The following is a 272,305-nucleotide window of genomic DNA, read 5'->3' as shown; positions in this document are numbered from 1 at the left end:
GTGTCATATTATGTAGCGGAGCTGTGTGTGTGTGTCCTGTTATGTAGCGGAGCTGTGTGTGTCCTGTTATGTAGCGGAGCTGTGTGTGTCCTGTTATGTAGCGGAGCTGTGTGTGTCCTGTTATGTAGCGGAGCTGTGTGTGTCCTGTTATGTAGCGGAGCTGTGTGTGTGTCCTGTTATGTAGCGGAGCTGTGTGTGTGTGTCCTGTTATGTAGCGGAGCTGTGTGTGTGTCCTGTTATGTAGCGGAGCTGTGTGTGTCCTGTTATGTAGCGGAGCTGTGTGTGTCCTGTTATGTAGCGGAGCTGTGTGTGTGTGTCCTGTTATGTAGCAGAGCTGTGTGTGTGTCCTGTTATGTAGCGGAGCTGTGTGTGTCCTGTTATGTAGCGGAGCTGTGTGTGTGTCCTGTTATGTAGCGGAGCTGTGTGTGTGTCCTGTTATGTAGCGGAGCTGTGTGTGTGTGTGTCCTGTTATGTAGCGGAGCTGTGTGTGTCCTGTTATGTAGCGGAGCTGTGTGTGTGTCCTGTTATGTAGCGGAGCTGTGTGTGTGTCCTGTTATGTAGCGGAGCTGTGTGTGTGTCCTGTTATGTAGCGGAGCTGTGTGTGTGTCCTGTTATGTAGCGGAGCTGTGTGTGTGTCCTGTTATGTAGCGGAGCTGTGTGTGTGTCCTGTTATGTAGCGGAGCTGTGTGTGTGTCCTGTTATGTAGCGGAGCTGTGTGTGTGTGTCCTGTTATGTAGCGGAGCTGTGTGTGTGTCCTGTTATGTAGCGGAGCTGTGTGTGTCCTGTTATGTAGCGGAGCTGTGTGTGTGTGTCCTGTTATGTAGCGGAGCTGTGTGTGTGTCCTGTTATGTAGCGGAGCTGTGTGTGTGTCCTGTTATGTAGCGGAGCTGTGTGTGTGTGTCCTGTTATGTAGCGGAGCTGTGTGTGTGTCCTGTTATGTAGCGGAGCTGTGTGTGTCCTGTTATGTAGCGGAGCTGTGTGTGTGTGTCCTGTTATGTAGCGGAGCTGTGTGTGTGTCCTGTTATGTAGCAGAGCTGTGTGTGTGTCCTGTTATGTAGCGGAGCTGTGTGTGTGTGTCCTGTTATGTAGCGGAGCTGTGTGTGTGTCCTGTTATGTAGCGGAGCTGTGTGTGTCCTGTTATGTAGCAGAGCTGTGTGTGTCCTGTTATGTAGCGGAGCTGTGTGTGTCCTGTTATGTAGCGGAGCTGTGTGTGTGTGTCCTGTTATGTAGCGGAGCTGTGTGTGTGTCCTGTTATGTAGCGGAGCTGTGTGTGTCCTGTTATGTAGCGGAGCTGTGTGTGTGTCCTGTTATGTAGCGGAGCTGTGTGTGTCCTGTTATGTAGCGGAGCTGTGTGTGTCCTGTTATGTAGCGGAGCTGTGTGTGTGTGTCCTGTTATGTAGCGGAGCTGTGTGTGTGTCCTGTTATGTAGCAGAGCTGTGTGTGTCCTGTTATGTAGCAGAGCTGTGTGTGTCCTGTTATGTAGCGGAGCTGTGTGTGTCCTGTTATGTAGCGGAGCTGTGTGTGTGTGTCCTGTTATGTAGCGGAGCTGTGTGTGTGTCCTGTTATGTAGCGGAGCTGTGTGTGTCCTGTTATGTAGCGGAGCTGTGTGTGTGTCCTGTTATGTAGCGGAGCTGTGTGTGTCCTGTTATGTAGCGGAGCTGTGTGTGTCCTGTTATGTAGCGGAGCTGTGTGTGTGTGTCCTGTTATGTAGCGGAGCTGTGTGTGTGTGTCCTGTTATGTAGCGGAGCTGTGTGTGTGTCCTGTTATGTAGCGGAGCTGTGTGTGTCCTGTTATGTAGCGGAGCTGTGTGTGTGTCCTGTTATGTAGCGGAGCTGTGTGTGTCCTGTTATGTAGCGGAGCTGTGTGTGTCCTGTTATGTAGCGGAGCTGTGTGTGTCCTGTTATGTAGCGGAGCTGTGTGTGTCCTGTTATGTAGCGGAGCTGTGTGTGTGTGTCCTGTTATGTAGCGGAGCTGTGTGTGTGTGTCCTGTTATGTAGCGGAGCTGTGTGTGTGTGTCCTGTTATGTAGCGGAGCTGTGTGTGTGTGTCCTGTTATGTAGCGGAGCTGTGTGTGTGTCCTGTTATGTAGCGGAGCTGTGTGTGTCCTGTTATGTAGCGGAGCTGTGTGTGTCCTGTTATGTAGCGGAGCTGTGTGTGTCCTGTTATGTAGCGGAGCTGTGTGTGTGTGTCCTGTTATGTAGCGGAGCTGTGCGTGTGTCCTGTTATGTAGCGGAGCTGTGTGTGTCCTGTTATGTAGCGGAGCTGTGTGTGTCCTGTTATGTAGCGGAGCTGTGTGTGTCCTGTTATGTAGCGGAGCTGTGTGTGTCCTGTTATGTAGCAGAGCTGTGTGTGTGTCCTGTTATGTAGCGGAGCTGTGCGTGTCCTGTTATGTAGCGGAGCTGTGTGTGTGTCCTGTTATGTAGCGGAGCTGTGTGTGTGTCCTGTTATATAGCGGAGCTGTGTGTGTGTCCTGTTATGTAGCGGAGCTGTGTGTGTGTCCTGTTATGTAGCGGAGCTGTGTGTGTCCTGTTATGTAGCGGAGCTGTGTGTGTCCTGTTATGTAGCGGAGCTGTGTGTGTCCTGTTATGTAGCGGAGCTGTGTGTGTGTGTGTCCTGTTATGTAGCGGAGCTGTGTGTGTCCTGTTATGTAGCGGAGCTGTGTGTGTCCTGTTATGTAGCAGAGCTGTGTGTGTGTGTCCTGTTATGTAGCGGAGCTGTGTGTGTGTCCTGTTATGTAGCGGAGCTGTGTGTGTGTGTGTCCTGTTATGTAGCGGAGCTGTGTGTGTGTCCTGTTATGTAGCGGAGCTGTGTGTGTCCTGTTATGTAGCGGAGCTGTGTGTGTCCTGTTATGTAGCGGAGCTGTGTGTGTGTGTCCTGTTATGTAGCGGAGCTGTGTGTGTGTGTCCTGTTATGTAGCGGAGCTGTGTGTGTGTGTCCTGTTATGTAGCGGAGCTGTGTGTGTGTCCTGTTATGTAGCGGAGCTGTGTGTGTGTGTGTCCTGTTATGTAGCGGAGCTGTGTGTGTGTCCTGTTATGTAGCGGAGCTGTGTGTGTCCTGTTATGTAGCGGAGCTGTGTGTGTCCTGTTATGTAGCGGAGCTGTGTGTGTGTGTCCTGTTATGTAGCGGAGCTGTGTGTGTGTGTCCTGTTATGTAGCGGAGCTGTGTGTGTGTGTCCTGTTATGTAGCGGAGCTGTGTGTGTGTGTCCTGTTATGTAGCGGAGCTGTGTGTGTGTGTCCTGTTATGTAGCGGAGCTGTGTGTGTGTGTCCTGTTATGTAGCGGAGCTGTGTGTGTGTCCTGTTATGTAGCGGAGCTGTGTGTGTGTGTCCTGTTATGTAGCGGAGCTGTGTGTGTGTCATATTATGTAGCGGAGCTGTGTGTGTCCTGTTATGTAGCGGAGCTGTGTGTGTCCTGTTATGTAGCGGAGCTGTGTGTGTCATATTATGTAGCGGAGCTGTGTGTGTCCTGTTATGTAGCAGAGCTGTGTGTGTCCTGTTATGTAGCGGAGCTGTGTGTGTCCTGTTATGTAGCAGAGCTGTGTGTGTCCTGTTATGTAGCGGAGCTGTGTGTGTCCTGTTATGTAGCGGAGCTGTGTGTGTCCTGTTATGTAGCGGAGCTGTGTGTGTGTGTGTCCTGTTATGTAGCGGAGCTGTGTGTGTCCTGTTATGTAGCAGAGCTGTGTGTGTCCTGTTATGTAGCGGAGCTGTGTGTGTCCTGTTATGTAGCGGAGCTGTGTGTGTGTGTCCTGTTATGTAGCGGAGCTGTGTGTGTGTGTCCTGTTATGTAGCGGAGCTGTGTGTGTGTCCTGTTATGTAGCGGAGCTGTGTGTGTGTCCTGTTATGTAGCGGAGCTGTGTGTGTCCTGTTATGTAGCGGAGCTGTGTGTGTCCTGTTATGTAGCAGAGCTGTGTGTGTCCTGTTATGTAGCGGAGCTGTGTGTGTCCTGTTATGTAGCGGAGCTGTGTGTGTGTGTCCTGTTATGTAGCGGAGCTGTGTGTGTCCTGTTATGTAGCAGAGCTGTGTGTGTGTGTGTCCTGTTATGTAGCGGAGCTGTGTGTGTGTCCTGTTATGTAGCGGAGCTGTGTGTGTGTCCTGTTATGTAGCAGAGCTGTGTGTGTCCTGTTATGTAGCAGAGCTGTGTGTGTCCTGTTATGTAGCGGAGCTGTGTGTGTCCTGTTATGTAGCGGAGCTGTGTGTGTGTGTCCTGTTATGTAGCGGAGCTGTGTGTGTCCTGTTATGTAGCGGAGCTGTGTGTGTCCTGTTATGTAGCGGAGCTGTGTATGTGTGTGTCCTGTTATGTAGCGGAGCTGTGTGTGTCCTGTTATGTAGCGGAGCTGTGTGTGTCCTGTTATGTAGCGGAGCTGTGTGTGTCCTGTTATGTAGCGGAGCTGTGTGTGTCCTGTTATGTAGCGGAGCTGTGTGTGTCCTGTTATGTAGCGGAGCTGTGTGTGTGTGTCCTGTTATGTAGCGGAGCTGTGTGTGTGTCCTGTTATGTAGCGGAGCTGTGTGTGTGTGTCCTGTTATGTAGCGGAGCTGTGTGTGTCCTGTTATGTAGCAGAGCTGTGTGTGTCCTGTTATGTAGCGGAGCTGTGTGTGTGTCCTGTTATGTAGCAGAGCTGTGTGTGTCCTGTTATGTAGCGGAGCTGTGTGTGTGTCCTGTTATGTAGCAGAGCTGTGTGTGTGTGTCCTGTTATGTAGCGGAGCTGTGTGTGTGTCCTGTTATGTAGCAGAGCTGTGTGTGTCCTGTTATGTAGCGGAGCTGTGTGTGTCCTGTTATGTAGCGGAGCTGTGTGTGTGTGTCCTGTTATGTAGCGGAGCTGTGTGTGTGTGTCCTGTTATGTAGCGGAGCTGTGTGTGTGTCCTGTTATGTAGCGGAGCTGTGTGTGTGTCCTGTTATGTAGCGGAGCTGTGTGTGTGTCCTGTTATGTAGCGGAGCTGTGTGTGTCCTGTTATGTAGCGGAGCTGTGTGTGTCATATTATGTAGCGGAGCTGTGTGTGTCCTGTTATGTAGCGGAGCTGTGTGTGTGTCCTGTTATGTAGCGGAGCTGTGTGTGTCCTGTTATGTAGCGGAGCTGTGTGTGTCCTGTTATGTAGCGGAGCTGTGTGTGTCCTGTTATGTAGCGGAGCTGTGTGTGTCCTGTTATGTAGCGGAGCTGTGTGTGTCCTGTTATGTAGCGGAGCTGTGTGTGTGTCCTGTTATGTAGCGGAGCTGTGTGTGTGTCCTGTTATGTAGCGGAGCTGTGTGTGTCCTGTTATGTAGCGGAGCTGTGTGTGTCCTGTTATGTAGCGGAGCTGTGTGTGTGTCCTGTTATGTAGCGGAGCTGTGTGTGTGTCCTGTTATGTAGCGGAGCTATGTGTGTGTGTGTGTGTGTCCTGTTATGTAGCAGAGCTGTGTGTGTGTCCTGTTATGTAGCAGAGCTGTGTGTGTCCTGTTATGTAGCGGAGCTGTGTGTGTGTGTCCTGTTATGTAGCGGAGCTGTGTGTGTGTCCTGTTATGTAGCGGAGCTGTGTGTGTCCTGTTATGTAGCGGAGCTGTGTGTGTCCTGTTATGTAGCGGAGCTGTGTGTGTCCTGTTATGTAGCGGAGCTGTGTGTGTCCTGTTATGTAGCGGAGCTGTGTGTGTCCTGTTATGTAGCGGAGCTGTGTGTGTCCTGTTATGTAGCGGAGCTGTGTGTGTGTCCTGTTATGTAGCGGAGCTGTGTGTGTGTGTCCTGTTATGTAGCGGAGCTGTGTGTGTGTGTCCTGTTATGTAGCGGAGCTGTGTGTGTGTGTCCTGTTATGTAGCGGAGCTGTGTGTGTGTGTCCTGTTATGTAGCGGAGCTGTGTGTGTCCTGTTATGTAGCGGAGCTGTGTGTGTCCTGTTATGTAGCGGAGCTGTGTGTGTCCTGTTATGTAGCGGAGCTGTGTGTGTGTCCTGTTATGTAGCGGAGCTGTGTGTGTGTGTCCTGTTATGTAGCGGAGCTGTGTGTGTGTCCTGTTATGTAGCAGAGCTGTGTGTGTGTCCTGTTATGTAGCGGAGCTGTGTGTGTGTGTCCTGTTATGTAGCGGAGCTGTGTGTGTGTCCTGTTATGTAGCAGAGCTGTGTGTGTCCTGTTATGTAGCAGAGCTGTGTGTGTCCTGTTATGTAGCGGAGCTGTGTGTGTCCTGTTATGTAGCGGAGCTGTGTGTGTGTGTCCTGTTATGTAGCGGAGCTGTGTGTGTGTCCTGTTATGTAGCGGAGCTGTGTGTGTCCTGTTATGTAGCGGAGCTGTGTGTGTGTCCTGTTATGTAGCGGAGCTGTGTGTGTCCTGTTATGTAGCGGAGCTGTGTGTGTCCTGTTATGTAGCGGAGCTGTGTGTGTGTGTCCTGTTATGTAGCGGAGCTGTGTGTGTGTCCTGTTATGTAGCGGAGCTGTGTGTGTCCTGTTATGTAGCGGAGCTGTGTGTGTGTCCTGTTATGTAGCGGAGCTGTGTGTGTGTCCTGTTATGTAGCGGAGCTGTGTGTGTCCTGTTATGTAGCGGAGCTGTGTGTGTCCTGTTATGTAGCGGAGCTGTGTGTGTCCTGTTATGTAGCGGAGCTGTGTGTGTCCTGTTATGTAGCGGAGCTGTGTATGTGTGTGTCCTGTTATGTAGCGGAGCTGTGTATGTGTGTGTCCTGTTATGTAGCGGAGCTGTGTGTGTGTCCTGTTATGTAACGGAGCTGTGTGTGTGTCCTGTTATGTAGCGGAGCTGTGTGTGTGTGTCCTGTTATGTAGCAGAGCTGTGTGTGTGTCCTGTTATGTAGCGGAGCTGTGTGTGTCCTGTTATGTAGCGGAGCTGTGTGTGTCCTGTTATGTAGCGGAGCTGTGTGTGTCCTGTTATGTAGCGGAGCTGTGTGTGTCCTGTTATGTAGCGGAGCTGTGTGTGTCCTGTTATGTAGCGGAGCTGTGTGTGTCCTGTTATGTAGCGGAGCTGTGTGTGTGTGTGTCCTGTTATGTAGCGGAGCTGTGTGTGTGTCCTGTTATGTAGCGGAGCTGTGTGTGTGTCCTGTTATGTAGCAGAGCTGTGTGTGTCCTGTTATGTAGCAGAGCTGTGTGTGTCCTGTTATGTAGCGGAGCTGTGTGTGTCCTGTTATGTAGCGGAGCTGTGTGTGTGTGTCCTGTTATGTAGCGGAGCTGTGTGTGTCCTGTTATGTAGCGGAGCTGTGTGTGTCCTGTTATGTAGCGGAGCTGTGTATGTGTGTGTCCTGTTATGTAGCGGAGCTGTGTGTGTCCTGTTATGTAGCGGAGCTGTGTGTGTCCTGTTATGTAGCGGAGCTGTGTGTGTCCTGTTATGTAGCGGAGCTGTGTGTGTGTGTCCTGTTATGTAGCGGAGCTGTGTGTGTGTGTCCTGTTATGTAGCGGAGCTGTGTGTGTGTGTCCTGTTATGTAGCGGAGCTGTGTGTGTCCTGTTATGTAGCGGAGCTGTGTGTGTGTGTCCTGTTATGTAGCGGAGCTGTGTGTGTCCTGTTATGTAGCGGAGCTGTGTGTGTGTGTCCTGTTATGTAGCGGAGCTGTGTGTGTCCTGTTATGTAGCGGAGCTGTGTGTGTGTGTCCTGTTATGTAGCGGAGCTGTGTGTGTGTCCTGTTATGTAGCGGAGCTGTGTGTGTGTGTCCTGTTATGTAGCGGAGCTGTGTGTGTCCTGTTATGTAGCAGAGCTGTGTGTGTCCTGTTATGTAGCGGAGCTGTGTGTGTGTCCTGTTATGTAGCAGAGCTGTGTGTGTCCTGTTATGTAGCGGAGCTGTGTGTGTGTCCTGTTATGTAGCGGAGCTGTGTGTGTGTGTCCTGTTATGTAGCGGAGCTGTGTGTGTGTCCTGTTATGTAGCAGAGCTGTGTGTGTCCTGTTATGTAGCGGAGCTGTGTGTGTCCTGTTATGTAGCGGAGCTGTGTGTGTGTGTCCTGTTATGTAGCGGAGCTGTGTGTGTGTGTCCTGTTATGTAGCGGAGCTGTGTGTGTGTCCTGTTATGTAGCGGAGCTGTGTGTGTGTCCTGTTATGTAGCGGAGCTGTGTGTGTGTCCTGTTATGTAGCGGAGCTGTGTGTGTCCTGTTATGTAGCGGAGCTGTGTGTGTCATATTATGTAGCGGAGCTGTGTGTGTCCTGTTATGTAGCGGAGCTGTGTGTGTGTCCTGTTATGTAGCGGAGCTGTGTGTGTCCTGTTATGTAGCGGAGCTGTGTGTGTCCTGTTATGTAGCGGAGCTGTGTGTGTCCTGTTATGTAGCGGAGCTGTGTGTGTCCTGTTATGTAGCGGAGCTGTGTGTGTCCTGTTATGTAGCGGAGCTGTGTGTGTCCTGTTATGTAGCGGAGCTGTGTGTGTGTCCTGTTATGTAGCGGAGCTGTGTGTGTGTCCTGTTATGTAGCGGAGCTGTGTGTGTGTCCTGTTATGTAGCGGAGCTGTGTGTGTGTGTCCTGTTATGTAGCGGAGCTGTGTGTGTCCTGTTATGTAGCGGAGCTGTGTGTGTGTGTCCTGTTATGTAGCGGAGCTGTGTGTGTCCTGTTATGTAGCGGAGCTGTGTGTGTCCTGTTATGTAGCGGAGCTGTGTGTGTGTCCTGTTATGTAGCGGAGCTGTGTGTGTCCTGTTATGTAGCGGAGCTGTGTGTGTGTCCTGTTATGTAGCGGAGCTGTGTGTGTGTCCTGTTATGTAGCGGAGCTATGTGTGTGTGTGTGTGTGTCCTGTTATGTAGCAGAGCTGTGTGTGTGTCCTGTTATGTAGCAGAGCTGTGTGTGTCCTGTTATGTAGCGGAGCTGTGTGTGTGTGTCCTGTTATGTAGCGGAGCTGTGTGTGTGTCCTGTTATGTAGCGGAGCTGTGTGTGTCCTGTTATGTAGCGGAGCTGTGTGTGTCCTGTTATGTAGCGGAGCTGTGTGTGTCCTGTTATGTAGCGGAGCTGTGTGTGTCCTGTTATGTAGCGGAGCTGTGTGTGTCCTGTTATGTAGCGGAGCTGTGTGTGTCCTGTTATGTAGCGGAGCTGTGTGTGTGTCCTGTTATGTAGCGGAGCTGTGTGTGTGTGTCCTGTTATGTAGCGGAGCTGTGTGTGTGTGTCCTGTTATGTAGCGGAGCTGTGTGTGTGTGTCCTGTTATGTAGCGGAGCTGTGTGTGTGTGTCCTGTTATGTAGCGGAGCTGTGTGTGTGTGTCCTGTTATGTAGCGGAGCTGTGTGTGTGTGTGTCCTGTTATGTAGCGGAGCTGTGTGTGTGTGTCCTGTTATGTAGCGGAGCTGTGTGTGTGTGTCCTGTTATGTAGCGGAGCTGTGTGTGTCCTGTTATGTAGCGGAGCTGTGTGTGTCCTGTTATGTAGCGGAGCTGTGTGTGTCCTGTTATGTAGCGGAGCTGTGTGTGTCCTGTTATGTAGCGGAGCTGTGTGTGTCCTGTTATGTAGCGGAGCTGTGTGTGTCCTGTGCTTCCCCTATACAGCAGAGTTGTGTGTGTGTGTAAGGCTTTGTTCACACTAACTTCTATCAGTATGTGTAAGCCAGGAGCATAAGACACAGAGAAGGTTATGACGGCTCCCAGCAGAAAGAACTCTACTAATAATATTATTTTAATTATAGTCATATTAATGATATTATCTGTGTCCATAAAACAAATCTGTGTGAGAAGATGTAGGAGGGGGATTCCCAATTCAAGAGGAGGTGCAGCGTCATCATGAAATAAGAGCGCACTCCACTGGACACATCTCCTCACTGTCTAGCCAAGATTTATCTGTCTACTATAAAGTCCAATAAGACTCCATACACACAGCTGTACATGTGCCGGCTCTGTGGCCGGACGTCTCATGACATCATTGTCCCGCCTGACCCTCCACAGACTCAGTCACATCATCTAGTGAGTCCTTGCCGAAAAACAGATATAAGACCTGTCCTGAGTTATATCCCAGACCCCTAATAATACATAGATGTGTGTATGTGGACATAGAGATGAATGGGTTAATGTGTTAAATATTAAGTAGAGGACGTCCCCTTGTCACTGTCACTGGTCTAGGTGTAGAGGACGTCTCCTTGTCACTGGTCTAGGTGTAGAGGACGTCTCCTTGTCACTGGTCTAGGTGTAGAGGTCGTTCCCTTGTCATCGGTCTAGGTGTAAAGGACGTCTCCTTGTCACTGGTCTAGGTGTAAAGGACGGCCCCTTGTCACTGGCCTAGGTGTAGAGGACGTCCCCTTGTCACTGGTCTAGGTGTAGAGGATGTCCCCTTGTCACTGGCCTAGGTGTAGAGGACGTCCCCTTGTCACTGGTCTAGGCGTAGAGGACGCCCCCTTGTCACTGGTCTAGGTGTAAAGGACGTCCCCTTGTCACTGGTCTAGGTGTAAAGGACGTCCCCTTGTCACTGGTCTAGGTGTAGAGGACGCCCCCTTGTCACTGGTCTAGGTGTAGAGGACGTCTCCTTGTCACTGGCCTAGGTGTAGAGGACGCCCCCTTGTTACTGGTCTAGGTGTAGAGGACGCCCCCTTGTCACTGGTCTAGGTGTAGAGGTCGTTCCCTTGTCACCGGTCTAGGTGTAGAGGACGTCTCCTTGTCACTGGTCTAGGTGTAGAGGACGTCCCCTTGTCCCTGTCACTGGTCTAGGTGTAGAGGACGTCTCCTTGTCACTGGTCTAGGTGTAGAGGACGTCCCCTTGTCACTGGTCTAGGTGTAGAGGACGTCTCCTTGTCACTGGTCTAGGTGTAGAGGACGTCCCCTTGTCACTGGTCTAGGTGTAGAGGACGCCCCCTTGTCACTGGTCTAGGTGTAGAGGACGTCTCCTTGTCACTGGCCTAGGTGTAGAGGATGTCCCCTTGTCACTGGCCTAGGTGTAGAGGATGTCCCCTTGTCACTGGTCTAGGTGTAGAGGACGTCTCCTTGTCACTGGTCTAGGTGTAGAGGACGTCCCCTTGTCACTGGTCTAGGTGTAGAGGACGTCCCCTTGTCACTGGTCTAGGTGTAGAGGACGTCCCCTTGTCACTGGTCTAGGTGTAGAGGACGCCCCCTTGTCACTGGCCTAGGTGTAGAGGACGCCCCCTTGTCACTGGTCTAGGTGTAGAGGACGTCTCCTTGTCACTGGTCTAGGTGTAGAGGATGTCCCCTTGTCACTGGCCTAGGTGTAGAGGTCGTTCCCTTGTCACCGTTCTAGGTGTAAAGGACGGCCCCTTGTCACTGGCCTAGGTGTAGAGGACGTCCCCTTGTCACTGGTCTAGGTGTAGAGGACGCCCCCTTGTCACTGGTCTAGGTGTAGAGGACGTCCCCTTGTCACTGGTCTAGGTGTAGAGGACGTCTCCTTGTCACTGGTCTAGGTGTAGAGGATGTCCCCTTGTCACTGGTCTAGGTGTAGAGGACGTCTCCTTGTCACTGGCCTAGGTGTAGAGGACGCCCCCTTGTCACTGGCCTAGATGTAGAGGATGTCCCCTTGTCACTGGTCTAGGTGTAGAGGATGTCCCCTTGTCACTGGTCTAGGTGTAGAGGACGTCTCCTTGTCACTGGTCTAGGTGTAGAGGACGCCCCCTTGTCACTGGTCTAGGTGTAGAGGACGTCTCCTTGTCACTGGCCTAGGTGTAGAGGACGCCCCCTTGTCACTGTCACTGGTCTAGGTGTAGAGGACGTCCCCTTGTCACTGTCACTGGTCTAGGTGTAGAGGACGTCCCCTTGTCACTGGCCTAGGTGTAGAGGACGTCTCCTTGTCACTGGTCTAGGTGTAGAGGACGTCCCCTTGTCACTGGTCTAGGTGTAGAGGACGTCCCCTTGTCACTGGTCTAGGTGTAGAGGACGTCCCCTTGTCACTGGCCTAGGTGTAGAGGACGCCCCCTTGTCACTGGCCTAGGTGTAGAGGACGCCCCCTTGTCACTGGTCTAGGTGTAGAGGACGTCTCCTTGTCACTGGTCTAGGTGTAGAGGACGTCCCCTTGTCACTGGTCTAGGTGTAGAGGACGTCCCCTTGTCACTGGTCTAGGTGTAGAGGACGTCTCCTTGTCACTGGTCTAGGTGTAGAGGACGCCCCCTTGTCACTGGTCTAGGTGTAGAGGACGTCTCCTTGTCACTGGCCTAGGTGTAGAGGACGTCCCCTTGTCACTGGTCTAGGTGTAGAGGACGTCTCCTTGTCACTGGTCTAGGTGTAGAGGATGTCCCCTTGTCACTGGTCTAGGTGTAGAGGACGTCTCCTTGTCACTGGTCTAGGTGTAGAGGATGTCCCCTTGTCACTGGTCTAGGTGTAGAGGACGTCTCCTTGTCACTGGTCTAGGTGTAGAGGATGTCCCCTTGTCACTGGTCTAGGTGTAGAGGACGTCTCCTTGTCACTGGCCTAGGTGTAGAGGATGTCCCCTTGTCACTGGTCTAGGTGTAGAGGATGTCCCCTTGTCACTGGTCTAGGTGTAGAGGACGTCCCCTTGTCACTGGTCTAGGTGTAGAGGATGTCCCCTTGTCACTGGCCTAGGTGTAGAGGACGTCCCCTTGTCACTGGTCTAGGTGTAGAGGACGTCCCCTTGTCACTGGTCTAGGCGTAGAGGACGCCCCCTTGTCACTGGCCTAGGTGTAGAGGACCTCCCCTTGTCACTGGTCTAGGTGTAGAGGACGTCCCCTTGTCACTGGTCTAGGTGTAGAGGATGTCCCCTTGTCACTGGTCTAGGTGTAGAGGACGTCCCCTTGTCACTGGTCTAGGTGTAGAGGACGTCCCCTTGTCACTGGTCTAGGTGTAGAGGACGTCCCCTTGTCACTGGTCTAGGTGTAGAGGATGTCCCCTTGTCACTGGTCTAGGTGTAGAGGATGTCCCCTTGTCACTGGTCTAGGTGTAGAGGACGTCCTCTTGTCACTGTCACCGGTCTAGGTGTAGAGGACGTCTCCTTGTCACTGGTCTAGGTGTAGAGGACGTCCCCTTGTCACTGGTCTAGGTGTAGAGGACGTCCCCTTGTCACTGGTCTAGGTGTAGAGGACGTCCCCTTGTCACTGGTTTAGGTGTAGAGGACGTCTCCTTGTCACTGGTCTAGGTGTAGAGGACGTCTCCTTGTCACTGGTCTAGGTGTAGAGGATGTCCCCTTGTCACTGGTCTAGGTGTAGAGGATGTCCCCTTGTCACTGGTCTAGGTGTAGAGGACGTCCTCTTGTCACTGTCACCGGTCTAGGTGTAGAGGACGTCTCCTTGTCACTGGTCTAGGTGTAGAGGACGTCCCCTTGTCACTGGTTTAGGTGTAGAGGACGTCTCCTTGTCACTGGTCTAGGTGTAGAGGACGTCCCCTTGTCACTGGTTTAGGTGTAGAGGACGTCTCCTTGTCACTGGTCTAGGTGTAGAGGACGTCCCCTTGTCACTGGTTTAGGTGTAGAGGACGTCTCCTTGTCACTGGTCTAGGTGTAGAGGACTTCTCCTTGTCACTGGCCTAGGTGTAGAGGACGTCTCCTTGTCACTGGTCTAGGTGTAGAGGTCGTTCCCTTGTCACCGGTCTAGGTGTAGAGGACGTCCCCTTGTCACTGGTCTAGGTGTAGAGGACGTCCTCTTGTCACTGTCACCGGTCTAGGTGTAGAGGACGTCTCCTTGTCACTGGCCTAGGTGTAGAGGACGTCCCCTTGTCACTGGTCTAGGTGTAGAGGACGTCCCCTTGTCACTGGACTAGGTGTAGAGGACGCCCCCTTGTCACTGGTCTAGGTGTAGAGGACGCCCCCTTGTCACTGGTCTAGGTGTAGAGGACGTCTCCTTGTCACTGGCCTAGGTGTAGAGGATGTCCCCTTGTCACTGGCCTAGGTGTAGAGGACGCCCCCTTGTCACTGGCCTAGGTGTAGAGGACGCCCCCTTGTCACTGGTCTAGGTGTAGAGGATGTCCCCTTGTCACTGGCCTAGGTGTAGAGGACGTCCCCTTGTCACTGGTCTAGGCGTAGAGGACGCCCCCTTGTCACTGGCCTAGGTGTAGAGGACCTCCCCTTGTCACTGGTCTAGGTGTAGAGGATGTCCTCTTGTCACTGGTCTAGGTGTAGAGAACGTCCTCTTGTCACTGTCACCGGTCTAGGTGTAGAGGACGTCCCCTTGTCACTGGCCTAGGTGTAGAGGATGTCCCCTTGTCACTGGTCTAGGTGTAGAGGACGTCCTCTTGTCACTGTCACCGGTCTAGGTGTAGAGGACGTCCCCTTGTCACTGGCCTAGGTGTAGAGGATGTCCCCTTGTCACTGGTCTAGGTGTAGAGGACGTCCCCTTGTCACTGGTCTAGGTGTAGAGGACGTCCCCTTGTTACTGGTCTAGGTGTAGAGGACGTCCCCTTGTCACCGGTCTAGGTGTAGAGGACGTCTCCTTGTCACTGGTCTAGGTGTAGAGGATGTCCCCTTGTCACTGGTCTAGGTGTAGAGGACGTCCCCTTGTCACTGGTCTAGGTGTAGAGGACGTCTCCTTGTCACTGGCCTAGGTGTAGAGGACGTCCCCTTGTCACTGGTCTAGGTGTAGAGGACGTCCTCTTGTCACTGTCACCGGTCTAGGTGTAGAGGACGTCCCCTTGTCACTGGCCTAGGTGTAGAGGACGTCCCCTTGTCACTGGTCTAGGTGTAGAGGACGTCCCCTTGTCACTGGCCTAGGTGTAGAGGACGTCTCCTTGTCACTGGTCTAGGTGTAGAGGATGTCCCCTTGTCACTGGTCTAGGTGTAGAGGATGTCCCCTTGTCACTGGTCTAGGTGTAGAGGACGTCCCCTTGTCACTGGCCTAGGTGTAGAGGTCGTTCCCTTGTCACCGGTCTAGGTGTAGAGGATGTCCCCTTGTCACTGGTCTAGGTGTAGAGGACGTCCCCTTGTCACTGGTCTAGGTGTAGAGGACGCCCCCTTGTCACTGGTCTAGGTGTAGAGGACGTCTCCTTGTCACTGGTCTAGGTGTAGAGGACGTCCCCTTGTCACTGGTCTAGGTGTAGAGGACGCCCCCTTGTCACTGGTCTAGGTGTAGAGGACGTCCCCTTGTCACTGGTCTAGGTGTAGAGGACGTCTCCTTGTCACTGGTCTAGGTGTAGAGGATGTCCCCTTGTCACTGGTCTAGGTGTAGAGGATGTCCCCTTGTCACTGGTCTAGGTGTAGAGGACGTCCCCTTGTCACTGGCCTAGGTGTAGAGGTCGTTCCCTTGTCACCGGTCTAGGTGTAGAGGATGTCCCCTTGTCACTGGTCTAGGTGTAGAGGACGTCCCCTTGTCACTGGTCTAGGTGTAGAGGACGCCCCCTTGTTACTGGTCTAGGTGTAGAGGACGTCTCCTTGTCACTGGCCTAGGTGTAGAGGACGTCCCTTTGTCACTGGCCTAGGTGTAGAGGACGTCCCCTTGTCACTGGTCTAGGCGTAGAGGACGCCCCCTTGTCACTGGTCTAGGTGTAGAGGACGCCCCCTTGTCACTGGTCTAGGTGTAGAGGACGTCCCCTTGTCACTGGTCTAGGTGTAGAGGACGTCCCTTTGTCACTGGCCTAGGTGTAGAGGACGTCCCCTTGTCACTGTCACTGGTCTAGGTGTAGAGGACGTCCCCTTGTCACTGGTCTAGGTGTAGAGGATGCCCCCTTGTCACTGGCCTAGGTGTAGAGGACGTCCCCTTGTCACTGGTCTAGGTGTAGAGGACGTCTCCTTGTCACTGGTCTGGGTGTAGAGGACGTCCCCTTGTCACTGGTCTAGGTGTAGAGGACGTCTCCTTGTCACTGGCCTAGGTGTAGAGGACGTCCCTTTGTCACTGGTCTAGGTGTAGAGGACGTCCCCTTGTCACCGGTCTAGGTGTAGAGGACGTCCCCTTGTCACTGGTCTAGGTGTAGAGGATGTCTCCTTGTCACTGTCACAGGTGTAGAGGACGTCTCCTTGTCACTGGCCTAGGTGTAGAGGACGTCTCTTTGTCACTGGCCTAGGTGTAGAGGACGTTCTCTTGTTACTGGTCTAGGTGTAGAGGACGTCTCCATGTCACTGGCCTAGGTGTAGAGGACGTTCCCTTGTCACTGGCCTAGGTGTAGAGGACGTCTCCTTGTCACTGGTCTAGGTGTAGAGGACGTCTCCTTGTCACTGGTCTAGGTGTAGAGGACGTCTCCTTGTCACTGGCCTAGGTGTAGAGGACGTTCTCTTGTTACTGGTCTAGGTGTAGAGGACGTCTCCTTGTCACTGGCCTAGGTGTAGAGGACGTCCCCTTGTCACCGGTCTAGGTGTAGAGGACGTTCTCTTGTTACTGGTCTAGGTGTAGAGGACGTCTCCTTGTCACTGGCCTAGGTGTAGAGGACGTTCTCTTGTTACTGGTCTAGGTGTAGAGCACGTCTCCTTGTCACTGGCCTAGGTGTAGAGGACGTCCCCTTGTCACTGGTCTAGGTGTAGAGGACGCCCCCTTGTCACTGGTCTAGGTGTAGAGGACGTCTCCTTGTCACTGGTCTAGGTGTAGAGGACGTCCCCTTGTCACTGGTCTAGGTGTAGAGGACGCCCCCTTGTCACTGGTCTAGGTGTAGAGGACGTCCCCTTGTCACTGGTCTAGGTGTAGAGGACGTCTCCTTCTCACTGGTCTAGGTGTAGAGGATGTCCCCTTGTCACTGGTCTAGGTGTAGAGGATGTCCCCTTGTCACTGGTCTAGGTGTAGAGGACGTCCCCTTGTCACTGGCCTAGGTGTAGAGGTCGTTCCCTTGTCACCGGTCTAGGTGTAGAGGATGTCCCCTTGTCACTGGTCTAGGTGTAGAGGACGTCCCCTTGTCACTGGTCTAGGTGTAGAGGACGCCCCCTTTTTACTGGTCTAGGTGTAGAGGACGTCTCCTTGTCACTGGCCTAGGTGTAGAGGACGTCCCTTTGTCACTGGCCTAGGTGTAGAGGACGTCCCCTTGTCACTGGTCTAGGCGTAGAGGACGCCCCCTTGTCACTGGTCTAGGTGTAGAGGACGCCCCCTTGTCACTGGTCTAGGTGTAGAGGACGTCCCCTTGTCACTGGTCTAGGTGTAGAGGACGTCCCTTTGTCACTGGCCTAGGTGTAGAGGACGTCCCCTTGTCACTGTCACTGGTCTAGGTGTAGAGGACGTCCCCTTGTCACTGGTCTAGGTGTAGAGGATGCCCCCTTGTCACTGGCCTAGGTGTAGAGGACGTCCCCTTGTCACTGGTCTAGGTGTAGAGGACGTCTCCTTGTCACTGGTCTGGGTGTAGAGGACGTCCCCTTGTCACTGGTCTAGGTGTAGAGGACGTCTCCTTGTCACTGGCCTAGGTGTAGAGGACGTCCCTTTGTCACTGGTCTAGGTGTAGAGGACGTCCCCTTGTCACCGGTCTAGGTGTAGAGGACGTCCCCTTGTCACTGGTCTAGGTGTAGAGGATGTCTCCTTGTCACTGTCACAGGTGTAGAGGACGTCTCCTTGTCACTGGCCTAGGTGTAGAGGACGTCTCTTTGTCACTGGCCTAGGTGTAGAGGACGTTCTCTTGTTACTGGTCTAGGTGTAGAGGACGTCTCCTTGTCACTGGCCTAGGTGTAGAGGACGTTCCCTTGTCACTGGCCTAGGTGTAGAGGACGTCTCCTTGTCACTGGTCTAGGTGTAGAGGACGTCTCCTTGTCACTGGTCTAGGTGTAGAGGACGTCTCCTTGTCACTGGCCTAGGTGTAGAGGACGTTCTCTTGTTACTGGTCTAGGTGTAGAGGACGTCTCCTTGTCACTGGCCTAGGTGTAGAGGACGTCCCCTTGTCACCGGTCTAGGTGTAGAGGACGTTCTCTTGTTACTGGTCTAGGTGTAGAGGACGTCTCCTTGTCACTGGCCTAGGTGTAGAGGACGTTCTCTTGTTACTGGTCTAGGTGTAGAGCACGTCTCCTTGTCACTGGCCTAGGTGTAGAGGACGTCCCCTTGTCACTGGTCTAGGTGTAGAGGACGTCCCCTTTTCACTGGTCTAGGTGTAGAGGATGTCCCTTGTCACTGGTCTAGGTGTAGAGGACGTTCCCTTGTCACTGGCCTAGGTGTAGAGGACGTCCCCTTGTCACTGGCCTAGGTGTAGAGGACGTCCCCTTGTTACTGGTCTAGGTGTAGAGGACGTCCCCTTGTCACTGGTCTAGGTGTAGAGGACGTCTCCTTGTCACTGGTCTAGGTGTAGAGGACGTCTCCTTGTCACTGGTCTAGGTGTAGAGGACGTCTCCTTGTCACTGGCCTAGGTGTAGAGGACGTTCTCTTGTTACTGGTCTAGGTGTAGAGGACGTCTCCTTGTCACTGGTCTAGGTGTAGAGGACGTCTCCTTGTCACTGGCCTAGGTGTAGAGGACGTTCTCTTGTTACTGGTCTAGGTGTAGAGGACGTCTCCTTGTCACTGGTCTAGGTGTAGAGGACGTCCCCTTGTCACTGGTCTAGGTGTAGAGGACGTCCCCTTGTCACTGGTCTAGGTGTAGAGGACGTCCCCTTGTCACTGGTCTAGGTGTAGAGGATGTCCCTTGTCACTGGTCTAGGTGTAGAGGACGTTCCCTTGTCACTGGCCTAGGTGTAGAGGACGTCTCCTTGTCACTGGCCTAGGTGTAGAGGACGTCCCCTTGTCACTGGTCTAGGTGTAGAGGACGTCTCCTTGTCACTGGCCTAGGTGTAGAGGACGTTCTCTTGTTACTGGTCTAGGTGTAGAGGACGTCTCCTTGTCACTGGCCTAGGTGTAGAGGACGTTCTCTTGTCACTGGTCTAGGTGTAGAGGACGTCTCCTTGTCACTGGCCTAGGTGTAGAGGACGTCCCCTTGTCACTGGTCTAGGTGTAGAGGACGTCCCCTTGTCACTGGTCTAGGTGTAGAGGACGTCTCCTTGTCACTGGTCTAGGTGTAGAGGACGTCCCCTTGTCACCGGTCTAGGTGTAGAGGACGTCCCCTTGTCACTGGTCTAGGTGTAGAGGATGTCTCCTTGTCACTGTCACAGGTGTAGAGGACGTCTCCTTGTCACTGGCCTAGGTGTAGAGGACGTCTCTTTGTCACTGGCCTAGGTGTAGAGGACGTTCTCTTGTTACTGGTCTAGGTGTAGAGGACGTCTCCTTGTCACTGGCCTAGGTGTAGAGGACGTTCCCTTGTCACTGGCCTAGGTGTAGAGGACGTCTCCTTGTCACTGGCCTAGGTGTAGAGGACGTCTCCTTGTCACTGGTCTAGGTGTAGAGGACGTCTCCTTGTCACTGGTCTAGGTGTAGAGGACGTCTCCTTGTCACTGGCCTAGGTGTAGAGGACGTTCTCTTGTTACTGGTCTAGGTGTAGAGGACGTCTCCTTGTCACTGGCCTAGGTGTAGAGGACGTCCCCTTGTCACCGGTCTAGGTGTAGAGGACGTTCTCTTGTTACTGGTCTAGGTGTAGAGGAAGTCTCCTTGTCACTGGCCTAGGTGTAGAGGACGTTCTCTTGTTACTGGTCTAGGTGTAGAGCACGTCTCCTTGTCACTGGCCTAGGTGTAGAGGACGTCCCCTTGTCACTGGTCTAGGTGTAGAGGACGTCCCCTTGTCACTGGTCTAGGTGTAGAGGATGTCCCTTGTCACTGGTCTAGGTGTAGAGGACGTTCCCTTGTCACTGGCCTAGGTGTAGAGGACGTCCCCTTGTCACTGGCCTAGGTGTAGAGGACGTCCCCTTGTTACTGGTCTAGGTGTAGAGGACGTCCCCTTGTCACTGGTCTAGGTGTAGAGGACGTCTCCTTGTCACTGGTCTAGGTGTAGAGGACGTCTCCTTGTCACTGGTCTAGGTGTAGAGGACGTCTCCTTGTCACTGGCCTAGGTGTAGAGGACGTTCTCTTGTTACTGGTCTAGGTGTAGAGGACGTCTCCTTGTCACTGGTCTAGGTGTAGAGGACGTCTCCTTGTCACTGGCCTAGGTGTAGAGGACGTCCCCTTGTCACTGGTCTAGGTGTAGAGGACGTCCCCTTGTCACTGGTCTAGGTGTAGAGGATGTCCCTTGTCACTGGTCTAGGTGTAGAGGACGTCCCCTTGTCACTGGTCCAGGTGTAGAGGACGTCTCCTTGTCACTGGCCTAGGTGTAGAGGACGTTCTCTTGTTACTGGTCTAGGTGTAGAGGACGTCTCCTTGTCACTGGCCTAGGTGTAGAGGACGTCTCCTTGTCACTGGCCTAGGTGTAGAGGACGTTCTCTTGTTACTGGTCTAGGTGTAGAGGACGTCTCCTTGTCACTGGTCTAGGTGTAGAGGACGTCCCCTTGTCACTGGTCTAGGTGTAGAGGACGTCCCCTTGTCACTGGTCTAGGTGTAGAGGACGTCCCCTTGTCACTGGTCTAGGTGTAGAGGATGTCCCTTGTCACTGGTCTAGGTGTAGAGGACGTTCCCTTGTCACTGGCCTAGGTGTAGAGGACGTCCCCTTGTCACTGGTCTAGGTGTAGAGGACGTCTCCTTGTCACTGGTCTAGGTGTAGAGGACGTCTCCTTGTCACTGGCCTAGGTGTAGAGGACGTTCTCTTGTCACTGGCCTAGGTGTAGAGGACGTTCTCTTGTTACTGGTCTAGGTGTAGAGGACGTCTCCTTGTCACTGGCCTAGGTGTAGAGGACGTCTCCTTGTCACTGGCCTAGGTGTAGAGGACGCTCTCTTGTCACTGTCACTGGTCTAGGTGTAGAGGACGTCCCCTTGTCACTGGTCTAGGTGTAGAGGACGTCTCCTTGTCACTGGTCTAGGTGTAGAGGACGTCCCCTTGTCACTGTCACTGGTCTAGGTGTAGAGGACGTCCCCTTGTCACTGTCACTGGTCTAGGTGTAGAGGACGCCCCCTTGTCACTGGTCTAGGTGTAGAGGACGTCCCCTTGTCACTGGTCTAGGTGTAGAGGACGTCTCCTTGTCACTGGTCTAGGTGTAGAGGACGTCCCCTTGTCACTGGTCTAGGTGTAGAGGACGTCTCCTTGTCACTGGTCTAGGTGTAGAGGACGTCTCCTTGTCACTGGTCTAGGTGTAGAGGACGTCCCCTTGTCACTGGTCTAGGTGTAGAGGATGTCTCCTTGTCACTGGCCTAGGTGTAGAGGACGTCCCCTTGTCACTGGTCTAGGTGTAGAGGACGTCCCCTTGTCACTGGTCTAGGTGTAGAGGACGTCCCCTTGTCACTGGTCTAGGTGTAGAGGACGTCCCCTTGTCACTGGCCTAGGTGTAGAGGACGCCCCCTTGTCACTGGTCTAGGTGTAGAGGACGTCCCCTTGTCACTGGTCTAGGTGTAGAGGACGCCCCCTTGTCACTGGTCTAGGTGTAGAGGACGTCTCCTTGTCACTGGTCTAGGTGTAGAGGACGTCCCCTTGTCACTGGTCTAGGTGTAGAGGACGTCTCCTTGTCACTGGTCTAGGTGTAGAGGACGTCCCCTTGTCACTGGTCTAGGTGTAGAGGACGCCCCCTTGTCACTGGTCTAGGTGTAGAGGACGTCCCCTTGTCACTGGTCTAGGTGTAGAGGACGTCCTCTTGTCACTGTCACTGGTGTAGAGGACGTCCCCTTGTCACTGTCACTGGTCTAGGTGTAGAGGACGTCTCCTTGTCACTGGCCTAGGTGTAGAGGACGTCCCCTTGTCACTGGTCTAGGTGTAGAGGACGTTCCCTTGTCACTGGTCTAGGTGTAGAAGACGTCCCCTTGTCACTGGTCTAGGTGTAGAGGACGTCCCATTGTCACTGGCCTAGGTGTAGAGGACGTCCCCTTGTCACTGTCACTGGTGTAGGTGTAGAGGACGTCCCCTTGTCACTGTCACTGGTCTAGGTGTAGAGGATGTCCCCTTGTCACTGGTCTAGGCGTAGAGGATGTTCCCTTGTCACTGGTCTAGGTGTAGAGGACGTGTCCTTGTCACTGGTCTAGGTGTAGAGGACGTCCCCTTGTCACTGGTCTAGAGGACGTCCCCTTGTCACTGGTCTAGGTGTAGAGGACGCCCCCTTGTCACTGGTCTAGGTGTAGAGGACGTCCCCTTGTCACTGGTCTAGGTGTAGAGGACGCCCCCTTGTCACTGGTCTAGGTGTAGAGGACGTCTCCTTGTCACTGGTCTAGGTGTAGAGGACGTCCCCTTGTCACTGGTCTAGGTGTAGAGGACGTCTCCTTGTCACTGGTCTAGGTGTAGAGGACGTCCCCTTGTCACTGGTCTAGGTGTAGAGGACGCCCCCTTGTCACTGGTCTAGGTGTAGAGGACGTCCCCTTGTCACTGGTCTAGGTGTAGAGGACGTCCCCTTGTCACTGGTCTAGGTGTAGAGGACGTCCTCTTGTCACTGTCACTGGTGTAGAGGACGTCCCCTTGTCACTGTCACTGGTCTAGGTGTAGAGGACGTCTCCTTGTCACTGGCCTAGGTGTAGAGGACGTCCCCTTGTCACTGGTCTAGGTGTAGAGGACGTTCCCTTGTCACTGGTCTAGGTGTAGAGGACGTCCCCTTGTCACTGGTCTAGGTGTAGAGGACGTCCCCTTGTCACTGGTCTAGGTGTAGAGGACGTCCCCTTGTCACTGGTCTAGGTGTAGAGGACGTCCCCTTGTCACTGGTCTAGGTGTAGAGGACGTCCTCTTGTCACTGTCACTGGTCTAGGTGTAGAGGACGTCTCCTTGTCACTGGCCTAGGTGTAGAGGACGTCCCCTTGTCACTGGTCTAGGTGTAGAGGACGTTCCCTTGTCACTGGTCTAGGTGTAGAGGACGTCCCCTTGTCACTGGTCTAGGTGTAGAGGACGTCCCATTGTCACTGGCCTAGGTGTAGAGGACGTCCCCTTGTCACTGTCACTGGTGTAGGTGTAGAGGACGTCCCCTTGTCACTGTCACTGGTCTAGGTGTAGAGGACGTCCCCTTGTCACTGTCACTGACCTAGGTGTAGAGGACGTCTCCTTGTCACTGGTCTAGGTGTAGAGGACGTCTCCTTGTCACTGGTCTAGGTGTAGAGGACGCCCCCTTGTCACTGGTCTAGGTGTAGAGGACGTCTCCTTGTCACTGGTCTAGGTGTAGAGGACGTCTCCTTGTCACTGGTCTAGGTGTAGAGGACGTCCCCTTGTCACTGGTCTAGGTGTAGAGGACGTCCCCTTGTCACTGGTCTAGGTGTAGAGGACGTCTCCTTGTCACTGGTCTAGGTGTAGAGGACGCCCCCTTGTCACTGGTCTAGGTGTAGAGGACGTCCCCTTGTCACTGGTCTAGGTGTAGAGGACGCCCCCTTGTCACTGGTCTAGGTGTAGAGGACGTCTCCTTGTCACTGGTCTAGGTGTAGAGGACGTCCCCTTGTCACTGGTCTAGGTGTAGAGGACGTCTCCTTGTCACTGGTCTAGGTGTAGAGGACGTCCCCTTGTCACTGGTCTAGGTGTAGAGGACGCCCCCTTGTCACTGGTCTAGGTGTAGAGGACGTCCCCTTGTCACTGGTCTAGGTGTAGAGGACGTCCCCTTGTCACTGGTCTAGGTGTAGAGGACGTCCTCTTGTCACTGTCACTGGTGTAGAGGACGTCCCCTTGTCACTGTCACTGGTCTAGGTGTAGAGGACGTCTCCTTGTCACTGGCCTAGGTGTAGAGGACGTCCCCTTGTCACTGGTCTAGGTGTAGAGGACGTTCCCTTGTCACTGGTCTAAGTGTAGAGGACGTCCCCTTGTCACTGGTCTAGGTGTAGAGGACGTCCCCTTGTCACTGGTCTAGGTGTAGAGGACGTCCCCTTGTCACTGGTCTAGGTGTAGAGGACGTCCCCTTGTCACTGGTCTAGGTGTAGAGGACGTCCTCTTGTCACTGTCACTGGTCTAGGTGTAGAGGACGTCTCCTTGTCACTGGCCTAGGTGTAGAGGACGTCCCCTTGTCACTGGTCTAGGTGTAGAGGACGTTCCCTTGTCACTGGTCTAGGTGTAGAGGACGTCCCCTTGTCACTGGTCTAGGTGTAGAGGACGTCCCATTGTCACTGGCCTAGGTGTAGAGGACGTCCCCTTGTCACTGTCACTGGTGTAGGTGTAGAGGACGTCCCCTTGTCACTGTCACTGGTCTAGGTGTAGAGGACGTCCCCTTGTCACTGTCACTGACCTAGGTGTAGAGGACGTCTCCTTGTCACTGGTCTAGGTGTAGAGGACGTCTCCTTGTCACTGGTCTAGGTGTAGAGGACGCCCCCTTGTCACTGGTCTAGGTGTAGAGGACGTCTCCTTGTCACTGGTCTAGGTGTAGAGGACGTCTCCTTGTCACTGGTCTAGGTGTAGAGGACGTCCCCTTGTCACTGGTCTAGGTGTAGAGGACGTCCCCTTGTCACTGGTCTAGGTGTAGAGGACGTCTCCTTGTCACTGGTCTAGGTGTAGAGGACGTCCCCTTGTCACTGGTCTAGGTGTAGAGGATGTGTCCTTGTCACTGGTCTAGGTGTAGAGGACGTCCCCTTGTCACTGGCCTAGGTGTAGAGGACGTCCCCTTGTCACTGGTCTAGGTGTAGAGGACGCCCCCTTGTCACCGGTCTAGGTGTAGAGGACGCCCCCTTGTCACCGGCCTAGGTGTAGAGGACGTCCCCTTGTCACTGGTCTAGGTGTAGAGGACGTCCCCTTGTCACTGGTCTAGGTGTAGAGGACGTCCCCTTGTCACTGGTCTAGGTGTAGAGGACGTCCCCTTGTCACTGGTCTAGGTGTAGAGGACGTCCCCTTGTCACTGGTCTAGGTGTAGAGGACGTCTCCTTTTCACTGGTTTAGGTGTAGAGGACGCCCCCTTGTCACTGGTCTAGGTGTAGAGGACGTCCCCTTGTCACTGGCCTAGGTGTAGAGGACGTCCCCTTGTCACTGGTCTAGGTGTAGAGGACGTCCCATTGTCACTGGCCTAGGTGTAGAGGACGCCCCCTTGTCACTGGCCTAGGTGTAGAGGACGTCCCCTTGTCACTGGTCTAGGTGTAGAGGACGTCCCCTTGTCACTGGTCTAGGTGTAGAGGACGTCCCCTTGTCACTGGTCTAGGTGTAGAGGACGTCCCCTTGTCACTGGTCTAGGTGTAGAGGACGTCTCCTTTTTACTGGTTTAGGTGTAGAGGACGCCCCCTTGTCACTGGCCTAGATGTAGAGGACGCCCCCTTGTCACTGGCCTAGGTGTAGAGGACGTCTCCTTGTCACTGGCCTAGGTGTAGAGGACGTCCCCTTGTCACTGGTCTAGGTGTAGAGGACGTCCCCTTGTCACTGGCCTAGGTGTAGAGGACGTCCCCTTGTCACTGGTCTAGGTGTAGAGGACGTCCCCTTGTCACTGGTCTAGGTGTAGAGGACGTCTCCTTGTCACTGGTCTAGGTGTAGAGGACGTCTCCTTGTCACTGGTCTAGGTGTAGAGGACGTTCCCTTGTCACTGGTCTAGGTGTAGAGGACGTGTCCTTGTCACTGGTCTAGGTGTAGAGGATGTCCCCTTGTCACTGGTCTAGGTGTAGAGGACGTCCCCTTGTCACTGGTCTAGGTGTAGAGGACGTCCCCTGACACATGGACACACTGACTGTGCTGGGTTCCTGCAGCTTAAGTCACATTCACTTGGGTAGGAACTGATCTGCAGTAACTCAGCACGGCCACTACATAGAGAAGAGCGCTATCTGCCTGACCAGCAGGGGTCTTAGGTGTGGGATCCCCACTTATCTGATACTGGTGGTCTGTCCTAAGGATAGGTCATCAGTAATGTATAATATTATCAGATGATTGTCAGCTCTTGTTCTGCATCGGCCGGCGACCTAAAGACACCACCAAACCCCTGATACAGAAAAAAGAGAATTGCCACTTTGGAAATCCAACAGCCTGATCCTTCCCTTCCCCAATAACTGCTATGGGGGCAAAACTGAGACCTCCCAAAGCCTTCTTTAATCCCTGCGAAACCCACTAGGATCAGCCGACCCCAATGAAATTAGCAGGTTTGGCAGAGATTAAAGGGATTTTCTTGGCAGACTATTCTAATCGAGTTAGAGATTTCCCAAAAGCATAACCCAATCCTAGCATAATAGTATACTGACGTCTATAGGGTTAATCTATGGCCACGTCCAAATAATGAGGCTAAACAGGAATTGTTCCTCAAAAGTTGTTTTACTTAGGCCCCGTGTCCTGTAACACTGGGAGGCGTGCCAATACTGAATGGGGGAGGGGAGGTGCTGAATTGAAGTTTACCTATAAGAAATGTCAGGGTGATATAAATAACAATGTAAAAAAATAATATATATAGAAAAATATACATTATACAGACGCAAGGGCTGCTTGGCTACAGGTCAAAGTAATATGGAGAGTCTCTATGACTTTGTGGTGAAGGGTTTATCGAGGAGGAGGATGAAGACGGAGAAGAATATGGCTGAGGACCTCGAGTGAACTCGTGTTCTTGCGAGTTATGGAGAGTCTTGGAGACTGCGGGTTTGCGTGAGGGTTTCGGAGACTTTGAGTGCTGGTGTCTCTGGGATGGTTTCCATGTGGATTGTGGTGGGATCTGAGTGGAGTTCTTACTACGGCCATGTGGAATGGGGGGCAGTGGTCCCATGAACCGTTTCACCACGTGCATCATGCTCAGCTGCATATCGATTTTCCTTTCATCGGGAACTTTTTTGACGAAAGGCAGTAGACTCCTCAGAAAAATCTCGTCTGAGTCGTTTTTCTCCTCGGTTTTCTTTTTGAGGGTGTTCATGACGTTTAGCAGATGTGTTTCCCACTCGCTCTCTGACGTGGTCACAGCTTTTTTCCTGTGTCTTTTTGGTGCTGGTGAGGCTGGTACAGGGGCCGGTGCTGCTGGCGGCAGCGGCGGCGCGGGGCTGGCTGATCGTTCTATGTCGATGGGCTGCAGAATTTCTACAGCTTCCCTGTTATTGCAGGAGGACGTGGTGGTTGCGCTGTCTCCGAAGGAGCTAAATGAAGATTAAAACAAAGAGATCTGTAAATGAGGTGGAAATAAAAGGAGTTGTAATAGAGCGAACCTCTCCTAATGTTATTGTGATCTGTGGGAGTGATGACGATATTACAGCCAATGGAGAAGGTTATTGGGGAAAATACAACTAAGATAAGATAAGATAATCCTTTACTAAGCAGAGGCTCTAGGACCCTCTCGGACATGGCGGTATACAGACTCTGTATAGTATCCTGGGGCACATTTGCCCACAAATGCTGGGCCTGTAGTTCCTCACAGGTTGGTGAAGCGACGCCCCAAAGGGTCCTAGAAATGCTAGAGTGCTCGTGGGGACCTTATTGGGAAAGCAGTGTGTGTGTGAGGGTGAGCATTATCCTGCTGGTGCCAGTGGTGAGCCCTACTATGGTAGATGTCCTGTACATATCACTGAGCTGTTAGTGTCCTCGTATCACTACTAGGGGGGACTGATAACTCCCCACATCATCACTCCAGCAGGGGGCAGTATGAAGCGCTCACCACAAGGCCTCCATATTTGCACTTGTTGCTAAAGACAATCCAGTCCAAAGCAGTTCAGGTTTCTCATTTATGACATCGCTGTAAACAAAGGTGACGGTAGCTGGCTGTCAATGGCAGGACATGTAACGGACTCCATGACACCAAATCTCCCTCTGTCAAGCACCGAGACCTGGTCTAGGCTGACACAGGGGTGTAATGAAGGCGATACCTGTGTCTGGATGGTGGACAAGGAAACTATGGGAGCTGCTTCTGCTTGTTGGTCGATCACATTATTCTCCCTAGCGGTGGTCTGTCTGGAGCGTCTGCCACCTGTAGCCATGTATACGTGCCCTCATGTAAGAACTAGATGGCGAACAATTTGTCATAACGACCATCCTGCTTCTCTGTGTCCAATGCCCCCTCCCAAGTCTGATCTCTCACCAAGAGCTAGTTCATCAGGCTCTCCAGTAATCGTGTGTTCCTTCTAAATCTTTGGTTTTCCAGTGTGGGGTGTCCTATCAGGAGAATGTTATTGGTGTCTGGGCCGCCATATGGAGCTTAGTTGGTGTCACTTACTCTCGTAGCTTCATGGTGGGCTCTAAGAACAGCAGCCCTTCATAGTGAACGTATTTCCTCCTCCGATTTGTCGGAATACCGCTCCTCTCCAGCTTCTTCTGCAGGGTCAGTTCCCTCCTGAAACAATCTTTCAGAGATCTCCACCGCGTCTGGATTTCTTTGGCTATGGACGGGATAAGGATATGGCAGAAGAGCAGATAGTTACAGAGGGCCGGTCCACTCTCCTGACATGGCGGCTATAATAGAAGCTTCCTCATCAACTAACAATGCTGCAGAATCTTCTCATAGGACTCTCTCCTGGGCCGCTCCTCTACTAGAAATGTATGAATAGATTGACAACTGGGTGTTACCATTCCCCTTGTCAAAGAGGGTTTGTCCTGACACAGTGTGGATGTGCTAGCAATGATCAGACCGTGTAGGGACATGACAACTGATAACAGTCACTTGTCCAATTATTCCTATACAGGAGGAGTAAACGGAGCACAGAACAATGCAGAGATCAAAGTACAGAAGACTTATGGAATAAGGAATAGAACCGCAGATTATTATACAGACAGCCTGACTTTACTAAGAACTAACTGCCTACAGGGAGTCTGTCACCAGAACCAGCATATCACCCCAGCCCTGCAGATAGATAGGTTACTGTCACCAGACCCAGCATATCACCCCAGCCCTGCAGATAGATAGGTTACTGTCACCAGAACCAGTATATCACCCCAGCCCTGCAGATAGATAGGTTACTGTCACCAGTACCAGCATATCACCCCAGCCCTGCAGATAGATAGGTTACTGTCACCAGAACCAGTATATCACCCCAGCCCTGCAGATAGATAGGTTACTGTCACCAGAACCAGCATATCACCCCAGCCCTGCAGATAGATAGGTTACTGTCACCAGACCCAGCATATCACCCCAGCCCTGCAGATAGATAGGTTACTGTCACCAGACCCAGCATATCACCCCAGCCCTGCAGATAGATAGGTTACTGTCACCAGACCCAGCATATCACCCCAGCCCTGCAGATAGATAGGTTACTGTCACCAGACCCAGCATATCACCCCAGCCCTGCAGATAGATAGGTTACTGTCACCAGAACCAGCATATCACCCCAGCCCTGCAGATAGATAGGTTACTGTCACCAGAACCAGAATATCACCCCAGCCCTGCAGATAGATAGGTTACTGTCACCAGAACCAGCATATCACCCCAGTCCTGCAGATAGATAGGTTACTGTCACCAGAACCAGCATATCACCCCAGCCCTGCAGATAGATGGGTTAGTGTCACCAGAACCAGCATATCACCCCAGCCCTGCAGATTGATAGGTTACTGTCACCAGACCCAGCATATCACCCCAGTCCTGCAGATAGATAGGTTACTGTCACCAGAACCAGCATATCACCCCAGCCCTGCAGATAGATAGGTTACTGTCACCAGAACCAGCATATCACCCCAGCCCTGCAGATAGATAGGTTACTGTCACCAGACCCAGCATATCACCCCAGCCCTGCAGATAGATAGGTTACTGTCACCAGACCCAGCATATCACCCCAGCCCTGCAGATAGATAGGTTACTGTCACCAGTACCCAGAGTATCTATTTACAAGGCTGGAGTGATATGCTGGTGCTGGTGACAGTAACCTATCTATCTGCAGGGCTGGGGTGAAATGCTGGTTCTGGTGACAGTAACCTATCTATCTGCGGGGCTGGGGTGATATGCTGGTTCTGGTGACAGTAACCTATCTATCTGCAGGGCTGGGGTGATATACTGGTTCTGGTGACACTAACCTATCTATCTGCAGGGCTGGGGTGATATGCTGGGTCTGGTGACAGTAACCTATCTATCTGCAGGGCTGGGGTGATATGCTGGGTCTGGTGACAGTAACCTATCTATTTGCAGGACTGGGGGGATATGTAGATTCTGGTGACAGTAACCTATCTATCTGCAGGGCTGGGGTGATATGCTGGTGCTGGTGACAGTAACCTATCTATCTGCGGGGCTGGGGTGATATACTGGGTCTGGTGACAGTAACCTATCTATCTGCGGGGCTGGGGTGATATGCTGGGTCTGGTGACAGTAACCTATCTATCTGCGGGGCTGGGGTGATATGCTGGTTCTGGTGACACTAACCTATCTATCTGCAGGACTGGGGTGATATACTGGGTCTGGTGACAGTAACCTATCTATCTGCAGGGCTGGGGTCATATACTAAGTTCTGGTGACCCTTCTGGTGCCAGGTTGGGCACTATGCAACATTCCATTCATTTCAATAGTTGAAACACAGTCACCCTAATTTATATGGTCGCTGGCCATCCCACCAGTCGGACCCTTACCGATCAGTTAGCTATCCCTTATTCTTAGCGTTGGACCCAGGGTGCGATAGTCTGCAGAGGTCAAAACAACTATTAGAAAAAGATCACCTTTGAGATTTTTCTCTTTTTCACTACATAGATTCCAGTCTGGAACGACAACAGTGCAGATCTCATCCCAGGCTTTCTTCTTCTTGTAGCGGTCAGCATAGGAAGGCACTTTGGGGTCATACAGCTCAGGACGATCGTGCACCATCTGAATCAGCTGATCAATGTCGATGGCCATTTTGGAAGACATCCTGTGGACCTTCATCTCTTTCTCTCTTCCTGACTCGTCATGTGTAACGAAAGGAAAAACGTTGTTACGTAACTGTCACCAAATCACATTTCCTCTAGGATGATCATTCCTAAGAGGGTTCATCTCTATAACATATGTGTAAGACTGGTAGGCACCAATTGCATAATTCAATCACTTCTGAGGAGCCATTCACATGGCGAAAAGTCAAGAGGAATTGGAGGCAGTCTTCCACCGCAGATTCCTCTCCACTTTCCAGCCGTGTGTTCCTCAGCAGAACGCCAAAAAGTCCACAGCAAAATCAAGCAGGGGTCTTCTTTTTTCATCATAAAAGGGGGCTCTGCTTCCATATTCACCTATCACTCAGGGGAAGGGGGTTGCTCGATATTATTTATATCTATATATTTTGGGAATATTCCTTAGGTTCAGGTGGCTACCATGTGTAGGTATGATATGTCCAGCAAGTGATGCCCAATGTTCTTAAAGTCCAGGCATACCAAAGATTATATAACACAACCTTCCACCGATGCATCATTTGGGGTACTTTGGGAGTGGCATGGACGATGTTGTAGACATGTTTGTTTCCCCCTCCATACTCTTGTATGTGGATGGTTATGAAACATGAATTATGACATACATGTCTTTGATGTCAAGCTGAGAGCAGCAGCCGGCCTGACTGATAGGGAAGTCACAAACATAATGATATGTAAATTAGATGGCTGTCTGCACTAAATTAACATCCTGCTTAACTTTTAACCTGTATCCTGGATTGTGAATTGAGCGGCACTCAAACTCAAACTCATAACTAAACTCATCACAGTGACTATTATCAAAGTTCTGAACATGTATTGGGTAGGGAAACATTTTCCAGTTGTTGCACCTACCTGCACTAGTCTGTGGGCGGCTTCCTATAACTATAGGCGGCTGGTAATCCATCCCATAAGGCTGATCCTCTTCTTCCTCCTCTTTAATCTTCACTACAATATAATCTGTCAAAAACAGGGACAAGGTGATTACTGGGGACACATGAAGCATAACGTGGCAGGTATACAGATCACATGACCATGATTTTGACCACGCTTCCCAGCAGACACGTCATGAGGAAAGGTCTTAGTGTAAAAATGGACACCGCTTACGATGTGACAACAGTCTGGTGCAAAAATCCGGGGACAAAGGCAATAAAGAAGAATAAAGTCAGACAAAAACACCTGCAAAATTGGCAGTATTACATGAGTCACTGTGATTTCTCAATTCTGTAATAAACTTTCTAAATTAGCCCAATATTCCAATCCAATGATCCATTCATAGTCAGCAGTATAGCACATGGCAATGTTATGCATGTTACATGTCTAAATATATGTATACTGTGGTATATATGGGGGCAGGGGATTTATTCATAGTGATATATATGGGGCAGGGGATTTATTCATAGTGATATATATGGGGCAGGGGATTTATTCATAGTGATATATATGGGGCAGGGGATTTATTCGTAGTGAAATATATGGGGCAGGGGATTTATTAGTAGTGATATATATGGGGCAGGGCATTTATTAATAGTGATATATATGGGGGCAGGGGATTTATTCATAGTGATATATATGGGGCAGGGGATTTATTCATAGTGATATATATGGGGTCAGCGGATTTATTAGTAGTGATATATATGGGGGCAGGGGATTTATTCATAGTGATATATATGGGGCAGGGGATTTATTCATAGTGATATATATGGGGGCAGGGGATTTATTCATAGTGATATATATGGGGGCAGGGGATTTATTCATAGTGATATATATGGGGCAGGGGATTTATTAGTAGTGATATATATGGGGGCAGGGGATTTATTCATAGTGATATATATGGGGCAGGGGATTTATTAGTAGTGATATATATGGGGGCAGGGGATTTATTCGTAGTGATATATATGGGGCAGGGGATTTATTAGTAGTGATATATATGGGGCAGGGCATTTATTAATAGTGATATATATGGGGGCAGGGGATTTATTCATAGTGATATATATGGGGCAGGGGATTTATTCATAGTGATATATATGGGGTCAGCGGATTTATTAGTAGTGATATATATGGGGGCAGGGGATTTATTCATAGTGATATATATGGGGCAGGGGATTTATTCATAGTGATATATATGGGGGCAGGGGATTTATTCATAGTGATATATATGGGGCAGGGGATTTATTAGTAGTGATATATATGGGGCAGGGCATTTATTAATAGTGATATATATGGGGGCAGGGGATTTATTAGTAGTGATATATATGGGGGCAGGGCATTTATTAATAGTGATATATATGGGGCAGGGGATTTATTAGTAGTGATATATATGGGGGCAGGGGATTTATTAGTAGTGATATATATGGGGCAGGGGATTTATTAATAGTGATATATATGGGGGCAGGGGATTTATTCATAGTGATATATATGGGGCAGGGGATTTATTAGTAGTGATATATATGGGGGCAGGGGATTTATTAGTAGTGATATATATGGGGCAGGGGATTTATTAATAGTGATATATATGGGGCAGGGGATTTATTCGTAGTGATATATATGGGGCAGGGGATTTATTAATAGTGATATATATGGGGGCAGGGGATTTATTAATAGTGATATATATGGGGGCAGGGGATTTATTAATAGTGATATATATGGGGCAGGGGATTTATTCATAGTGATATATATGGGGGCAGGGGATTTATTAGTAGTGATATATATGGGGGCAGGGGATTTATTAGTAGTGATATATATGGGGCAGGGGATTTATTAGTAGTGATATATATGGGGCAGGGGATTTATTCGTAGTGATATATATGGGGCAGGGGATTTATTAATAGTGATATATATGGGGGCAGGGGATTTATTAATAGTGATATATATGGGGGCAGGGGATTTATTAATAGTGATATATATGGGGCAGGGGATTTATTCATAGTGATATATATGGGGGCAGGGGATTTATTAGTAGTGATATATATGGGGGCAGGGGATTTATTAGTAGTGATATATATGGGGGCAGGGGATTTATTAGTAGTGATATATATGGGGCAGGGGATTTATTCATAGTGATATATATGGGGGCAGGGGATTTATTAGTAGTGATATATATGGGGGCAGGGGATTTATTAATAGTGATATATATGGGGGCAGGGGATTTATTAGTAGTGATATATATGGGGGCAGGGGATTTATTAGTAGTGATATATATGGGGCAGGGGATTTATTCATAGTGATATATATGGGGGCAGGGGATTTATTAGTAGTGATATATATGGGGGCAGGGGATTTATTAATAGTGATATATATGAGGCAGGAGATTTATTAGTAGTGATATATATGGGGGCAGGGGATTTATTAATAGTGATATATATGGGGGCAGGGGATTTATTCATAGTGATATATATGGGGGCAGGGGATTTATTAGTAGTGATATATATGGGGGCAGGGGATTTATTAATAGTGATATATATGGGGCAGGGGATTTATTAATAGTGATATATATGGGGCAGGGGATTTATTCATAGTGATATATATGGGGGCAGGGGATTTATTTATAGTGATATATATGGGGGCAGGGGATTTATTCATAGTGATATATATGGGGGCAGGGGATTTATTCATAGTGATATATATGGGGCAGGGGATTTATTAGTAGTGATATATATGGGGCAGGGGATTTATTCATAGTGATATATATGGGGGCAGGGGATTTATTCATAGTGATATATATGGGGGCAGGGGATTTATTAATAGTGATATATATGGGGGCAGGGGATTTATTAGTAGTGATATATATGGGGGCAGGGGATTTATTAGTAGTGATATATATGGGGCAGGGGATTTATTCATAGTGATATATATGGGGGCAGGGGATTTATTAGTAGTGATATATATGGGGGCAGGGGATTTATTAGTAGTGATATATATGGGGCAGGGGATTTATTAGTAGTGATATATATGGGGGCAGGGGATTTATTCATAGTGATATATATGGGGCAGGGGATTTATTCATAGTGATATATATGGGGTCAGGGGATTTATTCATAGTGATATATATGGGGGCAGGGGATTTATTAATAGTGATATATATGGGGCAGGGGATTTATTAATAGTGATATATATGGGGGCAGGGGATTTATTAATAGTGATATATATGGGGCAGGGGATTTATTAGTAGTGATATATATGGGGCAGGGGATTTATTAATAGTGATATATATGGGGCAGGGGATTTATTAATAGTGATATATATGGGGCAGGGGATTTATTCATAGTGATATATATGGGGGCAGGGGATTTATTAATAGTGATATATATGGGGCAGGGGATTTATTCATAGTGATATATATGGGGCAGGGGATTTATTCGTAGTGATATATATGGGGGCAGGGGATTTATTAATAGTGATATATATGGGGCAGGGGATTTATTAATAGTGATATATATGGGGGCAGGGGATTTATTCATAGTGATATATATGGGGCAGGGGATTTATTAGTAGTGATATATATGGGGCAGGGGATTTATTCATAGTGATATATATGGGGGCAGGGGATTTATTCATAGTGATATATATGGGGCAGGGGATTTATTAGTAGTGATATATATGGGGGCAGGGGATTTATTAATAGTGATATATATGGGGCAGGGGATTTATTAGTAGTGATATATATGGGGCAGGGGATTTATTCATAGTGATATATATGGGGGCAGGGGATTTATTCATAGTGATATATATGGGGGCAGGGGATTTATTAATAGTGATATATATGGGGCAGGGGATTTATTAATAGTGATATATATGGGGCAGGGGATTTATTAGTAGTGATATATATGGGGCAGGGGATTTATTCATAGTGATATATATGGGGCAGGGGATTTATTAGTAGTGATATATATGGGGCAGGGGATTTATTCATAGTGATATATATGGGGCAGGGGATTTATTCATAGTGATATATATGGGGCAGGGGATTTATTCATAGTGATATATATGGGGGCAGGGCATTTGTTCATAGTGATATATATGGGGGCAGGGCATTTATTAATAGTGATATATATGGGGGCAGGGCATTTATTAGTAGTGATATATATGGGGGCAGGGGATTTATTAATAGTGATATATATGGGGGCAGGAGATTTATTCATAGTGATATATATGGGGGCAGGGGATTTATTAATAGTGATATATATGGGGGCAGGGCATTTATTAATAGTGATATATATGGGGCAGGGGATTTATTCATAGTGATATATATAGGGGCAGGGCATTTATTAATAGTGATATATATGGGGGCAGGGCATTTATTAGTAGTGATATATATGGGGCAGGGGATTTATTAGTAGTGATATATATGGGGCAGGGGATTTATTAGTAGTGATATATATGGGGGCAGGGGATTTATTCATAGTGATATATATGGGGGCAGGGGATTTATTAATAGTCATATATATGGGGGCAGGGGATTTATTAATAGTGATATATATGGGGGCAGGGCATTTATTAGTAGTGATATATATGGGGGCAGGGCATTTATTAGTAGTGATATATATGGGGCAGGGGATTTATTAGTAGTGATATATATGGGGGCAGAAGATTTATTCATAGTGATATATATGGGGGCAGGGGATTTATTCATAGTGATATATATGGGGGCAGGGGATTTATTCATAGTGATATATATGGGGGCAGGGGATTTATTCATAGTGATATATATGGGGCAGGGGATTTATTCATAGTGATACAGTCCTATGAAAAAGTTTGGGCACCCCTATTAATCTTAATCATTTTTAGTTCTAAATATTTTGGTATTTGCAGCAGCCATTTCAGTTTGATATATCTAATAACTGATGGACACAGTAATATTTCAGGATTGAAATGAGGTTTATTGTACTAACAGAAAATGTGCAATATGCATTAAACCAAAATTTGACCGGTGCAAAAGTATGGGCACCTCAACAGAAAAGTGACATTAATATTTAGTAGATCCTCCTTTTGCAAAGATAACAGCCTCTAGTCGCTTCCTGTAGCTTTTAATCAGTTCCTGGATCCTGGATAAAGGTATTTTGGACAAACAATTCAAGTTCAGTTAAGTTAGATGGTCGCCGAGCATGGACAGCCCGCTTCCAATCATCCCACAGATGTTCAATGATATTCAGGTCTGGGGACTGGGATGGCCATTCCAGAACATTGTAATTGTTCCTCTGCATGAATGCCTGAGGATTTGGAGCGGTGTTTTGGATCATTGTCTTGCTGAAATATCCATCCCCGGCGTAACTTCAACTTCGTCACTGATTCTTGAACATTATTCTCAAGAATCTGCTGATACTGAGTGGAATCCATGCGACCCTCAACTATAACAAGATTCCCGATGCCGGCATTGGCCACACAGCCCCAAAGCATGATGGATCCTCCACCAAATTTTACAGTGGGTAGCATGTGTTTTTCTTGGAATGCGGTTTCTTTTTGGACGCCATGCATAACGCCTTTTTTTATAACCAAACAACTCAATTTTTGTTTCCAAAATGAAGCTGGCTTCTCCAAATGTGCTTTTGCATACCTCAGGCAACTCTATTTGTGGCGTACGTGCAGAAACGGCTTCTTTCTCATCACTCTCCCATACAGCTTCTCCTTGTGCAAAGTGCGCTGTATAGTTGACCGATGCACAGTGACACCATCTGCAGCAAGATGATGCTGCAGCTCTTTGGAGGTGTCTGTGGATTGTCCTTGACTCTTCTCACCATTCTTCTTCTCTGCCTTTCTGATATTTTTCTTGGCCTGCCACTTCTGGGCTTAACAAGAACTGTCCCTGTGGTCTTCCATTTCCTTACTATGTTCCTCACAGTGGAAACTGACAGGTTAAATCTCTGAGACAACGTTTTGTATCCTTCCCCTGAACAACTATGTTGAACAATCTTTGTTTTCAGATCATTTGAGAGCGGGCTGTCCATGCTCGGTGACCATCAAACTTAACTGAACTTGAATTGTTTTGTAGAAAGAAATGGTCCAAAATCCCTTCATCCAGGATCCAGGAACTGATTAAAAGCTACAGGAAGCGACTAGAGGCTGTTATCTCTGCAAAAGGAGGATCTACTAAATATTAATGTCACTTTTCTGTGGAGGTGCCCATACTTTTGCACCGGTCAAATTTTGGTTTAATGCATATTGCACATTTTCTGTTAGTACAATAAACCTCATTTCAATCCTGAAATATTACTGTGTCCATCAGTTATTAGATATATCAAACTGAAATGGCTGCTGCAAACACCAAAATATTTAGAACTAAAAATGATTAAGATTAATAGGGGTGCCCAAACTTTTTCATAGGACTGTATATATGGGGGCAGGGCATTTATTAATAGTGATATATATGGGGGCAGGGGATTTATTCATAGTGATATATATGGGGCAGGGGATTTATTAGTAGTGATATATATGGGGCAGGGGATTTATTAATAGTGATATATATGGGGCAGGGGATTTATTCATAGTGATATATATGGGGGCAGGGGATTTATTAATAGTGATATATATGGGGCAGGGGATTTATTAGTAGTGATATATATGGGGGCAGGGGATTTATTAGTAGTGATATATATGGGGCAGGGGATTTATTAGTAGTGATATATATGGGGCAGGGGATTTATTCATAGTGATATATATGGGGCAGGGGATTTATTCATAGTGATATATATGGGGGCAGGGGATTTATTCATAGTGATATATATGGGGGCAGGGGATTTATTAGTAGTGATATATATGGGGGCAGGGGATTTATTAATAGTGATATATATGGGGCAGGGGATTTATTAATAGTGATATATATGGGGCAGGGGATTTATTAATAGTGATATATATGGGGCAGGGGATTTATTAATAGTGATATATATGGGGCAGGGGATTTATTAATAGTGATATATATGGGGCAGGGGATTTATTAATAGTGATATATATGGGGCAGGGGATTTATTAATAGTGATATATATGGGGCAGGGGATTTATTCATAGTGATATATATGGGGGCAGGGGATTTATTAATAGTGATATATATGGGGGCAGGGGATTTATTAGTAGTGATATATATGGGGGCAGGGGATTTATTCATAGTGATATATATGGGGGCAGGGGATTTATTCATAGTGATATATATGGGGGCAGGGGATTTATTCATAGTGATATATATGGGGGCAGGGGATTTATTAATAGTGATATATATGGGGCAGGGGATTTATTAGTAGTGATATATATGGGGCAGGGGATTTATTCATAGTGATATATATGGGGCAGGGGATTTATTAATAGTGATATATATGGGGCAGGGGATTTATTCATAGTGATATATATGGGGCAGGGGATTTATTAGTAGTGATATATATGGGGCAGGGGATTTATTCATAGTGATATATATGGGGGCAGGGGATTTATTCATAGTGATATATATGGGGGCAGGGGATTTATTAGTAGTGATATATATGGGGCAGGGGATTTATTAGTAGTGATATATATGGGGCAGGGGATTTATTCATAGTGATATATATGGGGCAGGGGATTTATTCATAGTGATATATATGGGGGCAGGGGATTTATTAATAGTGATATATATGGGGCAGGGGATTTATTAATAGTGATATATATGGGGCAGGGGATTTATTAATAGTGATATATATGGGGCAGGGGATTTATTCATAGTGATATATATGGGGGCAGGGGATTTATTAATAGTGATATATATGGGGGCAGGGGATTTATTAGTAGTGATATATATGGGGGCAGGGGATTTATTCATAGTGATATATATGGGGGCAGGGGATTTATTAATAGTGATATATATGGGGGCAGGGGATTTATTAGAAGTGATATATATGGGGGAAGGGGATTTATTAATAGTGATATATATGGGGGCAGGGGATTTATTAGTAGTGATATATATGGGGCAGGGGATTTATTCATAGTGATATATATGGGGCAGGGGATTTATTAATAGTGATATATATGGGGCAGGGGATTTATTAGTAGTGATATATATGGGGGCAGGGGATTTATTAATAGTGATATATATGGGGGCAGGGGATTTATTAATAGTGATATATATGGGGGCAGGGGATTTATTAGTAGTGATATATATGGGGGCAGGGGATTTATTAGTAGTGATATATATGGGGGCAGGGGATTTATTCATAGTGATATATATGGGGCAGGGGATTTATTAATAGTGATATATATGGGGCAGGGGATTTATTAGTAGTGATATATATGGGGCAGGGGATTTATTAGTAGTGATATATATGGGGGCAGGGGATTTATTCATAGTGATATATATGGGGCAGGGGATTTATTAATAGTGATATATATGGGGCAGGGGATTTATTAGTAGTGATATATATGGGGGCAGGGGATTTATTAATAGTGATATATATGGGGGCAGGGGATTTATTAGTAGTGATATATATGGGGCAGGGGATTTATTCATAGTGATATATATGGGGCAGGGGATTTATTCATAGTGATATATATGGGGGCAGGGGATTTATTAATAGTGATATATATGGGGGCAGGGGATTTATTAGTAGTGATATATATGGGGCAGGGGATTTATTCATAGTGATATATATGGGGGCAGGGGATTTATTAGTAGTGATATATATGGGGGCAGGGGATTTATTAATAGTGATATATATGGGGCAGGGGATTTATTCATAGTGATATATATGGGGCAGGGGATTTATTAGTAGTGATATATATGGGGCAGGGGATTTATTCATAGTGATATATATGGGGGCAGGGGATTTATTAGTAGTGATATATATGGGGCAGGGGATTTATTAATAGTGATATATATGGGGCAGGGGATTTATTAATAGTGATATATATGGGGGCAGGGGATTTATTAATAGTGATATATATGGGGGCAGGGGATTTATTAGTAGTGATATATATGGGGCAGGGGATTTATTAGTAGTGATATATATGGGGCAGGGGATTTATTCATAGTGATATATATGGGGCAGGGGATTTATTCATAGTGATATATATGGGGGCAGGGGATTTATTAATAGTGATATATATGGGGCAGGGGATTTATTAGTAGTGATATATATGGGGCAGGGGATTTATTCATAGTGATATATATGGGGGCAGGGGATTTATTAGTAGTGATATATATGGGGGCAGGGGATTTATTCATAGTGATATATATGGGGGCAGGGGATTTATTAGTAGTGATATATATGGGGGCAGGGGATTTATTAGTAGTGATATATATGGGGGCAGGGGATTTATTCATAGTGATATATATGGGGCAGGGGATTTATTAGTAGTGATATATATGGGGCAGGGGATTTATTCATAGTGATATATATGGGGCAGGGGATTTATTCATAGTGATATATATGGGGCAGGGGATTTATTCATAGTGATATATATGGGGGCAGGGGATTTATTAATAGTGATATATATGGGGCAGGGGATTTATTAGTAGTGATATATATGGGGCAGGGGATTTATTCATAGTGATATATATGGGGGCAGGGGATTTATTAGTAGTGATATATATGGGGCAGGGGATTTATTAGTAGTGATATATATGGGGGCAGGGGATTTATTCATAGTGATATATATGGGGGCAGGGGATTTATTAGTAGTGATATATATGGGGGCAGGGGATTTATTCATAGTGATATATATGGGGCAGGGGATTTATTAGTAGTGATATATATGGGGCAGGGGATTTATTCATAGTGATATATATGGGGCAGGGGATTTATTCATAGTGATATATATGGGGCAGGGGATTTATTAATAGTGATATATATGGGGGCAGGGGATTTATTCATAGTGATATATATGGGGCAGGGGATTTATTCATAGTGATATATATGGGGCAGGGGATTTATTCATAGTGATATATATGGGGCAGGGGATTTATTCATAGTGATATATATGGGGCAGGGGATTTATTAGTAGTGATATATATGGGGCAGGGGATTTATTAGTAGTGATATATATGGGGGCAGGGGATTTATTAGTAGTGATATATATGGGGCAGGGGATTTATTAATAGTGATATATATGGGGGCAGGGGATTTATTAGTAGTGATATATATGGGGCAGGGGATTTATTCATAGTGATATATATGGGGCAGGGGATTTATTAATAGTGATATACATGGGGGCAGGGGATTTATTAATAGTGATATATATGGGGGCAGGGGATTTATTCATAGTGATATATATGGGGCAGGGGATTTATTTATAGTGATATATATGGGGGCAGGGGATTTATTAATAGTGATATATATGGGGGCAGGGGATTTATTAATAGTGATATATATGGGGGCAGGGGATTTATTCGTAGTGATATATATGGGGGCAGGGGATTTATTCATAGTGATATATATGGGGCAGGGGATTTATTCATAGTGATATATATGGGGGCAGGGGATTTATTAATAGTGATATATATGGGGCAGGGGATTTATTCATAGTGATATATATGGGGCAGGGGATTTATTCATAGTGATATATATGGGGGCAGGGGATTTATTAGTAGTGATATATATGGGGCAGGGGATTTATTAGTAGTGATATATATGGGGCAGGGGATTTATTAGTAGTGATATATATGGGGCAGGGGATTTATTAATAGTGATATATATGGGGCAGGGGATTTATTCATAGTGATATATATGGGGCAGGGGATTTATTCATAGTGATATATATGGGGGCAGGGGATTTATTAATAGTGATATATATGGGGCAGGGGATTTATTAGTAGTGATATATATGGGGCAGGGGATTTATTCATAGTGATATATATGGGGGCAGGGGATTTATTAGTAGTGATATATATGGGGCAGGGGATTTATTAGTAGTGATATATATGGGGGCAGGGGATTTATTCATAGTGATATATATGGGGGCAGGGGATTTATTAGTAGTGATATATATGGGGGCAGGGGATTTATTCATAGTGATATATATGGGGCAGGGGATTTATTAGTAGTGATATATATGGGGCAGGGGATTTATTCATAGTGATATATATGGGGCAGGGGATTTATTCATAGTGATATATATGGGGCAGGGGATTTATTCATAGTGATATATATGGGGCAGGGGATTTATTAGTAGTGATATATATGGGGCAGGGGATTTATTAGTAGTGATATATATGGGGCAGGGGATTTATTAATAGTGATATATATGGGGCAGGGGATTTATTAATAGTGATATACATGGGGGCAGGGGATTTATTAATAGTCACGTTTCCTACACCAGTCTTAGTTTCCCCGCTTATATGAGGGGACCCCAATTTACAAAGAGGCTCGGGCCTCTCAATAGTCCGGACTCACCCTTGGAGGTCCTGGGCACCTACAAGGGGCTGCTGGAGATTTCACCTAGAACTTTTGATAGTTTTAGTGTTGTGTGTTATAATGAATCTAATTGGTCAAAATATCCCCACCCCCAACCTGCCCAAAAAGTGGGGAGCGAGGCAGAAAAGGGAAAGTATCAGATCTTTGTCACAAATGAAGACCATGTGCCAAGGAAGCACCACTGTCTTGGTGTATGCACTTTAGGACATTCCCCCTTGCTCTGTAATGTCCTATCTAAGGGCACTTTCTAGCAGTATTATGCCGCTATATGGCAGCAGCAGTGTGCAGTTATACACCACAATTTGCCTCCATATTCGGCTGCTTTCATTATTGAATGCTGACATCCGTGTCCTCAGCTTTTACAGCTGGTTGCCTAGGTTAGAGACCTGTTCTCAGGTTGGGATGATGACTCAGTCCCGGCTAGTTTCTCTTTAATCCCTCTGTCTGCAGTGTAACCTATAGCAGGGGCCGCTAATGCAGTGAGTGTGCCGAGTGATATTTGTAGGGGTGCTGACCCCTACAGGAGAGTTCTAGAATGCACAACGTAACTGTAGCCAACTGCTCGATTAAACTCTCATTTCAATGTGATCCTTTTCTGTCTCTTTTGTGCAGACGTCTCTTCTCTGGTGGATTTGACTTTTGGCTGAACACAAGGCAGAGGGAGATCTGCAGCACCGCCACATCCTCAGTATTCATACACAGCAGCCAGAATTCTAGAGTGCCTTCTAGAGTCTAGAGCAGGGGTAGGGAACCTTCGGCTCTCCAGCTGCTGTGAAACTACAACTCCCAGCATGCTCCATTCACTTCCATGGGAGTTCCCAGAACAGCAAAGCAAGTTGCATGCTGGGAGTTGTAGTTTTGCAGCCGCTGGAGAGCCAAGGTTCCCTACCCCTGGTCTAGAGGAATAAAAACTGCTGTTGGTTGATTCTCTCACGCGACAGAATTGTGCAGGACATAGATAGAGAAGTACTGACATGTACTGATGTGAATAAAGAGCTTTGGTTGTGTTACAAAGCTTATTCTGTAACTTTCTTTACTGTCTGCACTTTATGCTCACTCCCCCTCCCCTCTCCATAGACTTCTATAAAGGTGTAATCGGAGTCATGTGACCTGCAGTCTGTCTGGAGACCGCGATTTTCACAGTGAAAGGCAGTTTAGCAGGGGGAGAGGGACCTGATAAGAGCACAAACAGGGATTTCTGATGAGATCTATTACAAGTATCTTATCATCTGAACTGTTCATTTATGCAGTTTGTTCAAATGTCTGCACTTACAATCCAGGTATCTTTGTATCCCAGCCGTACACTCCTAGATCTCAGTATATAGACATTGCCATCCCCTACACCACAGCGAACACAAAGCACTTCATAGATCGAGTGCTTTTCACTTGTTTCTTAACAGATCACAGACACGGGTCTTAGTACTGCAATACTTGTTTTACTGAATAAAATGCATACAAAGAGTATTAAAGAATATAAAACAGGTTAGTGACATAAAACAACAGAATATAAACTAACCCACCCTCTTTTTTTTTTGCTCCCCAAAAAAAAAAAAAAAAAAAAAAAAAAAGGGTTTTGTTTAATTCAATGCGAACTCCGGGGGAAATTTATCAAACGTCGCGCAAGGAAACTTCCAACAAGATCTCTAAGAACTATAAGATGGATTCTGCCTGGTTCATCTATGGACTCGATTTGATAAATTCCCCCTTTTGGGAAGGGTTGTATGAAATTGAAAAAAAAAAAAAAAATTGTACTTTGCTTCAGGTCAGATAATGGAGCGTAAAAGCCGCCAGACACGTTACAGCAAAATCTGGCAAATCCAATGATTTCATGTGGGCCAGCCGACCATCTTATCTGTATGCGACTGTCTCAATTTTTCATCGTTCATGGGGAAGAGACGGATTGGCATGTTCAATTTCACACCTCACCATTGTGTTCTTGGGGTAGACAAGCCGCCAGGTGTCTGCCAGTCTTAGGGGCCATTCACATGGCGAAGAGGAATTGAGGATCACTGCTTCTCCATTTTCCGGCTCCCCGACGCAGTTCAGACAAGGGTCGATAGTTGATCAGAAGAATTTTTTCAGCATCCTGCTTTGATTTACGTCACATGTTGAATAGAATAAGAAACAGGTTCAGGGTGAAATTTAGTGCCAATTCTGAGATACGATCAGTCTTAAAATCAGCATCAGATCTCTCTGTGTGAACATACCCTTACCCTATTTTCTGGAGGAATCGGGACAAATAAGGTGTATGGCACCACAAGTCTGTCGTTGCACATCTGTGCTCCACTATCGGGAACGGAGTCTATTGTGCCTTAATCCACCCCCATTCTTGGAGTCAGGCACACGACCATTGGAAATGGGACAATTTCCACAGAACACAGCAAGGAAGGTGAGGGAGCCATTTCTGTTAACCCTTATTGGTGCAGCACATGCAATGTTAATAGCTACTTTATTAGTACTAACCATTCTTTATCTCCTATGCAAAGTCAACTATAAATATCCATAAAAATATAAAATGTACCCCAATGTAACAAAGGGTTAATTTAAATCTAAAAACCTGGGAGGGGAGGATGGGGAGGAGGAAACGTTCATGGGGGAGGACTGATGGGACTCAGGAGAGCAGGAGTCAGTATAGGGAGGATGAGTGCGGGTCGGAGGCCCATAAATAGGCAGATGGTGGGAATGACTGGGGGAAAGGGTTGTGGGTTGAATATGGGAGGGGGAGGACACAGAATTATAGGAGGGAGCAGAGTTATGGGTGGTATGACCTGACGGATGATGTGACTGGAAGGGATAGCTCGATTTATGGCCATAGCCTGAAGACTGTCTGGACTGAGGAAGGTGCTGACGGTGAGAGGAATTAGAAGAGGATGGTGGATAAGAAGCATAGGCGGAGGCCGTCGTCTTGGAAGTAGCGGGGCCATAGCTAGGCTGACTTGTTAACTGGTAAGCAGACACAGGCACGGAGGACTCAACACGCTTTGGTTGAGCCGTACAGGTAGGCCGCGCCAGCTTAACCTGACCCAGTAAGCCAAGGAGCTGTTCTGGATTGTTGGGTGGAGTGAAGCCCTCTATGAGGGTCTGGATTGCAGTGCGCAGCCGCAATCTCCATCCCTGAGGGACTTGTCTTATGTAATGTCCAAGGCTGCGGCAGAACGCATCTTCCGGATCTTCCTCAAGATTTTTCTGAACTAACTCTAGCACTTGGCTATCAAAGCTTTCTGCAGTACTCAAGCTAGGAAGAGTTTTTTTGTTCTTCCTCCCTAGAAGCCGAGGCGGTGGCGTTTGCTGCAAGGTAGAAGTGGTGTTGGCGGGCGGTTCTATGCGGGTGTCAGGTGCGGCCACGGCTGGCCTTGCCGAGGTCACTTCAGGCTCCAATTCTACAGTATGGGGTTCCCGGGATGGTTTGACGTCTGTCTCTCCTCCAGCTTTGGTAACTGCACTAGAGTAACAAATAAAAAAAAAAAATTCTTCAATAAAAAAAAAAATGACAAAAAGGGACAAAGAAAACAAGTGACAAAAACAAGACTTACGGCCGTAGATCCAAGACCGGCTTCAGGAACATTAGCTGCTGAAAGTACATGTATGGCTTCTTGTTCAGTGGACCCGTCCCACTCAGGCCTTCAAAGTGGATCATTTCCCTTCGAAACTGATCACGAGCGCTCCTCCACCGTTTCTGGACAAGATTTTCTAGAAATACAAGATTATCAAATCAATTAAATCTAAATTCCTCCAGAAAACTGAAACACACAGCAGCCCTGACGCCATCCTGTACTACTAAATATAACGGGGACGTATACACGGGGATGTACACCTAATGTGTCTCACGTCACAAACATACAAGTATATAGTAGTAGTACAATAGACAATAAATGACCATTTCCAGTGAATTTTCCAGGACTTGCAGATTGCTTAGGGTTGGTCATCAATGTGTTAGTTGTGGGTTTCCATAGGAGTCCATAATTCTGTGGCACTATTCTGTCTGTGATTATTGAAGGATCCTGTAACTAACAGACACAGATATTGACATTCACTAAAGTTTGAGATCCAAGCCATCCCTGTCGGTGATGTGGAAGTCCGGGCTCTGGGGTGGGCCAATGGTCTTCGATAACCAGCAGGTTTTAGAGGGGTTTTCTGGTATTTATTAACCAATGACCTATCCCAACACTCGGGGCCAGCGGTATAAAGCAGTCACAGATTTACATGAGTGCTGCCACCGCTCTGCAGGCCATGTGATGTCACGAGCATCGGTCACATGACCTGATCGCAGCTCAGGACCAGTCAAGTGAGTGGGTTGAGGTTACACAAGACAGGGTGCTTACTGCCAGACAAATGAAAGGCACGGCTAGCACATTGGGGTCATTGGCTGTGCGTCCGTGGCCCCATTTAATGAATAGGAGCCACAGAAGTACGGCTGCAAAATTGGACAGGAATAGGACCGGTTCCATATTTTGTGTCTCGTATATGGGACTGTATAATTCACCGTCATGTGCACAGGCCCATAGAAATGAATGGGTCAGTGTGGGAAAAACCCAGACAGCCCACTGCCCTAACACATGGTCATCTGCAGGGGGCGTTACACTGCACTCTGGTGACACAGCTGACTATTAAGGGTCTTGGGCATCAGACAGGTCATCAGGAAATTTCCAGAAATCTACTATAACATAAAAGTGGTGGAGCCGAAGGCTTTATTCCCTCCTACAATATCTGCAATGTAGGAGAGGACACTCGCTGGAATCAAGACAATATGGCTGGATGTGATAGGTGTGCGCTTGTTGTGTTTTTAACAACCCATTAGTTTCTATGGCCCCATAGGGAGACATGAGCTTGGGACAACACTCAGGACAGGTTGTATTCCTGATAATTTTGTGGACTATAAAAGATGAATAGATCCACAGAGGAATGGATGGCACATGCAAGTCACCCATGCCGTTCTCCCATGGACGTGTTAATTGCACAGGTTCATGGCAATATGCTTAGATTAGGTTATCAATATCTGAATGGGGGGAGCACCGACACCCAGGACCCCTACTACTCCGCTGGCTGAAGAGACCACAGTTATCACATAGGGGTACAGCTTCTTTATCGAATACAAAGGAGCTGTAGTTGGGATGGTAGCTCAGTCCTATTCACTAAAATGGGACTGGGCTGCAAACTGGTCATGTGATAATTGAACAAAACCTCAACGGCCAAATGTTCCTTACACTTCAAGCAACTGATCTGTGAGAGTCCTGGGTGTCAGACCCCGCTGATAAGACATAGACGGCCTATGCTAAGCACAGGTCATCTACATGTAACTCACTGATAGATCTGAGAGGATATTCCATAATGGCAATATAATGTACGTAATACTTATAAAATAAAACATCCGGCACTACATCACTAGACAGAATGACTGCGATGTGGATAGGCCTGAGTCTATGGTATCTAATATGACATACACAGACAGATACTTTACTACACTGCCTACCAATAAGTATTTGGACACCCATGTGAATGCAGACCTCTGCGGTCGTGATGTACGTCCCGCCTTGCGCTGTTATATAGGAAAGAACATTGGCATTAGTCGCCTGCAAGATGCCATGAAGGGCAGAGTTGTACGATTTCGAGATAGGGGTAATGGTGGGGTACCAAAGAAATGGTCGATCCTTAAGGACACAGCAAGAGAACTGAATTACCAAATATCGATATTGGCCTATGTGATTACAAAGTGGAAGGTGAACGGTGATTGTGGGAATGTGCCTCGAGTCAGCAGACCCCCGAAACTGGGAGATCGAGACCGACGAGTGCTGGCCAGAGAAACCGCACCCAACCAATGGCTGACATACACCAGGAGTGTCAGCGGGCATCCGGGAGTAGTGTGTCCATCAGTAAGGAGCATCTGCTGGGGTCTACCAACCATTCAATAGGAAGAAATGTTGTTCTTCTATTCTACCCCAGGTGTCCATATCCTTATTGGTAGACGGTGTAGAATATATACATTATATATACACATGGTACATTGTAATTTCACACATTGGGCTTACCTAGGATGCCTTTGTCCCCTTCATCCAGCTCATCCCATTCGGGGTACAAGCTCTGGCACACTGCGAGCCATGCAGAGGCTTTCCTATAGCGGTCGCTGTACCCAGGGTCTGAAGGCCTCCAAAGCGCAGGATGCTGCTGGACGTGGCGGATCAGCTCCTCAACCTTTATTGCCATCCTCCTGTGGCGAACCTTGTAGGCCGTCTGGCTCTCTACAGAAAAAGCAGGCCGGCCACGGGACATTTCCTGTTCCTCTGGGGCCGCCCAGCCGGAAATTTGGCGTTAAAGATGGATCAAATTCGGACGTAAATACAGATAACAATAAGAGGTGGCTTCTAGGAGTAGGGCTAGCGCTGGCCCAATGGTGCCAAAAACTGTACAAGCTGCATGTTTAAAACATGGGGCGGCGAGTGTTGCTGCATTGCGTCATATAAGCGCCGTATTCCAGACTTTGTAAATACAGAATAACTACGCACCGCGAATACGGAGGAGGACTGGTGTTCCTTCTACACACAGCAGTCACTTTCCCGCAGGGCGACAGACACACTGAATGAACTAAACACTCTAGGGGGAGAGTTACTAATACTAAATCAGTTTTGTGGCACATTTTTTGGCACACGACTGTTTGTGCCAAAAAAAATTCTGCTTTGTTCATTTTCTGCCGTTCTTTAGAGAGTGGTGTGAAAGTGATGGAGATGAAGGAGAGCAGAGGCAGGGACACCACGGCCTGACATTTACTGTAACTCACTGGTTCTTAACCAGTCTCATCTGCACATTCACCAAACCCTTCTTTAGTGATAAATCAAATAGGATTTTTTTTTCCAAATTCAAGACATAGGTATAAGTTTTTTTACTGGTACACAAAATGAACCGTGCATAGGGCCTAGGGTTCGACTGAACCCTGCTTAAGAACCACTGCTATAACTTATGGCAGAATACTGGAGTGTCCCCGTTTGGCGTAGATATCGGTTCTAGCACATGAGACCTCCCATGGTGCAGCAGATCCTCTTAATTCTGGACCATCTGTTTTCAGATTATTACTACAGGTCTTAATAGAATAAACCCCCCATTTACTTGAAGGGGTTTTCTGGACTCAAATTGTCATACTGATGACCTATGCACAGGACCAAGACACTCCGACCCCACACAGATCACCTATCCAAGTAGAATACAGCGCCGGAGGCTAGGACAGATTATCGGTGCGGGGTCAGGGTGTCGCACACAGACAGGTCATATAGCGTGGATGATCTATGTGGTGGAACTTGGGGCTGGAAAACCCCTTATGTAATAAAGTAAAGAAAATTCAAATAAACCATCCTGCTGCTTTGTTTATACAGCTCAAATGCGGATCTATGAGTCTCCAGGGCCGCGACACAAACCCAATGTCCGATCTACTGTCCATAGGTTAGTAAGGAGAAGGAGCAGAGGGAGTAACACAAGACAACAGAATAAAGGCACTTTCACACAAGCATTTTTTTTTGTCGTTTTTAGAAATTAAAACCACAATGGGTAAATATGAAACATCCTTTTTTTTGTTTTTTTTCACACTTCAGCACACTCTGGGTCACGCTTTGTAGAGAAAAATTGAAGGAAAAAAATAAAAGTCAAAGTAGCCATAGAATAAACACAGGATTTGTTCAGTGATTGTAACCATGGAGACACATGGGCCTGCAGATGTGCTGTATACACTAAACGAGAAGAGACGGCGCCGTGCAGAATATTTTTCCCTTGATCCCAAATGACCAATAAAAGCAAAAGCCAATCCCATCTGCAAACACTCAGTGATTATGTTATATGTGCCCCCCCCCCCCCACCAGGAGGATTAATGCAAAATATCTATAAGAACTCGTCACTAGTTACACTCCTGGCCTGTAATGAAGCGTTACCTGGACTCTGCTCGGGAGAGCTGATCCTCTCTTCAAACGGCTGATCAGCTATTCCATACGCAGCGTCATCTGTCTCCAGTTTCACCACCACGTTTTTTCCATAATGACCTGGGCGGGGGCGGGTAAATGATTTGCATTAGCGGCCAGATGTTACTTTGCAAAACTGAGCACAAAAATGAAGACAAAAAAGAAAAAAAAATACAAAGCAAATACAAAGGAAGTCTGCAGGTGATGGAGAAAGGGCTGCAGGAGACACCTGATGTTATTCCTTATGAAGGGGTCATCAATATGCGATCGGACACCCAAAGATCAGCTGGTGGGTAGTGCCGCAGCCTTGGCACAGAATACCCGACACAGCATGGCACATTTATATAGCGGCTGTGCTTGGATTTGTAGTTCAGCCCATTCTCTTGAATGGGACAGAGCTGCTCCCGTACTCCAACGTCATTGGCACAGGGAAAAGCCGCAGAACCCATGAGCAGTCGTCACCTACAAACAAGTGATCCACGGAGGTCCTGGGTGTCAGACCCCCACTGATTACATATTGATGACCGATCCTAGGAATATGCCGTCAATATGGAAGTCCCAGAAAACTTGTGTAAAAGGGTCCAAATAAAATACTGCACTTACCTGAAAAATTCTCAGTCTCACAGACACTCTTTGTCACATTGCCCATATACACGTTGGATAGGTCATCAACTGAAGATCAGCAAAGGTCTGACATCGGACCGTTCAGCAGAGTTAGCAGCCCTTCCTTCTGGTTCATGTCAAACCATGTGATGTCACGTTTATCATGGATCAGTCTCAGTTAAATAAGACCTTTCCTGTCCTCCTGCACATGCGGGTTTATATACCGGCTTTCCCATTATGTGCCCCAGGCTGGAGATATTAGTGCCGTTCGTTTCAGCACCGATCTTTGCCCACTATCAGAAGGGAGTTCCTGACAGTCTAGCTGGGCTCTGAGGAACGACCCTCCTGACAGTACTCGTCCATAATCCTGTACTGTCAGAGGTTCCTTACCGCCCAGGGATAACACTGAACTGTGAGGATCACCAGCTAGACTGTCAGGACTACCGTTCTAACAGTGGGCAGAGATCTCCAGCCTGGGGGCACAGAACAGGAAAACCAACAGTGTGCCGAATTCAGCAGTATATAAAACTGTATGTACAGGAGAAGATGGGAGGTCCTCTTTAAGTGAAAGGGATGAGCTGCAATACCAAGCACTGCCACTGCTCAGCCAAACATGGCAGTCTCGTCAACCAGCTGATCTGTGCGGCTCCTGGGTATTGGAGCCTTGTCAATCTTCAATTGATAAGCCCAGAAAATGGCTTCCTGTATTACCAGCAGTAACAAGGCCAGAACATATTTGCAGTGATATCTGGCTGAGCTATTCACCTGCGCTGCCCTCACGACTTTCTTCCTCCTCGTACATTTCTTCATTCCTAGTATAAGAATCTCCTTCATTTCTTTCTTCCTTTATCACAATTTCCGGATTCATCATGGGATACCCTAAGAAAAACATGAAGGGAATTTCAGAAAGAATTGTGATTTTAGCTTTATGGGAATCTTTTGCATAGAAAGGGCGGCAATGCAAAAACTGCAGGAAAAAAAGATGCAATTTTTGCACTAAGAATTGTCCCCTTACTCCATTTCTGCTTCTCATGCTATGTTCTATATAAGTGGGTGCACTCAAGGGGGGGGGGTGGCGTCGTGTTCACAGTCAGACAATTTACATTGGTCAAAAACGGAGCAATTGAGCAGTCCGCTCTTCCTCCAGACCGCAATTGATCTCACCTGTCCATCCCCCTCTGTCTAAAGACGATGAGTGACTGATTTTTATTGTATTTCTTTAAGTTCTGGGTCAATAGGGGTCCTTTATAAAGTAACACACAATGCGCTATGTCCTCCCTCAGATGGATATACGATAAGTCTTTCTGATATATGGAAACAGCACAGCCAGAGCAGAGATTACAGAGCGGTCGGCTTCCCGTACACCGCACTTTAATCAGTTCATCAGTGACGGCCCCGGGTGTCAGGATCTCATCAACCTCCAAATAGTGACCTTTATAAGGGGTTGTCAAGACCCAATCTGACTTATCATACTGATGATCTACCCACAGATCGGCCTCTAGGTGCTGGAAACTGCTAATGGACAGGTGGTCCTATTAAAGTAGTAGTGGCGCCCCCTGTCTACTGTATAGCAGTGGTTTCCTATCACTGAATCCTATGGATAGGTCACCAGTATGAACAATCTATTTGGGTACTGACATCCTCTTTAATTGTCAGTTTTGGAGAATCCCTTTAATAGTAATACTCATCTAGAAGTCATGAAGGGTCACCTGTACTGGTCTCTGAGCGCTCGTCACTCTGGGGGTCGTACACATCTTCCTCTTCGATCTTCACCAAGACCCCCGGCTTTACCATACTACATTCTACATAGAAAAACAAAAAACAGGCTCAAACAAACAGTTTCCAGGACACCTATACTCCATTTTACAACAAAACCCCCAATATTTTTATATTTTTTTTCCATAAAAGTGTATAGAGGCGTCTGTGACATCACTCGGCCTTCCTATGACAAGGCTGACAAGTCTTCATCACTACGTCCCCCCCTAGACACAGCCTTGGGTACCTACCGAGGGACTTGAATGTATGACAATGCTCCATCATCACTTTCCAGGAACGGCGACTTCTTTTCTTAAACCAGAACGTTTTTCAGGTGGGCGGAAGAAAAAAAAAAGCTCTGATCTGTCATCAACGTCAAGCGGATCCTGAAAGAAGAAAAGACAGGGACTTACAAAGAAATAAAAGGCCGCGAAAGAGTCCTAGAATAATAATCCGGAATAACGGCTGCGTGTTTGGTATCAGATAGGAACGCTGGTTGTACTGGGGTACTCGTCTATGGAACAGTGCACGGCCACCCCCTCCGGCTCCTGGACTCGGAGCACCACTGGTTTAACCCTTTCTGCACAGTCTGCTTTAGCAGGCCTCAGCACTTTAAAGAATCCTTTTATAAGTCTACAATGTAGATGTGAGCTCCGGCGTATTGTGATTCAGAGCTGAACTCTCTCAGCATTCCCTGCTTGTCCACCATCTGTAGAGCTTTCGGATCTGTAAGTATTATATCCATATTGAGCACTGCACAGTGACAATGAATTGTGATGACAAGCAGAAGAGTGAGCGCAGCTCTGGAGCAAAACTCCTGCAAGTCAGGATCAGTATAAAAGAAGTCATATACTGCAAATAGGAATCTGCTTGGCTTTTCATGGAGAGTATATCTACATACAAGCTGGAACATGGAAGTTTTTTTTAATCACTGGGGTCTGGGTGCGGAGACCCTCTCTGAATCCTGGGATGTCGGTCATAAGCCCCCTTTGGCCAGTCTGTGAGAATAGTGAACAGACTCTGAAAAGTCTAGGACCCCTAAACCGCAGGACATTGGGGCAGACTCGTTTCTGTATGTCAGGGGTCTGCTGTATACAGGTTTGTGACCCCTGTCTTAGTGGGGTCTCTGCACCTCTTCCCCCACCGATGCTGGTCCTTACATTGAGTGTCCAGTAGAAGGATCCTCTTTATTACAGAGGTAAACAAGCTATACGGCCATTTTGCCTCTTAAACAGAATGACATGAGATCTGGATCTAGCTGCGGAGAAACCTCCCAGAGCGCTGCCTGATCCTCGCTCCGCCGGTCGCCATCATCACGTCACGCTGTGAACGCCACATCTATTTTCCACTCTCATTCACAGGATTTTTCTCTCTCAATAAGCAGACGGTGCGGACAGTAAAAAGCCTGCAGGGGATTTATAGCATAGAAGACACAGGAAAACCAGACTGGCCGGGGTGGCTACAGAATATCTATCAATTTTATAACCAAATCCCCCCACCCACAGGATATGTCAGATCACGAGGATGAGGGTCCCGTGGAGAGCGGTCACGCTGGATTCAGTTCTATAGAGATAGCATTGTACTGTCCCATAAAGACTAATGGAGCAGCAATGTGTTGGGGGATGGGGGCCATCACTCCACTTACACAGACCCCTATGTTTAAGATCTGAGGGGGGCCTACTGATCAGATGCTGATCCCCTGCCCTGCGGATACATTGTGTCTATGGGATTTCTCTTTGACCCTCATCTATTAAGGCAGATCCAATGTGGAATCCATGACATAAATGTGCGCCCGAGCCTTGCTTTACTGACAGCGTTACATGTCATGTCACTTACACGTTCACACCTGTAAAGCAGGGGGCGCTGCAGAGAACCCAAACACTTGCTACTGGGTTCCCCCACAGATTACACTTTGGACAGGCTGCCAGCAGCTTAATGTTAGGTGATCCCTGCAGGGAGAGTCCAATGTCTTGGTCCATATGGCCCTCATGTTAATAATAAATGTTATTTCTATAGCGCCAACATATTCCGCAGCGCTGTACAATTTGTAGAGTTCAAATACAGACAGAAAGAGACATTACAGAGAAAGTCATTTCACACAATGGGACTGAGGGCCCTGCTCACAAGAGCTTACAGTCTATGAGGTAGAGGGGGTGACACAGGAGCTTACAATCTATGAGGTAGAGGGGGGGACACAAGAGCTTACACTCTATGAGGTAGAGGGGGGGACACAGGAGCTTACAATCTATGAGGTAGAGGGGGTGACACAAGAGCTTACAATCTATGAGGTAGAGGGGGTGACACAGGAGCTTACAATCTATGAGGTAGAGGGGGTGACACAAGAGCTTACAATCTATGAGGTAGAGGGGGTGACACAGGAGCTTACAGTCTATGAGGTAGAGGGGGGACACAAGAGCTTACAATCTATGAGGTAGAGGGGGGGACACAAGAGCTTACACTCTATGAGGTAGAGGGGGGACACAAGAGCTTACAGTCTATGAGGTAGAGGGGGTGACACAAGAGCTTACAATCTATGAGGTAGAGGGGGTGACACAGGAGCTTACAATCTATGAGGTAGAGGGGGGACACAAGAGCTTACACTCTATGAGGTAGAAGGGGTGACACAGGAGCTTACAGTCTATGAGGTAGAGGGGGTGACACAAGAGCTTACAATCTATGAGGTAGAGGGGGTGACACAAGAGCTTACAATCTATGAGGTAGAGGGGGTGACACAAGAGCTTACAGTCTATGAGGTAGAAGGGGTGACACAGGAGCTTACAATCTATGAGGTAGAGGGGGTGACACAAGAGCTTACACTCTATGAGGTAGAGGGGGGACACAAGAGCTTACAATCTATGAGGTAGAGGGGGGGACACAAGAGCTTACAGTCTATGAGGTAGAGGGGGGGACACAAGAGCTTACAATCTATGAGGTAGAGGGGGTGACACAAGAGCTTACAATCTATGAGGTAGAGGGGGGACACAAGAGCTTACAATCTATGAGGTAGAGGGGGTGACACAAGAGCTTACAGTCTATGAGGTAGAGGGGGGACACAAGAGCTTACAATCTATGAGGTAGAGGGGGGGACACAAGAGCTTACACTCTATGAGGTAGAGGGGGGACACAAGAGCTTACAGTCTATGAGGTAGAGGGGGTGACACAAGAGCTTACAATCTATGAGGTAGAGGGGGTGACACAGGAGCTTACAATCTATGAGGTAGAGGGGGGACACAAGAGCTTACACTCTATGAGGTAGAAGGGGTGACACAGGAGCTTACAGTCTATGAGGTAGAGGGGGTGACACAAGAGCTTACAATCTATGAGGTAGAGGGGGTGACACAAGAGCTTACAATCTATGAGGTAGAGGGGGTGACACAAGAGCTTACAGTCTATGAGGTAGAGGGGGTGACACAAGAGCTTACAATCTATGAGGTAGAGGGGGTGACACAAGAGCTTACAGTCTATGAGGTAGAGGGGGGGACACAAGAGCTTACAATCTATGAGGTAGAGGGGGTGACACAAGAGCTTACAATCTATGAGGTAGAGGGGGGACACAAGAGCTTACAATCTATGAGGTAGAGGGGGTGACACAAGAGCTTACAATCTATGAGGTAGAGGGGGTGACACAAGAGCTTACAGTCTATGAGGTAGAGGGGGTGACACAAGAGCTTACAATCTATGAGGTAGAGGGGGTGACACAAGAGCTTACAATCTATGAGGTAGAGGGGGTGACACAAGAGCTTACAATCTATGAGGTAGAGGGGGTGACACAAGAGCTTACAATCTATGAGGTAGAGGGGGTGACACAAGAGCTTACAGTCTATGAGGTAGAGGGGGGGACACAAGAGCTTACAATCTATGAGGTAGAGGGGGTGACACAAGAGCTTACAATCTATGAGGTAGAGGGGGGACACAAGAGCTTACAATCTATGAGGTAGAGGGGGTGACACAAGAGCTTACAATCTATGAGGTAGAGGGGGTGACACAAGAGCTTACAGTCTATGAGGTAGAAGGGGTGACACAGGAGCTTACAATCTATGAGGTAGAGGGGGTGACACAAGAGCTTACACTCTATGAGGTAGAGGGGGGACACGAGCTTACAATCTATGAGGTAGAGGGGGTGACACAAGAGCTTACAATCTATGAGGTAGAGGGGGGGACACAAGAGCTTACACTATGAGGTAGAGGGGGTGACACAGGAGCTTACAGTCTATGAGGTAGAGGGGGGGACACAAGAGCTTACAATCTATGAGGTAGAGGAGGGGACACAAGAGCTTACAATCTATGAGGTAGAGGGGGTGACACAAGAGCTTACAGTCTATGAGGTAGAGGGGGGGACACAAGAGCTTACAATCTATGAGGTAGAGGGGGCGACACAAGAGCTTACAATCTATGAGGTAGAGGGGGTGACACAAGAGCTTACAGTCTATGAGGTAGAGGGGGTGACACAGGAGCTTACAGTCTATGAGGTAGAGGGGGGGACACAAGAGCTTACAATCTATGAGGTAGAGGGGGGGACACAAGAGCTTACAATCTATGAGGTAGAGGGGGGGACACAAGAGCTTACACTATGAGGTAGAGGGGGGGGACACAAGAGCTTACACTATGAGGTAGAGGGGGGGACACAAGAGCTTACACTATGAGGTAGAGGGGGGGACACAAGAGCTTACACTATGAGGTAGAGGGGTGACACAAGAGCTTACAATCTATGAGGTAGAGGGGGGGACACAAGAGCTTACAATCTATGAGGTAGAGGGGGTGACACAAGAGCTTACAGTCTATGAGGTAGAGGGGTGACACAAGAGCTTACACTCTATGAGGTAGAGGGGGTGACACAAGAGCTTACACTCTATGAGGTAGAGGGGGGACACAAGAGCTTACAATCTATGAGGTAGAGGGGGTGACACAAGAGCTTACACTCTATGAGGTAGAGGGGGGGACACAAGAGCTTACAATCTATGAGGTAGAGGGGGTGACACAAGAGCTTACAGTCTATGAGGTAGAGGGGTGACACAAGAGCTTACAGTCTATGAGGTAGAGGGGTGACACAAGAGCTTACACTCTATGAGGTAGAGGGGGGGACACAAGAGCTTACAGTCTATGAGGTAGAGGGGGGACACAAGAGCTTACAGTCTATGAGGTAGAGGGGGTGACACAGGAGCTTACAATCTATGAGGTAGAGGGGGTGACACAAGAGCTTACACTCTATGAGGTAGAGGGGGTGACACAAGAGCTTACAGTCTATGAGGTAGAGGGGGTGACACAAGAGCTTACACTCTATGAGGTAGAGGGGGTGACACAAGAGCTTACAATCTATGAGGTAGAGGGGGGACACAAGAGCTTACAATCTATGAGGTAGAGGAGGTGACACAGGAGCTTACAGTCTATGAGGTAGAGGGGGGGACACAAGAGCTTACAATCTATGAGGTAGAGGGGGGGACACAAGAGCTTACAATCTATGAGGTAGAGGGGGGGACACAAGAGCTTACAATCTATGAGGTAGAGGGGGGACACAAGAGCTTACAATCTATGAGGTAGAGGGGGGGACACAAGAGCTTACACTCTATGAGGTAGAGGGGGTGACACAAGAGCTTACAGTCTATGAAGTAGAGGAGGTGACACAAGAGCTTACAATCTATGAGGTAGAGGGGGGGACACAGGAGCTTACAGTCTATGAGGTAGAGGAGGTGACACAGGAGCTTACAGTCTATGAGGTAGAGGGGGGGACACAAGAGCTTACAGTCTATGAGGTAGAGGGGGGGACACAAGAGCTTACAATCTATGAGGTAGAGGGGGGACACAAGAGCTTACAATCTATGAGGTAGAGGGGGTGACACAAGAGCTTACAATCTATGAGGTAGAGGGGGGACACAAGAGCTTACAGTCTATGAGGTAGAGGGGGGGACACAAGAGCTTACAGTCTATGAGGTAGAGGGGGGGACACAAGAGCTTACAGTCTATGAGGTAGAGGGGGTGACACAAGAGCTTACAATCTATGAGGTAGAGGGGGGACACAAGAGCTTACAATCTATGAGGTAGAGGGGGTGACACAAGAGCTTACAATCTATGAGGTAGAGGGGGGACACAAGAGCTTACAGTCTATGAGGTAGAGGGGGTGACACAAGAGCTTACAATCTATGAGGTAGAGGGGGGACACAAGAGCTTACAATCTATGAGGTAGAGGGGGTGACACAAGAGCTTACAATCTATGAGGTAGAGGGGGTGACACAGGAGCTTACAGTCTATGTGGTAGAGGGGGTGACACAAGAGCTTACAATCTATGTGGTAGAGGGGGTGACACAAGAGCTTACAGTCTATGAGGTAGAGGAGGGGACACAAGAGCTTACAATCTATGAGGTAGAGGGGGGGACACAAGAGCTTACAATCTATGAGGTAGAGGGGGTGACACAAGAGCTTACAGTCTATGTGGTAGAGGGGGTGACACAAGAGCTTACAATCTATGAGGTAGAGGGGGGACACAAGAGCTTACAATCTATGAGGTAGAGGGGGTGACACAAGAGCTTACAATCTATGAGGTAGAGGGGGGGGACACAAGAGCTTACAATCTATGAGGTAGAGGGGGTGACACAAGAGCTTACAATCTATGAGGTAGAGGGGGTGACACAAGAGCTTACAGTCTATGTGGTAGAGGGGGTGACACAAGAGCTTACAGTCTATGTGGTAGAGGGGGTGACACAAGAGCTTACAATCTATGTGGTAGAGGGGGTGACACAAGAGCTTACACTCTATGAGGTAGAGGGGGTGACACAAGAGCTTACAGTCTATGAGGTAGAGGGGGTGACACAAGAGCTTACAGTCTATGAGGTAGAGGGGGTGACACAAGAGCTTACAATCTATGAGGTAGAGGGGGGACACAAGAGCTTACAATCTATGAGGTAGAGGAGGTGACACAGGAGCTTACAATCTATGAGGTAGAGGGGGTGACACAGGAGCTTACAGTCTATGAGGTAGAGGGGGTGACACAAGAGCTTACAATCTATGAGGTAGAGAGGGTGACACGAGCTTACACTCTATGAGGTAGAGGGGGTGACACAAGAGCTTACAATCTATGAGGTAGAGGGGGTGACACAAGAGCTTACAGTCTATGAGGTAGAGGGGGTGACACAAGAGCTTACAATCTATGAGGTAGAGGGGGGACACAAGAGCTTACAGTCTATGAGGTAGAGGGGGTGACACAAGAGCTTACAATCTATGAGGTAGAGAGGGTGACACGAGCTTACACTCTATGAGGTAGAGGGGGTGACACAAGAGCTTACAATCTATGAGGTAGAGGGGGTGACACAAGAGCTTACACTCTATGAGGTAGAGGGGGTGACACAAGAGCTTACAGTCTATGAGGTAGAGGGGGTGACACAAGAGCTTACAATCTATGAGGTAGAGGGGGGACACAAGAGCTTACAGTCTATGAGGTAGAGGGGGTGACACAAGAGCTTACAATCTATGAGGTAGAGGAGGGGACACAAGAGCTTACAATCTATGAGGTAGAGGGGGGGACACAAGAGCTTACATTCTATGAGGTAGAGGGGGTGACACAAGAGCTTACAGTCTATGAGGTAGAGGGGGTGACACAAGAGCTTACAATCTATGAGGTAGAGGAGGGGACACAAGAGCTTACAATCTATGAGGTAGAGGGGGGGACACAAGAGCTTACAATCTATGAGGTAGAGGAGGGGACACAAGAGCTTACAGTCTATGAGGTAGAGGGGGGGACACAGGAGCTTACAATCTATGAGGTAGAGGGGGGGACACAAGAGCTTACAATCTATGTGGTAGAGGGGGTGACACAAGAGCTTACAGTCTATGTGGTAGAGGGGGTGACACAAGAGCTTACAATCTATGAGGTAGAGGGGGTGACACAAGAGCTTACACTCTATGAGGTAGAGGGGGTGACACAAGAGCTTACAATCTATGAGGTAGAGGGGGTGACACGAGCTTACAATCTATGAGGTAGAGGGGGGGACACAAGAGCTTACAGTCTATGAGGTAGAGGGGGTGACACAAGAGCTTACAATCTATGAGGTAGAGGGGGTGACACAGGAGCTTACAATCTATGAGGTAGAGGGGGGGACACAAGAGCTTACAGTCTATGAGGTAGAGGGGGGTGACACAAGAGCTTACAATCTATGAGGTAGAGGGGGGGACACAAGAGCTTACAGTCTATGAGGTAGAGGGGGTGACACAGGAGCTTACAGTCTATGAGGTAGAGGGGGGGACACAAGAGCTTACAATCTATGAGGTAGAGGGGGTGACACGAGCTTACACTCTATGAGGTAGAGGGGGTGACACAAGAGCTTACAATCTATGAGGTAGAGGGGGTGACACAAGAGCTTACAGTCTATGAGGTAGAGGGGGTGACACAGGAGCTTACAATCTATGAGGTAGAGGGGGTGACACAAGAGCTTACAATCTATGAGGTAGAGGGGGTGACACAAGAGCTTACAATCTATGAGGTAGAGGGGGTGACACAAGAGCTTACAATCTATGAGGTAGAGGGGGTGACACAAGAGCTTACAATCTATGAGGTAGAGGGGGGACACAAGAGCTTACAATCTATGAGGTAGAGGGGGGGACACAAGAGCTTACAGTCTATGAGGTAGAGGGGGTGACACAGGAGCTTACAATCTATGAGGTAGAGGGGGTGACACAGGAGGTAGCAGGGGCGGCATTACTTATACAGGGGTCAGACACTTCTGTAATAGAGGTGACTGTCATTACACAGACATAAGACTTTATGAGCCGTCACCAGTCGTGTCCTGTAACATGTGGATGGAGCTTGGACTTATAAAGTTATCCTGAGATGACATCATATCATGTGGGGGCGGGGACAGAGGAGGGTTACATTTTAGGGATTCTACTGACGGTACAAGGTTTACATTAGGACATGTGATCGCCGGTCTGATAAGATGCGTCTTTAGTTTGTGTTTGAAACTGTAGAAATTGGGAGTTCCTCTGATTGTCGGGGGTAGAGCATTCCAGAGAAGTGGTGCAGCTCGGGAGAAGTCTTGTATACGAGCGGGGGAGGTTCTGATAATAGAGGATGGAAGTGTTAGGTCATTGAGTGAACGGAGAACACGGGTTGGGCGGTAGACAGAGATGAGGGAGGAAATGTAGGGAGGTGCGGCATTATGGAGAGCCTTGTGGGGGAGGGGAGAACTTTATATTTTATTCTATAATGAATAGGCAGCCAGTGTAGCGACCGGCACAGACCGGAGGCCTCGCTGTAGCGACCGGCACAGGCCGGAGGCCTCGCTGTAGTGACCGGCACAGACCGGAGGCCTCGCTGTAGTGACCGGCACAGACCGGAGGCCTCGCTGTAGTGAACGGCACAGACCGGAGGCCTCGCTGTAGCGGCCGGCACAGACCGGAGGCCTCTCTGTAGTTACCGGCACAGACCGGAGGCCTCGCTGTAGTGACCGGCACAGACCGGAGGCCTCGCTGTAGCGGCCGGCACAGACCGGAGGCCTCGCTGTAGTGACTGGCACAGACCGGAGGCCTCGCTGTAGCGTCTAGCCTGATAGATGAGCCGCTGCATTCAGAATAGATTGTAGAGGGGAGAGTTTAGTGAGGGGAAGACGGATTAGTAAGGAGTTACAGTAGTCAATAAGTGTCTTTAGTGTATCTCTGGTAAGGAAAGGGTGTATTCTGGAGATGTTTTTGAGGTGGAGGTGACATGAACATGCGAGTGATTCAACATGAGGGGTGAAGGAAAGGTCTGCGTCACACATGACCCCGAGGCAGCAGGCCTACTGCCTAGGAATTATAGTAAGGCCTGAGACTGCAATGGATATATCAGGGACAGATCTATTAGATGGTGGAAACAGCAGTAGTTCAGTCTTAGAGAGATTTAGTGTCAGATAGAGCGAGGACATGATATTAGAGACAGCAGAGAGACAGTCACTGGTGTTCTGTATGAGTGCAGGGGTGATGTCACGGGAAGATGTGTATAATTGGGCGTCATCAGCATAGAGATGGGACCTGAAGCCAAATCTGGCGATGGTTTGTCCAATGGGGGCTGTGTAGAGAGAAAATAGCAGGGGGCCGAGGACTGAGCCCTGAGGAACCCCAACAGCAAGGGAAAGAGGGGAAGAAACAGAGCCCGCAAATGATAGACTGAAAGTGCGGTCTGAGAGATAAGAGGAGAACCAGGAGAGCGCAGTGTCCATGAGGCCGACTGAGCGGAGCAGAGTGAGGAGGAGATGATGGTCAACAGTGTCAAAAGCTGCAGAGATGTCCAGAAGAATAAGAAGAGAGAAGTCACCATTGGATTTAGCCATTAGGAGATCATTGGAGACTTTTGTGAGAGCCGTTTCAGTAGAGTGCAGAGCGCGGAAACCAGATTGTAAGGGGTCAAGCAGAGAGTTAGCAGAGAGATAGCGGATTGTTCTATATACAGGGCTTGTGCTCCCTCCTGTCCTTCCTTATACCCAGAAGGCAATTTATTACAGACATGTTGCGGTATTATAACCTACAGCCATATGTCGCCCATAAGGAAACCTCAGTCCACGCACAACAGATACTAAAAACACAGTCACCTTTAATGCTGCCAAACAGACCAAGTTACACGGCTGGCTGCCATCCGGGTCACGTCTCCCCCTCCCCCATAGCCACAGGCGCACACGCTGGGCAGTCTGACTCTTGTTTCATCCAGATCATTACCCTCTAACACTCCGGTAACATTTGTGCGGTGACTTCTGCTTATATCGGAAGCCATGATGATCGGCCAAGGGTGGCAGCCCAACCTCAGTCACTTACAATGAGATTCTACTGTGCCGTATACTCTGAGGGTAACAATAGCGGAGAACGCTCTTATCATATCTGACTGAACTGGCAACTGATGCTTTAGGCCATGTTCACACTGCAGAACTTGGACAGGCTTTTGAAGTCAACTTAAAGGGATTCTACCATTAAAATCTAATTTTTTTCTCACTAACACATAGTAATAGCCTTAAAGAGGACCTTTCATGGTCCGGGGCACAGGCGCTTCTATATACTGCTGGAAAGCTTTCGGCTTTCCCGATCTGTGCCCCGGGTGAAGAGGTAGCAGTCCCGGTACCATAGCTCTTTACAGTCAGAAGGGCGTTCCTGACAGCCAGTAACGTCCTTCTCCACAGCAGCGCCTATAGTGCTGTATAGTGTGAGCGGGGAGGAACGCCCCCTCCCATCCTGATAATACTCGTCTATAGAGGAGCACTGTGAGCAGAGGGGGGTGGCGTTCCTCCCCGCTCACACTGTACACCGCTATAGGCACTGCTGTGGAGAAGGACGTTACTAACAGACTGTCAGGAACGCCCTTCTGATGATGAAGAGCTACGGTACCTGGACTGAAAGAGATCGGGAAAGCCAACAGTACAGTGAATTCAGCAGTATATAGATGGAAAAAGGCGACAGCCATTTCGCGCAGAGCAGCGCTTTTTCAAGCCATATAGATTGAACATCTATATGGCTTGAAAAAGCGCTGCTCTGCGCGAAACGGCTGTCGCCTTTTTCCATCTGTGCCTTGATGTATGATCGATCTCTCCCAAGATGTTTTTATGAAAACGAATAAAGAAATGTTTTTTTTAAGAAAAGGTGCCTAGGTGAGTGCCCCCATTTTTTCTCCTTTCTATGTAATTGAATATCTTTACTTTGGGTGTGAGCACCTCCTACAAAAAGGCACGAACAAAGGATACAAACTTCCTCTTCAATGTTTAAAAAGATATCAGTGATGCTGGTATGAAAATTTGAGGGTTATATGCAGTGCCACCTTTTTTCTTTTCTTTTTGTCTATCAGCAGTATATAGAACTGCCTGTGGCCCAAACCATGAAAGGTCCTCTTTAAGAAAGCCTCTTCTTCTCCTACCTTTAGATGTCTTCTCCGCGCCACCGTTCGGTAGAAATCCAGGTTTTCGTCTGAATGCAAATGAGTTCTCTCGCAGCACTGGGGGCGGCCCTCAGTCCTGAAACAGCACTGGGGGGGCATCCCCAATGCTGCAAGAGAACTCTCCAGCGCCACCTCCATCTTCTTCACGCATCTTCTTCCAGTGCTGCGTTCAATCCTTCTAGGCCTCGGGCAGAGCCAACTGCGCATGCCCACCGACCACAAGAAAATGGCCGCTTACTTACTGTGTAAGCGGCCATTTTTCTTGTGGCCGCGGGTATGCGCAGTTGGCTCTGTCTGAGGCCTACAAGTTTTGACCGCTAAAAGATGTGTGAAGAGCCCGTTCCTGAATAAGATGGAGGCGGCGCTGGAGAGTTCTCTCAGCATTGGGGATGCCCCCAGTGCTACGAGAGAATCATTTGCATACCGGCAAAAACCGGAACTTATACCAAACGGCGGCGCAGAGAAGACATCTAAAGGTAGGAAAAGAAGAGGCTTTCTTAAGGCAATTCCTATGTGTTAGTGAGAAAAAAAAAGATTTTAATGGTAGAATCCCTTTAAATCCAAGTACACACAATATATCTATACAAGAAGAATGGGAATGAGGGGGGGGGGCACATATAAAACATGGCGGCCACTTGCATAGAATACAAGCAGAGTCCACCAGTGGTCTGTATATATCTGCCTGCGCACAGACTGGGCGTCTATAGATACAGCGGTCCGGTGACAGATCATGTGACCTCCTCAGCTCCCGTCACAAGCGAGAGACACGTAACCTCTATGGCCCCGGGGGTCTCCCCTCTTTCCACTTCGAGGCCGCTCTCACACTTACGTATTTCAGTCAGGAATTTGCATCAGTGTTTGGAAGTCAAAGCCAGCAGCGGACCCAAAGCACGACCGACACGAAAAGCTTTCAGTTATTTTTCTGTGCCTGGTTTTAGTTTACAAATGCAAAATACCAGCAACACCCCCCCTCCCCCACAGAGATATCACATAAGTCATAGCATAGTGGGCATACTATAGGAATGGCCTGAGTTATGGGGCCCCACACCCACTATCTATACAGCACAGCCCACTCTTTCCATAACTCCCAGCCTGGTGGATGGAGTACCCCTTTAAGCTGCCCCATATATGTGCATGCTCGGTCAAATCCAGATGTTCGGCTGATATTATATTGATATAAACTGTGCACCCCCTAATAGAAGGGAGGCCGTGAGCAGGATGATGATGATTTTTTTTTTTTTTTTTTTTTTTTTTAAGGTCTCCGTCTGTGCCAAATCAAAAACACCAAGTGCACGAAAAAAGTGTGGGTGCCACACTAAAAAAAAACGTGCCCAGGATGCTTGCCAAAAAACGCACCCTTCCCCTAAAGGGGAGAGAGGTTCCTGACTCAAACTCTTCCCCACAAGGACCAAAAGGTGACCGAGTGGGGTCGAGTATCCGAAAGGGCCATCTGCCCTTGATGATGATGATGATGATGGTGGAGGGTGTAACAACAACACTGGACATCAGTAATTATCACTACAACTACACCTAATATATGGGTATGGGGACACTCGTCCACATTAGGGAGAGCGTGTGCCTACATAGGCAGTACAGAGACTTACAAGTCATTCCTGCTCCGCTAGGGATTATGGGTAAAAAATATGCAAATCTATTCTCCTGGATGGAATTAGGAGAGCAGAGTGCACTCTGTACACCACCCTATAGAGGGCAGCATCCTTAACATCATGAACGACTCAGTTATAAAGGCTTTTAATCATAATGTGGATTTAATTGCCAAATCAGTATTTCTGTCCCAAAAGGAACAGATTCCCAGCTATGGACAGCGCTGTTTCGGCCTATTGGGCCATCCTCAGCATAGCGTAGGGATACTGATTTAGCAGAGTGAGAGACTATAAACCAGGGTATGGGGACACTCGTCCACATTAGGGATAAGGATGGCCCAATAGGCCGAAACAGCGCTGTCCATAGCTGGGAATCTGTTCCTTTTGGGACAGAAATACTGATCTGGCAATTAAATCCAGATTATGATTAAAAGCCTTTATAACTGAGTCGTTCATGATGTTAAGGATGCTGCCCTCTATAGGGTGGTGTACAGAGTGCACTCTGCTCTCCTAATTTCATCCAGGAGAATAGATTTGCATATTTTTTACCCATACACCTAATATAGTAATACTACACTGGATATATCACACTATAATACCACAGCACAGTACTAGACTATACCAGTGCACTGCTCTACACTGGGCAAACTGCGCTGAATAACATAGGAGAACCTTCAGCACTCAGCTGTTGTGGAACTACAACTCCCAGCATGCACACGTACTCTGCTGTTTTTGGAACCTGCATAGTAATGAATGAAGTTGTAGTTTCACAGTAGCTAAAGTACTGAAGGTTCCCTACTCCTGCACTGCACCACACTGGATACACTGCAATACGCTACACTGAGTATACTACACTGGATATAATACAATATACATACTACTCTGGATACACTACAGTTATCTATACCACTGCACTACTACTCTCTATAACTGACATAGCACACACTGCACTCCTCTGCATTGGGAATATTGTTCACACTCTTTTGCACTGCACTGGGCACACTGCATTCCTCTGCGTTGAGAATACTGGTCACACTGCACTCCTCTGATCACACTCCTCTGCATTAGGCATACTGGTCACACTGCACTCCTCTGATCACACTCCTCTGGTCACACTGCACTCCTCTGATCACACTGCACTCCTCTGCATTAGGCATACTGGTCGCACTCCTCTGGTCACACTGCACTCCTCTGGTCACACTGCACTCCTCTGGTCACACTGCACTCCTCTGGTCACACTGCACTCCTCTGGTCACACTGCACTCCTCTGCATTAGGCATACTGGTCACACTCCTCTGGTCACACTGCACTCCTCTGGTCACACTGCACTCCTCTGCATTAGGCATACTGGTCACACTGCACTGGTCACACTGCACTCCTCTGGTCACACTGCACTCCTCTGATCACACTCCTCTGGTCACACTGCACTCCTCTGCATTAGGCATACTGGTCACACTGCACTCCTCTGGTCACACTGCACTCCTCTGGTCACACTGCACTCCTCTGATCACACTGCACTCCTCTGGTCACACTGCACTGGTCACACTGCACTCCTCTGGTCACACTGCACTCCTCTGCATTAGGCATACTGGTCACACTGCACTCCTCTGGTCACACTGCACTCCTCTGGTCACACTGCACTCCTCTGATCACACTGCACTCCTCTGATCACACTGCACTGGTCACACTGCACTCCTCTGGTCACACTGCACTGGTCACAATGCACTCCTCTGGTCACACTGCACTCCTCTGGTCACACTGCACTCCTCTGGTCACACTGCACTCCTCTGGTCACACTCCTCTGGTCACACTGCACTCCTCTGCATTAGGCATACTGGTCACACTGCACTCCTCTGGTCACACTGCACTCCTCTGGTCACACTGCACTCCTCTGGTCACACTGCACTCCTCTGCATTAGGCATACTGGTCACACTGCACTCCTCTGATCACACTGCACTCCTCTGGTCACACTGCACTGGTCACACTGCACTCCTCTGGTCACACTGCACTCCTCTGCATTAGGCATACTGGTCACACTGCACTCCTCTGGTCACACTGCACTCCTCTGGTCACACTGCACTCCTCTGATCACACTCCTCTGGTCACACTGCACTCCTCTGGTCACACTGCACTCCTCTGGTCACACTGCACTCCTCTGATCACACTCCTCTGGTCACACTGCACTCCTCTGCATTAGGCATACTGGTCACACTGCACTCCTCTGGTCACACTGCACTCCTCTGGTCACACTGCACTCCTCTGGTCACACTCCATTTCCCTGCGCTGCATCCTCCTCAGCCATGGCGGTCAGCTCCAGTCCGCAGGCCGGTGGTCACAGCAGGAGGTGGGAGTGGCCGCCGCTCCAGATCACACAGCTGTTTTGCTGGCTGCAGTGCTGTACGCCCCGGGCCGCTCTGTACAGTCACACAGCGGGTCACTCCAGTGTACCGGGTCACCACTAGCACCCACATAGAGCTATGTCTACCTGTGACCCGGCAGTGCAGCCTCCCCACACCCGCCGCACAAGTGACGGATATCGCCTCACCTGCGCACGTCCAGGGTCACACCCGCCCGCCTTATCCGGGCTGCGGAGCCAGAGCCTCAGGTAAGAGCCACAGCGCGGGACAGCCGGTAGTCACCCGAGGCAGCCATTCTAGTCAGCGTAACCTAGGGGGCGTGGTAAACACAGCTGGGCGCTGATTGGCTGCACCAGTGACATCGTGACCAAGAGGATTATGGGAACAGGAGTCTTTATTTACTGCATCTAATGGAGCATCTTCCATCGTGTCACTACATTACCCAGTGCGCAGCGTGACAAGGTCAGGTGATGTCAGGCAGCCAATCAGAAAGCCAGAAGGGTCATTTCTCTTAGCGGTGCTGAGAACAGTGGAGAAGTCTTGTAGAGAACTGTGAGGAGGTGAGGGGATGAGTGTGAGGAGGTGAGGGGATGAGTGTGAGGAGGTGAGTGTGAGGAGGTGAGGTGATGAGTGTGAGGAGGTGAGGGGATGAGTGTGAGGAGGTGAGGGGATGAGTGTGAGGAGGTGAGGGGATGAGTGTGAGGAGGTGATGAGTGTGAGGAGGTGAGGGGATGAGTGTGAGGAGGTGAGGGGATGAGTGTGAGGAGGTGAGGGGATGAGTGTGAGGAGGTGATGAGTGTGAGGAGGTGAGGAGAGTGTAAGGAGGTGATGAGTGTATGGAGGTGAGGGGATGAGTGTGAGGAGGTGAGGGGATGAGTGTGAGGAGGTGAGGGGATGAGTGTGAGGAGGTGATGAGTGTGAGGAGGTGAGGGGATGAGTGTATGGAGGTGAGGGGATGAGTGTATGGAGGTGAGGGGATGAGTGTGAGGAGGTGAGGGGATGAGTGTGAGGAGGTGAGGGGATGAGTGTGAGGAGGTGAGGGGATGAGTGTATGGAGGTGAGGGGATGAGTGTGAGGAGGTGAGGGGATGAGTGTGAGGAGGTGAGGGGATGAGTGTGAGGAGGTGAGGGGATGAGTGTGAGGAGGTGAGGGGATGAGTGTGAGGGGATGAGTGTGAGGAGGTGAGGTGATGAGTGTGAGGAGGTGAGGGGATGAGTGTGAGGAGGTGAGGTGATGAGTGTGAGGAGGTGAAGAGTGTGAGGAGGTGAGGAGAGTGTAAGGAGGTGAGGAGAGTGTAAGGAGGTGAGGAGATGAGTGTGAGGAGGTGAGGGGATAAGTGTGAGGAGGTGAAGAGTGTGAGGGGATGAGTGTGAGGAGGTGAGGGGATGAGTGTGAGGAGGTGAAGAGTGTAAGGAGGTGAGGAGAGTAAGGAGGTGAGGAGATGAGTGTGAGGAGGTGAAGAGTGTGAGGAGGTGAGTGTGAGGAGGTGAAGAGTGTGAGGAGGTGAAGAGTGTGAGAAGGTGAGTGTGAGGGGATGAGTGTGAGGAGGTGAGTGTGAGGAGGTGAGTGTGAGGAGGTGAGGGGATGAGTGTGAGGAGGTGAGTGTGAGGAGGTGAGTGTAAGGAGGTGAGGAGATGAGTGTGAGGAGATGAGGAGAGTGTAAGGAGGTGAGGGGATGAGTGTGAGGAGGTGAAGAGTGTGAGGAGAGTGTAAGGAGGTGAGGGGATGAGTGTGAGGAGGTGAAGAGTGTGAGGAGGTGAAGAGTGTGAGGAGAGTGTAAGGAGGTGAGGGGATGAGTGTGAGGAGATGAGGAGAGTGTATGGAGGTGAGGAGATGAGTGTGAAGACGTGAAGAGTGTGAGGAGAGTGTAAGGAGGTGAGGGGATGAGTGTGAGGAGATGAGGAGAGTGTATGGAGGTGAGGAGATGAGTGTGAAGAGTGTGAGGAGAGTGTAAGGAGGTGAGGGGATGAGTGTGAGGAGATGAGGAGAGTGTAAGGAGGTGAGGGGATGAGTGTGAGGAGGTGAAGAGTGTGAGGGGATGAGTGTGAGGAGGTGAAGAGTGTGAGGAGGTGAAGAGTGTGAGGAGAGTGTAAGGAGGTGAGGGGATGAGTGTGAGGAGATGAGGAGAGTGTATGGAGGTGAGGAGATGAGTGTGAAGACGTGAAGAGTGTGAGGAGAGTGTAAGGAGGTGAGGGGATGAGTGTGAGGAGGTGAAGAGTGTGAGGGGATGAGTGTGAGGAGATGAGGAGAGTGTATGGAGGTGAGGGGAGTATAAGGAGGTGAGGAGATGAGTGTGAGGGGAGCAGGGCCGCCATCAGGAATTTTGGGGCCCCTTACAGCCTAAGTGTCTGCCCCCCCCCCCCCCCCCCCGCCATTTTAAAACGACCATATTTTGCATCACACCAATTCTGTATTACATTTCCCTTTATTTAGCAGCATTACAAGGCTTAATCAGATTCTATTTGCAGGTACAATCTGCTCCGTGTGACCGCGCCTATAGAGAGCCAACACCATCTATAAGAGCCTCCTAATAAATCCTCAGGGCTTATTCACATTGCGTTTTTGGCCTCCCTTGCAGGGATACGTTGGTAACCAGTCAGAATCAGCTGTCAACTTATCCCTGCACAAAGAACTGGCCATTAAAAAAAAGGGGGGCCTGCAGTTCTCCGTGCAGGGATAAGTGGGGAGCTGATTGTGACTGGTTACCAACGTATTCCGGCAAGGGAGGCCAAAAACGCAATGTGAATACTCCTTTAAAGTGAAAGTCCCACCCCCAAAGAGGCTGCTATGCTAGTAACATAGCGGCCTACATCATTATTATTCTCCAGCTAAAAACTTATATATTATATATTATTGCCCCAGTTCCCTCTCCGCAGTGCCGCGCACACAATGTCCCAACAATCCCCCCCCCCCCCCGTCCACCCTCTAACATCTTTCCATTGCCCCCTGTACCCATACCTCCCAACTTTTGAAGAACCAAAAGAGGGATAAAATGTGCGGCGCGGGAAATTTAGCCCCACGCACTGTTATGTTGACTCCGCCCACTCATTAATTTTTCATGTGCCCGCACACTGTATAATCCTCCTACAGTCACCCGTAAATTATATGTCCCCCCTCCGTCTCTCCCCCAGCTTCATATACACCCTTCATCTGCCCCCAGATTCATGTCCCTCCATCTCTGCCCCCAGATTCATGTCCCCCATCTCTGCCCCCAGATTCATGTCCCCTCCATCTCTGCCCCCAGATCCATGTCCCCTCCATTTCTGCCCACAGATTCATGTCCCCACATCTCTGCCCCCAGATCCATGTCCCCTCCATCTCTGCCCCCAGATCCATGTCCCCTCCATTTCTGCCCACAGATTCATGTCCCCTCCATTTCTGCCCACAGATTCATGTCCCCACATCTCTGCCCCCAGATTCATGTCCCCTCCATCTCTGCCCCCAGATTCATGTCCCCTCCATCTCTGCCCCCAGATTCATGTCCCCTCCATCTCTGCCCCCAGATTCATGTCCCCACTCCATCTCTGCCCCCAGATTCATGTCCCTCCATCTCTGCCCCCAGATTCATGTCCCTCCATCTCTGCCCCCAGATTCATGTCCCTCCATCTCTGCCCCCAGATTCATGTCTCCACATTTCTGCCCCCAGATTCATGTCCCCTCCATCTCTGCCCCCAGATTCATGTCCCCTCCATCTCTGCCCTCAGATTCATGTCCCCTCCATCTCTGCCCTCAGATTCATGTCCCTCCATCTCTGCCCCCAGTGTCATGCCGTCCTCTCCTTCATCTGCCCCCAGTTTCACGTTCCACATAATCCACATTACACTTACCTTTTCCTTGTTCCCCCGCTGTTCTCTGTGCGCCTCTCTCTCTTACTGGCGCACAGTTGTAGACGCGATGTGACGTCATCACATCGCGTCTACACTGCCGGGTAGCCGGCGGCAGCGGCGAAGTGAGGAGCTGACACAGTCCATGGGGTCTCATCTTCCTCTTCGTTGGTGGCTGCTATATGGGGGGGGGTTGGAGGTGGGGTGGGGCGGGGCGGTTGGTTTGGGGTATAACAGTCCGTGGAGTCTCGTGTTCCTCTTCGTTGGTGACCGCTATATGGGGGGGTGGGGTGGGGTGGGTGTATTGGGATAAATATAACAGTCCGTGGAGTCTCATCTTCCTCTTGTTTGGTGACAGCTGGACACGTATTGGGCAGCGATCTCCACGGTGGCCTCTTCTTCTCCCAGTAGGATGTAGAGTTTCCTCTTCTCGTCTGCAGATATGAAGTCTGGGGTGTGGGCAGAGAGTCTTTGGTAGTAGACGGCCCTCACAGCTGAGTATTTGGTGCAGTGTAGCAGGAAGTGGGTGTCGTCTTCTAGGGCCCCCTGGTCACAGTGCTGGCACAGTCTCTTCTCCCGTGGCTTGTACGTCTGCCTGTATCGCCCCGCCTCTATCTCTAGGTTGTGGGCGCTCAGTCTGTACCGGCTCAGGGTCTGTCTGTGCTTGGGGTGGCGTATTCTCTCCAGGTAGGTGGCCATGGTGTAGTCCCTTTGTAGGGATTGGTACACGGTGAGTTTCTTGGAGTTATTTATTTCGTTTCTCCATTCTTCAATGTACCGCTCTCTGTTTGCCTCTGTGGTCGCCTTTATTTCGGCCTTGGTTATCGTCTGTTGGTGTTTTTGGTTTGGTGGTTGGCTGTTTGGTTGTTGAATGTCTGGTTTGCTCAGGTGGCTTAGCCATGCTTGGTGGTGGTAGGAGTCGGACTTGCTCACCTGGATGTGTGCCTGGAAAGCTAGCGCCCTCTTCTGTATGGTGAGCCATAGGGGGAGTCTGCCTAGCTCTGCCCTGCAGGCTATGTTGGTGGTGTTGCGATGGACATGGAGCAGGTATTTGCAGAACTCCAGGTGGAAGTTCTCTGTTGGGCTGGAATCCCACTTTGACTGGTCTGGGTAGGTGGCTGGGCCCCAAACCTCACTGCCATAGAGAAGGATCGGGGAGATGACTGCGTCAAATATCTTCAGCCAGACCCTCACCGGTGGTTTGAGGTGGTACAGTTGTCTTCTGATGGCGTAGAAGGTTCTGCAGGCTTTTGCTTTCAGGGTTTCTATTGCAGCTTTGAAGCTTCCTGATTGGCTGAGCTCCAGCCCCAGGTAGGTGTAGCTGTTGGTTTTCTCCAGTGTGGAGCCGTTCAGTGTGAATTGTGGGGTGGTGGAGGCTTTGTTTTGGCCCTTCTTCTGAAATACCATGATTTTGGTCTTCTTCTGGTTGATGGGTAGGGCCCATGTGGTGCTGAATTTTTCCAGCACGGACAGGCTTTCTTGGAGATCTTTCTCGGTGGGGGCCAGGAGTAGGAGGTCATCGTAGGAGTATAAGGAGGTGAGGAGATGAGAGTGTAAGGAGGTGAGGAGAGTATAAGGAGGTGAGGGGATGAGTGTGAGGAGATGAGGAGAGTGTAAGGAGGTGAGAGTATAAGGAGGTGAGGGGATGAGTGTGAGGAGAGTGTAAGGAGGTGAGGAGAGTATAAGGAGGTGAGGGGATGAGTGTGAGGAGATGAGGAGAGTGTAAGGAGGTGAGAGTATAAGGAGGTGAGGGGATGAGTGTGAGGAGAGTGTAAGGAGGTTAGGAGACGAGTGTGAGGGGAATGTGAGGAGATGAGTGTGAGGAGACGAGCGTGAGGGGAGTATAAGGAGGTGAGGGGATGAGTGTGAGGGGAATGTGAAGGGATGAGTGTGAGGGGAATGTGAGGGGATGAGTGTGAGACGAGTGTGTGGGGATGAGTGTGGGAAGAGTGTAAGGAGGTGAGGGGAGTGTGAAGAGATGAGTGTGAGGGGTGAGGAGAGTAAGAGGTGAGGAGATGAGTGTAAGGAGGTGAGTGTGAGAAGAGTGTAAGGAGGTGAGGAGACGAGTGTGAGGGGAATGTGAGGAGATGAGTGTAAGGAGGTGAGGGGAATGTGAGGGGATGAGTGTGAGACGAGTGTGTGGGGATGAGTGTGAGAAGAGTGTAAGGAGGTGAGGGGAGTGTGAGGAGATGAGGGGATGAGTGTGAGGAGGTGAGGAGAGCGTAAGGAGGTGAGGGGATGAGTGTGTGGAGGTGAGGGGATGAGTGTGAGGAGATGAGTGTGAGAAGAGTGTAAGGAGGTGAGGGGATGAGTGTGAGGAGGTGAGGAGAGTGTAAGGAGGTGAGGGGATGAGTGTGAGGAGGTGAGGAGATGAGTGTGACGAGAGTATAAGGAGGTCAGGGGATGAGTGTGAGGACATGAGGAGAGTGTAAGGAGGTGAGGGGATGAGTGTGAGGAGGTGAGGGGATGAGTGTGAGGAGATGAGTGTGAGGAGAGTATAAGGAGGTGAGGGGATGAGTGTGAGGAGATGAGTGTGAGGAGAGTATAAGGAGGTGAGGGGATAAGTGAAATAAATAAAAGTTCTAAATCACCTCCTGTCCCTAGAATATATATATAAAAGTAGAAAATCATATATCATAAACCACCGGGTTTTTTTTCAATACAAGGTGATCTAAGCAATAGATAGTCCCCAAAATGGTATAACTAAAAAGTACTTCTGGCCCCGCAAAAAAACCCACTCTATGCGTCCCCGTACAGCTGCAGGGTCACCTGTCAATGTGGCCTTGCAGCTGTTGCAAAACTACAACTCCCATATATTAAATATTTTACCATTTTTTGCTTCCAAATTTTTTTTCCCTATTTTCCTCCTCTAAAACCTAGGTGCGTCTTATAGTCCGAAAAATACTGTATGTATATATATATATATATATATATATATATATATATATATATATAGAGATCACAATGTACATTATTTTTCCCTATCAGTATGTCTTTGTAGAATGGGAGGAAATCCACGCAAACACAGGGAGAACATACAAATTCCTTGCAGATGTTGATGCTAACCACTGAGCCACCGTGTTGCCTCGGGTGACTAAATTTTTGTCTGGTGAGTTTACCGTTACCATTATGGGATTATGTGTTTTATCATCTGAGTATCATCCTATATCTGTTGATGAGTTCCTATTTCATGGCATCCTTGTTACCTGCTAGTGTGATAAGGGCTTCATATTTCTTGTTTATTCACCTATATATTTGTTGCATAATTCACCATACTGTGAGTGCCAGGAGACACTGCCAGTATTCAGGAAATGGGATTACTATAGGTGAAGTCCAATTCTGCCATCCATATTGTTTCCACACTGCTTAGAAAAAGAAAAAAAACAAAACTTTTTAAATAATATAAAAAAAATATATATATAAAAATTCAAATCATTCCCCTTTCCCTAGATCCGACTAATATTATAAGTGTGAAAGTTTGTGTGTTTGGATGTTTGTTCCTCAATCACGCTAAAACGCCTGGACGGATTTGCGTGCAATTTTCCACAAACATAGTTTTCCCTTAGGATTGAGTCACAGGCTACTTTTGGTGCCACTAAACAACATGGCTTCCTAGCAGGAGACTCACAAAAGCAGGACTCCTAGCCCCAGCTATAGACTCACACACACTGCCTGGCATTTCCTGCCTCAACCTGCCTGCACACTCCTTACTGTCACCTCAGGAGTCGCCCTCACTCTACTCACTCACATTTACATATAGCTTTCCACTATATAACACATCACATTGTCTGTATTACTACATACACAATATAACACATCACATTGTCTGTATTACTACATACACAATACAACACATCACATTGTCTGTATTACTACATACACAATATAACACATCACATTGTCTGACACAATACAACACATCACATTGTCTGACACAATACAACACATCACATTGTCTGACACAATACAACACATCACATTGTCTGACACAATACAACACATCACATTGTCTGACACAATACAACACATCACATTGTCTGACACAATACAACACATCACATTGTCTGACACAACACATCACATTGTCTGTATCACGACATACACAATACAACACATCTCATTGTCCGTATCACGACATACACAATATAACACATCACATTGTCTGTATCACGACATACACAATACAACACATCACATTGTCTGTATCACGACATACACAATACAACACATCTCATTGTCTGTATCACGACATACACAATACAACACATCACATTGTCTGTATCACGACATACACAATACAACACATCACATTGTCTGTATCACAACATACACAATACAACACATCTCATTGTCTGTATCACGACATACACAATACAACACATCTCATTGTCTGTATCACAACATACACAATACAACACATCACATTGTCTATATCACGACATACACAATATAACACATCACATCACATTTGCTAGCCCACCAAACTTTTTAAAGCACTTTTACAGTTTCACACGTCTGTGTCCGCCCAATTCTCAAATCACCGCAGACGAAGTTGCGGGTAAAAGCTATCTCAAATAAAGATAAATATACAAAAATAAAAACAAATTATGCATAACCACGTCTGAAAAAACCCGGTCTACAAACATATAAAAATATTTTTTCTATACAACAAATGCTGCAGTGAGAGAAAAAAATCAAGTAGACTAAATCACTATTTTTATTTTACATTGCGCCACCCATAAAATATTAAATAATAAGCAATTAAAGTGACAAAAATTCTCCAAAATGGTATAAATAATAAGTACATCTGGCCTACAAAAATAGATGCCTTATCCATCCTCATACACGGAAATATAAAAAAGTTACGGATGTTGGAATATGGCAACCACAATTTTTTTTTTAATCAAAGTTTTCGATTTTTTTAAGGGGTTAAAATGTAAAAAATGCTATACACATTTGGTATCCCCGGAATTGTACCAAACCATAGAATACAGATGACGTCATTTTGGCTTAGTGAATGCAATAAAAAACACTTTTCCACCAATTCCACCCCATTCTGATTTTTTTCCAAGCTTCCCAGTACATTACATGGAATATTACATTGTACCAGTACAAAGGGCAATTTGTCCCTTTCTGTAAATGGAAAAATAAAAAACGTTATGAGTCTTAGAAGGCAAGGAGTCAAAAAATGCCTGCACCAGGATACTGCTACACTTCAACTGTTTGCAAGCTAAAAGCAAAAAAGATCTGCAAAAAATGAACCCGAGAATTTATATAAAATTACACTATGTAACAAATGTTTATTTTTGTTTTGTCTTTGTTTTAATAATGTTATTTTCTGATTATTTAGATCTGAAAAGAATATTAAATGCTAATTTGAACTCAAAAACTTTGCTTTGGTACCAAGACATCGATATTTTAAAATCATATATTTTAATTAACAAGTAGAGATGAGCGAACACTGTTCGGAACAGCCATTCCGAACAGCACGCTCCCATAGAAATGAATGGATGTAGCCGGCATGCGGGGGGGGTTAAGCGACCGGCCGCTGGCAAAGTGTATGTGCCAGCTGCTTCCATTCATTTCTATGGGAGCGTGCTGTTCAGAACGTCTGATCCGAACAGTGTTTGCTCATCTCTATTAACAAGACTATCATATGTCTTGATGTTGGTGAAATATTCTAGACTGTTCTGAAAACTTCTAATGTTTACATCATTCTAGCCATGTCTAGACGTCGGTAGAATATTCTAGACATCTGCCTGCTTACTATATAAGCACGTCTGCTGTACTTAATGTAATTGCAGTCATAGTAGATAGATATAGTGTGAAAGCGAGTGCTGCAACTGAATAGGACTGAGACATACAGTGTGTATTTAGATGCAGAGATGGCACCAAGAGGCTGTAAGCATTCTGCTGATTTGTTTTGCTACATGTGGTGAATTCATCAAGACACGAGCCAAGAAATATTCAATGAGAAAGTCAGTCAGGATGTGTGAAGCCTATAAGGTATACTACGGAGTACAGGTTGGGGACCAGGACAAACCCTGGGCACCTCACTACAGTTGTGAAAACTGCAAAAGAAAACTTGAGGGATGGTTCTGAGGGGTTCTGAAGAGCCATGAAGTTTGATATTCCAAGAATTTGGCTAGAGCCTACCGACCACTCAACTAACTGCTACTTTTGCACGGTCGATCCTTCCAAACGTTGAAGTGACAAGAATACTCCTCCCGTGGTGTATCTTGATATCCCATCATCAATTGCTCAAGTACCACACTGCACTGAGCTCCCCATAACTGCACCTCCTGAAAGATATCAGCCATCATCAGAAGACAGTGGCAGAAGATTGTGCTCAAGTACCACAAAATGGGCTGCAGGATGTCTCTTAAATTTCATATTCTTGATGCCCACCTCAGCAAGTTTTTTTTATTTAGATTGTGAGCCCCATATAGGGATATATATAGGGATCACAATGTGCTTTTTTTTTTCTCCTATCCGTATGTCTTTGCAGAATGGGAGGAAATCCACGCAAACACAGGGAGAACATACAAACTCCTTGCAGATGTTGTTCCTGGCGGGATTGGTACCCAGGACTCCAGTGCTGCAAGGTTGCAGTGCTAACCACTGAGCCACCGTGTTCAAGTTTAAGGAGAATATGGGGGCATTCTCTGAGGAGCATGGAGAACGCTTTCATCAAGATATACTGGATTTTGAACACTGCTACCAAGGCCAGTATAACGAAAACATGATGGGAGATTACATTTGGGGACTTGTTCGAGAAAGTGACTTACAGTATAATCGTAAATCTAGAAAGCAAACACACTTTTAAGTTTAATATCTCGACTCTTACGGTTCTGTATAATGACATTATTTTTCTATGACATTATGTTATTGTATATGAAGCTAGACGGCTGAATATAGTCGTTATTTTTACTAATATCAGACATTTATTGTTTTCGATGCCCTGGTCATTAAAACAAAGTTGATTAATAATAATTAGTATTTTCTGTAATGCCAACCTATGCAGTGTTAGGAAATAATATTTGATGAACAAGGACAAAAACTGTTACATAGTGAATTATTTGTTTCAAGAACATGTAGAAAATTCTGGTTCATCTTGCATCAATGGATGAAGGTCAGCGCACAAAGATGTAGCTTGGACAAGACAGAGATTTATGTCTTCATAGAAGTAGAAGAACATAAAAAAAAAAAAAAAATCAAAGTATGGAGGTAGACATGTGTAAGCAGGACTCCCAAGACATCATGGATGACATGACATGCCTTTATAGAGTGGTCCAAACATTTCCCAAGAAATTGTCCCCAAATTGGGCTGAACCAAAGTGAATGCAGACTCTGAAGCTTGTCATACCGTGTCAGTATAAATGTTTGAGAAGCTGCCTGTTATCACCTATCATAACAGACACTAACTGGTGTTAATAAGAGATGAGCGAGTACTATTCAAAACAGCTGTTTCGAATATCACGCACCCATAGGAATGAATGGAAGCGGCTGGCATGCAGACTTTGCTGGCGGCCGGCCGCTTAACCCCCTGTGTGCCGGCTGCATCCATTTATTCCTATGGGTGCGTGCTATTCAAAACGGGAGTTTCGAATAGTACTCGCTCATCTCTAATGTTAATGTGTCTGTTTCTTTACCGGATCCATTTAACCCTTTCACTGCCAAGGGTCTCTGAAAATTTTGCACCACTGGCTGCCAGAGCAATTTTCAGTTTTGAGATGGACAAATCAAACCCAAATTGCAACATTAAAAAATCATCTAACCCCCCATACCTATATATTTTCTTAAAGTAGACACCTGCAGCATTGTCAGAATGGCACTTAGTACTGTATATGAACAGGCACCTTCATGCAATTTAGTTTTTAAAAGTGGAAACCAAACAATAAATTACACAATGCACAAAACCTCCTAAAAACAAAAGTTGAACATGTGCAGAGTTTATACTTATCACTAAGACCTACACCCGCATGCACGTGTCTTCAGAAAATCACCAGAACTGGAAGGAACAAAAATCTTCTTTGAAGCTGGAAATGTTAAAAAGTATCATCCTCTAGATTGTAGGGATTACACACCGCGAAAAGCAAGTGAACCCCTAAACCCTATATATTTTTTGAAAGTAGACAACCTGAAGATTACATATGTCTCAATGGGTCATCAATAGCCACATCCACCTTCATGCAAAATCTTGTAACAGATAGCAACAGACCCTAGTGACAGTCACCTGTGGCAGTGTGAACAACCCCTTACATTCCTACCTTGGGGATGCAGCAGTGTCATCTAAGTTTCATCTGAGTGCCTTTCGTCCACCTCTGATTTCAGTGGGGTTTCTACTCCATTTTGTCCTGTTGTTCCAGAAATGGAAAGGACATGCTTTGTATTCTTTTTTTTTAAATTGGTTATTTAATGGGTTTTATCAATAAAGAGGAACAATAAGACTGATAATCCTATATCGATCCACAAATCACACAAATATAACAACAGTGAAATATAGAAATAAAACAATATTAAGCAATAAAGTCGGAAGAAAATGATCCACACACAAAAAAAAAACCACTAACAGGGAGGGACAAGATGAGACAAGAGGGCAAGAACGACAAGGAAAAACCACCAAGGTAGGGGAGGATCCAGAAAGTAGGATATCACAAAGACTGAGTGGTCCAAAATGTGTCCCACAGGTTCTAAATAGCATGAAACTTCTCCTCATTGTTAAGCACAGCTGTCAGAAACTCCACTGACTGCGCGTTCCTGATCTGTAGAGTACAACTCTTCGAGCACAGGGGAGGCCAGTTGGCGCCAGTGCTTGGCAATCAAGCACCTAGCAGAGATGAAAAGAAGTAAAAAGAGGTGTAGGGCATGTTTGCGCAGTTTGATGGGGGGAGATGAAGGAGATAGGACCTAGGAGACAAGGGGAAACTAACCCCCATCACCTGTTCCAAGAGATCAAAAACCTAGCACCAGTAAGGCTGGAGGGAAGGATAGGACCAAAAAAGATGGAAGATATGTGCAGGGAAGGCACAACAACACCAGCAGCAATCTGACACAGATCTATCAAAGGACTGGAGAAGAGCTGGCGTATGGTACCAATGCATCAGCATCTTAAAGGGGTATTCCCACCTCACATACTCATCAGTCTTTACTGCTGTAAAATCTTCCTGGTTTCTTGCATCATTTGGTGGGCGGGGTTTCACATGCAACCAGCCATTTAGCTCTGCCCCCAAATTTGCGTGTAGCTCCGCCCACCCATATTGGACTATGAAGTACAGGCAGCAGCAACTCCATTCTGTGTTACATACAGAGACTGCCTGTCTCTGCCATAATGAACACAATTGTATTAGCTAGCCTGATAACTGGGAGAACAGAAGAAATGCAAGCAGCTCCTCTCCTCTATCTGAGAGCAGGACCTAGGTCACGTGGTGTAGACACAGGAATAGCTAGAAACACAGGCTTGCTCCCCTGCACTTAGCCCCTCCTCCCTTCCCCCTGAGAGAAGGCAGATACATCACTTGACTTTTGAGCCAGTCAGGGCTGTGGCCACAAAGAATTGAATAAAGTAAGATAGTGGACACACAAAGCAGTTTTGCTGAAGCAGTGTATTTAGGAAAAGTCTTACATCCACATTAACAAGCAGTATAGATAGGAGCCTTGTGATGGGACAACCCCTTTAAAAAAAATTCTCCTTGTGGACAACACAACTCGAAGTCTTAGACGCCCTATTCCAAATAAGGGACCAGTCAGAATTCGAGATATCCTGCCCCACGTAGGTCTCCTATGAGGACATATAAGGATGCTTAGGTAAAATATTGGGAGTACGGTCCTATAGGAAGCGATAGATATCAGAGACCAGTCCCTATGTCCCAGTACCAGCCTTACAGAGCCTCTCAAACAGCGTGGAGTTAGGTGCAACTGACCCCCGAAAAACAAAGGAAGCAAGATGGGAAATCTGGATGCACGTGAACTTACTGGACCCGGGGAGGCCAAACCTGGACCGGAGCTCTGCAAACGGCAAAAGAGTCAAAGTCTGATAGTCAATAATATTGGCCAGCTGAAAGAGGCCCACCTTCAGCCACGGGCCCAGTGAGTCCAGGCGGGAAATTAGGGTGCAAAAGAAAGGCGGTCATGGAAGAGTGGGAGGAGAAATGCTTCATATTCTATAGAACAGAACATTGGAACCCCCTTGGGCTGTACACTCAGTTGTGTACACAGAGTCTTAGTCTACTTTACTGCGCCATGTTCTGGGGGATCATATATAAAGGCTAGCTTCACAGCGCTGAGATTCACCCATAAACCTCAGACCGTGTGTTTGCTGGTTTACCGGCCTGACCTTTATGAGGGAGCGAGACGCCTAGCAGTATAGTTATCTATGATATTAGGAGTCCCTCTCCCTGTATACTGTCCTGTAGTGATTATAGTACTGAATACAGTGTGGGACAATACGATTTACCGGGAGGCAGGGACTCCTGATATCATAGATAACTATACTACTAGGAGTCCTGCTCCCAGCATGAAGGTGAAGCTGATAAATCTGACCAACACACGGCCCCAGCTTCACAAGTGAAACGCGGTCATGTAAATCCGGCCTAATATGTCTACAAATTTTAAAAAGTTTAAAATAATTTTTCCTTTTAACTAGCCTGATCAGTAAATGTTATCAGGAGCGGATACAGGTTAATTCAGTATTATTATTATTTTTATAGTAATCCATGTAATTGCTGACGGCTCTCCTGAGTGTTCAGATATTCTCTGAAGACGTTTCATACTAATAATTAGTCTGCAGCAATAAACAGAGACATAGACGTATGAGGAGAGTCTTGGATGTTTCCTCGCACGGCTTTGCATTGTCTTTGTAGTACTTTATTTTATTCACCTTTACAATATGACTAAAGCAAAAAATTGTATTTAAGAAAATGTATTGATTTTCATGTAAGCTGTATTGTTTGCATGATATAGCACAATATATTTCCTGATATACATAATTCTGGGGAATGCAGATATTTGCACAGGTAAGAATACAGTTAGAGGGGCAACTATTCCAAAAAGTAAAATCTTGGTATGTCCCTCTTTACAAATATTACATGCAGTGCAGGCAAAAATTGTACCCAGCCGCGTTACTGGGCATTTTTCCATCTCTTTCCCTTATGAATTTTTCCATTCCTGCGTAATAGACAAGTTGTTCCCTGCAGGTGCATAGTTATAAGGGAAGCAGAGGTAATGCTTGGGCTGCGTTCACTCTGCCAGTCTCCTTTCTGATATCATACAGCCTCGAGATACCCATAGAGAAACAAAAACAACAACTCTACCCCTCCTCTTTTTGTATTTGCAGTAAAACCCCATAGACACAACCGATATTACTGCTGTGTACAAGTTCTGAGTTGTGTAATATGTCAATGATTTTATTCTATGGTGTCTTGTTTTTTTGTTTTTTTTTTTGACATTATTCAGTTTGGGGGAAATTAAAGGCAAAGTCAACGCGTTCAAGTCTTTGTCATATTCCTCACACTAATCCTGAGCACTTTTTGCTGTAGGGTACATCATCCTGCTCAGTGAGGACTTTTCCATTCGTGAGTACCATTGCCATGAATGGGTGTACTTAGTAGGCAATTTTGTTTAAGAAGGTGGTACAATGTTAAGGTAATTTCCGCATAAATGTTAGGTCCATAGGTGTCCTAGCCAAACATTTGAAGGGCATCACGTTGTTTCCCCAGTTTTCCTTCTTTCCATAATACATCCTGATCTCCTTCCCAGGTAAGTAACACACAAGTACCCAGCCAGCCACGTGATGTGAAAGAAAAGGTGATTAATCTGACCAGACCTACTGCACCCACACTTCTGATGTTCATGTGCTAATATTAGAGACTTTTGGTGGTAGTCAGTGATGCATTGTGTGTTCTAACACCTTGTGAGACAGTGAAGGGTGTGGTCTGGGAAGGCAGCTAAAGGGTGTTTGGTAAAGACCCACACCAGGGAGATCAGCTGACTAATTAAGGCCTGATATTAGGTTGTGTGTAGTACTAGGAGCTGTGGCACCACACTGACAGAGCTGACCTGTCCAAACAGAACCTACAAACCAGGTACTGTGCCACCTGCTGTTGTTACCAGAGCAAGAGTCTGGCAGCCAGGCTCCTGTATAGTCAGGGAGCAGTTTCTTATATTTTGTTAGTTCTCAGCCGGGAAGGCTTTTGTTTTGTTTGTTTGTGCCTTTGCAAAGGCAATTTATGCACCTCAAGTGAAATAAACGCTGAACTTGAGTGTAACCCAGTGTCTGTGTCCCTTTTTCTTGCACTGCTACCGAACATCTACCTGAGTGATTCCCTACGCACCTATAATGGAGACATTAGGAACAGCGCTTCAGTAATCCATGCAGTTGCCATTCCAGTCTGTGAATGGTATGTAGAACATACTCGTACCTTCAGTCTTGACCTTTTCTGTCCCTTGGTTGAACTTGATGCCCTTTTCAACTGTATTTTGTAACCATATATAGAAGAAGACGACAGCACTCCATATATTGTTTAAAATATAAGGTGTTTTATTCCACAAAGTATGTGATCCTTCTATCATAGGTTTAAATAGGTGATAATCATCATTTTCACATGTAGGTTAAAATACTGAAACAGAGGAAAATGTGTAGGAGGCTTAAAACAGGGTAAAGGAATAGCCAAACTCTGCTAGAAAGGAGAGACTGTGGAAGACAGTTTCATGTCACAAGTCATACCAAATGGCAAGACTGGGCAAAGCAACAAGACATAAGCTATACTGCAAGTGGTTTGGCTATAAGAGAAGTCTGTTTATTTGCTAAAGAGCTATAGATTGGTAGATGGTACAGTGTCTGCAGGGACCAGTGAAGATATGGAGCATGGTGGAAATTCCTTGCAACTTTGGGGCTGCATTTCAGCAAATAAAGTTTGGGATTTGGTCAAGATTAATAGTGTCCTCCTCAATGCTGAGAAATACAGGCAGATACTTGTTCATCATGTAATACCATCAGGGAAGTATCTGATTGACTCCAAATGTATTCTTTAGCAGGACAAAAACCCCAAACCTACAGACAATGTAACTGAGAGCATAAAGAAGAACAAGGAGTCCTGGAAGTGATGATATGGCCAACTACAGCGTCCTAATCTCAACATCATCCAGTCTGTCGGGGATGACATTTAGAGATTGGAGAGAAGGATTGGAGTTCACCTACATGCACAAAAGCCTGAACCAATTGCTTCTCCAACAGTGACTTTCTGTTACTCCAATGGCGTCTTACATTGTTCTTAGGAATTGATCTATCCCCAGTAACACAAGTAAATGTCAGCTGCAAAGAAATGGAGCAAGTAAATGAGACCACCATCAACTATTTTATTATTAAAGGGATTACAGATGTTCCACAGTTACAAGTTCTCATTTTCTTCCTGGTTCTTCTCATTTATCTTCTCACTCTGACCGGTAACATCATAATATTTCTTCTAATTTGCCTGGATCATCAACTTCACCATCCCATGTATTTCTTCCTGGGTAACTTGTCCATTCTCGACATCTCTTGTTCCACAATTACGTTGCATAAAATTCTTACCATGTTTGCTACAGGGAATAACATCATTTCTTTCCCTGTCTGTATGACACAGTTATATTTCTTTTCTAGTTTCACATCTATTGAGCTATTGCTATTGACAGCTATGAGCTATGATCGATATGTGGCCATATGTAGCCCGTTATATTACGTGAGGGTCATGAACCCTCAGGCCTGTGTCTTGTTGGCTTTGTTGTGCTGGGTGGTTGGGTTTATTGAACTTATACCGTATATGGTTCTTCTGCTCAGGATATCTTGCTATAGATCCAACATAATCAACCACTTCTTCTGTGATATGATGCCGATTATCAAGTTGTCTTGCAGTGACACCTCGGCCCTGGAGCTCTTGATCTTCACTGAGGGTGTTTTCCTTCTGAGTGTCACACCATTCCTTCTCACCCTCATCTCCTATATCTTCATTATCCTATCCATCATGAGAATACGTTCCAGCTCAGGAAGAAAGAAAACTTTCTACACCTGTTCCTCACACCTTACAGTGGTGGTTCTACTGTATGGGACACTTTTCTGCCAGTATCTAAGACCAACAACAATGGACACATTAGACTCCAATAAAATATTCTCACTTTTTAATACAGCTGCCGTCCCTGTCCTCAATCCCATTATCTACAGTCTAAAAAATAAAACTGTGATGTCTGCTCTAAAACAAAGGACGGTATTACATTTTTAGATTCCCAAAGGACAAGCAAAAATCCAATTTTGAGAATGAATCTGTGCAGGGAACTAGAGCCAGTCCTATTCACATGAATAGGGCATGCTGTTGATTGCTGTTGGTGGCAGTGCAGCGTTGTGCAGAAGATGGTGTCATGCTCAACCATAAAAAGCATACAATTTTCGTGACTAAGTGTACACCCACTAATTGTACAAAACATAAGATGGATCTGGCTCAGAAACAGTGGTTTGATGCACAAAATGCCACATAGATCAGTCACTTAGTCTCGTCCTTGCATGGTACTTACTAAAGGGGTTTTCCCATCTCAGTGTTTCAGCAGTTTGCCTGTTGTCTCTTCTTCTCACTTCCTGTATTTCTCCCCTCTTGCTGAACAGGACACTATGAAGTATCACAATACTTATACAGATCAGATGCAGATGCTTGTAGAGAATGGACTCAGTGTTATCTGTGTGTTACTTAGAGAGATAACAGAATCAGCTTTATCAGCAAACTGCAATTAGCTGAACTGATTGTCCTGACGGCAATACTGTGCCGGCATACTGATGGGGTATGAGGAAGTGAGCGGGCTGCACCCTAATATTATTTGTGACAGTGGCTGCAGGCCATTTGATATATAAACACAGGCCACAATTGGCCCAAGGGCCACACTTTGAATATGCTTGACCAAATGAAGGACTGGTGAGAAGAAGCCACTTCTAGTGCACTGGTTTGTATTCATCTGCACAATAGCAGGATTCACTCTATGTGACCAATGGGCTCCCCAATAATAAGTTGATCACTGTGTATTTCCCTGCCGAAATACCAAACAGTCAGATTACGCTGGAAGCAAGTGTACAACTCTCATACAACACTTCCACATGAGAGTCAGGGGTCTTCAGGTAGAGGGTCTCTTACATAGATGAGGGATGCAAATGCAGGATTCACTTGTTTCCCCACTTCAGTTATTCCCTGATCACTGCTATGCAAACGGGATATAAAACCAGACATGACCTTCACCAGGTAATATAATATGCACTAGACTGTCCATCAAAACTTTCCATTTATCCAGCAAGTAAAATGAATAGAAACCATCAAGACAGATGTGAAGGCGACAACAAAGCTGCAACTAATAACATCTGCTTTAATAAAAAAAAAAAAAAAGAAGGGTTAATCAAAATCATAATATTTGTCTTTTCTTCAGTATTTAAAGGATCCTATCATTAAAAAGCAATTTTTTTCTCCCTAACACGTAGGAATAGCCTTAAGAAAGCCTCTTCTTCTCCTACCTTTAGATGTCTTCTCCGCACCACCATTCAGTAGAAATCCCGGTTTTCTTATGTAAGCAAATGAGTTCTCTCGCAGCACTGGGGGAGGTCCTCAGCGCTCAAACAGCACTGGGGGTGTCCCCAATGCTGCGAGAGAATTCTCCAGCAATGCCTCCATCTTTGCCTGGAACATCCTCTCCCTGTGTCTTCTTCTTGTGCTGGCTTCAAACTTCTAAGCATGTGCAGTCGGCTCTGCTGTGAGGCCTCGGGCAGAGCCGACTGCACATGCCCGACTGCACATTTTCTTGTGGCCACTTACACCAGCTTACTGTGCAAGTGGGCCATAGGAAAATTGCTGCGGGCATGCACAGTCGGCTCTGCCCAAGGCCTCACAGCAGAGCCGACTGCACATGCTTAGAAGTTTGAAGCCAGCACCAGAAGAAAACACAGGGAGAGGCTGTTCCAGGCGAAGATGGAGGCGGCGCTGGAGAATTCTCTCGCAGCATTAGGGACACCCCCAGTGCTGTTTGAGTGCTGAGGACCGCCCCCAGTGCTGCGAGAGAACTCATTTTCTTACAGAAGAAAACCGGGATTTATGCCAAATGGCAGCGCAGAGAAGACATCTAAAGGTAGGAGAAGAAGAGGCTTTCTTAAGGCTATTCCTAAGTGTTAGGGAGAAAAAATATATTTTTAATGATTGAATCCCTTTAACCCTTTATATCCACAGCCAGTGTCGGCCTTTACTGCCACCCACCCCCGCCTCTGTCTCTACCAAACTTGCACAATAAATACACTTTGTTGAAAAAAATCTTTTTTAAACTTTTTTATTTCTCCAGGGTACATGTTCTTTTTTCTTGATGAGCTGCAGTTTTTAATGGAGCCATTGAGGGTAAATACTGTATATGGGATCATTTTTATTCAAACTATGGTAATCCTGGGATTGTTTTCTCATGGTCTTCCCTGTGTGGGGGAAATGACATGTTCATTTTTTTCTGCGAGTCTATATTATTACTGTGATACAAAATTGATATCATTGTTTTAATGTTTTACCTTTTTTTTATAGCAAAAAAAACTTTTTATAAATTTTTATTCCACATATTACATTTTTATTTTCTCTTGAATGAGGGCTTGTTTTTTGTGCATCAAGTAGTAGTTTTTAGTGGTAACGTAGTAATATAATGGTAACATAATGTTTTTATTCAGTTTTTTGAAAGCCAGGGTAAGTGAAAACAGTAACTTTAAAAATTTCATAGCAATCACCATGTGGGATAAATAACACCTGACGTTTTACAGTCAGGGCAAAGTGGATCTCCCAAATTGTTGTAATTTTGGAAATCTATAATGTTATTGAAACAGAAAGTCCACAGAGGAAACCTCTGCAAACTCTCTGGTTACAGTGCTGCGGGAAGAACCGCAATGTGTTAGGTTAAGGCCCCACGTGGTGTCACGTAGCCAAAAAGCGCTTCCAGGTTACCTTACCACTAGTAGACTTTATATGTTCCACTACAATACTTGTGTAATGCTGACAGGTATTCAGGCCTCTTGTCCTTCCATGATCACAATGACTCACATGTACAGCAGTTTGCAGTAAAAGGCTTTCTGGTGATCGCAGTCACGTATGTCAAATGTTGGCAGTGTACTAACCTCATTTAGGCCTCATTCACATTTGCATGCAAAAAAAAATGACATGTAGCAGACTTTTTAAAAATGTATCACATGTCCATTTTGTGAACAATGGGAGTAAATGAGTACATACACATAATCTTATTTTTGGCCAAGGTCCCGCGTGCTTAACCCTTAAGTACTATCATGGTGTCTATCCTAATGATATGAGTATGATAGTGGTGTATGAGAGACACCATGATAGGACTTAAAGGGATCCTATCATTAAAATGCATTTTTTTTTCTCCCTAAGATATAGCAATAGCCTTAAGAAAGCCTCTTCTTCTCCTGCCTTTAGATGTCTTCTCCACGCCACCGTTCAGTATATAAACCGATTTTCATCAGTATGCAAATGAGTTCTCTCGCAGCAATGAGAGCGTCCCCAATGCTGCATGAGAAATCTCCAGCGCCGCCTCTATCTTAGCCTGGAACGGATTCTCTCTGTGTCTTCTTCTGGCGTTAACTTCAAACTTCTAGGCATGCGCAGTTGTCTCTGCTGTCGGGGCTTGGGCAGAGCCGACGCTGCATGCCCATACCCCAGCTTACTGTGTAAGCAGCCACAAGAAAATTGCCGCGGGCATGTGCAGTTGGCTCGGCCCGAGACCCGACGGCAGAGCCCAGAGCTGACTGCACATGCCTAGAAGTTTGACGCCAGTGCCGGAAGAAGACGCTGAGACAGGCGTTCCAGACGAAGATAGAGGCGTCTCTGGAGATTTCTCTCGCAGCATTGGGGATGCCTCCAGTGCTGTGAGAGAACTCATTTACATACAGAAAAAAATAGTGATTTCTACCGAACGGCGGCGCAGAGAAGACATCTAAAGGTAGGAGAAGCAGAGGCTTTCTTAAGGCCATTCCTATGTGTTAGTCAGAAAAAATTGCTTTTTAATGGTTGATTTTTTTGCAGCATTTTTCATTCCCTTTTTGCTGTGTTTTTCTCTGCAATTCTTCTTCCCTTATAAAATCTACATTTCAGCAGCTAAAATTGACATGTTGCATTTTTCAATAACGCATGCAGCTTTTCCGTAACATTTTTTTTTACTGCAATGTGTAGGTGAGATTATCCAAAACTTTTTCTATAGAAGGCAGAAAAACTGCATCCATTTTTAGCCTGTCCAATACAAGTCTATGGGTCTGTTTTTCGACTAATGTGTCTTTTATCACTAATCACCAGGGGCGTAACTACCGTGGTAGCAGCAGTAGCAGCTGCCACAGGGCCCGGGCCATTAGGGGGCCCGGTGACAGCCGCTACCGCTGCGGTTTTTTTCAATAGGCAGTTACGGGCCCTATTCACTTGCCGATCCTGGCTGGGCCGGGATCGGCAAGTGACACCGCGGGCCCCACAGAGGCTATCATTATACTCGGGGGTCTTTGCAGACCGGGAGAGGTAATAAACATAAAAAACTGTTACCTCTCCGCGATCCTGCCAGGCCTCCGTCCTACTGCTGTCTGACGTCTCTGACGTCACATGAACCCGGCATGCTTCCCGGGTCATGTGACGTCCGACGTCATTAACGAAGGACGCGAGAGGAGGACAGTACAGCACAGGAGCCGGGGAACAGGTAAGAAGCAACAGTGTTTTTTTTTTTTTAATGTTTTTATTCCCGATTTAGTCTCCGATTATTATACTCTGGGGTCTGAAAAAACCCCAGAGTATAATAATTGTTTATGGGTGTCCACAGAGGGACACTATTGGGGTTAACACTGTGTGTGCAGGGGACACTATAGGGGATAACAATGTGTGTGCAGGGGACACTATAGGGGTTAACACTGTGTGTGCAGGGGACACTATAGGGGTTAACACTGTGTGTGCAGGGGACACTATTGGGGTTAATACTGTGTGTGCAGGGGACACTATAGGGGTTAACACTGTGTGTGCAGGGGATACTATTGGGGTTAATACTGTGTGCAGGGGCAAGTAAGTAAGGGACATAATAGAGTGCGGAGGAGGGGGTCAGTCGAGGTCTTCGGCGTCAGTTGGGATGGGGGGGGGGGGCCCCATGTCAAAAGTTTGCCACGGGGCCCCACCATTCCTAGTTACGCCACTGCTAATCACTAATCATCACTAATCACTAATCCTTCCTAAATGTGAAAGTTTGGATGTTTGTTCCTCAATCACACCTAAACGACAGCACAGATTTGCATGAAATTTCACACACACCTAGCATGGCACCCAGAATACAATTCCCGTACAGCACCGGGCATCCTGACTGCAAGCCACAACATCGTGTTCGGTGTAGGCTGAAGGACCCGAGATAACTGTGGGCGGAGCTATAGATGAAGAAGCCGGCTGATGAGCAAAGTGAAGAATATGGCGTCTCCTCGGCAGCCCGCAAACATGCAGACTTGCTTTTTGGGCTCCGCCGCGTGCAGCGGGTGAACCGTTCCGGTGAGTATGTCAGAGGGAGGGGAATCTGGGGCACAGATCGGCAACCTGCGTGTCACGCTCTCAGCTGCGACGGGTGGTTTACGCCACGGTCCATAGGCTCATTCAGTGCTATAGCCGAGCAGCACAGCATGCCCAGCCTAGGCATATATGTGCACGGGGGAGCCAGCGGCATGGGGTGCAAGGGGGGGAGTGTTGGGGTTGGAGCGGGGGGGGGGACGCAGGAGGAGGGGGGGAGAAAGGCCATGGACGCGGAGGGTGGAAGGGGGAATGGGCGAAGGGGGAATAGGTGAAGGGGGGCGAAAGGGCCAGGGGTGCAGGCGGTCCTGAGGTAAACAGTAGGTAGGGGGCCACGGGGAAAGCGGAGGGAAGGGGGGACAGGGGGATGGCGCGGGGGAGCACGCCGCCAAGCATGCACAACACCAATTGCCTAACTATCCGCGGCTCAGTGCCAAAACTGACCCGCAGACGAAGTCGCAGGCAGATGCTAGTGTTAAAGATAAATGAGAGGTTTGGGTTAAGACAAAATCAAATTAGGTCCAAACTGATGGAAAACTGATGTTAAAAGCTCAATTTTTTTCAACTGACGTGCATGAGGCCTTCGTGTGCAGGGAAATTGAAGTTTTTTTTCTGCTTTGGGTTGTTGCAGATGTTTTGATACCAGTGTGCCAATCCCAAATACAGCCCTTGCCATTCTATTGCTACATTGTTCACATTTTGTCATTTATGCCGTGTTCAAGAACACATTTCTAATCTTATGTAAGGAATATTTCCACGCCAACCTGACATCTTGATTTTTAAAGCTGTAGATAAGAGGATTGAGAATAGGTGTGACCACAATATACAAAAGTGACAACAGTTTATCGGAGTGCAGAGACACCATAGAAGAAGGTTTGGTGTACAAACCAAAAATTGTTAGGTATAGGACGACCACCACAGTAAGATGAGAGGAACAAGTATAGAAAGCTTTTAGTTTTCCAGTGTTGGACTGAATCTTTAGAATAGTTTTAATAATGAAAATATAAGACGTAAGAGTCAAGAAGAAAGGAATGATTCCCACAAAGATGGATTCAATGAGGATAACGCTTTTCAGTACATTACTATCGTCACAGAAGAGCTTCATGAGAGCCAAGAGATCACAAAGGAAGTGATTGATGTCACTCGACTTGAAACAGAAGTTTCTAGACACGATATAAGTTTGAGGAATCGCCTCAATGAAACTCAGAGTCCAGCAAATTCCGGCCAACAAGGCGCAGACCCTTTTGCTCATCATTACAGGATAGTGTAATGGGTTACATATTGCAACGTAACGGTCGTGGCTCATAGCCGTCAAAATCAAAAACTCATTGCAGACACCGGAGATGTAGAAGTACATTTGTGTCATACAGTCATTATAAGAGATGGTGGTCACGCCAGAAGTAAATATTGCCAATATCTTATGGAGGGTGACAGTGGTATATAAGATGTCTAAGCAGGATAGATTGAGTAAGAAGAAGTACATGGGGTTGTGGAGTCTGTAGTCCAGGACGATCAGTAAAGAAATGGTGGAGTTTTCAGCAAGGACTGCAATGTACATTAACAGAATCATCAAGAAGATTGGAAGCTGAAGGTTGTCCCAGTCTGAGAAACCTTTGATGGTGAAGGAAGTGACTGGAGTGAAGTTTCCCGCACTCATGACTTCCCTGGATAATAGAGGGAAGGAAGAGCTTTATTGTCCACATAATATTACATTTTATTTCTAGAGCGCCAACATATTCTGCAGCGGGTTCAAGTACAGACAAAAAGATACATTACAGCGACATAGTCACTTCACACAATGGGACTGAGGGCCCTGCTCACAAGAGCTTACAATCTACAGTCCTATGAAAAAGTTTGGGCACCCCTATTAATCTTAATCATTTTTAGTTCTAAATATTTTGGTGTTTGCAGCAGCCATTTCAGTTTGATATATCTAATAACTGATGGACACAGTAATATTTCAGGATTGAAATGAGGTTTATTGTACTAACAGAAAATGTGCAATATGCATTAAACCAAAATTTGACCGGTGCAAAAGTATGGGCACCTCAACAGAAAAGTGACATTAATATTTAGTAGATCCTCCTTTTGCAAAGATAACAGCCTCTAGTCGCTTCATGTAGCTTTTAATCAGTTCCTGGATCCTGGATGAAGGGATTTTGGACCATTCCTCTTTACAAAACAATTCAAGTTCAGTTAAGTTTGATGGTCGCCGAGCATGGACAGCCCGCTTCAAATCATCCCACAGATGTTCAATGATATTCAGGTCTGGGGACTGGGATGGCCATTCCAGAACATTGTCATTGTTCCTCTGCATGAATGCCTGAGGATTTGGAGCGGTGTTTTGGATCATTGTCTTGCTGAAATATCCATCCCCGGCGTAACTTCAACTTCGTCACTGATTCTTGAACATTATTCTCAAGAATCTGCTGATACTGAGTGGAATCCATGCGACCCTCAACTTTACCAAGATTCCCGATGCCGGCATTGGCCACACAGCCCCAAAGCATGATGGAACCTCCACCAAATTTTACAGTGGGTAGCAAGTGTTTTTCTTGGAATGCTGTTTTTTTCAGTCCACAGGACCTTCTTCCAAAATGAAGCTGGCTTGTCCAAATGTGCTTTTGCATACCTCAGGTGACTCTGTTTGTGGCGTGCTTGCAGAAACGGCTTCTTTCTCATCACTCTCCCATACAGCTTCTCCTTGTGTAAAGTGCGCTGTATAGTTGACCGATGCACAGTGACACCATCTGCAGCAAGATGATGCTGCAGCTCTTTGGAGGTGTCTGTGGATTGTCCTTGACTCTTCTCACCATTCTTCTTCTCTGCCTTTCTGATATTTTTCTTGGCCTGCCACTTCTGGGCTTAACAAGAACTGTCCCTGTGCTCTTCCATTTCCTTACTATGTTCCTCACAGTGGAAACTGACAGGTTAAATCTCTGAGACAACGTTTTGTATCCTTCCCCTGAACAACTATGTTGAACAATCTTTGTTTTCAGATCATTTGAGAGCGGGCTGTCCATACTCGGCCACCATCAAACTTAACGGAACTTGAATTGTTTTGTAAAGAGGAATGGTCCAAAATACCTTCATCCAGGATCCAGGAACTGATTAAAAGCTACAGGAAGCGACTAGAGGCTGTTATCTCTGCAAAAGGAGGATCTACTAAATATTAATGTCACTTTTCTGTTGAGGTGCCCATACTTTTGCACCGGTCAAATTTTGGTTTAATGCATATTGCGCATTTTCTGTTAGTACAATAAACCTCATTTCAATCCTGAAATATTACTGTGTCCATCAGTTATTAGATATATCAAACTGAAATGGCTGTTGCAAACACCAAAATATTTAGAACTAAAAATGATTAAGATTAATAGGGGTGCCCAAACTTTTTCATAGGACTGTATGAGGTAGAGGGGGTGACACAGGAGGTAGCAGGGGCGGTATTGCTTATACAGAGGTCAGACAATGTTGTAATAGAGGTGACTGTCATTGCACAAACATAAAGCTGTAGGAGACATCACCAGTCGTGTCCTGTAACATGTGGATGGTGCCTGGTCCTATAGAGTTACCCTGAAACGGCCTCATATCATGTGGGGTAATGTGGGAGCGGGAACAGAGGAGGGTTTGTTTTAGGGATTCTAATTACAGTACAGAAGGGTTTACGTTAGAAATTGTGATCGGTCGGTCTGATAAGATGCGTCTTTAGGTTGCGTTTGAAACTGTAGAAATTGGGAGTTACTCTGATTGTCCGGGGTAGAACATTCCAGAGAAGTGGTGCAGCTCGGGAGAAGTCTTGTATACGAGCGGGGGAGGTTCTGATAATAAAGGATGGAAGTGTTAGGTCATTGAGTGAACGGAGAACACGGGTTGTGTGATAGAGATGAGGGAGATAATCTATGGAGGTGCAGCATTATGGAGAGCCTTGTGGGGGAGAACTTTATATTTTATTCTATAATGAATAGGCAGCCAATGTAACGACTGGCACAGACCGGAGGCCTCGCTGTAGTGATCGGCACAGACCGGAGGCCTCGCTGTAGTGATCGGCACAGACCGGAGGCCTCGCTGTAGTGACCGGCACAGACCCGAGGCCTCGCTGTAGTGACCGGCACAGACCCGAGGCCTCGCTGTAGTGACCGGCACAGACCGGAGGCCTCGCTGTAGTGACCGGCGCAGACCGGAGGCCTCGCTGTAGTGACCGGCACAGACCGGAGGCCTCGCTGTAGTGACCGGCACAGACCGGAGGCCTCGCTGTAGTGACCGGCACAGACTGGAGGCCTAGCTGTAGTGACCGGCACAGACCGGAGGCCTCGTTGTAGTGATCGGCACAGATCGGAGGCCTCGTTGTAGTGACCGGCACAGACCGGAGGCCTCGCTGTAGTGACCGGCACAGACCGGAGGCCTCGCTGTAGTGACCGGCACAGACCCGAGGCCTCGCTGTAGTGACCGGCACAGACCCGAGGCCTCGCTGTAGTGATCGGCACAGACCGGAGGCCTCGCTGTAGTGACCGGCACAGACCCAAGGCCTCGCTGCAGTGACCGGCACAGACCCGAGGCCTCGCTGTAGTGACCGGCACAGACCGGAGGCCTCGCTGTAGTGACCGGCGCAGACCGGAGGCCTCGCTGTAGTGACCGGCGCAGACCGGAGGCCTCGCTGTAGTGACTGGCACAGACCGGAGGCCTCGCTGTAGTGACCGGCACAGACTGGAGGCCTAGCTGTAGTGACCGGCACAGACCGGAGGCCTCGTTGTAGTGATCGGCACAGATCGGAGGCCTCGTTGTAGTGACCGGCACAGACCGGAGGCCTCGCTGTAGCGTCTAGCCTGATAGATGAGCCGCTGCATTCAGAATAGATTGTAGAGGGGAGAGTTTAGTGAGGGGAAGACGGATTAGTAAGGAGTTACAGTAGTCAAGGCGAGAATGAATCAGAGAGACAATAAGTGTCTTTAGTGTATCTCTGGTAAGGAAAGGGTGTATTCTGGAGATGTTTTTGAGGTGGAGGTGACATGAGCATGCGAGTGATTCAATATGAGGTGTGAAGGAACAGTCTGAGTCAAACACAACCCTGAGGCAGCGGGCCTGCTACCTAGGAGTTATAGTAAGGCCTGAGACTGCAATGGATATATCAGGGACAGATCTGTTAGATGGTGGAAACAGTAGTAGCTCAGTCTTAGAGAGATTTAGTGTCAGAGCGAGGACATGATATTAGAGACAGCAGAGAGACAGTCACTGGTGTTCTGTATGAGTGCAGGGGTGATGTCCCGGGAAGATGTGTATAATTGGGTGTCATCAGCATAAAGATGGGACCTGAAGCCAAATCTGGCGATGGTTTGTCCAATGGGGGCTGTGTAGAGAGAAAAGAGCAGGGGGCCTAGGACCGAGCCCTGAGGAACCCCAACAGCAAGGGAAAGAGGGGAGGAAAGAGAGCCCGCAAATGATAGACTGAAAGTGCGGTCTGAGAGATAAGAGGAGAACCAGGAGAGCGCAGTGTCCATGAGGCCGACTGAGCGGAGCAGAGTGAGGAGGAGATGATGGTCAACAGTGTCAAAAGCTGCAGAGAGGTCCAGACAATGTCTTGAGCTCTGCTACTCAAGGTCAGCATTCAAGAAATGTTTTTTATTCTATGACATTTATGAGAATTTTATGAGACTTACCCTATACAGAGTTACCATTTTCTTTTAATTATGGAAAAAAAACTGGCAGAACATGGGATACGCTAAGTGCAGGAACATAGATAGACAATCTCTTCTCTGATCCTCTTCTGTCCATGTCATACTCCCGGGTTATACAATAGACCTGAGACCTGGAGTCTTCCACACGACAACCTACATGGATCTGACATGTCTGTGTGTGACATTGTATTTATAGCTGAGATATTGGGCACAATGGGACTAATATTGTTAATTACTATAATCGTTCTGTGTTAGCATTTCAGGTAAGAAAACGAGAGTCTCAGAGGATTTATCTTCTAAAATGTTTCTATGATTTATCAAAATTATTATTGTTTTGTTTTGCTCCAACGAAAGGCAATATCTCCGCGACGGAGGCGCCTATTCACAAGGGGAAAGCACCGATGGATTCAGGTGACCCTACCCTATCTATCTGGGGGAAGGGGGGCTGGGTTGATATGCTGGGTCCTGGTGACAGACTCCCTTTAACCCCTTCCCGCCGATGGCACTTTTTGACTTCCTGACCAAGCTCGATCTTACGTAACTGCCATGTGTCACTTTATGTGGCAATAACTCTGGAACGCCTTAACTTACCAAAGTGATTGTGAGATTGTTTTCTCGTAACACATTGCACTTCATGTTAGTGGTAAATTTTGGTTGATATGTTTTGTGTTTAATTATGAAAAAATAGGAAATTTGGTGGAAATTTTGAAAACTCTGCATTTTATAAAGTTAGAAATGATGTGCATTGCATACAGATAGTCAGCTCGCCATCTCTCCTAAATCTCATGTCCCAGATCTTGGCTTTATGTCGCATCAGACTTTAGTTGCCCTTTTATTTTTTACGGACATTGCAAGGTTTATAAGTGAAACAACAATATTCAACATTTTCAAGAAATTTCCAAAAACCATTTTTTAAGGGGCGAATCCAGTTATGAAGAGGTTTTGAAAGACCCTTGTATTAAAGCCCCCCATAAGTCACTCCATTTTCAAAACTGCACCCCTTAAATAAGCCAAAACAACATATACCTAGTAATTTAACCCTATAAGTGCTTAACAGGAATTAATACAAAATGGAGGTGAAATTTTCAAATTTGATTTTATTTTCCTAATATTTTCGTTTAGCCCTAGAATTTGCACATTCACAAGGGGTTAAAGGAGAAAACGCCCCCCACAATTTGTTATGCAAGTTCTCCGGACTACCATAGTACCGAACTTGTGGGTGTAAACTAATATATGGACGCACAGCGAGACGCAGAAGGGAAGGCGCGCCGAGGAGCTTTTAGAGGGCAGATCTGGCTGGGATCATTTCGGGCACCCTGTCGCATCTACAAAGCCCTTCAGGTGTCAAAAACAGTGGAAACCTCTAGAAAGTGACCCCCCCCCCATTTTGAAAACCGCCCCCCTCAAAGAATTTATGAAGTGATGTAGTAGCATTAGTAACCCCGAAGTGACTATGTAAGCTGTGCGGAGTAAATTGGGTACACCAGATCCCATTCTATGTTCCCACCAGCTCCTATGACACAGACGGGGGAGAGGGGCATTCTGGGGGGTCAGCGCTGGTGTCTTCTCTCTCATAAGCTCTAAATATGGAGGGGTGTCCCCTGCAAACACTCGCACCACTTATACATTTCCTTCTAGTCACAGCCACTTATGTCCTAATGATTTGGTGACTTTTGGGGTTTTTGTCTTCACATTGTACAAGCTAGATTTGTATTTTCTGGCAATGTGGCCATGTGAGGGCTCGGTGTTTGCGGTATCAGATGAGCTTCTCAATGCCACCATTTTGGGGCCTGTAACTTATTGACGACATTTTATTAACTCTTTATGGGTGGGATGTTAAATGCATTGCTTTCTGGCATTGCTTTTAGCATTTATTTTTTTTCCCGCGCAGCGTACAGTATAAGTAACATGTGACCTTTATTCTGCGGGTCGGTACGGTTACAGCGTGCAGTGTACAGTATAAGTAACATGTGACCTTTATTCTGCGGGTCGGTATGGTAACGGCGTGCAGCGTACAGTATAAGTAACATGTTTCCTTTATTCTGCGGGTCGGTACGGTTACGGCGTGCAGCGTACAGTATAAGTAACATGTGACCTTTATTCTGCGGGTCGGTACGGTTACGGCGTGCAGTGTACAGTATAAGTAACATGTTACCTTTATTCTGTGGGTCGGTACAGTTACGGCGTGCAGCGTACAGTATAAGTAACGTGATCTTTATTCTGCGGGTCGGTATGGTAACGGCATGCAGCGTACAGTATAAGTAACATGTGACCTTTATTCTGCGGGTCGGTATGGTAACGGCATGCAGCGTACAGTATAAGTAACATGTGACCTTTATTCTGCGGGTCGGTACGGTTACGGCGTGCAGCGTACAATATAAGTAGCATGTTACCTTTATTCTGCGGGTCGGTACGGTTACGGCGTGCAGTGTACAGTATAAGTAACATGTGACCTTTATTCTGCGAGTCGGTATGGTAACGGCATGCAGCGTACAGTATAAGTAACATGTGACCTTTATTCTGCAGGTCGGTACAGTTACGGCGTGCAGCATACAGTATAAGTAACATGTTACCTTTATGCTGTGGGTTGGTACGGTTACAGCGTGCAGTGTACAGTATAAGTAACATGTGACCTTTATTCTGCGGGTCGGTATGGTTACGGCGTGCAGCATACAGTATAAGTAACATGTGACCTTTATTCTGTGGGTCGGTATGGTTACGGCGTGCAGAGTACAGCATAAGTAGCATGTTACCTTTATTCTGCGGGTCGGTATGGTTATGGCGTGCAGTGTACAGTATAAGTAACATGTGACCTTTATTCTGCGGGTCGGTACGGTTACGGCGTGCAGTGTACAGTATAAGTAACATGTGACCTTTATTTTGCGGGTCGGTATGGTTACGGCGTGCAGAGTACAGCATAAGTAGCATGTTACCTTTATTCTGCGGGTCGGTACGGTTACGGCGTGCAGCGTACAGTATAAGTAACATGTGACCTTTATTTTGCGGTCGGTATGGTTACGGCGTGCAGTGTACAGTATAAGTAACATGTTCCCTTTATTCTGGGGGTTGGTGCGGTTACGGCGTGCAGTGTACAGTATAAGTAGCATGTTACCTTTATTCTGCGGGTCGGTACGGTTACGGCGTGCAGAGTACAGCATAAGTAGCATGTTACCTTTATTCTGCGGGTCGGTACGGTTACGGCGTGCAGTGTACAGTATAAGTAGCATGTTACCTTTATTCTGCGGGTCGGTACGGTTACGGCGTGCAGTGTACAGTATAAGTAACATGTTCCCTTTATTCTGGGGGTTGGTACGGTTACGGCGTGCAGCGTACAGTATAAGTAACATGTTCCCTTTATTCTGGGGGTTGGTGCGGTTACGGAGTGCAGTGTACAGTATAAGTAACATGTGACCTTTATTCTGCGGGTCGGTATGGTTACGGAGTGCAGTGTACAGTATAAGTAGCATGTGACCTTTATTCTGCGGGTCGGTACGGTTACGGCGTGCAGTGTACAGTATAAGTAACATGTGACCTTTATTCTGCGGGTCGGTACGGTTACGGCGTGCAGCGTACAGTATAAGTAACATGTGACCTTTATTTTGCGGGTCGGTATGGTTACGTCGTGCAGTGTACAGTATAAGTAACATGTGACCTTTATTCTGTGGGTCGGTACGGTTACGGCGTGCAGAGTACAGCATAAGTAGCATGTTACCTTTATTCTGCAGGTCGGTACAGTTACGGCGTGCAGCGTACAGTATAAGTAACATGTGACCTTTATTCTGCGGGTCGGTATGGTAACGGCATGCAGCGTACAGTATAAGTAACATGTTACCTTTATTCTGCGGGTTGGTACGGTTACGGCGTACAGTGTACAGTATAAGTAACATGTGACCTTTATTCTGCGGGTCGGTACGGTTACGGCGTGCAGCATACAGTATAAGTAACATGTGACCTTTATTCTGCGGGTCGGTATGGTTATGGCGTGCAGTGTACAGTATAAGTAACATGTGACCTTTATTCTGTGGGTCGGTACGGTTACGGCATGCAGTGTATAGTATAAGTAACATGTGACCTTTATTCTGCAGGTCGGTATGGTTACGGCGTGCAGCATACAGTATAAGTAACATGTGACCGTTATTCTGGGGGTCGGTACGGTTACGGCGTGCAGCATACAGTATAAGTAACATGTGACCTTTATTCTGCGGGTCGGTACAGTTACGGAGTGCAGTGTACAGTATAAGTAACGTGACCTTTATTCTGCGGGTCGGTACGGTTACGGCGTGCAGTGTACAGTATAAGTAACATGTGACCATTATTCTGCGGGTCGGTACGGTTACGGCGTGCAGAGTACAGCATAAGTAGCATGTTACCTTTATTCTGGGGGTTGCTACGGTTACAGCGTGCAGTGTACAGTATAAGTAACATGTGACCTTTATTTTGCGGGTCGGTATGGTTACGGCGTGCAGTGTACAGTATAAGTAACATGTTCCCTTTATTCTGGGGGTTGCTACGGTTACAGTGTGCAGTGTACAGTATAAGTAACATGTTCCCTTTATTCTGGGGGTCGGTACGGTTACGGCATGCAGTGTACAGTATAAGTAACATGTGACCTTTATTCTGCGGGTCGGTATGGTTACGGCGTGCAGCGTACAGTATAAGTAACATGTGACCTTTATTCTGCGGGTTGGTACGGTTACGGAGTGCAGTGTACAGTATAAGTAACATGTGACCTTTATTCTGCGGGTCGGTATGGTTACGGCGTGCAGCGTACAGTATAAGTAACATGTGACCTTTATTCTGCGGGTTGGTACGGTTACGGCGTGCAGCGTACAGTATAAGTAACATGTGACCTTTATTCTGCGGGTCGGTACGGTTACGGCGTGCAGCGTACAGTATAATTAAAATGTGACCTTTATTTTGCGGGTCGGTATGGTTACGGCGTGCAGCGTACCGTATAAGTAACGTGAGCTTTATTGTGCGGGTCGGTACGGTTACGGCGTGCAGTGTACAGTATAAGTAGCATGTGACCTTTATTCTGCGGGTCGGTATGGTTACGGCGTGCAGTGTACAGTATAAGTAACATGTGACCTTTATTCTGCGGGTCGGTATGGTTACGGCGTGCAGCATACAGTATAAGTAACATGTGACCTTTATTCTGAGGGTCGGTACAGTTACACGTGTATTGCAGAGTATAGGAAGCTCTCAGCCTGTGTAGACACATGGGCAGGGGTGAACCTGGGGTTTCTGCCACCTGAGGCGGACGTCAGAAAGCCCCCCCCCCCCCGGAGGAGGGGACGGGTCGAGCGGAGGGGGCGGGGCCGAGCGAAGCGAACGTGATTAGCAGGCAGAGAGCAGGCAGGGAGATGACCTGCTCTCTGCCTGAGCGTGAGGGGCGGCCGCTGGAGCAGCACTGCGTCTACAGGGTCGCCCCAATCCACCGCTCAGTGACGGTGACGCTAAATGCCGCCCTACCCGGGGCCCTGGCATAGCGCCGCCTGAAGCGGTCGCTTCAGGTCGCCTCATGGGAGGTGCAGCTCTGCGCATGGGGCTGGGAGCTTCCATTCCTGGCAGGATCAACCAGGTAAGTGGAGGGGACGGCATGGGGCAGACTCAGGGTCACTGATCAGACCCCGGGCTGCCCGCTACCAACACCGGTACCCCCCGAAACCGTCCGGCACCATTATGTCACGATCCCCGGAGATGTTGGCGGTCATGTTTGACCACCGGCATCTCAGGGGTTAACACCCGCGATTGCACCCGGTTCCGGCTGCTGGTGTTACAGGGTATTGTCAGCCGTATGTTATGGCTGACACCCGCAGAGCATGTTTCTGTGTGCGCACCATACAGCCGCCGTAGTACTACTGACACGTAGCAGACTGACACTTACAAATTCGAGGAACACATCTTGACATTGGGTAGTAATATTCGGTCTCATTCAACAACTACTGAGGCAATTTACTTATAAAAGGTAAAGAATTCTGAAAGTCTTATTTCCCAAATTTCTCTTTTATTTAAAAACAAGAATTCATTTTTATAATATAGAGAGACTAACTTCTGCCCACGACTTTCTCTGCGGGTTGTTGGCGTCGATGATCCGCCTATATTCAACAAATTACTGCCTTCGATGGTGTGCCTGCTGCAGTGTTTCGGCAGCTCTCAAGCTGTCCTGGTGCTGAACTTGTTCCTCGCACCATGCCTGTGATTGTTCCAGCATCTCAGCAGCTTGCTGGGACGCCACATAAGGAGCGTGTTGTTGGTATAGATGATCCAGCGTTTCGACAGCTGTCAAGCTGTCCTGCTGCTGAACTCGTTCCTCGTACTGTGCTCGTGATTGTTCTGGTATCTCAGCAGCTCGCTGGGATGCCATATAATGAGCGTGTTGTTGGCATTGATGATACCCCTCAGCTCCGCTTGAGGAGAGCTCTGTAACTTCTGGCTCCTTCATAGCTCTCATTGTTTGCAACAAATTAACTGTTCTTTATCCAGGCATGTTGAAAATGGGTAAATTGCCAATTTGGATTGAAGGTGTTTGCCCATGTCAGTTTCTCATCAGTGCCTGGAGCAGATCAGATAATATGCAAATGCATGAACATTGAGGGTTAGCATGTGTTTTGGATAAAAAGTAGCCTATGTTTTAATCGAGGTTACAATCTATCTATCTGCCAAATTTCATTCAAATCCATTCAGCCGTTTTTGTGTGATTGAGGAACAAACATATTATATAGTAATTAGTAATTAGTATAGTATTAGTATATTAGTAGGAGGATAGGACTAGTAGGATTTATAATATTAGTAGGATTAGTAGGATAGGATAAAACATGTAATCCCAAATCACATAAAATCATGAACATAGACTAGGTAAATTTCCCGTTGTATGTCTAAGGCCACATGTACACATCAATGAAAACCAGACATGTATTTGACGTTTTTACTCTCCATTCATATGGGAGTCCATTGATACATAGATGGGTCAGTTTTATGAAATGTCCTATTTTTAAAAAATGCATTGGAGGCTTGAAAAAGCGCTCAGAGAAGCGCAAAACAGCTGTTGCCCTTTCTTGTCGCCATATTTGCTGTCTTTCCCTCCCAGAGAGTTGTGAGTGGTTTTTAAATTGTACTTGGTTACCCTAATAAAGGACGTTTTTTAGAAGAAGATCCTCAATGGGTGAGTGCCCTTCCTATTTTCTATCTTTTTGATTCATTTTCTATTTTTACAAATATTTGGTCTGTTTCCAGCACAACCACAAGCTTCAGTCTAGTTTTCAGATTTGTAAGCCCTGGAGTCCAGGGCATTGTCACTGTATGGTAGGAGACCCAGGAAGACCCCACTTCATACCCACAGACATAAGCCAGGCTGGAGTTTGCCAAAACTTACCTGAGAAAGCCAAAACCGTTCTGGAAGAATGTTCTCTGGTCAGAGGAGACAAAAGTAGGAAAAGGCCTCAACATAGAGATTACAGGAAAAAAGAGAAGAAGACGCCCCCTACAGTCAGACATGGCGGAGGTCCCTGATGGTTTGGGGTTGCTTTGCTGCCTCTGGCACTGGACTGCTTGACCGTGTGCATGGCATTATGAAGTCTGAAGACGACCAACACATTGTGCAGCATCATGTAGGGCCCAGTGTGAGAAAGCCGGGTCTCCCTCAGAGGTCAGGGCTCTTCCAGCAGGACAAGGACCCAAAACACACTTCAGGTCAGCACTAGAAAATGGTGGTGAGAGAAAGCCCTGGAGACTTGTAAAGTGGCAGCAATGAGTCCAGCCCTGAATCCCATAGAACACCTGTGGGGGAGGAGAGATCTCTTGGTGGCAGTTTGGAGAAGGCCCCCTTCACATCTCAGGGGGGACCGCGAGCAGTTTGCCAAAGAAGAAGGGTCTAAGATTCCAGCAGAGCCTTGTAAGAAACTCATTGCTGGTTAGTGGAAGCGGTTGTGCGCAGTTATTGTGTCTAAAGGTTGTGCTACCAAGTATTAGGCTGAGGGCGCCAATACTTCTGTCCGCACCAGTTTTGGAGTTTTGTGTAAAATGATCAATGATGTGACTTTTTTTTCATTCTCTTTTGTGTTTTTTCATTGCAAGCAAAATAAATGAAGATATTACCAAAGAGTTTGTGCTGTGTAATCATTATCTGGGGGACAGCGAGGATTATCTGACAGGACTGCAGGGGGCGATACTTATACTGTATATACCCTGTGTCACTTATATACTATATAAGAGTCTGTGCTGTGTAATCATTATCTGGAGGACACCGAGGATTATCTGACAGGACTGCAGGGGGCGATACTTATACTGTATATACCCTGTGTCACTTATATACTATATAAGAGTCTGTGCTGTGTAATCATTATCTGGGGACAGCAAGGATTATCAACAGGACTGCAGGGGGGCGATACTTATACTGTATATACCCTGTGTCACTTATATACTATATAAGAGTCTGTGCCTGTAATCATTATCTGGGGACAGCGAGGATTATCTGACAGGACTGCAGGGGGGCGATACTTATACTGTATATATCCTGTGTCACTTATATACTATATAAGAGTTTGTGCTGTGTAATCATTATCTGGGGACAGCGAGGATTATCTGACAGGACTGCAGGGGGCGATACTTATACTGTATATACCCTGTGTCACTTATATACTATATAAGAGTCTGTGCTGTGTAATCATTATCTGGGGGACAGCGAGGATTATCAACAGGACTGCAGGGGGGCGATACTTATACTGTATATACCCTGTGTCACTTATATACTATATAAGAGTTTGTGCTGTGTAATCATTATCTGGGGGACAGCGAGGATTATCTGACAGGACTGCAGGGGACGATACTTATACTGTATATACCCTGTGTCACTTATATACTATATAAGAGTCTGTGCTGTGTAATCATTATCTGGGGGACAGCGAGGATTATCTGACAGGACTGCAGGGGGCGATACTTATACTGTATATACCCTGTGTCACTTATATACTATATAAGAGTCTGTGCTGTGTAATCATTATCTGGGGGACAGTGAGGATTATCTGACAGGACTGCAGGGGGTGATACTTATACTGTATATACCCTGTGTCACTTATATACTATATAAGAGTCTGTGCTGTGCAGGGTTGGACTGGCCCGCCGGAGCATCGGGGGATCCCCCGGTGGGCCCCCGGGCCCGGACTATACTACTAATCATTTTAGCATAGGCAGGGGCCCGATCGGGCCCCTAACCACCCCATTGATGATCGGGCCCCTGCCTATGCTAAAATGATTTCAATCGGGCCCCTGCCCATGTCAGAGGAGGATTAGGGGAGGCCCCTCCCCTAATCCAAAGAACCAGCGCAAGGAGAGCTACCGATCTCCTTGCGCTTGTTCAGCCATCTACGTATCAGCGTAGGCGGCGTCATCACGCCGCCTACGCTGATACACAGACGTCTGACAGAAGAGGATGCGGCAGCAGCGGGAGCAGCAGCAGCGCGCGGTCGGTCGGTCGGTAAGTATAATAACTTTTTTTTTTTTTTTTTATAATAGGCCGCTGCCTGCTGTAGTATCTACCAGCAGGCAGCGGCCTATTTACCAACCCGGACCTGCTCACTGCCGCCCCCTCTTCCCCTTGTACTTTAGGCCGCGGCGGGCGGTAGTGAATAGGCCCGGGCCAGGCCGCGATCCCACTGCCGCTAATATTATACTCAGGGGTCTTTTCAGACCCCCGAGTATAATAATCGGGGCCCCAGGGGAGGTGAGGGAACATAATAAACACTGTTACTCACCTCTCCGGGATCCGGTGTTACTCCTAGCTGGCTTCGGGGCTATATGTTAATGCCCAGACGTCATGTGGTCTGGAATATTACCATATAGGCCCGAAGCCTGTTCTAGCAGTAACATATAGGCCTGAAGCCTGTGGTAGTAGTAATAACCTGTTACTGCGAGCACAGGCTTTGGGCCTGTATGGTAACAGGCTGTTACTGCTACCACAGGCTTTGGGCCTATATGTTACTGCTAGCTCAGGCTTTGGGCCTATATGGTAATATCCCAGGCCACGTGACGTCTGACACATTACCATATAGGCCCAAAGCCTACTAGGAGTAAAATCAGATCCCGGCGAGGTGAGTAACAGTGTTTATTATGTTCTCTCACCTCCCCTGGGGCTCCGATTATTATACTCAGGGTCTGAAAAGACCCCCGAGTATAATAATAGTTCATGGGTGTGCAACTGTGGGGCATAATAGAGCTTGAAAGGTCCACTGTGGCCCCTGTAACCTCTATTATGCCCTACAGTGGCCCCCCTGCAACCTCTATTATGCCCCACAGTCTATTGTGCCACCGTGGGGCATAATATAGGCTGCAGGGGCTGCTGTGATATATATATATATATATATATATATATATATATATATGGTCTGGATGTGTGGAGAAGTGAGGAGTCAGACGTGTCTGTGTTTCAAACTTTACAGAGTCAAGTCACAGCTGGAAGAAGTGGTCATGGCGGTCCAAAGGGAAGAGACGGGAAATGTGGGAAGACGTCTCCTGTGAGTATTACTGCACAAAATATGACTGCATTGTATTTATTGTAATGTTGTGATTTATTGTAATGGTACTGCTAGCACCCCCAATCCCCCCGCTGTCTGAGGTGGACAATCGAAAGATGCCCCCAAATCTTTCAATTACTACAACTCCCAGCAGCTCCAGATGCCCTGGAACTGTTGAGAGTTGTAGTCCACCCACCCCATAGATAATGTCCCACTCTATTGTTATGCTGGTGCCCTTTTCTAGAGCTCCAGCATAACAATATCCAAGTTTCAGAAACGCTGAGGACTTAGGATATGTTCACACATCAGTATTCCATCCGTCCGTTTGAATTCAGTTTGACACTTCAAAACGGACTGATACACATACTGATCTCTACTCTGGTTACAATTGCTACTTTTAATCCCCTTATCTGTCCTCTAGTGGTCGGAGAGCGTTTGCTATCAGTATACAATCAGTATGTGCATCAGTCCGGTGTCCGTATACAATCAGTATGTGCATCAGTCCGGTGTCAGTATACAATCAGTATGTGCATCAGTCCGTTTTGAAGTGTCAAACTGAATTCAAACGGACGGATGGCATACTGATGTGTGAACATACCCTTATCTGCCTGAAAATGGCTGACACCTGGCGGACTTCATTATGTTAATGAGGTCTGCCACTGTCTGTGTGTAACCGCCATTTTAATAGTCCACCTCTCCGTCATTCTGGTCCCATGGTGGACCTGTATGACGGAGAGCTTGCCGCTGTTGTGAACCTAGCATAAGGCTATGGCTACACTATAACTTCTGTCATACAACCAAAGATGTGTCGCCCTGTTATTCTTTCACTCATGTTAGTGAATGGAGTCACATTGCAACCTGAGGGACCCAATGCGACTCCATTCACTAATGTGAAAGAGTCCCAAAGGGACACTGCGATCTTTGGTTGCATGAAGGAAGTAGTAGTGTAGCCATAGCTGTTTTGCACACTGTATTGTGCGTGAAATTGCACTTTAAACGAGTATAATGGCAAAAACTGGACGGGCGATATTACATATGGCAGTAGGGTGGGCCCCTGGAGATAATCCCACTGGTGGGCCCTAGGCACCCCAGTCCGACCCTGGTGCTGTGTAATCATTATCTGGGGGACAGCGAGGATTATCTGACAGGACTGCAGGGGGCGATACTTATACTGTATATACCCTGTGTCACTTATATACTATATAAGAGTTTGTGCTGTGTAATCATTATCTGGGGGACAGCGAGGATTATCTGACAGGACTGCAGGGGGCGATACTTATACTGTATATACCCTGTGTCACTTATATACTATATAAGAGTCTGTGCTGTGTAATCATTATCTGGGGGACACTGAGGATTATCTGACAGGACTGCAGGGGGCGATACTTATACTGTATATACCCTGTGTCACTTATATACTATATAAGAGTCTGTGCTGTGTAATCATTATCTGGGGACAGCGAGGATTATCTGACAGGACTGCAGGGGGCGATACTTATACTGTATATACCCTGTGTCACTTATATACTATATAAGAGTCTGTGCTGTGTAATCATTATCTGAGGGACAGCGAGGATTATCTGACAGGACTGCAGGGGGCGATACTTATACTGTATATACCCTGTGTCACTTATATACTATATAAGAGTCTGTGCTGTGTAATCATTATCTGGGGGACACCGAGGATTATCTGACAGGACTGCAGGGGGCGATACTTATACTGTATATACCCTGTGTCACTTATATACTATATAAGAGTCTGTGCTGTGTAATCATTATCTGGGGGACAGCGAGGATTATCTGACAGGACTGCAGGGGGCGATGCTTATACTGTATATACCCTGTGTCACTTATATACTATATAAGAGTCTGTGCTGTGTAATCATTATCTGGGGACACTGAGGATTATCTGACAGGACTGCAGGGGGCGATACTTATACTGTATATACCCTGTGTCACTTATATACTATATAAGAGTCTGTGCTGTGTAATCATTATCTGGGGACACCGAGGATTATCTGACAGGACTGCAGGGGGCGATACTTATACTGTATATACCCTGTGTCACTTATATACTATATAAGAGTCTGTGCTGTGTAATCATTATCTGGGGGACAGCGAGGATTATCTGACAGGACTGCAGGGGGCGATACTTATACTGTATATAATTCAAAGCAAAACAAGGTAAGTATGACACCTTCATATATAAATAACAATGAAACAACTGTTACAGTAACGTATCAAAAAGCTTTATTAAATATCAAAATTGGACATACATGTAAAACACAAGTGCAAATACAGGGAGATAGGATTGGAGAAAATAGGGTACCAAGGTGGAATTAGATCCCCATGTATTGCTACAAGACACCTACAAGAGGTATATATAAAATAATATGCAGTGGTAGTAAGAAATAACAGTCACAGACCGTTTCCCACAACAAGTGGGGCGGTTCCTACACATATAAGTATTGTATGTCAATGCATAAATTAATGAATAAACCCTGAAAAAACGGGGAAGTGTGTCCTGAGTCACAAGTAGCCGTACGGAACAATTTTAAATACCACAAGCAGCCCAGAGTCACAAAATGTATAACACTTACCCATGTGGGTGGTGTGGTGTGAGCAACCAGGGGACCGGTCCCTACTCTCCAATGGCCCGACGCGCGTTTCGGCACGCAGCCTGTGTTTTACATGTATGTCCAATTTTGATATTTAATAAAGCTTTTTGATACGTTACTGTAACAGTTGTTTCATTGTTATTTATATATGAAGGTGTCATACTTACCTTGTTTTGCTTTGAATTGTTTGCTATTATGGTAAGGACACTTAAACAGGTAGGGCCTGTTTATTGTCTCCCTATTAGGGGGTATAAATTATCACAATTATACCTCTTTTTTATGTGTTGTTCGGTATTTGTCTCTTATACTGTATATACCCTGTGTCACTTATATACTGTATAAGAGTCTGTGCTGTGTAATCATTATCTGGGGACAGCGAGGATTATCTGACAGGACTGCAGGGGGCGATGCTTTTGGCCAACACTGTATATGGTAATTAGTAAGTATGATGGACCAAAAAGATAAGTGCGTGATTTGTAGACATGGCCAATAAACAGTGGCACAAAAATCCATGAAACCCTTCCTGAAGGTCCTGATGAAGTCTGCTCTTATCTACACTGCATGACTCCATACTAAACATGTTCGATGAAAGTTTGAGGACGCCTGCTCTCGGTTTTAATTTATGACAAGTTTTTCTGATTTCTTTATCCTTATCTGAACAATTGCTTTTGATTCGGATTAACTCTCCCACCGGTATATTTTTTACTACATGTAGTAACAAAATGAACTAACTCATTGTTATAGTCCTCAGGGTCACAATTGGCCTGGGGTGGAACCTTGTGGTAAAATAATAGAACTTTCTCTTAATGGCTGACTTTACATCCTTATTTTTTAAGCTGTAGATGATTGGATTTAGCATGGGAACTACGGCTGTGTTGAAGAGAGCTAACAGTTTGTTGGACTTGATTGTACCAATCGGGATCAGATACTGACAGATGAGACTGGAGTAATGAAGACCAACAACAGTGAGGTGGGAGGAACATGTGTAGAAAGCCTTAGATCTCCCACTACCGGACTGTATTCTTATTATGGCAGTGATAATGAACACGTAAGAGATGAAAGTAAGAAGAAATGGGGTAAAGGTGCAGAGTAGGACCCCCTCGGTGAATATTAGTAATTGTAGGGTAGAGGTATCATTACAGGACAGATCGATCAAGGGCATGATGTCACAGAAGAAATGGTTTAGGGTGTGAGACGTATAACATGTGAACCTCGCTAGAATAACCATAGAGGGTAATATCTGTAGAAGACTGACTAGCCAACAGAAAGAGGCCAAAGCTGCACAGGAGCTACCGCTCATGACCCTTCTATAATGCAATGGATGACAGATGGCGACATAACGGTCATAGCTCATCGCTGTTAGTATGATCAACTCATTGCCAGATAGCCAGGAAAAGATACACACTTGTGCCATACATTCCATAAAAGATACCATGTTATTACCCGTCACATACATAGAGAGGACCTTATGTAGAGTAACGGTGGTGGAAGATAAGTCTAAAATGGAAAGATTACATAAGAAAAAGTACATGGGGGTGTGGAGCTGAGCATCCAAAAAAACCAAGAGAAGAATGGTCATGTTACCACCAAATGTGATGAGACAAATGAGAAGAACCAAGAAGAAGACCACAGCTTGAAGTTCAGGAACATCGGAAATTCCTTTAAGGACGAAGTACAGCTCCATTGTCTGATTTCTGCTCTCCATCGACAACGATATTCCTTAGCAGGCCAGCATGGGGCTCTTAAAGGCTCCTCAGTCCTGGACATTTCGTATAAAGCAAAATAACTAGTAAGTTCAACCAATAGTACGTGCAGATAGATAAAAAGTAACCCTGCATCCTATAAATAATACAACAATAGTGCAACAACAATGAGATTGTAGATTGAAGATCCTGGGTAAGTACGTGGCACAGAACAGCAGTGAGATGATATATAATAGATAATATACTCAGGCTTATAGTATTACATATTAGTAGGGGATCAATAATAATGAAATATAAATAACCCCTGATGCCTGACTTCCACCAAGACAGATCTGACTCTACAAACCCTTCTCTTATATTTATCTGTCTTACAATCCCCAGGGCTCCATAACAAGTCCCCCATGGATTGTGCTCCCTTGTAACCACTTATCTGTGATACAGTTACTACCTGTAATCTGCTGCTCCTGACTTTCTGCTAATGTGTTGTATTCTCCATTCTAGAGATAGTTACTAGAGATGAGCGAACGCCGTTCCATCGAATAGGTATTCGATCGAATATCAGGCTGTTTGGGATATTCGATTCCAATCGAATACAAGGCCGCATATGCAGTAAAAATTTGTGTCCCCTCTCACCTTTCCTGGCGTGTTTTTTACACCAATAACTGTGCAGGGGAGGTGGGGCAGGAACTACGACAATGGAGGCAGTGAAAAAAATGAAAAAAACCCATTGGCTGCCGAAAACATGTGACCTCCCATTCATAAGAATAGTGTCGGCCATCTTCGTCTCATTTACATTTTGGAGTGATAGGGAGAGTTTGGTTTCAGTGCGATATACTGATATTAGCTTTAGTTAGGCAGGAAATAACAGATCTTATCAGAGCTAAATATAAATCAATCTGCAAATCATACAGCGTAGCAGCAGGGGACATGGGCGAGGACGTGGATACCCAGCTGTATATCCACCCCACAGTCCAGGTACTGGAGAGGGGCTGCCAGCAACAGCAGGGGACGTGGGCAAGGACGTGGATACCCAGCTGTATATCCACCCCACAGTCCAGGTACTGGAGAGGGGCTGCCAGCAGCAGCAGGGGGCGTGGGCGAGGACGTGGATACCCAGCTGTATATCCACCCCACAGTCCAGGTACTGGAGAGGGGCTGCCAGCAACAGCAGGGGACGTGGGCAAGGACGTGGATACCCAGCTGTATATCCACCCCACAGTCCAGGTACTGGAGAGGGGCTGCCAGCAGCAGCAGGGGACGTAGGCGAGGACGTGCATACCCAGCTGTATATCCACTCCACAGTCCAGGTACTGGAGAGGGGCTGCCAGCAGCAGCAGGGGACATAGGCGAGGACGTGGATACCCAGCTGTATATCCACCCCACAGCCCAGGTACTGGAGAGGGGCTGCCAGCAACAGCAGGGGACGTGGGCAAGGACGTGGATACCCAGCTGTATATCCACCCCACAGTCCAGGTACTGGAGAGGGGCTGCCAGCAGCAGCAGGGGACGTAGGCGAGGACGTGCATACCCAGCTGTATATCCACTCCACAGTCCAGGTACTGGAGAGGTGCTGCCAGCAGCAGCAGGGGACGTAGGCGAGGACGTGCATACCCAGCTGTATATCCACCCCACAGTCCAGGTACTGGAGAGGGGCTGCCAGCAGCAGCAGGGGACATGAGCAAGGACGTGGATACCCAACTATATATCCACCCCACAGTCCAGGTACTGGAGAGGGGCTGCCAGCAGCAGCAGGGGACGAGGACGTGGATACCCAGCTGTATATCCATCCCACAGTCCAGGTACTGGAGAGGGGCTGCCAGCAGCAGCAGGGGACGTGGGCGAGGACACCCAGCTGTATATCCACCCCACAGTCCAGGTACTGGAGAGGGGCTGCCAGCAGCAGCAGGGGACGAGGACGTGGATACCCAGCTGTATATCCATCCCACAGTCCAGGTACTGGAGAGAAGCTGCCAGCAGCAGCAGGGGACGTGGGTGAGGACGTGGATACCCAGCTGTATATCCACCCCACAGTCCAGGTACTGGAGAGAGGCTGCCAGCAGCAGCAGGGGACGAGGACGTGGATACCCAGCTGTATATCCATCCCACAGTCCAGGTACTGGAGAGAAGCTGCCAGCAGCAGCAGGGGACGTGGGCGAGGACGTGGATACCCAGCTGTATATCCACCCCACAGTCCAGGTACTGGAGAGGGGCTGCCAGTAGCAGCAGGGGACGTGGGCGAGGACGTGGATACCCAGCTGTATATCCACCCCACAGTCCAGGTACTGGAGAGGGGCTGCCAGCAGCAGCAGGGGACGAGGACGTGGATACCCAGCTGTATATCCATCCCACAGTCCAGGTACTGGAGAGAAGCAGCCAGCAGCAGCAGGGGACGTGGGCGAGGACGTGGATACCCAGCTGTATATCCACCCCACAGTCCAGGTACTGGAGAGGGGCTGCCAGTAGCAGCAGGGGACGTGGGCGAGGACGTGGATACCCAACTGTATATCCACCCCACAGTCTAGGTACTGGAGAGGGGCTGCCAGCAGCAGCAGGGGACGTGGGCGAGGACGTGCATACCCAGCTGTATATCCACCCACAGTCCAGGTACTGGAGAGGGGCTGCCAGTAGCAGCAGGGGACGTGGGCTAGGACATGGATACCCAGCTGTATATCCACCCCACAGTCCAGGTACTGGAGAGGGGCTGCCAGTAGCAGCAGGGGACGTGGGCGAGGACGTGCATACCCAGCTGTATATCCACCCCACAGTCCAGGTACTGGAGAGAAGCTGCCAGCAGCAGCAGGGGATGTGGGCGAGGACGTGGATACCCAGCTGTATATCCACCCCACAGTCCAGGTACTGGAGAGAAGCTGCCAGCAGAAGCAGGGGATGTGGGCGAGGACGTGGATACCCAGCTGTATATCCACCCCACAGTCCAGGTACTGGAGAGGGGCTTCCTCATACTCCTCCTCCTCCTACAACCCCAGCCCCTACTCCTGAATGTGATAATAAAATTATTATTTTTTTAATTTTTTTTTTTTTTTCATGTATACCCCCAGGGGGTTGCAACTCAATTTTTTAGGGCTCCAGCCCAAGGGCCTGCAAAATAATTTTTTAGGGCTCACCCCAAGGGCCAAAAAATAAAACTCTGCTGCTACAAGGCGCTAGTCACCCCAAAGGCCAAAAACACTGTTTTTTAAAGGCTCTACTCACTCCAAGTGCCAAAAACACTGCTTTTTAAAGCGGCCGCAAAATTACTGGCGCAAAATAACGCGGCGTATACGCTCACAACTCCCATTGAAATCAATGGGATCTTTTTAAGTGCGCAAAATGCTGACACGCGTATACGTGCCAGCTTGTGCTCCATTTTACATTGTGTGAACGCACCCTAAGTCATTTTCAGCCAGGTGTCTGGATACTTTTGATCGCATAGTGTAACTCATTACTGATCTGTCTTCCCCACGTCACACTCATTCCCTATAATCTGAAGAAGAAGCTCAGAGGAAGCTTCGAAACGTTATATTCTGTCATCATTATGAGTTAGCCATTAAAAAAGGTATCACCTACTGAAGACTTGCAAAGTTTTTTTGTTTTTTATATTTTATAATCTGTCCTAAATACAGCATACAGGCTCTTCTTATGGATCTTCTATGCCCTAAGGATAGATTTTTTTTTTTTTCTTTTTGGTAGAGTTGGAAGGGACCTGAAGGGCCATCGGGTCCAACCCCCTGCGAGTGCAGGTTTTCCTAAATCATCCCAGCTATATGTTTCTCCAGATTCCGCTTGAAGATTTCCATTGATGGAGCGCCCACCACCTCCCGTGGCAGCCTATTCCACTCTCTCACTCCCCTCACTGTCAGAAAGTTTTTCCTAATGTCTAATCTGTATCTCTTTCCCTTTCGTTTCATCCCATTGCTTCTTGTACTTCCTTGTGCTAATGAAAATAGGGGAGATCCCTCTGCACTGTGACTACCTTTCAGATATTTGTAGACTGCTATTAAATCTCCCCTCAGCCTTCTCTTCTGCAAACTAAACAATCCCAGTTCTTTTAGCCGCTCCTCATAGGACATGGTTTGCAGACCTTCCACCATTTTGGTTGCTCTTCTCTGGACTTGCTCCAATATATCGATGTCTTTCTTGAATTGAGGCGCCCAGAACTGTACACAGTATTCCAGGTGTGGTCTGACCAGGGAAGAGTACAGCGGAATAATGACCTCTCTTCATCTAGATTCAATGCTTGTCTTAATACATCCCAGAATTGTATTCGCCTTTTTTGCAGCAGCACCGCACTGTTGGCTCATGTTGAATTTGTGATCTACTATTATGCCCAGGTCCTTTTCCCCTATGCTATCACTTAGTTCTATTCCTCCCATACTATATATGTTTTTTACATTTCTGTTACCCAGATGTAGAACTTTGCATTTGTCCCTGTTAAATCCCATTTTGTTGGCCTCAGCCCATTGTTCCAGTGTGTCTAAGTCCTTTTGAATACACTCTCTCTCCTCTCTAGTGTTGGCTATTCCTCCTATCTTCGTATCATCTGCAAATTTTATGAGTTCCCCAATAATTCCATCGTCCAGATCATTTATAGAGATATTAAACAGTACTGGGCCCAGAACAGAGCCCTGCGGCACCCCGCTTTTGACTTTCTTCCAGTTGGATGTGTAGCCATTTAGTATTACTCGTTGTGCCCGATCATTAAGCCAGTTGTGAATCCACCGAACTGATTTTTTGTCAAAGCCATACTTAATCATTTTTTCAATAAGAAGGTTATGTGATACTTTATCAAATGCCTTACTGAAGTCAAGATATACTATGTCCACGGCATTCCCTTGGTCCAACCATTCAGTGATTTTGTTGTAGAAGGAAATCAGGTTAGTCTGACAAGATTTATTGGTCATAAAGCCGTGCTGGCTCTGGTTAATTAATGCCTTCCCATCCAGGTACCGAAGTAAATGTTCGACAATTTGCTCAAAGATTTTTCCTGCTATCGAGGTCAGACTTACCGGCCTGTAATTTCCTGGATCGTCCCTTTTCCCCTTTTTGTAGATGGGGACAACATTTGCCCTTTTCCAATCTAAAGGGACCACTCCTGTTTCCCATGACTTACCGAAGATTATAGCAAGGGGTTCTGTTATTTCCTCTGCTATCTCTTTCAGGACTCTAGGGTGTAAATCATCTGGTCCTGGGGACTTGGTTTCCTGTAACTTGGCTAAGTGCTCTCTTACCAGACCTTCGCTTATTGTCAGCTTGGAGTCCTCCTTCCCCTCATCTCCATCACCATTAATGTCGATATTTCCATTCGTTTCTTGGGAGAAGACGGATACAAAATATGAATTTAGTAGCTCCACCTGCTGTTCCACCATGTTAACTGTTTCTCCTTTGTCATTCTTCAGGACTCCAATGGTCTCCTTCACTTTTCTTTTGCTTTTAACATATCCCCAAAATCCTTTTACCTTACTCTTTGCCTCTTTTGCAAGCTTCAATTCGTGTTCAGCCTTAGCTCCTTTGATGCTTGTCTTGCAGAGTCTGCAGACTGCTGTGTACTCTTCCTTAGGTATACTTCCCATCTTCCACTTTTTGTAGGTTTCCTTTTTCCTTTTTAGCAGGTTATGTAATTTTTTGGTCATCCATCCTGATATTTTTAGGTGCTTCCCATTTTTCTTCCTTCTAGGTATTGTTAGTTCCTGTGCTTTAATGATTTCCCTACGGAAGATTTCCCACCCTTCATGTGCATTTTTGTGCTTAAGAATTTTGCACCATGGAATTCTGCTAACCCTTGCCTTCAGGCTCTTGAAGTCTGCCCTGCTAAAGTCGAGCCTTGAAGTCTGTGCCTTCTCAGGTCTTCTTCTTCTTCTTGCAACCCCAAACTCAAGTATAGCATGATCGCTGAATCCCAATCATCAATATCACATTGGTGGGGGTCCAACACCTGGCACCCCCGCCAATCAGCTGTTCTCAGAGAATGGAGAAGGAAGCAGAAAACTCTGTTTTTGGTAAAGTGTTTAGTACAGGTTACTGTAGATCAGCTCATTCACCTGAATGGGAACTAAAGTGCAATGGCTCAGTTCAGCCACTAGACAGAGAACGGCGCTGGTCCATTCTATGTTTATTAACTATTGAGAAAAGCAGTATTGTGGGGTCTCGGGGTCTGACACCCACCAATCCGATATTAATGACCTCTCTTTAGGATAGATCATCAATGTTTTTAACCTGAAAAGCCCCTTTAACTGATACACTGCTATCTGTGTGCCGATATCCATGCATGGAATTCAATTAAAACATATTGCACTCCCCCACAAAACCCTCTTCTGTATTGTACTACCCTATATATTCATCTACCCTTGTTCTATACTCTTTCAATAATTTAAGGCCAACCTCCTTCATAACCTGAACCTCTTCGATTTCCAAGACATCTCTTGTGCTGCACCAGTTCTCTGGAATGTGCTACCCTGCAACATCTTTGCAACACCTTTTTAGGCAGACATATCACATTCTATAAATTGGCTCCATTTTGTCCCATATACATAATTCTTCAGAACCTGACACAGTCATTATGACTGAAAATACACTATTCTGTATAAGATGGCTTAGGTTGGGTTCACACCAGTGTTGGCTCTCCGTTCATGCATGCAGCATTTTTCTCTTTGCATTTTTGTTCCTTTTCGGATGTAATCCCAATGGACCCCATTATAGTCTATGGGGTTCGCGGGTTTCCGTGGGTAATCGCTTTTTAAGCAGATTAGGTTTATGTTCGGGGGGGGGGGTCCCCAAGCGGACCCCCCAAAGGGAAACCTGAACGCAGGTGTGAAACTAGTGTTAGTCATTGTATAAGAGCTTATTCACACGACCATGAAAAAAAGATATGTGATTAGAGATGAGCGAGTAGTATTCGATTGAGTACCACTCACTATTTGAATGGAAAAATTTGATGCAGAACCAGCGTTGATTGGCCAAATGCTATACAGTCGGCCAATCAACGCTGGTTCTTCTCCTACCTTTAGAAGTCTTCTCCGCGCAGCGTCCCCGCGGTGTCTTCTGGCTCTTTATTCACTCTGCCAGGCATTAGGCCTGGGCAGAGCCGACTGCGCATGCCCGCGCTACAAGAAAATGACCGCTTTGACTGTAAGCGGCCATTTTCTTGTAGTGCGGGCATGCGCAGTCGGCTCTGCCCAGGCCCGATGCCTGGCATAGTGACTTCATAGCAGGAAGACGCAGCGGGGACACTGCACGGAGAAGACTGCTCGGAGGATCCAGCCTGACCCTCACTCGTGGACTTGGTAAGTATAATTTGATCGAATGTTGCCTACCCCTAAAACGAGCATTTTCCCCCCATAGACTATAATAGGGTTCGATATTCGATTCAAGTAGTCGAATATTGAGGGGCGACTTTCTGATATTTTTCTTGGCCTGCCACTTCTGGGCTTAACAAGAACTGTCCCTGTGGTCTTCCATCTCCTTACTATGTTCCTCACAGTGGAAACTGACAGGTGAAATCTCGGAGACAACTTTTTGTATCCTTCCCCTGAACAACTATGTGGAACAATCTTTGTTTTCAGATCATTTGAGAGTGGGCTGTCCATGCTCGGCCACCATCAAACTGAACTGAATGCGAATTGTAAAGAGGAATGGTCCAAAATCCCTTCATCAGGATCCAGGAACTGATTAACAGCTCCAGGGAGCGACTAGAGGCAAAAGGAGGAGGAGCTACTAAATATTACTGGCACTTTTCTGTTGGGGGGCCCAGACTTTTGCACCGGTCACATTTTGGTGTAATGCATATTGCACATTTTCTGTTAGTACAATAAACCTCATTCCAATCCTGAAATATTACTGTGTCCATCAGTTATTAGATAGAGCAGACTGACATGGCAAACACCAAAATATTTACACCTAACAATGATTAAGATTAATAGGGGGGCACTAACTTTTTCATAGGACTGTATATACCCCACCTAGAAACCCCAGACCCTGACACTATACAAATTTAGGACCCCCAGAATCGTATCGACCTATAAAATACAGGTGACATGTCATTATGGCTGTACATTGAGTGCCTTAAAAACAAGGCCTGTAAGAAGGTTGCCCAAATGCGTTTTTTTTCCATTTCCACCCCATTCTGAATTCTTTTTTAATTTCCCTGTACATTGTAACAAATATTAAACGGTAGCATGATGAAGAAAAATTTGTCCTGCAAACATTAAGCCCTCGTATGGCTCTGTGAAAGGAAGAATAAAAAAGTTATAGGGTTTGGAAGGTGGGGGAGTCAAAAACTAAAATCAAATAATGCCCCCATGGGAAGAAGTTAGAAATGCTGGATTCTATAATGGCCATGATTCTCTGCCATAGCCATGTGCATAAGGCCTAAGACGTAAATGTCTAGCTTTTGTTCACTCTTTTCCCTCATCGATTGTGAACTATTGCATGCAGGACCCCATTATTATTATTATTATTATTTACAAACGTACTACCGAATAAGAAATCATCTCATGCGCCCCGCTGTCACCATATCGCCAGAGTTCGCCATAGTTCATAGATTTCGCTGGTAGCTGCCATTTTTCACCTCGCTATATTTCATTTACATGAATAATCTAATATTCTGTAGCTATGATTCCAATATTGTCCCGTCAGGGACTCATTAGTACTAACATCTAATAGATACGTCTGACTTGTTAGCGGTGAAGATTTCTAACAATGGTCTCTGAGGATCTTCACTCCCGAGTCCCTATTAGACTGTGAGAGGAATCGTTAGAGACCCGCTCATGGGAAATCTTCCAATTCCTCTTTGGGTTTGATAGAAATATTTTGTAATTCAAGAGAAATTGAAAAATGAATGATATTCTCTGAAATAACAAAAGCCCCTTCTCTGACCAGTCTGTGGTGAGGAATACGAGGCAGAATACGAAATGTAGGGGAAACATGTAATTTAGGGTGAAATATAGAAAATGTGGGCAAATAGTTCTACAAGTTTGAGGTTTAGTAGAATTTATTTTCTTAGTAGTTTGGAGGGATCTGGCAATGGTCAGATTTAATTTAGTAGTTCTGATAAACGGAGTTTGTAATAGTAATTTAGTAGTTCCATCATCTGCCCTATAAAGTTGTACCCAATATGCATAATGGGGGAATTCATCAGTCCCTCTACATCAGTAGTGGCGTAGAAGGATGATATTGTGGCGCACATTTGGTGCAAGGTCCTTTCTTACCCCGGAAGCCTGATCTGCGCCTTGTGCGAATGTGGGCAGAGCAGGGTCAGCCCACGTTGGGGGCGCCTTGGCCCAATAGATTCATTATAATGGAAGTCTACACCAATTCCTATCTGGCGAAGATTTCCATTCTGGCTCGGTCTTGATAAATCTGCCATATTGAATGTTGGCTCACAGAGGGGAGATTTAGTGCGAGAGGAGAAGTCAATATTTCTGGTGTTTCCATAGTTTCCTCTGATATTTGATACATTTGGGGCACCTCCTAAGTGTAAGACGTCCTGCCTTGTGATGTTACTCCACCTTCTATGCCATTCCCTTACTGGAGTGAGATTGGGACAGTTTTTTATTTAATTGGATTTGATAAATCTAGTATAAAGCAGCCCCATAGACTTACCACACCGACCTTCTCCGACATCTGAAAAGCAGAGTGAGTGGAGTAAAAATGTAAAATGTGGTGATAGTTTTGTACCAACAAGATCAAAAGGTTCCTAATTTTGAAATTTGCATTTGCAATTTTTACACTCAAAAATTCTGACCTGCAGATCTTGATATAGTGTTTAGTTCAGACCAGTAGACACTGCTTCGTGTACCACCCATATCATCACTCCAAGAGCCACCATTGTCTTCCATAGTAGAAAGACTCCTAGGACAGAATTGCATTGTGTTTTCATTCTAAAGAACCTTTGTATTGTTTAAAGACGTTTCTATTAATATAAATTTATTTAACCGCTTTCCAACTGCCCTATCAACAATAGACCTCCACTTTGTAAGGATATTGTTAGGGAATTGCTAGATGACAATTCCCCAGAAAATGCTGGAGAACCCTGGAGGAAGGGGCACAAGGGGCAGTGAGCCCTAAGCTGAAGCCCCCCACTGTCCCTTCCTATTGCCAGGCCCTATCCTATGTGATAGGCGGCAACTCAAAGACAATCCCTTCCTGTATAGGTGATACACAAAACGCAGACAAGACGAAAAACAACAAAGGGAGGTCAGCTAGCCAAGGGTACGGTAACAGTCGAGCAACGCAGAGCCAAATCAGAGTCCAAAAGAATAGTCAGTAGGGAAGCCAGAGGTCAAGGATAAGAATACAAGTAAATTAACAGCAAGAGAAGCCAGCAAGCATGAGGCAACAAGGGCAGACGACGGGTGTGGTGCAAATTCAATTACAGAACTAGAGCCGTGTTCACACAGTGCAATTAAAAACTCTAAGCAAATTATCAAACTGCACACCGCAGCACGCCGGCAGAGGATGGCACAGAGACCTGAACAGGCAGAGATGTTACAGATATACTTGTACATTCTTGAAGAGTTTACAACTCCAGGAATGGGAGCAGGACTGCCAGTGACAGACGGACTCCCCAAAGAGAAGGCAGGGATGCTATATTACAATCCAAGCCCTCCCAAGTGCTCTATACACTGCCCTCAATGGCCCAGACTTACTAATAGTCAACAGTGCAAATTTAGCAAGCCGTCTGATAAGATGCCAGAGATAATACAATGGCTGATGCTGGATGATAAAGCCGGTGTATCTTCACACTATCTAGAAGATTCTAGAGGATCAGCTCTGCACTGTGTACTAGGAAGCCGTATTTCAGCAAAAAAAAGATTAGCGAGAACATAATGTGTCAAATGAAATTGAAAAAAGACAAAAAAAAAAATAAAAAAAGATTTATGTATTCCGAAAACAAGAATGATTTGAATAACCCAAATGAAAAAATATTATATAAATATAAAGACCATGAACTAAAAACCTGAAAATATGTCCTGTTGTGAAGCAGAACAATGGCCTGACCCTGCAATGGCTGAACTTGTACACAATCAAAAGTGAAATATTTATAAATCATCGAAATAATTTTAAATTTTGCAGAGTTTTAAGGATTAACGCTAACCATCTTCAATGGAGTCGAAGTGACCCAGAGAATAGAGGGGGCGCCATTTTGGCTGCTTTAATTCCTTCTCTTGACCATTTGTCTCCAGAGTCTTATTTATATGAAGTCTAAACACAATAGCACCTCTGTTTGCCGACACGCACCAGCGCATTATGGGACCGCTCAATGTCAATGCTCGGGATTCACCGGGGGACAACCACAAGACAGAATGGGTGCTGTGACAGGGGCGGCCACATCTGGGGTGCTCCAAAAAACTAATTGGTATGTGGATTAAATGATGATTTTCTCGCCAGCAAAATTGTATTTTGACACAAAACTTGTAAGAACTTGTACAATATATTTACATCAAATATTGATCCTTAAGGTTACATGGATGGGAAAATAAAAAGTTCCGCCCATCTGAATGTGGTTAAGAGTTAATAAGCGCTAAAGAGACCAGAATGATATAAGAATTTACCAGATATAAATTTGTCTGAAATGAAAAACACAACACTAAAAACTTTTTCTTATTTTACTGTTTCCGAGAAGTTTTACAGTCTTTGCCATTTTTAGATCTTTTCTCTATGGGGTTCATTTACTTTTCTGAATATTTTCTGCTATTATAAGTTTGTTCTTCAGAGATCTTATCCATCAGGGACTTTTCTCTGTCGTACATGCTTATAAAACTAAATTTCCTGTAGACTCAGTGGAGAATGGATTTACTCGTACAGGTGGGTGACATCGGGTGACGGCGTCTTCTATACATGATATTCCACTGATATGGAGATCTATATAGAATTATATATGGGATCTTCTGGCTATATGTTATGTATGTATTCAGCTCCCTATACTGAGTGCCCGCACATTGCAGAGAGTCCCGGTGTCTGTGTCCTATACTGTCAGTAGGAGACAATTACAATAATAGCCCAGAGATCCCCTTTAATATTCTATTCTTCTCAAGTATCTGTATGAACAGTGTCCTTATAAAACCAAATTTCCTGTAGACTCAGTGGAGAATGGATTTACTCGTTCAGGTGGGTGACATTGGGTGACGGCATCTTCTATACATGATATTCCACTGATATGGAGATCTATATAGAATTGTATATGGGATCTTCTGGCTATATGTTATGTATGTATTCAGCTCCCTATACTGAGTGCCCGCACATTGCAGAGAGTCCCGGTGTCTGTGTCCTATACTGTCAGTAGGAGACGATTACAATAATATAATAGCCCAGAGATCCCCTTTAATATTCTATTCTTTTCAAGTATCTATATGAACAGTGTCCTTATAAAACCAAGTGGAACTCTAAAAGATATTTCTTCACCAGACCGTATATAACGTATAAGCAGGCCATGGTACAACTTGAGATATCGTCTGTATCCCTTACTTTAATGGTTGCTGATCCCCTCACCACTGACCGTACAATTACTGTCACCGTTGCAGTAAATTTTTTCATGTAGGTGACAAATGTTGTTAGCAAAACTAAATCTAGTATTAATAATTACTTAGGGTGTACAGTTTCCATTTAATTGAGTAGAATGGGTCTTACTTTGGAGCAACTAGAAACCTTTACATGCCTTGTGATCGGTTTACAAATACATCAAGAGCTCAAACCTTACTGAATAATCTATAATATAATATACACGGTCTACCAATAAATATTTGGACACCCAGTAAAGTTCTGCAGAGTTGGAGTTATGGTCTGGAGGTGTTTCTCCTGGTATGGACTGGGACCCTTGGGACCCCTGGGACCCTTGGTCCCAGTGCATGGTAAACTCAACGCCGATGCCTATTGCACTATTTTAGATAACAAATCCCAGACTTCACATCTGCAGACGAGAAGAGGAAACTACATCCTACTGGGAGAAGAGCAGACGACCGTGGAGATCGCTGCCCAATACGTGTCCAGTTGTCACCAAACAAGAAGAAGATGAGACCCCAACCCACCAACCAAAAACCTTTAAGCCTCCCCATTGCCTACCCCACGCCCACCCAAACAAACCCCCAACCCACACACCCCTCACCTGCCCCCTTACCTCACCCCCAACCATTCTCTGCTTGGGCAACACCAAATGTTTTTCTTCAGTCATGCTAATAAAGCACATTTGTATTTGTATTTGTGTATCATGTAGCGAGGTCTACCATGGCTTGGTACAGTGACAATCAGGTTAACCGACTGGACTGGCCTGTCCAGAGCTCAGAATTGAGCCCTATCGAGCACCTCTGCGACGAGTTGGATCGCCGAACTAAGGGGTGCAGCAGTTGTGCAAAATCGGTGAAAGAACTTAACTGTCTTCTCCAAGTCGAATGGCATACAATACCACTAGCCATCATACAAGGACTTGTGGAAAGCCCCGGACGGTTGAGGCTGTAATGGCCGCTCATGCCACTCGGACCACAGGTGTCCAAATACTTATTGGTAGACAGCGTATAATATATGATATTTTATAGCACTTGTACGTAGACCTTCATAAAGCCTCGAACCACCATGAATAATTTTTGTATCCATGATATTATAAAAAAATCCTACTTCAATGACCTTAAGAAATCCAAATATGAGCCCATCATTATTTATCTATGAAGAATAAGGCAAAGGACGGCGCTCACAGGTCCAGGCCCATCATAATTTATCTATGAAGAGTAAGGCAAAGGACGGCGCTCACAGGTCCAGGCCCATCATTATTTATCTATGAAGACTAAGGCAAAGGACGGCGCTCACAGGTCCATCATTATTTATCTATGAAGAGTAAGGCAAAGGACGGCGCTCACAGGTCCAGGCCCATCATTATTTATCTATGAAGACTAAGGCAAAGGACGGCGCTCACAGGTCCAGGCCCATCATTATTTATCTATGAAGACTAAGGTAAAGGACGGCGCTCACAGGTCCAGGCCCATCATTATTTATCTATGAAGAGTAAGGCAAAGGACGGCGCTCACAGGTCCATCATTATTTATCTATGAAGACTAAGGCAAAGGACGGCACTCACAGGTCCATCATTATTTATCTATGAAGACTAAGGCAAAGGACGGCGCTCACAGGTCCATCATTATTTATCTATGAAGACTAAGGCAAAGGACGGCGCTCACAGGTCCAGGCCCATCATTATTTATCTATGAAGACTAAGGCAAAGGACGGCGCTCACAGGTCCAGGCCCATCATTATTTATCTATGAAGAGTAAGGCAAAGGACGGCGCTCACAGGTCCAGGCCCATCATTATTTATCTATGAAGAGTAAGGCAAAGGACGGCGCTCACAGGTCCAGGCCCATCATTATTTATCTATGAAGAGTAAGGCAAAGGACGGCGCTCACAGGTCCAGGCCCATCATTGTTTATCTATGAAGAGTAAGGCAAAGGACGGCGCTCACAGGTCCAGGCCCATCATTATTTATCTATGAAGAGTAAGGCAAAGGACGGCGCTCACAGGTCCAGGCCCATCATTATTTATCTATGAAGAATAAGGCAAAGGACGACGCTCACAGGTCCAGGCCCATCATTATTTATCTATGAAGACTAAGGCAAAGGACGGCGCTCACAGGTCCAGGCCCATCATTATTTATCTATGAAGAATAAGGAAAAGGACGGCGCTCACAGGTCCAGGCCCATCATTATTTATCTATGAAGAATAAGGCAAAGGACGGCGCTCACAGGTCCAGGTCCATCATTATTTATCTATGAAGAGTAAGGCAAAGAACGGCGCTCACAGGTCCAGGCCCATCATTATTTATCTATGAAGACTAAGGCAAAGGATGGCGCTCACAGGTCCAGGCCCATCATTATTTATCTATGAAGACTAAGGTAAAGGACGGCGCTCACAGGTCCATCATTATTTATCTATGAAGACTAAGGCAAAGGACGGCGCTCACAGGTCCAGGCCCATCATTATTTATCTATGAAGAATAAGGCAAAGGACGGCACTCACAGGTCCAGGCCCATCATTATTTATCTATGAAGAATAAGGCAAAGGATGGCGCTCACAGGTCCAGGTCCATCATTATTTATCTATGAAGACTAAGGCAAAGGATGGCGCTCACAGGTCCAGGTCCATCATTATTTATCTATGAAGACTAAGGCAAAGGACGGCGCTCACAGGTCCAGGCCCATCATTATTTATCTATGAAGAGTAAGGCAAAGGACGGCGCTCACAGGTCCAGGCCCATCATTATTTATCTATGAAGACTAAGGCAAAGGACGGCGCTCACAGGTCCAGGCCCATCATTATTTATCTATGAAGACTAAGGCAAAGGACGGCGCTCACAGGCCCAGGTCCATCATTATTTATCTATGAAGAGTAAGGCAAAGGATGGCGCTCACAGGTCCAGGCCCATCATTATTTATCTATGAAGACTAAGGCAAAGGACGGCGCTCACAGGTCCAGGTCCATCATTATTTATCTATGAAGAGTAAGGCAAAGGACGGCGCTCACGGGTCCAGGTCCATCATTACTTATCTATGAAGACTAAGGCAAAGGACGGCGCTCACAGGCCCAGGTCCATCATTATTTATCTATGAAGAGTAAGGCAAAGGACGGCGCTCACGGGTCCAGGTCCATCATTACTTATCTATGAAGACTAAGGCAAAGGACGGCGCTCACAGGTCCAGGCCCATCATTATTTATCTATGAAGAATAAGGCAAAGGACGGCGCTCACAGGTCCAGGCCCATCATTATTTATCTATGAAGACTAAGGCAAAGGACGGCGCTCACAGGTCCAGGCCCATCATTATTTATCTATGAAGAGTAAGGCAAAGGACGGCGCTCATAGGTCCAGGCCCATCATTATTTATCTATGAAGAATAAGGCAAAGGACGGCGCTCACAGGTCTATCATTATTTATCTATGAAGACTAAGGCAAAGGACGGCGCTCACAGGTCCAGGCCCATCATTATTTATCTATGAAGAGTAAGGCAAAGGACGGCGCTCACAGGTCCATCATTATTTATCTATGAAGACTAAGGCAAAGGACGGCGCTCACAGGTCCAGGCCCATCATTATTTATCTATGAAGACTAAGGCAAAGGACGGCGCTCACAGGTCCAGGCCCATCATTATTTATCTATGAAGAGTAAGGCAAAGGACGGCGCTCACAGGTCCAGGCCCATCATTATTTATCTATGAAGAATAAGGCAAAGGACGGCGCTCACAGGTCCAGGCCCATCATTATTTATCTATGAAGAGTAAGGCAAAGGACGGCGCTCACAGGTCCAGGCCCATCATTATTTATCTATGAAGACTAAGGCAAAGGACGGCGCTCACAGGTCCAGGCCCATCATTATTTATCTATGAAGAATAAGGCAAAGGACGGCACTCACAGGTCCAGGTCCATCATTATTTATCTATGAAGACTAAGGCAAAGGACGACACTCCCAGGTCCAGGCCATCATTATTTATCTATGAAGAGTAAGGCAAAGGACGGCGCTCACAGGTCCAGGCCCATCATTATTTATCTATGAAGAGTAAGGCAAAGGATGGCGCTCACAGGTCCAGGCCCATCATTATTTATCTATGAAGACTAAGGCAAAGGACGGCGCTCACAGGTCCAGGCCCATCATTATTTATCTATGAAGACTAAGGCAAAGGACGGCGCTCACAGGTCCAGGCCCATCATTATTTATCTATGAAGAGTAAGGCAAAGGACGACGCTCACAGGTCCAGGCCCATCATTATTTATCTATGAAGAATAAGGCAAAGGACGGCGCTCACAGGTCCAGGCCCATCATTATTTATCTATGAAGAGTAAGGCAAAGGACGGCGCTCACGGGTCCAGGTCCATCATTACTTATATATGAAGACTAAGGCAAAGGACGGCGCTCACAGGTCCAGGCCCATCATTATTTATCTATGAAGAATAAGGCAAAGGACGGCACTCACAGGTCCATCATTATTTATCTATGAAGACTAAGGCAAAGGACGGCGCTCACAGGTCCAGGCCCATCATTATTTATCTATGAAGAGTAAGGCAAAGGATGGCGCTCACAGGTCCAGGCCCATCATTATTTATCTATGAAGACTAAGGCAAAGGACGGCGCTCACAGGTCCAGGCCCATCATTATTTATCTATGAAGAGTAAGGCAAAGGACGGCGCTCACAGGTCCAGGCCCATCATTATTTATCTATGAAGACTAAGGCAAAGGACGGCGCTCACAGGTCCAGGCCCATCATTATTTATCTATGAAGAATAAGGCAAAGGACGGCGCTCACAGGTCCATCATTATTTATCTATGAAGAATAAGGCAAAGGACGGCGCTCACAGGTCCAGGCCCATCATTATTTATCTATGAAGAGTAAGGCAAAGGACGGCGCTCACAGGTCCATCATTATTTATCTATGAAGACTAAGGCAAAGGACGGCGCTCACAGGTCCAGGCCCATCATTATTTATCTATGAAGACTAAGGCAAAGGACGGCGCTCACAGGTCCAGGCCCATCATTATTTATCTATGAAGAGTAAGGCAAAGGACGGCGCTCACAGGTCCAGGCCCATCATTATTTATCTATGAAGAATAAGGCAAAGGACGGCGCTCACAGGTCCAGGCCCATCATTATTTATCTATGAAGAGTAAGGCAAAGGACGGCGCTCACAGGTCCAGGCCCATCATTATTTATCTATGAAGAGTAAGGCAAAGGACGGCGCTCACAGGTCCAGGCCCATCATTATTTATCTATGAAGACTAAGGCAAAGGACGGCGCTCACAGGTCCAGGCCCATCATTATTTATCTATGAAGAATAAGGCAAAGGACGGCACTCACAGGTCCAGGTCCATCATTATTTATCTATGAAGACTAAGGCAAAGGACGGCGCTCACAGGTCCAGGCCCATCATTATTTATCTATGAAGACTAAGGCAAAGGACGGCGCTCACAGGTCCAGGCCCATCATTATTTATCTATGAAGAGTAAGGCAAAGGACGACGCTCACAGGTCCAGGCCCATCATTATTTATCTATGAAGAATAAGGCAAAGGACGGCGCTCACAGGTCCAGGCCCATCATTATTTATCTATGAAGAGTAAGGCAAAGGACGGCGCTCACGGGTCCAGGTCCATCATTACTTATATATGAAGACTAAGGCAAAGGACGGCGCTCACAGGTCCAGGCCCATCATTATTTATCTATGAAGAATAAGGCAAAGGACGGCACTCACAGGTCCATCATTATTTATCTATGAAGACTAAGGCAAAGGACGGCGCTCACAGGTCCAGGCCCATCATTATTTATCTATGAAGACTAAGGCAAAGGACGGCGCTCACAGGTCCAGGCCCATCATTATTTATCTATGAAGAGTAAGGCAAAGGACGACGCTCACAGGTCCAGGTCCGTCATTATTTATCTATGAAGAATAAGGCAAAGGACGGCGCTCACGGGTCCAGGCCCATCATTATTTATCTATGAAGAGTAAGGCAAAGGACGGCGCTCACAGGTCCAGGCCCATCATTATTTATCTATGAAGACTAAGGCAAAGGACGGCGCTCACAGGTCCAGGCCCATCATTATTTATCTATGAAGACTAAGGCAAAGGATGGCGCTCACAGGTCCAGGCCCATCATTATTTATCTATGAAGACTAAGGCAAAGGACGGCGCTCACAGGTCCAGGCCCATCATTATTTATCTATGAAGAATAAGGCAAAGGACGGCACTCACAGGTCCATCATTATTTATCTATGAAGACTAAGGCAAAGGACGGCGCTCACAGGTCCAGGCCCATCATTATTTATCTATGAAGAGTAAGGCAAAGGATGGCGCTCACAGGTCCAGGCCCATCATTATTTATCTATGAAGACTAAGGCAAAGGACGGCGCTCACAGGTCCAGGCCCATCATTATTTATCTATGAAGAGTAAGGCAAAGGACGGCGCTCACAGGTCCAGGCCCATCATTATTTATCTATGAAGACTAAGGCAAAGGACGGCGCTCACAGGTCCAGGCCCATCATTATTTATCTATGAAGAATAAGGCAAAGGACGGCGCTCACAGGTCCATCATTATTTATCTATGAAGAATAAGGCAAAGGACGGCGCTCACAGGTCCAGGCCCATCATTATTTATCTATGAAGAGTAAGGCAAAGGACGGCGCTCACAGGTCCATCATTATTTATCTATGAAGACTAAGGCAAAGGACGGCGCTCACAGGTCCAGGCCCATCATTATTTATCTATGAAGACTAAGGCAAAGGACGGCGCTCACAGGTCCAGGCCCATCATTATTTATCTATGAAGAGTAAGGCAAAGGACGGCGCTCACAGGTCCAGGCCCATCATTATTTATCTATGAAGAATAAGGCAAAGGACGGCGCTCACAGGTCCAGGCCCATCATTATTTATCTATGAAGAGTAAGGCAAAGGACGGCGCTCACAGGTCCAGGCCCATCATTATTTATCTATGAAGAGTAAGGCAAAGGACGGCGCTCACAGGTCCAGGCCCATCATTATTTATCTATGAAGACTAAGGCAAAGGACGGCGCTCACAGGTCCAGGCCCATCATTATTTATCTATGAAGAATAAGGCAAAGGACGGCACTCACAGGTCCAGGTCCATCATTATTTATCTATGAAGACTAAGGCAAAGGACGGCGCTCACAGGTCCAGGCCCATCATTATTTATCTATGAAGACTAAGGCAAAGGACGGCGCTCACAGGTCCAGGCCCATCATTATTTATCTATGAAGAGTAAGGCAAAGGACGACGCTCACAGGTCCAGGCCCATCATTATTTATCTATGAAGAATAAGGCAAAGGACGGCGCTCACAGGTCCAGGCCCATCATTATTTATCTATGAAGAGTAAGGCAAAGGACGGCGCTCACGGGTCCAGGTCCATCATTACTTATATATGAAGACTAAGGCAAAGGACGGCGCTCACAGGTCCAGGCCCATCATTATTTATCTATGAAGAATAAGGCAAAGGACGGCACTCACAGGTCCATCATTATTTATCTATGAAGACTAAGGCAAAGGACGGCGCTCACAGGTCCAGGCCCATCATTATTTATCTATGAAGACTAAGGCAAAGGACGGCGCTCACAGGTCCAGGCCCATCATTATTTATCTATGAAGAGTAAGGCAAAGGACGACGCTCACAGGTCCAGGTCCGTCATTATTTATCTATGAAGAATAAGGCAAAGGACGGCGCTCACGGGTCCAGGCCCATCATTATTTATCTATGAAGAGTAAGGCAAAGGACGGCGCTCACAGGTCCAGGCCCATCATTATTTATCTATGAAGACTAAGGCAAAGGACGGCGCTCACAGGTCCAGGCCCATCATTATTTATCTATGAAGACTAAGGCAAAGGATGGCGCTCACAGGTCCAGGCCCATCATTATTTATCTATGAAGACTAAGGCAAAGGACGGCGCTCACAGGTCCAGGCCCATCATTATTTATCTATGAAGACTAAGGCAAAGGACGGCGCTCACAGGCCCAGGTCCATCATTATTTATCTATGAAGAGTAAGGCAAAGGACGACGCTCACAGGTCCAGGCCCATCATTATTTATCTATGAAGACTAAGGCAAAGGACGGCGCTCACAGGTCCAGGTCCATCATTATTTATCTATGAAGAGTAAGGCAAAGGACGGCGCTCACGGGTCCAGGTCCATCATTACTTATCTATGAAGACTAAGGCAAAGGACGGCGCTCACAGGCCCAGGTCCATCATTATTTATCTATGAAGAGTAAGGCAAAGGACGGCGCTCACGGGTCCAGGTCCATCATTACTTATCTATGAAGACTAAGGCAAAGGACGGCGCTCACAGGTCCAGGCCCATCATTATTTATCTATGAAGAATAAGGCAAAGGACGGCGCTCACAGGTCCAGGCCCATCATTATTTATCTATGAAGACTAAGGCAAAGGACGGCGCTCATAGGTGCAGGCCCATCATTATTTATCTATGAAGACTAAGGCAAAGGACGGCGCTCACAGGTCCAGGCCCATCATTATTTATCTAAGAAGAGTAAGGCAAAGGATGGCGCTCACAGGTCCAGGCCCATCATTATTTATCTATGAAGACTAAGGCAAAGGACGGCGCTCACAGGTCCAGGCCCATCATTATTTATCTATGAAGACTAAGGCAAAGGACGGCGCTTACAGGTCCAGGCCCATCATTATTTATCTATGAAGACTAAGGCAAAGGACGGCGCTCACAGGTCCATCATTATTTATCTATGAAGAATAAAGCAAAGGACGGCGCTCACAGGTCCAGGCCCATCATTATTTATCTATGAAGAATAAGGCAAAGGACGGCACTCCCAGGTCTATGCCCATCATTATTTATCTATGAAGACTAAGGCAAAGGACGGCGCTCACAGGTCCAGGCCCATCATTATTTATCTATGAAGACTAAGGCAAAGGACGGCACTCACAGGTCCATGCCCATCATTATTTATCTATGAAGACTAAGGCAAAGGACGGCGCTCACAGGTCCATCATTATTTATCTATGAAGAATAAAGCAAAGGACGGCGCTCACAGGTCCAGGCCCATCATTATTTATCTATGAAGACTAAGGCAAAGGACGGCGCTCACAGGTCCAGGCCCATCATTATTTATCTATGAAGACTAAGGCAAAGGACGGCGCTTACAGGTCCAGGCCCATCATTATTTATCTATGAAGACTAAGGCAAAGGACGGCACTCACAGGTCCAGGCCCATCATTGTTTATCTATGAAGACTAAGGCAAAGGACGGCGCTCACGGGTCCAGGCCCATCATTATTTATCTATGAAGACTAAGGCAAAGGACGGCGCTCACGGGTCCATCATTATTTATCTATGAAGACTAAGGCAAAGGACGGCGCTTACAGGTCCAGGCCCATCATTATTTATCTATGAAGACTAAGGCAAAGGACGGCGCTCACAGGTCCATCATTATTTATCTATGAAGAATAAAGCAAAGGACGGCGCTCACAGGTCCAGGCCCATCATTATTTATCTATGAAGAATAAGGCAAAGGACGGCGCTCACAGGTCCAGGCCCATCATTATTTATCTATGAAGAGTAAGGCAAAGGACGGCGCTCACGGGTCCAGGTCCATCATTACTTATCTATGAAGACTAAGGCAAAGGACGGCGCTCACAGGTCCAGGCCCATCATTATTTATCTATGAAGAATAAGGCAAAGGACGGCGCTCACAGGTCCAGGCCCATCATTATTTATCTATGAAGAGTAAGGCAAAGGACGGCGCTCACGGGTCCAGGTCCATCATTATTTATCTATGAAGACTAAGGCAAAGGACGACGCTCACAGGTCCAGGCCCATCATTATTTATCTATGAAGAGTAAGGCAAAGGACGGCGCTCACAGGTCCAGGCCCATCATTATTTATCTATGAAGACTAAGGCAAAGGACGGCGCTCACAGGTCCAGGCCCATCATTATTTATCTATGAAGACTAAGGCAAAGGACGGCGCTCACAGGTCCATCATTACTTATCTATGAAGACTAAGGCAAAGGACGGCGCTCACAGGTCCAGGCCCATCATTATTTATCTATGAAGAATAAGGCAAAGGACGGCGCTCACGGGTCCAGGCCCATCATTATTTATCTATGAAGACTAAGGCAAAGGACGGCGCTCACAGGTCCAGGCCCATCATTATTTATCTATGAAGAGTAAGGCAAAGGATGGCGCTCACAGGTCCAGGTCCATCATTATTTATCTATGAAGACTAAGGCAAAGGATGGCGCTCACAGGTCCAGGCCCATCATTATTTATCTATGAAGACTAAGGCAAAGGACGGCGCTCACAGGTCCAGGTCCATCATTATTTATCTATGAAGAGTAAGGCAAAGGACGGCGCTCACAGGTCCAGGCCCATCATTATTTATCTATGAAGAATAAGGCAAAGGACGGCGCTCACAGGTCCAGGCCCATCATTATTTATCTATGAAAAATAAGGCAAAGGACGGCGCTCACAGGTCCAGGCCCATCATTATTTATCTATGAAGACTAAGGCAAAGGACGGCGCTCACGGGTCCAGGCCCATCATTATTTATCTATGAAGAGTAAGGCAAAGGACGACGCTCACAGGTCCATCATTATTTATCTATGAAGACTAAGGTAAAGGACGGCGCTCACAGGTCCAGGCCCATCATTATTTATCTATGAAGAGTAAGGCAAAGGACGACGCTCACAGGTCCAGGCCCATCATTATTTATCTATGAAGAATAAGGCAAAGGACGGCGCTCACAGGTCCAGGCCCATCATTATTTATCTATGAAGAATAAGGCAAAGGACGGCGCTCACGGGTCCAGGCCCATCATTATTTATCTATGAAGAATAAGGCAAAGGACGGCGCTCACGGGTCCAGGCCCATCATTATTTATCTATGAAGAATAAGGCAAAGGATGGCGCTCACAGGTCCAGGCCCATCATTATTTATCTATGAAGACTAAGGCAAAGGACGGCGCTCACAGGTCCATCATTATTTATCTATGAAGACTAAGGCAAAGGACGGCGCTCACAGGTCCAGGCCCATCATTATTTATCTATGAAGACTAAGGTAAAGGACGGCGCTCACAGGTCCAGGCCCATCATTATTTATCTATGAAGAATAAGGCAAAGGACGGCGCTCACAGGTCCATCATTATTTATCTATGAAGACTAAGGCAAAGGACGGCGCTCACAGGTCCAGGCCCATCATTATTTATCTATGAAGAATAAGGCAAAGGACGGCGCTCACAGGTCCATCATTACTTATCTAGTAAAAGGAAAATGTTTGTTTTGGTACCGTGTTAGCCAGTAGTTATAAAATATAAAAAACAAAAAAACTTTGCAAGTCTTCAGTAGGTGATACCTTTTTTAATGGCTAACTCATAATGATGACAGAATATGACGTTTCGAAGCTTTCTTCTGAGCTTCTTCTTCAGATATAACTAAAAAACACTTTCTAGAGGCTGCATATTTATGACTGGGCACAGGGCTAAAATTACAGGAGGGAGGGGGGAAGAGGCTTATTACTATATACTTATAACAACAAACAATCAATTGCCAGATCCCCAGTTCTTATCTTAATGGCTGTCTTAATGATGTGTATAAAAAGACATAAACCCACGTGAGATGTTCATCCCATTGTCCAACGTCTGGAATAGGGTCATGGCCTTGTACTCATAAATCAGTCGCTGTTTCCTTGATTTAAAGTTCCCTTTTAAGATCAAGATTTTCATGTCATTGGTGATATTATGATCTTCCTGGCAAAAATGATTTGGCACGGGAAGATCAGTACTCTGTTGTTTGATTGTATGGCGATGTGAATTAATTCTCATTCTGAGTTTCTGACCAGTCTCTCCAACATACAGATTTTCAGTGGAACATTTGGTGCAAATGATCAAATACACTACATTAGGTGTGTTACAGGTGAACGTACCTGGGTCTTATATTCCCTGTTAGAGTTTGGTATCTCTATCCTGTCAGTGGTCAGTATGTGGGGGCAGGTCTTGCACCTCTTCTGTCCACATGGAAATGTTCCTTTGTTAGTCGGAGGTGACAGTGAGCTGCTAATAATCATATTCCTGAGGTTTGGTGGCTGTCTGTAGCATAGGAGAGGGGGGTCAGAAAATATGGATTTTAGACGGTTGTCTTTTTGCAGTAGTGGATGTAATTTGCGTGTGATTCCTCTCAGCGTCTCCAGGTGGGGGTTGTATGTGACACCAGGGGCACCCGAGTGTTCTCCTGTTTGGTATTGTATTTTAATAACTCTGATCTTGGTATCCTGGTGGCTCTGGTGATTTGGTTATCAACTGTTCTTGGACGGTAACCCTGCCTCAAGAATGTGTTTTTGAGGCCCCCAAGGTGTTCGTCCCTATCTGCAGGGTTTGAACATATGCGATGGTATCTGATGGCCTGGCTGTATACAATGGAGTTCTTTATGTGTTTAGGATGAAAACTATCCCATCTTAGGTACGTAGGGCGGTCAATTGGTTTCCGATACAGCGATGTGTCAATTTTGTTGTCCTGTATCTTGATGACTGCATCCAGGAAGTTTATTTCGGAGGAGTGATTGAGCGTCAGGTTGATGGTGGGATGGAACTGGTTGAACTGTTCATGGAAGGTTTTCAGCTGTTCCTCAGACCCGGTCCAAATGATTAGGATATCATCAATGAAGCGATAGTAGGCCCGAGGCCTAATGTTGCAGGTGGATAGGAAGTCACTCTCCAGCTTGGCCATGAAGAGATTAGCGTACTGTGGCGCCATTTTGCTCCCCATTGCAGTGCCGGTCCGTTGTAAATAGATGCAGTCACCAAAGGAGAAGTAATTGTGGGTGAGGATGAATTTTGTCAGTTTCACCACCGATTCAGCGTTCATACCTCGCTTTTCCATGAAAAACTGGCAGGCATTTATACCGTCCTGGTGTGGGATGTTGGAGTACAGGGATTCTACATCCATGGTGGCCAGGATGGTTCCATCTGGAAGGGGACCTATAGTGGATAGTTTGTTTAATAGGTCTGTAGTATCCTGTAGGTAGCTGGCTGTATCCTTCACTAAAGATTTGAGGATACCCTCCACCCATCCAGAGATTTGTTCAGTGAGAGTCCCAACACATGAGATGATCGGTCTCCCTGGGTTCCCAGGTTTGTGCAGTTTTGGAAGCATATAAAAAGTCCCTGTCCTAGGGCTTGCTGGAATGAGGCTGCTTAGGCTTATTGCTTCATCAGATAGGCCGGAGATAACCTTTTTTAGTTTTTTGGAGTACTCCACTGTGGGGTCTGAATTCAACTTGGAGTAGTAGTGTGTGTCATTCAGCTGTCTGTGTGCCTCCTGTATGTAGTCTGATGTGTTCATTATGACTATAGCGCCACCCTTGTCCGCTGGTTTAATGATGATGTCGTTATTATTTCTCAGAGATTTTATGGCCCTCCTCTCCCGGGCACTGATGTTAGACGGCAGTGCTTTGTTTGTATCCAGTATAGTTGATTTGACCATGTGTCTGAAACAGTCTATGTAATTATCCAAATCAAAATTTCGTCCAGTTGGAGGTGTCCAATCAGATGTCTCCTTTTTTGCTAAGATTGGAATCTCTGAATTGGAATCCATTACTTATCTATGAAGACTAAGGCAAAGGACGGCGCTCACAGGTCCACCATTATTTATCTATGAAGACTAAGGCAAAGGACGGCGCTCACAGGTCCATCATTACTTATCTATGAAGACTAAGGCAAAGGACGGCGCTCACAGGTCCATCATTACTTATCTATGAAGACTAAGACAAAGGACGGCGCTCACAGGTCCAGGCCCATCATTATTTATCTATGAAGAATAAGGCAAAGGACGGCGCTCACGGGTCCAGGCCCATCATTATTTATCTATGAAGACTAAGGCAAAGGACGGCGCTCACAGGTCCAGGCCCATCATTATTTATCTATGAAGAGTAAGGCAAAGGATGGCGCTCACAGGTCCAGGCCCATCATTATTTATCTATGAAGAGTAAGGCAAAGGACGGCGCTCACAGGTCCAGGTCCATCATTATTTATCTATGAAGACTAAGGCAAAGGATGGCGCTCACAGGTCCAGGCCCATCATTATTTATCTATGAAGACTAAGGCAAAGGACGGCGCTCACAGGTCCAGGCCCATCATTATTTATCTATGAAGAGTAAGGCAAAGGACGGCGCTCACAGGTCCAGGTCCATCATTATTTATCTATGAAGAGTAAGGCAAAGGACGGCGCTCACAGGTCCAGGCCCATCATTATTTATCTATGAAGAGTAAGGCAAAGGACGGCGCTCACAGGTCCAGGTCCATCATTATTTATCTATGAAGAGTAAGGCAAAGGACGGCGCTCACAGGTCCAGGCCCATCATTATTTATCTATGAAGAATAAGGCAAAGGACGGCGCTCACAGGTCCAGGCCCATCATTATTTATCTATGAAGACTAAGGCAAAGGATGGCGCTCACAGGTCCAGGCCCATCATTATTTATCTATGAAGACTAAGGCAAAGGACGGCGCTCACGGGTCCAGGCCCATCATTATTTATCTATGAAGAGTAAGGCAAAGGACGACGCTCACAGGTCCATCATTATTTATCTATGAAGAATAAGGCAAAGGACGGCGCTCACAGGTCCAGGCCCATCATTATTTATCTATGAAGAGTAAGGCAAAGGACGGCGCTCACAGGTCCAGGTCCATCATTATTTATCTATGAAGACTAAGGCAAAGGATGGCGCTCACGGGTCCAGGCCCATCATTATTTATCTATGAAGACTAAGGCAAAGGACGGCGCTCACGGGTCCAGGCCCATCATTATTTATCTATGAAGACTAAGGCAAAGGATGGCGCTCACAGGTCCAGGCCAATCATTATTTATCTATGAAGAGTAAGGCAAAGGACGGCGCTCACAGGTCCAGGCCCATCATTATTTATCTATGAAGAATAAGGCAAAGGACGGCGCTCACGGGTCCAGGCCCATCATTATTTATCTATGAAGAATAAGGCAAAGGACGGCGCTCACGGGTCCAGGCCCATCATTATTTATCTATGAAGAATAAGGCAAAGGATGGCGCTCACAGGTCCAGGCCCATCATTATTTATCTATGAAGACTAAGGCAAAGGACGGCGCTCACAGGTCCATCATTATTTATCTATGAAGACTAAGGCAAAGGACGGCGCTCACAGGTCCAGGCCCATCATTATTTATCTATGAAGACTAAGGTAAAGGACGGCGCTCACAGGTCCAGGCCCATCATTATTTATCTATGAAGAATAAGGCAAAGGACGGCGCTCACAGGTCCATCATTATTTATCTATGAAGACTAAGGCAAAGGACGGCGCTCACAGGTCCAGGCCCATCATTATTTATCTATGAAGACTAAGGCAAAGGATGGCGCTCACAGGTCCAGGCCCATCATTATTTATCTATGAAGACTAAGGCAAAGGACGGCGCTCACAGGTCCATCATTACTTATCTAGTAAAAGGAAAATGTTTGTTTTGGTACCGTGTTAGCCAGTAGTTATAAAATATAAAAAACAAAAAAACTTTGCAAGTCTTCAGTAGGTGATACCTTTTTTAATGGCTAACTCATAATGATGACAGAATATGACGTTTCGAAGCTTTCTTCTGAGCTTCTTCTTCAGATATAACTAAAAAACACTTTCTAGAGGCTGCATATTTATGACTGGGCACAGGGCTAAAATTACAGGAGGGAGGGGGGAAGAGGCTTATTACTATATACTTATAACAACAAACAATCAATTGCCAGATCCCCAGTTCTTATCTTAATGGCTGTCTTAATGATGTGTATAAAAAGACATAAACCCACGTGAGATGTTCATCCCATTGTCCAACGTCTGGAATAGGGTCATGGCCTTGTACTCATAAATCAGTCGCTGTTTCCTTGATTTAAAGTTCCCTTTTAAGATCAAGATTTTCATGTCATTGGTGATATTATGATCTTCCTGGCAAAAATGATTTGGCACGGGAAGATCAGTACTCTGTTGTTTGATTGTATGGCGATGTGAATTAATTCTCATTCTGAGTTTCTGACCAGTCTCTCCAACATACAGATTTTCAGTGGAACATTTGGTGCAAATGATCAAATACACTACATTAGGTGTGTTACAGGTGAACGTACCTGGGTCTTATATTCCCTGTTAGAGTTTGGTATCTCTATCCTGTCAGTGGTCAGTATGTGGGGGCAGGTTTTGCACCTCTTCTGTCCACATGGAAATGTTCCTTTGTTAGTCGGAGGTGACAGTGAGCTGCTAATAATCATATTCCTGAGGTTTGGTGGCTGTCTGTAGCATAGGAGAGGGGGGTCAGAAAATATGGATTTTAGACGGTTGTCTTTTTGCAGTAGTGGATGTAATTTGCGTGTGATTCCTCTCAGCGTCTCCAGGTGGGGGTTGTATGTGACACCAGGGGCACCCGAGTGTTCTCCTGTTTGGTATTGTATTTTAATAACTCCGATCTTGGTATTCTGGTGGCCCTGGTGATTTGGTTATCAACTGTTCTTGGATGGTAACCCTGCCTCAAGAATGTGTTTTTGAGGCCCCCAAGGTGTTCGTCCCTATCTGCAGGGTTTGAACATATGCGATGGTATCTGATGGCCTGGCTGTATACAATGGAGTTCTTTATGTGTTTAGGATGAAAACTATCCCATCTTAGGTACGTAGGGCGGTCAATTGGTTTCCGATACAGCGATGTCTCAATTTTGTTGTCCTGTATCTTGATGACTGCATCCAGGAAGTTTATTTCGGAGGAGTGATTGAGCGTCAGGTTGATGGTGGGATGGAACTGGTTGAACTGTTCATGGAAGGTTTTCAGCTGTTCCTCAGACCCGGTCCAAATGATTAGGATATCATCAATGAAGCGATAGTAGGCCCGAGGCCTAATGTTGCAGGTGGATAGGAAGTCACTCTCCAGCTTGGCCATGAAGAGATTAGCGTACTGTGGCGCCATTTTGCTCCCCATTGCAGTGCCGGTCCGTTGTAAATAGATGCAGTCACCAAAGGAGAAGTAATTGTGGGTGAGGATGAATTTTGTCAGTTTCACCACCGATTCAGCGTTCATACCTCGCTTTTCCATGAAAAACTGGCAGGCATTTATACCGTCCTGGTGTGGGATGTTGGAGTACAGGGATTCTACATCCATGGTGGCCAGGATGGTTCCATCTGGAAGGGGACCTATAGTGGATAGTTTGTTTAATAGGTCTGTAGTATCCTGTAGGTAGCTGGCTGTATCCTTCACTAAAGATTTGAGGATACCCTCCACCCATCCAGAGATTTGTTCAGTGAGAGTCCCAACACATGAGATGATCGGTCTCCCTGGGTTCCCAGGTTTGTGCAGTTTTGGAAGCATATAAAAAGTCCCTGTCCTAGGGCTTGCTGGAATGAGGCTGCTTAGGCTTATTGCTCCATCAGATAGGCCGGAGATAACCTTTTTTTAGTTTTTTGGAGTACTCCACTGTGGGGTCTGAATCCAACTTGGAGTAGTAGTGTGTGTCATTCAGCTGTCTGTGTGCCTCCTGTATGTAGTCTGATGTGTTCATTATGACTATAGCGCCACCCTTGTCCGCTGGTTTAATGATGATGTCGTTATTATTTCTCAGAGATTTTATGGCCCTCCTCTCCCGGGCACTGATGTTAGACGGCAGTGCTTTGTTTGTATCCAGTATAGTTGATTTGACCATGTGTCTGAAACAGTCTATGTAATTATCCAAATCAAAATTTCGTCCAGTTGAAGGTGTCCAATCAGATGTCTCCTTTTTTGCTAAGATTGGAATCTCTGAATTGGAATCCATTACTTATCTATGAAGACTAAGGCAAAGGACGGCGCTCACAGGTCCACCATTATTTATCTATGAAGACTAAGGCAAAGGACGGCGCTCACAGGTCCATCATTACTTATCTATGAAGACTAAGGCAAAGGACGGCGCTCACAGGTCCATCATTACTTATCTATGAAGACTAAGGCAAAGGACGGCGCTCACAGGTCCATCATTACTTATCTATGAAGACTAAGGCAAAGGACGGCGCTCACAGGTCCATCATTATTTATCTATGAAGACTAAGGCAAAGGACGGCGCTCACAGGTCCATCATTACTTATCTATGAAGACTAAGGCAAAGGACGGCGCTCACAGGTCCAGGCCCATCATTATTTATCTATGAAGACTAAGGCAAAGGACGACACTCACAGGTCCAGGCCCATCATTATTTATCTATGAAGAGTAAGGCAAAGGACGGCGCTCACAGGTCCAGGCCCATCATTATTTATCTATGAAGAATAAGGCAAAGGACAGCGCTCACAGGTCCAGGCCCATCATTATTTATCTATGAAGAATAAGGCAAAGGACGGCGCTCACAGGTCCATCATTATTTATCTATGAAGACTAAGGCAAAGGACGGCGCTCACGGGTCCAGGCCCATCATTACTTATCTATGAAGACTAAGGCAAAGGACGGCGCTCACAGGTCCATCATTACTTATCTATGAAGAGTAAGGCAAAGGATGGCGCTCACAGGTCCAGGCCCATCATTATTTATCTATGAAGAATAAGGCAAAGGACGGCGCTCACAGGTCCAGGTCCATCATTATTTATCTATGAAGAGTAAGGCAAAGGATGGCGCTCACAGGTCCAGGCCCATCATTATTTATCTATGAAGAGTAAGGCAAAGGACGGCGCTCACAGGTCCAGGCCCATCATTATTTATCTATGAAGAATAAGACAAAGGACGGCGCTCACAGATCCATCATTATTTATCTATGAAGACTAAGGCAAAGGACGGCGCTCACAGGTCCATCATTATTTATCTATGAAGAATAAGGCAAAGGACGGCGCTCACAGGTCCAGGTCCATCATTATTTATCTATGAAGAGTAAGGCAAAGGACGGCGCTCACAGGTCCAGGTCCATCATTATTTATCTATGAAGAGTAAGGCAAAGGACGGCGCTCACAGGTCCAGGCCCATCATTATTTATCTATGAAGAGTAAGGCAAAGGATGGCGCTCACAGGTCCAGGCCCATCATTATTTATCTATGAAGAGTAAGGCAAAGGATGGCACTCACAGGTCCAGGCCCATCATTATTTATCTATGAAGAGTAAGGCAAAGGACGGCGCTCACAGGTCCAGGCCCATCATTATTTATCTATGAAGACTAAGGCAAAGGACGGCGCTCACAGGTCCAGGCCCATCATTATTTATCTATGAAGAGTAAGGCAAAGGACGGCGCTCACAGGTCCAGGCCCATCATTATTTATCTATGAAGAGTAAGGCAAAGGACGGCGCTCACAGGTCCAGGCCCATCATTATTTATCTATGAAGAGTAAGGCAAAGGACGACACTCACAGGTCCAGGCCCATCATTATTTATCTATGAAGACTAAGGCAAAGGACGGCGCTCACAGGTCCAGGCCCATCATTATTTATCTATGAAGAGTAAGGCAAAGGACGGCGCTCACAGGTCCAGGCCCATCATTATTTATCTATGAAGAGTAAGGCAAAGGACGGCGCTCACAGGTCCAGGCCCATCATTTATCTAGTCTGTCTAATTAGTCTTGAGAACTTTCCACCAAGCCAGAAGGCCCAGTCTTGTATTAACGTCTTTGACTTCTAAGATGAATCTTTTTAGAATCCATCAATATAAACCTTTCATGCTCTGTCTTCCAGAATTCAAATGGCCTTGAAAATGTGGAGTTTCAGAATCGAACCCCTGTCACGTATTTCATCATTAAAGGGATATCGGAGGTCCCTGAGCTACAGGCCTTGGTTTTCCTCCTTGCCTTGATCATATATCTCATAACAGTAAGTGGCAATGCGACTCTTCTCCTGCTCGTCTGCCTGGAGCCTCAGCTTCACACCCCCATGTACTTCTTTTTGGGCAACTTGTCCTTTCTAGATATTTTTTGCTTGACAATAACGCTACATAAGATACTCCTGTCTTACGTGTCCGGGGATAATACCATGTCCTTCACCAACTGTATGTCACAGATGTACATCTTTTCCTCCTTGACTTGCAATGAGCTGTTGATACTGACAGCCATGAGTTATGACCGCTATGTGGCCATATGTAATCCCTTGCACTACCACATGACTATGAAGAATAGGATCTGTGTTCTTCTAGCTGCCGTCTGCTGGGCGTTGGGTTTCATGGAGGTCGTACCGCACATGTTAGCGATCTCACGCTTCTCCTGCTACAAGTCCAATGAGATTATTTCTGTGATATTTTGCCCATCATGAAGCTGTCTTGCAGTGACACCACTCTTTTGAGGCTTATTATTTTTTATAGAAGGGCTGTTCCTTGTCAGTTTTACCCCTTTCTTTCTTACCTTTATCTCCTATGTCTTCATTATTGCCACCATCCTGAGGATACGTACCAGTTCTCTTCTACACATGTTCTTCGCACCTGACGGTGGTCATACTCCTCTATATGAGTCTCGTCTGCCAATATCTCAGGCCAAGCTCTGCGGACACTTTGGACTCTAACAAGCTTTTCTCTTTATTTAACACGGCGGCGGTCCCCGTCCTAAATCCGTTTATTTATAGTTTGAAAAATAAAGATGTTAAGATGGCAGCGAGAAAACAGCTGAGATGGCTAAGGGTCTAATGTCAGTGTTACCTTTCTATCACAAGGACAGAACTTTTCATTTGCGCTGTTCTTGGGCTCGAGAGAGTACGAGCGAACAGCAGGGGACTCTTGTGGATACTTTGTGGGGGCCAGATACGCATTTACCAAATTCTTTGACCTTTCATTGATAAGTTGTACTGACAAATAAATCCACATCTAACAATAAAACGCTCTCTTAGAATTTCTGTTGTATCAAGTGATGGAACGTTCAGATAATGTGATATTCATTTCTCTACCAGGGGTTACATGACATTGGTCAGATATGCTCAGCTGCTTCTTCTTCTAGAACATATGATGGAGCCACAGCTTTGATTTCCCTACAGTTAATAGGTGATCTGGTAATAAATCGTCCATACCTTCTCTATTGGAGTTCTAGCTGTTGTAACCTGCTTCTGCTGAACCCTGTGAAAACCCTGCAGCAGTATGTAGTAAGGCTTGGCCGCTGTGAACTTCAAGTCATTGGTAAATGGCGATCTCCTCCTCCAGACTGGGGAAGTGAAAAAACGTTGAGCTATGTAATACTTCCGCTACTCCTTCCTTCTTCTGTTCACTATCTTGCCTGTAAATCTGAGTCTTAGACTAAAGATATGAAATATAATTTGGATGATTCACATTGCAGTGGTCAGAGAGTATACAGTATATTGTTATTACAGTACAGTACATTGTTATTACAGTACAGTATATTGTTATTACAGTACAGTACATTGTTATTACAGTACAGTACATTGTTATTATAGTACAGTACATTGTTATTACAGTTCAGTACATTGTTATTATAGTACAGTACATTGTTATTACAGTACAGTACATTGTTATTACAGTTCAGTACATTGTTATTACAGTACAGTATATTGTTATTACAGTACATTGTTATTACAGTACTGTGCATTGTTATTACAGTTCAGTACATTGTTATTACAGTACAGTACATTTTTATTACAGTTCAGTACATTGTTATTACAGTACAGTACATTTTTATTACAGTACAGTACATTTTTATTACAGTTCAGTACATTGTTATTACAGTACAGTACATTTTTATTACATTTCAGTACATTGTTATTACAGTACAGTATATTGTTATTACAGTACATTGTTATTACAGTACAGTACATTGTTATTACAGTACAGTACATTGTTATTACAGTACAGTATATTGTTATTACAGTACAGTACATTGTTATTACAGTTCAGTACATTGTTATTACAGTACAGTGCATTGTTATTACAGTACAGTATATTGTTATTACAGTACAGTACATTGTTATTACAGTACAGTATATTGTTATTACAGTACATTGTTATTACAGTTCAGTACATTGTTATTACAGTACAGTATATTGTTATTACAGTACAGTACATTGTTATTACAGTTCAGTACATTGTTATTACAGTACAGTGCATTGTTATTACAGTACAGTATATTGTTATTACAGTACAGTACATTGTTATTACAGTACAGTATATTGTTATTACAGTACATTGTTATTACAGTTCAGTACATTGTTATTACAGTCCAGTGCATTGTTATTACAGTACAGTATATTGTTATTCCTACCCTTCAGCAAGATAAAAAAGGACATAATAGTAACTTTAAATCTGTGCTGGATTTTTTACATAAATGGATCGGTTAGATTGAAGGCTATTGACAGATCCTGTGACGCCCCATTGGCTACAATGGAGAGGATCAGGTCAGGTATTCGTTGTTACCAGGGCTGTGGAGTCAGAGTCGTGGAGTCGGAGTCAGAGTTAGTTTTGGTTGGAGTCGGAGTCGGTAGAAATGTACCGACTCCGACTCCAGCTTGAAAATAAAGTATTAATATTTCATAATTGAATTTTCATATGAATGTTATAAATGTTACTCAAATCTATCTGTTCTATCAAACTATGAACAACAGTGATAAGCAGTTCTGCTGGAGATCGAGACATTTCTTACTTCTTGTGTGTCACTGTTCTACACTTAGAATACTAATTGTATTCTAATAAATATAGTTTTTGCTCTAAGTGGTCTGATTACTTATATGATGGTGAGAAACTGAATAAGCACGATGTTAATAGTAAATTACAACAGTAAATTTATTGTTACGAATTGGCCATTTATGAAGGAGCCGGAGCCGGAACCTGATAAAATCCAGGAGTCGGAGTCACAACTGTGGCTTACCGACTCCACAACCCTGGAACTTGTTACCTGTCATTTTAATAGACTTAATAGACAGAGACATGATCGTGCAGACCGAGGAGTCTGTTTTTTTAAATTTTTGTAACTTTTTGCTTTGTTTGTGTCCCATTTTTGCCTCTTTTTTGGATTGGGTACGCACTGTACCTTTTATGTTATGACTTAAAACTTGGAGAATTTGGGTCTTTGTATGCTCCAAAAACGCCATACCTAAGTTTACAGTGTTTAACCCTTCTGCTGCTGGACAGATGTGTGTTTGGTGGATAATTTGCATCCTACAAATAAGGGCGGGTTCACAAATGTGTCCCGGTCTCCGTTTTTAAGGTTTCCGTCTTCTGCCAACAGAAGATGGAAACTCAGGAGACAGTATCCAGCCGTAAGCACCTGTGAGCGTTTTGTGATCTCCATAGCAAAACCGGATTTTTTTAACCAGACACAAAGTCCTGCATGTCTGACTGTGTGTCACTGCGGAGACCACAAAACGCTCACGGGCGGACACTTTGTAAAGTCATTCAGATGAATGGGTTTGAAAAGTGACTGCTGGTCTCCGTCTCCTGTCCAGTTTCTCGGGCAGAAACCTAAAAGTGGAGACCAGGGAGCAGGTGTGAACCTGCCCTAAGATGAGTGCAAGGCTCAGTCACAATCCGTTGCTCAGTCTCTTGCAGTCACTTCCATTACATGTGCCATAATAGTGTCCATATCACAGATATAATAATGCCGCCATCATTTGCAGGAGTCTTGATACATGCTTAGCAAATTTCTCTTTTTTCATCAACATATCAGAAAATAATTATCCAAGTCATAATCCTGAAACCGATCTGCTACTTTGTTGGACTCCGACTACTACATACAGTAATGTGATGACTGAATTCCTGTGAAAATAAATATGTAAAAAATGACGCATCTAATTAATTACACAATTCTAAAAATTGTAAAATATAATTAATAATAACCATTTTATTTTGAGGCCAAAGTTGGACTCCAACTCTAAGTGAAGCTCTTGGATCGGATTCATCAGATCAAAAGTTTGATGCTCTGGAACACTTGGAAACAGGGGTCCTGGTCAAATGCCCAGTGTACCCTTCCCCTAATGCCGGCCCTGCCTATTCTATGGATAGTTCATCAACATTAGATTGGTGTTGGTTGGACACACAGAACCCCTCACTGTGACCAGCTGTTCTCGCCCATATATTCACAGAGAATGGAGCAGGAAGCAGACAGCTGTGTTCTCTATGCTTAGCGCCTATTAAAGTCCATAGGAGATCATTTGCAGTAACCTGGGCTGGACACTACACAAAAAATGGACATGTGACCTTGATGTCCTGTGGGGGTGTCTGGTGTCAGACTACCAACAATCTAATATTCATCACCTGCCCATATGACATGTTGCCAGAAAACCACTTTAAAGGGGCTCTATCAGCAAAATCACGGCCACAAACTAGCGCGGCGCATACGATCCCCGCTCCCATTGAAATCAATGGGAGCATGTACGGCCCGCAAAGGGTCCCGCAGCGTAGACGTGCCACATCACGTGGCACGTTACATCGTGTGAACTCTCCCTAAGAGAGTCAAGCAGAGTTTACCAGAGAATAATGCCTTTAGCCATATGGAGGTAGAGCGCCCCTTTATTAACTCCTTGAGGACACAGCCATTTTGAGTGTTTCATTTTCCTCCCTGCCTTCCGAGAGCTGCAACCTTTTAGACATAGTCTGGGGATTTTGTTTTTTTGTGGGGCAAATTTTATTTTCTAATGACATTAAATAATTTCTGGTGCTACAAATCACATTCCTATTTATTTTTCGATGTAAAATGGGGCTTTGTAGTCACCGAGAGGGCTAGAACAAGCGATCATGTAATCGATTATACAGTATCCTGAAAGCTGTTCTATAATATTCCTATCTGTGACTTTTAATAGGCTGCCATGAAAACCAAGCGATACCCCTTCCTGATATTGTGGGGGTGCCAATTGTTTTAAAGATGGAGCACAGCGAATGATGTAAAACCAAAAATAAAGAAATAACCCCATTACGGAATGCTTTTATGGACCCGGGGTTCTAACAATGTGACGACCCCTGGGATATGTGATTGAAGGCAGCTTTCAGCTCTACAGGTAACTCCGCCCCTGAGGTGCTTCACCCAATCCTTCCCCTGATCTCACAAGTAATTAATCAATCAATCAATCAAGGAAAGGGGGAACAGAACAACTCAGGTAGCCTAATGTTGCCTCCGATCACATGACCTGGAGATTGTGACATTGCCAGAAGCCCTTTGTCCATCCAAAGCATTCCGCCGAAAAGGTAAGTGAATAAATATATACTCCCTGAACAATCCCTTTAATATAAACCCATTAAAGCAACTGACCCTTTAAATTCATTAAGAGCAGAACCAATCCCCAGAACTGAGCGGCCAAAAAATCCTACCGATGCTGCTTAACTTTTGTGGTTGGTTCTCTTATTGAGGGATCTCTTATGTACTCTGCTGACTGAAAAACAGAAATGGAGTCACCCAAATGACTCTCAAACTCCCCAACATGAGTTTTGGGTTCTGAGTTCTACAGAACAGGGCTGGGGCTAATACAGCACCCTTAAGAGATGGCACATCTTTGCTTTGGTACACTTGGAGGGCTTCGCTTCAAGGAGGACGATTTTGTCTGGTGTCCCTGGTAATATGGATGGGACATTCTAGTCTATATCAATTTACTTAGACTTTACGTACTGGTAACTTCTATTTCTATCATTCTAATAAGGTTAGAAACATGTTCCTGGACTAATAATGTTGAGTTGTTAAATATATTACTGTTGTGTTATAATAATTGGTCTTCTGGGAATCTTGGATCTCTGGAGACTTCCTCCCAGGCTTACCAGAAGGTTATTAAATTCTCTGCTTGGTTTGGAGATAGATGCACAGAGAATGATCTGAGTACCAGGTAAGACTAGACATGACGGTCAATATTGTCCTCATATTACTGAAAAAAAAGATCAGTATATGAGATCACAATATCAAACCCAGATTAGGTCGTCATATTTTTGTCATCAGATCAACCACTGTAAGAACCTAAGCGCACATCAGCTATGTACTGTATAGAACCATAGGCACTCAATGTATTGCAAAAATATTCTGAGGTCTCCCTCAATCCCTCTAGACAAGAGTATCCATTTAATATGGTATTGTAAAATAAGGAAACCAAAGAGTGATCTGGATTGCTCCCGTGGTTGGATCTTCACAAACTTGAAATCCACCCACATTGAGATATTCCCTCCACCAATCTGATATTGCCCCTGTAAGCAATTCTTCTAAGGAAGAGCATTCTCATTACTAATGCATCTGATGGATATGGATGGACCGATGGACCTCCACTAATCTGATATGCCCCTTGTATTCAGATATTCCCTCCACCAATCTGAGATTTCCTCCCTCGTTCAGATATCACCTCCAACAATCTGATATTATTCTTATAAGCAATTCATTTTTAGAAAACAATCTCATCATTGGGGTATCTGATGTATACACAATGTTGTGTTGTCCATCTGTGTATGAGAAGTCGCTCTGTCCCTCCATACACAAATGCCAGTTTCGGGGAATTGCCTAGTGATCAGGGTTCCTGGAGTTCCCCGTTGTTGACCAGACACAGGCTTATGGAATATCTAGTTGATGTACCACAATAAGTATAACATACAAATATCTTTCTTCGTCTTACATGGAGATGTTCTTTGTTTCAGCACATCCATAAACCAACATCTTACATGGAACACGCTAACCAGACAATGGTGACTTTCTTCATCATTAAGGGAATTTCCAGTCTTCCGAGCTTGCAAGTTCTAATCTTCCTCCTGGTTGTTCTCATTTATCTATCAACTCTTGGTGGAAACGTGACCATTCTTTTGTTGGTCTGCCTAGACCATCACCTTCACACTCCCATGTACTACTTCTTGGCCAACTTGTCCATCTTGGACATTTCTTCCAGCACTGTCACTCTACATAAGATCATAGGAAGTTTTATAACAGGAGAGAAGAAAGTTTCTTATGCCAGTTGCTTAATCCAGTTCTACATATTCTCTTGCTTGTCTTGCAGTGAGCTTCTGATCTTGACCGCCATGAGTTACGACCGTTATGTCGCCATCTGTAAACCTTTACGATATTCTGTTATCATGAACTGTAAAGTGTGTGTTCTCTTATCCGTGGTTTGTTGGGTGATATCTTTTATAGAAGTTGTGCCATACCTTGCATTGTTATCCAAGTTCTCTTGTTATAAATCCAATGTTATCAATCACTTTTTCTGTGATTTTGTGCCTCTTCTAAATCTTTCCTGCAGTGAAACCTCCACCTTAAAGCTCCTCAGCCTTCTTGAAGGGCTCTTGCTTTTAAGCTTTACACCCTTCCTTCTCACCTTCACTCCATATGTTTTCATCATTGCCTCCATCTTGAGGATCCAGTCTAACATTGGAAGACGTAAAGCCTTCTACACATGTTCCTCACACCTTACAGTTGTTGTCCTTCTCTATGCCACCTTGGTTTGCCAATACTTGAGACCCATCACAGCAGACTCCTTAGAGTCCAATAAGTTGTTCTCTCTCTTTAACACCGCTGCCGTCCCCATGCTTAACCCTCTGATCTACAGCTTAAAAAACAGAGATGTCCAATCATCATTGAGAAAGAGACTGAAACATCTCAAATATTGGTAATCCAGGAGAATTTTCCTATTTTTTAGCTGAAATGAATACATGGCTATAGCTCAGCCTGCAGATACATTAAAGCACATCCCTCAAAGCCGTGCCCGACTCTTCACATCTTTGACTTATGTCCTTGAAGAGGTTTTATCTAATTTCATTTGGCAAAATATTTTCCTCAAAGTCAAGTAATTATTAGAGAGGGCTGGTGTGATGTCAGGGGTGAACGGAGAAGGAGTTGTACATGTGTGGTCAATGAGAAGACGTCTCCTGGCTCCGAGGAAGTATACCTTGGCTACACTGGTGCAACTGATTCCCAGCTCTTTGTACTGGAATTATCTTGGGATAGGACATAATAATCAGCTTGGCAGGGGTCCAATACCAGGACCACCCAGCGACCAGCTGTATGTGAGGTCACAGCATTAGGATGGATTCTGTAGCCTCTTCACCAAGCACAGCACCGTACATTGTGCAGCGGCTGTGCTCGGTATCTGACCATGTCCTAATACATGATCAATCAGCAGATGTAATGAGAAAGTTGGCAGGGGGCAGAAGGAAAGCTGGAATCTTCATGGATTACTTCAGAGAAATTGTTTGTCACTTTAAACGGTTCTAGAATGACAAGGAATACAATGATATTAAAAAAAAGTTCTCTCGTGATGAAACCTGATCAGCTGATCACTGAGGGTGAGAGACGTTGGATACTGCACTGGCTTTTTATTAATTCATCAGTATTAGATTTGAGGGGGTCTGACCACCGGCACCCCCACCGATCAGCTGTATGAAAAGGCCACAGTGATCAGCCGAGTGGTGCAGCCTACCTCGCTGCTTACCAAGCACAGAGCCTTATATTGCAGAGTGGTCCATTAGAATGGGACTGGGCTGCAAATGGGCCTGGTGTCCAATATAATAAAGGCCATTGTGATCTCCCTTGGCATACGGTGTCTGTACATAAGCAGTGATCCTTTATATGTAGGTACGTAGGGTTAGCTATGGTATAGGGCTGGGTATCCATTCATGAGGTTTTCCATCCTCCAGGTAGTCTTTCATACTGATGACCTATCCAGCAATCAATGATGACACCCTCCAATCATTGGGGGCTGGATGCCCAGACCCCGCACCGATCTGCTGAAAGCTACCACATGGATGGGCCTGGACGCAGCTCTACTCCTATTCACGTTATAAGCTCAAAACTTCAGGACTCCAAACCCATATCAGTTTTTGTCAAGCAGAAAAAGTCAGTGACAAATTCCTACATGTGAACACCCCCCAATATTACCGGGGCTCATCAGCATTACAGGCCTGCGGCAGCCACTGTGGATCGGGTACACTGTTTGTGTCTTAGAACTCCGTTCACTGTATTGTTGTGCTGTGTCTGTTGGGTACCTTAGTCCATCTGGAGGGCATATACCGCAATACACATTGGTGCTCGCTCTGCATTTAGTTCCCTGAAATAAGAGAAAGAGATCGGATTAGTAACACAAATGGAAAGCGAAATACTGGGAAAAACAAAAACTTTCCTCCCAGCACCGTCCAGTCCTTCTGCTCAGCTTTGTTGTCAAAGTAAATTTCCTCGTGGGCTGTGACATTCTGGATCTCTTCCACTGATTGGTCTCTGCAGTCATGTGACAGCTGAGGCCAATCAGCAACTTCAGGGAGGGACCCGGGACGTTACAGGAAGTGACATCACATGCGGAGGCCCCTGATTGACTTCCACTAGAAGGACATCAGAGCCCCGACAAGTGAATTTTTTTTTTTTTTCACACACACCCTCCAGCCTATTTAAAAAAAATAACATTTTTTTCCCAGACATTTCCTTTAAGACTGAGGTCCCACATTGCAGAAACAGGTTTTTTTGTTGCAGATTTTGCTGTGGTATTGTGAGCCAAGGCCAGGATTGGAATGAGCAGAAGGGAGAAGTAGAAGGACTTCCTAAATATTTCCTATTCCTCTTGTGGCCATTCTCGGCTTTGGCTCAAAAAACGCAACAAAATCTGCAACAAAAAAAAGCTGCGTTTCTGCAAGGTGGGGCCCCAACCTAAAAGACACAAGCTGTTCAGTAGTAAAACTTACTTTTGTAAATAAGAACTCCATTAATAACAGACACAAGAACCCCAGCGAGCACCGCGATGCCACGTGTGAGTGGAAGGAAGATCTTGTCTCTAGAGGGAACAAACATGAGAAAGGGATTAAACAGAAATGATGTGAACTGGGAACAAAACTATGAGCTTAGTGATTTATTAAAGGAGTCGTATGTTTATGCCCTACCCTTAAGATCGTTCAATCCTACTTATGCCCCAATACTATTCACACTCACCCCAGTACTGATCACACTCACCCCATTACTGATCACACTCACCCCATTACTGATCACACTCACCCCATTACTGATCACACTCATCCCATTACTGATCACACTCACCCCATTACTGATGGCACTCACTCCATTACAGATCACACTCACCCCATTACTGATCGCACTCACCCCATTACTGATCACACTCACCCCATTACTGATCACACTCACCCCATTACTGATGGCACTCACTCCATTACAGATCACACTCACCCCATTACTGATCGCACTCACCCCATTACTGATCACACTCACCCCATTACTGATCACACTCACCCCATTACTGATCACACTCACCCCATTACTGATGGCACTCACTCCATTACAGATCACACTCACCCCATTACTGATCGCAGTCACCCCATTACTGATCGCACTCACCCCATTACTGATCGCACTCACCCCATTACTGATCACACTCACCCAATTACTGATCAAACTCACCCCAATACAGATCACACTCACCCCATTACTGATCGCACTCACCCCATTACTGATCGCACTCACCCCATTACTGATCGCACTCACCCCATTACTGATCACACTCACCCAATTACTGATCAAACTCACCCCAATACAGATCACACTCACCCCATTACTGATCAAACTCACCCCAATACAGATCACACTCACCCCATTACTGATCGCACTCACCCCATTACTGATCGCACTCACCCCATTACTGATCGCACTCACCCCATTACTGATCACACTCACCCAATTACTGATCACACTCACCCCATTACTGATCACACTCACCCCAGTACAGATCACGCTCACCCCAATACAGATCACACTCACCCCATTACTGATCACACTCACCCCAGTACAGATCACGCTCACCCCAGTACAGATCACGCTCACCCCAGTACAGATCACGCTCACCCCATTACTGATCACGCTCACCCCATTACTGATCACGCTCACCCCATTACTGATCACACTCACCCCAGTACTGATCACACTCACCCCATTAATGATCAAACTCACCCCATTACTGATCAAACTCACCCCAGTACTGATCGCACTCACCCCATTACTGATCGCACTCACCCCATTACTGATCGCAATCACCCCATTACTGATTGCACTCACCCTTTTACTGATGGCACTCACCCCATTACTGATTACACTCCCCCACTACTGATCACACTCACCCGAGTATAGATCACACTCACCCCAGTACAGATCACACTTACCCAATTACTGATGGCACTCACCCCATTACTGATCACACTCACCCCATTACTGATCGCACGCACCCCATTACTGATCGCACTCACCCCATTACTGATCACACTCACCCAATTACTGATCAAACTCACCCCAATACAGATCACACTCACCCCATTACTGATCGCACTCACCCCATTACTGATCGCACTCACCCCATTACTGATCAAACTCACCCCATTACTGATCGCACTCACCCCATTACTGATCGCACTCACCCCATTACTGATCGCACTCACCCCATTACTGATCACACTCACCCAATTACTGATCACACTCACCCCATTACTGATCACACTCACCCCATTACTGATCACACTCACCCCATTACTGATCACACTCCCCCATTACTGATCACACTCACCCCATTACTGATCGCACTCACCCCATTACTGATCGCACTCACCCCATTACTGATCGCACTCACCCCATTACTGATCGCACTCACCCAATTACTGATGGCACTCACTCCATTACTGATCACACTCCCCTCAGTACTGATGGCACTCACTCCATTACTGATCACACTCACCCCATTACTGATCACACTCACCCCATTACTGATCGCACTCACCCCACTCACCCCATTACTGATCACACTCACCCCATTACTGATCGCACTCACCCCATTACTGATCGCACTCACCCCATTACTGATCGCACTCACCCCATTACTGATCGCACTCACCCCATTACTGATCACACTCCCCCATTACTGTTCACACTCACCCCATTACTGATCGCACTCACCCCATTACTGATCGCACTCACCCCATTACTGATCACACTCCCCTCAGTACTGATGGCACTCACTCCATTACTGATCACACTCACCCCATTACTGATCACACTCACCCCATTACTGATCGCACTCACCCCACTCACCCCATTACTGATCACACTCACCCCATTACTGATCGCACTCACCCCATTACTGATCGCACTCACCCAATTACTGATGGCACTCACTCCATTACTGATCACACTCCCCCACTACTGATCACACTCACCCCAGTACAGATCACACTCACCCCATTACTGATCACACTCACCCCATTACTGATCACACTCCCCTCAGTATTGATCACACTCACCCCATTACTGATCACACTCACCCCATTACTGATCGCACTCACCCCATTACTGATGGCACTAACTCCATTACTGATCACACTCACCCCATTACTGATCACACTCCCCTCAGTACTGATCACACTCACCCCATTACTGATCACACTCACCCCATTACTGATCGCACTCACCCCATTACTGATCACACTCACCCCATTACTGATCGCACTCACCCCATTACTGATCACACTCACCCCAGTACAGATCGCACTCACCCCATTACTGATCGCACTCACCCCATTACTGATCGCACTCACCCCATTACTGATGGCACTCACCCCATTACTGATCACGCTCACCCCATTACTGACCACGCTCACCCCATTAGGGGGAGTTCACACGGAGTTACGTGCCGCGAGATTTGGCATGTAGACGCCGCGTGACCCTTTGCGTGCCGTACACGCTCCCATTCATTTCAATGGGAGCGGGGAGCGTATGCGCCGCGCTAGTTTGCGGCCGTGCATTTATTTACGGCCGCAAACTAGCGCGGCGCATACGCTCCCCGCTCTCATTGAAATGAATGGGAGCGTGTACGGCACGCAAAGGGTCACGCGGCGTCTACGTGCCAAATCTCGCGGCACGTAACTCCGTGTGAACCCGGCCTTACTGATCACGCTCACCCCATTTCTGATCACACTCACCCCATTACTGATTACACTCACCCCATTTCTGATCATGCTCACCCCATTACTGATGGCACTCACCCCATTACTGATCATGCTCACCTCATTACTGATGGCACTCATCCTATTACTGATCACACTCACCCCAGTACAGATCACATTCACCCCAGTACTGATCACACTCCCCCATTACTGATCACGCTCACCCCATTACTGATCACACTCACCCCAGTACTGATCACACTCACCCCATTACTGATCACACTCACCCCATTACTGATCACACTCACCCCAGTACTGATCACACTCACCCCATTACTGATCACACTCACCCCATTACTGATCATGCTCACCTCATTACTGATGGCACTCATCCTATTACTGATCACATTCACCCCAGTACTGATCACACTCCCCCATTACTGATCACGCTCACCCCATTACTGATCACACTCACCCCAGTACTGATCACACTCACCCCATTACTGATCACACTCCCCCATTACTGATCACACTCACCCCAGTACAGATCACACTCACCCCAGTACTGATCACACCCAATTACTGATGGCACTCACTCCATTACAGATCACACTCACCCCATTACTGATCGCACTCACCCCATTACTGATCGCACTCACCCCATTACTGATCAAACTCACCCCATTACTGATCGCACGCACCCCATTACTGATCACACTCACCCCATTACTGATCACACTCACCCAATTACTGATCAAACTCACCCCAATACAGATCACACTCACCCCATTACTGATCGCACTCACCCCATTACTGATCACACTCACCCCATTACTGATCAAACTCACCCCATTACTGATCGCACTCACCCCATTACTGATCACACTCACCCCATTACTGATCGCACTCACCCCATTACTGATCACACTCACCCAATTACTGATCACACTCACCCCATTACTGATCACACTCCCCTCAGTACTGATGGCACTCACTCCATTACTGATCACACTCACCCCATTACTGATCACACTCACCCCATTACTGACCACGCTCACCCCATTACTGATCACGCTCACCCCATTACTGATCACACTCCCCTCAGTACTGATGGCACTCACTCCATTACTGATCACACTCACCCCATTACTGATCACACTCACCCCATTACTGACCACGCTCACCCCATTACTGATCACGCTCACCCCATTACTGATCGCACTCACCCCATTACTGATCACACTCACCCCATTACTGATCACACTCACCCCATTACTGATCACACTCCCCCATTACTGATCACACTCACCCCATTACTGATCGCACTCACCCCATTACTGTTCACACTCCCCCCATTACTGATCATGCTCACCCCTTTACTGATGGCACTCACCCCATTACTGATGGCACTCACCCCATTACTGATTGCACTCACCCCATTACTGATCGCACTCACCCCATTACTGATCACACTCACCCCATTACTGATCACACTCACCCCATTACTGATTACACTCACCCCATTCCTGATCGCACTCACCCCATTACTGATCACACTCCCCCATTACTGATCGCACTCACCCCATTACTGATCGCACTCACCCCATTACTGATCACACTCACCCCATTACTGATCACACTCACCCCATTACTGATCACACTCACCCCATTACTGATTACACTCACCCCATTCCTGATCGCACTCACCCCATTACTGATCACACTCCCCCATTACTGATGGCACTCACCCCATTACTGATGGCACTCACCCCATTACTGATCGCACTCACCCCATTCCTGATCGCACTCACCCCATTACTGATCACACTCCCCCATTACTGATGGCACTCACCCCATTACTGATCACACTCACCCCATTCCTGATCGCACTCACCCCATTACTGATCACACTCCCCCATTACTGATGGCACTCACCCCATTCCTGATCACACTCACCGTGTCTATATATATATATATATATATATATATATATATATATATATATAGTTCTATGCGGGATAAGAAAAAAAAACACATCAAAGTCTGTTATACAGTTTCTCCTGAGCACAAGTATAACCAATAGGTGACGGCAAACTACTGTATGGGTTCATGGGGGGGATCAGAATGGAAAGAGCGCTATTTGACATGTGGAGGGTGGATTTTTCTGGAATAGTTTTCGGGTGCCATGTCTTTATTTGTAGGGTACATGGGATCCTCTAGTTCAGTTACATATAGTGATACTTAGTGAGGTTTATTTGGAAGACCAAGACTCGAGTCGCTGATAAATCCATAAAGAAATATTAAAAAATAAAACATGACAATGTACCCAATAAAACATCTTCAGAAGAAGCCTCTTATCTGAAGCAGATCAGTTCCAAGATGGATTTTCAACTCCTTCCTATAATTTGTCATCTTATTTGTAGCTGCACTTTTTGCGGTTACAGTAAAGACGGAACAGCAAAAATACTGCGGCCAAAAGATTAGTCTGTATTTTTTATTTTACTCAGGTTATTGTATGGGCCCCGTGAAGGATGAGGCCGAACACTGAGGAAATGCAGCATTTGTTTTTTTTTTTGTTGCCCTGTCACGGAGCAAAGGTATACGTCTTCCTCCGGATGGTCTTTTGAATCAACAGGGACGCAAGAGGTCGGGAGACAACAGCAATTTATTGTAATCCACAAAGTTAGTAGCCGGCGGCGGTCACATCAACCGTAATAACAATAAGTCCACAGAAGTCACAATCCAATGATAACTTTGGTTCCTTGGTCCTGTAACTAAATTCTGGCTCTCTGCAGAGCTGTGCACAGGCCGGCTAACACATACTAACTGCAAGCTACAACTATATACTAAACTGTTACTTCCTATATCTGGGGGTGGGAAGGGCTGAGTCACAGATCCTTCCCCCCTCACCTATGCCAAGGAGAGCAGACTCCCTGTCTCTTTTGAACAATGCACAGTCCAACATCTTCTTGGAGACACCGATCAGATTATCTCCACCCATTGTCCTCACTAGTTAGAGGTATTTGCATACAATGTGCTAACACACTAGACCCTAATCAGCCAACTACACATTGATGTATACAACAGGTTAGAGAATACATTCCACATGAAATATATATTACACATTGCCTATAGTATAGACTCTAACCATCCCGTGACAACCCCTCCCCCTCTCAAAACATGTGCATGACACAATTGGCCTACACAGGTAAATTGGGGAATGCACATCAGTCTCTATAGGTCATATGTCCTCCTGCCGGGATAACCCATCCGCGTTCTGGTATTGGTTCCCTCGGCGGTGCTGAATGGTAAAGTTGTAGGGTTGAAGGGCTGGCATCTGTCAGAAAATCCGGTGGATCCATGTTGGCTTCTCCCTGAGCTTGGCTTCGGGTCACTGCTCCCACAAAGTGGCACTGTAGATTTCCAACATCGTTGCCTAACAGAACATCGGCCGGCAGCCCGCTCATCACACCAATTGTGCATCGTTTTGGTCCATAACCATAGTCGAGTTCCACGGTAGCTTTAGGAATACGTCTTTGAGTACCCCCTGCCAACTTGATAGAAATGCCAGAGCCCTCCTCTAGGGCCTCGGGTCGCACAACTCGGGGGTCCGCTACCGTTAGGAAAGCTCCCGAGTCCCGGAATCCAACAACTGTTCGGCCATCCAGTAGGACCTCCTGCAAGTGCTTCCTCTGAAGGTTTGCGGGATGTGTGGCGGAAGGCTGAATCCCATAGACCCCTGGAGGTGGAACAGATGGGTCATTCATGGAGTCATCTGGAAATGGGGCCAAACTTTCTGTCCTAGGGGTGGTTCCCAGGTAGTGAATAGGCCGGGATGCCACGGTGGCCCGTGCCCCCATGTTAGCAGGGCAACTAGCTTGCAAATGTCCAGGCCGCCCGCACCCAAAACATCTGCGCTCTAGCATTCTTCCAGTGGGTCGTTGTCTAGGGACAGGGTTGTTCATAGCTGGAGGCCGATGGGCTGGGGCAGGGGTAGAGGGGGAATTGTAATCCTGAGGCCGGACACGAAAGGTGGGTGGCTGGCTGAAGGGTGTCTGGCGGACTGTGGTAGTTTTCCGCTCCTCTGCAAACAACCTCTTCCACTGCGGCTTGATGGTCAGGCCCTCATCTGCAAGAGAAGCAGCTTGCTCAACTGTGGCTGGGTTCCGTTCCAGCACCCACTCACGGATCTCAGCGGGGCACTGGGAAAAGAACTGTTCCTTAAGTATGACTTGGAGGATCTTATCGACTGTGACAGCCTCCTCTCCTTCTAGCCAGCGCTTGCATGCTTGCTTCAACTTGTGGGCGAACATGTGGAAGGAGCTTCCCCCATTGTAAGACAAAGAGCGGAACTGAACTCGGTAGGACTCTGGAGTGACTGCATAATACTTCTGCACCGCTCTTTTAATGGCCTCATAGTCCCGCTGATCACTAGGGTCCATGGCTCTGAGAGCTTCCGCAGCCCCATCTCGTAGGTGCCCCACCAGATACCGGACCCAATCCTTCTCTGGGACTTCCATCAGGCGGCACTGGTGTTCGAAGTCCTGAAAATATCCATCAACATCCCCAGCCGCTTCATCAAAGGTCTTGAAGTGTTTATGGGAGACATATGGTGGTTCTCTCACTGTTGGGCTGGGGGTCGACGTTTGATTATAATTCCGCGCAGTTATCTCAGCCATTCGCATTTCATGCGCCATTCTTTCCTTTTCATACGCCATTCTCTGTTCCTCCTTCTCCGTTTCCTGAGCCCTCTGTAATGCTCTACTCCTTTGCTCTGCAGTTGCTTCTAGCCCCAGCACTGCCAATTCCTCCTCATACAAAACAACCCATCTGCTCTTTTGGGTCTGTACCTGCCACTCCCGTATCTCTACTGTCTCCTGGGGGCAGCCCTCCTCATGGTCGCTTTGCAGGGTCATCTCCTCCAGTGCCTCGATCAGTTGATCTTTCGTTCTTGCCTGGTAACTCAGGTTTAGTTCCCGGGCCCTTAATTTTAGACTTGCCATAGTCCAGTTCCTGTATTCTGAGGTTGTGGCTCCATTAATCGCTGGGCTGCTGTAGTCCATCTCGCTGTCCGCTGTTGATCCCACCACTGCCAACCAGTTGTCACGGAGCAAAGGTATACGTCTTCCTCCGGATGGTCTTTTGAATCAACAGGGACGCAAGAGGTCGGGAGACAACAGCAATTTATTGTAATCCACAAAGTTAGTAGCCGGCGGCGGTCACATCAACCGTAATAACAATAAGTCCACAGAAGTCACAATCCAATGATAACTTTGGTTCCTTGGTCCTGTAACTAAATTCTGGCTCTCTGCAGAGCTGTGCACAGGCCGGCTAACACATACTAACTGCAAGCTACAACTATATACTAAACTGTTACTTCCTATATCTGGGGGTGGGAAGGGCTGAGTCACAGATCCTTCCCCCCTCACCTATGCCAAGGAGAGCAGACTCCCTGTCTCTTTTGAACAATGCACAGTCCAACATCTTCTTGGAGACACCGATCAGATTATCTCCACCCATTGTCCTCACTAGTTAGAGGTATTTGCATACAATGTGCTAACACACTAGACCCTAATCAGCCAACTACACATTGATGTATACAACAGGTTAGAGAATACATTCCACATGAAATATATATTACACATTGCCTATAGTATAGACTCTAACCATCCCGTGACATGCCCATTTTGCTGAAGTTTTTTGATCCAAACCCAGGAATGGCTAAAATTGGAATGGGGAATATCTAGGGAACTTCTTATACTTTTCCTTTCTGCCGAATCTACTCCTGGCTTTAGCTCTAAAAACCACAAAAAAAGCTGCATTTCCAACCCGTGGGGCCTTGAAATAAAGGGGCTTTCTGGAACTTGAAATTGATCAACTATTGAAGATCTGTGGGGGTTCGACACTTGTGACCCCAAGGATCAGTTGGCTAAAGCTCCACAAGCTCAGCTTCCTTTCTCAGTCCATGTGATATCATGTTCATCAGTAGCATGGCCTCCTTGTAAGTCGTTCCCATTCAAGGTAATGAGTTTAGGTCCGGTGCCAACCACAGACACTGTACAAAATGTATGGTGTTGCACTCACTTAAGCATTGCAGCCTCTTCACACAGCTGATCTGCCAGGGGACCAGATGTCGGACCCCTGACAATCTTTAATTGATGATCTATACTAAGGATAAGATCCTCAATTATGGAACCTGAAAACCCCTCTCAATGGAGGATTCCATGTTGTCTTCCTGCAGTCTTACATAGCACCTTATTACAGGGTTCCCACTGACTATAAGGACATCGAGGGCTCTTATAAAGGGGATCTTTCCATTTACCTTTTCCATTTTAATGAGAAAAGCATCGACGTAGCTCTGAGGGTTATTCACATCCAAAGCTTTCTTGTTCATTTTAGCTCTTTCTTCCACAAATTGAAGGAGGTTTTTTACATACTCGAAGATCTTCTGATGTCTCCCAGGAATAAACTGCATGACCGAGGGGAACATCTCATACACCTAAAACAAAATAAAATGGAGAGTCAGATAATAATGAAAATCACAAAGGTGTCGGCATGATAAGATGTGTCACCAGTGCTGGACTGACCCACCCGAGTAGCAGAAGTGGGCTCAGGCTCTAACACAATAATGGTCCAGAAGAAGACACTCAGATTTGAAGGGTACTATGGTCTATTTCCTAGGGGTTGTTGGATGTTGGGCTCCCAGAATTCTGTCTGGACACAAAGAATCTCAGTCTGACACTATTTACATTGGATAATTAAAGGGGCTCTATCACTGGGAAATGTCATTTTTATCTAATCACATGCTTGCACAGGCTTTAGAAAGTCTATTCCACACCGACCTTTAGTCTGTAGATTGCCTCAGTGGTGTCTGAATAAGTCCGTCTTTATTCATATGCTAATGAGCCTCCAGCCAGCTCAGGAAGTTCCCAGCAGCCTCCTCTCTCCCATTATCTTCTATGTGTGTGAAGAAAACAGGAAGCCGAGTCATCATCAGCCCGAGCAGCAGTCTCCCATAGAAAACAGCAGGGAGAGGTGTGCACCATGTATCGTGCACTAGTCTAATTAGCATATGAATATAAACGGACTTATTCAGAAACCACTGAGGCAATCTACATACAAAAGGTAGGTGTGAAATAGACTTTCTAAGGGCTATGCAAGGATGTGATTAGTTAAAAATGACTTTTCCTAGTGATAGAGCCCCTTTAATCACACAGACTCCATCCGCTCCATCCGGCCTCTCCACCTCCTAAGAACATCTCAATATACCTTGAGATTATGCAAATATGTTCAGTAGCTAAAGGCAGAATGATAAAAATATCAAAATTTTGTTCCAAACCTTCTTTAGTTCTTACCTGGCCCCAACCTGAGCTGACAATGGCGAACGCTGTATTTACCCAGGAGATAACATTCAGGAGCTCGGCGTCCTCGTAATCTTGGCGATGTCCAAACATGATGGAGAAGATAATGTTGCAGGCGGCTTTACTTAGGTAATGTCGAGGCTCCACCAATGATTCTAGGACAAGAGGTATAACATATATAAAGTAAGTCATCGACTGCCATAAAGTAGGATATAATGTATCAGGTACTGCTGACCTATCACTAAGCGGTGCTTCAATGTCTGACTCTGGAAAGACTCTTAGGACAGACCAAGGTGATTTATTGAAGCATCTTCCAGCTTGTTCTGCATTGCAATGAATTTGGATGTTTCTATTTCAGGACTTTAAATAAAGCTTTTTAAAATTCTCTTTACATTGGGGTGGGAGGGGGGGATGGGGATTAATGACTTGCATGTTTTTGTTGTCTGTCCAAATGATCTATAACCGGTAGAAGATGGAGCACTAGAAGTTCAATGCACTTAAAGGGATCCTATCAGTCAGACACATTTTTTTGTAGGTGCCACTTCGGAATATCCTTAAGAAAGACAATTCGTCTCCTACCTTTTGTCGTCTTCTCCGCCGCCGTTCGCCTATAATCCTTGTCAGTTGTTGTCAGTATGTAAATTAGAAAATAGCCGCTTCCAATACTGTGCAAGCGGGCATTTTCTCGTGACCTGTGGACATGCGCAGTCTGCTCTGCCCAAGGCCCGAGGCCTTAGAAGTTACAAGCCACCACTGGCTGAAGATGACACTGCTGAAGAAGAGGAGGCGGCGCTGGAGAGAGTTATCTGGGGTCACCCCCAGTGCTGTCTGAGCGCTGGGGCCCGCCCTTAGTGCTGCGAAAGAACTCATTTACATACCAACAATAACCGGGAATGTAGGCGAATGGCTGCGAACGAGAAGGTAGGAGATGAATAGCCTTTCTTAAGGCTATTCCGACGTGGTACCTACAAAAAATTGTGTCTGACTGATAGTATCCCTTTAAAGGGGCTGCTCAGCAAATAAATTAATAAATACTGTAAATGATATGTAACTTCTAAAGAAATAGCAAATAATACATTTTCTATCTATAAAGAACATTGTTCCGGATTCTTTTTCATTTTACTTATTTATATTTAGTTTGGAGCAAATTTATGATTGGATGCAAAACAGAAAAGAGTCACAAACTGCAGTTTTGCTCATCTTTCCATAGCCGACAAGATGCCATTTGATCCTGGGGGATTATTACAGTCAAAGGGGGCATTCGCACGGAGTAACGCCGGGCGTGTATCACAGCCATACACGCCGGCGTTACGGCAGACCGCCGAACACTTCCCATTCACTTCAATGGGAGTGCTCATAACAGCGGCGTTTACGAGTGCTCCCATTGAAGTGAATGGGAAGTGTTCGGCAGGCTGCCGTAGCGCCGACGTGTACGGCTGTAATACACGCCCGGCGTTACTCCGTGTGAATGCCCACTAAAATTGTCCCTGAGTCACAGGCATAGCTAAAGGCTTGTCACGGGGGGTGAACATATCGGAGTGGGGCCCCATACCTAAAAAAAATCCTGCCTTACAGGTGATGTATCTGACTGTAATTATTCATATTTCTCATCTGACCATTCCTGCCATGTGCAGCTTTATTCATTGGTTGTCTTGTGCCCTCCTTATTATACTATCACCTGCACACTTGCAATAATGATTGTCAAGTGGACAAGCCCTTTCCCCCTACGCCCAAACAGCAGCACAAGATGGGGTATTCCTGCCCCTGTGTACTGTTAGGACAGGTGGAACTTTTAATAAACTAACAAGTTGCCCTCCCATAAAAGGCCCAGGAGACCTCCCCCTCCCTGTGTTTTTTTCTGTCCTGTTACCAGGACAGGTGGAGGGAGAGGTCTCCTCTCCCATCTGAATTTAGGATGGCCTCCGCTCCCCTGTGGACTTACCTGGGGTAGTGGAGGTCGCCTTCTTGGGGCAATGCAGGGTCCGTTCCGCGCTGTCGGCTCCATCTTGTATGCCTCCGGCGCCGCTCCTAGCCGCCTAGGAACGTGTCTTCCTTCTGGCGGAGTGGGGAACCTTGCGGCACCACTATGGTTTCGGCCGCGGACACTGTGTGTGCGCCGCGGCCTTCCGCGCATGCACGGTAGTCACTTCGCGCATGCGCGGGGGTCCTGATTCGCGCATGCGCAGCTTTCCGTCCGGCAATAATGATTGTCAAGTGGACAAGCCCTTTCCCCCTACTCCCAAACAGCAGCACAAGATGGGGTATTCCTGCCCCTGTGTACTGTTAGGACAGGTGGAACTTTTAATAAACTAACAAGTTGCCCTCCCATAAAAGGCCCAGGAGACCTCCCCCTCCCTGTGTTTTTTTCTGTCCTGTTACCAGGACAGGTGGAGGGAGAGGTCTCCTCTCCCATCTGAATTTAGGATGGCCTCCGCTCCCCTGTGGACTTACCTGGGGTAGTGGAGGTCGCCTTCTTGGGGCAATGCAGGGTCCGTTCCGCGCTGTCGGCTCCATCTTGTATGCCTCCGGCGCCGCTCCTAGCCGCCTAGGAACGTGTCTTCCTTCTGGCGGAGTGGGGAACCTTGCGGCACCACTATGGTTTCGGCCGCGGACACTGTGTGTGCGCCGCGGCCTTCCGCGCATGCACGGTAGTCACTTCGCGCATGCGCGGGGGTCCTGATTCGCGCATGCGCAGCTTTCCGTCCGGCGCATGCTCACCAGAATTACAGAGCGCCGGACGGGGGTTTTAAAAGCCCACGGATTTGGGGCTTGTTAGGGGGATGTTTCCCCATCTAAAGAGGCCAGGAAGGATCTCTTTTTAGGTAGAGGAGCCCAGAGTGCCCCCTTTTTTTGTGGCTTAGGCGGAAGTGGCAGGGGGCGTGGTTAAGCTAGCCCCGCCCCCTCCCGCCCTATTTAGTGCTGCTTTGCCCAGTGCAGTTTGCCTGTCAGCTCGTGCTTACAGGTTGCTACTGCTCTTGGGCAACCAGAAAAGTAGTCAAACCCTTGACAAGGATTCCTGAAGGAATAAGGTGATGTATTCCCCCTAGTGGGGCCTGAGGGTAAAGCAGAAGGTAAGAGAAGTAACTGATGGTATGTCTCTCCTTAGATGTCGTCTTCCTCCTCAATGCCAGAAAATCCTAGGAGGAAAGCTCCCGCCAAACGCCGCCACCTAGCCTGCATCAAGTGCGAGGTGCCTCTTCCGGACGGCTATGCGTATCAGTGCTGCCGTGGGTGCCGTGGCCTCCCGTCAGAGGACACGTCCGTCCGAGATGTAGTTGGCTGGGTGAGAGAGTTTGTGGAGGAGTCAATGAGGGAGATGAAAGTCTCGATCTCCCAACTATCTAGAAGGCCTCGCTTGGAGTCATCGCCTCCTTCTCTCCCGCCTATGGAGGCTCTACAAATCCTAGATGAGGTTTCCTCAGAAGAGGACAACCTGGAACCCGTTAAACCTGTCTTTTCAGCAGACAGAATGCCCAAACTACTGAAAGTAGTACGGGCCAAGGAGGTAGGGGAAGCTACTGAGGAGACTCCATCTAGCTCCCTCAGGTCCTTTAAGGCCAATGCGGATATGGTCAAAAGGATGGAAGCGGAATAGAGGTTTCCTGAACGTCCATTCAACGCTTCCAGGCGTTTTAGGGCGCTGTTTCCCTTAGCTGAAGCCCAGTCCAGCTCATGGGGCCCCCCGCCCAAAGTGGATATAGCGGTCTCTAAGCTATCAAAGCGCACCGTGGTACCAGCAGAGGATGGTTCGAACCTCCAGGATGTGATGGATCGCAGAGCGGAGGGGTCCCTTATGCCTCCTCTGCAGCGCAGGCCTCAGTAGGCATTGCAGCTAGCGAGGTAGTCACCAGGCTGTGGGCGGAGGTCTCGAATCTTGAAAGAGACATCGACTTAGGTGTCCATAGAGACGATCTGCTGACAGCCATGACAAGCATCAGTCTAATGTCTGACTACCTCTCTGAGGCGGCTTTCTACCAGGTCAAGCTGGCAGCAAGGGCTATGGCTTTGTCTACTGCTGCGAGGCGTCCCCTCTGGCTCAAGCCCTGGAGGGCAGACAATGCCTCAAAATTTAATTTGTGCGCTTTACCATTTGAACCGGGCAGATTATTTGGAAGCGAACTCGACCGCATAATGGAGAGGCTGGCCGACTCGAAGGGCAAGAGCCTCCCCCAGTCTTCAGGGTCTAGGCAACGATCCTTTCGGGGCTATGCGCCCTCTAGAGGCATTTCAAGAGGCCAATTTTGGAGGCGCCCCGGTGGCCAACCAAGAGGCGGTCGAGGTTCCTCCCGTGGAGGTGAAAAAAGATCCACCTTCTCACTATTACGATCCCCCCGCCTGCAGGGCCGCGGTGGGGGGTCGTCTTTCTTTACATCTAGCCGCCTGGCACCAATATATCCAAGATCCATGGGTTCTCCAGCTTATACAGGATGGCTACAAAATAAGCTTTCTTTCCCCCCCTCCAGACAGATACAGGAGGACCCGCCCTCTTCAGGGCACCAAGCAGCTTCATCTTCAAAGATCCATGCAGGAGTATGTGGACAAGGCTGCATTGGAACCAGTCCCTCTAGACGAGCAGGGTCAAGGCGTCTATTCGCCCGTATTTCTTGTGCCAAAGTCGACCGGAGGGTGGCGCATGATTATCGACCTAAGGTATATAAATCAATTCATCCGCAAGGTCCGGTTCCGTATGGAGACCATAAGGTCGGTTCTCCCCTTTTTGCAGCCAGGAGATCTATTCGTCACCTTGGATCTGAGGGACGCATACCTCCACATTCCCATTTATGCTCCGCACAGGAAGTATCTAAGAATTGCCATACATCTAAACGGAAGATTACATCACTTCCAGTTTACGGCTCTCTCGTTCGGTATATCCTCGGCCCCACACACCTTTACAAAGGTAGTGGCCCCGGTCGTAGCCGCCCTGCACCTCCAGGGGATATTTATTATCCCGTATCTAGACGACTGGCTATTAAAGGCCCAGTCAAGGGAGGCTCTCGCCACACAGTTGGGTACCACAGTGGTATTCATAAGCGAGCTGGGCTGGCTGGTAAACTGGCAGAAGTCAGTAGTGGTTCCATCAACCCGGGTTCAATTCCTGGGATTCAATTTGGATTCTCTCAGTATGATGATCTCCCTGCCCTCTCCCCGGAAGGAGAAGATTGGTCGAGCGGTCCACCACCTATCCCGAACCAGGAAGGTTACAATCAGGACAGCTATGAAGGTCCTAGGACTCATGTCCGCGGCCATCGAGGCAGTTCCCTGGGCACTATGGCATATGCGCCCCTTACAGCTCGAGATCCTGAGAGAATGGAACCACAGTCCTTCTGGACTTCAGAAGCCTATCCAGTTATCCATCAGTATCCGTCGATCACTGGAATGGTGGTCCCAGCTCAAGGACGGGAGGTCCACGGTCCAGACCTCCTGGACCCTGTTGACCACAGATGCCTCCCTCACAGGTTGGGGAGCACATCTGGGGGAGACCCTGATACGAGGAACCTGGAGCCAAGAGGAGAGAACTCGCTCCTCCAACTGGCGAGAGCTTACCGCAATATAGCTGGCACTTCGGAATCTGACTCCCCATGTGCAGGGGAAGGCGGTCAGAGTAAGAACAGACAACATAACGGCCGTGCAGTATGTCAACAAACAAGGAGGCACCAGGTCTCCCTCCCTGATGCGGGTGACCAACCAAATTTTTTCCTGGGCAGAAAGGAACTTATCCCGTTTGTCAGCGGTGCATATCAAGGGCCACCTCAATGTCCTGGCGGATCAGCTAAGCAGGGGCCTAGTAACAACAGCCGAGTGGTCCCTGAGCCAGAAGATCTTCCAACAACTCACCAAGATGTGGGGTCTCCCCGAGGTGGATCTGATGGCCACCCAAACAACGCCAAGGTGGGACTCTTTTGCTCCCTGTATCGGGACGGCAATCCCTTGGCGATCGATGCCCTGTCAATACCCTGGAGCTTCAAACTAGCATACATTTTCCCTCCGATTCCGATGATTCCCAGGGTATTGGCGAAACTCAGGCAGGACCAGACGTCGGCCATTGTCATCATGCCGTTCTGGCCGAAAAGGGCATGGTTTACCCACCTCATGTTAATGAGTCGAGGGACCTACTGGAGGCTTCCGCGTGTCCAAAACCTGGTAACTCTAAACAGTCAGCTCTGCCAGGATCTGGACAGGTTCAACCTCACTGCCTGGAGGTTGACCGCACCGTACGTGGAGACAGAGGATTGTCCCAGGCCGTCTTAAGGACGTTGGCCCACTCTAGAGCGGATTCAACCAATCGCAGTTACCAGAGGATTGCTCAGGTATTTAAGGACTGGGGGGCCAGGAGACAGTGTGATACATCGTCCATTGAATCAGTCCTGGAGTTCTTACAGGAAGGATTGGACAAGGGATTGTCCCCAGCCACCTTAAGGGTGCATGTCTCGGCACTATCCGCTCTATTAGGCACCAGGCTATCTCAGAATCCCCTCATAAGGCAATTCCAGAAAGGGGCCTCTAGGGTCCGACCCCCGGTATGGCCCCCGGCTCCCCAATGGGACCTAGCTGCGGTTCTACAAGGGCTATGTGCCCCGCCATTTGAGCCCTTGACAGAGGTAGAGTTCAAATACCTCTCGTGGAAGGTAACCTTTTTGCTGGCAATCACATCGGCCAAGCGAGTAGGGGAGCTTCAGGCCCTGCCTGCCTCGGAACCATATACAACCTTTTTCCCGGACAGAGTCCAGCTCAAATTTTCCAAGGATTTCTGCCGAAGGTTCCTACGATGGAAAATATTAACCAAACAATAACCTTACCAGCGTTCTTCCCCTCTCCCTCCTCTGAGTGGGAGGAGAGAATGCACAGCCTGGATCTTGTGCGAACACTGCGCATATACTTTGATCGGACGAGCTCATTCCGCAGAGCAGACAATTTGCTCATTAATTTCTTTGGTCACAACAGGGGAAGGAAAGCATCTAAAACCACACTATCGAGGTGGATCAAAGAAGCCATTTCAGGTGCCCTGCAGACACAGGGTCTGCCGGTCCCAGAGTTTTTGCGTGCCCATGCTACTAGGGCAGTAGCCGCGTCTTGGGCAGAGAGACAATCCCTCTCGGTGGACCAAATCTGTGCGGCTGCATCTTGGTCTTCACACTTAACCTTTGCAAGGCACTACAGACTGGACTTGCACACCACCAAAGCAAAATCCTTTGGGTACTCGATCCTGACCTCTGCTTGCCAGGATCGCCCTGGGTATTAGGGTAGAAGGGGTATTACTCGTTAAATTCCCATCTTGTGCTGCTGTTTGGGCGTAGGGGGAATGGAAGATTATGTAGATAATCTGTTTTCCCTTAGCCCAAACAGCAGCACAAAGCTCCCTCCCTTCTGACTTATGTTGATTATACACGGGTATATTCTGTATGATGCTTGGAGACTAACACAGGGAGGGGGAGGTCTCCTGGGCCTTTTATGGGAGGGCAACTTGTTAGTTTATTAAAAGTTCCACCTGTCCTAAGAGTACACAGGGGCAGGAATACCCCATCTTGTGCTGCTGTTTGGGCGTAGGGAAAACAGATTATCTACATAATCTTCCATTATTTCCCACTTCAAAAGGTTGTGGAGACAAAACTTCCCAGCAGTAGCTCAGGAACAAATGCAGGTTTGAATAGACCACCAGGAATTAATGGCATCCTGCCAGTGGGGGGGGAAGGTAGGATTGTGATAAAGAGAAAGGTTCAAGGTTTCTACTGGTCAAGGAAACTCTATATGACGTTATATGGTTTTATTTTTTTAAACTGCTCTGATTTAAGAAACTATCACATAGTAGACATCTTGTTATTGTCTGTAACAACCTTTAGTCTTCTTGAATTCCTCCACCAGACACTCGGCCTCTTCTTGTATTTGATCCTGGATATTCCTTTTTCCCATGCTAAAATCCCGCATTGCGGAAAGAGAAAATCTCCGAAGTTTGCGCCATCTGTCCATGTGACTTGTGAAAGCAATTCCTGAATAATGAAAATACATTGGATTGATATTGAGGTCTACCATGTAACATTCATACAAGTCAATGTGCATCAGCTTAACCCCTAATCTGACTATTTGCGGCCCTCTATCTGGTGGCCGGTGCTGCAGTCACGTTAAAGTCAAACACCTGAGATTTACAAGTGATCCTGTACAAGTGATAAGTGCAGGAATCTCCATGCTGAAGTTACTGTCCTGGTGGCAGCCAAAAAAAAATTGCACCACCCGTGGATTTTGTTAAATGTATGTAATGCGTATAAATTGAGTCCCTGCAGATGCTATGTATACCTCCTACTACGAAATCAACTGAAAAGGTGACATGTACAAAATTTGCCAAATACTCGTCATCCAGGAGAGAAGAGGATAGAAATGGAAAAAGACAAGAAATCATTTTCGCTACAATCATCGCATTTTGTGAAATGGTGTGTTTTGTTTTTTTTGGTGGCCACCGTACATTGTGATAAGGGAAGCTTTTAGGACTTGTATCATCACTTTCATCAACAAAATTGAACTCTTTATAGTGATGATAGTGAAGTGACTTGACATTTACTATGTGCTAGCAGAACTCGCTCAACTTCCACCTCCTCCTTCAGCTTCTTCCCGGATGTTTGCTTTGTCTCAGCAGGGAGCATAGCTAGAGATAACACCAGCAGTTTACAGCCCTCTACTATACTAAACTACTGGGTAATTTACACATGGAGCCGGGCTCCAGAAAATAAGCCATGCTGAATATAAAATCATATAAAAACCTAATTTTTTGTTGAAAAACTTTATAAAAGTCTAGTCCCAGTGCTCAGAAGAACTAGGAAGTGCAATAGTATATATAAAGCAATTTTGTTTTAGGTAAAATAAGCAGAATTTAATTTTTTTCATATTTTATACCATTCTTCTATACTACTACTATACTATACTACTTCTAGCAAATCTGTCTCCCAAGATGTAAATAGGGAGTGGAGCGACTATGGCTGTATAAGTCTCCACACACCTAATAGGTGGTTTCTCCTTAAGGAGTGACATTATCTCCATAATCTGGTCTCTCAGCCTCTCACTTCTATTAATTCAGTTCTCTCTGCGCTGTGCTGATGAGGTCCAACCGGACCGAAACGGCTGTTCATAGCTGTGAAACTGACTTGGTAAAAATCCCACATTATGCAGTAAAGGCTTCTGGGAAAGTCGGGCATGATGTTCAGGGTGCTTCCTATAGAGGGGAGGAACATTACCCCATAATCTGGTCTCTCAGCCTCCCACTTCTACCAAGTCAGTTTTCTCTACGCTGTGCTGATGAGGTCCAACCAGACCGAACCGGCCGGCCGTAGCTTAGAAACTGACTTGGTAAAAATCCCACATTATAAGGCTTCTGGGAAAGTTGGGCATGATGTTCAGGGTGCTTCCTATAGAGGGCAGTATAACAGAGGCAGAGTTTTTATCCATAATACTATAGTTAACATCACTGAATGTGGCTCTTAACACATGCGCATATGTGGATGGATATTATATGGATATCATATGAATGTTATACTGTGAATATTGTGGAGGTTGTGTAGATGTTATGTCCATCCATGTGCACATGTGGATGGACATCATATTCATGCACATCATTGGATGTGTTTGTTGTACGCATGTGCGTCCAGGGAATTTTGTGATGGCTTTTATTCACGATATTATATAAAATTTCCCCTTATATCCAACATTGATACATTGAAACAGCTACTGTTTTGTTTTTTTTTTGTGTGAAAAGTATCTTCATTCATCACCGTTCACACAGGTGAAATAAGACAATACTAGATTATGTTTTTTTTTTTTTTTTTGCAATTGCAGTGAACTATGTATAATAGAGGTGTGTTCAGACTTGTTGTTTCCTATATAGGAACACAAAATGTTCTGTTTGAGGCAAAAAACCACTGACTCCTTGGAAGCGTTGGGGCATTTCAGTGGAATGGCACAGACATAATGAGATTCTTGGGAGGATTTCAATTCTAATTGTAATACTATTGCCTTTATCCATATGCGCATTAAATACATACATTTTGGTTCAATATTTTTATAGAAAAAAATCTTTAACATAAGTGTGATCATCCGTGTTCATTTATCTTTTTTTCTAGATCAGCATGAGAGTAGGATTAATTACAAAAATCCATCATTGTTCAGAAGCTCACCTTTAAAGGCAAAAAAACAAAAACATTTTTTTTTTTTGCGAGTCTTTTTCTCTGTCCCTTAGTAAAATGATTGGAAGCGTTCATAAAGATATATAACACATTCGCAGAATGAACATTTTCATAATGGTAATCAGCATGTTGTGGAGTGTTTATTTGTTTTTATCTTTCGTATTATGTATTCATGTGTATTTGTCTCAATGTATTTGCAGCGTTTGTTTGTCAGGGTGAACTCAGGGTTAATTCACTAATTGACTCAATTTGTTACACACGTCAGAGGGAATGTACTAAGTCTTTATATACCTTGTGTATGTCAGATAGCGCAAGGCTACGACTAAGGTACACACGGTACCGAAACGCGTCAGTTCCAGCGCTCCTCTACGCTTTATGTGAGTCATACTATGCTATGTGTGTCATGCGTTTTTTGAAGCACTAAAAAAAAAAAAATTTTTGTACATGTTTTTTTTTAAAAAAACAATCTGTAAAGAATAAAGCAATGCCGACTTTTATATAACTGAAGATTGCTGGTTTTCCTTGGAAGAAAGTCCTTTTAAGTGACATTTGAATTGCTCCTAACCGTGGAGTTTAAACCGTGCAATTTACTCTTAAATGTGGGATTTTATGCATATATGGACATTACATCTTGATTTTGGTTCATGCTTGCATTTGCACTACCTCCTGAAATAGTGGGCTGTGTTTCCTTCTCCCCTTCCCTCATGTGTTTAACAGAGGCACTGTCTCCCTATTTACATCTTGGGAGACCGATTTGCATATTCCTCCCATGATCCCTTACAGTGGCTGTATAAGTCTCCACACACCTAATAGGTGGTCTCTCCTTAAGGAGTGACCTTATCCCCATTATTTCCTGAACATCAGTGGGGCCACATAGAACAGTCCCTATTGAACTAATGAGCTGTTTAGTGCAATGAAGATGTTACCATTGCTCCCATCGAGCGGCGCTCTACCTGCCTGCTATGACTGACAGGACCTGGTAGTTGTAAGCCGTGTACCGAGGTGGGCTCCCCAGGATACAGCGAAGTCACCAACAAAGGAAGTGCGTCCAATTCAATTTAACCAAGATAGGACTTTACTTAGTTTAGATAACCTCTTTTATCCAAAAGAAGACTCCCAGGTATTCCATTTACACAGCCTAGAGGCCGGGACCCTGGTGTTATACAGCCCGGTGCCCACTAGTGTGGCCTTCAATATACTCCAAGCTGTTACCTACCTGCAGGCTGCAGTCCGTAGAAAAAACACAGTCAGCGGCACCACTCCCAACAGGACGTATTTTTTTGAAAACACACGGTAAATCTAGACGGTAAATCTGCGCCTTTTTAACCCACACATATTATGGGGCGTGACACTGAATATAAGAGACAACCTTCAGTGAATACATGGCTGGGTGCTCTCTGTATTTGTAACAGAAGAAAGTCCACCGATATAAAGCAACATAGAAAAAAAGCAGGGCACTAGCCAGCCAGTAGTTAAAACTTGACAAAATTTATTATTTCATTCCGTTAAAAAAGAACACACTTTGTGTCACTCACATACGGGATTGGATATAGATGAAACAAGATCTGACAGAAGCGACGATCGTTTCGTGCATGCTGCACTTCATCAGGCTCCCTCCAACTAAGCGGTTACGCTCGCTATTTAATAGGATACGCAATTTTGCCACTCCTACAGACATCACGTAAATATGACACTTCAAAAAATAGACACAGCATTAAAAATCTTTAAAAAATATAATCAACAAATCAAAACAAACACTTATTACATCGTATCGCCTTAACTTTATTACTTTATAAACTTTTTTGTGACTTTTATTCTCACGGAACATATCTATCCTCTGATAGGCTTATAAATACTTTAACCACGCCCTCATCGGCGGACTTGAAGGAAGACCGCTTCTCCCAATTCCTACCTGTATTCTAGACACGCCTATCTTCTTACTCTAACCAATCGCGGACGGAGCTACTTGGTTTCATTTCAAATAGCGACATAAACTCTGCCCATTCCCGGCGGACCTGAAGGAAGACTGTTTATCATAGATGCCAGCCAATCCTCGCTTGAGCTACATTCCCTGCTGGCTCTACGCTACCAGTGTCAACTACGTGGACATAAACTCCGCCCATTCCCGGCGGACCTGAAGGAAGACTGTTTATCATAGATGCCAGCCAATCCTCGCTTGAGCTACATTCCCTGCTGGCTCTACGCTACCAGTGTCAACTACGTGGACATAAAGCCGCCCATTTTTTTCACCGACCAATCCAATTTGAAGCTACTATACTTCGCTAAAAACCAACCCTGGTTATTCCAACTGCCTATACGTTGGTTTCATGGCATAAACCCCACCCATCATTGGCGGACCTGAATGAAAACGACTTGTGGCAAGCGCCAGCCGATCAGCACTCGAGCTACATTCACTGCTGATTCTATATTATCAGTATCCGTCTATTGAGCATAGCGATAGAGGCTCCGCCCATTTTCAGTGGACCTGAAGACAGCCCCGCTTATCATCAGCGGACCTGAATGAAAACTGCTTATAGCAGACGCCGACCAATCAGCACTCGAGCTACATTCACTGTTGGTTCTCAAACATAGAACCACCCATTTTCTTAGATCAGCCAATCAAATTTAGAGCTACTCCGCTGTATTAAAAGCTAGCCCTAGCTACTACAACTACCTATAGGTTCAGTTACACAGTATATACCGGTAACCACAGGGTGAACAAGGGGAAAAAAAATGCACTTAACCTCACCCTATATTCTGAATAGTGCCTGATCTTTATTTAACTCTTAACAAGTCCCTGACTAATCGTTACTTATGATTTCTAGTTTTATATTCCTCTAATAAATGACCTGGCTGAAAATATAATTTGAACAACTCCCATATCGAAGAAATAAACTATGCAACACACTAAACCGATCTATCTTATGGGCGATGGAACCGTACCGACCCTCAAATTGCAATAAACTTCTCAGTCTATTCGTATTATTATAAAAGCTTACTAAAGTACTCTCTCAACATTATAAGGACTAAATATACATGTCTCCCTATAAAAATACACTCATGTCGAGCCTATCGTTCAAACCAAGGGGGCCGGTTGCACCGGTCCGTAGTATGATCCTGCCCTCCTCCTGTAATAATTTCAGCCCCCTATCGCCCCCTCTCGGCAGTGGTGCTACATATTTTAGAGCACAAAATGACAGGCATTCGGATTTTCCATCATGAGTTTCTCTCACGTGTTCAATAAGCCTAGGTGACCCTTTACCATTTTCTATTGATTTGAAGTGTTCTCTTATTCTGTGGTACAAGGGCCTGATAGTTTTCCACTGAAAATGGGCGGAGCCTCTATCGCTATGCTCAATAGACGGATACTGATAATATAGAATCAGCAGTGAATGTAGCTCGAGTGCTGATTGGCTGGCGCTTGCCACAAGTCGTTTTCATTCAGGTCCGCCAATGATGGGCGGGGTTTATGCCATGAAACCAACGTATAGGCAGTTGGAATAACCAGGGTTGGTTTTTAGCGAAGTATAGTAGCTTCAAATTGGATTGGTCGGTGAAAAAAATGGGCGGGTTTATGTCCACGTAGTTGACACTGGTAGCGTAGAGCCAGCAGGGAATGTAGCTCAAGCGAGGATTGGCTGGCATCTATGATAAACAGTCTTCCTTCAGGTCCGCCGGGAATGGGCGGAGTTTATGTCGCTATTTGAAATGAAACCAAGTAGCTCCGTCCGCGATTGGTTAGAGTAAGAAGATAGGCGTGTCTAGAATACAGGTAGGAATTGGGAGAAGCGATCTTCCTTCTAGTCCGCCGATGAGGGCGTGGCTAAAGTATTTATAAGCCTATCAGAGGATAGATATGTTCCGGGAGAATAAAAGTCACAAAAAAGTTTATAAAGTAATAAAGTTAAGGCGATACGATGTAATAAGTGTTTGTTTTGATTTGTTGATAATATTTTTTAAAGATTTTTAATGCTGTGTCTATTTTTTTGAAGTGTCATATTTACGTGATGTCTGTAGGAGTGGCAAAATTGCGTATCCTATTAAATAGCGAGCGTAACCGCTTAGTTGGAGGGAGCCTGATGAAGTGCAGCATGCACGAAACGATCGTCGCTTCTGTCAGATCTTGTTTCATCTATATCCAATCCCGTATGTGAGTGACACAAAGTGTGTTCTTTTTTAACGGAATGAAATAATAAATTTTGTCAAGTTTTAACTACTGGCTGGCTAGTGCCCTGCTTTTTTTCTATGTTGCTTTATACCTGCAGGCTGCCCCTATGCAGCTGCCTGTTACCTGTTATTACCCTATTACACAGGAACAATTCAGTGTGTGTGACAGAGGCATCCGGCGGTGTAACACCAGGGTTTACAATCTTATCACAATACTACTAAATTCCCCCCAAACCAAGTACAACTAAGCAAGTATAATGGTTAGTTAGCTTGCAAGCCAAACAGTGTAAAGTTAAACTAAATGTTGCTCCCAGACTTCCTTACAAGTCCCTCTCTGGGAGATAGAACTCTGTAGAAATCCTCTGTGACTTAGTCCTTTTACCAGACAGGTAGATAGTTCACCAGTATTGCAGCCTGGGGTGATGATTATACCGAACTAACTAACTACAGGCTTTTTACTCAGTCCCAGCAATATGGTGCCAGACTTGCCGTGTGGTGCGTGCACGCTTCCTTCTGTTGGGTACCTTTTAGTCTCTGTTAGCATCAGGGTGAAGAGGAGCTCCTCGGACAGCATGCGGTCTCACTGACAGTCTCACTTCTCAGCCAAGTCTCTGACAGTAATCTTCTCCTTAGGATGGTGTCTGGACAGACTCTGAAAGTCTCAAATCCTCAGCTATTCTTGCTGTGGCTTCTCCCTCCAAGGACCCTCTCTGCACAGTGATGTCTCCACAGCTCTCTCTCAAAATGGCTCCTAGAACCCTCCTACAACGATCAGGGTCTCCACATCAATCTTCCAGGGGCATACAGCCTTTTTCCTTTTACTTGTTATCTTGCAACAGCGACCTCTTGTGGTCAAACAACAAAATGTCAGGTTATGAAAACACCAACTCAATTACACATTGCACATTCACTACACAGGGGCTGTTTCACCCTCTTACATAGTGTACATGTCAATGGAGGCGCCGATCAGGAAGCAGATAAAAAGTGTTTCATTCATGTGAACTCCGACCATCAGACTGAGCTTATAATGTAATGGGGACCCCTGGTGACACTCCCTTTAAGTTCTGCACAGAGGTCCTATCTATGGCCACTATTTGTGCCCCCTAAGCAAAGACAAATTACTCACCATAGTTCTTGTAGTGAATATCAAAGGCAGATACATCTCCGCGAGCTAAGAAGTCCTCGCCTCTGTCCACGTAGACTTCTCTCACAGCTTTGTATCCTGCGACCACTATGACCGGCCGGGACCCCAGATAAATGGTGAACACCTCTCCGTACTTCTCACTGAGCTGGATGGAAATCAAGCATCAGACTAGTCTTCCTCTTCCTCAATACAAGGTTTCTAATTGGTATTAAAAATAACACGAGAAATAAACTGATAGTGAATATCACATTGATATGGAAGCCATGATAAGAGCGAGATCTGTCAGAGCAACCCTGGGAGAAAGTGCTGCCAACTCCGAGTCAGCGGTGGATCCAAACTCCAGGTTATTTAAACTGGAAAAGTCCCCAAACTACTAAATAGCAGGAGGAGGATCAAACCCCACAGCCCGGGGCGGAATAGTCAGGAGATGGCAGTTACTTGTACTTATAATAAGAGCCCTTTTATTCACAATTCAGAGGGACACAGAAAGCAAATAACAAATAGATCAAGACCCCGACCCAATACCTGCCAACACAATGAAGGTCACCAGAGGAAATCATAACACTATGGGGGTTCAGTGGTGGCAGAAACTAGAGATGGTCACAAAAGCAGCACATATATGAGACAGCCTGTGATATACATCCATGAGACAGCCTGTGATATACATACATGAGACAGCCTGTGATATACATCCATGAGACAGCCTGTGATATACATACATGAGACATCCTGTGATATACATACATGAGACAGCCTGTGATATACATACATGAGACAGCCTGTGATATACATCCATGAGACAGCCTGTGATATACATACATGAGACAGCCTGTGATATACATCCATGAGACAGCCTGTGATATACATACATGAGACAGCCTGTGATATACATCCATGAGACAGCCTGTGATATACATCCATGAGACAGCCTGTGATATACATACATGAGACATCCTGTGATATACATACATGAGACAGCCTGTGATATACATCCATGAGACATCCTGTGATATACATACGTGAGACATCCTGTGATATACATACATGAGACAGCCTGTGATATACATACATGAGACAGCCTGTGATATACATACATGAGACAGCCTGTGATATACATACACGAGACAGCCTGTGATATACATCCATGAGACAGCCTGTGATATACATCCATGAGACAGCCTGTGATATACATACATGAGACAGCCTGTGATATACATACATGAGACAGCCTGTGATATACATACATGAGACAGCCTGTGATATACATCCATGAGACATCCTGTGATATACATACGTGAGACAGCCTGTGATATACATACATGAGACAGCCTGTGATATACATACATGAGACAGCCTGTGATATACATCCATGAGACAGCCTGTGATATACATACATGAGACAGCCTGTGATATACATACATGAGACAGCCTGTGATATACATACATGAGACAGCCTGTGATATACATACATGAGACATCCTGTCCTTAGATACTACACTGACAGTCTGTTCATAGCTCACCATAGACTTACCTTCAACAGAGATTTCACCAGGTCTCCTTTGCCTAGCTGTAGGACGTTCCCCAGTATCGGCAGGGGGGTCTGTCCAGGGGGTAAGTTTCCTTTTCTCCAGAAATGCTTTAAACTTATATATAAGATGAGACAAGACAAGGCAGCTGTAAGGAGGAGAGTGACATCTTCTGAGAACATCCTGACTGCTGCTCGTCCTTCCAGATGATCTCTCTGCACTGAGACTCTTCTGTTCTATTCTGCAGAGTCAATACGTAGCACATGGGGTGGGGTTGGCATTGCCTGCTTCAACATATGTTATTTTTTTTAATTCAGATCGGTCAAAGAAACGGTTTATATAAAAGAACTTTAATATGGAGCATTTAATGGATCTTCGGTGAAGGACTGTACGATTATGTTACAGTAGGTGCCCCATGTACTCTATGCATTGTAGTAAGACAGGATCAGAGAACTGCAACCCCTATAGAAGAGCTAAAACCCTTGTAGAAAAGGTGCAACCTCTGTAGTAGACTTACGTCCTCTGTAATAGAGCTACAACCTCTGTAGTAGAGTTACGTCCTCTGTAATAGAGCTACAACCTCTGTAGTAGAGTTACGTCCTCTGTAATAGAGCTACAACCTCTGTAGTAGAGTTACGTCCTCTGTAATAGAGCTACAACCTCTGTAGTAGAGTTACGTCCTCTGTAATAGAGCTACAACCTCTGTAGTAGAGTTACGTCCTCTGTAATAGAGCTACAACCTCTGTAGTACAGTTACGTCCTCTGTAATAGAGCTACAACCTCTGTAGTAGAGTTATGTCCTCTGTAATAGAGCTACAACCTCTGTAGTAGAGTTACGTCCTCTGTAATAGAGCTACAACCTCTGTAGTAGAGTTACGTCCTCTGTAATAGAGCTACAACCTCTGTAGTAGAGTTACGTCCTCTGTAATAGAGCTACAACCTCTGTAGTAGAGTTACGTCCTCTGTAATAGAGCTACAACCTCTGTAGTAGAGTTACGTCCTCTGTAATAGAGCTACAACCTCTGTAGTAGAGTTAAGTCCTCTGAAATAGAGCTACAACCTCTGTAGTAGAGTTATGTCCTCTGTAATAGAGCTTCAAACTCTGTAGTAGAGTTACGTCCTCTGTAATAGAGCTACAACCTCTGTAGTAGAGTTACGTCCTCTGTAATAGAGCTACAACCTCTGTAGTAGAGTTATGTCCTCTGTAATAGAGCTTCAAACTCTGTAGTAGAGTTACGTCCTCTGTAATAGAGCTACAACCTCTGTAGTAGAGTTACATCCTCTGTAATAGAGCTACAACCTCTGTAGTAGAGTTACGTCCTCTGTAATAGAGCTACAACCTCTGTAGTAGAGTTATGTCCTCTGTAATAAAGCTACAACCTCTGTAGTAGATGATATGATCCCCAAAGATATAGCCCTGATGTTAACATCATCCAGATAGAAATATCAACAGAGGAACAAAGACACATCCAGTGTGGGGGATGCCATCCGTAAGGAACAGCTCCTAGCCGGGGTTTACTCCAAACCAAAATTTTATTTTTTATTTTTCATATAGCAAAGTTACCGTACAACGCGTTTTGGGTTTCTTATACCCCTTTCTCAAGTGGAAGTGTTTGTGCATAACTGAAGACGTAAAGTATTAGTGTATTAACAGGAGGCAGATACACCCTGGTGTATACATAGACCGCTGTATAGACTATTAATTGATTCCCATAGGGGATAGAATAGTATTAGGGAGGACATAAAACCTATTATAAATAAGAAAAGCAGGAGCATTAGAAACATCTTGTAGGTGAGTTCAGGGGTGACCCTAGCCTCACTGCTGCCTGAGGCGGACGATCTAAAGTTGCCCCCTCCTTCCCGGACTGAATAGTGCGGGGAAGGGGTGGTGGTGATAGTGGTAACATTACAGTGAATTATTATTTTTTTTTGCTTACAAGAGATGACCCTGACTTATTGCTCACATTTACTGATTCTTCCCTGAACGCCATGACCACTTCTTTCAGCTGTCTTGTCTCTGTAAAGTTTGTAACACAGACATGTTTGACTCCACACTTCTCCACACATGTACACTATTATAAATATCCCTTGCACGTGAAATTATGCCCCACAGCGGCCCCTTCAACCTCTATTATGCCCCACAGTGGCACAATAGACTGTGGGGCATAATAGAGGTTGCAGGGGCCACTTTGGGACATAATAGAGGTTGCAGGGGCCACTTTGGGACATAATAGAGGTTTCAGGGGCCACAGTGGACCCTGCAACCTCTATTATGCCCCACAGTTGCCCACCCAACTATTATGCCCCATAGTAGCCCACCCATGAACTATTTTTATACTCTGGGGTATTTCCCAACCCCTAAGTATAAAAATCAGAGACTCAGGGAAGTGAAGAAACATAATAAACACTGTTACTCACCTCTCCTGGATCAGCTGTTACTCCTAGCACAAGCTTCAGTCAGTAATGGTAACGTCCCAGACGTCATGTGCTTCACGTGACGTCTGGGACACTACCATATAAGCCCAAAGCCTGCTAGGTGTAACATCAGACCCAGGTTAGATGAGTAACAGTGATTTTTATGTTTCTTCACCTCTCCTGGGGCTCCAATTATTATGCTTGGGGGTCTGAAAAGACCCCAGAGTATAATGATAGCGATAGTTGTTGGGGTTCGTGGCCTGGGCCTGATCACAGCTGTTTCTTCTCCCCTCTTCTGCATTCTATAGCAGAAAGGGAAGCAGGGGTGGCCATGAGCAGGACCGAGAAGGTAGATAAATCGGCTGGGGATACTCCAGCAGGTAGCGGCCAATTAAACAAAAAAGTATCCTTACTTACCTACCTTGCGATTCCTTGATGGAGCCCTGCACCGCTGTTGCTGCCGCCTCCTCTTCTTCACCCAGCTGTGCATAAGATGTCTACGTCTCAGCACAAGAGGTGTGAAGACGTCTTATCATCGCCGCCTGCGCTGAGACGCAGAGGTCTAAACTAGTCCAGGACAGGGCCGCTCAGATTTGTTTTCAAAGCGTCTGTCTTGGCCTAGTTTAGGGGAAAAAAAGTAAAAAAAAAATAAAATGGTGAAATTGCCGCCCCCTCCGAAACTGCCGCCTTAGGTGTCCACCTCACCTCGCCTCATTAGAAGTGCGGCCATGGGTGAATTTAATAAAGCATAAATCGGATGTACTCCGCAGACGGTATCCGCTGTGTAAAGCATTCAACGTCTACTGCTTCACGCTGGGCATGCGCCGGAGTGTCCTCCACCATGTGCCAACATCCTCAGAATCTCCATACTGGGCAGGCGATCAGGGATGTGTATGCTGAGACCCGAGCGCTCCTGTAGATAGGGGTATGCTTTATACTGGGCACTGCATATGCACAGGAGGTCCAGCCCGCACATGCCCAGTGCTGGGGTGTACAATATATACATTGTATATTCACTATAATAGTCCATTACACTTTTATTTTTTTGTTTTAAGGTGATTGGGCGCGATTGGATTTTTTTAATGTCCTTGCCCTCCTGAATGTAATTCTAGGATTGTCTGGTAAAATATTTCTAGGGTATTCTATTATTTATCTATTATTGTCAAGACCCGATAAGTTTTTTTTTTTTTTTTTCCCGATGAGTGTGTGTATATATTAACAATTAACATGCAGATTTTTTTCACATGTCTATTGTAATGGCCGGGTCCACTCGAGAGGTCTCGCCTTTATTTCTGCTATCTATTTAATGTCAGTGTCCTCAAGACTCTGAGGAGCAAACACTTCACACTTGAGAAAGGGGTAAAGGAATGATGAAGTACATTGTGTGTCTTTAACTTTGTTATATGAACAATAAAAGTTTGGTTTGGAGTAAGACCAGGTCAGCGCATTCCCTCCGGCGCCCGCACTGGATGTGTCTTTGGTCCTGCGCTGACATTTCTCCTGACGCTCCCTACGAGATGTTGTGCATCTTACTGTGGATTGATCTTACTTAAGCGGCGGTTGTGAACCAGAACACAACCTGCCAAGGTGACAGACCACCCATATACTGTGCACTGCTATTGTATCAGCGGTAATACACTACACACTGCTCGGTGCCTGGTATTTCCGTATTTATCAGTTATCATCCAGTCTGTCTGGGATGTCATGAAGAGACAGATGGATTGAAGCAATCCTACATTCACAGAAGGTTCTGGGCTTAGTCCTCCAAGATGGCGGCAGGAACAACCTCCCCGCCAAGTGCTAACAAAAACTGCAAGTGCAAGAATTAATGGAAGGCAAAGGGCAAAGGTTATACCAAATATTGGTGAGATTTAGGATTCTTTTTCCTTCATTCCCTTAGGCTTACTCAAACCCTTCTGTCTGTAGGGAGAGGGTCACATCATGTTTTTACTAGACTGTTCATGCATCTGGTTAAAAATAAAACATGGCAAATGGATGGCGCGGAAAGCGCTTTATATCGACGCCCTGTTTATAGCTCTGTCCGTTTTTTTGCAGGACGGGAACGCTTTAGCAGATGACACTTTCCTTTCCTACAGTCATATATAGTCTTTTAATCCTGAACTCTTTTACTCGCTTGCTCTTTCCATGGCACCATTTGCATCCAGCAGAATCTGAACACAACCGTACAGCCAAGACATACCGCTACATACTATGGGCAGCTTTATCATTCAATGTCCCGGGGACAATGAGAACAAATTCAGAGCTAACACAATGACTTGTTTTTTACAAGCTTTATTCCTGTGCTCTGCAGTATACAGCAATGTCCCCATCATGATATATTTTGTATTGATGATCGCTGGATATATGTATAGAATATAAAGGCGAAAGAATGGATGTCCAGCACTCCGTTGCTTCTTAGTATAAAAGTAGTAGACTTTATTATGGAAACATGCTCCCTTAAAAACCGCGTATATACAACATATGTACAAGTACAGACAAGTCTTGTCTGTACTTGTACATATGTTGTATATACGCGGTTTTTAAGGGAGCATGTCTCCATAATAAAGTCTACTACTTTTATACTAAGAAGCAACGGAGTGCTGGACATCCATTCTTTCGCCATTTCCTTCTTGCCTCTCCGGAAGGTTCTCCGTGCATCTCCAAGTTTTCTTCATGGGTCTCATCGCTTCGAATTTCAAGTAAGCCTTTAACATTTATTTTTGGATATGCTATGTGGCTGTGACTACACCTTTTTCCATAGAATATAAAGGTCATATCTGCTTTTATTTTTATGTCCCATCATGCATCACTAAGATTTTCCAATTTTGTTAAAGGGGTGTAAAGCCATCAGGGTCGGGGCTCTTACCTGACGGAAGGGGTCCGATAGCGTGTTCTAGCTCTACTGCCATGAATGGGTCTTCCAATTGGGAGATGGCAGGGCTCTATCCACGATATATTGAGCTAAAGACATGTGAGAGGTCAGTATTGGAGTTGTGGAACGTGGGGATGTGAGGTTATAGAGCGGATCATAGTAGCCGTGAAAAGCTTTAGCCATCACATTAGTCATGAGAGTCACTGTCCCATCCCGGCACTGGCTATGTATTAGCTTTTGACTCTTCCTTAGACATCTTTTAGTTGAATGATTCCCAAACTTTTAGTTCTTCCTTTACCCCACCTGAATTGGGTTCTCTCATCTTAGTGTTTTTGGCAATATCCATATGATATGCCATAGATATGTGATCATTGAAGATCTCACCTCCACCATCCACATCTTGAGAATAGGTAACGTCTGTGTCTACCAGGGAATGGACATGACCTGCCTGTGATCATTCTTTATGTAAAGTTCACTTTAATTTCACCATGTGGGTGCGTCCACGACATGATATTGACGCACCCCATGTGACCACTGAGGCCCCATCACAAGTCCAAGATACCTGCATGTAGAAAGCTAATGAGAACAGAAGCCGAGGTCACCACGAGAGGGATACTGGGAAGAGACCGCCATAAGGATCCCTGTTAGAGAGGAGCTGAGGTTGTGGCCAGATCCTCTGAAGATATATGTGACCATATCAGACATACTTGCCTCCTGGAGAGGAGAGTTATTGCTGAGGCCCCTTAGGGACCTGGATGGAGATCTGTAGTAGGAGCTGATACTGGGGCCAGGACCTCTGGGGGACAAGAAGGTCCAAACTGTCCATGAGTTACTGTTTTAGATGATACAGCTTAGATGGAGTCATTGTGTCCCAGTGGTTTAATGGTAGACATCTACAAAATAGATAATGTGAAAAATCTAAGGGTATAGCCATGGGGTGATAATGATCTCCAATCCAGTGGCCGTGGTTGTAGACCAGAGTATAGATGGTAAAAAAAAGGTCTACCTCTCACACAGCTTGTAGAGTTTAAGGGGTTGAAAATATCCCGCAGCCTCATAGTCCCTGTAAAATCACTATGTATTAAGAAGTTTGGATTTGGCTTCTCATATCTTGTACAGTGTTGGCCAAAAGTATTGCCCCCCCCCCCCCCCCCTGCAATTCTGTCAGAGAATACTCCGTTTCTTCCAGAAAATGATTGCAATCACAAACTCTTTGGTATTATTATCTTCATTATCTTCATTTAATTTGTCTTCAATGGAAAACCACAGAAAGAATTGTCAAAAAGCCAAATTGGATATAATTCCACAGCAAACATAAAAAAGGGGGTGAACAAAAGTATTGGCACTGTTTGAAAAATCATGTGATGCTTCTGTAATTTGTGTAATTACCAGCACCTGTTACTTACCTGAGGCACCTAACAGGTGGTGGCAATAACTAAATCACACTTTCAGCCAGTTGAAATGGATTAAAGTTGACTCCACCTCTGTCCTGTGTCCTTGTGTGACCACATTGAGCATGGAGAAAAGAAAGAAGACCAAAGAACTGTCTGAGAACTTGAGAAGCAAAATTGTGAGGAAGCCTGGGCAATCTCAAGGCTACAAGTCCATCTCCAAAGCCCTGAATGTTCCTGTGTCTACCGTGCGCAGTGTCATCAAGAAGTGTAAAGCCCATGGCCCTGTGGCTAACCTCCCTAGATGTGGACGCAAAAGAAACATGGACGAGAGATTTCACCGCAAGATTGTGCGGATGGCAGATAAAGAACCTCGACTAACATCCAAACAAGTCCAAGCTGCCCTGCAGTCCGAGGGTACAACAGTGTCACCCCGTACTATCCAGCGTCAGCGTCTGAATGAGAAGGGACTGTATGGTAGGAGACCCAGGAAGACCCCACTTCTTACCCACAGACAGAAGCCAGGCTGGAGTTTGCCAAAACTTACCTGAGAAAGCCAAAACCGTTCTGGAAGAATGTTCTCTGGTCAGAGGAGACAAAAGTAGGAGAAGGCCTCAACATAGAGATTACAGGAAAAAAAGAGAAGAAGACGCCCCCTACAGTCAGACATGGTGGAGGTCCCTGATGGTTTGGGGTTGCTTTGCTGCCTCTGGCACTGGACTGCTTGACCGTGTGCATGGCATTATGAAGTCTGAAGACGACCAACACATTGTGCAGCATCATGTAGGGCCCAGTGTGAGAAAGCGGGGTCTCCCTCAGAGGTCAGGGCTCTTCCAGCAGGACAAGGACCCAAAACACACTTCAGGTCAGCACTAGAAAATGGTGGTGAGAGAAAGCCCTGGAGACTTGTAAAGTGGCAGCAATGAGTCCAGCCCTGAATCCCATAGAACACCTGTGGGGGAGGGGGAGAGATCTCTTGGTGGCAGTTTGGAGAAGGCCCCCTTCACATCTCAGGGGGGACCGCGAGCAGTTTGCCAAAGAAGAAGGGTCTAAGATTCCAGCAGAGCCTTGTAAGAAACTCATTGCTGGTTAGCGGAAGCGGTTGTGCGCAGTTATTGTGTCTAAAGGTTGTGCTACCAAGTATTAGGCTGAGGGCGCCAATACTTCTGTCCGCACCAGTTTTGGAGTTTTGTGTAAAATGATCAATGATGTGACTTTTTTTCATTCTCTTTTGTGTTTTTTCATTGCAAACAAAATAACTGAAGATATTACCAAAGAGTTTGTGGTTGTAATCATTATCTGGGGGACAGCGAGGATTATCTGACAGGACTGCAGGGGGCGATACTTATACTGTATATACCCTGTGTCACTTATATACTATATAAGAGTCTGTGCTGTGTAATCATTATCTGGGGACAGTGAGGATTATCTGACAGGACTGCAGGGGGCGATACTTATACTGTATATACCCTGTGTCACTTATATACTATATAAGAGTCTGTGCTGTGTAATCATTATCTGGGGACAGTGAGGATTATCTGACAGGACTGCAGGGGGCGATACTTATACTGTATATACCCTGTGTCACTTATATACTATATAAGAGTCTGTGCTGTGTAATCATTATCTGGGGACAGTGAGGATTATCTGACAGGACTGCAGGGGGCGATACTTATACTGTATATACCCTGTGTCACTTATATACTATATAAGAGTCTGTGCTGTGTAATCATTATCTGGGGACACTGAGGATTATCTGACAGGACTGCAGGGGGCGATACTTATACTGTATATACCCTGTGTCACTTATATACTATATAAGAGTCTGTGCTGTGTAATCATTATCTGGGGACAGCGAGGATTATCTGACAGGACTGCAGGGGGCGATACTTATACTGTATATACCCTGTGTCACTTATATACTATATAAGAGTCTGTGCTGTGTAATCATTATCTGGGGACACCGAGGATTATCTGACAGGACTGCAGGGGACGATACTTATACTGTACATACCCTGTGTCACTTATACACTATATAAGAGTCTGTGCTGTGTAATCATTATCTGGGGGACACCGAGGATTATCTGACAGGACTGCAGGGGGGACGACTTTTGGCCAACACTGTATCTGCACCCAACAATTTGTTTAACGTGATGCAGTTTTAACGAGGAATAAAAGACACTTGATACAGTTTGGGGAAATTTCCGAGCCCAGTTATATCCGGTGTAATGTCCAAGTCCTCCGGAGGAACGGGCGACTTCAAGTTAAAGTTTTGCAATATGGTGACTAGTATAATAAAGAGCTCCATTCGTGCCAGAGATTCTCCCAAGCAATTCCTTTTACCTGGAGTGAAATACAAATATACAGAGTCAGTAATCTGCACTGGTCACAGTATATACAGCTCAGTATATACACTCACCGGCCACTTTATTAGGTACACCTGTCCAACTGCTCGTTAACACTTAATTTCTAATCAGCCAATCACGTGGCGGCAACTCAGTGCATTTAGGCATGTAGACATGGTCAAGACAATCTCCTGCAGTTCAAACCGAGCATCAGTATGGGGAAGAAAGGTGATTTGAGTGCCTTTGAACGTGGCATGGTTGTTGGTGCCAGAAGGGCTGCTCTGAGTATTTCAGAAACTGCTGATCTACTGGGATTTTCACGCACAACCATCTCTAGGGTTTACAGAGAATGGTCCGAAAAAGAAAAAACATCCAGTGAGCGGCAGTTCTGTGGGGGGCGGAAATGCGTTGTTGATGCCAGAGGTCAGAGGAGAATGGCCAGACTGGTTCCAGCTGATAGAAAGGCAACAGTGACTCAAATAGCCACCCGTTACACCAAGGTAGCCAGAAGAGCATCTCTGAACGCCGCACAGTACGTCCAACTTTGAGGCTACAGATGGGCTACAGCAGCAGAAGACCACACCGGGTGCCACTCCTTTCAGCTAAGAACAGGAAACTGAGGCTACAATTTGCACAAGCTCATCGAAATTGGACAATTGAAGATTGGAAAAACGTTGCCTGGTCTGATGAGTCTCGATTTCTGCTGCGACATTCGGATGGTAGGGTCAGAATTTGGCGTCAACAACATGAAAGCATGGATCCATCCTGCCTTGTATCGGTAACGGTTCAGGCTGGTGGTGGTGGTGTCATGGTGTGGGGAATATTTTCTTGGCACTCTTTGGGCCCCTTGGTACCAATTGAGCATCGTTGCAACGCCAAAGCCTACCTGAGTATTGTTGCTGACCATGTCCATCCCTTTATGAGCACAATGTACCCAACATCTGATGGCTACTTTCAGCAGGATAATGCAATGCCATGTCATAAAGCTGGAATCATCTCAGACTGGTTTCTTGAACATGACAATTAGTTCACTGTACTCCAATGGCCTCCACAGTCACCAGATCTCAATCCAATAGAGGAGCATCTTTGGGATGTGGTGGAACGGGAGATTCGCATCATGGATGTGCAGCCGACAAATCTGCGACTGCAACTGTGTGATGCCATCATGTCAATATGGAGCAAAATCTCTGAGGAATGCTTCCAGCACCTTGTTGTATCTATGCCACCAAGAATTGAGGCAGTTCTGAAGGCAAAAGGGGGTCCAACCCGTTACTAGCATGGTGTACCTAATAAAGTGGCCAGTGAGTGTATAATACACCAGGATACAGAGTATATATGTCATAAGGAGAAAAAGAAAAAAATACAAGAGTATTCAAGATTTGGGCTTACTTTCTACAGCTCTGCTTGATAAACTTAAAGGGAGTCTGTCACCAGAACCAGCATATCATCCCAGCCCTGCAGATAGATAGGTTAGTGTCATCATAACCAGCATATCACCCCAGCCCTGCAGATAGATAGGTTACTGTCACCAGAACCAGCATATCACCTCAGCCCTGCAGATAGATAGGTTACTGTCACCAGAACCAGCATATCACCCCAGCCCTGCAGATAGATAGGTTACTGTCACCAGAACCAGCATATCACCCCAGTCCTATAGATAGATAGGTTACTGTCACCAGAACCAGCATACCACCCCAGCCCTGCAGATAGGTTACTGTCACCAGAACCAGCATATCACCCCAGCCCTGCAGATAGATAGGTTACTGTCACCAGACCCAGCATATCACCCCATCCCTGCATATAGATAGGTTACTGTCACCAGAACCAGCATATCACCCCATCCCTGCATATAGATAGGTTACTGTCACCAGAACCAGCATATCACCCCAGTCCTGCAGATAGATAGGTTACTGTCACCAGAACCAGCATATCACCCCAGCCCTGCAGATAGATAGGTTACTGTCACCAGAACCAGCATATCACCCCAGCCCTGCAGATAGATAGGTTACTGTCACCAGAACCAGCATACCACCCCAGCCCTGCAGATAGATAGGTTACTGTCACCAGAACCAGCATATCACCCCAGTCCTATAGATAGATAGGTTACTGTCACCAGAACCAGCATACCACCCCAGCCCTGCAGATAGGTTACTGTCACCAGAACCAGCATATCACCCCATCCCTGCATATAGATAGGTTACTGTCACCAGACCCAGCATATCACCCCAGCCCTGCAGATAGATAGGTTACTGTCACCAGACCCAGCATATCACCCCAGCCCTGCAGATAGATAGGTTACTGTCACCAGAACCAGCATATCACCCCAGTCCTGCAGATAGATAGGTTACTGTCACCAGACCCAGCATATCACCCCAGCCCTGCAGATAGCTAGGTTACTGTCACCAGAACCAGCATATCACCCCAGTCCTGCAGATAGATAGGTTACTGTCACCAGAACCAGCATATCACCCCAGTCCTGCAGATAGATAGGTTACTGTCACCAGAACCAGCATATCACCCCAGCCCTGCAGATAGATAGGTTAGTGTCATCATAACCAGCATATCACCCCAGCCCTGCAGATAGATAGGTTAGTGTCATCATAACCAGTATATCACCCCAGCCCTACAGATAGATAGGTTAAAGTCACCATTAACCAGTATATCACCCCAGACCTGCAGATAGATAGGTTAAAGTCACCATTAACCGGTATATCACCCCAGCCCTGCAGATAGATAGGTTACTGTCACCAGAACCAGCATATCCCCCCAGCCCTGCAGATAGATAGGTTACTGTCACCAGACCCAGCATATCACCCCAGCCCTGCAGATAGATAGGTTACTGTCACCAGACCCAGCATATCACCCCAGTCCTGCAGATAGATAGGTTACTGTCACCAGACCCAGCATATCCCCCCAGCCCTGCAGATAGATAGGTTAAAGTCACCATTAACCAGCATATCACCCCAGACCTGCAGATAGATAGGTTACTGTCACCAGAACCAGCGTATCACCCCAGACCTGCAGATAGGTAGGTTACTGTCACCAGAACCAGCGTATCACCCCAGACCTGCAGATAGGTAGGTTACTGTCACCAGAACCAGTATACCATCCCAGCACTACAGATAGATAGGTTACAGTAACCTGAATTGGTGTTTCAATTGCCAAGATATCAAAGTTTCATTTGCATATTCACAAAAATAGCGATATCACTTCTTGATCTAGCATGTTCTGGAGTAAAGGCAGGGCTATGATTTCCTCACAGTTGGACAAGACCGGTACTTGTATTGATGAAACAGCCGTGAATCTACCTAAAGTAAAATGCCCAGTGGTCTCGTGTCCTACGAGTGTCTATGTGCTGATTTTGGCCACTAATAATACTACGAAGCACCAGGGAAATTGGTGATGGCTTCTCTGATTTACGTTGGGTAGATGGTGGCACAATGGGAGACCCAGTGGGTGCAGTTCCTTCTCCCACTAAGAACGGCTGATAGACATGAAGTCATCACCGAGGTTAGAGAAAACATGTCCTCAACTAAATGTGATGGACAAATTATCAATCGAAGATTCACACTTGTAGATCCATGAACTATAACTCAATGTACCTGCAGCCAGGGGGATGAAGGCCTCGTTCTTCTTAAGTTCACCATTTTCATCCAGGAAATTCTTGGGGTTGAATTCATCTGGGTACGGGAAGCAGGAAGGGTCTTTTAGCACCGAGGTCAACATTGGTAACACATTGGTGTTCTGGAATATAAGACCATGTATAATATATAGGTTGTCTGGACTGCAAAAAAAAACAAAAAACCTGAAATATCTATTAGGATATTAAGATTTAAAAGAATAAGATTCCTTGTTTGGTTCGTCCATCCAAGTTGCAAAGTAGAGACATTTTGCATTTTTATACCACTTGCTCCATTTTTGAAAAGTGGATGGGGAATGTTGGTAAGGTTGGCCTGTCTGGCTCTCTCCAAATTTTATCAAATGCAATCTTTTTTAAAAATTTTTTTTCAAATATTCTCTCCAGCGAATGGGTGGCATAGCCAGTGACGTAACAAATCAGACAGGTGGATTAGAAATCAGGATCAAAGTGCTATAAGACATCATTGCCAACCACTGTAAGGACCCCATTAGAGTTCTTCCATGGTGTCTCTCTGGAGGTTCGCGTACATTTATGGCTTACACAGAAGGTCCAGTGATGTTATTGGGAATGGTGCAATCCTGTCCTGGCCCAATGTTCTATCTTCCTATAAATGACTATGAATTGTGAAGTATCTGACCTGGCTTTTTTTTTTGGAAAGAAACTGTTCCCATCAAGTGCATAGTAGGACATCCATTATTTTCTTCCCAAAAGCCTTCACATCCAAATACAGTATTTTAGGACACCTACCTTAGGGATGGAATACCCTCGGTAAGTGATGTCTTTCGTCGTTTTCCTTGGCACACCCATCGGGAGCAGATCTACAAAACGTTGTGTCTCATGAATAACAGCATCAGTAAACGGCATCTGGTTCCGGTCTTGAATCTTTGGGCTTCGGTCCCGTCCAATGACCTTGTCAATCTCCTTGTGGACTTTGGCTAGTAGTAAGGAGAAATAAGGAGACGTCTACTCAGAGTCTACCATATACAGTGGGGCAAAAAAGTATTTAGTCAGTCCCCAATAGTGCAAGTTCCACCACTTAAAAAGATGAGAGGCGTCTGTAATTTACATCATAGGTAGACCTCAACTATGAGAGACAAAATGAGACAAAAAAACAAATCCAGAAAATCACATTGTCGGATTTTGTAAGAATTTATTTGCAAATTATGGTGGAAAATAAGTATTTGGTCAGTAACAAAATTTCATCTCAATACTTTGTTCTCTCTCCTTTGTTGGCAATGACAGAGGTCAGAGGTTTTCTGTAAGTCTTCACAAGGGTGGCACACACTGTTGTTGGTATGTTGGCCCATTCCTCCATGCAGATCTCCTCTACAGCAGTGATGTTTTGGGGTTGTCGCTTGGTAACACGGACTTTCAACTCCCTCCAAAGGTTTTCTATAGGGTTGAGATCTGGAGACTGGCTAGGCCACTCCAGGACCTTGAAATGCTTCTTACAAAGCCACTCCTTCGTTGCCCTGGCGGTGTGCTTTGGATCATTGTCATGTTGAAAGACCCAGCCACATTTCATCTTCAATGCCCTTGCTGATGGAAGGAGGTTTGCACTCAAAATCTCACGATACATGGCCCCATTCATTCTTTCATGTACCCGGATCAGTCGTCCTGGCCCCTTTGCAGAGAAACAGCCCCAAAGCATGTTTCCACCCCCATGCTTTACAGTAGGTATATTGTTTGATGGATGCAACTCAGTATTCTTTTTCCTCCAAACACAAAAAGTTGTGTTTCTACCAAACAGTTCCAGTTTGGTTTCATCAGACCATAGGACATTCTCCCAATACTCTTCTGGATCATCCAAATGCTCTCTAGCAAACTTCAGACGGGTCCGGCCATGTACTGGCTTAAGCAGTGGGACACGTCTGGCACTGCAGGATCTGAGTCCCTGGCGGCGTAGTGTGTTACTGATGGTAGGCTTTGTTACATTGGTCCCAGCTCTCTGCAGGTCAGTCACTAGGTCCCCCCGCGTGGTTCTGGGATTTTTGCTCACCGTTCTTGTGATCATTTTGACCCCACGGGGTGAGATTTTGCGTGGAGCCCCAGATCGAGGGAGATTATCAGTGGTCTTGTATGTCTTCCATTTTCTAATTATTGCTCCCACAGTTGATTTCTTCAATCCAAGCTGGTTGCCTATTGCAGATTCAGTCTTCCCAGCCTGGTGCAGGGCTACAATTTTGTTTCTGGTGTCCTTTGACAGCTCTTTGGTCTTCACCATAGTGGAGTTTGGAGTCTGACTGTTTGAGGGTGTGCACAGGTGTCTTTTTATACTGATATCAAGTTTAAACAGGTGCCATTACTACAGGTAATGAGTGGAGGAAAGAGGAGACTCTTAAAGAAGAAGTTACAGTTCTGTGAGAGCCAGAAATCTTCATTGTTTGTAGGTGACCAAATACTTATTTTCCACCATAATTTGAAAAAAAATTCTTACAAAATCAGACAATGTGATTTTCTGGATTTGTTTTCTCATTTTGTCGCTCATAGTTGAGGTCACCTATGATGTAAATTACAGACGCCTCTCATCTTTTTAAGTGGTGGAACTTGCACTATTGGTGACTGACTAAATACTTTTTTGCCCCACTGTATGTGATTTTTGTTGAGACCTTCAAACATTTGGGAAACAAATGAAACATGTTTGTCATTGCCTGGACTGTGATACAATAATGGGCGCTATAGGACTGGCAGAAGACAATGATATTGATGTGAGTCCATTACCTCTAGGGTCTATAGCGTTTGGATTGATCTGTATTGTAAAAAAACTAAAGTCCAGTCGAGCCGGACAAATAAACAGCTTAGAATGAATGTCAAAGAAGGATTGGGGTGAGGTTCCCCTAAACTGGCCCTTTAATATACTGTATTCTGTTACATAAAACCTAATTATTTCCGTCATTGGAAAGGTCTTTACTTACCGAGGACATCTGGGTATTTCATGAGAAGTAGCAGAGCGTAGTTCAGGGTGGTGCTGGTGGTCTCTACCCCCGCAAAGAAAATCTGCAAAGTGCTGTTCACCAAATTGGTAAAGTGGAATTCACTTTTGGGATCTGTACGTTCCTGTGAATAGGAGGGAAAGCATTAATACACTATTATTATTGTTATTATTATTATTATTACTATTATTATTATTATTACTATTATTATTATTATTATTATTATTATTATTATGTTCCTGACATTGAATTTAGCAGAATCCAATGTGGAAGTGTTTACACCTCTGTGTCCTATAGTTACTGCAGAAGTCGTGGGGATTTGACAGTGACCATAAACTTCATAAGAAGCTCAAAAACAAAAAAGAAGGAAACGCCAAGCGGCACAAGAGTGTAAATTTGTATTACAAATCTGTGGACTATTGATAGGGCCTGACTGGCCTCTTACCTTAGATGATTGTGAAACGTCACGACCACATAAAGCACCTATAATCCAACCTAGGGTGGCAGCGTCTTTGTCCTGGTACGTCAGCAAAAAACGTCAAAAGATTGAATGAACTGGAGGATAGCTATAAGATGATTCTTGTAGGTAAACAAATGGACAAACCGCGCTCTTGCAGGAAATCCAACGTTGGGATATGTAAATTACAGTTTTATTGATGGATAAAAGTACAACGCGTTTCGGGATTTTTAATCCCTTTTTCAAGTGCAATAAATCGCCGGCTTTCTGTGTGTACTCCTCAAGCTTATGGGATAAGCAGAGTGACTTATTATAAATCCCGAAACGCGTTGTGATTTTATCCATCAATAAAACTGTAATTTACGTATCCCAACGTTGGATTGCTGTCCATTGATCTTTCCTGCAAGAGCGCGGTTTGTCCATTTGTTTAGCTATCCTCCAGTTCATTCATAAACTTCATAGGACAGACATTAAGGAAATAAAAGTCCCAAGTAGGAAGGAAAGAATAAAGTGTGTCTCCAGGAACCTTGGATCTACACTAAAGGACTCTTCTGAGACCTAGAAAAATTGCATCATGATCTAACCACAGGATTCGTCATCTGAATCAGATCAATTAGACTCCAACTCCCAAACCCAACACTCATCAACTGTTTCATCCACCAGAACCAACTCTGCTCCTATTCAAGGGAATGGGAGCAGAGCTGTAGTTACTCAGCGCCACAACTACAATGTATGGAGTGCCGTACACTCAGTGGTGAACCTAGCCTCCAGACAATCAAAAGACAGCGCCCCTTAGTAGGTGAGGGGGGCGGTTGGAGTGCTAGTGGTAACATTACAGAGAATACAGTGCACTAAGATTTTGTGACTTACAGGAGACGTCTCTGACTCATTGCCCGTCTCTTCCCTTTGGACCGCCATGGCCACTTCTTCCAACTGTGACTTGTCTCTGTAAAGTTTACACAGACATCTTTGACGCCTCACTTCTCCACGCACCTGTTCCTGGCAGTTCCATGAGGTGAGAGGAGGCGTCTGGTTCTGTCCTGTAACCCTGAGGCCGGTGAGACTATATTGCACCTGTTGTGTTCATGTGGTTGGTAGTAAGCCACACGTATAGTTAGGTTATCCATTCTGTTAGTTAGTTGCTCAGACGAGCAGGGATTTATTTTGTTTTTGCCTAAAGTTAAGGCTGGATTTTTTTTTGCTCATTATATTTATTTTCCTGTTTTATCTAAATAAACCAGTTTGCTGCATTTTGTGTCCCTGTCTTGATTGTTTGGGGTCCACACCACTGCTTCTACTCAGCTAACTTCCCACGAGCTTTCTTCCTTCACGTCTAAGATGTCTACGTCTCAGCGCAGGAGGTGTTATGACGTCTTATCATTGCCGCCTGCGCTGAAACACAGAGGTCTAAGCCAGCCCAAGACAGGTCCGCTCAGTTTTGTTTTCAGAGCGGTCTGTCTTGGGCTAGTTTATAAAAGAAGTAAAAAAAAAAAAAAGATTGTAAAATTGCCGCTCCTTCGAATTTGCTGCCTGAGACGGCCACCTCACCTTGCCTCATTAGAGGTGTGCCCCTGCATACACTGTACGGAGTCCTATACACTGTATGAAGTGCTATACACTGTATGGAGTACTGTACACTGTATGAAGTACTGTACACTGTATGGAGTGCTGTACACTGTATGAAGTACTGTACACTGTATGAAGTGCTATACACTGTATGAAGTACTGTACACTGTATGAAGTGCTATACACTGTATGGAGTGCTGTACACTGTATGAAGTACTGTACACTGTATGGAGTGCTGTACACTGTATGAAGTACTGTACACTGTATGAAGTGCTATACACTGTATGGAGTGCTGTACACTGTATGGAGTACTGTACACTGTATGAAGTTCTGTACACTGTATGGAGTGCTGTACACTGTATGAAGTGCTATACACTGTATGAAGTACTGTACACTGTATGAAGTGCTATACACTGTATGGAGTGCTGTACACTGTATGAAGTACTGTACACTGTATGGAGTGCTGTACACTGTATGAAGTACTGTACACTGTATGAAGTGCTATACACTGTATGGAGTGCTGTACACTGTATGGAGTACTGTACACTGTATGAAGTTCTGTACACTGTATGGAGTGCTGTACACTGTATGGAGTACTGTACACTGTATGAAGTACTGTACACTGTATGAAGTGCTATACACTGTATGAAGTAGTGTACACTGTATGGAGTACTGTACACTGTATGAAGTACTGTACACTGTATGGAGTGCTGTACACTGTATGAAGTACTGTACACTGTATGAAGTACTGTACACTGTATGGAGTACTGTACACTGTATGAAGTACTGTACACTGTATGGAGTGCTGTACACTGTATGGAGTACTGTACACTGTATGAAGTACTGTACACTGTATGGAGTGCTGTACACTGTATGAAGTACTGTACACTGTATGGAGTGCTGTACACTGTATGAAGTACTGTACACTGTATGAAGTGCTGTACACTGTATGGAGTGCTGTACACTGTATGAAGTACTGTACACTGTATGGAGTGCTGTACACTGTATGGAGTGCTGTACACTGTATGAAGTACTGTACACTGTATGGAGTGCTGTATACTGTATGAAGTGCTGTACACTGTATGGAGTGCTGTACACTGTATGGAGTACTGTACACTGTATGAAGTACTGTACACTGTATGGAGTGCTGTACACTGTATGAAGTACTGTACACTGTATGAAGTACTGTACACTGTATGAAGTATTGTACACTGTATGAAGTGCTATACACTGTATGGAGTGCTGTACACTGTATGAAGTGCTATACACTGTATGGAGTGCTGTACACTGTATGAAGTGCTATACACTGTATGGAGTGCTGTACACTGTATGAAGTACTGTAGACTGTATGGAGTGCTGTACACTGTATGAAGTACTGTACACTGTATGAAGTGCTATACACTGTATGAAGTACTGTACACTGTATGGAGTACTGTACACTGTATGAAGTACTGTACACTGTATGGAGTGCTGTACACTGTATGAAGTACTGTACACTGTATGAAGTGCTATACACTGTATGGAGTGCTGTACACTGTATGGAGTACTGTACACTGTATGAAGTACTGTACACTGTATGGAGTGCTGTACACTGTATGGAGTACTGTACACTGTATGAAGTACTGTACACTGTATGAAGTGCTATACACTGTATGAAGTACTGTACACTGTATGGAGTACTGTACACTGTATGAAGTACTGTACACTGTATGGAGTGCTGTACACTGTATGAAGTACTGTACACTGTATGAAGTACTGTACACTGTATGGAGTGCTGTACACTGTATGGAGTACTGTACACTGTATGAAGTACTGTACACTGTATGGAGTGCTGTACACTGTATGGAGTACTGTACACTGTATGAAGTACTGTACACTGTATGGAGTGCTGTACACTGTATGAAGTACTGTACACTGTATGGAGTGCTGTACACTGTATGAAGTACTGTACACTGTATGAAGTGCTGTACACTGTATGGAGTGCTGTACACTGTATGAAGTACTGTACACTGTATGGAGTGCTGTACACTGTATGAAGTACTGTACACTGTATGAAGTGCTGTACACTGTATGGAGTGCTGTACACTGTATGAAGTGCTGTAGACTGTATGGAGTGCTGTACACTGTATGAAGTATTGTACACTGTATGAAATACTGTACACTGTATGGAGTGCTGTACACTGTATGAAGTACTGTACACTGTATGGAGTGCTGTACACTGTATGGAGTGCTGTACACTGTATGAAGTACTGTACACTGTATGGAGTGCTGTACACTGTATGAAGTGCTGTACACTGTATGAAATACTGTACACTGTATGGAGTGCTGTACACTGTATGAAGTACTGTAGACTGTATGGAGTGCTGTACACTGTATGAAGTTCTATACACTGTATGGAGTGCTGTACACTGTATGAAGTACTGTACACTGTATGAAGTACTGTACACTGTATGGAGTGCTGTACACTGTATGGAGTGCTGTACACTGTATGAAGTACTGTAGACTGTATGAAGTACTGTACACTGTATGGCGTGCTGTATACTGTATGAAGTGCTGTACACTGTATGGAGTGCTGTACACTGTATGAAGTACTGTACACTGTATGAAGTGCTGTACACTGTATGAAGTACTGTAGACTGTATGGAGTGATGTACACTGTATGGAGTGCTGTACACTGTATGGAGTGCTGTATACTGTATGAAGTGCTGTACACTGTATGGAGTGCTGTACACTGTATGAAGTACTGTGGACTGTATGGAGTGCTGTACACTGTATGAAGTGCTGTACACTGTATGAAGTACTGTAGACTGTATGGAGTACTGTACACTGTATGGAGTGCTGTACACTGTATGAAGTGCTGTACACTGTATGGAGTGCTGTACACTGTATGAAGTACTGTACACTGTATGAAGTGCTGTACACTGTATGAAGTACTGTAGACTGTATGGAGTGCTGTACACTGTATGAAGTACTGTAGACTGTATGGAGTGCTGTATACTGTACACTGTATGAAGTACTGTACACTGTATGGAGTGCTGTACACTGTATGGAGTGCTGTACACTGTATGAAGTACTTTAGACTGTATGGAGTGCTGTACACTGTATGAAGTACTGTAGACTGTATGAAGTGCTGTACACTGTATGAAGTGCTGTACACTGTATGAAGTACTGTAGACTGTATGGAGTACTGTACACTGTATGGAGTGCTGTACACTGTATGGAGTGCTATACACTGTATGGAGTGCTGTACACTGTATGAAGTACTGTACACTGTATGGAGTACTGTAGACTGTATGGAGTGCTGTACACTGTATGGAGTGCTGTACACTGTATGAAGTACTGTAGACTGTATGGAGTGCTGTACACTGTATGAAGTACTGTACACTGTATGAAGTACTGTACACTGTATGGAGTGCTGTACACTGTATGAAGTACTGTACACTGTATGAAGTGCTGTACACTGTATGGAGTGCTGTACACTGTATGAAGTACTGTACACTGTATGGAGTGCTGTACACTGTATGAAGTGCTGTACACTGTATGGAGTGCTGTACACTGTATGAAGTACTGTACACTGTATGGAGTGCTGTACACTGTATGGAGTGCTGTACACTGTATGAAGTACTGTACACTGTATGGAGTGCTGTACACTGTATGAAGTGCTGTACACTGTATGAAGTACTGTAGACTGTATGAAGTACTGTACACTGTATGAAGTACTGTACACTGTATGGAGTGCTGTACACTGTATGGAGTGCTGTACACTGTATGGAGTACTGTACACTGTATGGAGTGCTGTACACTGTATGAAGTACTGTAGACTGTATGGAGTGCTGTACACTGTATGGAGTGCTGTACACTGTATGAAGTACTGTAGACTGTATGGAGTGCTGTACACTGTATGGAGTGCTGTACACTGTATGAAGTACTGTACACTGTATGGAGTACTGTACACTGTATGGAGTGCTGTACACTGTATGGAGTGCTGTACACTGTATGGAGTGCTGTACACTGTATGAAGTGCTGTACACTGTATGGAGTACTGTAGACTGTATGAAGTACTGTACACTGTATGGAGTGCTGTACACTGTATGAAGTGCTGTACACTGTATGGAGTACTGTACACTGTATGAAGTGCTGTAGACTGTATGGAGTGCTGTACACTGTATGAAGTATTGTACACTGTATGAAATACTGTACACTGTATGGAGTGCTGTACACTGTATGAAGTACTGTACACTGTATGGAGTGCTGTACACTGTATGGAGTGCTGTACACTGTATGAAGTACTGTACACTGTATGGAGTGCTGTACACTGTATGAAGTGCTGTACACTGTATGAAATACTGTACACTGTATGGAGTGCTGTACACTGTATGAAGTACTGTAGACTGTATGGAGTGCTGTACACTGTATGAAGTTCTATACACTGTATGGAGTGCTGTACACTGTATGAAGTACTGTACACTGTATGAAGTACTGTACACTGTATGGAGTGCTGTACACTGTACGAAGTACTGTAGACTGTATGAAGTACTGTACACTGTATGGCGTGCTGTATACTCTATGAAGTGCTGTACACTGTATGGAGTGCTGTACACTGTATGAAGTACTGTACACTGTATGAAGTGCTGTACACTGTATGAAGTACTGTAGACTGTATGGAGTGATGTACACTGTATGGAGTGCTGTATACTGTATGAAGTGCTGTACACTGTATGGAGTGCTGTACACTGTATGAAGTACTGTGGACTGTATGGAGTGCTGTACACTGTATGAAGTGCTGTACACTGTATGAAGTGCTGTACACTGTATGGAGTACTGTAGACTGTATGGAGTACTGTACACTGTATGGAGTACTGTACACTGTATGGAGTGCTGTACACTGTATGAAGTGCTGTACACTGTATGGAGTGCTGTACACTGTATGAAGTACTGTACACTGTATGAAGTACTGTAGACTGTATGGAGTGCTGTACACTGTATGAAGTACTGTAGACTGTATGGAGTGCTGTATACTGTACACTGTATGAAGTACTGTACACTGTATGGAGTGCTGTACACTGTATGAAGTACTTTAGACTGTATGGAGTGCTGTACACTGTATGAAGTACTGTAGACTGTATGAAGTGCTGTACACTGTATGAAGTGCTGTACACTGTATGGAGTACTGTACACTGTATGGAGTGCTGTACACTGTATGGAGTGCTGTACACTGTATGAAGTACTGTACACTGTATGAAGTACTGTAGACTGTATGGAGTGCTGTACACTGTATGGAGTGCTGTACACTGTATGAAGTGCTGTACACTGTATGGAGTGCTGTACACTGTATGAAGTACTGTAGACTGTATGGAGTGCTGTACAGTGTATGGAGTGCTGTACACTGTATGGAGTGCTATACACTGTATGGAGTGCTGTACACTGTATGAAGTACTGTACACTGTATGAAGTGCTGTACACTGTATGAAGTGCTGTACACTGTATGAAGTACTGTAGACTGTATGGAGTGCTGTACACTGTATGAAGTACTGTAGACTGTATGGAGTGCTGTACACTGTATGGAGTGCTGTACACTGTATGAAGTACTGTACACTGTATGAAGTACTGTACACTGTATGGAGTGCTGTACACTGCATGAAGTGCTATACACTGTATGGAGTGCTGTACACTGTATGAAGTACTGTACACTGTATGGAGTACTGTAGACTGTATGGAGTGCTGTACACTGTATGGAGTGCTGTACACTGTATGAAGTACTGTAGACTGTATGGAGTGCTGTACACTGTATGAAGTACTGTACACTGTATGAAGTACTGTACACTGTATGGAGTGCTGTACACTGTATGAAGTGCTATACACTGTATGGAGTGCTGTACACTGTATGAAGTACTGTACACTGTATGGAGTACTGTAGACTGTATGGAGTGCTGTACACTGTATGGAGTGCTGTACACTGTATGAAGTACTGTAGACTGTATGAAGTACCGTACACTGTATGAAGTACTGTACACTGTATGGAGTGCTGTACACTGTATGAAGTGCTGTACACTGTATGAAGTACTGTAGACTGTATGGAGTGCTGTACACTGTATGGAGTGCTGTACACTGTATGAAGTACTGTAGACTGTATGGAGTGCTGTACACTGTATGGAGTACTGTAGACTGTATGGAGTGCTGTACACTGTATGGAGTGCTGTACACTGTATGAAGTGCTGTACACTGTATGAAGTACTGTAGACTGTATGGAGTGCTGTACACTGTATGGAGTGCTGTACACTGTATGAAGTGCTGTACACTGTATGGAGTGCTGTACACTGTATGAAGTGCTATACACTGTATGGAGTGCTGTACACTGTATGGAGTACTGTACACTGTATGAAGTGCTATACACTGTATGGAGTGCTGTACACTGTATGAAGTGCTATACACTGTATGGAGTGCTGTACACTGTATGGAGTGCTGTACACTGTATGAAGTACTGTACACTGTATGAAGTACTGTAGACTGTATGGAGTGCTGTACACTGTATGAAGTACTGTAGACTGTATGAAGTACTGTAGACTGTATGGAGTGCTGTACACTGTATGAAGTACTGTACACTGTATGAAGTACTGTAGACTGTATGGAGTGCTGTACACTGTATGAAGTACTGTAGACTGTATGAAGTACTGTAGACTGTATGGAGTGCTGTACACTGTATGAAGTACTGTACACTGTATGAAGTGCTGTACACTGTATGAAGTACTGTAGACTGTATGGAGTGATGTACACTGTATGGAGTGCTGTACACTGTATGGAGTGCTGTACACTGTATGAAGTACTGTACACTGTATGAAGTACTGTAGACTGTATGAAGTACTGTACACTGTATGAAGTGCTGTACACTGTATGAAGTACTGTAGACTGTATGAAGTACTGTAGACTGTATGGAGTGCTGTACACTGTATGAAGTACTGTACACTGTATGAAGTGCTGTACACTGTATGAAGTACTGTACACTGTATGAAGTACTGTAGACTGTATGAAGTGCTGTACACTGTATGAAGTACTGTACACTGTATGAAGTGCTGTACACTGTATGAAGTACTGTACACTGTATGAAGTACTGTAGACTGTATGGAGTGCTGTACACTGTATGAAGTACTGTAGACTGTATGAAGTACTGTAGACTGTATGGAGTGCTGTACACTGTATACAGCTTCCTGTTCATGCATTGTAGTGGTGGTGCTGGGGAGCTACAACTCTTCTCCCATTCACTTGAATAGGAGCAGAGTTGCTTCTGACTATATACCTTGTATTCAGCTCCTTGCCCCCCTGTGAATAAGTTATTGTTATCCAATTTAATGTGTCTTCAGTCTTATTGGCACTGAACTCCAGATGTGACTGCATGTACAAAACAGTAAAGGAACAAACATGGAGTCTTTTAGGAGGTTCCATTGATTATCAGCGGGGATGAGGCCGGGAGACCTTGAGGTACCCATTCACCTTACCCCTGGCTTCTCCATGCTCATTCACACCTGATTTACTTGAGCGTGTAGATGTTGTCGGTAAGGAGAGGGGAATAAGCCAATACCTGATGCATGTGGAGGCGGCTTACCACCGGCATTGATATTCACCATGTGCCATCCATTATCCACACAGCCATGGAACAAAACGTATGGCGCTATACTTGGTAAGTATAGGGGGGGCTGTCATGCTCACTGAAGCACGGTAGCCTCTTCAAACAGCTGATCTGCCGGGGGCCCAGGTTTCGGACCCTGACAATCTTTAATTGTTGACCGACACTAAGGATACAATCTTCAACTATGTAGCCTGAAAACCCCTCTAACTGGAGGATTGGATGGTCTGGGTCTTCCTGCAGTCTTACATGAGGGTACATAGCACCTTATTACAGGGTTCCCACTGACTATAAGGACATCGAGGGCTCTTATAAAGGGGATCTTTCCATTTACCTTTTCCATTTTAATGAGAAAAGCATCGACATAGCTCTGAGGGTTATTCACATCCAAAGCTTTCTTGTTCATTTTAGCTCTTTCTTCCACAAATTGAAGGAGGTTTTTTACATACTCGAAGATCTTCTGATGTCTCCCAGGAATAAACTGCATGACCGAGGGGAACATCTCATACACCTAAGACAAAATAAAATGGAGGGTCAGATAATGAAAATCACAAAGGTGTCGGCATGATAAGATGTGTCACCAGTGCTGGACTGACCCACCCGAGTAGCAGAAGTGGGCTCAGGCTCTAACACAATAATGGTCCAGAAGAAGACACTCAGATTTGAAGGGTACTATGGTCTATTTCCTAGGGGTTGTTGGATGTTGGGCTCCCAGAATTCTGTCTGGACACAAAGAATCTCAGTCTGACACTATTTACATTGGATAATTAAAGGGGCGCTATCACTGGGAAATGTCATTTTTATCTAATCACATGCTTGCACAGGCTTTAGAAAGTCTATTCCACACCGACCTTTAGTCTGTAGATTGCCTCAGTGGTGTCTGAATAAGTCCGTCTTTATTCATATGCTAATGAGCCTCCAGCCAGCTCAGGAAGTTCCCAGCAGCCTCCTCTCTCCCATTATCTTCTATGTGTGTGAAGAAAACAGGAAGCGGAGTCATCATCAGCCCGAGCAGCAGTCTCCCATAGAAAACAGCAGGGAGAGGTGTGCACCATGTATCGTGCACTAGTCTAATTAGCATATGAATATAAACAGACTTATTCAGAAACCACTGAGGCAATCTACATACAAAAGGTAGGTGTGAAATAGACTTTCTAAGGGCTATGCAAGGATGTGATTAGTTAAAAATGACTTTTCCTAGTGATAGAGCCCCTTTAATCACACAGACTCCATCCGCTCCATCCGGCCTCTCCACCTCCTAAGAACATCTCAATATACCTTGAGATTATGCAAATATGTTCAGTAGCTAAAGGCAGAATGATAAAAATATCAAAATTTTGTTCCAAACCTTCTTTAGTTCTTACCTGGCCCCAACCTGAGCTGACAATGGCGAACGCTGTATTTACCCAGGAGATAACATTCAGGAGCTCGGCGTCCTCGTAATCTTGGCGATGTCCAAACATGATGGAGAAGATAATGTTGCAGGCGGCTTTACTTAGGTAATGTCGAGGCTCCACCAATGATTCTAGGACAAGAGGTATAACATATATAAAGTAAGTCATCGACTGCCATAAAGTAGGATATAATGTATCAGGTACTGCTGACCTATCACTAAGCGCTGCTTCAATGTCTGACTCTGGAAAGACTCTTAGGACAGACCAAGGTGATTTATTGAAGCATCTTCCAGCTTGTTCTGCATTGCAGGGGATCTGGATGTTCCTATTGGAGGACCTTAAATAAAGCTTTTTAAAATTCTCTGTACATTGGGGTGGGAGGGGGGGGGGGGGTGAGATGGTGACTATTGACATGTTTTGGTTTCCTGTCCAAAAGCCCTATAACTGGTAGAAGACGGAGCATTAGAAGTTCAATGCACTTAAAGGGTTTGTCCAGATTCAGCAAATAAATGAATAAATAAATGATATGTAACTTTTAAAGCAAATATGAAATTGGAAATTTGCTATTTAAAAGGGACATTATTCCGGATTCTTTTATGTTTTCCTTATTTATGATTGGATTCAAAACCGAAAAGAGTCACAAGCTGCAGTTTTGCTCATCCTTCCATTGCTGACAAGATGCCATTTGATCCTGGTGGCTTATTCGAGTCTACAGGCATAGCTAGAGGTTTGGCACAGGAGTGGGCTCCATACCCAGTTATACCAACACTAAACACAACATAGCAGATTAGCACAAGGGCAGCGCCAGGTGCAGTGTTATTTAGAGGATGTCCCTGATGGACAGGACTTGTGCCCTCCTTATCATTCTATTACCAGCACACTTGCAATAATGATAGTCAAGTGGCCAAGCCCTTTAACCATTTATTTCCCAGTGCAGCAAGGTGTGGCAGAGCAATGGAGACAAAACCACCCAGCTGTAGCTCAGGAACAAATGCAGGTTTGAATAGACCACCAGGAATTAATGGCATCCTGCCAGTGGGGGTGAAGGTAGGATTGTGACAAAGAGAAAGGATCAAGGTTTCTATTGGCATCTTTATATGACGCTATATCGTTTTTTTTCTTTAACTGCTCTGGTTTAAGAAACCATCTCATGGTAGACATCTTGTTATTGTCTTATTATTGTCTGTAACAACCTTTTGTCTTCTTAAATTCCTCCACCAGACACTCGGCTTCTTCTTGTATTTGATCCTCCGTATTCCTTTTTCCCATGCCAAAATCCCGCATTGCAGAAAGAGAAAATCTACGAAGTTCCCGCCATCTGCCCATGTGACTTGTGAAAGCAATTCCTGAATGATACAAATACATTGGATTGATATTAATATCTACAATGTAACATTCATACAAGTCAATGTTGGTAAATTTTGGTCATTATACTTTGTGTTTGTTTGTTAAAAACAAGGGACAATATACTGAAAATTTAATAAAATTATCAATTTTGAAAGTTTCTGATATTCTTGTAAAAACAAAGACAGTCAAATCACACAAACATTTCCCATACAGTTAGGGCCAGAAATATTTGGACAGTGACACAATTTTGGCGAGTTGGGCTCTGCATGCCACCACATTGGTTTTGAAATGAAACCTCTACAACAGAATTCAAGTGCAGATTGTAACGTTTAATTTGAAGGGTTGAACAAAAATCTCTGATAGAAAATGTAGGAATTGTAGACATTTCTTTACAAACACTCCACATTTTAGGAGCTCAAAAGTAATTGGACAAATAAACATAACCCAAACAAAATATTTTTTTTTTCAATATTTTGTTGCGAATCCTTTGGAGACAATCACTGCCTTAAGTCTGGAACCCATGGACATCACCAAACGCTGGGTTTCCTCCTTCTTAATGCTTTGCCAGGCCTTTACAGCCGCAGCCTTCAGGTCTTGCTTGTTTGTGGGTCTTTCCTCCTTAAGTCTGGATTTGAGCAAGTGAAATGCATGCTCAATTGGGTTAAGATCTGGTGATTGACTTGGCCATTGGAGAATGTTCCACTTTTTTGCACTCATGAACTCCTGGGTAGCTTTGGCTGTATGCTTGGGGTCATTGTCCATCTGTACTATGAAGCGCCGTCCGATCAACTTGGCAGCATTTGGCTGAATCTGGGCTGAAAGTATATCCCGGTACACTTCAGAATTCATCCGGCTACTCTTGTCTCCTGTTATGTCATCAATAAACACAAGTGAGCCAGTGCCGCCATTGAAAGCCATGCATGCCCATGCCATCACGTTGCCTCCACCATGTTTTACAGAGGATGTGGTGTGCCTTGGATCATGTGCCGTTCCCTTTCTTCTCCAAACTTTTTTCTTCCCATCATTCTGGTCCAGGTTGATCTTTGTCTCATCTGTCCATAGAATACTTTTCCAGAACTGAGCTGGCTTCTGGAGGTGTTTTTCAGCAAATGTAACTCTGGCCTGTCTATTTTTGGAATTGATGAATGGTTTGCATCTAGATGTGAACCCTTTGTATTTACTTTCATGGAGTCTTCTCTTTACTGTTGACTTAGAGACAGATACACCTACTTCACTGAGAGTGTTCTGGACTTCAGTTGATGTTGTGAACGGGTTCTTCTTGACCAAAGAAAGTATGCGGCGATCATCCACCACTGTTGTCATCCGTGGACGCCCAGGCCTTTTTGAGATCCCAAGCTCACCAGTCAATTCCTTTTTTCTTAGAATGTACCCGACTGTTGATTGTGCTACTCCAAGCATGTCTGCTATCTCTCTGATGGATTTTTTCTTTTTTTTTCAGCCTCAGGATGTTCTGCTTCACCTCAATTGAGAGTTCCTTTGACCGCATGTTGTCTGGTCACAGCAACAGCTTCCAAATGCAAAACCACACACCTGGAATCAACCCCAGACCTTTTAACTACTTCATTGATTACAGGTTTACGAGGGAGATGCCTTCAGAGTTAATTGCAGCCCTTAGAGTCCATTGTCCAATTACTTTTGGTCCCTTGAAAAAGAGGAGGCTATGCATTACAGAGCTATGATTCCTAAACCCTTTCTCCGATTTGGATGTGGAAACTCTCATATTGCCGCTGGGAGTGTGCACTTTCAGCCCATATTATATATATCATTGTATTTCTGAACATGTTTTAGTAAACAGCTAAAATAACAAAACTTGGGTCACTGTCCAAATATTTCTGGCCCTAACTATAGGTCTACTTTATATCGGCTGTTTCTATATATATATCTCCCTATCTTATAAAAATGAATTCTTGTCTGTCTGTCTGTCTGTCTGTCCGTCTGTGCTCTAATGCGAACCAAACGACTGGACCGATCTTCACCAAATTTGGTACAGAGATACTTCAGGTATCCGGGAAGGTTTAAGACGAGACTCCAACTCGCTCGGACGCACCGTTGCTGAGATACAGCATTCCAAACACAGTGCCCCCCCCCCCCCCCCTAGCCAATACAAACCTGCAAGTCTTTCACTCATATTCCAACTGCAATACACACGGTCACTCCACATGCACAATACAACACTGATATCCAAACTGAGATACACACATCAGAGGATTAGATACACAGATCAGCACACAGTATAACACGCCACAGGATTAGATACACGGGTCTGCACACAGTCCCACAAACCAGAGGATTAAATACACGCTTCTGCACACAGTTCCACACACTGAAGGATTTGATATGTGCATCTGCACACAGTTCCACATGCCGAAGGATTAGATACACGCGTCTGCACAAAGTACCACACCCCGGGGGATTGGATACATGCGTCTGCACACAGTACCACATTCCAAAGGATTGGATACACGCATCTGCACACAGTTCCACGCACTAGAGCATAAGATTTGCACGTCTGCACACAGTACCACATGTCGTCGGATTAGATACGCGCGTCTACACACAGTTCCACACTCCAGAGGATTAGATACACGCGTCTGCAGACAGTTGTACATGCCATAGGATTAGATACACGTGTCTACACACAGTTCCACACACCAGAGCATAAGATATGCACATCTGCACACAGTACCACATGCCGTAGGATTAGATATGTGTGTCTACACACAGTTCCCCACGCCATAGGATTAGATATGCGCCTCTTCACACAATACCACACAGGGGAGGATTAGATACGTGTGTCTGCACACAGTACCACACTTTGGAGGATTAGATACATGCCTCTGCACACAGTACCACAAGTCAGAGAATTAGATGTGCGTCTCAGCACACAGTACCACACGGGGGAGGATTAGATACGCTCATCTGCACATAGTACCACATGCCAGAGGATTAGATACGCGCATCTGCACACAGTACCACACCAACAAGGATTAGATACTTGCGTCTAAACACAGTACTACACGGGGAAGGATTAGATACAGCTTTACTCCAGGTATCCATAACAACTGATCACAGCTTTTTCACTGATATCCATAATGAGATACACACAATCACATGACGCTTATGGACATACACACAAACCACATACACAATACACCAGTGCAAAACTGGACAATTCTTATGGGGCCACTACACAAACATAACATGTAATATACCCGTGCGAAGCCGGGTCCTCCCTCTAGTATATATATATATATATGTATATATATATATATATATATATATATATATATATATATATATCATGTTGCATTTGCAGAGCCCTAGAGGTACCACAACAGTGGGAAACCCCCAAATGTGACCCCATTTTGGAAACTAGACCCCTTAAGAAATTCATCTAGGGGTCATATGACCATTTTGAACCCCCAGGATTTTCACTGAACTTCTCTGAATTTGGCCACCAGTTTAAAAAAAATGCTAATTTCTACAGTTATATGGACTTTTTCATATTTTCTTTCCCTTTTGCCAGGGAATAAAGTAGCCCATCTTGTTACCCAATTTCTCCCAAGCACAGCAATGCCCCATTTGTGGTCAAAAACTGCTGTTTGGGCACAGAGGAGGGCTCCGAAGCAAAGGAGGGTTATTTCTCTATTGGAGCTCTGAGTTTACACACATTTTTATAGGTCCCATGTTGCATCTGCAGAGCCCTAGAAGTACCACAACAGTGGGAAACCCCCCAAAAGTGACCCCATTTTGGAAACTAGACCCCTTATATTTGTATAGGGATATAGTGACACTACATGCTTTCTAAATGGTATGTCACAGCAGATGATACAGAATGAGAATTGCAATTTACAAACCATACATGCCATTTCAGTGCCCGATATATTGTGCCCAGCACATGCCACAGGAGACACTGACCCCAAAAAATGTAACGTAGGTTCTGCTGGATGTGGCAATACCCTACATGCTGGCAGTTGTTCTGCTGGATGTGGCAATACCCTACATGTGGCAGTTGTTCTGCTGGATGTGGCAATACCCTACATGTGGCATTTGTTCTGCTGGATATGGCAATACCCTACATGTGGCAGTTGTTCTGCTGGATGTGGCAATTGTTCTGCTGGATGTGGCAATACCCTACATGTGGCATTTGTTCTGCTGGATATGGCAATACCCTACATGTGGCAGTTGTTCTGCTGGATGTGACAATACCCTACATGTGGCAGTTGTTCTGCTGGATGTGACAATACCCTACATGTGGCAGTTGTTCTGCTGGATATGGCAATACCCTACATGCTGGCAGTTGTTCTGCTGGATGTGGCAATACCCTACATGTGGCAGTTGTTCTGCTGGATGTGGCAATACCCTACATGTGGCAGTTGTTCTGCTGGATGTGGCAATACCCTACATGTGGCAGTTGTTCTGCTGGATGTGACAATACCCTACATGCTGGCAGTTGTTCTGCTGGATGTGACAATACCCTACATGTGGCAGTTGTTCTGCTGGATGTGACAATACCCTACATGCTGGCAGTTGTTCTGCTGGATGTGGCAATACCCTACATGTGGCAGTTGTTCTGCTGGATGTGACAATACCCTACATGTGGCAGTTGTTCTGCTGGATGTGGCAATACCCTACATGTGGCATTTGTTCTGCTGGATATGGCAATACCCTACATGTGGCAGTTGTTCTGCTGGATGTGGCAATATCCTACATGTGGCAGTTGTTCTGCTGGATGTGGCAATACCCTACATGTGGCAGTTGTTCTGCTGGATGTGGCAATACCCTACATGTGGCAGTTGTTCTGCTGGATATGGCAATACCCTACATGTGGCAATTGTTCTGCTGGATGTGGCAATACCCTACATGTGGCAGTTGTTCTGCTGGATGTGACAATACCCTACATGCTGGCAGTTGTTCTGCTGGATGTGGCAATACCCTACATGTGGCAGTTGTTCTGCTGGATGTGGCAATACCCTACATGTGGCATTTGTTCTGCTGGATATGGCAATACCCTACATGTGGCAGTTGTTCTGCTGGATGTGGCAATACCCTACATGTGGCAGTTGTTCTGCTGGATGTGGCAATACCCTACATGTGGCAGTTGTTCTGCTGGATGTGGCAATACCCTACATGTGGCAGTTGTTCTGCTGGATGTGGCAATACCCTACATGTGGCAGTTGTTCTGCTGGATGTGGCAATACCCTACATGTGGCAGTTGTTCTGCTGGATATGGCAATACCCTACATGTGGCAATTGTTCTGCTGGATGTGGCAATACCCTACATGTGGCAGTTGTTCTGCTGGATGTGACAATACCCTACATGTGGCATTTGTTCTGCTGGATATGGCAATACCCTACATGTGGCAGTTGTTCTGCTGGATGTGGCAATACCCTACATGTGGCAGTTGTTCTGCTGGATCTGGCAATACCCTACATGTGGCAGTTGTTCTGCTGGATGTGACAATACCCTACATGTGGCATTTGTTCTGCTGGATATGGCAATACCCTACATGTGGCAGTTGTTCTGCTGGATGTGGCAATACCCTACATGTGGCAGTTGTTCTGCTGGATGTGGCAATACCCTACATGTGGCAGTTGTTCTGCTGGATGTGGCAATACCCTACATGTGGCAGTTGTTCTGCTGGATGTGACAATACCCTACATGTGGCAGTTGTTCTGCTGGATGTGACAATACCCTACATGTGGCAGTTGTTCTGCTGGATATGGCAATACCCTACATGTGGCAATTGTTCTGCTGGATATGGCAATACCCTACATGTGGCAGTTGTTCTGCTGGATGTGGCAATATCCTACATGTGGCAGTTGTTCTGCTGGATGTGGCAATATCCTACATGTGGCAGTTGTTCTGCTGGATGTGGCAATACCCTACATGTGGCAGTTGTTCTGCTGGATGTGGCAATATCCTACATGTGGCAGTTGTTCTGCTGGATATGGCAATACCCTACATGTGGCAGTTGTTCTGCTGGATGTGGCAATACCCTACATGTGGCAGTTGTTCTGCTGGATGTGGCAATACCCTACATGTGGCAGTTGTTCTGCTGGATGTGGCAATACCCTACATGTGGCAGTTGTTCTGCTGGATATGGCAACACCACTATTTAGACTACTGGAGTACGGACGTAGTTGGAATGTTATTCTGGTGCGGAGTCATGTATGCAGGGTCCCTGAAGTAGCAGTACACATATGCCCCCCCAAAAGTGACCCCATTTTAAAACTTCACTTATTCATCTCATAAATGCTGCTTTATAGCGTTACCTAACCTTGCGCTGTCCATTCTTTACCTATATAGTGTTGTTCTCTGACTTTTTTAATGCGCTGTAATCTCGCGAGTTGTCTTTATTTATCACGCATGCGCTGTGTGAACACTCTCGCCGCAGACATGCTGAGTAATAGCTATTGCTGTCATCTCGTGATACACGGTGTCTTCCTTGCGCACCCGCAGTGGGTTCTCTTATACGGTGTGCAGATCGGCCATGTTATGGTTGCAGTTGTAGCTTTGCGAGAGACGTGATTTTATTTGCACATGCGCAATAGGTTCTCTATACGTGTCAGAGCGCGGCGCTTCAAAACAGATCCCATTTACTTCAATGGGTGCCGGCTTACGCGTGCTACACAATGAAATCAATGGGAGGCTTTGTAACCCCTTGATTTCAATGTGTAGTGCGCATAAGCCAGAACCCATTGAAGTTAATGGGATCTGTTTTGAAGCGCCGCGCTCTGACACGTGTTTACGTGTCTAAATGAGCGTCGCGTTACTTCGTGAGAATGGAGCCTAAAGGTGTAATCTATGCAACACTATACTTAATATAGATACTACAGTTCGGCTATGTGCACTTAGTTATACATGCCGAATTGTCCATTTTAAATCCTATTTATATTATAATTATATTCCCCTTCTGTGATTGGTCGTACTCTATGCCGCACTTACCTGGACGCTGGTTCACTCGGATGTGTTTTCCTTCTTTCTCTTTTTTTCATTTGATTAATGTGTTTTTACTATTTATATAAGTAAACTTTGGTTGTATTTTTATGTAATTGGTTTTTGGCAGCCTTGGCTTATTTTTTGGCAGACGTACTGGTCCTATGCGTGGGGCCTCGCTTCCAGATGTACTGGGTTCCCTCCCTTCCTGGTCTCTAAACAGGAGGTTCTTGATAACCATCTCTTGGAAATCCAGGAACGTTCCCCTCTGGCCTGCACATCGGAATAACACGTACGCATTGTGCATTGCCATCTGTACAATGTGCACAGCCAGTTCTTTATTCCACACCCGTGATTTGCACATGGCGCTGTAGGGCTTCAGGACTTGATCTGACAAGTCTACCCCTCCCATGTACCTATTGTAGTCCAGGGTGCAGTCTGGTTTGGGGGTCTCTGTACTGGTACCTCGTACTGGTACATGGGTGCTGGTGTGGCCATGTATTGTTGTCAATACAAGGACTTCTCTCTAGTCCTTGACACACACTACATTGCTGGTACATTGAGCCCTGCTCTCTCGCCCTCTGAGCGTTTGCCCAAGCAGGGTCTTAGGGAGGCCTCTCTGATTATTTCGGGTGGTGCAGTATTTCTGGCTATTGAAGAGTGCCACGCTGGTATAACAATTATCCAGGTAGAGGTGGTGACCCTGGTCCAGCAGTGGGTGTAGCAAATCCCACACAGTTTTGGCAGTAAGTCTCAGGAAGGAGGGGCAATCTGGAGGATCAATTCTGGTGTCCTTCCCTTGGTATATCCTAAATCTGTAGGTATACCCTGATGCACTCTCGCACAGCTTACACATCTTCACGCCATACCTTGCCCTCTTGCTTGGCAGATATTGGCATAATTTAAGCCTCTCTTTAAAATGTACCAGCGATTCATCTATAGAAATATACTTCTCTGGGGTGTACGCTTGGACAAACCGGCCACTGAAATGGTCTACTAGGGGTCTCAATTTATAAAAGCGATCAAAACTGGGGTCATGACGGGGTGGGCACTGCTCATTGTCTGCATAGCGCAGGGATCGAAGTATAGTCTCATAGCGCGTCCTGGACATTGTAGTGCCATATAATGGGGTGTAGTATAATATGGCCGTGCTCCAGTAGTCTCTAAGGGACGGCTTTTTCACAAGCCCCATGTTTATCAGGAGTCCCCAGAATGTGGACATTTCATTTACTGTTACAGGGGTCCACCTGTGGGGTTGTGAAAGAAATGCACCAGGGTTTTTGGGTTTGTACTGTTGGGCGCACAGATCAGTCTGCACCACCATGAGCTCTATGAGGTCCTCAGAGAAAAAAAAAAATTAAAGAAAACAAATTCTCTGAGCCCTGCCGTGTCACATGTAATCCCTGAGGTGCCTGTGTACTCGGGGATCTGGGGAACATAGTTCTCAGGAACCAAAGTCCAAATGGGGCCACTTTGCTCTGGGCTTTGTACAGTGCTGTCACTCCTTTCTGGGGTCTCAAGTGCAGAGGGTCTGGGGCGTCTTCTTGGGGGTCCCTCATCATCATCATCATGACTTGACAAATGATGATAAATAAAAAAGTATAGCCCCATCAGAAGATTCGCTTTCAGAGATGAGAAATGCATACGTCTCTTCAGCGGTAAAGGAGCGCTGGGACATTTTGGTATGAAATGTTGGTGTGGCACCCTCATACAAATTCTCCATTAAAATCAATGAGTCGCTGCTACACCGCCACTGATAATGCAGCATATACAGCGTATCTCTCTAGGACATAAGGGAAGGAAGATCGGAGATTCGCTGACAAGATATACCAGTCATCCTCAGCAATCACTGAATATCACCATCTCCTAAAATATAAAGCACCACTGGTACGCTATGTTATCGCCAGTATGCTAGTGAAACTTACAAGGGATAGACAGAAAAAGACTGACTCAACAGTCCGTGTACAATAGGAACCACATTGGTCCTAATAGCCTAAAGCCTCTACGGTCTACGCGTTTCTCCTAGATTGTACAGGTCCATCAGGAGTAATTAGGGTAATCAGAAAAAAAGGGATTAATGTATGTGAACCCCGACCACCAGACTGAGCTTATAGTGTAATAGGGACTCCAGGTGACACTCCCTTTAAGTTCTGCACAGAGGTCCTATCTATGGCCATTACTTTTGCCTCCTAACATTTTTATTCAAGAAGCAAAGACAAATTACTCACCATAGTTCTTGTAGTGAAAATCAAAACTAGGTATATCCCCGCGAGCTAAGAAGTCCTCGCCTCTGTCCACGTAGACTTCTCTCACAGCTTTGTATCCTGTGACCACTATGACCGGCCGGGACCCCAGATAAATGGTGAACACCTCTCCGTACTTCTCACTGAGCTGGATGGAAATCAATCATATATAAGGTCACATCATAGCCGTCCTCTTCCACCAGGGAATAAGAGTAACATGATATGTCTTGTAATGGAAATGAACTGATAGTGATATCACATTGATATGGAAGCCATGATAAGAGCGAGATCTGTCAGAGCAACCCTGGAAGAAACTGCTGCCAACTCAGAGTCAGCGGTGGATCCAAACTCCAGGTTATTTAAACTGGAAAAGTCCCAAAATTACCAAAATATCCCTTCCCCCACACCTAGACACAAGTCAGTCAATCCTCAGAAAGGACTCTCATTGTCCTGCAGTGGTCCACATGATATTCTACAACTGTATAATATATTACTGTGAGATACATACATGAGACAGCCTGTGATATACATACATGAGACAGCCTGTGATATACATACATGAGACAGCCTGTGATATACATACATGAGACAGCCTGTGATATACATACATGAGACAGCCTGTGATATACATACATGAGACATCCTGTGATATACATACATGAGACAGCCTGTGATATACATACATGAGACAGCCTGTGATATACATACATGAGACAGCCTGTGATATACATACATGAGACATCCTGTGATATACATACATGAGACAGCCTGTGATATACATACATGAGACAGCCTGTGATATACATACATGACACATCCTGTGATATACATACATGAGACATCCTGTGATATACATACATGAGACAGCCTGTGATATACATACATGAGACAGCCTGTGATATACATACATGAGACAGCCTGTGATATACATACATGAGACATCCTGTGATATACATACATGAGACAGCCTGTGATATACATACATGAGACAGCCTGTGATATACATACATGAGACAGCCTGTGATATACATCCATGAGACAGCCTGTGATATACATACATGAGACAGCCTGTGATATACATACATGAGACAGCCTGTGATATACATACATGAGACAGCCTGTGATATACATACATGAGACATCCTGTGATATACATACATGAGACAGCCTGTGATATACATACATGAGACAGCCTGTGATATACATACATGACACATCCTGTGATATACATACATGAGACATCCTGTGATATACATACATGAGACAGCCTGTGATATACATACATGAGACAGCCTGTGATATACATACATGAGACAGCCTGTGATATACATACATGAGACATCCTGTGATATACATACATGAGACAGCCTGTGATATACATACATGAGACAGCCTGTGATATACATACATGAGACAGCCTGTGATATACATCCATGAGACAGCCTGTGATATACATACATGAGACAGCCTGTGATATACATACATGAGACAGCCTGTGATATACATACATGACACATCCTGTGATATACATACATGAGACATCCTGTGATATACATACATGAGACAGCCTGTGATATACATACATGAGACAGCCTGTGATATACATACATGAGACAGCCTGTGATATACATACATGAGACATCCTGTGATATACATACATGAGACATCCTGTGATATACATACATGAGACAGCCTGTGATATACATACATGAGACAGCCTGTGATATACATACATGAGACAGCCTGTGATATACATACATGAGACAGCCTGTGATATACATACATGAGACAGCCTGTGATATACATCCATGAGACAGCCTGTGATATACATACATGAGACAGCCTGTGATATACATACATGAGACATCCTGTGATATACATACATGAGACATCCTGTGATATACATACATGAGACAGCCTGTGATATACATACATGAGACAGCCTGTGATATACATACATGACACATCCTGTGATATACATACATGAGACATCCTGTGATATACATACATGAGACATCCTGTGCTTAGATACTACACTCACAATCACCATAGACTTACCTTCAGCAGAGATTTCACCAGGTCTCCTTTGCCTAGCTGTAGGAAGTTCCCCAGTATCGGCAGGGGGGTTGGTCCAGGGGGTAAGTTTCTTTTTCCCCAGAAATGCCTTAAACTTATATATAATACGAGACAAGACAAGGCAGCTGTAAGGAGGAGAGTGACATCTTCGGAGGAGAACATCCTGACTGCTGCTCGTCCTTCCAGATGACCTCTCTGCTTCAAGAGTTCTCAAGTGAATACTTAGCACTATGGGTGGGGTTGGCATTGCTTGCTTTGACTTGTGTTATTTTTTTAATTCAGAACGTTCTTAGAAACTATTTATGTAAAAGAACTTTAATCTGGGTCATTTATGGGATCCTCGGGAAGGATTGCGCAAATATAGACAGTAGGAGCTATTATGCAAAATACAGTTCCCTGTGCACCCTATGTACTGTAGTAAGACAGACAAAAAGAGCTGCAACCCTGTGGTGGAACTGCAACCCCTGTACTAGAGCTACAACCCCCTGCACACAAGCTACAACCCCTGTACAAGAGCTACAACCCCTATTGTAAAGCTGCGACCCCTGTTCTACAACTGCAACCTCTGTACTAGAGCTACAACCCCCTGTACACAAGCTACAACCCCTGTACAAGAGCTACAACCCTATAGTAAAGCTGCGACCCCTGTTCTACAACTGCAACCCCTGTACTAGAGCTGCAACCCCCTGTATACAAGCTACAACCCCTGTATAAGAACTACAACCCCTATAGTAAAGCTGTGACCCCTGTTCTACAACTGCAACCCCTGTACTAGAGCTGCAACCGCCTGTACACAAGCTACAACCCCTGTATAAGAGCTACAACCCCTATAGTAAAGCTGCGACCCCTGTTCTACACCTGCAACCCCTGTACTAGAGCTGCAACCCCCTGTATACAAGCTACAACCCCTGTATAAGAGCTACAACCCCTATAGTAAAGCTGTGACCCCTGTTCTACAACTGCAACCCCTGTACTAGAGCTGCAACCCCCTGTATACAAGCTACAACCCCTGTATAAGAGCTACAACCCCTATAGTAAAGCTGTGACCCCTGTTCTACAACTGCAACCTCTGTACTAGAGCTACAACCCCCTGTACACAAGCTACAACCCCTGTACAAGAGCTACAACCCTATAGTAAAGCTGTGACCCCTGTTCTATAACTGCAACCCCTGTACTAGAGCTGCAACCGCCTGTACACAAGCTACAACCCCTGTACAAGAGCTACAACCCCTATAGTAAAGCTGTGACCCCTGTTCTACAACTGCAACCCCTGCACTAGAGCTACAACCCCCTGTACACAAGCTACAACCCCTATATAAGAGCTACAACCCCTATAGTAAAGCTGCGACCCCTGTTCTACAACTGCAACCCCTGTACTAGAGCTGCAACCCCCTGTACAAGAGATACAACCACTTGATATCAACATCATCCAGTCTATCTGGGATGACATGAAGAAACAGACGGATTAGAGCAAGCAACATCCACAGGAGTTCTGGGCCTAGTTCTCCAAGATGGCGGTGGGAACAACTTCCCTGCCCAGTTCTGCCAAAAACTGTCTGCAAGTACCGAGAAGAAGGCAAAGGGCAAAGGTCACACCATATATTGATGGAATTTACATTTTTCTTTTCTTCATTCACAAAAATAAACTATTAACCCTTCTATTACTTGAAAGCATTCTTACTTTAAAGCATTGCTTTGCACTTGACTAAAACATTTGCACAGTGTTGTATGAGCAAAAAATCTTCCAGTGCCTTAGGAGAGGGAATGGAAAAAAAATGGGTGTATGTCTCTTTAAGACTGTTGAATTTGGGTTGCCCGCATCCTCCACCATATGTAGGGTAGATAGCTTGGTAGAAGCGGTGATGCAGACCCAACCAGTCAGAAACAGGGACAAAAATCTTGCAGAAAAACTGGTTTATTTGAAAAAAAAAAAAACCCCAGCAAAATAAGAAAACCTTTACGTCAGGCACAGGATAAGCAAACTAAAACAAAGCCTTAACTTCAGGCATAAAGATAAAACAAAACCTGCTCGTCTGAGCATTAACTAAAAAGAAAATACTAACTGCATGTGTGGCTGCAATAGTTGCAAAGTTTGGGATGAACCTGTGATAATACCCAGAAAAGCTCTCACTTGCTTATTATTTAAGGGTCAGAGCCAATTGTGAATGGCCTCCATTTTATTAACCTGGGGTTTTATTACTCCTCTTCCAATTACATACCCCAGGTATCTGGCCTCTTTAAGTCCCAAAACACACTTCTTTGGGTTGACTGTTAAACCGGCTGCTCGGAGGGAATTTAGCATGTCTTGCAACTTTGGTAAGTGACTTTCCCAGTCCGTACTAAAGATGACAATGTCATCTAGGTATGCTGAAGCGTACCTTCAATGGAGCTTAAGGACTTTGTCCATCAATCTCTGGAAAGTTGCTGGAGTCCCATGTAAACCAAATAGAATGGTCACATATTGGAATAAACCTTCAAATGTAGTTTTTTCTCTGGCCTTCTCAGTAAGCGGCACCTGCCAGTAGCCTTTGGTTAAGTCGAGGGTGTAGAAATACATGGCATGTCCAACCTATTGATTAACTCATCGACTCTGGGCATTGGGTAGGCATCAAACTTTGAAACTGCATTCAGCTTACAGAAATCATTACAGAACCTTATGGAACCATCTGGCTTAAGAAACAAAACGATGGGATTGGACCAGTCACTCTTAGATTCCTCAATTACCCCAAGTGCCTACAGATCTTTGACCTCCTTAGATATGGCTTGTCTACAAGCTTCAGGTATCGATCTTAGATGAACCCATACCTGCGGCTCGGTGACAATGTCATGTTCTATCACACGGGGGCTTCCAGGTGACTCAGAAAACACATCATTATTTCTTTGCGCCAACTCTTTTGTCTCCTGTTTTTGTGCCTAAGACATGGTCTCTGCTATTTGTACCTTGGGTGAAGCCTTACCAGGAGTATTTAACCCTTCAGTAATAACCGTGCCAGGTGTGTCTTCCGCTGCCAATGTTTCCCTGTCCTTCCAGGGCTTCAGTAAATTTATGTGGTATATTTGTTCGGGCTTCCTCTTGCCTGGCTGGTAGATGATATAGTTTACTTTCCACTGTAGGAATCAACACCAACACCCGATCATCTGGACTAAAGGTTCTAAGTTTTTGCCGTTCTGTTATAGACACAGCTTGAGTATAATAATAGTCTTTGTGGGGCGCGCGCCGTCACTTACCGATCCCGGCCCGGCCAGGATCGGTAAGTAAATAGAGCCCGTTACCGGATGGAATACCTCCAGCCAGTAACGGCCTATTAAGAAAAAAGAAAAAACTGCGGCGGTAGCGGCTGTCACCGGGCCCCTAATGTCCGGGGCCCTGTCCGCTGCTTCGTGGTAGTTGCGCCACTGTACTTTACTCATTATTGGTTATGTTAAGTACTTCGTTCCAGTTTTTCTTGTATTTGGTTTATGGTTTTGGACTTCGAAGTGCGAGTTTTATTCCTGTGCCTATATATTATTTGGGTGACACTTTTTGTTAGAGGAATTATTTCCCATGTTCCCAATTATGCCATGGGACCACATATGGCAGGAATCTGGGGGAGATATACTATGACTCCAAATGTCCCCACTTCTAGTCTACGTTTCTATGTTTCTGCTTCCTCCTTCTCATGTAACTTGTGATACTGCTACATGTTTTATTGTTATATTATTATACAGCCCTTTCTAACTCTTGCGATAAGTTCTATCAATGCAGCTCTTGTCCATTCTCTTTCTGAAGCTTCACTTCCCTCTTTTCGGGTAGGAGGCCCCTGCATGTTACATAACGTTATTGTCCTTGGCAATGAGAATTCAGAAACTTTACACCGAGGCAACAAAACACTGGACTTATTCCCCAGACTGTTCACTCCGGGATAGATCCGAGCAGAGTCCAGACGCAATATCCACCGGATGGCTACAAGTATGGAGACGACGCTTCTCCTAACAATTGCTGTCACTCTCCTGATTTACCTCCTGAAATGGTGGAAGAAGAAAGACCCAGAAAATCTTCCCCCAGGACCCCGACCCCTGCCACTGCTTGGGAATATTTTCCAGATCAACCTTACAGAAATGCACCACGATTTGGTCCAGGTACAGTATGGGGATTATGACAGCTAGACACTAAGATCAAGAAGGTTGTATAGGATTAGAAAAAAATTATGAATCATCCCTTTAAGTGCAGTGTTAGATGTAATACAAGACATGGCCCGTGACCAGGTGTGGCGCTGTTTATCTAATCCTATACAACCCCTTTTAGTAATGTAGAATCAAGACTTCTAGTGCACCGAAGACACAAGGATATTCCCATCTCAGCAAATCACTACGGGAATGGGAATAACTGTGTCCGAGTCTCAACCTCTAGGGCAGGAGTTACATGAACAACCAAACACTTCTACTCTCTTGTGTTCCCATATAGATGAATGGGATCAGCGGAATCAGCGCAGCGCATTTAGTTACTTTGTTTCCATAACAGTAAAGCTACAGCCACGTTGTATCTCAGCTGTGCGGTCTCCATAGCTCGCATTCACCTCTATGGAATTTAGGGGAACACGACAACAGTGCTCAACTGTCCCCATACGTCCCGCCATAGGGTTCTGGATATAGGAGCAGTAATTCCAATCTTGGCAATGATTTAACCCCTTACCAGCCACACTGATTTGAACACTGGTACACCTTGAAATATATCCAAAATTTACAGCGAAGAAACTTTCAGTCCTAGTTGTTATATGCATAGTCCTTAAAGGGACTGTCTAGTTTAGAAAATCTATTGTCACGCACTCTATTGTATAATGTTGAGTTAATAGGAGCAGCTCCTCTACCAGTCCTCTGTGTAGGGTCCGCATCTCTTCACCATACAATGAGTGACTGCAGGAGATTTTATGTCTTTATATTCTGTGCTATAAGCTTCTCCTTCAGTTTTGTGATCTCTTTCCTTCTTCTGTCGTCGTTCCTGCAGCTCAGTAAGAAGTACGGCCCTGTGTACACCATTCAGTTTGTTCACCTCCGCTCGGTCATATTGGTGGGGTTTGACACTGTTAAGGAAGCTCTTGTTGACTGCGGCGATGCATTTAATGACAGAGGAATACTTGAGATCCTCACTCTACTGTTTGGAAACTATGGTAGGACTTCTTTCTGTCCATGTCGATGGTTTATTTGATGCCCCCTAAGTACAGTATATCAATGTGGGCAGTAACAGTATTGGTGAGGCTATATCCCGTAGGTAAATCGTCAGTACTACCGCTATTACTATACTGGATGTAAATATTTTCCTATATACTATCGGCTCTATCAGCTTCAGGAATCTGCGCATGAAATGTCTGCAGACCAGCTGCCAAATGCCCAAAGCTTCGAGAGCTTTGATCTCCTTAAACTAGGGATAGAGCTAAGGAGACCTGGGGGTAACTAAAGAGGTCACCACCATCCACTCAGTCTGAGTTTTCAGATTTTAAGACATATCTTTAGGTCAGGGCTGCAATATCGTATTGGTAGTTGCCCATCATCCTCTTCACTACTTGCCAAGCACAGCGCCATACATTGTGTAGTGGCTGTGCTCGGTATTTCAGATCAACCACATTCACTTGAATGGAGCTGAACTTATAATAGGCGATGTGACCAATAAAGATGATATCGGATATGGCACAGGTGTCAGAGGTGGCAGTCAGAGCCCTCTCTGTGGGCACCCATCTGTGGAGCAGATTATACTGTGTGGGGCCAGTTTGCAGCAGATTACACTGTGTGGAGCAAATTGTACTGTGTATCGGCAACTGTGGAGCAGATTGTACTGTGTGGGCACCCTTCACTATTTTTATCACATAATATCTGTTGTAAAGCAGACAAGTGATATTATTACAGACCGTTTGTAACTGTCCCCAAATGTGGATCCGCACAGTATTAAAGGGGTTGGCCACTTTATAACTAACAGTGTGTAATGTGTAGCCCAAAGATAAATAATAAACTTTCTCATAGACATTCATTTTCAATTCTACACCTGTCTCTTTATTTTTGAAGCCACGCCCCCCCCCCGCTTACCTGGTTCTGCCATCTCCCTGACACTCCTCCTCTGACCACTGAGCTCCTGACATGGAGGGGCATCATGTGACCCAGCTTGACCATGTCACGTGTCTGTGCCTGCTCTTCTGCCTAGTCTTTCATTACTCAGCAAGGACCTTATGACGTCACAGTCACATGACTCTCTAGTCTTGTTACTGGGTAGGCGTGTCTGTGATTGCAAGAAGGTCCTTGCACATGTAATAAATTTGTATCCCATTGCAGTGGAGGAACATGCAGAGATGTGAGGTGCCTGGTGTAATGTGGGGATGTGGAAGATGTGGGCTGCACTGTGTAGTGTGGGTGAGATGTAGGGTGCATGGTGTGGAGGGGAGGACAAATCTGGGGGATAGATCTGGGCTGCATTGTGTAGTGGGGCTGAGAGATGTAGGTGCATGGTGTACTGTGGGGGGGAGGGGCAGATCTCAGGTGCATGGTGTACTATGGGGTAAGAGTTGTAGGATGCATGTTGTAGTGTGGAGGTGGAGAGATGTGGGGTGCATTATATAATGTGGGGGAGATGTGGGGTGCATTGTCTAATGGTGAGAGATATGGGGTGCACAGTGTACTGGGGGGGGGCAGATTTAGGGTGCATTGTGTAGTGGGGGTGAGAGATGTAGGGTGCATGAAGTACTGTGGGGGGGAGATCTTGGGTGCATGGTGTACTATGGGAGTTGTCAGGTGCATGTTGTAGTGTGGAGGTGGAGAAATGTGGGGTGCATTGTATAATGTGGGGTGTAGTGTGTACTGTGGGGGGAGAGATGTGGGGTGCATAGTAGAGAGGCACGTGGAGCGCTGGGGTGTGGTTCTGTGTGCTCCTTGCACTGAAGGTACATTCAGGAAGGGGGGGGGGGGGGGGTTGGCGATGCACAAGAGGCTCATGCAGAGTGGAGGAATCTTTCATATCTGTGTTAGGGCTAGTTAATATGGGAACATGGAGGTGGATTTTGTTTGCAGAATCCACGTCATAATCCGCCTCCATACAATGATAGTCTATGTAGAGGGCTTGGTTTTTTTTTTTTCACTAGCGTTTTTTTTTACTCTAGATGGAAAAAAAAGCGACATGACCTTTCTTCAGGCGTTTTCCGCCTGAAGAAAGCAATAGAAGTGAATGCGAAGCACAAAACACGCGTTTTTTACCACATGGTTTTTTACAAAAAAAGTGCGGTAAAAACGTGATGCATTTTATACGGCCCGTTCTCTTTTAAGGGATGGGAAAACCGCCTGGCCTTGTTGGAAGCGGTTTTTACAAAAAAGCTCCACAAAAAGCGGGCCAAGGTCCCAAAAAACACTTTTTAATTAGGAAGCGTTTTTTTTCGGTGCCAGAATAAACCACACGTAATTTACGTGTGAACTAAGCCTTAGGTTTGCATGAGAGGCACAAAGAAACTGAAATATGCTGCAGTTTTTGCCGTGCTTTTACCACCACGTTGGGCTTCGGCCATAAAAGACACATGGGGAGCTGTGTGAAACTTGTTTGGAGTGTTCTGAGCTGTGGAGTGCTTATTAACACTATGGGGGTGCACTAGAAAGATATAGAATGCTTGTCTGGGGGTGCACAGGAAATATATGGCTATTGGTGAAATAACTGCTAGTAGTGCGGGGGTAGACTTACAGGGGTTATCCCCTACCCTGTGGGTATCTTGCAAGGGGGCGTATATCTTGTGAATAATGAACCGTCACTCGGTGATTAGGCTGGTGCTCGGAAATGGCGTCTCACGGCCATCATGATATGGTAAATGAAATTCCCGGCACTCTAAGTATGCTTCCAAAGTGAAGTTTTATTCCGACAAATAAACGTTTCGGTCTACAAGACCTTCCTCAGTGTGTCGGTAGAAAGAAGGAGGTATAGGAAGCCAAACAAAATGGATAGGGAGTCCTGGGCACTCATCCACCAGGACTCCCTATCCATTTTGTTTGGCTTCCTATACCTCCTTCTTTCTACTGACACACTGAGGAAGGTCTTGTAGACCGAAACGTTTATTTGTCGGAATAAAATTTCAATTTGGAAGCATACTTAGAGTACTGGGAATTTCATTTGCTATATCTTGCAAGGGGGGTCATAAGAATTTGAACTCTTCTCTGGAATTCTGGAAAGTCACTGGTGAGGACCTGGTCCTTCTGGAGTAGGGGATTTAGCCATTTTACTGTGAGCTACTACTTCAGTTCAGATCCTGACCACTAGAGGGGAAAAAGGTCCTGACCAGTAATGGGAAATAGATGACACTGAGGCGGCTAATACGATAAGTGATAAGGACCAGGTCCTTACTGAGTATAGTATTTAGTCACAACCCTATTGTAATCGATGGTGTTCGGTGGCATTTTATTGAATTTAGCGCTAAAGAAGGTGTTTTGGGGCTCCATTCAAATTGGATGAATCATAGCGGCCCTCAGAGGCTATTAGTTGTGCAGGACCCCTAGGATTCAGCCCAGTGTTGTGACAGTGACAGCCATTGTGAGCGGTGCATTCTGCTAGCCGGAGGTGCTGAGGTAAATGAAGCTGTGTGATCACATCCTATGTGTGGCCAGCGCTGTGATGCGCCTCAGCCTGGAATGCAGGCCAGGAGTTTTACTTTCAGTTTATTGATGTCCCGCCCACACAGGCCGGCTGAGCTCTCACTGCAATATCTCATTTTAATGGGGAACAGGTAAAATAAATTTCATTTTTACAGCACCTTTGTCCTATAACCATCTTTCTGAGTTGCCTGGGGCACTGTGGTTTTTTCAGCTTAAGGGTGGCCAACCCCTTTAAGGTTAAATTGCCATGTTGGCACTTTGTGATAAATCAGTGGGTTTTGAGTTGCCACTCGGTCTCTAAAAGTTTCGCCATCACTGCTATAGGTCATCGGTATTTTATTCCTGGAAATCCACTTTAAAGGGCTCGGCCACTTTTAGACCAATATTGAGAGAAATGTTATAGTTTATATAATAAAAAGTTGTACAATTGTCCAATATACAGGGTGGGCCATAAGTCCCGCACCACCCCTATAAAATGAGAACCACGTGAAATTTAGTAACCAAATGTCATGATATATGGTTTGGCAGTGGGGGAAAAAATTTTAGGCTATGTTACCAAGTTGGCGGCCATCTTGAAATCCGCCATCTTGGATGCAACTGTACTTTTTCAAATGGGAAGGGGGTGTTGTGATACATCAAATCGATAGAGAATTTGATGAGGAATTCAAAGGTGTGCTTGGTTTTGACATATCTTTATTCCTTCACATTTTTGTGTGGTATGACTCTCTCTCACACAGCTCACAGAATGTGCTCAAAATGTTGTCCATGTGGGGAAGTGAACAAGCAAAACCACCGCTATTGGTCGGATAGTAATCCACATTGGACAGATCCCTCAAAGTTAGTTGGTAAACAGAAAATCATGGTGTGGTATTTGGGCTACAAAGATAGTGGGTCCATTCGTCAGCAGGGGTACTCTTAATGCTGAGGGGTATCTGGAGTTGCTCCGGGATGATGCGTTTCCTTCACTGTGCACGGAACAAGTCACCTTTCCTGAATTTTACTAAGATGGTGCACCTCCCCATTATGGATGTAACGTTCGTGAATTCCTGGACGAACAATTCCTTGGGAAATGGATCGGTCGTCGTGAGCCAGTGGAGTGGCTCCCATGTTCACCTGATCTGACCCCATTGGACTTTTATTTGTGGGGTCACTTGAAGGCGTTGGTTTATGCAGTGAAAATCCACAACGTGGAACACCTGGAATAGCGAATCATTGAGGCCTGTCAAAGCATTACCGCTGATGTGTTACGTGCAGTGCATCGGGACTGGGAGAAGAGAATTGCATTGACAATTCAAAACAATGGACAGCATTTTGAGCACATTCTGTGAGCTGTGTGAGAGTCATACCACACAAAAATGTCAATAACATGTCAAGGAATAAAGATATGTCACAACCAAGCACACCTTTGAATTCCTCATCAAATTCTCTATCGATTTGATATATCACAACACCCCCTTCCCATTTGAAAAAGTACAGTTGCATCCAAGATGGCGGATTTCAAGATGGCCACCAACTTGGTAACATAGCCTAAAAGTTTTTCCCCCACTGCCAAACCATATATATGACATTTGGTTACTAAATTTCACGTGGTTCTCATTTTATAGGGGTGGTGCGGGACTGATGGCCCACCCTGTAGTTTCTGTATCAATTCAGTGTCAATTGGTGATCATAGGGGACAGTGCCAGTGAAGAGTCCATTAAACCACAGCCATTAGCTTCTCTTATAATGTAGGAGGACAGATACAGTATAGACTATAGTGAATAATATGTAACACTAGGTATATTTCTCTTGGCTACCGATTTGACATTTCTAGTTGTTTTCATGGCTCTAGAGAGTCCGATCTACTTACTCTAGAGAAGCTTTTCAGCTTGGACCAGAATATAAAAAGTCTGCTAGAATAGTATTGGCTGACACTATCGGTTCTTAGGAAGCCGTTACTGAATCATGAGAGGTCACGAGGGATAAAAGATAAAACAATGTTTATTAGGAAATATAACTGAGTATTGCACAAGAACACGTGATATGTATTGCAAAGATAAAGTTATTCAAGGTTCACACTAGCGTTCACGTTTCCGTTGTTTGTCTGAATAATGAGCGGTCATCTGAGAATTCAGCTAATGTTCAGATGGGACAGCCACAAGTAACCTCACCGAATGCCATAGTGTTAGATAGTGTCCAGCTTCCGGATTCTGGTCTAGGTGCTGACTCTGTGAGGGCCATGCCAGTCTTTTCTGCTATATCTTTTAGGGGTTGTGATGAGCAATGGCGAAAGATGGAAGGCAATGCGGAGATTCTCTCTCATGACTTTGAGAAATTTAGGAATGGGTAAGAAGAGCGTTGAAATGAGAATCCAAGAGGAGGCCCAATGTCTTAGAGAGAGAATTATGCAAAACCAAGGTGGGTAAAGAATGGGATCGATTTTTTTTGGGTTACAATCTAATTTCTACATACTCTAGGATTATATCATGGCCTTTTTTTCTAGATAAGTCATTTAACCCAACCTACATTCTTGAACTGGCCGTTTCCAATGTGATATGTTCCATTGTGTTTGGTGAGAGATATGATTATGAGGATGAGAAGTTTCTGACCCTTTTAGCTTACAACAGAGAAATCTTCATGAGACTGAATTCACTGTCAGGTCAGGTAAATATTTTTAAGGTTCATTTAGCCTTGATCCCTCCAACCCCCCACGAACCTCATCACCTTTTTGGTAATAGAAGTCTTTACCAAGATCCCTACAAAAAAGTGAGATAGACTTGGTGGCCCTCGTCACATTATAACAGGTTAGACATCTTACACCTTTGTTCTTGTGTTGCCCTGTCAAGGAAAGTTATCTGTGTGTTAGGGAATAGCCAGATGATAATTCCCCAGAAGCTGCTGGTGAACCCTGGAGGGAGGGGCACAAGGGACAGTGAGCCCTAAACTGAAACCCCCCGCTTGCCCTTCCTATTGCCAGACCCTATCCTAGGTAATAGGCGACAACCACGAAGACAATCCCTCCCTGAATACGTGAAACACAAAACGCAGACAAGACGAACAACAACAAAGGGAGGTCAGGTAGCCAGGGTTCGGTAACAAGAGAGCGATGCAGTGCCAAATCGGAGTCAAGAGAATAGTCAGTAGGAAAGCCAGAGGTCAAGGATTAGCATACAAGTAAATAACAGCAAGAGAAACCAGAAAGCAAGGGCAATAACCGGCACCAGTGTGACTGTGAGCCAAGACTAAATAGGGAAGGAAGAACCCGCCCAGAACCTGACAGGAAGAAAAGCTGTCAATCACAGGCAAGACAGATTAACCACTTAATGAACAGAGGTAACCTTTGCAGAAGACTGGTGTGGTGCAAATCCAATTAAGGACTAGAGCCGTGTGCACACAGTGCAACTAAAAACCTTAAGCAGATTATCAAACTGCACACGCCTCCGGCGCCGCAGCACGCGAGCAGAGGGTGGCGCAGGGGCCCGAACAGGCAGAGATGTTACACTGTGTCCTTGGATATTATAGGGGTCGCAGGTCCTTGGAAATTTACAGCATTCCCGAAAATGCAGGTTGTACAATGAAAAGACTCAATAAATGGGCGTCCTACTGACTGACCCGGGCCACTGGCGTAATGCCTCCCTTGCTTTGTCACCAGGGAAAGGAAACGGGTGGCTTGTAACAAAATCGATGGGATATTTCACATCAATATTAGACAACCCAAAAACTATTGTCTCCACAACATTCAGTGCTAGTTTCAGGTACCTGGAGATCTTCGGACAGTCAAGTCCCAGGGGGTCAACCATCTAACCAATCCCTATTTTCCAGCTTCTCGGTATGTTCCCACGTTTGATGAAATGCCTTCCGGGACCGCACCAGAAAATCTTAACAAACAATATAAAGTTAAAAAAGTTTGTGAAGGAAATGGTGAAATCTCACAAGGAGACTCTCGATGAGAATTGTCCACGGGACCTCATTGACTGCTTTCTTTTAAAAATGGAAGAGGTAAGTGTCACCATGTGGACTATATCTTATCTCCATCTCAGTCATCGCCAGTCACCAGGTGCTTCAGAAGTCACCGAAGGTTTCTGCTTTACGCTGTTTCCATAAATTCTATAGCAGATATGGAAACACCGTAGCCTGGCCGGGCGTTGTACGCTCTTTCCTTAACACCTTACTACATGTATGGGACTTACAGAAGCAGCAGTGATCAGCCATATTCAACCAATCATGTTGAGGTTGAAGACATTGATTGAAATATGAGTAACGTAAAATCTTTCTTTACAGGAAAAAAATAATCCAGAAACTGAGTTCCGCGAGGAGAATTTATTGGGGACAGTAATTGATTTGTTTTTTGCGGGGACACAGACTATAAGTATGACATTGAGATATAGTTTCCTAATACTTCTCAAGCACCCAGAGGTGCAAGGTAAGATGTCTGTCTATGTGTCATACACTGCAGTCATGTGCATGTAGTCTAAAGAGGATCTAGGTCTTCAATTGAACATCCTTGTGTATCCGACACCTGGGACCAACCTCCCAAATGCCAATTATGCTTCACAAGTCAAGTGATGTCATGTTCATTGGTCATAATGTTTGACTTAATCCCAATTCCAGCTGCAATACCAAGCACGGCCACTGTACCCATGGATGGCACTATGCTTTGTAGATATTGAAGACACTGCAGTGCATTCCCGAAGCCTGCCACCCCTCCAAACAGAAGGCCTGGATGTCAGACCCCGGCCGAGCTTTACTTGATGACTAGGATTGAGCCGATCTTGCGGTTTCAGGATCGTTTTTAAAATCCAATTTTCGATCATTTTCCAGCTGATCCCAATCGTGAAATTTGCTCGATAGCTGATCAGGATCCGATCTTTCCCGATCAAGATCACTCAGCCCTATTAATGATATATACATGAATAGGGTTGAGACAATCTTGAGATTTCAGGATCGTTTTTAAAATCCAATTTCCGATCATTTTCCAGCCGATGCCAATTGTGAAATTTGCTTGATCCAATCCTTCCTGATCCCGATCTCTCAACCCTATTGATGACCTATCCTAAATAAACATCATAAATGATAAAGCCTAGAAAACCCTTTTATCACAGATTTCACAATTTGCAAAGCATTGGGTGAGACCAGTGATAGTCACAACAAAGGCTGCACGTAATACATCAGATTTCGTAGTAAATTTCACGGTGAATACACAAAGTTCCCTCAAGGTGGAATAATTTATGTTTGTTTGTTTCCATTTTACAGAGAAGATCCATAAAGAGATTGACCATGTGGTAGGTCAAAACCGATGTCCATCAGTAGAAGACAGGGCTAATATGCCGTATACAGATGCTGTTATCCATGAAATTCAGAGATTTGCCGATATTCTCCCTATAGGGCTGGCCCGGGCAGCAAGGCAGGACACGACCTTGAAAGGATTTCACATTCCCAAGGTAAAGTGCCAATAGCAGAGCAGTCCTCCACCACGAGTCTCTATGGTCTATAGTATATAGAGTGCATATACTCTCCATTATCATACAGTAGACTGAGCAGAAATGTATTGATCTTCTCCTCTAGGGAACAATGGTGGTTCCTATTATAACATCTGTTCTGAAAGACCCAAACCATTTCAAGAACCCAGAAGAGTTTGATCCTGGACACTTTCTTGATGAGAATGGTGGCTTTAAGAAGAATGACGCCTTTATGGTATTTTCTGCAGGTACTGTAGACCGGGTGTGAGTTCTAGCCAACCAAGGTTGCAAAAAAAGATAGTAATCTTGAGTCTGGGCCATAAATCCATTTACCACCTCCGTTTGATTCCCACCCATATAAAACTAGGAATTCTCCTGCCCCTTCCTAAAGTCGTTGACCATTTCTTAGTTTATTGAGCTCTCAGAATGATACGAGGTCTCATAACCAGGCCAGGACATGATAAAGATTAGTTTACCCTTAAACCAGTCCCTGTGGGCCAGTCCCGGTGTTGTGGCCACCCACTGGTACTGCAGTTTATCTCATTGAAGTCAATGGGAGTTGAGCTGCATTGATGGTGCCTGGCCACTATACAAGGCATGATTCCAACTGTCTTCAGCTCCGTCCAATATATTGTATGGGCATTGGACGCAGCCGCGAACAATTGTTCCCCCACAGGCCAGATATTACGTCCAAAATATCCTGTCCAACCTCTTTGATGTTTTATCAATCCCACTCACTAAGGCTCGGTTCACACCTGCACCTGTAATACATTCAGGGTTTCCATCCCAAAATCTGCAAGCAGGACTTTTCTCTGGAATTTTTTGGTCCCACGTGGACCTGGAGAATGAAAACCCAGATACAAGTGGGAACCTCGCATAATATACTGTACTTATGGAAGCTGCCCCAATGTGCACATTTTAGTGTCGTCCATTGCTCCAAGAAGCTCCATTTTGGTCAATTGGGTCAAGGGTCATTGGATCATCTCACTCTCCATCAGTTCTGACTTATAGTCGTATGTAGATAAGACACAGAATTCACCGATCACAAGAGATTATGTCAAATTATATCTACTCCCACCTCTGCACAATCACCTCTGCCCAGGTCACTTGCTCCAGACCTTTCCATCTATGGTCCATCTCCAGGGGATAGGAAGTCACTATTTTAGGATTAGTGGAAATAGATGGAATTGTTAGACTTTTAGTATTTGTTTTATAAAATATAGATAATGAGAATGGAAATGAAAAACAATATAAACAAAACATTCTTCAAAAACATGTTTAATATACAAAAGTGATTTGGAAAATTAGGTAATTTCCTGGCAAAACTTTATTGACCATGTCCTGGCAGCAGGTGGGATATGTAATGGCTACTTGGTTTTGGTTTAATCCAGTTCTGAGAGATTTGTCCCATTATCAGAACTATCTGCAGGTGTCTGACCCAGAGGCGCCCACTGCCGGAGCTCTGGTCATTCCTATAGACTTTGAATGGAATAGCCGAACACATAGACGCTGGCTATAGGACGCCATTCTCATGATCGTGAGAAACCTCGAAGTCAGAGGCTTATTCTGTAGGATTATCTTATATTCAGCATTAAGTTCAGAGTCTGTGAATGGGGGATAGTCACATGACCAATACTTTGACAGTACAAATATAGGTCATATTCTATTTCTGTCCATTTTCATGGATCGTTCCATACACTGCAATGTATGAGGGATCTCTGACAACATCTGTCCCTCAGGTGCAAACCGGCCATAAAGTATCTATAAAACCAGCCATTTTGCACCATGGTCGTGTGAACAGAGACTAAAGGTCAGTTTCTATTGGGAGGCTTTTTTTGGAGGCTGATTTTGAGGTGGTTTCAGCGTCAAAATCAGCACCAAAAAACTCTGAGTGCACTGACCGTAAGAGTTTTGAGTTATTTTACTCGGTGAAGATGATTTTGAAGTTGTCACAGATGGTCACCGATGACCCATATCCATATGTCCTGCCTTCCTCCTTCCCAGGTAAACGCATATGTTTGGGCATGACTCTGGCCCGCATGGAAATCTTCCTATTTCTTACGACGTTACTGCAGAAGTTCACATTGAAGCCCACCGTGGACCGAGAACTCATAGACATCAGACCAGAACCCAACACCAATGGCTCGCAACCTCATACTTACGAAATGTTTGCTGTCCCTCGCTGAATACTCATCGCATGATACGGTCAAATAACATACATGACATGCGCAACATGTATCTAAGGGTTAATGAGAAATAACTAGTTATGTCGACACAAAGTGGAATATTGATTAAGGCTGTATAGAATACTCCCTAACTAGTTCTTGCATAATTTGGAGGTGGCTTTGGGTCATTGTCCTGTTGTAGGATGAAATTGGCTCCAATCCGGCGCCCCCCACAGGGTATGGCATGGTGTTGCATAATGGAGTGATAGCCTTCCTTATTCCCAATTCCTTTTACCTTGTACAAATCTCCCCCTTTACCAGCCCATCCCATTCCCTCCACTATTGGCAGATAGCGTCAGGCTCTTCCAGCATCTTCTCAGTTCTTCTGTGTGACCCAAACACCTCAGACTTCCATTCTTCTGTCCATAAGACTTCTTTCCAATCTTCCTCTGTCCAATGTCTGTGTCTTTTGCCCATATGAATCTTTCCCTTTATTAGCCAGTCTCAGATTTGGCTTTTTCTTTGCCCCTCTGCCCTGAAGGCCGGCACCCTGGAGTCGCCTCCTCACTGTAGACGCTGACACTGGCGTTCTGCGGGTCCTATGTAATGAAGCTGCCAGTTGAGGACCTGTGAGGCGTCGATTTCTCAGACTAGGGACACTAATGTCCTTGTCTTGTTGCTCAGTTGTGCGGTGCGGCCTCACACTCGTCTTCTTACTCTGGTTAGAGCCTGTTTGTCCTCTGAAGGGAGGAGTACACACTCTTGTAGGAAATCTTCAGTTTCTTGGCAATTTCTTGCATGGAATAGCCTTCATTTCTAAGAACAAGTATAGACTGTCAAGTTTCCCATGAAAATTCTCTTTTTCTGGCCATTTTGGGAGTTTAATGGAACCAACAAATGTAATGCTCCAGATTCTCAACTAGCTGAAAGGAAGGTCAGATTTATCGCTTCTGTAACCAGCAGAACTCTTCTCAGCTGAGCTAACAGACTTGTACAAGGGTTTGCTAACCATTAGAGATGAGCGAATAGTATTCGAAACTCTAGTTTCGAATACCTCGCACCATAGGAATGAATGGAAGCGGCCGGCGCGCATCCGGCGCTTAACCCCTTGGTGTTCTTCCGCTTCCATTCATTCCTATGGAGCGAGGCATTCGTAATTAAAGTTTCGAATACTATTCGCTCACCTCTACTAACCATCCATTAGTCTTCTTACACAGTCAGCAAACACAATGGACCATTAGAAGACTGGAGTGATGGCTGCTGGGAATGGGCAAATATACACCCATGAAGATATTACATTACACATGACGTTCGCAGCTGAATAGTCATTGACCACAGTAACAAGATATAGAGGGGACTTCTGATTCATCTCCTGTTATCTGCATTGAAAAAAATAAACTGGGTTTCTCTTTCAAAAAAAGGAAATTTCGAAGCCGATGATTCATTCAGAGCTTGTTGTACAGTACATTCAGCGTTACCTTGTTCTGTTCCCAGAAATGCTGCATTGTGTCATTTACATGGTAAGGTACACGTGTATGTAATCCACAAGGCATGTGCAGGGAACATAGAAATCATTATTAGTGTTCTATGTGACCTTATAACTCTGATGGGGGAGGGACTGCAGCCAAAAGCCAAAATCACGGAATTTAATCCCATGCGTAAAACGTAACCTTTATTAAATTAATCAAAGTCCATCAGATAAACTTTAAATTCACAAGGTGGACTTTTTTATTTTAATTACCCGGGTAAGGGGTTTATTGTTATATTATCAGCCATTGTACTGGTGCAGTATTCAGTAGAGGACAGACTGGAGCTGATCTCGGAGTCCAGTCACTAGTGCAGGATATTCCCACAACTATCGTCTGCACAATCTATGGGGTTTATTCTGTTATATTTAATAAAGGTTAAGATTTATACATTACATTACATTCATTGTTTAAGTGAACTTAGTGGAATTTATTCTCAATAAAGCTAATTACAACCAAGAAACATCGGCTGTGTCACATGTCCAATACTATCCTATCTAGTATATACTAGAATAGAGGGGTATACGGTGTACAAAGCACACAGAAGGAAGCAGGACTCACAGGCTCTATATGAGTGGTGGGGGGAGCAGGACTCACAGGCTCTATATGAGTGGTGGGGGAGCAAGACTCACAGGCTTTCTATATGAGTGGTGGGGGGAGCAGGACTCACAGGCTCAATATGAGTGGTGGGGGGAGCAGGACTCACAGGCTCTATATGAGTGGTGGGGGAGCAGGACTCACAGGCTCTATATGAGTGGTGGGGGAGCAAGACTCACAGGCTTTCTATATGAGTGGTGGGGGGAGCAGGACTCACAGGCTCAATATGAGTGGTGGGGGGAGCAGGACTCACAGGCTCTATATGAGTGGTGAGGGGAGCAGGATTCACAGGCTTCCTATATGAGTAGCGGGGGAGCAGGACTCACAGGCTTTCTATATGAGTGGTGGGGGGGAACAGGACTCACAGGCTCTATATGAGTGGTGGGGGGAGCAGGACTCACAGGCTCTATATGAGTGGTGGGGGAGCAGGACTCACAGGCTCAATATGAGTGGTGGGGGGAGCAGGACTCACAGGCTCTATATGAGTGGTGGGGGGAGCAGGACTCACAGGCTCTATATGAGTGGTGGGGGGAGCAGGACTCACAGGCTTTCTATATGAGTGGTGGGGGAGCAGGACTCACAGGCTCTATATGAGTGGTGGGGGGAGCAGGAATCACAGGATTTCTATATGAGTGGCGGGGGAGCAGGACTCACAGGCTCTATATGAGTGGTGGGGGGAGCAGGACTCACAGGCTCTATATGAGTGGTGGGGGGAGCAGGACTCACAGGCTCTATATGAGTGGTGGGGGAGCAAGACTCACAGGCTTTCTATATGAGTGGTGGGGGGAGCAGGACTCACAGGCTCAATATGAGTGGTGGGGGGAGCAGGACTCACAGGCTCTATATGAGTGGTGAGGGGAGCAGGATTCACAGGCTTCCTATATGAGTAGCGGGGGAGCAGGACTCACAGGCTTTCTATATGAGTGGTGGGGGGAGCAGGACTCACAGGCCCTATATGAGTGGTGGGGGAACAGGACTCACAGGCTCTATATGAGTGGTGGGGGAGCAGGACTCACAGGCTCAATATGAGTGGTGGGGGGAGCAGGACTCACAGGCTCTATATGAGTGGTGGGGGGAGCAGGACTCACAGGCTCTATATGAGTGGTGGGGGGAGCAGGACTCACAGGCTTTCTATATGAGTGGTGGGGGAGCAGGACTCACAGGCTCTATATGAGTGGTGGGGGGAGCAGGAATCACAGGATTTCTATATGAGTGGCGGGGGAGCAGGACTCACAGGCTCTATATGAGTGGTGGGGGGAGCAGGACTCACAGGATTTCTATATGAGTGGCGGGGGAGCAGGACTCACAGGCTCTATATGAGTGGTGGTGGGAGCAGGACTGACAGGCTTTCTATATGAGTGGTGGGGGAGCAGGACTCACAGGCTCTATATGAGTGGTGGGGGAGCAGGACACAGGCTTTCTATATGAGTGGTGGGGGAGCAGGACTCACAGGCCCTATATGAGTGGTGGGGGGAGCAGGACTGACAGGCTTTCTATATGAGTGGTGGGGGAGCAGGACTCACAGGCTCTATATGAGTGGTGGGAGGAGCAGGACTCACAGGCTCTATATGAGTGGGGGGGGAGCAGGACTCACAGGCTCTATATGAGTGGTGGGGGGAGCAGGACTCACAGGCTCTATATGAGTGGTGGGGGGAGCAGGACTCACAGGCTCTATATGAGTGGTGGGGGAGCAGGACTCACAGGCCCTATATGAGTGGTGGGGGAGCAGGACTCACAGGCTTTCTATATGAGTGGTGGGGGAGCAGGACTCACAGGCTTTCTATATGAGTGGTGGGGGAGCAGGACTCAGGCTCTATATGAGTGGTGGGGGAGCAGGACTCACAGGCTCTATATGAGTGGTGGGGGAGCAGGACTCACAGGCTTTCTATATGAGTGGTGGGGGAGCAGGACTCACAGGCTCTATATGAGTGGTGGGGGAGCAGGACTCAGGCTCTATATGAGTGGTGGTGGAGCAGGACTCACAGGCTTTCTATATGAGTGGTGGGGGGAGCAGGACTCACAGGCTCTATATGAGTGGTGGGGGAGCAGGACTCACAGGCTCTATATGAGTGGTGGGGGAGCCGGACTCACAGGCTCTATATGAGTGGGGGGGGGGAGCAGGACTCACAGGCTCTATATGAGTGGGGGGGAGCAGGACTCACAGGCTCTATATGAGTGGTGGGGGAGCAGGACTCACAGGCTTTCTATATGAGTGGTGGGGGGAGCAGGACTCACAGGCTCTATATGAGTGGTGGGGGGAGCAGGACTCACAGGCTTTCTATATGAGTGGTGGGGGGAGCAGGACTCACAGGCTCTATATGAGTGGTGGGGGAGCAGGACTCACAGGCTCTATATGAGTGGGGGGGGGAGCAGGACTCACAGGCTCTATATGAGTGGTGGGGGAGCAGGACTCACAGGCTTTCTATATGAGTGGTGGGGGGAGCAGGACTCACAGGCTTTCTATATGAGTGGTGGGGGGAGCAGGACTCACAGGCTTTCTATATGAGTGGTGGGGGGAGCAGGACTCACAGGCTCTATATGAGTGGTGGGGGGAGCAGGACTCACAGGCTCTATATGAGTGGTGGGGGGAGCAGGACTCACAGGCTTTCTATATGAGTGGTGGGGGGAGCAGGACTCACAGGCTTTCTATATGAGTGGTGGGGGGAGCAGGACTCACAGGCTCTATATGAGTGGTGGGGGGAGCAGGACTCACAGGCTCTATATGAGTGGTGGGGGAGCAGGACTCACAGGCTCTATATGAGTGGTGGGGGGAGCAGGACTCACAGGCTCTATATGAGTGGTGGGGGAGCAGGACTCACAGCATACCTCCCAACTTTTGAAGAACTGAAAGAGGGACAAAATGTGCGGCGCGCTCAGCGTGCCGCGGCAAATTTAGCCCCACCCACTTTGTGTTGACTCCGCCCATTCGTTAATTTTTCATGTGCCCGCACACTGTATAATCCTCCTACAGTCACCCGTAAATTATATGTCCCCCCTCTATCTCTCCCCCAGTTTCATGTACACCCTTCATCTTCCCCCAGTTTCATGTCCCTCTTCCATCTCCGCCCCCAGATTCATGTCCCTCCATCTCTGCCCCCAGATTCATGTCCCTCCATCTCTGCCCCCAGATTCATGTCCCTCCATCTCTGCCCCCAGATTCATGTCCCCACATCTCTGCCCCCAGATTCATGTCCCCCATCTCTGCCCCCAGATTAATATCCCCCCATCTCTGCCCCCAAATTAATGCTCCCCCATCTCTGCCCCCAGATTCATGTCACCCATCTCTGCCCCCAGATTCATGTCCCCCATCTCTGCCCTCAGATTCATGTCCTCTCCATCTCCTCCCCCAGATTCATGTCCCCCATCTCTGCCCCCAGTTTCATGTCCACTCCATCTCTGCCCCCAGATTCATGTCCCCACATCTCTGCCCCCAGATTCCTGTCCCTCCATCTCTGCCCCCAGATTCATGTCCCACATCTCTGCCCCCAGATTCATGTCCTCTCCATCTCTGTCCCCAGTGTCATGCCGTCCTCTCCTTCATCTGCCCCCAGATTCACGTTCCACCTCCACATTAAACTTACCTTCTCCTCCGCTCCCTCGCCGCTCTCTGCCCGCCTCTCTCGCTGACACATGCGGCTGAAGGAAGGAGCTGACACAGGTCAGCTCCTCGCTTCGCCGCTGCCCGCCTCTCTCCCTCACACATGCGGCTGAAGCTGCTCGCGTGCTCGCTTCGCCGCTGCGTCTCTCTCTCGCTGACACAAGCGGCTGAAGCGAGGAGCTGACCTGTGTCAGCTCCTCGCTTCGCTGCTGCCGCCGGCTCCTGGCTTGTACATCGCGTCTACAAGCCAGGAGCCGACACAGGTCAGCTCCTCGCTTCAGCCGCATGTGTCAGCGAGAGAGAGACGCAGCGGCGAAGCGAGCACGCGAGCAGCTTCAGCCGCATGTGTCAGGGAGAGAGGCGGGCAGCGGCGAAGCGAGGAGCTGACCTTTGTCAGCTCCTTGCTTCAGCCGCATATGTGTTCAACTCAGATCTGCGTCCTCTGGACGCAGATCTGAGTTGAAATCGGGACATACCTCCCTCCAATCGGGACCGCGGGACATGTCACCCAAATCGTGACTGTCCCGCGGAAATCGGGACGGTTGGGAGGTATGCTCACAGGCTCTATATGAGTGTGTGTGGGGGGGGGGGGGGGTTGCAGGACTCACAGGCTCTATATGAGTGGTGGTGTATAATATCAAAGGATTTGGCTAAGGGGAAAGGCAATGTCTGGAAATAAATTTAAACTAGAACAAATCCCTCTACCTCCTGCGCTCTCTCTATGACCTGTAGTAACCCTTATACAAACCAAGTCTAACTCAACCCCGGACCCGCCCAGTCTGACACTGACAACACGTTATACAGGAATGCTTCTGGTTGCAAAGTTTATTGTATACTTTTCACTAACACGTGACCCAGGATGGAAACGACCCCGTAACCTTCCACCATTTTTAGTTTCCCCCTACGCCCAACAGCAGCACAACTGGGGTATTCCTGCCCCTATGAGCTGTTAGGACAGGTGGAATTTTTAATTACCTAACAGCTTTTGACCTCTATAAGAGGCCGGAAGACCTGCTCCTCCCTTGTGTTTTTTTCTGTCCTGTGGGACAGGACAGGTGGTCAGGGGGGAGCAGATGTTCTGACCTCCTATAGGGGTCCACTACTCTCCCCCACCGGTACCTGACAGCAGAAGATCTTTTTCTGGACATCCTCTTTTTTCAGCAGAGGTCCCCTTCTCCCGGCGGGGACCCTGCCGGCTCGTGCGCGCTCCTGTCCGTCTGGGGCGCCGGGTCGGGGCTTTCCCCTAGGAACGCTAGACCTAGGAACCTTTCTCAGGTTCCTCCGGTCCGCCGTCTAACAGGGTCCGCCGCACATGTGCAGTGCGCGGGTCTCGCGGCGGACGGGAAGAGAACAACCCCTAGACACGAGCATTGCACGGTAGTTCGGGAGGGGGGTCCCCCGGTCCTGGGGACCATACCTGGGTCAGATCCCCCTCCCCCTGTCTTCTCCCCTCCCCTTTTTTTCATGAGATTCTGGCTCCGTTGTAGCCCCTACCCCTTGGGCGGGGCTCCGGGCAAAACCCCGCCCCCTGGCCTATTTAAGTCCCCTTAGAGCTTCAGTTAGTGCTTGTCGCTCCGGTTGCAAGCACATCAGTTGGTGAAGCTCCCTGGTCAATTTCTGTGCTGGAGAACTGTCTTCATTGACTAAGGTTTGGTGGACATGGCCGGGGGGGGGAGGGAGGTTGGAGAGTTGCATCTCTGAGTGCAGTAAGTAGTTAGTGTATCCTTTTTCTTCCTCCTCAGAATGTCTTCTTCTTCCTCCACTGTTCCGCCTAGAAGGAAGGCTACTTCCAAAAGGAAGCATCTGGCGTGCGCTTCTTGTAGAGTGCCGCTGCCTGATGACTCCCAATATCGCTTCTGTCAGGGGTGCAGTGCCCCCTCTGTTGAAACAACTCCCATGCGAGAGATGGTGTCCTGGGTGAAGGGGTACGTCCAGGACTCCATGAAAAGAATGGAAGCCGTCTCCCTGGCCAAGAGGCCACGGCTGGATTGCGAATTGTCCCTGCCGCCTCTGGAAAAGCTGCGCCTCAGGGATGTGGAGTCGTCTTCTAGTACGGAGGAGGAGAAGGAGATTTTTCCCCTGGACAAAATGTCCAGAGTATTCAAGACCCTAAGAATCAGAGACCGGGAAGGCGGGGAAGGCTCTAGCTGTAGGTCTCATACCTTCAGGCCCTCTTCGGAGATGCTCCGCCTGATGGAGGGCGAATGGAGGCACCCGGAGAGATCCTTTGCGCCATCCACACGCTTCAAGGCACTTTTTCCCGTCTCTGAGAGTCAACTAAAGGCGTGGGGTCCCCCGCCAAAGGTGGACGTCGCCGTGGCCAAGTTATCAAGGCGCTCCATCCTTCCATCAGAGGACGGCTCGGGCCTCAGGGACCCCATGTATCGCCGAGTCGAAGGATCTTTGAGGCGTGTATATTCGTCCGCCTCTGCCCAGGCCTCTTTGGGTATGGTCGCGAATGAGGTAGCAACTGGCTTACGCGCAGAACTGTCATCCCTGGCCAAGGACATCGATTCCGGCGTGGATCGTGATGATCTCCTTGCGGCAGTGTCCGACATCACGCTGTTGGTGGATCACCTGACAGAAGCTACCCATTTTCAGACCCGTCTGGCGGCTAGATCCATGGCACTGGCTACTGTGGCTCGCCGACCCCTATGGCTGAAGCCCTGGAAGGCTGACCTTACTTCCAAAAATAGCCTCTGTGGTCTCCCCTTTGAGCCCGGACGGCTGTTCGGAAGGGAGCTCGACCACATTATGGAAGGCTGGGCCGACTCTAAGAGCAAGAACCTGCCACAGCCCCTTGAAGGTCGGAGTACCTCCTTTCGAGGAAGAGGCACTCGAAGAGGCACCAGAGGCCAGCGGCGATCCGGGAAAGGAAGAGGTCGGGGCTCATCTCGTGGCCGTAAGAATGCCCCCTTCTAATTCCCTCTCAGTACACCCCCCCCTTCCTACTCCCCCCCCCTCCCCTGGGGTGGGCGGTCGTCTTTCCCACTATGTGGAGACCTGGCGGCAGAATATTCGGGACCCCTGGGTCATCCAGATGATCCAGGAAGGTTATAAAATTAATTTTGTTTCCCAGCCGCCAGAGAAGATGGTAAGAACCCGCCCTCTTCAGGGCCCCAAACAACTTCATCTGGAGAGATTGATTCAGGAGTACGTGGACAAGGCCGCGCTAGAGATGGTTCCTCGCGCAGAACAAGGCACAGGCGTCTACTCTCCAGTCTTCTTGGTCCCCAAGCCATCAGGCGAGTGGCGTATGATCATCGATCTCAGGTATCTGAATAACTTCATCCGCAGGCTGCGGTTTCGCATGGAAACCATAAGGTCAGTACTACCTTTCATGCACCCTGGAGATCACTTCGTCACTCTGGACCTGAAGGACGCCTACCTCCACGTACCCATCTTTCTGGCACACCGAAAGTTCCTAAGGATTGCCGTAGACATACAGGGGAAAGAGGCGCACTTCCAGTTCGCAGCCCTCCCGTTCGGCATATCCTCCGCCCCCCACACCTTCACAAAGGTCATAGCTCCGGTCGCTGCCGCCCTGCGCCTTCAAGGCATATTCATAGTCCCGTACCTGGACGACTGGCTTCTGAAGGCTCATTCAAAGGAGGTTCTTACCATGCAGTTGCAGACCGTCGTAGCTCTACTAGACAAGCTGGGGTGGTTGGTAAACTGGCAGAAGTCAGTGATGGTGCCATCAACACGAGTTCAGTTCCTGGGACTTATTCTAGACTCTCTCAACATGACGGTCTCTCTACCCTCTCCTCGCAAAAGGAAAATTGCTCGGGCGGCACATCATTTGTCTTCCACACGGAAGGTCACCATCAGGACGGCGATGAAGGTCCTCGGATTGATGTCCGCTGCCCTAGATGCAGTTCCTTGGGCCCTATGGCATATGCGCCCTCTACAGAACGAGATCTTGAGAGTCTGGAATCACAGTCCTTCAGGTTTACAGAAGCCAATCCAGTTAACCATCAGCACCTGGCAAACCTTGCCCTGGTGGACCCATCTGCGAGATGGGAAGTCCTCGGTCCAGCCCGCCTGGACCCTGTTGACTACAGATGCCTCCCTCACAGGCTGGGGAGCTCATCTGGGGGAGACCCCGGTTCAAGGTACATGGAACCAGCGGGAGAGGACGCACTCATCCAACTGGCGCGAGCTTACCGCAGTTCATCGAGCCCTTCTGTCATTTGCACCACTTCTACGAGGGAAAGCGGTCAAAGTAAGATCAATCTGACGACAGTCCACTATATCAAAAAGCAGGGAGGAACCAGGTCCCCCTCGCTCATGCAAGTCACCAACCTGATCTTCTCCTGGGCAGAACGAAACCTCTCCCAGCTGGCCGCGGTACATATCCAGGGCCGCCTGAACATCCTAGCGGATCAACTCAGCAGAGGCCGGCCGACCGCAGGCGAATGGTCCCTGAACCAGGACATCTTCCACTACCTGACCAGGAGGTGGGGTCTCCCCGAGGTGGATCTGATGGCCACCCAACACAATGCCAAAGTAGAAAGGTTTTGCTCCCTGTACCGGGAAGACAACCCTTTGGCTGTGGATGCCCTGTCAATACCATGGAGGTTCGAACTGGCATACGTGTTCCCTCCCATCCCGAGGATACCGAAGGTATTGGCGAAACTCAGGCAGGACCAGACTTCGGCAATAGTGATCATGCCGTTCTGGCCAAAAAGGGCATGGTTCACCGACCTTATCCTTATGAGTCGGGGGAACTACTGGAGGCTTCCACCAGTCAGGAACCTGGTGTCACTGAACAGTCGGCCGTGCCTGGGCCTAGACAAATTCAACCTCACTGCCTGGAGGCTAACCGCGCCATACGCGCAGACAGAGGATTGTCCCAGGGAGTGCTAAGTACCTTAGCCCATTCAAGAGCAGAGGCAACCAATCAGAGCTACCAAAGGATCGCCCGGATATTCCGAGATTGGTGTACAGGCAGCCACCGCGATCCAGACAGAGATGCAGTCCTAGAGTTCTTACAGAACGGCTTGGAGAGAGGACTAGCACCTGCCACCCTCAAAGTTCAAGTGTCAGCTCTATCTGCTCTCCTGGAGACACGGTTATCACAAGATCCTCTTGTCAAACAGTTCCTTAGGGGGGCTGCCAGGCTCCGCCCCCAGGTACGGCCCCCTGTCCCAAGGTGGGACCTGGCCGCGGTTCTACAAGGGCTATGTGCGCCCCCCTTCGAACCATTATCTGAAGTGGACTGGAAGTACCTGTCATTTAAAGTGACCTTTCTGTTGGCAATAACCTCCGCCAAGAGGGTTGGCGAATTGCAGGCTCTAGCAGCCTCCGAACCTTTCATAACTTTCTTTCCTGACAGAGTACAGCTAAGGTTCGTCCCAGGATTCTTGCCGAAGGTACCCACACTTCAGAACACCAATCAAGTGATCACCCTACCGGGCTTCTTTCCCTCCCCTGCCACTGAGCAGGAGGAGAAGCTACACACACTGGATCTGGTAAGAGCACCACGTATTTACCTAGACCGTACAGCACCGTTCCGAAGATCAGAGAATCTTCTGGTTAATGTGTTTGGCCACAATAGAGGCACTAAAGCATCAAAGGTAACCCTGTCTAGATGGATCAGAGAAGCTATCAGCTGTTCCCTACGGGCTCAGAATCTTCCTGTTCCAGATTTCCTACGAGCCCATGCCACCCGATCAGTGGCGACATCATGGGCAGAGACACGGTTCCTCTCTCTAGAGCAGATATGTGCTGCAGCCTCTTGGAGCTCACAGCTGACTTTTGCCAAACACTACAGATTGGACTGGCGTACGGCCGATGCTACAGCATTTGGGAACTCCGTCTTGGCATCAGCCTGCCAGGAGGTCCCGCCCTAGGGGAAACAATACTTGCTAAATCCCCAGTTGTGCTGCTGTTGGGCGTAGGGGGAAAGAAAGATTATGAATGAAAATCTGTTTTCCCTTAGCCCAAACAGCAGCACAAGGCTCCCTCCCTAAGACGTGCTATTGTACAGATTTTGTGTATGTGTGTAGCTCTTGGCATAGATTGCTCTGTATATCATACTTGTTACTAACACAAGGGAGGAGCAGGTCTTCCGGCCTCTTATAGGGGTCAAAAGCTGTTAGGTAATTAAAAATTCCACCTGTCCTAACAGCTCATAGGGGCAGGAATACCCCAGTTGTGCTGCTGTTTGGGCTAAGGGAAAACAGATTATCATTCATAATCTTTCTTTCTGGTCATGGTGCTGCATGTTGCATCTACCCTGCTCCTGACCACTGCAGTCACCCTCCTTATACACCTGCTGAAATGGAGGAACAGGGTAAACGTGAAGAACCTGCCCCCTGGGCCTGTGCCCATACCTGTCCTGGGGAATGCCCTACAAATCAACACCACAGCAATGCCCAAGAGCTTCATTAAGGTGAGTGTCACTACTGATCGTACAGGTATATACTCATATACCACCAATAGTACATGGCTCAGTGCTTGTTCTGTATCTGCATTGTGAAGTGCACCATGTCATGGGGTGAACACGCTACACGGGTCTATAGCTCAGCCTTAAAGCTAAATATAACAGGAAGCAAATTCTGAATGTGTGAAAGAAGGAAGTGCTATTGTAGAAATGTAATATCATAGGCTGGACACTAGAGGACGCCGCAGGTTCATCTCCTCAATACTGCAATACAAATAAAGTCTGGTATCTGCGTTTGCTGCTCAGGCTTGTTGGGGGAAAAGTCAATGTTTGTCATGTCTGTGCCCTCACGAAACCATCGCCCCACCAGTTGGGTCAGAACAGCCAACATGGCGGACAGTTAGGTTAGCGCCAAATAAATAATAATAATAATAATAATAATAACAACAACAGTAATAATAGTAATAATAATACTTCTTATCTACTCAGAAAGTGTCTAATATTTATATATAAGCATATCACCCCAGCCCTGCAGATAGATAGGTTACTGTCACCAGACCCAGTATATCACCCCAGTCCTGCAGATACATAGGTTACTGTCACCAGAACCAGCATATCACCCCAGCCCCGCAGATAGATAGGTTACTGTCACCAGAACCAGGATATCACCCCAGCCCTGCAGATAGATAGGTTACTGTCACCAGACCCAGTATATCACCCCAGTCCTGCAGATACATAGGTTACTGTCACCAGAACCAGCATATCACCCCAGCCCCGCAGATAGATAGGTTACTGTCACCAGAACCAGCATATCACCCCAGCCCTGCAGATAGATAGGTTACTGTCACCAGAACCAGCATATCACCCCAGTCCTGCAGATAGATAGGTTACTGTCACCAGAACCAGTATATCACCCCAGCCCTGCAGATAGATAGGTTACTGTCACCAGAACCAGCATATCACCCCAGTCCTGCAGATAGATAGGTTACTGCCACCAGACCCAGCATATCACCCCAGCCCTGCAGATAGATAGGTTACTGTCACCAGAACCAGCATATCACCCCAGCCCTGCAGATAGATAGGTTACTGTCACCAGACCCAGCATATCTCCCCAGCCCTGCAGATAGATAGGTTACTGTCACCAGAACCAGCATATCTCCCCAGCCCTGCAGATAGATAGGTTAGTGTCACCAGAACCAGCATATCACCGCAGCCCTGCAGATAGGTTACTGTCACCAGAACCAGCATATCACCCCAGCCCTGCAGATAGATAGGTTACTGTCACCAGAACTAGTATATCACCCCACCTCTGCAGATAGATAGGTTACTGTCAACAGAACCAGCATATCACCCCAGCCCTGCAGATAGATAGGTTACTGTCACCGGAACCAGCATATCACCCCAGCCCTGCAGATAGATAGGTTACTGTCACCAGACCCAGCATATCACCCCAGCCCTGCAGATAGATAGGTTACTGTCACCAGAACCAGCATATCACCGCAGCCCTGCAGATAGGTTACTGTCACCAGAACCAGCATATCACCCCAGCCCTGCAGATAGATAGGTTACTGTCACCAGAACCAGCATATCACCCCAGCCCTGCAGATAGATAGGTTACTGTCACCAGAACCAGCATATCACCGCAGCCCTGCAGATAGGTTACTGTCACCAGAACCAGCATATCACCCCAGCCCTGCAGATAGATAGGTTACTGTCACCAGAACCAGCATATCTCCCCAGCCCTGCAGATAGATAGGTTACTGTCACCAGAACCAGCATATCACCGCAGCCCTGCAGATAGGTTACTGTCACCAGAACCAGCATATCACCCCAGCCCTGCAGATAGATAGGTTACTGTCACCAGAACCAGCATATCTCCACAGCCGTGCAGATAGATAGGTTAAAGTCACCAGAACCAGCATATCTCCCCAGCCCTGCAGATAGATAGGTTAGTGTCACCAGAACCAGCATATCACCGCAGCCCTGCAGATAGGTTACTGTCACCAGAACCAGCATATCACCCCAGCCCTGCAGATAGATAGGTTACTGTCACCAGAACTAGTATATCACCCCACCTCTGCAGATAGATAGGTTACTGTCAACAGAACCAGCATATCACCCCAGCCCTGCAGATAGATAGGTTACTGTCACCGGAACCAGCATATCACCCCAGCCCTGCAGATAGATAGGTTACTGTCACCAGAACCAGCATATCACCCCAGCCCTGCAGATAGATAGGTTACTGTCACCTGAACCAGCATATCACCGCAGCCCTGCAGATAGGTTACTGTCACCAGAACCAGCATATCACCCCAGCCCTGCAGATAGATAGGTTACTGTCACCAGAACCAGCATATCACCGCAGCCCTGCAGATAGGTTACTGTCACCAGAACCAGCATATCACCACAGCCCTGCAGATAGATAGGTTACTGTCACCTGAACCAGCATATCACCGCAGCCCTGCAGATAGGTTACTGTCACCAGAACCAGCATATCACCCCAGCCCTGCAGATAGATAGGTTACTGTCACCAGAACCAGCATATCACCCCAGACCTGCAGATAGATATGTTACTGTCACCAGAACCAGCATATCACCCCAGCCCTGCAGATAGATAGGTTACTGTCACCAGAACCAGCATATCTCCCCAGCCCTGCAGATAGATAGGTTACAGTCACCAGAACCAGCATATCTCCCCAGCCCTGCAGATAGATAGGTTACTGTCACCAAAACCAGCATATCTCCCCAGCCCTGCAGATAGATAGGTTACTGTCACCAGAACCAGCATATCACCCCACCTCTGCAGATAGATAGGTTACTGTCACCAGAACCAGCATATCTCCCCAGCCCTGCAGATAGATAGGTTACTGTCACCAGAACCAGCATATCTCCCCAGCCGTGCAGATAGATAGGTTAGTGTCACCAGAACCAGCATATCACCGCAGCCCTGCAGATAGGTTACTGTCACCAGAACCAGCATATCTCCCCAGCCCTGCAGATAGATAGGTTACTGTCACCAGAACTAGTATATTACCCCACCTCTGCAGATAGATAGGTTACTGTCAACAGAACCAGCATATCACCCCAGCCCTGCAGATAGATAGGTTACTGTCACCGGAACCAGCATATCACCCCAGCCCTGCAGATAGATAGGTTACTGTCACCAGACCCAGCATATCACCCCAGCCCTGCAGATAGATAGGTTACTGTCACCAGAACCAGCATATCACCGCAGCCCTGCAGATAGGTTACTGTCACCAGAACCAGCATATCACCCCAGCCCTGCAGATAGATAGGTTACTGTCACCAGAACCAGCATATCTCCCCAGCCCTGCAGATAGATAGGTTACTGTCACCAGAACCAGCATATCTCCCCAGCCCTGCAGATAGATAGGTTACTGTCACCAGAACCAGCATATCTCCCCAGCCCTGCAGATAGATAGGTTACTGTCACCAGAACCAGCATATCACCGCAGCCCTGCAGATAGGTTACTGTCACCAGAACCAGCATATCACCACAGCCCTGCAGATAGATAGGTTACTGTCACCTGAACCAGCATATCACCGCAGCCCTGCAGATAGGTTACTGTCACCAGAACCAGCATATCACCCCAGCCCTGCAGATAGATAGGTTACTGTCACCAGAACCAGCATATCACCCCAGACCTGCAGATAGATATGTTACTGTCACCAGAACCAGCATATCACCCCAGCCCTGCAGATAGATAGGTTACTGTCACCAGAACCAGCATATCTCCCCAGCCCTGCAGATAGATAGGTTACAGTCACCAGAACCAGCATATCTCCCCAGCCCTGCAGATAGATAGGTTACTGTCACCAAAACCAGCATATCTCCCCAGCCCTGCAGATAGGTTACTGTCACCAGAACCAGCATATCACCCCACCTCTGCAGATAGATAGGTTACTGTCACCAGAACCAGCATATCTCCCCAGCCCTGCAGATAGATAGGTTACTGTCACCAGAACCAGCATATCTCCCCAGCCGTGCAGATAGATAGGTTAGTGTCACCAGAACCAGCATATCACCGCAGCCCTGCAGATAGGTTACTGTCACCAGAACCAGCATATCTCCCCAGCCCTGCAGATAGATAGGTTACTGTCACCAGAACTAGTATATTACCCCACCTCTGCAGATAGATAGGTTACTGTCAACAGAACCAGCATATCACCCCAGCCCTGCAGATAGATAGGTTACTGTCACCGGAACCAGCATATCACCCCAGCCCTGCAGATAGATAGGTTACTGTCACCAGACCCAGCATATCACCCCAGCCCTGCAGATAGATAGGTTACTGTCACCAGAACCAGCATATCACCGCAGCCCTGCAGATAGGTTACTGTCACCAGAACCAGCATATCACCCCAGCCCTGCAGATAGATAGGTTACTGTCACCAGAACCAGCATATCTCCCCAGCCCTGCAGATAGATAGGTTACTGTCACCAGAACCAGCATATCTCCCCAGCCCTGCAGATAGATAGGTTAGTGTCACCAGAACCAGCATATCACCGCAGCCCTGCAGATAGGTTAGTGTCACCAGAACCAGCATATCACCCCAGTCCTGCAGATAGATAGGTTACTGTCACCGGAACCAGCATATCACCCCAGCCCTGCAGATAGATAGGTTACTGTCACCAGAACCAGCATATCACCCCAGCCCTGCAGATAGATAGGTTACTGTCACCAGAACTAGTATATCACCCCACCTCTGCAGATAGATAGGTTATAGTGTCACCAGAACCAGCATATCACCCCAGTCCTGCAGATAGATAGGTTACTTTCACCAGAACCGACATATCATCCCAGCCCTGCAGATAGATAAGTTACTGCCACCAGAACCAGCATATCACCCCAGCCCTGCAGATAGATAGGTTACTGCCACCAGAACCAGCATATCACCCCAGCCCTGCAGATAGATAGGTTACTGTCACCAGAACCAGCATATCACCCCAGCCCTGCAGATAGATAGGTTACTGTCACCAGAACCAGCATATCACTCCAGCCCTGCAGATAGATAGGTTAGTGTCCCCAGAACCAACATATCACCCCAGTCCTGCAGATAGATAGGTTACTGTCACCAGAACCAGCATATCACCCCAGCCCTGCAGATAGATAGGTTACTGTCACCAGAACCAGCATATCACCCCAGCCCTGCAGATAGATAGGTTAGTGTCACCAGACCCAGCATATCACCCCAGCCCTGCAGATAGATAGGTTACTGTCACCAGAACCAGCATATCACCCCAGCTCTGCAGATAGATAGGTTACTGTCACCAGACCCAGCATATCACCCCAGCCCTGCAGATAGATAGGTTACTGTCACCAGAACCAGCATATCACCCCAGCCCTGCAGATAGATAGGTTACTGTCACCAGAACCAGCATATCACCCCAGCCCTGCAGATAGATAGGTTACTGTCACCAGAACCAGCATATCACCCCAGCCCTGCAGATAGATAGGTCAGTGTCACCAGAACCAGCATATCACCCCAGCCCTGCAGATAGATAGGTTACTGTCACCAGAACCAGCATATCACCCCATCCCTGCATATAGATAGGTTACTGTCACCAGAACCAGCATATCACCCCAGCCCTGCAGATAGATAGGTTACTGTCACCAGAACCAGCATATCACCCCAGCCCTGCAGATAGATAGGTTAGTGTCACCAGACCCAGCATATCACCCCAGCCCTGCAGATAGATAGGTTACTGTCACCAGAACCAGCATATCACCCCAGCTCTGCAGATAGATAGGTTACTGTCACCAGACCCAGCATATCACCCCAGCCCTGCAGATAGATAGGTTACTGTCACCAGAACCAGCATATCACCCCAGCCCTGCAGATAGATAGGTTACTGTCACCAGAACCAGCATATCACCCCAGCCCTGCAGATAGATAGGTTACTGTCACCAGACCCAGCATATCACCCCAGCCCTGCAGATAGATAGGTTAGTGTCACCAGAACCAGCATATCACCCCAGCCCTGCAGATAGATAGGTCAGTGTCACCAGAACCAGCATATCACCCCAGCCCTGCAGATAGATAGGTTACTGTCACCAGAACCAGCATATCACCCCAGCCCTGCAGATAGGTAGGTTATCGTCTGCAGAATATTGACACCTGGGCCGTGGTATCTGATCGGTACAGCAGCCTCTCAGGCCACATAAGAATACTATTAGAGATCACTGGTGGAGTTGTGACTAGTCATGTAGAGTTCTCTTTGTAGTGTGAATATCTCTGTTACTCTTCTTACTGACATCTCTTCTCTCTCTACAGTTAAGCGAGACCTATGGCCCTGTGTACATAACCTATCTCGCCAACTATCCTGGGATCATACTCATTGGCTATGATGCTGTAGGAGAAGCCTTGGTTGACCACAGTGATGTATTTAGTGACCGAGGAAACTTAGCAGTGACCGAAATGTTGTTTAAAAATTATGGTAAGAGAACAAAAATATGCTTGACTTGGCAAGAAAAATGTATGACAACCTGTATAAAGTACGCAAGTCACTGTCCGTTATTATGAATGCAGCTTTGTATGTGATCGGAGCAGACTCAAGGTCATAGCCAGATGATCATGTGATTGTATACAAGATGGCGGTGACCTTTGTGCTGCACTGTATAATCTCCTCTATGTCCTGTCTGTTGCAGGAATCTCTTTGAGCAATGGAGAGAGGTGGAAAATAATGAGACGCTTCTCTCTTATGACCTTGAGAAGTTTTGGTATGGGGAAGAGAAGTGTGGAGGAGAGAATCCAGGAAGAGGCTGAATGTCTAGCGGAGAGCTTCATGGAGTATAAGGTATATACACGCTGGGCCCAACTCTCTGTCACATTGTTCCTGCCTCGGCCACATTGTCCCTGCCTTGACCACATTGTCCCTGCCTCGGCCACATTGTCCCTGCCTCGGCCACATTGTCCCTGCCTCTGCAACATTATCCCTGCCTCGAACACATTGTCCCTGCCTTGACCACATTGTCCATACCTTGGCCACATTGTTCCTGCCTTGGCCACATTGTCCCTGCCTCTGCTACATTGTCCCTGGTTCAGCCACATTGTCCCTGCCTCGACCACATTGTCCCTACTTCTGCTACATTGTCCCTGCCTCGGCCACATTGTCCCTGCCTCTGCTACATTGTCCCTGCCTCGGCCACATTGTCCCTGCCTCGACCACATTGTCCCTGCCTCTGCTACATTGTCCCTACCTCAGCCACATTGTCTCTGCCTCGGCCACATTGTCCCTACCTCTGCTACATTGTCTCTGCCTCTGCTACATTGTCCCTACCTCAGCCACATTGTCCCTGCCTCGGCCACATTGTCCATACCTCTGCAACATTGTCCCTACCTCTGCCACATAGTCCCTGCCTCGGCCACATTGTCCCTACCTTTGCTACATTGTCCCTGCCTCGGCCACATTGTCCCTACCTCTGCTACATTGTCCCTGCCTCTGCTACATTGTCCCTGCCTTGGCCACATTGTCCCTACCTCTGCTACATTGTTCCTGCCTCTGCTACATTGTCCCTGCCTTGGCCACATTGTCCCTGCCTCTGCTACATTGTCCCTACCTTTGCTACATTGTTCCTGCCTCTGCTACATTGTCCCTGCCTCTGCTACATTGTCCCTGCCTCGGCCACATTGTCCCTACCTCTGCTACATTGTTCCTGCCTCTGCTACATTGTCCCTGCCTTGGCCACATTGTCCCTGCCTCTGCTACATTGTCCCTACCTCTGCTACATTGTTCCTGCCTCTGCTACATTGTCCCTGCCTTGGCCACATTGTCCCTACCTCTGCTACATTGTCCCTACCTTTGCTACATTGTTCCTGCCTCTGCTACATTGTCCCTGCCTCTGCTACATTGTCCCTGCCTCGGCCACATTGTCCCTACCTCTGCTACATTGTTCCTGCCTCTGCTACATTGTCCCTGCCTTGGCCACATTGTCCCTGCCTCTGCTACATTGTCCCTACCTCTGCTACATTGTTCCTGCCTCTGCTACATTGTCCCTGCCTTGGCCACATTGTCCCTACCTCTGCTACATTGTCCCTACCTTTGCTACATTGTTCCTGCCTCTGCTACATTGTCCCTGCCTCTGCTACATTGTCCCTGCCTCGGCCACATTGTCCCTACCTCTGCTACATTGTTCCTGCCTCTGCTACATTGTCCCTGCCTCTGCTACATTGCCCCTGCCTCGGCCACATTGTCAATACCTCTGCTACATTGTTCCTGCCTCTGCTACATTGTCCCTGCCTTGGCCACATTGTCCCTGCCTCTGCTACATTGTCCCTACCTCTGCTACATTGTTCCTGCCTCTGCTACATTGTCCCTGCCTTGGCCACATTGTCCCTACCTCTGCTACATTGTCCCTGCCTCTGCTACATTGTCCCTGCCTCGGCCACATTGTCCCTACCTCTGCTACATTGTCCCTACCTCTGCCACATTGTCCCTGCCTCGGCCACATTGTCCCTACCTCTGCTACATTGTCCTTGCCTCTGCTACATTGTCCCTGCCTCGGCCACATTGTCCCTACCTCTGCTACATTGTTCCTGCCTCTGCTACATTGTCCCTGCCTTGGCAACATTGTCCCTACCTCTGCTACATTGTCCCTGCCTTGGCCACATTGTCCCTACCTCTGCTACATTGTCCCTGCCTCGGCCACATTGTCCCTACCTCGGCCACATTGTCCCTGCCTCGGCCACATTGTCCCTACCTCAGCCACATTGTCCATGCCTCGGCCACATTGTCCCTACCTCTGCTACATTGTCCCTGCCTTGGCCACATTGTCCCTACCTCTGCTACATTGTCCCTGCCTCGGCCACATTGTCCCTGCCTCGGCCACATTGTCCCTACCTCGGCCACATTGTCCATGCCTCGGCCAAATTGTCCTTACCTCTGCTACATTGTCCCTACTTCTGCTACATTGTCCCTGCCTCGGCCACATTGTCCCTGCCTCTGCTACATTGTCCCTACCTCAGCCACATTGTGCCTGCCTCGGCCACATTGTCCCTGGTTCAGCCACATTGTCCCTGCCTCTGCTACATTGTCCCTGCCTCTGCTACATTGTCCCTACCTCTGCTACATTGTCCCTGCCTCGGCCACATTGTACCTGCCTCAGCCACATTGTCCCTGCCTCGGCCACATTGTCCCTGGTTCAGCCACATTGTCCCTGCCTCTGCTACATTGTCCCTGCCTCGGCCACATTGTCCCTACCTCTGCTACATTGTTCCTGCCTCTGCTACATTGTCCCTGCATTGGCCACATTGTCCCTTCCTCTGCTACATTGTCCCTGCCTCGGCCACATTGTCCCTGCCTCGGCCACATTGTCCCTACCTCTGCTACATTGTTCCTGCTTCTGCTACATTGTCCCTGCCTTGGCCACATTGTCCCTACCTCTGCTACATTGTCCCTACCTCAGCCACATTGTCCCTGCCTTGGCCACATTGTCCCTACCTCTGCTACATTGTCCCTACCTCTGCTACATTGTCCCTGCCTCTGCTACATTGTCCCTGCCTCGGCCACATTGTCCCTGCCTCGGCCACATTGTCCCTGCCTCGGCCACATTGTCCCTGGTTCAGCCACATTGTCCCTGCTTTGACCACATTGTCCCTACCTCTGCTACATTGTTCCTGCCTCGGCCACATTGTCCCTGCCTCGGCCACATTGTCCATGCCTCGGCCAAATTGTCCCTGCCTCGGACAAATTGTCCCTGCCTCAGCCACATTGTCCCTGCCTCGGCCACATTGTCCCTACCTCAGCCACATTGTCCATGCCTCGGCCACATTGTCCCTACCTCTTCTACATTGTCCCTGCCTTGGCCACATTGTCCCTACCTCTGCTACATTGTCCCTGCCTCGGCCACATTGTCCCTGCCTCGGCCACATTGTCCCTACCTCGGCCACATTGTCCATGCCTCGGCCAAATTGTCCTTACCTCTGCTACATTGTCCCTACTTCTGCTACATTGTCCCTGCCTCCACCACATTGTCCCTGCCTCGGCCACATTGTCCCTGCCTCGGCCACATTGTCCCTGGTTCAGTCACATTGTCCCTGCTTTGACCACATTGTCCCTACCTCTGCTACATTGTCCCTGCCTCGGCCACATTGTCCCTACCTCGGCCACATTGTCCATGCCTCGGCCAAATTGTCCTTACCTCTGCTACATTGTCCCTACTTCTGCTACATTGTCCCTGCCTCTGCCACATTGTCCCTGCCTCTGCTACATTGTCCCTACCTCAGCCGCATTGTCCCTGCCTCAGCCACATTGTCCCTACCTCAGCCGCATTGTCCCTGCCTCGGCCACATTGTCCCTGGTTCAGCCACATTGTCCCTGCCTCTGCTACATTGTCCCTGCTTCTGCAACATTATCCCTGCCTCGGCCACATTGTCCCTGCCTCAGCCACATTGTCCCTGCCTCGGCCACATTGTCCCTGGTTCAGCCACATTGTCCCTGCCTCTGCTACATTGTCCCTACCTCTGCTACATTGTCCCTGCCTCGGCCACATTGTCCCTGCCTCAGCCACATTGTCCCTGCCTCGGCCACATTGTCCCTGGTTCAGCCACATTGTCCCTGCCTCTGCTACATTGTCCCTACCTCTGCTACATTGTCCCTGCCTCTGCTACATTGTCCCTGCATTGGCCACATTGTCCCTTCCTCTGCTACATTGTCCCTGCCTCGGCCACATTGTCCCTGCCTCGGCCACATTGTCCCTACCTCTGCTACATTGTTCCTGCTTCTGCTACATTGTCCCTGCCTTGGCCACATTGTCCCTACCTCTGCTACATTGTCCCTACCTCAGCCACATTGTCCCTGCCTTGGCCACATTGTCCCTACCTCTGCTACATTGTCCCTACCTTTGCTACATTGTCCCTGCCTCTGCTACATTGTCCCTGCCTCCACCACATTGTCCCTGCCTCGGCCACATTGTCCCTGCCTCGGCCACATTGTCCCTGGTTCAGCCACATTGTCCCTGCTTTGACCACATTGTCCCTACCTCTGCTACATTGTTCCTGCCTCGGCCACATTGTCCCTGCCTCGGCCACATTGTCCCTGCCTCGGCCAAATTGTCCCTGCCTCGGACAAATTGTCCCTGCCTCAGCCACATTGTCCCTACTTCTGCTACATTGTCCCTACTTCTGCTCCATTGTCCCTACTTCTGCTACATTGTCCCTGCCTCGGCCACATTGTCCCTGCCTCTGCTACATTGTCCCTGCCTCGGCCACATTGTCCCTGCCTCGGCCACATTGTCCCTGCCTCTGCAACATTATCCCTGCCTCGACCACATTGTCCCTGCCTCTGCTACATTGTCCCTACCTCGGCCACATTGTCTCTGCCTCGGCCACATTGTCCCTGCCTCGGCCACATTGTCCCTACCTCTGCTACATTGTCCCTGCCTCGGCCACATTGTCCCTGCCTCAGCCACATTGTCTCTGCCTCAGCCACATTGTCCATGCCTCGGCCACATTGTCCCTGCCTCGGCCACATTGTCCCTGCCTCTGCTACATTGTCCCTGCCTCAGCCACATTGTACCTGCCTCGGCCACATTGTCCCTGGTTCAGCCACATTGTCCCTGCCTCTGCAACATTATTCCTGCCTCGACCACATTGTCCCTGCCTCTGCTACATTTTCCCTACCTCAGCCACATTGTCTCTGCCTCGGCCACATTGTCCCTACCTCTGCTACATTGTCCCTGCCTCTGCTACATTGTCCCTGCCTCGGCCACATTGTCCCTGCCTCTGCTACATTGTCCCTACCTCAGCCACATTGTCCCTGCCTCGGCCACATTGTCCCTGGTTCAACCACATTGTCCCTGCCTCTGCAACATTATCCCTGCCTCGACCACATTGTCCCTACCTCGGCCACATTGTCCCTGCCTCTGCTACATTGTCCCTACGTCAGCCACATTGTCCCTGCCTCGGCCACATTGTCCCTGGTTCAGCCACATTGTCCCTGCCTCCGCCACATTGTCCCTACCTCTGCTACATTGTCCCTGCCTCTGCTACATTGTCCCTGCCTCGGCCACATTGTCCCTACCTCTGCTACATTGTTCCTGCCTCTGCTACATTGTCCCTGCCTTGGCCACATTGTCCCTACCTCTGCTACATTGTCCCTACCTCAGCCACATTGTCCGTGCCTCGGCCACATTGTCCCTACCTCTGCTACATTGTCCCTACCTCTGCTACATTGTCCCTGCCTCTGCTACATTGTCCCTGCCTCCGCCACATTGTCCCTGCCTCGGCCTCATTGTCCCTGCCTCGGCCACATTGTCCCTGGTTCAGCCACATTGTCCCTGCCTCCACCACATTGTCCCTTCCTCTGCTACATTGTTCCTGCCTCGGCCACATTGTCCCTGCCTCAGCCACATTGTCCCTACCTCTGCTACATTGTTCCTGCCTCGGCCACATTGTCCCTGCCTCAGCCACATTGTCCCTACTTCTGCTACATTGTCCCTACTTCTGCTACATTGTCCCTGCCTCGGCCACATTGTCCCTGCCTCGGCCACATTGTCCCTGCCTCTGCAACATTATCCCTGCCTCGACCACATTGTCCCTGCCTCTGCTACATTGTCCCTACCTCGGCCACATTGTCTCTGTCTCGGCCACATTGTCCCTGCCTCGGCCACCTTGTCCCTACCTCTGCTACATTGTCCCTGCCTCGGCCACATTGTCCCTGCCTCAGCCACATTGTCTCTGCCTCAGCCACATTGTCCATGCCTCGACCACATTGTCCCTGCCTCGGCCAAATTGTCCTTACCTCTGCTACATTGTCCCTACCTCTGCTACATTGTCCCTGCCTCGGCCACATTGTTCCTGCCTCGGCCACATTGTCCCTGCCTCTGCTACATTGTCCCTGCCTCAGCCACATTGTACCTGCCTCGGCCACATTGTCCCTGGTTCATCCACATTGTCCCTGCCTCTGCAACATTATTCCTGCCTCGACCACATTGTCCCTGCCTCTGCTACATTTTCCCTACCTCAGCCACATTGTCTCTGCCTCGGCCACATTGTCCCTACCTCTGCTACATTGTCCTTGCCTCTGCTACATTGTCCCTGCCTCGGCCACATTGTCCCTGCCTCTGCTACATTGTCCCTGGTTCAGCCACATTGTCTCTGCCTCTGCAACATTATCCCTGCCTCGACCACATTGTCCCTACCTCGGCCACATTGTCCCTGCCTCTGCTACATTGTCCCTACGTCAGCCACATTGTCCCTGCCTCGGCCACATTGTCCCTGGTTCAGCCACATTGTCCCTGCCTCCGCCACATTGTCCCTGCCTCTGCAACATTATCCCTGCCTCGGCCACATTGTCCCTGCCTCTGCTACATTGTCCCTGCCTCGGCCACATTGTCCCTGCCTCGGCCACATTGTCCCTGGTTCAGCCACATTGTCCCTGCCTCTGCAACATTATCCCTGCCTCGACCACATTGTCCCTGCCTCTGCAACATTATCCCTGCCTCGACCACATTGTCCCTGCCTCTGCTACATTGTCCCTACCTCAGCCACATTGTCTCTGCCTCGGCCACATTGTCCCTACCTCTGCTACATTGTCTCTGCCTCTGCTACATTGTCCCTACCTCAGCCACATTGTCCCTGCCTCGGCCACATTGTCTCTACCTCTGCAACATTGTCCCTGCCTCTGCTACATTGTCCCTGCCTCGGCCACATTGTCCCTACCTCTGCTACATTGTCTCTGCCTCTGCTACATTGTCCCTACCTCAGCCACATTGTCCCTGCCTCGGCCACATTGTCCCTACCTCTGCTACATTGTCCCTGCCTCAGCCACATTGTCCCTACCTCTGCCACATTGTCCCTGCCTCGGCCACATTGTCCCTACCTCTGCTACATTGTCCCTGCCTCTGCTACATTGTCCCTGCCTTGGCCACATTGTCCCTACCTCTGCTACATTGTTCCTGCCTCTGCTACATTGTCCCTGCCTTGGCCACATTGTCCCTGCCTCTGCTACATTGTCCCTACCTCTGCTACATTGTTCCTGCCTCTGGTACATTGTCCCTACCTCTGCTACATTGTCCCTGCCTCGGCCACATTGTCCCTACCTCTGCTACATTGTTCCTGCCTCTGCTACATTGTCCCTGCCTCAGCCACACTGTCCCTGCCTCTGCTACATTGTCCCTACCTCTGCTACATTGTTCCTGCCTCTGCTACATTGTCCCTGCCTTGGCCACATTGTCCCTACCTCTGCTACTTTGTCCCTGCCTCTGCTACATTGTCCCTGCCTCGGCCACATTGTCCCTGCCTCGGCCACATTGTCCCTACCTCTGCTACATTGTCCCTACCTCGGCCACATTGTCCCTACCTCTGCTACATTGTCCCTACCTCTGCTACATTGTCCCTACCTCTGCCACATTGTCCCTGCCTCGGCCACATTGTCCCTACCTCTGCTACATTGTCCCTGCCTCGGCCACATTGTCCCTACTTCTGCTACATTGTCCCTGCCTCTGCTACATTGTCCCTTCCTCGGCCACATTGTCCCTACCTCTGCTACATTGTCCCTGCCTTGGCCACATTGTCCCTACCTCTGCTACATTGTCCCTGCCTCGGCCACATTGTCCCTGCCTCGGCCACATTGTCCCTGCCTCGGCCACATTGTCCCTACCTCGGCCACATTGTCCATGCCTCGGCCACATTGTCCCTACCTCTGCTACATTGTCCCTGCCTTGTCCACATTGTCCCTGCCTTGGCCACATTGTCCCTACCTCGGCCACATTGTCCATGCCTTGTCCACATTGTCTCTGCCTTGGCCACATTGTCCCTACCTCTGCTACATTGTCCCTGCCTTGTCCACATTGTCCCTGCCTTGGCCACATTGTTCCTACCTCTGCTACATTGTCCCTGCCTCGGCCACATTGTCCCTGCCTCGGCCACATTGTCCCTACCTCGGCCACATTGTCCATGCCTCGGCCAAATTGTCCTTACCTCTGCTACATTGTCCCTACTTCTGCTACATTGTCCCTGCCTCGGCCACATTGTCCCTGCCTCTGCTACATTGTCCCTACCTCAGCCACATTGTCCCTGCCTCGGCCACATTGTCCCTGGTTCAGCCACATTGTCCCTGCCTCTGCTACATTGTCCCTGCCTCTGCAACATTATCCCTGCCTCGACCACATTGTCCCTGCCTCTGCTACATTGTCCCTACCTCTGCTACATTGTCCCTGCCTTGGCCACATTGTCCCTACCTCTGCTACATTGTTCCTGCCTCTGCTACATTGTCCCTGCCTTGGCCACATTGTCCCTACCTCTGCTACATTGTTCCTGCCTCTGCTACATTGTCCCTACCTCTGCTACATTGTCCCTGCCTTGGCCACATTGTCCCTACCTCTGCTACATTGTTCCTGCCTCTGCTACATTGTCCCTGCCTCGGCCAAATTGTCCCTGCCTCGGACAAATTGTCCCTGCCTCAGCCACATTGTCCCTACTTCTGCTACATTGTCCCTACTTCTGCTCCATTGTCCCTACTTCTGCTACATTGTCCCTGCCTCGGCCACATTGTCCCTGCCTCTGCTACATTGTCCCTGCCTCGGCCACATTGTCCCTGCCTCGGCCACATTGTCCCTGCCTCTGCAACATTATCCCTGCCTCGACCACATTGTCCCTGCCTCTGCTACATTGTCCCTACCTCGGCCACATTGTCTCTGCCTCGGCCACATTGTCCCTGCCTCGGCCACATTGTCCCTACCTCTGCTACATTGTCCCTGCCTCGGCCACATTGTCCCTGCCTCAGCCACATTGTCTCTGCCTCAGCCACATTGTCCATGCCTCGGCCACATTGTCCCTGCCTCGGCCACATTGTCCCTGCCTCTGCTACATTGTCCCTGCCTCAGCCACATTGTACCTGCCTCGGCCACATTGTCCCTGGTTCAGCCACATTGTCCCTGCCTCTGCAACATTATTCCTGCCTCGACCACATTGTCCCTGCCTCTGCTACATTTTCCCTACCTCAGCCACATTGTCTCTGCCTCGGCCACATTGTCCCTACCTCTGCTACATTGTCCCTGCCTCTGCTACATTGTCCCTGCCTCGGCCACATTGTCCCTGCCTCTGCTACATTGTCCCTACCTCAGCCACATTGTCCCTGCCTCGGCCACATTGTCCCTGGTTCAACCACATTGTCCCTGCCTCTGCAACATTATCCCTGCCTCGACCACATTGTCCCTACCTCGGCCACATTGTCCCTGCCTCTGCTACATTGTCCCTACGTCAGCCACATTGTCCCTGCCTCGGCCACATTGTCCCTGGTTCAGCCACATTGTCCCTGCCTCCGCCACATTGTCCCTACCTCTGCTACATTGTCCCTGCCTCTGCTACATTGTCCCTGCCTCGGCCACATTGTCCCTACCTCTGCTACATTGTTCCTGCCTCTGCTACATTGTCCCTGCCTTGGCCACATTGTCCCTACCTCTGCTACATTGTCCCTACCTCAGCCACATTGTCCGTGCCTCGGCCACATTGTCCCTACCTCTGCTACATTGTCCCTACCTCTGCTACATTGTCCCTGCCTCTGCTACATTGTCCCTGCCTCCGCCACATTGTCCCTGCCTCGGCCTCATTGTCCCTGCCTCGGCCACATTGTCCCTGGTTCAGCCACATTGTCCCTGCCTCCACCACATTGTCCCTTCCTCTGCTACATTGTTCCTGCCTCGGCCACATTGTCCCTGCCTCAGCCACATTGTCCCTACCTCTGCTACATTGTTCCTGCCTCGGCCACATTGTCCCTGCCTCAGCCACATTGTCCCTACTTCTGCTACATTGTCCCTACTTCTGCTACATTGTCCCTGCCTCGGCCACATTGTCCCTGCCTCGGCCACATTGTCCCTGCCTCTGCAACATTATCCCTGCCTCGACCACATTGTCCCTGCCTCTGCTACATTGTCCCTACCTCGGCCACATTGTCTCTGTCTCGGCCACATTGTCCCTGCCTCGGCCACCTTGTCCCTACCTCTGCTACATTGTCCCTGCCTCGGCCACATTGTCCCTGCCTCAGCCACATTGTCTCTGCCTCAGCCACATTGTCCATGCCTCGACCACATTGTCCCTGCCTCGGCCAAATTGTCCTTACCTCTGCTACATTGTCCCTACCTCTGCTACATTGTCCCTGCCTCGGCCACATTGTTCCTGCCTCGGCCACATTGTCCCTGCCTCTGCTACATTGTCCCTGCCTCAGCCACATTGTACCTGCCTCGGCCACATTGTCCCTGGTTCATCCACATTGTCCCTGCCTCTGCAACATTATTCCTGCCTCGACCACATTGTCCCTGCCTCTGCTACATTTTCCCTACCTCAGCCACATTGTCTCTGCCTCGGCCACATTGTCCCTACCTCTGCTACATTGTCCTTGCCTCTGCTACATTGTCCCTGCCTCGGCCACATTGTCCCTGCCTCTGCTACATTGTCCCTGGTTCAGCCACATTGTCTCTGCCTCTGCAACATTATCCCTGCCTCGACCACATTGTCCCTACCTCGGCCACATTGTCCCTGCCTCTGCTACATTGTCCCTACGTCAGCCACATTGTCCCTGCCTCGGCCACATTGTCCCTGGTTCAGCCACATTGTCCCTGCCTCCGCCACATTGTCCCTGCCTCTGCAACATTATCCCTGCCTCGACCACATTGTCCCTACCTCGGCCACATTGTCCCTGCCTCTGCTACATTGTCCCTGCTTTGGCCACATTGTCCCTGCCTCGGCCACATTGTCCCTGCCTCTGCTACATTGTCCCTGCCTCGGCCACATTGTCCCTGCCTCGGCCACATTGTCCCTGGTTCAGCCACATTGTCCCTGCCTCTGCAACATTATCCCTGCCTCGACCACATTGTCCCTGCCTCTGCTACATTGTCCCTACCTCAGCCACATTGTCTCTGCCTCGGCCACATTGTCCCTACCTCTGCTACATTGTCTCTGCCTCTGCTACATTGTCCCTACCTCAGCCACATTGTCCCTGCCTCGGCCACATTGTCTCTACCTCTGCAACATTGTCCCTGCCTCTGCTACATTGTCCCTGCCTCGGCCACATTGTCCCTACCTCTGCTACATTGTCTCTGCCTCTGCTACATTGTCCCTACCTCAGCCACATTGTCCCTGCCTCGGCCACATTGTCCCTACCTCTGCTACATTGTCCCTGCCTCAGCCACATTGTCCCTACCTCTGCCACATTGTCCCTGCCTCGGCCACATTGTCCCTACCTCTGCTACATTGTCCCTGCCTCTGCTACATTGTCCCTGCCTTGGCCACATTGTCCCTACCTCTGCTACATTGTTCCTGCCTCTGCTACATTGTCCCTGCCTTGGCCACATTGTCCCTGCCTCTGCTACATTGTCCCTACCTCTGCTACATTGTTCCTGCCTCTGGTACATTGTCCCTACCTCTGCTACATTGTCCCTGCCTCGGCCACATTGTCCCTACCTCTGCTACATTGTTCCTGCCTCTGCTACATTGTCCCTGCCTCAGCCACACTGTCCCTGCCTCTGCTACATTGTCCCTACCTCTGCTACATTGTTCCTGCCTCTGCTACATTGTCCCTGCCTTGGCCACATTGTCCCTACCTCTGCTACTTTGTCCCTGCCTCTGCTACATTGTCCCTGCCTCGGCCACATTGTCCCTGCCTCGGCCACATTGTCCCTACCTCTGCTACATTGTCCCTACCTCGGCCACATTGTCCCTACCTCTGCTACATTGTCCCTACCTCTGCTACATTGTCCCTACCTCTGCCACATTGTCCCTGCCTCGGCCACATTGTCCCTACCTCTGCTACATTGTCCCTGCCTCGGCCACATTGTCCCTACTTCTGCTACATTGTCCCTGCCTCTGCTACATTGTCCCTTCCTCGGCCACATTGTCCCTACCTCTGCTACATTGTCCCTGCCTTGGCCACATTGTCCCTACCTCTGCTACATTGTCCCTGCCTCGGCCACATTGTCCCTGCCTCGGCCACATTGTCCCTGCCTCGGCCACATTGTCCCTACCTCGGCCACATTGTCCATGCCTCGGCCACATTGTCCCTACCTCTGCTACATTGTCCCTGCCTTGTCCACATTGTCCCTGCCTTGGCCACATTGTCCCTACCTCGGCCACATTGTCCATGCCTTGTCCACATTGTCTCTGCCTTGGCCACATTGTCCCTACCTCTGCTACATTGTCCCTGCCTTGTCCACATTGTCCCTGCCTTGGCCACATTGTTCCTACCTCTGCTACATTGTCCCTGCCTCGGCCACATTGTCCCTGCCTCGGCCACATTGTCCCTACCTCGGCCACATTGTCCATGCCTCGGCCAAATTGTCCTTACCTCTGCTACATTGTCCCTACTTCTGCTACATTGTCCCTGCCTCGGCCACATTGTCCCTGCCTCTGCTACATTGTCCCTACCTCAGCCACATTGTCCCTGCCTCGGCCACATTGTCCCTGGTTCAGCCACATTGTCCCTGCCTCTGCTACATTGTCCCTGCCTCTGCAACATTATCCCTGCCTCGGCCACATTGTCCCTGCCTCTGCTACATTGTCCCTACCTCTGCTACATTGTCCCTGCCTTGGCCACATTGTCCCTACCTCTGCTACATTGTTCCTGCCTCTGCTACATTGTCCCTGCCTTAGCCACATTGTCCCTACCTCTGCTACATTGTTCCTGCCTCTGCTACATTGTCCCTACCTCTGCTACATTGTCCCTGCCTTGGCCACATTGTCCCTACCTCTGCTACATTGTTCCTGCCTCTGCTACATTGTCCCTGCCTCGGCCACATTGTCCCTACCTCTGCTACATTGTTCCTGCCTCTGCTACATTGTCCCTGCCTTGGCCACATTGTCCCTGCCTCTGCTACATTGTCCCTACCTCTGCTACATTGTCCCTGCCTTGGCCACATTGTCCCTACCTCTGCTACATTGTCCCTGCCTCTGCTACATTGTCCCTGCCTCGGCCACATTGTCCCTGCCTCGGCCACATTGTCCCTACCTCTGCTACATTGTCCCTACCTCGGCCACATTGTCCCTACCTCTGCTACATTGTCCCTACCTCTGCTACATTGTCCCTACCTCTGCCACATTGTCCCTGCCTCGGCCACATTGTCCCTACCTCTGCTACATTGTCCCTGCCTCGGCCACATTGTCCCTACCTCTGCTACATTGTCCCTGCCTCTGCTACATTGTCCCTGCCTCGGCCACATTGTCCCTACCTCTGCTACATTGTCCCTGCCTTGGCCACATTGTCCCTACCTCTGCTACATTGTCCATGCCTCGGCCACATTGTCCCTGCCTCGGCCACATTGTCCCTGCCTCGGCCACATTGTCCCTACCTCGGCCACATTGTCCATGCCTCGGCCACATTGTCCCTACCTCTGCTACATTGTCCCTGCCTTGTCCACATTGTCCCTGCCTTGGCCACATTGTCCCTACCTCGGCCACATTGTCCATGCCTTGTCCACATTGTCCCTGCCTTGGCCACATTGTCCCTACCTCTGCTACATTGTCCCTGCCTTGTCCACATTGTCCCTGCCTTGGCCACATTGTTCCTACCTCTGCTACATTGTCCCTGCCTCGGCCACATTGTCCCTGCCTCGGCCACATTGTCCCTACCTCGGCCACATTGTCCATGCCTCGGCCAAATTGTCCTTACCTCTGCTACATTGTCCCTACTTCTGCTACATTGTCCCTGCCTCGGCCACATTGTCCCTGCCTCTGCTACATTGTCCCTACCTCAGCCACATTGTCCCTGCCTCGGCCACATTGTCCCTGGTTCAGCCACATTGTCCCTGCCTCTGCTACATTGTCCCTTCCTCTGCAACATTATCCCTGCCTCGACCACATTGTCCCTGCCTCTGCTACATTGTCCCTACCTCTGCTACATTGTCCCTGCCTCGGCCACATTGTCCCTGCCTCAGCCACATTGTCCCTGCCTCGGCCACATTGTCCCTGGTTCAGCCTCATTGTCTCTGCCTCTGCTACATTGTCCCTACCTCTGCTACATTGTCCCTGCCTCGGCCACATTGTCCCTACCTCTGCTACATTGTTCCTGCCTCTGCTACATTGTCCCTGCATTGGCCACATTGTCCCTACCTCTGCTACATTGTCCCTGCCTCGGCCACATTGTCCCTACCTCTGCTACATTGTTCCTGCCTCTGCTACATTGTCCCTGCCTTGGCCACATTGTCCCTACCTCTGCTACATTGTCCCTGCCTCCACCACATTGTCCCTGCCTCGGCCACATTGTCCCTGCCTCGGCCACATTGTCCCTGCCTTCACCACATTGTCCCTGCCTCCACCACATTGTCCCTGCCTCAGCCACATTGTCCCTGCCTCGGCCACATTGTCCCTACCTCAGCCACATTGTCCCTGCCTCGGCCACATTGTCCCTGCCTTCACCACATTGTCCCTGCCTCAGCCACATTGTCCCTGCCTCCACCACATTGTCCCTGCCTCCACCACATTGTCCCTGCCTCAGCCGCATTGTCCCTGCCTCAGCCACATTGTCCCTGCCTCAGCCACATTGTCCCTGCCTCAGCCACATTGTCCCTACCTCTGCTACGTTGTTCCTGCCTCCACCACATTGTCCCTGCCTCCACCACATTGTCCCTACCTCTGCTACATTGTCCCTGCCTCGGCCACATTGTCCCTGTTTCAGCCACATTGTCCCTGCCTCTGCTACATTGTCCCTGCCTCGGCCACATTGTCCCTGCCTCCGCCGCATTGTCCCTGCCTCCACCACATTGTCCCTACCTCTGCTACATTGTCCGTGCCTCGGCCACATTGTCCCTGCCTCGGCCACATTGTCCCTACCTCAGCCACATTGTCCCTGCCTCGGCCACATTGTCCCTGCCTTCACCACATTGTCCCTGCCTCAGCCACATTGTCCCTGCCTCGGCCACATTGTCCCTGCCTCCACCACATTGTCCCTGCCTCAGCCGCATTGTCCCTGCCTCAGCCACATTGTCCCTGCCTCAGCCACATTGTCCCTACCTCTGCTACATTGTTCCTGCCTCCACCACATTGTCCCTGCCTCAGCCACATTGTCCCTGCCTCCGCCACATTGTCCCTGCCTCCGCCGCATTGTCCCTGCCTCCACCACATTGTCCCTACCTCTGCTACATTGTCCCTGCCTCGGCCACATTGTCCCTGTTTCAGCCATATTGTCACTGCCTCTGCAACATTATCCCTGCCTCGGCCACATTGTCCCTGCCTCGGCCACATTGTCCCTGGTTCAGCCACATTGTCCCTGCCTCGGCCACATTGTTCGTTCCTCAGCCCAACATAATCCAACTAGTTTTCTGGCATGAGTTAGAAACTAAATCTTTGGCAGTTCCCACCTGATGTAGATATCCAATCTGGGACAGTGACGTCCGACAGATTTATGAAGACGCCACAACCTCTTCATAAATCTCCATTCC

At 46.8% G+C, this 272,305-nt stretch overlaps 8 protein-coding genes, 1 long non-coding RNA gene and 1 pseudogene across 12 annotated transcripts; 5 read left to right on the top strand and 5 right to left on the bottom strand.

Annotated features, from left to right (window-relative positions):
• Positions 1-25,797: 25,797 nt before the first annotated feature.
• LOC142184109 (uncharacterized) lies at positions 25,798-69,117 on the bottom strand. 3 transcript variants are annotated; one of them, XM_075258817.1, is made up of 9 exons: positions 69,002-69,117; positions 53,222-53,356; positions 52,925-53,017; positions 51,981-52,094; positions 50,586-50,693; positions 31,166-31,270; positions 30,098-30,313; positions 27,678-27,840; positions 25,798-26,607 (listed from the first exon to the last, which is right to left on the bottom strand). In XM_075258817.1, the coding sequence occupies exons 2-9, from the start codon at positions 53,253-53,255 to the stop codon at positions 25,977-25,979; spliced, it is 1,464 nt and encodes a 487-aa protein (XP_075114918.1). In that variant the 5' UTR covers positions 53,256-53,356; positions 69,002-69,117; the 3' UTR covers positions 25,798-25,976. The 3 variants fall into 3 exon arrangements, 2 of the variants coding, with proteins under 2 accessions (XP_075114918.1, XP_075114917.1); XR_012711800.1 differs by lacking the exons at positions 25,798-26,607; positions 27,678-27,840; positions 30,098-30,313; positions 31,166-31,270 and adding exons at positions 44,226-44,761; positions 44,889-46,117; positions 46,209-46,365; positions 48,702-48,953; XM_075258816.1 differs by lacking the exons at positions 25,798-26,607; positions 27,678-27,840; positions 30,098-30,313; positions 31,166-31,270 and adding exons at positions 44,226-46,117; positions 46,209-46,365; positions 48,702-48,953.
• Positions 69,118-78,895: 9,778 nt separating this feature from the next.
• Positions 78,896-86,892, top strand: LOC142184522 (olfactory receptor 5G9-like). Its single transcript, XM_075259419.1, has 3 exons — positions 78,896-78,912; positions 85,398-85,411; positions 85,958-86,892. Exon 3 carries the CDS (start codon positions 85,960-85,962, stop codon positions 86,890-86,892), a length of 933 nt encoding a protein of 310 aa, XP_075115520.1. The 5' UTR covers positions 78,896-78,912; positions 85,398-85,411; positions 85,958-85,959.
• Positions 86,893-92,908: 6,016 nt separating this feature from the next.
• On the bottom strand, positions 92,909-93,859 carry LOC142185616 (olfactory receptor 2K2-like). The gene has a single exon (XM_075261040.1). It carries the CDS (start codon positions 93,857-93,859, stop codon positions 92,909-92,911), a length of 951 nt encoding a protein of 316 aa, XP_075117141.1.
• A 17,871-nt stretch (positions 93,860-111,730) lies between these two features.
• LOC142185615 (olfactory receptor 2AP1-like) lies at positions 111,731-112,708 on the bottom strand. Its single transcript, XM_075261039.1, has one exon. The coding sequence runs from the start codon at positions 112,706-112,708 to the stop codon at positions 111,731-111,733; it is 978 nt and encodes a 325-aa protein (XP_075117140.1).
• A 28-nt stretch (positions 112,709-112,736) lies between these two features.
• On the top strand, positions 112,737-145,796 carry LOC142185614 (olfactory receptor 8D1-like; annotated as a pseudogene).
• Positions 145,797-151,736: 5,940 nt separating this feature from the next.
• On the top strand, positions 151,737-152,675 carry LOC142185611 (olfactory receptor 5V1-like). Its single transcript, XM_075261038.1, has one exon. It carries the CDS (start codon positions 151,737-151,739, stop codon positions 152,673-152,675), a length of 939 nt encoding a protein of 312 aa, XP_075117139.1.
• Positions 152,676-153,177: 502 nt separating this feature from the next.
• Positions 153,178-182,556, bottom strand: LOC142185610 (cytochrome P450 2G1-like). The gene is made up of 9 exons (XM_075261037.1): positions 182,355-182,556; positions 180,806-180,968; positions 173,179-173,331; positions 165,341-165,501; positions 164,240-164,484; positions 154,734-154,822; positions 154,191-154,309; positions 153,940-154,108; positions 153,178-153,272 (listed from the first exon to the last, which is right to left on the bottom strand). The coding sequence occupies exons 1-9, from the start codon at positions 182,529-182,531 to the stop codon at positions 153,178-153,180; spliced, it is 1,371 nt and encodes a 456-aa protein (XP_075117138.1). The 5' UTR covers positions 182,532-182,556.
• Positions 182,557-190,939: 8,383 nt separating this feature from the next.
• LOC142184145 (cytochrome P450 2A10-like) lies at positions 190,940-221,800 on the bottom strand. Of its 2 annotated transcripts, XR_012711805.1 has the most exons (10): positions 221,593-221,800; positions 219,520-219,682; positions 210,177-210,329; positions 208,954-209,114; positions 207,924-208,100; positions 197,928-198,069; positions 195,760-195,947; positions 194,975-195,116; positions 192,762-192,827; positions 191,283-191,370 (listed from the first exon to the last, which is right to left on the bottom strand). XR_012711805.1 is itself a non-coding variant. In XM_075258875.1 (9 exons), the coding sequence occupies exons 1-9, from the start codon at positions 221,770-221,772 to the stop codon at positions 191,189-191,191; spliced, it is 1,488 nt and encodes a 495-aa protein (XP_075114976.1). In that variant the 5' UTR covers positions 221,773-221,800; the 3' UTR covers positions 190,940-191,188. The 2 variants fall into 2 exon arrangements, 1 of the variants encoding a protein (XP_075114976.1); XM_075258875.1 differs by lacking the exon at positions 192,762-192,827 and having other exon boundaries at positions 190,940-191,370.
• On the top strand, positions 208,621-210,437 carry LOC142184159 (uncharacterized). The gene is made up of 3 exons (XR_012711807.1): positions 208,621-208,723; positions 208,947-209,088; positions 210,205-210,437. It is a non-coding gene; the product is annotated as an uncharacterized LOC142184159 (long non-coding RNA).
• A 3,678-nt stretch (positions 221,801-225,478) lies between the features above and the next one.
• LOC142184148 (cytochrome P450 2H1-like) lies at positions 225,479-239,786 on the top strand. Its single transcript, XM_075258879.1, has 9 exons — positions 225,479-225,729; positions 226,595-226,757; positions 232,450-232,599; positions 232,685-232,845; positions 234,004-234,180; positions 234,463-234,604; positions 235,435-235,622; positions 235,747-235,888; positions 237,645-239,786. Exons 1-9 carry the CDS (start codon positions 225,550-225,552, stop codon positions 237,824-237,826), a joined length of 1,485 nt encoding a protein of 494 aa, XP_075114980.1. The 5' UTR covers positions 225,479-225,549; the 3' UTR covers positions 237,827-239,786.
• Positions 239,787-272,305: the final 32,519 nt, after the last annotated feature.

Source organism: Leptodactylus fuscus, chromosome 11, assembly GCF_031893055.1.
Source record: "Leptodactylus fuscus isolate aLepFus1 chromosome 11, aLepFus1.hap2, whole genome shotgun sequence".
Taxonomy (NCBI): Eukaryota; Metazoa; Chordata; class Amphibia; order Anura; family Leptodactylidae; genus Leptodactylus; species Leptodactylus fuscus.
The sequence above is the reverse complement of the archived record's forward strand: the minus strand, read 5'-3'. Positions and strand labels throughout refer to the sequence as shown.

Bases quoted from the DNA above. Each gene is read 5' to 3' on its own strand.
- LOC142184109 (XM_075258816.1), bottom strand. From the start codon at position 53,255: ATGATGGAGCATTGTCATACATTCAAGTCCCTCG. The intron at 52,095-52,924 runs GTGACCCTTCAT...TGTTTTTCTTAG, and splicing joins GCGCTCAGAGACCAGTACAG to GGTATCCCATGATGAATCCG. The intron at 48,954-50,585 runs GTAACGCTTCAT...GGGCGGCCCCAG, and splicing joins CTCTCCCGAGCAGAGTCCAG to AGGAACAGGAAATGTCCCGT.
- LOC142184522 (XM_075259419.1), top strand. From the start codon at position 85,960: ATGGAGCAAGTAAATGAGACCACCATCAACTATTTTATTATTAAAGGG.
- LOC142185616 (XM_075261040.1), bottom strand. From the start codon at position 93,859: ATGAGTGCGGGAAACTTCACTCCAGTCACTTCCTTCACCATCAAAGGT.
- LOC142185615 (XM_075261039.1), bottom strand. From the start codon at position 112,708: ATGGAGAGCAGAAATCAGACAATGGAGCTGTACTTCGTCCTTAAAGGA.
- LOC142185611 (XM_075261038.1), top strand. From the start codon at position 151,737: ATGGAACACGCTAACCAGACAATGGTGACTTTCTTCATCATTAAGGGA.
- LOC142185610 (XM_075261037.1), bottom strand. From the start codon at position 182,531: ATGTTCTCAGAAGATGTCACTCTCCTCCTTACAGCTGCCTTGTCTTGT. The intron at 154,310-154,733 runs GTAAGTTTTACT...CCCTCCCTGAAG, and splicing joins TGGAGTTCTTATTTACAAAA to TTGCTGATTGGCCTCAGCTG. The intron at 154,109-154,190 runs GTGCTGGGAGGA...CTCTTATTTCAG, and splicing joins CTGAGCAGAAGGACTGGACG to GGAACTAAATGCAGAGCGAG.
- LOC142184145 (XM_075258875.1), bottom strand. From the start codon at position 221,772: ATGTTCTCCTCCGAAGATGTCACTCTCCTCCTTACAGCTGCCTTGTCT. The intron at 219,683-221,592 runs GTAAGTCTATGG...ATTTCCATCCAG, and splicing joins TGGTGAAATCTCTGCTGAAG to CTCAGTGAGAAGTACGGAGA. The intron at 210,330-219,519 runs GTGAGTAATTTG...TGTATCATTCAG, and splicing joins TTTTCACTACAAGAACTATG to GAATTGCTTTCACAAGTCAC.
- LOC142184148 (XM_075258879.1), top strand. From the start codon at position 225,550: ATGGCTACAAGTATGGAGACGACGCTTCTCCTAACAATTGCTGTCACT. The intron at 232,846-234,003 runs GTAAATATTTTT...CCTATTTTCCAG, and splicing joins TGAATTCACTGTCAGGTCAG to CTTCTCGGTATGTTCCCACG. The intron at 234,181-234,462 runs GTAAGTGTCACC...CTTTCTTTACAG, and splicing joins TTCTTTTAAAAATGGAAGAG to GAAAAAAATAATCCAGAAAC.